At 42.2% G+C, this 288,358-nt stretch overlaps 9 protein-coding genes and 1 pseudogene across 29 annotated transcripts in view; 4 read left to right on the top strand and 6 right to left on the bottom strand.

The window, feature by feature from the left end:
* RNF44 (ring finger protein 44) overlaps positions 1 to 1,276 on the top strand; it is a 17,034-nt gene extending 15,758 nt beyond the window's left edge. For all 14 annotated transcript variants that reach the window (XM_060094848.1, XM_060094844.1, XM_060094847.1 and 11 more), the window contains one exon: positions 1 to 1,276. This exon is cut by the window's left edge and continues 1,168 nt beyond it. The gene's annotated coding sequence lies outside the window, so the exon portion shown is untranslated.
* Positions 1,277 to 14,737: 13,461 nt separating this feature from the next.
* On the bottom strand, positions 14,738 to 73,933 carry FAF2 (Fas associated factor family member 2). The gene is made up of 11 exons (XM_060094839.1): positions 73,835 to 73,933; positions 40,212 to 40,280; positions 33,006 to 33,140; positions 31,238 to 31,314; positions 28,509 to 28,647; positions 26,806 to 26,891; positions 26,614 to 26,705; positions 24,820 to 24,997; positions 23,478 to 23,649; positions 22,708 to 22,851; positions 14,738 to 17,968 (listed from the first exon to the last, which is right to left on the bottom strand). The coding sequence occupies exons 1-11, from the start codon at positions 73,895 to 73,897 to the stop codon at positions 17,786 to 17,788; spliced, it is 1,338 nt and encodes a 445-aa protein (XP_059950822.1). The 5' UTR covers positions 73,898 to 73,933; the 3' UTR covers positions 14,738 to 17,785.
* A 26,260-nt stretch (positions 73,934 to 100,193) lies between these two features.
* On the top strand, positions 100,194 to 119,685 carry CLTB (clathrin light chain B). Its single transcript, XM_060094837.1, has 5 exons — positions 100,194 to 100,580; positions 105,605 to 105,651; positions 113,597 to 113,714; positions 113,976 to 114,087; positions 119,239 to 119,685. The coding sequence occupies exons 1-5, from the start codon at positions 100,394 to 100,396 to the stop codon at positions 119,408 to 119,410; spliced, it is 636 nt and encodes a 211-aa protein (XP_059950820.1). The 5' UTR covers positions 100,194 to 100,393; the 3' UTR covers positions 119,411 to 119,685.
* A 1,828-nt stretch (positions 119,686 to 121,513) lies between these two features.
* Positions 121,514 to 122,478, bottom strand: HIGD2A (HIG1 hypoxia inducible domain family member 2A). Its single transcript, XM_060094838.1, has 2 exons — positions 122,286 to 122,478; positions 121,514 to 121,931 (listed from the first exon to the last, which is right to left on the bottom strand). The coding sequence occupies exons 1-2, from the start codon at positions 122,437 to 122,439 to the stop codon at positions 121,765 to 121,767; spliced, it is 321 nt and encodes a 106-aa protein (XP_059950821.1). The 5' UTR covers positions 122,440 to 122,478; the 3' UTR covers positions 121,514 to 121,764.
* A 154-nt stretch (positions 122,479 to 122,632) lies between these two features.
* On the top strand, positions 122,633 to 127,272 carry NOP16 (NOP16 nucleolar protein). The gene is made up of 5 exons (XM_060092446.1): positions 122,633 to 122,828; positions 122,919 to 123,027; positions 124,160 to 124,229; positions 125,964 to 126,070; positions 126,818 to 127,272. Exons 1-5 carry the CDS (start codon positions 122,722 to 122,724, stop codon positions 126,959 to 126,961), a joined length of 537 nt encoding a protein of 178 aa, XP_059948429.1. The 5' UTR covers positions 122,633 to 122,721; the 3' UTR covers positions 126,962 to 127,272.
* A 1,867-nt stretch (positions 127,273 to 129,139) lies between these two features.
* ARL10 (ADP ribosylation factor like GTPase 10) lies at positions 129,140 to 138,910 on the bottom strand. Of its 3 annotated transcripts, XM_060094835.1 has the most exons (5): positions 138,625 to 138,906; positions 137,818 to 138,019; positions 134,774 to 134,949; positions 132,486 to 132,663; positions 129,140 to 131,880 (listed from the first exon to the last, which is right to left on the bottom strand). In XM_060094835.1, the coding sequence occupies exons 1-4, from the start codon at positions 138,805 to 138,807 to the stop codon at positions 132,490 to 132,492; spliced, it is 735 nt and encodes a 244-aa protein (XP_059950818.1). In that variant the 5' UTR covers positions 138,808 to 138,906; the 3' UTR covers positions 129,140 to 131,880; positions 132,486 to 132,489. The 3 variants fall into 3 exon arrangements, with proteins under 3 accessions (XP_059950818.1, XP_059950816.1, XP_059950819.1); XM_060094833.1 differs by having other exon boundaries at positions 129,140 to 132,663; positions 138,625 to 138,904; XM_060094836.1 differs by lacking the exons at positions 129,140 to 131,880; positions 132,486 to 132,663 and adding an exon at positions 132,685 to 133,297 and having other exon boundaries at positions 138,625 to 138,910.
* Positions 138,911 to 153,708: 14,798 nt separating this feature from the next.
* LOC132485845 (26S proteasome non-ATPase regulatory subunit 10-like) lies at positions 153,709 to 154,458 on the bottom strand. The gene has a single exon (XM_060092445.1). The coding sequence runs from the start codon at positions 154,442 to 154,444 to the stop codon at positions 153,764 to 153,766; it is 681 nt and encodes a 226-aa protein (XP_059948428.1). The 5' UTR covers positions 154,445 to 154,458; the 3' UTR covers positions 153,709 to 153,763.
* A 1,514-nt stretch (positions 154,459 to 155,972) lies between these two features.
* On the top strand, positions 155,973 to 169,783 carry KIAA1191 (KIAA1191 ortholog). 6 transcript variants are annotated; one of them, XM_060094827.1, is made up of 9 exons: positions 155,973 to 156,063; positions 157,137 to 157,249; positions 157,493 to 157,579; positions 160,055 to 160,233; positions 163,579 to 163,699; positions 165,822 to 165,946; positions 167,781 to 167,887; positions 168,080 to 168,222; positions 168,332 to 169,783. In XM_060094827.1, the coding sequence occupies exons 3-9, from the start codon at positions 157,552 to 157,554 to the stop codon at positions 168,538 to 168,540; spliced, it is 912 nt and encodes a 303-aa protein (XP_059950810.1). In that variant the 5' UTR covers positions 155,973 to 156,063; positions 157,137 to 157,249; positions 157,493 to 157,551; the 3' UTR covers positions 168,541 to 169,783. The 6 variants fall into 6 exon arrangements, with proteins under 6 accessions (XP_059950810.1, XP_059950812.1, XP_059950813.1 ...); XM_060094829.1 differs by lacking the exon at positions 157,493 to 157,579; XM_060094828.1 differs by lacking the exon at positions 157,137 to 157,249 and having other exon boundaries at positions 155,977 to 156,063.
* Positions 169,784 to 169,894: 111 nt separating this feature from the next.
* On the bottom strand, positions 169,895 to 277,316 carry SIMC1 (SUMO interacting motifs containing 1). Its single transcript, XM_060092444.1, has 10 exons — positions 277,100 to 277,316; positions 223,492 to 225,021; positions 219,631 to 219,863; positions 218,556 to 218,625; positions 213,661 to 213,815; positions 199,095 to 199,247; positions 197,102 to 197,230; positions 177,576 to 177,732; positions 177,305 to 177,389; positions 169,895 to 170,705 (listed from the first exon to the last, which is right to left on the bottom strand). Exons 1-10 carry the CDS (start codon positions 277,226 to 277,228, stop codon positions 170,443 to 170,445), a joined length of 2,904 nt encoding a protein of 967 aa, XP_059948427.1. The 5' UTR covers positions 277,229 to 277,316; the 3' UTR covers positions 169,895 to 170,442.
* LOC132485842 (induced myeloid leukemia cell differentiation protein Mcl-1 homolog) lies at positions 201,090 to 202,241 on the bottom strand (annotated as a pseudogene).
* Positions 277,317 to 288,358: the final 11,042 nt, after the last annotated feature.

Below are 288,358 nucleotides of genomic sequence, written 5' to 3'. Positions count from 1 at the left end.
CTCCCTCTCTAGCCAGGGCCTGCCTGCCACCTGCTTGGGCGTGTCTCCAGGGAAGTCCCAGGGGGACAGGGTCCAAGGAGGGTGTGGACCCCGCCTCCAGGGGCCCCCTCCCAGCCTGAGCCCTGCCCTCCAAGACCTGGAGGAGCCCCCGGAGGGTCTGGCCGAGCTCCCTACCCTCGCCCACCCGGGTCCCATTCCGTTTCTTCCTCACCCCCCGCTGGGGTTGCTGCCCCGAACGAACCGCGTGTGGGGCCGGCACATCCTAGCAGGCAGCCCCTGGCGCCTGCCGCCTCAGGGATGCTCCAACCACCCTCGTTCTTCCGCAGCGGCCCTGGCCCCCCGCCTCCCCCAAGCCCGCCGTGGGGCCCCATCAGCCTGGCCCCGCCCCATGGAGAACCCAGAGTCTTACTGTATATAACTCCAGGTGACATTTCTATATTTATAGCAGTGTTGAAACCCCACCTGTTTTACACAGAGAACTACCCTCTCCGACCCCTTCCCTTCCCCACCCCCCAAAAAAAAGGTTTTCGAAACCCTTAACGGTTCCTGGGGCAGGCGGAAACAGGCTCACGGATGGTGTATTGACTGCAGCAGTGATTCCAACGAGCAGCTATTGGGGGGGAAACACAACATTTAAAAAAAAAAAAAAGTTAAAAAAAAAAGATTTATAAAACAATTATTTAGGATGTTTGTGATTTGCCGACCTTGCTATAGATGCCATGTTACCAATGATTTCCTGTGGTGGGGGCTTGTCATTGTTTACTCTTTTATTTACCAACTTCTGGCCTAGGCATGACAGTGGGTGCTGTCCCCCAGCCCTGGCTGGGCCCAGCGCCTGTGTTCTGTGTTAGAAAGAAAGGTCTTTTATATATATATATATATATATATATATATATATATATATATATAAAATTACATATATAAATATATGTAATTTGGGGGGCCCTGTTCCTTGCACATTTTACAGTTACCTCATTTTTCCCATGTATGTATTTGAGAAAATGCTAATATATAGAGAAAAAAATGGTTCTTAAAGCTTAAATGTGTGGTTTTCTCCATTCCATTGGATTCACATTGGTTTGTAGCATTTAACATAACTAGTATGTTGTATTATATATGTGTATACTGATTGAAATTTTTAACAGATTTGTACTTTTTTTAAAATGAAACTTGCTAGTTCTGCTTGACCAAGTAGTGCAATCATTATTTTTTTTAATATTGTTGCTGATTTCAGAGGGATATTCACTAATAATAAATGTATGATGTATATCGAGTACTGCCCAAGCTGACTTTGGCCGCCTGTGTTCTCGTCCTTTTGATGGGAAGCACGCGTGGGGGTGTCGGTCTGAGGTTGGGTAGGGGACAGGGATGAGGGGGGCAGAAAAGATTGTTCTTCGCTGTGGAATCTTGGGGGAAATGATACCTCCAGAAGGAGAGGGATCTACGGGGCCAGTTCAGTGACAACTTGCTCTGGGCCACACTGCTTCACGGGCAAATTAGGATTGTGTTGGCAACCGACAGGATTCCATCTAACTGGTTTGAGGGAAATGGCACTTAACTAGTCTGTCATTTAAGTTCTGGAGGGAGGTTCTGCTTCAGCCTGACCAGATGGGGCTCAGGCGTGTCCTAAGGAACCAGGTCTCTCTTCATCTTACAACTTTGTTCTGCCTGGTGCTTCCTGGTACCTCTAGCTCAGTTTCTTCTAATTTAGCATCATTTCCATGCAAAAACTGTTTTTCCCCCCAGTAATTCTATTAATTCCTGGTCTGGAGTCTTGTCAGACCAACAGGTTGCACGCCCAACCCTGAACTGTGTGCTACCGTTAGGGAGCTAGAACAGCATGACTGGCCCAGCCTGCATTACATACCCACCCACCCATGGGCCCCACTGAACCTACAAGGATTTGAGCCCCTCATCCTCAAGCTCAGTGGGGACGAAGGGCCCGAGAGCCACTAAAGGGGCCAGAGTGGTGATGTGGGTACGTTCCTCTTCTCCATGGTGGCGTGTGGTATGGCAGGGCTGCCCGCTGACTTTGTAGTATGTCAGAGCAGCATGGTCGGGGGCAGGAGACCTGTTGTGCCTGTCTGTGATGCCACTATCTGTGACCTTGGTCAGGGGACTTCTCTTTCAACCTTTGGATCATTGGCAAATTAAGGGTCAGACTCAGCTGAGTAGTTCCCTAAGTGTGTTTCAGAGAAAGTCCTGTGGAACATAATGGCGTTTGTGCAGAAAAGGTCTCTGGTAAGATAAGTTCGGGAAATTCCATGTTGAGGGTAACAGCCTATATCACAGGGCTTTTCTGAGCCTTGGCTATGCTGATGTGTGTTGTAAATCTCTAGCAGTGGATACATACTCTGGGCAGCATTTCCTACATTGGGCTTCTTTGGCCACATGCCAGGCCAAGTTGCATTCTCTGGAGCACACTGGGGCATGGTGCACTAGACCAGTGGTAGGAGCTGAGTTCCCAGTCTGAGTGAATTGTCAGATGGGGAAGTCTCTAAGCTTTTTTTCACTATTTCAAAAAGCCTGTAGGAAAGGAAAATCACAGATCGCATCAATGGATGCAAAAATTTTTTTGGCCAAAATTCAACATTCATTCATGATAAAACTTGACAAGATCATTTATACAAAAACCTGCAGCTAACATCTTCCTTAATGATGTTACAGACTAGGTGCTTACCAGCCCTGAGATCAGGACAGGCAAGGATATCTGCTTTCACCAGTTCTATTCAACATCATACTGGAAGTCCTAGCCAGCACAACAAGGCAAGAAAAAGGAAATGAAATTAGGAATGCAGATTAAAATGGAAGAAATCAAACTAACTCTATTGTAGATGATATGATGAAGATCTATGTAGAAAATTCCAAGGAATCTACAAATAACTAGAACTAAATGAGTTCGTCAGGTCATAGGATATAAGATCAATATACAAAAATTAATTGTATTATTTCTACATACTAGCAATGAACACATGGAAATGGAAATTTAAAACCTGATGATACTATTTACAATCACTTGAAAGATAAACGTGTAAATCTAACAAAACATAAGACTTGTATGTTGAAAACTACAAAACACTGATGAAACAAGCCAAAGACCTACATAGAGAAACATGTCAGGTTTGGATTGGAAGACTCAGCATAGTAAATTGTCATTTCTTCCCAAATTAACCTCTAGGTTTAATGCAATTCCTATTAAAATCCAGCAAAGTTTTGTGGGGGTTTTTTTGACATATTGCCATGCTTATTTTAAAATTTACATGAAAAGGCAAAAGAAACCAGAGTAGCTAAGACAATTTTTAGAAATAATAAAGTGAGGGCTTCCCTGGTGGCGCAGTGGTTGAGAGTCCGCCTGCCGATGCAGGGGACACGGGTTCGTGCCCCGATCCCGGAAGATCCCACATGCCGCGGAGCGGCTGGGCCCGTGAGCCATGGCCGCGGAGCCTGTGTGTCCGGAGCCTGTGCTCCGCAACGGGAGAGGCCACAGCAGTGAGAGGCCCGCGTACAGCAAAAAAAAAAAAAAAAAGAAAAAAAAAGAAATAATAAAGTGAGAAGAATCACTCTGCCTGATTGCAATATTTCACTGTAGAGATGCATTAAGACAGTTTATCACGAGAGGGATAGACAAATAGATCAACGGAACAGAATAAAGAACCCAGAAATAGACCCACACAAGTACAAACAACTGATTTTAGAACATTCAATGAAGAATAGTTTTTTTCAACAAATATTACTGGAGTAATTGGATAACCATAAGCAAAAAGAAAAAAATCATAAATTTAAAGGTGAAACATGAAACTAGAAGAAAACAAATGAAAATCTTCACTGGGATCTAGGGCTAGGTGAAGAGTTCTTAAGTATGATACCAAAAACAGTCCATACTGCTCAACATCACTGATCATAGAGAAATGCAAATCAAAACTACAATGAGGTATTACCTCACTCCAGTCAGAATGGCCATCATCAAAAAATCTACAAACAATAAATGCTGGAGTGGGTGGGGAGAAAGGGAACCCTCTTGCACTGTTGGTGGGGATGTAAATTGATACAGCCACTATGGAGAACAGTACGGAGGTTCCTTAAAAAACTAAAAATAGAACTACCATACAACCCAGCAATCCCACCACTGGGCATATACCCTGAGAAAACCATAATTCAAAAAAGAGTCATGTACCACAATGTTCATTGCAGCTCTATTTACAATAGCCAGGACACGGAAGCAACCTAAGTGTCCATTGACAGATGAATGGATAAAGAAGATGTGGCACATATATACAGTGGACTATTACTCAGCCATGAAAGAAACGAAATTGAGTTATTTGTAGTGAGGTGGATGGACCTGTAGTCTGTCATACAGAGTGAAGTTAAGTCAGAAAGAGAAAATCAAATACCGTAGCCTAACACATATATATATGGAATCTAAAAAAAACCCCAACAAAATGGTTCTGAAGAACCTAGGGGCAGGACAGGAATAAAGACGCAGATGTAGAGAATGGACTTGAGGACACGGGAGGGGGAAGGGTAAGCTGGGACAAAGTGAGAGAGTGGCATGGACTTATATATACTACCAAATGTAAAATAGCTAGTGGGAAGCAGCTGCATAGCACAGGGAGATCAGCTCCGTGCTTTGTGACCACCTAGAGGGGTGGGATAGGGAAGGTGGGAGGGAGGGAGACGTAAGAGGGAGGAGATATGGGGATATATGTATATGTATAGCTCATTCATTTTGTTATAAAGCAGAAACTAACACACCATTGTAAAGCAATTATACTCCAATAAAGATGTTAAAAAAAAAAAGAAAAAGTCCATAAAAGAAAAAACCTGAAACTTGAACTTCATCAAAAATTAAAACCTAGGGCTTCCCTGGTGGCGCAGCGGTTGAGAGTCCGCCTGCCGATGCGGGGGACACGGGTTCGTGCCCCAGTCTGGGAAGATCCCACATGCCGCGGAGCGGCTGGGCCCGTGAGCCATGGCCGCTGAGCCTGCGCGTCCAGAGCCTGTGCTCCGCAACGGGAGAGGCCACAACAGTGAGAGGCCCACGTACCGCAAAAAAAAAAAAAAAAAAAAAAAAAAATTAAATCCTAATTTGCAAGTCACATATCTGACAAAGGACTCATGTCATATATATAAAAAACTCACAAAACTCAGTGGAAATCAATCCAATTAAAACATGGGCAAAAGACATCAACATACATTTTAGCAAAGAGGATATTTATTGCGTCCAACACCATTAGCCATTAGGAATACACGTTACACCACAATAAGGTTATTACACCTATTAAAACAACTAAAATAATAGTGACAATGTCAAATTCTGACAAAGATACAGAGAAATTTGATTTCTCATACGTTTTTGGTGGGAATGTTAAATAGCACAGCTACTCTGGAATATAGTTTGGCAGTTTCTTTTTTATATTTTAAAACCTTGTTTAAAATATTAATTTTGATGCAGTCTATCATAAATAAGTCAGTAGAGATGCATCTGTGAAGTAAGAGCCCTGTGCCTTTGGTTGGTGAGCGCTGTTCCAGCTCATCCCAGCCAGAGCGCACACCTTCCATGTTGTTCCTGTCCATTGATAGCTTCCAAATCCAGATGACCAAATAGTCATTGATCCCCAAAGTAAGCTCAAAATAGGTTGGCTTGGCCATTCCCAGCATCTGCACCCCTCTTAAATCCTGGGTAAACCAGGAGAGGCATAAAAAACCCCAGCAAGTGGCACATTGGCCGCTGCTGAAGAGCTGCTGCAGCCCCTGCTCTGCCGCTTTGCCCAGCTTCACCACGGTAACGGCCCAGCATTTTCTTATAAAACTGAACGTGCACTTACTATATGACCCACCAACTGCACTCCTGGGCATTTTATCCCAGAAAAATTAAAACCTGTCTACACAAAAAATATACACACAAAAGTTCAATAGCCATTTTTATTCTTAATATCCCCAAACTGGGGACAACCCAAATTGTCCTTTAGTGAGTAAATGGATAAACTGTAGTCCATCCAGATGGTGGAATACCACTTAGCAGTGAAAAGGAATGAACGATTTTTTAAAAAATATGTATGTATATATTTATTTTTGGCTGGCTGGGTCTTGGGGCACGTGGGATTTTTTTTGCAGCACATGAGCTTCTCTCTAGTTCTGGACGCGCCAGCTCAGTTGCCCCGCGGCATGTGGGATCTTAGTCCCCTGACCAGGGATCGAATCCGCGTCCCCTGCATTGGAAGGCAGATTCTTAACCACTGGACCAACAGGGAGGTCACCAGGAATGAACTATTGACACTCGTGACAATTTGGAGGATCTCAAGGGAATTATGCTGAGTGAAAAAAGCCAATCACAAAGGTGACATATAATTCCATTTTTACGATACTGTTGAAATGACACCATTACAGAGACGGAGAATAGATTAGTGATTGCCAGGGGTTGGTTAGGGATGGGGGACTAAGGTGGGATGTGTGTGACTACTAAGGGGTAGCAGGAGCAAGATCTTTGTGGTGATGGAACAGTTCCGTATCTTGATTATGGTGAGGTTACATGAATTTACACGGGTGATGAAACTGACAGAACTACACACACCCACACAAACGGGGTATGTAAAACTGGCAAAATCTGTGGATGTTGCCAACGTCAATTTTCTGGTTTTATACGAGATGTTATTGTTGAGGGAAACGAAATGTATGTAAGACCTTTTTGTAATGTTTTTGGAACTTCCTGTAAATCTATATTTATTTCAAAATAAAAAGTAAAGAAAGGGAAATTGGGTAACGACTTGACATTATGAATCAGAGTAAAATCATATCATCTTTGGGCTGCGATTCTGCTACGTAAGGTGTGGCAGTGGCGGGGGGTAAGAGGTTATTGTGGTTACCTCCTTTCTGTCAAAAGCTCTGCCTGCCACTAACTACAACAATGCCTGGCCCATGGTGGCCATTTTTTTGAATGAATGAATTGCCAGTAAAGTGTGTCTTTAATTAAATAACAGTTGGTGTCATTGGCAACACCTTTCCAAGGGTCACACACTACAAGTTGTCCTTGGAGGGAGGAGGGTGGAGCTCCAGGACTGGATGCTCTCTCACTTTTGGGCTCAGTGTCCTTTGAACTCAGCTTGTATGCTGACAGGTAAAACATTCAGAGTTCTTCTCTGGGCACAGAGGGTATAACAGTCTAAACATTCCATAAAGGCAGTTTAGTTGCCACTGGGTCCTCAAGGCCTGGTAGGGTGCTTGGTTTGTCATTCAACAAACCTGGCTGAGTGCTTCTGCCTAAAGCCAGGCACTGTTCTAGGCCTTGGGGAAACTCCAGTGAATGAAACAAAGTTCCTGCCTCCCAGAAACTGGCATTCCAGAAGGAGAGACAGACAATATACAAAAAACCAATAGTTTCAAATATAACAAGGGCCATGAAGGAGAATACAGGGAGGGGCACCCTTACATAGCGGTGGTCTTTCAGAGGAGGCAACATTGAGATTAGTGAGAGCTGAGTGATGAGAAGGAGCTAGTCAGGAGAAGAGCATTCATTCTAGAGGGAGGGAACAGAATGTGCAAAGGCCCAGAGGCAAGAATGAGTTTGGGCAGGAGCACAGGGTGAAGTTGGAGAGGAGGCAGGGGCCAGGTCCCATAGTGTTTGCTCCTCAACACGCTTAGTTGAGGTATTTATTATCTTCGGTTTCCATTTGGGGGCACTGAGGCTCAGAGAGGCCTGGTTTCTAGGCCCAGTTAGAAAATGCGAGACTCAAGATAGCCTTGTAGTCTCCACTTCTAAATTCTCCAAGTCAGAGAATCTACCTCTGAAAAGCCTGCACGGAGGCTTCCCTTTGGTCTCTTCTTCCTCCTCTTCCAGGCTCCAGGCGAGCCCTCCCCGACTGCCACCTACAACATCCTGGATGCAACAGGAAGTGGAAGATCTCTGTCCCTTGGAGGGGTCCTTCGGGGGCTGGCAGCCACAGAAGGAGTTTTGTTTATTTTTCTTTTCCATCGTGCCCCGTTTTCACCCCCTTGTTTTGCGTGCTGTTCTCTCTGCTTGGAAGACCACTCACATTTCGTGAGCACACACCACACCAAGTTTTTCTCTCACAGGATCCTTCTTCCGTTTTCTTGACTGTAAAGCTGTTCCTACCTTCCTCATAGTTCCCACTGGGGAAATTGAGGACTGAGGCTCAGAGAGGGAGGTGCCGTGTGCCCCCTGCTTCCTTGGCCCATGAATCACACTAAGTTGCCTCAAATGCTTTGAATTCTCTCCTTCTGGTAAGCATGCTCCCTTCCCAAAGCCCAGCTTGAATGTCCCCTCCTCTAGCGAGCTTCCTCAGACCCCTCTCTCAAGCCAGAGCAGGCCACGCTTTGCTCTGGTTTCCACCGCACACCACGCAGATGGCTCACCTGTTATGAATCCTCGTCGTCCATGACTCCGCTTCACCAGACAAAGGACCATCACATTCGCCACATTCCCAGACCCTAACAAAAGGGCAAGGACACAGTAGGCATCTGTGAGTGTTTTCTAAATAGATGACTGAATAAGTGAATAAATGAGTGAGCTGCTGGGAGGAAAAATATGTGGGAAGTTGACCCCAGTCCCAGGGCCCAGATGATCTTACACAGGCCCTGCCCTCTCTTTGCATTGTCCCAGTGTAGTGAAATTAACTGTTCTCTCTCTCATTATTAATTATTTTTGGTACGATGATGTCCACTCCCTGGCCTCCACTGACAAGCTGGGACACACCCATCATGCTCCACTGTTAATCTGATCACAGATGAAGTGCAGGCTGGGAAAGCCCTCCGAACAGCAGAGGCTCACGGCCAGCCGGTCAGTACTCAAGGCCATGGTAGGTCACCTGAGGGGCTGGTGCCAGGGCCCAGATTGGCCAGAAATTAGCCACATCTGCTGAGTATGAATGGATTTATTTTAGCAAATACATAAACATTTTAGGTGGTTTTAACCAAAGCATATCCAGGAAACAAAAAAGCTGAAGCAAATATGCCAAAATATCAATATTAATTATTTTGAGTGGTGGGAATGTTAATGATAGTTATTTTCTTTACACTTTTCTGCACCATTTTAAAAGGCTCGGCCTCTGTTGTATGGGGTGCAACTAAACACAAAAACATCAATCTGCTTGCCAGTTATGCTCCAAAGGTGGGAGTCCTTGACATCTGAAATGTGCCCTCTACCTGCAACAATCCCTTTCCCACAACTGCACTCCACCCACCCTTTCTGAAACCTGGACCCCACCCTTTCTGAGGTCTGGCTTTCCATTCTGGGACCTACCCCATAGTCTTTCAACACATCGGTTTTTTCCTTAAATTAGCTAGAATGGGTTTCCTGTTTGTTTGCTAACTAAAGACCTCTTTAGAGATAGGTGCCAAAAGGCAAGAGCTGTGTGAGAACATCCAGGTGTGTGCAGCTCTGTGTGTCAAAACTGGTATGCCAGGCCAGTTACGACTTACATCTACTCTCCTGCCAGTACCTGGGTAATAATGAAGCCAGAGTTAAACAAGAGTCTTGTCAATGTGATTGACTCTGGAAGACTAGAATCATGTGGTCTAGGTACTTGCCTTCTTAGCAATCAGAGGAGTTTGAAAAATTGACAGCACATCCTTTAAACCATTTCTATTGAATATGAGTTTTCTTGGCCTGGCTTTAGGCAGGAAAATGCCTGGTGTGTCTAGGGAACAATCAAGAGATCTGTGTGTGTTACTTAGTGTGACCATGTGGAGGAACAGAGAAAAATGAAGTTATGAAGTTCCATCAGGGCTCTAGAATTGAGGCCCCAACTTCTAGGCTGGGGAACTGAGAGGCCCTGAATGCTCCCAGGTGACCTCTGTTTTCAGAAATAAATCGGCAGCAGTGAGGGAGGTAGACTAGTGGCTTTTTGTGCATATTCCCACTGTGTATTCTGGTCTCAGTCTCGCCTGGGCCCTCAGTTTGCTGAGATAGACTTCTGAGTCTTCCTACACTCTGTCTTGCTCTCTAAAACAGCCATTTTAAATCTCCCCAGTCTTCTTAGACCTCTGGCCCATCACTTCCCCCCAACCTGACAGAGAGAACAGACACGATCACATGGGGATATCCTCAACTTCTGTCTTCAAACCTACATTCCAGAAGTCAGAATGCACTGACTTCTGCTCCCATCCTTCCTCCTAAAGCCAATGCCTCCCACCACTCCAGTGGCATCTTTCTCTATTATCCCTTCTCTGTGTATCTTCAACCTCTTTCTCTAAAATCTCATCGCTTTTAGCATTTAAACATAATGAAGTCTCTCCTACCTTAAAACAGCAACTCTCCCTCAGTCCTGGCTCCTATTTCCCCCCATACCTTTCACTGACAAATTTTGTGAGAGCTGCCTATACTCGATCTTTCCGCTTCACCTCTCATGCATTACTTCTGCCTCTGACACTGCACTCCTCCACTGAAATAGCACCAGCCAAGGGCACCAGCGACTACTTCTGTTTCTAAATTTAGTTGTCGGAAACCATCCTCAATTTCTCCCTCTCCTTGACCCTCCATATCTAATCAGCCTCCGAGCCTTGGCCACTGTCTCTCCTAAATAGTGCTCAGCCCATCATTAGACTCTCTCCATCCCCAGGCCGCTCCTGACCCACGACTCTTATCATGTCACTTCTTTGTCTTGCCTGCCGTCTTGCCCGCTCCCATCCAGTCTCCCCACGGTGAGAGAATCAGCTTTCTAAAACCCCAGTCCCTTGTTTAAAGCCCCTCAATGGCCTTCAGGATAAAGTGTGAATTCTTTAACCTCGTTTACATATTCTGACCCCCAACCTGTGGGAATGGAAACAAGGCGACGCTTACTCTGTGTCAAATATCAGCTGGGCGACTTCTACATTCTGAAAGGTCTTGTAAGAGGCCAATGAAAATGGTAATTAAGAGGTCACAGGTGGGACTTCCCTGGTGGCAGTGGCGCAGTGGTTAAGAATCTGCCTGCCAGTGCAGGGGACACGGGTTCGAGCCCTGGTCCGGGAAGATCCCACATGCCGCGGAGCAACTAAGCCCGTGCGCCACAACTACTGAGCTTGTGCTCTAGAGCCTGCGTGCCACAACTACTGAAGCCTGTGGTCCACAACAAGAGAAGCCACCGCAATGAGAAGCCCGCGCACTGCAACGAAGAGTAGCCCCCGCTCACGTAACTAGAGAAAGCCCGCACGCAGCAACGAGGACCCAACGCAGCCAAAAATAAATAAATAAAACAAATTTTAAAAATACATTATTAAAAAAAAAAAAGAAGAGGTCACAGGTGACCATAAGAGATAGTCAGTGGAGATGAAAGTATAATTAACAGGAGGTTAAGAAAGAAGTGGAGGCTGGTTGTGCAAACTATCTTGGCAGGGAAGGAGACAGGGTGGTGACTTGTGGGTAAAGCAACATTAAGATTTTGTAAGGGAGGAGATGCCAAACAGTTTTTGGTGGAAGATAAAGAGATCCAAGCAATTGGAAAGGGGATAGTTTTTGGTAAAGATCTGGAGATCACGACACAGATGGGAGACTGAGCACACACCGCTGATAGGAGTATAAGTAACTTTTCTGCACTACAATTTGGAGATAACACAAACATTTTAAAAAGTAAACATTTCCATTCCTTTTTGACTCAGTAATTTCACTACTAAAAAAATTTTTTTCCTGAGAAAATAAACATGGGTGTGCATATTTAGCTACAGGGATGTTTATCAATCCATTAGATAATCTATTAGATAAAAGCAAACAAAAAGTTAACAACCTAAATGTCATAATAGGCTTTTAATCAATTTATGATACAGCTATTCAGTGAAATGCTGCATAGCCATTAAAAACGATATAGAAGAACGTGTGAAATAGAGATAATACAGTATTTACAATATTATCCCATTTCTGTATTAAAAACGTTTTTATATGCAATGAAAAGTCTGGGAAGATATACATCACAATATTAACAGCAGACATCTCTGGACAGTGTGGTATAATACATTTTTTTGTTTCTTTGAACTTCCTAAAATTTCGTCATGAAAACAACTTATAAAAGCACACACACATACATAGGGAGTCCATTTATACAAAGTTTAAGAACAGGCAAAACTTCTATAGTGAAAGAAGTCAAAATAGTTGGTTATGTCTGAGAGGCTATTGATTGGGAAGGTGCACGAGGGAACTTTCTGGGGTAATGTGGTGTTCTGCATCTTGGCTTTGGTGTACATTTAGGTAAAATTTTATCAAGCTGTGGATTTAAGAGCTGGACATTTTCCTGGGTGTAAATTATATCTCTTTTAAAAGAAAATACACCCACAAGACAGAAGAGAAACAGGAAGCAGGTGACATCACAGAACAATTTTGAGGTGAAAAAGGAAGATGAGGAAGTTCTGTGACAAGACCTCAGTTTTCTCAGGAAGTAAGATGTTGCAGTAGGTTTAGAGTGAGTGAGGAGGATGCAGGTGGGCTTGGATTTGAGAAAGGGGGACACAGTGAAGCAGTGCCTATGGCGTAGAAATGCATAGGGTTTCCTCGAGCTGGATCAAAGGAGTGGGCACCAACCCCCAAGGCTTTTCAACTCACTGTGATACATGCTAGGATTCTGCAGCTGAAGGAGCAAGAGGAAAGAAATCAAACGGTTGAGTTTACTTTGGGAATTGTGACAGTCAGTACTGGCTTGTAGTGGAGAGAGGTGTGAAGCCAAGATGACACCAGTAGGGAGACTGAAATGAGGGTGAAGGGACAGGAGGGCTTTGAGGGCAGAGTAGGGACAGTGGAGTTGGAGTGGTAACAGCTGTGGTGAGAGGGATTGGTTCTGAAGTCCTGAGGGTGAAGTAGTTCTGAGTGAAGTCCACACTCAAAGCAGGGGACTGCTGGCATAGGAGGGAGGGAAGCGACCACTCATCTAAGTGTCCATCTACCCAATGCCAGGCACTCACAGATACCAGCTCATTTAAATGGCACTTGGAGGGGATTCCCTGGTGGTCCACTGGTTAGGACTTGGCACTTTCACTGCCGGAGGCCGGGGCACTAAGATCCTGAAAGCCACTCCGTGCGGCCAAAACAAATTAAAAAAACCCCAACCCCCACCCCCCCAAATGGCACCTGGACTTTTGCAAGGATGTACTGCCATGAGGCTTATATAGGAGGAAACTTGCCCTAGATCAATCTGTAAGCAGCAGTTTCAAGTCCAGATTTGACTCCAAAGCCACATCCCACCATACTCAGCTGCCACACAAGGCAAATCAGGAGCGGAAGAACGGGAACTTTAGGGAATCCAAATATGTAGACGTGAGTCATTGAGGTTGCTGGTGGAAACTATCAGTTGCCAACATCTGGAGAATGGCCAGTAGCAACCAGAACAGGATAAAGTAGTCCAAGCAGATGGCATGTGCTTTGGGAGTTTGCCCTGGAGGACAGTGCATCAAAGTGGCAGAAGCAGCAAGAGGAAGGGACTCTGGTGGCTCGGGGCTTGTGGCTCCATCAAGGTAAAAGCACACATGGAGTTCCAACTGCAATGATGGAAGTGTGTCAAGAAAAAAGTGTCGGGCACCATTTGCCCATAAGCAAAGCCTCAACCCCTCCCCTTTTTCTCTCCTTCCTTGATCCACATGGGGTGAATTGCTAGCAGTGGGCAAACTACAAACTGGAAAACAGTAATAGGAGCTTTTACCCAACACTTATTATGTGCCAGGCAATCTGCAGCAGCAATTCACTGAACCTTCATGGAAATGGTACAGTTGGCCCTATTTTACTGATGATGAAACTGAAGCCTAGAGAGCTGAGGTTAGTTGGCCAAAATCACAGCCCCAGTCAGGATTTTTGAGACCAGGTGTATCTGGCATCAGAGACTGCATCTTCCTTGACTCTATTAATCAATGGCAAAATTTTTATATGTAAGCTTCACAATTGCGAAGTATTCATTTTTAGTGGATTCTGACCTAAGGTGAATAAACTCTTCTTGAAAACTTACTAGATGAAGAAGACATTCTAGTTTACACTTAAGATGTGCATTCAAAAAAATTATATATACACACACACACACGCATACCCACCTACACACCTTTGGGTAAGCAACAGGGCAGACTCTGAAGGTGACAAGAATCCATACTCACAGAAATGAGTTCTTTGCCCAGGACAGACAGTGGGAAAGAGAAAGGCAAAGAATTGAGGCTTAAATTTCCTCAGAAAATATGAGCAAAAATACCTAGGAGCATAGTTCCAATAGTCCAGATTCTGTTAGATCCAAAGTGACTCTTCTCTAGTCACTCATTTGCAAGGACATGGGTCTGTTCTGGCAGGAGAAACGACATGCCTTAAGAAACTGATAGTTATTAATGCCAGAAAATATACCTTCAAAATACACTTCCTTAGAGAAAGGGGAACAAATACTTAAATGACCTGTGTCAGGTGCTTCATATACATTTTTTAAGGTTTTTTTTCATTTATTTGATTTAATCTTTTAATCTACAATCCTATCCTGAGGCAGATGATGTTAACTTTTCAGTTGGGGAAACTAAAGCTCATGGAAGCTAAAAAACTTGTCTGAGGTCATAAGGCTGTCAAATGACAGAGCCCCAGTTTGAACCCAGATCTGCCAGCTCCTGCTACTAAAGCACGCTGCCTGAGCTGACATTTTCCACAGGAACACATTGTAGAAGGTCTATTTTAACTCCCTGCTTCTTGGCAATGTTCCCTCTGTTCCCTCTCCTGGTGTTTTCCAACCTTGCCTTCAGACAGAGAAACATCTACCAGATCTCCCCTAGACAGAAAGACCCACAACTTGTTAGGAAATTTTTGTTATAAAACATTTAATGTTAACCTACAATACAGTGTAAACTTTTATGAAAAAAATTTAAAGTACACTATATTTCTTCAGTAAATTATCATGTAACTATTCAGGTGCAGTACAAGTTGGGGCACTGCATCCTTTGTGGATGGATTTCCTGTTGCTGCATCCTTCACAAGTCCTAAAAAAAAACCAGTTGTAAAGTGGAGCTCCTTGTTCAAGCACCAGATAATACACTCCTGATTTTGCATTCTGGGGGTTATCACTCCTTCCCACAGTCATTTTCTGTAACTTTTTCCTTGGCCTTGGCACCATTAGCAATTTTCAAGACAGCTCAGTTGAAGATTCTAGGTTCTTTTTATTTTTTTTTTTAAAGAAATATTCTCCATTGGCCATCTTATCCAAACACCATAGTGAAAACAAGCAAGGAGAAAGGAGTATTTGCTGCAGGAAATTCTGCAGAAGTGAGAAGACTGAGGATACAGAAATTCGACTGACTTCAATTAGGGATCTTTGGTCAGTTCCTATGGAAATTCAGCTGAATCTACTTTAGCCTTGGGAGTACAGAACAAAACTGGAAACAAGTGTTTTTGTTTAGTTGATGACTTGCCATTTGGAAACAACAGCTGAAATCATCAGGAGGTGGTTTGGAAAGAAGAGCAAATGCTTGCAGATCACCGGCTTCTCAGTATTTTCTCACTTGCAGGTCCCATCAAGTTCCCAGAGGTCCTTGGGAGTAACATACAGATTGTACGGGCGTTGATAAAATGTGTGTCTTTCATGGAGGAAAGGAGATGGCACCTAGGCAGCAGGTCTAGGTCAGTGTGAAGACAGGAACCGGGACTGAGTAAAGCAGGGCTGTTTCAACGCTAGGAAGAAGCATGTGTTTCAGGTGGAGCCTCTTGAAAACTAAAGTAAATGGACAGGCCAACCCAAGAGTTGTACCAACACGAATAGACTTTAATACTCTGGCATCTGACCTCCTTCACTGGACAAGTTATCAAAAGGCAACAGGCGTAAAGTGCACATCATAGAATAAGATGCAGATTGAATTAAGAAAAAAATTTACAACTTCCCAAAGAGGTGTGGAAAAAATACTTGGGACACCCAGCCTGGTGAAGGTCCTTAATACCCTCCTACGCAGGGAAACAGCTCTGCATTCCAGACAGGGAGGGTGGCTCCGAGTTAAGAGGAAAAATTCATCTTTGCATGGTTGTCAGCAGGAAGCAGACTTCACGTAAGGTAGAATGGAGAACACAGTTTATCCTTAGTCACTCCAGATACATTTTATGACAACAGTCGGAAAGCGATTTCCCACTCATCTGGACTTGGGACAACAGGAAACAAAGTGAAAGAAAAACAGGCAGCCAGGAGCAGAATTAAAGTTTCCTGGAGATGGTGCTGCAGACACCTGTGCCAAGGCCACTGGGAAATTCTCAGGCTCCCCAGGTGATACCCATGGGGCTCCTCACCCTGCCCCTTGGTGTTTACCCCAACCACTAAGGGTGGCAGAGAAGAGCAGTCACATCACTGCTACCTAAAAGAATGGTCCTTAGTTTTAGCTAAGCAAGAGAAAGCCTTTGGAGGCTGCAAATCTAGCAAGTTATGCTTTATGTTGACATGCATGAACCCCTGGCCTCACAGCATGCTAGGGAACTGCAATAACTTCAGTAACTTGCAGTGTTACAAGTTCTCCAAGTCTAGCTACAGAACACTTTGGAATACTTGTCAGCTCACGCTGACATCTATGAATACATGGCCTGACCCCAGTACCCATTACCATAAACTCAACCACAGATGAGACATCAGAGGGAAAAACCCCTACTGCTTCAACACAGCAAGAGAGGGAGAGGATAAAACTGCCCCCAGCAGGTGGCTACATCAAAAACTGAAATGTGCCTTCTGACACTTTACACAGGCTGAGTTCTGTCTTGGCTCCCTTCAAGGCCTCTGGTTCTTTCAACCCTTAAAACACCACCATCACCACCACATTCCCAGTGAGACAGGCGGGGTACTCTCACATGGTTCTGCTTGTTCCACCACAGACCCTGCTAGTCGTCTGGAAAGGCACCAAGCTTGGCAATTCAGGAAAGCTCAGGGCTAGGCAGGAATAGCATGCACATGTCAGAACACATATCCTTTGTTCAGATCCCATAGTGACCACCTGGTCCAGATTCCAAGGAAAAGTTGCGGTTGTACGTATAGGTTAGTCTACACGGAGTTCATACCATGTATATGGGTGTATCTGTACATACACAGCCTTTGTAGGGCTACAAACCCAGATTTCCTCCCATTGTACCAAGTGGGGTGCATAGGTGGCAAGAAAGGACAGCAAGAGTTGGACCAAAAAGAACCTCTCTGGGAACGTGAGAGGGACAATGGCAGAAATAAGCACAAACCAGCCTGGGACACCTTTATTACACTCTTGTGGGCTAAGGAGCCCAGGGCAAGAATTCATGGGTTTAAGAAATAGCTCTTTATCAAATGATGTTAAGGAAAAAAAATACACCTATGTCAGCCTGATTCCTTTGGTCATTACAAAGCAACAACACAAAAAATTTAAAGTTATTCATAAATTGTGGGAAGTTCAAGGAACACCTCTGCTCTGTGCCTTCCCTTCCCTCTCTTCTCCAGAGGTGGAAGAAGCAAGTCCTCAGGAGATGCTGCAGTAGCTGGTTGTTGGAGGTTTTTTCACTTTTATTTTCTATAAAAGCAAGAATGAATGAGATTTCGTGGGAATGTCCCCTTCCCCCGTTGGGACAATGGCTGGGTTGGAGGTGAAGAGCCTCCTTTCCTTGGAAGGTATGGTGCAGAGGCAGTGGGGAAGGGCAGGTTTGCCAGCAGGAACGTTCACTGCTAACCTCGAGTGCACACACAGGTGGTGACTTTTGCAGGCAGCATGGTTTCCGATCCTTCCTGAGGATGCAGCAGTCTTTTAAAAAAAATATTGTATTATAATAATAATAATATGAACTTCTCTCTCTTAATTTTTTGTTTTGTTTTTTTCCATTTCTTTTAGGGATTGGGGTGGAAAAGGAGAGGAAGAAAAAGTGTCATTCGTCTGTTAGGTCCTGAACAAAGAGAACTTCTGTGTGGCTGAGTCCGGCCTCCTGCAGTGTGGGGGGGTTGGGCCACTCCTCTGAAGGGGTGCAGGGCAGCACCCTCCGGGGAAAATTGGCTTCAATCTGAAACTTTTCAGGGCTTTCTTTCAAGGAGAATAAGAAGTCGTGGATTACCTGCAGAAAAAGAAGGTAATTTTCTATTACCTATAGAAAAAGAAGGGCAGTGAGAAAAAGACAAAGACACACACACAACCATGAAATCCAATATACCCCAGCTCTCCCCAGGGTAACTTGGAGATATGAAGTAATCACATTAGGTTGAAGTTCCATTTCAAAGTCGATCCATTTCACAGAGCAAACATGTCGGGAAGCTCTTTTAAGAGATTGATTGCACAGCCCAATGCTAGTCCTACTCTGAGTTGACCCATCTGTTTCTTTTTTGAAAACCTGTCTGATATAAAGTTAAACATTTTAAACTTACAAATAATCAAGAGTTACAGTAAAGTTGGAAGCATAGGTACAGAATTTTTTCTTTGAACCAGCTGAAAGAGAGCTACCAACTGAATGTCCCATCACCCCAGAATACTTGTGCATATCTTACAAACAGGGCAATCACCTTCATAAAACAACCCTCAAAATCAGGAAACTTAACTGATACATTATTACTGTAATATAATAATATACATTAAATTTTTATTCAGGCCCTATTCAAGTTTTGGCAGTTGCCTTTTATAGCAAAAAGATCCAGTTTAAAATTGTATGTTGCATTTAGTCGTTGTCACATCTCCTAAGTCTGCTCCTTTTAACCTGGAACAAATCCTCAGGATTTCCTTGACTTTCATGACCTTGACACTCCTAAAGATTACTGGTCAGTTACTTTGTCTCTCAATTCGTTTATCTGATGTTTATTCTTATTAGCTTCCAGTTATGCATCTTTGACAGGAGTATTACAGAAATGATGCTGTGCTCTACTCAATACATCCTATTCAGGTGGAGTACAATTTCATTTTGCTCCATTACCTATGATGTCCGCTGTGACCACTTGATTAAGATGGTGCCTGCCAGGCCTCTCCGCTCTAAGGTAGTCTTTTCTCCTTTGTTATTAACGAGTATTTTGTGGGGAGGTATTCTGAGACTACGGAGACATTCGGCTCCTCAAACTTTCTTCAATTTATTTATTTATATTAATATAGAGCCATGCTTTCCTATTTTACTCAATAGGTTCTAATGTTCAAACTGTTTCAGATGGAGTCTGAGGAGCCCAGTCAAGCTGGCCTCCGTGTCTTTCTGACATGTCTCCATTATTCTTTGAATAATTCCTTGCTTTGTGGCACAAGGTGTTCCAGGCTAATCTTGTATTTTCCTTGTCCCAGTCCTGGAATCAGCCATTTCTCCAAGGAACCATGATTCTTCTTAATGGACAATGCTATTTAAAAACCATGATCTAGGGAATTCCCTGGAGGTCCAGTGTTTATTTAGGATTCCACGCTTCCACTGCAGGGAGCATGGGTTCGATCCCTGGTCAGCGAACTAAGACCTTGCATGCTGTGTGGTGTGGCCAAAAACGAAAAGACAGAAAATAAATAAATAACAACCATGATCTAGGTGCTAGGTATGTTCATTGCTATTGGGGTGCTGATGTTCCCAAGCACTCTCTGTGGAGAAAGCCAGACAATGTGTACATACATATATGCATCTATATCTGTATTTCCCCCTGTATACTGAGAGCCATGAGTTGATTCCCCTCTCCTCATGTACACCCTCCTTACCTGGTTCTGGATTTAACACCCACCCCATCCCCAGGCCACTTGGGCTCTGACTTGTCTGCACTGGGTGCCCCCACATATGCACACCTCCTTCACTTGATCGAGATCTGACACCCTCCACGTAGACCTCTCTTCTGTGAGAAAGCCCTCTTCACCCTGGTCTGGCTCTGGCAAGGTACAGGTAAATTCTTATTTTCCCCTGTCTCTTAACGCCACACATTAAGAACAGGCACCCTGGGTCTGATCTATGGTCCTCTTTATCTCAAATTCTGTTTTTAACAAGACTCTAAGGGATGTGCGGTATAGGGCACTGCTAACCTCTTTCAGGTCCGTCCCAAAGATCAGGAGCACCCCATTCAAGTTACCCCTTACTTTTTTGAGGGAATCTATTTCTATTTCCTTTTTGTTCCTCCCCTCTGCCTGAAGAGGCTATTGCTACAAATCCGTTTACGGAGTAAATTCATTTTCCTTTCACCTAATCCATTCATGATTTTACAAAATTCTCATATTTTGGTCCACCAACCTTAATCACTTTCAGTTCCTTTTTCTCTGTCTTTGCAATTTCCATTAACATTCATTCTCCTTTTCTTTTCTTGAGATGCATCAGTTAGACTTGCACCAAGTATTCTTGGTATGAACCCAACAAGGGTTTTACAAAAGGGCAAAATATCTTGCTTCCTTTTCAGCCACTGCTTGACAATACTCAACACTGATACAACACTGGCATTTTCTGTTTATCACTGGCAATGCGCCAATACCATCAGGAAACAGATGAAATCACCTCGACAGGTCCCTTTTGGTTCATAATGGATAGAAAAATGATTTCTGGGTTGAGTATAATTTGGTTTCTCTCTTACATGCATTCATTTAGGAGAAAGTCAGCTGCCACTTTTCTGCTCACTCTTGAAGGCTAGATTTTCCTACAGTTTACCCTTTTTTATCCTAGCTTTTAACCCCTGTCAAGAGCTGAGCATCATGCACAAACAGCATTTTGCTGCACATTCACTCATGGAGAGTATTTATAAAGGGTAGAGCTCACAGGAAGATCACACAAAGTCTGCAGGAGCACTAAAAAACTGTAACTCATTATTCAGTTACATGTTATTAACTCTATGAATGTTAAATGAAAGGCCAGCACTGCCAATACACCTCTCCTCTTACACTTCTTTCTTTCCCATCTGATCCTTGTCCCCATTTATGAATTATTTCTATCCATCTGAAGTTTTTTTCTTCTTTAAAAAATAACTTGTAGTGTAAACGTATTTAAAAAGCCTACAAGGATTAAATATTTAACAAATGGGTTGGTTCCCCTTTGGCTAAAAGTCTATTCTATTCCACAATTCTAATAGATTTTCCTCCAAAACTCTCAAGAGAGGAAATTTTGGTTAGGCTTTTTATATACAAAATGATAATTAGAGTTTGGGGAGTAAAAGCTCCATAAGCGCTTGGGCATACTACAGAGAAACTGTCAGTGAACATGGCTGCAAGCTAATACCCACACAGAAAACAGCAGTTAGGAAACACATCAAGGAAAGGGAATGAACATTTAGAAACCATCTACTACATGCTAGGTCCTGTGTGAGGCTCATTCATGTTATTCCCAACTAAAAAATCCAAAGTTAGAGATGTGAGCACCTTCCCCCATATAAATCAATGTATAAATGAGAGATAAACAAATAAAATGAGGAAGCTATTGCTTCTCTCTCACCAGAATGCCTGACAACGTTTTACTCTGAATTAGCTCTTTTTTTTTTTTTTTTTTTTTTTTTTGCCGTACGCGGGCCTCTCACTGTTGTGGCCTCTCCCGTTGCGGAGCACAGGCTCCGGATGCGCAGGCTCAGCGGCCACGGCTCACGGGCCCAGCCGCTCCGCGGCATATGGGATCCTCCCAGACCGGGGCACGAACCCGTATCCCCTGCATCGGCAGGCGGACTCTCAACCACTGCGCCACCAGGGAGGCCCTGAATTAGCTCTTTGAATCGTCTTACATTCCTTACTGGCCAGTAAGCTCCATGAATTCCAGAACCATGCTTTACTCACCTGCATAACCCCTAGGGTGCCTAGCACAGTGCCTGACATACCTTCAGTTTAATGTTATCAGAGGACAGGTTATATTTCCATTTTACATACGGGATATATCTGAGGTCCTATAAGAGACTCTATAACTTGGACAATGTTTTCCAGTTAAACAGGAGAAGTAATGAATGTGCTACCCAGCCTCACCTGACTACAGAGCATCCACATTTCTATTATGCAGTTTATTCTTGATTATTTCAAATGATCAGGGAAATGGCAGAATCTATTATAGTTGTAAACTTGGAAAGGCAACTTACCAACGCTCAATATAAACAGGAACTTCCTTCTGCTAATAAACACCAAAAACAATAGCGTTTGAATGCTTACTATGAGCCAGGCACAATGTTGAGCACTTTACATATGAACTTAATCCTAACAATCCTATTAAAGAGCGACTATTATACCCATTTTACAGATGAAGAAACTGAGGCTTAGAGATTAAGTAAACTGACCAAGGAAACACATCTATTAACAGTGGAACAATGAGAATTTGATCTTCATTCTGTGAGACTCTGAGAGTCTCTGCTTTTAACTACATCCTTATGGAATGACAAACACTATTTACCTATGGACACCAGATATACAAGGTAGCCCTACTAAGTGGGGCTTCTAATGGGCTGAGTAGAAAGAAAGAGTGACAACTGCATGCAAGCTGCACATGCATTTATATTCAGTTGTGTAATTCCAGTCCTTCCAGGGCAGCGGGGATAGAGCTTTTTCTACACAGCAAGGGGTTCTGGTGGGATTCTAAAGCCAATCCAAGTCGAGCAGCTTGGAAGAGCCTCCCACCTCCAACATACAAGTCTTTTGTGGGACTTCTTGGTAAGGTATCTTTTCTTCTTAGCAGAGCTCCAACATGATAAAATGAAACCTTAATAACTGCTTTGAGTTGGCAGCTAGACCTGAAGGAACCTACAGTAATTCAGTGCACTCTTCTCTCTGCCCCACCTCCTTCCTCCCCTGTTCATCAGAGCAGCAGATACAGCAACAACACTCTTGCGAGTCTTTAAAAGTTTCCATATCTACAGCCCAGACTTTATACACACTTCACACAACTTAGGCAGTCCTTACTGTTAGAGACTGTGAAAAGTGGAATCGTCTTTCTACTCGAGAATCATTGGGTAATTTGAAAATGATTTTGACACTTTCAGGGTCATCAGGGGAAGGCTCCGGGGGCAGGCACTCCAACTTCCTTTCCTTCTCCTCTTGTAAATTCTGTAGAGACACAAAGCAAAGGTGAGGCTATGGCTCCAATTAGGGAACAAGGAAACAAGAAACACAATCACATCATGTAGGTTTACTGGGCAGTCAGACGAAAAATTAATAACCAGTATCAGAAGAAAAACTTCTTGGCAAGGGTCAGAAACACCCTAATTCAAAATATATTTATTTGATTACATACTATTGCATCACATGTATTATTTATTGACTATGTTAAGGTATGTAACTGTTAGAAAAAAGGGAATGACTAAAAGACCCTGGCTATAATCAAGCGGCAATATGCAATGAAACAAGATGATGAATAAAATGTCAGATGAGCTAAACACTGGTACTAAGAATGAATGCTTAAAACCTACTGCTGTGAATTAGCATATTGAACTGCTTATTATCTATTTATACTTACTTTTCATGGAACAGAGCTGGTCTGCCTAACTTTTACTTACTCTTGTATTTGTTTTAATAAACAATTAAAAAATACTTTTTGTGAAAATGTAGTAAATATTAAAATGGCATGGAGAATTTAAATCACTCACAATCCTATCATCTAGTTTTTTTTCTTTCACACTTGAGAAAAGACCAGTTCGGGAGTCACCAGAAGTAAATAAAGACAGGCTCCTTACCCGCCGCCGTCTCTCCTCTGCCAGCTTCTGCTGCTGCACCTCTTCCTCCTTCCGTCGCTTCCGCTCCCGCTCCTCCCGCTTCTTCCTCTCTTTCTCCTGGTCAGCCCGGAGAGAGGCCAGGTAGGCCTCATCCTGTTGTTGTCTCAGCACCTGGGTCTGGTTTCGTTCTTCCCTGTGGACAGATCAAAAGCATAGAGGGAAAAAATAAATCTCACAAAGCTCTGTGTTTTCTTATATTGAAATTTTTTAGAGGGTTAAAAAGGTTGACAATCTTGGCAGATGACCAGTTAACATTACCATAAGGGATTCAGATTCTCATGCAGAATCTGAATGAGCCATCTCTTTCTTACTTTAATTTGGCAGAAAAAGAAATGGCAAGCTTTTCCCTCTCTTTTTTTTTTTTTTGCGGTACGCGGGCCTCTCACTGTTGTGGCCTCTCCCGTTGCGGAGCACAGGCTCCGGAAGCACAGGCTCAGCGGCCATGGCTCACGGGCCCAGCCGCTCCGCGGCATGTGGGATCTTCCCGGACCGGGGCACGAACCCGTGTCCCCTGCATCGGCAGGCGGACTCTCAACCACTGCGCCACCAGGGAAGCCCCTTTCCCTCTCTTTTTAACTTTCCATGTAAAACTATCCTTTCCCCGCAATCCTAACAGAAGTAACACAATATTATTGCCGTAAAATGACCAGCAGGATATTTTATAGGTAAATACCTTTCTGGGTTACAACATTTTTGTGTATGTTGCTTTCATAAAACAAAAAAACCACATACACACATTTTAGAAGATGTGAAAAATATAGAAACATCTTATTCAGAGTTCTACTAATCAAAGAGAAAACACTGTAACATTTTGGGATATTTCTTTTTCTCTCCAAAAAATTGTGTATGTACATAGGAGTGTGTGTGTCTGTGTCTATAAAATTAAAAGGAAATATCCCAGAATGTTAAAAGTGGTGGTAGGATTATGAATGATTTAAAATTTCTTCTGTGCTTTTCTATGTTTCCTGAATTTTCTACATTAATTAATGCACATTACTTAAGTGATGGGGGAGTTATAAGCATTCCTCATTTTTTACATTTAAGTTCTTTATATCATGCTCAGCTATTTTAAATGACACAATTTACATTCCTGAGCATAGAGTCCTGTCTTTATTTTGAATCACATCTCCAAGAAAAGATGGTCTGATGGAGTTATTTAGGTCAAAATATATAAACATTTTAACACTAAATGGACAAGGCTTTTAAAGTTGCCTAACAGAGAAGAAGTCAGGATTTGTGGAGCCCCAGGTAAGGCACCCAAGTCTACAGCTGGTCTCAGTTCCAGAGAGGAACTCCCCTGTACCTCTCTAGGCGTTCTGACACCAGGTAAGTCTGGTTTGCATCCATGATAAATGTCAGCTGGTTAATGAGGTCATCAGGCTGAATGAGGCCTTCTAGCCGTCCTACCACAGTCATTCTCCGATCCTTCAACATAATCATGGCCAGGAATGGATAGGTGTTTTCTCTTAAAGCCTGCGAGACTGACAGAAAGAAGACCCAAAAGATCAAGGGCAGGACTTAGGGATAAAACAGATTAATTCTTAGACTTTACACAACAAGCAAGAGAGAACTGCTTTGGTCTCAGTTGGGAAAGAAGGGAGGTGTCATTTATTCCCTGCCTACCTTTTTCCCTCCTAGTTTCTCAATCTTTTTGCTGTTGTTGTTATATATTTGTGTCCCTATTCCCAGGTAATTTGATTAGAGTAGGACAGGCTTTTCTGGTGGGGTGTGGTTGTCATGATGATGCTAGGGCAGGCTGCAGAGTTCAAGAACAATGTCTATTTGATGGAGGGAAAAGGATCTACAAAGACTCTGGCTACTGCTCAGCATAATTTCCCCCTGTGTTGGGGTCAAGCCTAAGGGGACAAGGCTGCAAGTCTCAAGCTTTATGTTACTGGTGAGAATCTCCACCATCATCTTCCCTGTCTTTTGTTCCTCTTATCCAATCCCTTCCTTCTCCCCTTTTCCTATGTCCCACCTGCCCCCATCCACTAAAAAAGGGCTAGCTTTTCTGTTCTGAAGGAGTTTAGAAAGTTGGTCTTCCAAATAACCAAGATTTTACAATTACAGAGTTTTACCTCTTTTACCTTATGATTTGAAAGAAGAGATTTTAAGCTTCTATTAAAAATATCCTTAGTCTCCTTCTATCTATCACTCCTCACACCCAAAGCCATAAGAGAATGGCAAAACATATACTGCAGGAACTTATCAGATGTTTAAAAACCAATTAGGTATAACAATTCGGATTCCAGGATGTAGACAAAACATCTGCTGCATCTTTGGTTCTCAGGATTTAGCACAGTGCCTGGTATGCTAGTATATATTCAAAAGTTGCTGAATAGAAGTAGCTGCAAAGTGACTACATTTTCCTTCACTAGATACCTTTATATCTTATACTGACTTCTAAAGATATTTACCTCCAGTTAAGAGTTAGTTATAGTCAGCAAAGATCTGAGCTTTCTGAACCCCTATCAGCACTCAGGGTACTCAAACTCATTGTGCAAGAAGCTCTGTTAAAATTGCTGATGACAAGAATAAACTCTTCAGTAAAAAGCTCATTAAGATTAAAGGCAAGCTGCTGGTCAGGACCGGTTTTTTTTTTTTTTTTTTTTTTGCGGTACGCGGGCCTCTCACTGTTGTGGCCTCTCCCGTTGCGGAGCACAAGCTCCGGACGCGCAGGCTCAGTGGCCATGGCTCACGGGCCTAGCCGCTCCGCGGCATGTGGGATCTTCTCGGACCGGGGCACGAACCCATGTCCCCTGCATCGGCAGGCGGACTCTCAACCACTGCGCCACCAGGGAAGCCCCAGGACTGGGTATTTTTAAAAATAGAACAGGCTCTGGCAATGGTTAACTGTAATGAATGGGCTAGAGTCTGACAGACCTGAGCTTGCTCACTGTATGATCCTGGGCCAGTGGCTTAAACTCTCTGAGCTTGTTTCCTAAACCATAAAGTGGAGGTAATACAACCCCCATCTCTCAGGACTGCTGAGAGGATTGGTCAGCCACAGAATAGTCATGCAATAAATGGCATGTCCTTCCAGATTATTCCAAAGATATCTCAACAACCTCAATGAGGCAAAAGAAACACGACTTACCCCTGTATCCCTCAGGTTTGTTTGTGGAGCATGCCCAGAAGAGCATCCTAGTGTTTATTAGTGAAATAACTTCAGGAGCACAGAGTGTGGTGCTGTGGAGAGGGATGAAGAGGACATGAGAAGAACTTGCTTACTACAGATTATCAGTAGATAAGATCAGAAAAGAGGAAAAAAAAAAATCAATCCACTTACCGACAGAACTCATCAGAGTCCTGGTGATCATCTCCATGTAGATAAACCAAAAGAAAGCGAAGCTCCCGTTTGGCATCATTAAGTGCCTGTGAGAAACAGAAGATCCCAAATTACGATGATGACTGTGCCTCAAACTTTTAATTAGGCTAAGGGTCCTAATGGATACAGCTACGTATTTAGGAACAAAAGAAGAAATGAGGGAAAAAGGTGAGCAAGAAAACCAGAAAATTCCTGGGCTCCTACCTTCATACCCCTGGCATTTCTCTCCCTACAGAAAGTCCATGCTAACAAGCTTCAATGAAAAAGTTTTTAGTGTTGTTAGGATTTAAATTCTATCAGGCACATAAGAGTAGGCAGGCTGACAAAAAAAGGCCCCCATCCCGCCCAATCACAGAAAAGTCAGCTGTTCCCACAATCTAAAGGAAGATATAAACAGGAGAATCTGACCTGAAAAGGGAGATGAGAATTTTGCCACTTTACAGCTACAACATAAAAAATACTGCGAAGATGAGCCTGATCCAAGGCCACATACCAAGCAGGGATGAGGGACTGAGGGACCCAAGGGCATTTTAAAGAGCATAGGGTTAAAAGATCTTCAAAGACAAGGCTAGTGTCCCAGATTTCTGTGTATGCTTTTGCATTTGCAGAATCCCAGGTACATTACAATTTAATTAAGATTTCCTGAACCACCACTGGTGGTCTACCCTCAGGATTACAGCAAAGAGGGTGTATGAGAGGCGCCCATCTCATTCATGTCTATATCTCTAGCACTGAGCACAATGCGTGGCATATAGTAGGTGCTTAATGCTCTTTGAGTTGGGTGGGAGCAGCCAGTGGGAAAAAGCAGATGTGGGAGAATCACAGAAGGAAGCAAGAGTAAGCACTTTTCTCTTTCTCCAGATAGATCCAGGAATCCTGGAGGCTGCAGAACCACCCTCAGGCATACGGTGTTACTTTTACATTTTTCTCTGGTAAACTAGAGATATGCCCAACACCCATAGAACTCCTAATTTTTGTTCCCTGAGAGGTAACAACAGTCGAATGTCTGTGTGGCTTGGATTGAATGAGATGTGTTGCTTTCAGTCTATGGTCTATCCCCTTATTCAATTCTGTGAGGGATCTAAGACTTAGGTTTTGCCTACAAGGAGCTTACAGTCTGGTACAGGAGATAAGACATTAACACAAACAACTATAAAATAAGGAAGAATGTGAAATTGCTATAACGTTTTTTTAAAAAAAGAAAACCACTATGAAAGTACAAAAGGAAAGACTACTATTTTAGATTGCAAGTAGGCAGGGTAGGGCGCAACAATTAGGAAAGGGTACAAGAGGGGAGTGACATGAGCTGGTGAAGGATGGGCAAGATTCCAATTAGCAAAAATGTGAGGAAGGCATTCTAGATAGAGGAAACAGTAAAGCAAAAGCAAAGGCACAGAGGTGGGAAAGTACAGAGTATGTTAAGGGAATGGTCAGCTGGAACCTAGGGTATAGGGAAACAAGTTATGCAGGAAAGACCTCAAAAGGAGGTTGGGATTAGATCAAGGAGGGCCCAGCTAAAGGGCTTGGTCTCTTTTTGTGTAAGCAATAAAAAGCTATTTAAAGTTTCTGAATAAAAGAATGACATGATCAGTGCTAAGCTATGCTTTCCTTTGAGGATAGAATCATATCAATAAATTGGCATCTATATGGTTTGTGGCACTGACCTGGCTGTACGTTCCCTGGTAGAAGACAGGGTGTGCCCTCCCATATTTCTCTTCAAAAGAGTGCATAAATGAAACAATGTCCCCAACGGGGTCAGTGACCCGGCTGCGAGGGTCAGGCCGTATAAAACGAAGAGCAAACCTGGGGAGGAAGGAATAAATATCACATGAATCGGCTTACTGTAGTGCATATGGAGTGGGCCAGTTTGTAAAGATTCCTATAGCAGAGCCATGGGCATGGCAGCAAAGGGAGGTGAACGGTCTGTGAGTGGACCATCAAACCTGAGAGTACAGTCTAGCTCAAAAGCCACAAAGCAGCAAGTGTTATACCACTGCCTGCTTAAGAAGAATGCAAATTACTAGAATTATAAATTCCAACACTGGCCTAAACAAATCTTGAGTGCTTTTTGCAGAAAAATTTAGGGCTATAAGAACTGGGAAAGGAAGACGCAATAACCAAAAAGATCACAGGTCAGGCTGTGCCCCCAGACTCTCCATAGCAGCACTGTCTAAAACAGCAGCCACGAGCCACATGTGGCTATCTAAATTACCAAGAAAATTAATTTAATTAAATACAATTCTAAAAATTCACTTCCTCACTCACACCAGCCACATTTCAAGTGCTCAAAAGCCACATGTGGCTAGTGGCTTCCGCACTAGACACTGCAGATATAGAACATTTCCATCATCACAGAAAGTTCTATTAGACAGTGTTATTCTAGAACAGAGCTGTATCTCTTTCTGGTTCTTTTACTTGCCTCTCCCTTTCCTTTCTGTTCTCCTGGGATTTTGAATTATGAGTCCACATTCCCAAACTATTCAAATTATGGACAAGAACTTCAAATCCAAACTTGCAGTCATGACTGACTTGCTCTTCAATGGGGCAAGTAAATTCTGCTCACTGATTTATGCTTGACAGCATCCGTGGAGGAAGTTATAAAATGGATCTAGACAACACTGGCAGAGTTGGAGACCTGGCAGTTACTGTAAGGTTAAAGACGGTACCACACATCTGTTTCTAAAGAGCCCATCTTATCACATTTGCATAGTACCATTTATTTATCCTCTGGGTTTCCATAAAAGGCAAAGGAGCAGGGGGTTGATAAGTCAATGTGCTACATAACATTAAATAAGTTACTTGGATGATACAGTTGCATTAAAATTAGTAACACATGCCATGCATATTTTTTCCCAAGGAAAGCAAACAATATTCATATACTTAAAGAAATATCAGCATAGAAAAGCTGACTAAACTATGATACCTTCCTTACCAAATATTGAGCCAATTCCTTATCCCCTTAACAAATTCCCCATATATACATGATTTCACTTGGAATTTCTCCTGAGTAATCAAATCAAACTCATTGACACAAACATTCCAGAGCAAATTAAAAACAAAGGTAAGAAGCTGTGTATGTGGGGGAGTGATTAGAAATCCTTAAGAAGGTTAATGTTTTGATAAATTTCTCTGAAATCAAGTATTTTAGGATTATCTTATTACTCTTTTAAGTTTTCAAATTTTGATGAATGGATAAAGGTTTTAATTTTTTTGTTTCTCATTACAATATATTCCAATGGCCAAACAATTTAGGACAATCAGCTTTTAACTCTTTTTTTTTTTTTTTGCGGTACACGGGCCTATCACTGTTGTGGCCTCTCCCGTTGCGGAGCACAGACTCCGGACGCGCAGGCCCAGCAGCCATGGCTCACGGGCCCAGCCGCTTCGCGGCATGTGGGATCTTCCCAGACCAGGGCACGAACCCGCGTCCCCTGCATCGGCAGGCGGACTCTCAACCACTGCGCCACCAGGGAAGCCCCTGACAATCAGCTTTTAAAAAAAAAATAGAGATGTCAACTAAGACTTCATTATGATTTTAAAGGTTTTTACATGCCCATTCTTAGGCATCGTCTGATCCTAACACTTCTGCAGCTGCTGGGTCCCTACCTTCAGGCTCTGCTCCCTAGAGCAAGGCAAAGATCAGCCCATATTTAGAGGAAGGTATAGAATGTCCTGTATGCAAGGCTCCAGCTGTTGGCGTGGATGCCCATAAAACATTTTAGTTCTCCATGAAGTCTAGGTGTGGGTTCATCTACTACTGAGTTCCAGACCAGACACCCCAAGTCGGATGTGCCAGAAACTTGGGCCCCTTGACATTTTCCAGCCTTTCTGTAGCTTCCTGTGCTGAGCTCTCCAAATGGTACATGAAGGAATTAAGAAGAAAGGTGAAAGTGTGAAGCAAGGGGGTACACATATGGAAGGGTTCCAGTGCCAGCAACCTATGGGTTGCCAGGAGAGGAAAATGTACAGAAAGTGTGTCTAGAATGGTGAAACTGTTATAGGAGGAATTCAGAAGAAAGTAGGTCATCTCAGAGCAAAAGAATTTGTTGGAATTATGAGTTGTAAAATGATTTAGGGTAAAAGTTACAAGGAGTGTGAAGCTAGTAAAGATAACAGAGATTGGAAAGGAAAGGGTGTGAAGATTAACTAGGGAATGTAGGGGGACAAACATGTGGGATAGGGAGGCAGACTTATTTGTGAAAATGATAACATCTGTTGTTATGTCTGAAAAACCGAAAATATTTTCATGCTATATGAATACTTCAGGGAAAGTATTCAATCTGATGGCAAACTGGCAAGCCAAAATTGATAGAGCGTAATGCTTATTCTTGTCTATGTTTCAGCTCCAACGTCTACCTTGTTACTACTAACACATACATACAAAGGTACATACCTAAATATATCAAGTATTGTATAATAGGTAAACCGGAATGGAAGCATTATCAAGTAATAACCCCATCCAAGCAGCCCCTGAAATTCCAAAAACAAAGTTAGATATCATTCTCTCAATCCCTAATACCTTAATTGCTAGCTAAGATTTTCATTCTTTTTTGTCCTTTTCTTGTCATTTCTCTCTCCGCAAAACAAGGTTCCTGTTTCCTGGCCCACCTCATCCTTCTTAAAAACCAACTACCTTTGACCTCACTTCATCTAATACTATTAAATTTTTCTTTACACAATAATTTTTGTATTAAATCTGCTTGAACACTTATTCTATAGCTACTTACATACATTAGCTGTCAAATTCAGTTGCCAGTTTTCCTCCCCAAATCATAAATATTCATTCTTTCCTTTTTAGACTTAATACATTAAAATGTGGTATATAGAAATAACAAGAAAGATAACCACTATTGCTACCTTGGACATTTGTATATAAATGACAAATAATTATATTAACCACAATTATAAATCTCCAAACAGCTGCTAATCTTGGTAATACTCTTAATTATTATTTTAACAGTGTTGATTACTGCTGCTCTTATTATTAATTAGCAAATATATAGGGCTCTTTAGCTTACAAAGCATTTCTTACACGGTATATTGTGTTAACCTGAGATCCTTTGTGTCCATGGCCAGGGAGCTCTAGAGCTCTGGAGCTCCATTAGTGGACATTAGGGTCCCAAACACAGTCAAGCCCAAAACAAACTGGAGAAACATTGGACACACACAGAACTACTCCTTTTTTTTAAAATTTAAAATAGAAAACAATTTTTTTCTTTTTCTTTTTTTTTTTTTTTTTTGGCCACACCACACGGCTTGCAGGATCTCAGTTCCTTGACCAGGGATTGAACCTGGGCCCTCAGCACTGAAAGTGCAGAGTCCTAACCACTGGACCGCCAGGGAATTCCCTAGAACTACTCCTTGAATCATATAATTGCTCTAGGAATCTGTGCTGTTCTACTTCAGAATACCCCAAAACAGCTACTTAGAAACTATTTTTAAAACATTATCAAGTACTCCACAAAAAGGAGTGATGGAGTAAATTCTAAATCCAAGTATAAGAGGTGAGTGGAACTCCAAGAATAAGAAACTCCAAAAAGTTCTCTGGAGTGTTCACTATCAGTATACACACCTAACTTCCCTAATTTGACTGTGAATAATTTGAAGAGGGAAGAATGCCTCTTTATTCATCTCTAGATCCCCAACAGCAAAATATCAAGTACCTTGGAACACTCTTAAATGCCTGCTGAATTTAACTGAACTCACCTCCTTGCTGCTAGCCCTTCAAGACTAATTTCAAAGATATGGCCAAGGCTCCCACGGAGATTACAAGTACTTCCCTAGAAGTAGCTTAAAATTAAGTAAAATGAAGCAACAAAGAATTCAGTAAACACTCTAACTTAAAAGTGGAAGATCTATTAAACATGTAGTAAACATTTTTAGACATGTAAATACATGTAGATGAAGTGCTATAAACAAGGCACAGAAAACTCTTCAAATAATTGGCATAGAACAGGAAAAAAAAAAAGGATACTTTCATTGGTTCATTAAGGAATAAAGGAAAAATGATAAACCCAATAAACCTACCAAGGAGTTAGGTCAAGTTAACAGGTTTATATTCTGAATATTCCTTTTGTTCCTATCATACAGAGATCAACATAACCAAGTGGAAGAACTTTTAAAATAAAAAAGGGAGAAATTCCAGCTATGAAATAACTTGCCCTTGGCTGTGGTCTTGAAACGACATAGCTGTAGATCCTGTGGTCGGCTGTATTAACTTGCAAGGGTCGGGATGGTGGTGGGTTGAAAACACTTGGTACACCCTCTTGCTCGTTCAATCTGTCCTGTACAGCAGCCTGAGAAAAAAAGAATAGCAAGAGCTTCAGTGATGCTCAAATCAACCTAGAAGAGATGAGACAACCATTGCTGGTGTTTCGAAACAGGTCACCAGGGAGTATATATTCATGAACCTTTCTTTAACTTGCTATGGTAGGAGGCAATGTGTGGTGATGGCTCCAGAATTCATACACAGTAGAGTAGTACTAGGAACTTGTCTGGAAGCTCACTGCTTTTATTCAGATGGTATGTGTTATTTAGGGTGGCTGGGATACAAGGTGCTTTACTGTACAAGTGTAAGGAAAACCATCCACAGAGAACACAGCAATGTAGGCGGTATCCCCAGAGCTGTGCAATGGAGCAATCCTGATGGGTTGGTGTTTGATGGCTTTGGAGCAGAGAAACTTAGGTCTGAATCCTAGCTCCAGCACTCAGAAAAGTTGCTTGGATTCTGTGCCTCAGTTTTTCATGTGCAAAATGAAGAAACAATACTACTCAGGGTTAATTTGAAAAATTAATGAGGTGACCATACACAAAGATTCTAATATAATTCCTCGCAGACAGATGATCTTCAGTAAAAAGTCTCATTCCTTTCCTAACTCTGCCCCTGAAAATGGATATTTGTCCCAGTGTAGTAAAAAAATTTGGCCTTACACAAGAGGAGGTCTGATCACTGCCTTCGACTTCTGGAGATAATCTATGTCACACCTGATAAGAGTATCTTTGCTATGGGATCCTAGGGTAGGGGTGACCACCCTAGAAAGACCAACCATGTAATTTAGGCTGGGGATTTTGGGTAATGCAGTATCAGTCAACCTAGAGACTGAGTTCAATTACATAGGCAACCAATCAAATCAATCATGCCTATGTAATGAAGCCCCAGTGAAAACTCTGGACACTGAAGCTGAGGTGAGCTTCCCTGGTTGGTAATACTTCATGCATATTGTCACACACTTGTGCCAGGAGTGTAACATGTCCTGATTCCATGAGAGGAGTAAGGAATCTTTGTGTTTGGAACTCAAGACTCTGCACTAAGTGCCTCTTTCATTAGCTGATTTTAGTCTGTATCCTTTCCCTGTAATACACTGTAACCATGAGTTATAATAGCTTTCAGTGAGCTCTTCTAGTGAATTATTAAATCTGAAGGTGGTTTTAGGAACACCTTGAACTTGCAGTTGCTGTCAGAACTGAGGGTGGGGACTTCCCTGGTGGCGCAGTGGTTAAGAATATGCCTGCCAATGCAGGGGACACAGGTTCGAGCCCTGGTCCGGGAAGATCCCACATGCCATGGAAGATCCCACATGCCACGGAGTAACTAAGCCCATGCACCACAACTACTGAGCCTGTGCTCTAGAGCCTGCGAGCCACAACTACTGAGCCTGCGTGCCACAACTATTGAAGTCTGCACGCCTAGAGCCTGTGCTCCGCAACGAGAAGCCACCACAATGAGAAGCACGCGCACCACAACGAAGGGTAGCCCCCTCTCACCACAACTAGAGAAAGCCCACGCGCAGCAACAAAGACCCAATGTAGCCAAAAATAAATTAAAAAAAAAAAGATGGATAGTAATTGTTGAACAACAATGTAAATGTAATTAAATTAATGCCACTAAATTGCAATGCCACTTAAAAATGGTTAAAATGGTAAACTACATACCTGGGTGAAGCCAGATTTTCTTCACATACTTCAACTAAAACTACATATCACAAAAGATTACAAGCAGAAGTGAATATGAAAATCCAGCTGTTTTCTATTAAGCCAGACAAAAAAGTCTGCAAACATTTATGTTAACGTGTAATGAGTTTATTTATTTATTATTATTATTTAAAAAATTTTTTTGGCATTTGGTCTTCGTTGCTGCGTGAGACTTTCACTAGTTGCAGCGAGGGGGGCTACTCTTCATTGCAGTACGCGGGCTTCTCATTGTGGTGGCTTCTCTTGTTGCAGAGCACGGGCTCTACAGCACAGGCTCAGCAGTTGTGGCGCACGGGCTCAGTTGCTCTGCGGCATGTGGGATCCTCCAGACCAGAGATCGAACCCATGTCCCCTGCACTGCCAGGCGGATTCTTAACCACTGTGCCACCAGGGAAGTCCTGAGTTTATTATTTTTAAAGTGAATTAATAAACAGAACAATTTCAGTTTTAATTTGTCATATGGTAATAGATATCAATAGATACAGCCCATATAAACAGAAGCTCTTTGGAGAAAAATATACGTATTTTTAGACAGGCACAAAAATATCTGGGAAAAAAGCAAAAGAAATTGTTAATATTGCTATGTTGGGGGTGTAGGACTGAGAAATAGTGGTAGGCAAATGATCTGAGCAGGATTTTTTTCATATTTAATCTTAGGCTTTGTTTGAACTTCATGTTCCTGCAAACGACAATATTTCATTCTTTTTTATGGCTGAGTAGTATCCCATTGTATATATACACGACACCTTCTTTATCCATTCATCTGTCAATGGACATTTAGGTTGTTTCCATGTCTTGGCTATTGTGAATAGTGCTGCTTATGAACACAGGGGTGCATGCATCTTTTTGAATTATAGTTTTATCTGGATATGGGCCCAGGAATGGGACTGCTAGATCGCACAGTAATTCTATTTTTAGTTTTCTGAGGAACCTCCACATTGTTTTCCACAGTGACTGCACCAACTTACATTCCCACCAACAGTGTAGGAGGTTCCCTTTTCTCCACACCCTCTCCAGCATTTGTTATTTGTAGACTTTTTAATGATGGCCATTATGACCGGTGTAAGATAGTACCTCATTGTAGTTTTGATTTGCATTTCTCTAATAATTAGTGATGTTGAGCATCTTTTCATGTGCCTATTGGCCACCATCTGTATGTCTTCAAATGACAGTTATCTTTATGTATTTTATGTATTATTTTTATGAGTTACTAAAAGTGAAAAAATGTAAATATAGCATAATCCCATTTGTGTAACAAGAAAATTATACATAAATCTATATAGCCATATAAACTAACAAAAATAGTCTGAAAGGATATACACTAAAATTTAACACTAGCTATCCATGAAATGGTGGGATTAAGGGTGAGCATTTTCTTCTTAACACTGTGGAATTCTTTTCCTGTGTGGGTGCATGGGTATTTTTGCAACAAGTTTTTAATATTTCTATACGTCATTTCATGTTAAAGCATGGTTGACATTATACCAGATTAACTGTAAAACAATAAATAAATAAAGCAGGGGCAGCAATAGTAATAAACCAAATTAGAATTTAAAGTAAAAAGCATCATCTGATATTAACAAAGGATATGTTATTACAAGAAAGTTCTAATGGCCACGGGTCTTCATGCATCAAAGAAAATAGTCAAACTATATAAAAGTTAGAACATCTCCCCCACCAAATAAACATAGAATTTATTAATGCATTTTATTTGCACCATGTACTGCCTTCCCACAGCATATAGAAAAGCATTCTCTTTGATATATTTGTTATTAACATTGGGAAAGTTAATATTATCAGCACACTAAGCAGAGGTGTATATATAAGAAAGTCTGGAAGGACATATAATATACTAAAACATCAAAAGTAGTTATCTCAAGTATGGTTATTAAGAACTTTCATTTTCAACTTTATAAACTCTTAAATTGTTTGCAGACATGTACTGGTTTTGTAATCAGGAAAAAACAAAGACATTACCAATGAAAAATAAAGAAATCTATAAAACCACATTCAAGTTCATCATGTCAAGTAGTCTTATTAAGTAACCAGAAAAAAAAGAAACAGCAGACTCTAATTGTACATTTAATAAGCTTGATTGAATACAGACACCAAACCTTCATCCCACAAAAAACACACTCCTTGACAACCACTGTTGTTGAGAGTGGTTACTTCTAGGAAAGAAAGGGAGGGGGTGCAGACAGGGATGACATGCAAGCAACTGACAATGGGGGCTTCAATTTTATCTATATTTGTTTAAAAGAAATTTGAAACAAGTATTGCAAAATGCCTGCTTTCAGGAGCTGGATGGTAGGTACATGGTGGCTCCTTTTATCTCTATATTTTTCTCTAAATTTTAAGAATTTAATTTTTAAAAAATATATATTTCATAATGTTAATGGAATGTTATTAAATGACAAGGACCTTAATATATAAATATTAAATTATATAAATAAAATGAAAGATTAATATGAAAAGGATAAACAAAAAAAACCAAGCTACTAGGAATTCCAAATATGTTTCTAAATAACTCTTGGGCCAAAGAAGAAAATGAAAAACTTTTAAAATACAGTTTCAGAAGAAAATTCACAGCCTTAAATGCAAGAAAGAGTACAAATAAATTAACTAAGCTGCAAAAATCATAATGCTAAAAAAATGTAAACCTACAAAAGTATGAAAAAATACATTAAAGAGAGATTTTGCTTAATAAACAGAAAAGAACTGATAAATATAAGAGCTTTTTATAAACAAAACAAATAAAATAAACTAGTCTCCAGCAAGTCTCGTTTTTAAAAAAGGAAAATAAGCATAATAAAAACAATGAGAAGAGAGGATAATAGAACAGACACAGAAGAGAGTAAATGATATGCTGCTTTGTATAGCCTATGCTAAATAACCTGGAAATCTCTAAGAAAAAAGCATCTTCTAAGAAAGCTTATCAACAAATAGATTACGAATAATGGGGAAACCATGAAGAAGTTAACAAAGAACAGACAGAAATAAGTTTTCAAGTGCCTTCTTTCAAATCTATGCTATCTAGGCTTCTCAACTCATTTTATCAAGTCAGTCATTTTATAAAGTCAGCATATGCTTGAAATCAAAGCCTAGCAAGGGGACAACACCAGAGTATCATACAGAGCAACGTCATTCCCTCTGCCTAAAATGCATTCCCCTTAAATGTTCACATTCGTTATTCCTTTTCATCATTCAGGTGTCAGCTCAAATATAACCTCCCCAGAAAGGCTTTATTTGACCACCCTATTAAAATAACTTTCCTGATCCTCTTTGTTCTATTTTCTATACTCATCTTATTCAAAGTTAAATTACCTAGAATTAAGCTCCATGAGAGTAGGGACTTAGTCTTATTTGCTGGCATAGTGCCAGAGCCTAGAATTTAATTGCTCAAAAATAGTGCTGAATAACTAAATATCACTTAGGAGTATATTTTCAGAAATCCAGCACCCTATTCAAATAATATACCATAATTAAACAGTAATTTCAACAGATATCAAAAGGGTGCTTGATTAAATTCAACATCCACTCTTGATATATTAATATACCAAGAATGGAAGAACAGTCAATAAATATTTGAGAGCCTATGATGTACTAGGATCAAATTTATATGCTGGGAATAGAGCAGTTAACAAAACCAAAAAAACTCTGCTCTCATGGAGCTTATTACATTCTAGTAGTTCTATCTCAAAATAATAACATCACCAGCATCACACTTGATAATAAAATATCACAGGCATTACAGTGAGGACAAGATGTCTGCTATTACCATTATTAATTGAGACTGTTCTGATGTTCTAGCCAATTCAATATCAAAAAACCTGAAAGATCCATATACTGAAAAAAAAATCATGTAGTTGCAGATGATACAACTATCTAGAAAATCCAAAAGAATAAATTATAAAATATGTAAGAAAAAGGTTCACATGATGGTATCTGGTTACAAACCAAATATTTAAAAACCAGTATTTTTCTCAAAGAGTAATTAAGAAAAAATAAAGAGAGAGGGACACTATACTGAGGGATTTGGTCACAATCTTTTCTATGATTTTATAAACTTTGATCATAATCTTCACCTTTCCCACAAATTTATTTTTAAAGACTAAACAGCTGTAAATTTGAAAAAACATCTATTGAGAGAAGATTTTTTTTCAACTTTATTGGAGTATAATTGCTTCACAATGGTGTATTAGTTTCTTCTTTATAACAAAGTGAATCAGTTATACATATACATCTGTTCCCATATCCCTTCCCTCTTGCGTCTCCCTCCCTCCTACCCTCCCTATCCCACCCCTCCAGGTGGTCACAAAGCACCGAGCTGATCTCCCTGTGCTATGCGGCTGCTTCCTACTAGCTATCTACCTTACGTCTGGTAGTGTATATATGTCCCTGCCTCTCTCTCGCTTTGTCACAGCTTACCCTTCCTCCTCCCCATATCCTCAAGTCCATTCTCAAGTAGGTCTGTGTCTTTATTCCTGTTTTAGCCCTAGGTTCTTCATGACATTTTTTTTTCTTAAATTCCATATATATATGTGTTAGCATACGGTATTTGTCTTTCTCTTTCTGACTTACTTCACTCTGTATGACAAACTCTAGGTCTATCCACCTCATTACAAATAGCTCAATTTCGTTTCTTTTTATGGCTGAGTAATATTCCATTGTATATATGTGCCACATCTTCTTTATCCATTCATCCGATGATGGACACTTAGGTTGTTTCCATCTCCAGGCTATTGTAAATAGAGCTGCAATGAACATTCTGGTACATGTCTCTTTTTGAATTATGATTTTCTCAGGGTATATGCCCAGTAGTGGGATTGCTGGGTCATATGGTAGTTCTATTTGTAGTTTTTTAAGGAACCTCCATGCCGTTCTCCATAGTGGCTGTACCAATTCACATTCCCACCAGCAGTGCAAGAGTGTTCCCTTTTCTCTAAACCCTCTCCAGCATTTATTGTTTCTAGAGAGAGAAGATTCTTGCTGTGAAAAAAAATATGTGCCACCTGCCGTCCACTGGCAATTCCACCCAGAAGTAGGCGTCCAAGACAGACCTGCGTGGTAACTGCAGGCTCCTTTGTGATAGCAAGACAGTAGAGAAAGGAAAAGCCTTAACAGGGCGGTGGGGTTTTTTAACGGTATACTCATAGAGGAGACCTGCTACACAGGATGAATGAACCGAGCTAAAATGTATTCAAATGGCTAAATCTCAAAACTTAACATGGATTGCAAAAGGAGGGACTTTGCAGAAAAGGTACAGTTTGTTACCTTTCACAAAAAATTTTCAGACATTCATAAAGAAACAAACAAAAAAAACACGTGTCTTTGAGATTTGTTATCAGACCAGGGAAAAAGAAATATAAGTAAGCTCACAATGAATCCTATTATACCTCTATGTTCCAGTTATGCTGTTCCAAGGTATGGCGACATTGATCCATAGATTCTATGCCAGTCAGATCCTGAAAGATAAAAACAAAAAGTTACTTAGGGAAAATCCAACAGTACATATTGGATATTTTTACCCCTAATAGAATACTTACGAATACCGCTGGGAAAATAAAGTTTTGAAGGCAGATATTCAAGTATGGTAAAACGTCACTATTCAGAATTTATTCAGCCAGTTACTGTAGATGTTACTCCCATACAACAACAACAAAAAAGAAAATCTCTTGTCTTTTAAAACTTCAAGGCTTTCAAGATTACTTGATCAAAATCAATATTCTCTCAAATTCAAGTTTAAAAAATGAAAGACTTCTTCAACCTCTGCGCCCAGAAAAAGTCTTTAATGATAAACATCTACTGTTTATAACACATACTGATATAAAAATGCAGGTTTTCTGCAAATGTAATGCCTTTCACTAACTTACATCATTTTACCTATTAGCTTATAATACAAAATGTGTAAAACTTTTTATCAAAAGGTCTGTACTTCAGGTGTTTCCCTCCAGTATGTACTTTCCCTGCTCCCTTCTCCTTGTACTATCCTCAGGTTTCACTTTGTCTATGACCACATTTCCTTCTTTGGCTCTTCTCCTATCCCCTCTAAATGTAGAAATTTCCCTAAGGATGTGTCCTTGGCTTTTGCCTCTTCCTGGCAATCCTCAATGACCCTTTCTACTCAAATGACTCATAAATTTCTGGACCTGTCACCTCTTCTGAAGTTTAGCAGCATGTTTCCAATAGCTTATTCAACATTTCTACCTAGATGTGGCACCAGTACCACAAATGCATCATTTAAAACCACTGTATGTGTTAATGACATCACCACCTTCCAAAATATACAGGCAAATATGACATCTGGAACCTCAGCCTCATCTTTGAGTACTCTATCCCTTGAACTACATACTTCATCAGTAATCAAGTTCTGACTGTTTTCTATATCTATAACCACATTTCCATTCCCTGAGCCGGCATCTTCAATCAAGCTTTAATGACACCTCAAGTGAATTGTTAAAATAATTAATTTCTCTTCCTCTTCCTCTTCCTAACTCTTCCCTACCTCCTCTGGTCTCCCCACTCCCGTGTGTGTTATTTCTCTGCTCAAAACTTTTCAGCTGACTGGATAATAAAATCCAAAATCCTTAGCTTGGCATTCAATTGTTTCTATAATGTGGCCCCAACCTAGCTTTCTACATTATTTTCTATTTCCCTTTAGGTGTCCGATACTCAACAAATCTAACAGCTTACGTGTACACCTAATGACCAGAATTTCCACAGAGCTAAATCCTAGCCTTCCTTCAAGGTCTAATACAAAAGCCAAACCCATCCATCCATCCTTTCATGCAACACATATCTACAGTTTATTGTCTATTCTGCGTATTACTTACTATGTCCAGATATATAGGGATGAATACAATAGTCTCTATCCTCAAGAAATTCCTCTTAATAACCAGCAAGCAACAGGAAAAAGAGATTGATCTCAATCTGCTAAGAATGTCGTAACATGTACTGGTGAGTCAGGAGCCTGAGATTCTTGCTTTGGTTCTGTGCCCTGTGATCAGTGACCAAACATGTTTTAATTCTAGCTTCCTTTATGTACAACATGAGGGATTTAATTTGGACTATTTGAATATACTTTCCAGAGCTTAGAAGAAAAAAACCAAAAACTGAAGTCTGCATTCTTTAGGTATGCAGTTGTTTATTTTTTTTAATTACACAAGTAGTATAGAAACTTTGCTTTTTTCTTTAAACTGAACTATTTATTTATTTATTTATTTATTTATGGTTGCATTGGTTCTTTGTTGCTGCGCGCGGGCTTTCCCTAGTTGCGGCGAGTGGGGGCTACCCTTCGTTGCGGTGCGTAGGCTTCTCTCATTGTGGTGGCTTCTCTTGTTGTGGAGCACAGGCTCTAGGCGTGCAGGCTTCAGTAGTTGTGGCTTACGGGCTCAGCAGTTGTCGTTTGCGGGCTCTAGAGAGCAGGCTCAGTAGTTGTGGTGCATGGGCTTAGTTGCTCCGTGGAACATGGGATCTTCCTGGACCAGGGCTCGAACCTGTGTCCCCTGCATTGGCAGGCGGATTCTTAACCACTGTGCCACCAGGAAAGTCCCTGCTAATATATTTTTATGTTTAAAATACTACAAAATTTTCAATACTGCAATTGGAAAGCTCTGTTAAGAACTCTAGAGCTCTATTAAGAACCACTGGCTTTGACAGCTCTGACCATGTGGATTTTTCTCCTGACCCCGCGGGCCTCTTACCAGTTTGGCTATTGCCTTCTGGCTTATAATAGGATCCCCTTTAACTTTTGATTTCCTTACAGCCCATTGCAGAGAACTGGGATGTCCAGGGTTCCACTTCCTCTCTGTACATTCTCTTTAAGAATTGGACTTCACTTTTACCTTCTTCTCAGGGTATGAATGACTACTGTGTCTTTACCAAAAATGCTTTCTACCTCTCTTATGAACCTATTATTTTCTATCACCTATTATGACTATTTACACTCATTCTACTGCCTTATCAGAGGATGCATGCTCCTTAAGAGCAGTGTCTGTGATTCATCTCTATATAATGCTCCCCAGTACCTAGCACACAGTTAAGGGCTTAAAAGGTTGCAGAAAGGGCCTCCCTGGTGGCGCAAGTGGTTGAGAGTCCGCCTGCCGATGCAGGGGATACGGGTTCGTGCCCCGGTCTGGGAGGATCCCATATGCCGCGGAGCGGCTGGGCCCGTGAGCCATGGCCGCTAGCCTGCGCGTCCGGAGCCTGTGCTCCGCAACGGGAGAGGCCACAACAGTGAGAGGCCCGCATACCGCAAAAAAAAAAAAAAAAAAAAAAAAAAAAAGGTTGCAGAAAAAGACTGTCCAAGTTAAAAAAGACCTTTTAGTATAAGCTTCAATAATCATAGCTACTAAAGTGAAATCCTCTAGAAAATTTCACCAAAACTCATTGTACATTAATACCCTGGGGTTTTAATTAAACTCCATCTAGTCAGAACTAGATGCTAAGCTGGCTGTTAAAAATACATATTTGCAGAATCTTCCTGTAGATCAATAAGTCAGGGATGGAGCCAAGGAATCAGTGGGTTTTTTGAAAAGCTCCTCAGTTGATTCTAATGTACAGCCAGGCCAGGAAACCCACGGTACTGTACAATTCTAAGTGGGACCAGAGATTATACGTCACTTATTAAAATAACTTTTTTAAAAAGGGGTTATGAACACTGTAGGAGAGTACAATCAGGGTAACTGCACATCTTCAGTATACTGAAATACTTAACCTAATGCAAGCAAAACCCTTTTATTGTATAAGTAGTGAATCAGGGTAAACTAGAAGCCCAACTTGAATAAGCCTGCTTTTCAGTCACTACTGATGAGTATTAAAAACATGCACTAGCAATATGCTAGGAAAGGACTATTCATATATCAACAAATATTCACTGATCTGGTATTCTAGATAGCCAGGATACAAATACAGTCCCTGCACTCATTAGGCTTGTATCCTACTAGAGAGAGACTGAGCAAAACAAACCACACACATAGAGAAAATAAATGAACAAAAATTTAGGCTGGGGGATTCCTTAGGATTGGGTGCTCAAAGAAGGACTCTCCAAGGAGATAACATTTCAGGAGAGACCTGATGAAAGATAAGGGTCCAGTCATGGGAAAATATGTGGGAAGACTATTCCAGGCAGAAGGACAAATGCAAAAACTCTGAGACAAATGGATACATGACACTATGCATTTGTCAAAACCCACAGAACTTTACAGCAGAGTGAACCTTAATGTACAGAAATTTAAAAAATAATTTAGGTGAGAGGATCCCAGGATAGAACACAGACTGTGACAAAATAATCTAATGGTATTAAAAATATATGAAACATCCTCACTGAATGCAGTGGAAGGAAAAGGTGTTAACCTAAAACTCTGGAAATGAGTGCAGTCTGTAAGACTAAAGGCAAAAGGAACTGCACACAAGCACTGTGCTCTAGTTGACAGAGTTGGTTCACTGTATATGTTCATTCTGAAGCACTATATCCATATACTTATGCTGAAATTGAACAATTAAACAGAGAGTGGGAGCCAGTTTTCTCATTGTTGAAGTGGGAAGTTACAGATAGTCGAGGGGAGAAGGCTGGAATGATCCACGTGGGTGAGAGTTGGAAACATCTGAATCAACTCATTTTTAAGTTTAATTTAGACAGATGGTTGCATATAGAACTAGTTAGCTTAGTATACACACATGTATGTCCTTGCTCTATCAGCTGAGAGGGCCTAGAGGCAACAACACACGCCCCAACAGCAAGCACACATAATGCCCAGATTTGGGTTTCTAATACTGTTCTCCAATAAAAGGAACCAGGTTCCTTGGAGAAATGGCTAATTCTAGGACTGGAGCAGAAAATACACAAGATGAGCCTGGAGAATCCTGTAGTTCCAGAAAGTAAAGGAGTGCTCAAAAAACCCCATAATGATGGGAATATATCAAAGTGATACAGGAATCAACTGAAAGAGCTCCCAATGGCCAAAGCTGGTACAATTTGAGCAAGAAAATAAAGTAGTAATAGGTTATAATCCAAAGTACAAAATAAACATCCTTGAGTCCATATGAACAGAAATATATGACTGAATAAATAAATGGGGGAGAATAGACAAATCCTATGCAGAAGAATTCCAAATAACTATGTAGATAGATACTTTGCCTTCTAGGAGGTAGAACATAACTCTTCACTCCTTAGGTATCTACGGGCTGTGCACAGTGACTTCCTTCCAAAGAGTACAGTATGGAAAAGGAGGAAAAAAGATTAACTTTATAATGGAGAAACCTGACAAACACTACCTCAGCCAGATGATCAAGGTCAACATCAATAGCGATAAATCCTGTTGATAATATGTATCCTTGATAAAATGTAATGAAAAGGCACTTTACCTCTGTGGTCTTCCTCCCCAAACCCCGAACTCCAGCTTCATCATGAGAAAAACATCACAAAAATCCCAATTGAGGGACAATCCACGAAATACATGACCAGCGCTCCTCAAACTGTCAAGGTCATCAAAAACCAGGAAAAGTCTGAGAAACTGTCACAGGCAAGAGGAGCCTAAGAAGGCACAGTCACTAAATGTAAGGTGGGATCCCGGAACAGAAAAAGGACATTAGGTAAAAACTAAAGAAATCTGAATAAAGTGTGGACTTTAGTTAATAATAATGTAATAATACTGGTTCATTAATTGTGACAAATGTACCAAACTAGTATGTAAGATGTTAATAGGGAACACTGAGTGAAGGTATATGGGAAGTCTGCATACTATTTTAAAAAGTTTTCTGTAAATCTAAATCTATTCTAAAATAAAAAGTTTACTTCAAAAGTGGAAAAACAGGACTTCCCTGGTGGCACAGTGGTTAACAATCCGCTTGCCAATGCAGGGGACACGGGTTCGAACCCTGGTCTGGGAAGATCCCACATGCTGTGGAGCAACTAAGCCCAAGCACCACAACTACTGAACCTGCGCTCTAGAGCCCGCGAGCCACAACTACTGAGCCCACGTGCCACAACTAATGAAGCCTGCGCACCTAGAGCCCATGCTCCACAACAAGCCACATGCTCCTCAAGCCACCGCAATGAGAAGCCTGCGCACCGCAACGAAAAGTAGCTCCCGCTCACCCCAATTAGAGAAAGCCTGCGTGCAACGAAGACCCAACGCAGCCAAAAAAAAAGTGGAAAAACAAAACAGAACTGGGGTGGGAGAGACACATCTGAGACAGAACAAGCTTGGCAAGTTGGCAGATAAGGTCTGAGAAGTAGGCAGGGAAGGGGAAGTTCATCTAAGGTCGTGTCTCTCAACCTTGTTTGCACATCAGAAGCATCCAAGGGGAATCTACAGCTATCTAGACACCCCCCCCACAAAAGCAATTTAATCAGATTCTCTGAATATGCAGGTTAGGCACAGGTAAATTTTTTCCTGGAAGGGAAGGAGCTTCCAGCTGAGTCTAATGTACAGTCAGAGTTGAGAATCACTAACCCAGAGCCTTACTTCTAAGTTCAGCAGGAGTGTCATGACCATATGTAGCCAGTCATTCTGGCTGCTTTGTGAATTAATTGTAGAGGGCATGACAGAGAGCAAGAAACAGCAAGGAGACTATACAGGAATCCTAGGGAAAGAGAATGCTGGTTTAGCATAGGATCGTAGCAGTGAAAAGGTAAAGAAGAGGATAGATTGAGGTTATATTGTAAAGACAGAGCCAAGAAGATTGGATAATATGTGGAAGTAGAAGAGAAATATTAAGATACAGTGTTCAAAAAAATTAGGAGGAAAAGTGGAAACAGACCGCCAAGGATGAATGCACTCTTATTCATTATATCATGATGTTAAATGCATCGTGCGGGAATGGATTTCCTGACCTCAAAGCTAGCCAGTAGGATCCAAAAAGTCAAATGAAAAACATGCCGAACTCATCTGGCACTCACTGTCTGAAAACAGATGTAACTTATAACCTAGATATGGGTTGGCTACCTGGGTTTTCTCTCAGTTTTGTACTTTAAAAAACCTAGTATAAGTTAGGTTAAGACAGTTTAAATACTAGAGAAAGATGAGGGAGAGGTTTCCCTGTGGTCACAACCACTACCACTTCCCTGTATTCCAAGAAAAGGATTTAGAGTTTTGATTCAATCTCCTTTCCAAACTTAAAAACAAACAAAACAAACCAAACATATAGGGGGAACTGATTAATGGTCTTTGCTTCTCCTTTCTAGACTGTAAGCATCTTGACAAAACTCCATTCACCTTGGCTTTCTGATCTTCGTAGGACTCCTCTGGTGTTTTCTCTCCTGGCTTGGGAACCACTCTTTCCACCCCATTCTTTCCACTAACCAGCCCCACCTTTCACACATCACTGCATACAGTCAAGGTTTGGGGAGATTTCTCAATTTTCTCTTCTCCATGAGAGTCTTCTCTCCTAGATATGTACAAATTTGAGCATTCTTACTTATTATACCAAGTACTCCTTTATGCATTAGTCTCCATACCCATTTTAATGGTTATATAATATTCTAATTGGCTAAAACAATTTATATATAGATTTTGCAACTGCTTCTGATGTTCTGCTATTAAAACAGCACTTTGATGAACATTTCTGTTTATAAAGTTTCTCTGTATTTAGGATTTTTCCCCTTAGGATCTAGTTAAAATTATGGGCCAAGGAATATACATTTTTCCCCCACATTCTCAGTTTTCCCTGAGAGGAATATGCATATTTTTATGTTCTTGATACATACTGCTAAAATGCACTTTAAAAGGACTATTCCAATTTACATCGAATAGGGCTGGTTTCAACGTGAGTCAAAAACTAAATATGTGTCAAGCCAATAGTCATTTCAGTGCCAATTAAGCTTTGCAATGCCAGCTTTGTTCAAAAAGAAAGAATATTACAGGTTTGGCTGGATACACTGTATTAGCTTTGCTACCAATTCTCTCCTCAGCAATAACATGTTTGGCTATAAGCACTTAGAGAACAGAGATGAAACACAGAAGTTGAGGGAATTTTATATTTAATAACCTCAGTCATTGGTTTCAAGCTCCTCCTAAACTAATTTGTTTAGAACTCAGCAGGCTGTAATTCTTTTAATAGGAACTTTCTTTTGAAAAGAGAACCCATTTATCTCTATATCCCCTAGACCTAGTGTAGTGCCTTAGCATACAGTAGAAAATGTTTAAATTAACATCTTGCCCTCAAGCCAATGATCAACTTTACTTCTTTATCTCTCTCTAGTTTTTAAACATTGTTCTTTTCATTATCACTCATTTATTCCTACTTTGTGTAAGGAACTACACAGTTTCCTCAACAATTCCATGAGATAGTGCCATCATACCCATTATCAGTTGAGAATATCGAGACTCTTTAAAAAGAATTATGTGGAAGACACCGCGCACTAATTCAGGTACACAGTAAGTGATCAATAAAGGTTAGCTAAATCTGTAATTTCACCTAACTGGCTTGCTCTTCAGAACTCTGGTTTACATTCAGATCTACTGACATCTGAGATGATATGAGATGGTACTGGACAAAAGAGCTTCAATGAGTAGAAAGTTTAACTTTGGCACCTCCTTCTCCCTCTAATCTTTCAGGACCAGTGTCTACCACAAATCCCCTATTCAGGCAGGTCCATCCAAGTCTGTCTCACTGAGAAATATCCCTTGTTCCAAGATGATCTCTCCCTTCCGCCTCCCCTCAAAGCTAACTCCTCTTCCATGAATTGCCCTCCCAAGGATTTAGCATAATGTTACATTTAGTTACATCAATTTACACAAATGTAACAGACTGACAGCATTAGTAGGAGAAAGGAAGTACTTATCTTTAGGGCAAAAAAGACCCAGAACCCCAATCAATCTCTAACTAGCAAAGTGCATAGGGGAGATTGGAGGGATGTGTGTGAACCTTAGTCCAACTTCCTCCTCCCAAATCAGATGATAGTAGGATGTTAACACCACTTTGCAACCTACATCTGAAATACTGTGATCCTCGATCTATCTCTTGCTTAAGTATAACTCAAGGAAGGTACCACAAACAATAGACGTACAGTGTTGTAACCCGATGTCTCATTCAACTATTTGGATAGGGATTGGGTAACTAGAGTTAATCACTCTACAGTAATCACTAGACTGCTTTCCTAAGAAGTGTTTCTTTCCACACCTCATCTGTTTATTATACTAACAAACACTGCAGGAGGTTGAGTTGAAATCTAAGTACTCTCTAAATTCCACTTGGCTTGTTGGCTCTAGCTTGTTGAGGATGCATATTTTAACTTGTTTTCAGTTACTCCCAGAGAGAAACTTGGGAAAAAGCAGAGATCTTTGTTCTCTCTTTCCTGCAACACAGATAGCTTTGCTTTATGCAATACGCAGTGTGCTCTCACTAGTAGTGGCAGGAGAAATGGAATTTGAAGTCCTTTAAGGAAGTGAAGTGATCACACCTCGGCTCTAATCTGTAACTAAAGCTCTTACACTCAGATCTTTATTATTCACATTTAATTACTGACTTACCAAATTAAATACCAGCAGCTTCCATTTCCTAAGCACCTATTACTATGTAATAGGCAATGTAAGTAATAAAGCCCTCATTTTCACCGAGAAACCCAAGGATTCAAGAGGTTATATACCTTGTGTAAGAATATCCTTGTTTAAGAATAATGATAAGTGGTGGAGCCAAGACTGAAACCCAGAATAACTACGTCCAAAGTCCAGGTTGTCTCCTATGCTATACTGCCTCCCATTATTTAACTAATTCATGTTTCAAAACAAGAAGTTTTCAATAAATTCTCAATTTGGAAAATTTCAACAAAATTTTGATTCAACTGAGAATAAACATCTGGAATTTTTCCAATTTTCACATTAGAGTAAAGATAAATTGAGGACAATATTTCAACCCCTCATTTTGCATAAAAGGAAACTGAGGCTTAGCAAAGTGAACAAGCTTTCCCAAGTCACAGAGCATGAGGGTGGCAGAACTGTCCAGTCTCCTTAATCCCAGTCTCTTCTTTCTTCACTGTACCTACTGGTAGCTAAGAAACAGCTCACAGATGTACATAAAATTTTTCTCCTTTATGCCCAGGGTCAACAATTAAGTTTTGTTCTTTTGAGTTTGGTGTCAAATAAGACTGGAAAATGCTGCTTATCAAATCCCCTTTCTGGAAATTCCCAATACATCTTTTAAAGGCTTTGAAAAGTCCTGCCTTTAGTTAAAAAGAAAAAAAAAATTTAACTTCACCTAAAGGAAGGTCCTATCCAAGCAATTAAGAGTAGGTGGAATAAGTGGTGGAGCTTTGTTGGAAATTTAGAAGACACCAGAATCTTGAATAATCCTTCATTCTAATTCCACTAGCTGGGTGACCTTAGGCATCTTTCTGAGGTCCAGTTTCTTTTTTTTTTAAATTTATTTTTGGCTGCGTTGGGTCTTTGTTGCTGTGCGGGGGCTTTCTCTAGTTGTGGCAAGCAGGGGCTACTCTTCGTTGCGGTGCGTGGGCTTCTCATTGCGGTGGCTTCTCTTGTTGAGGAGCATGGGCTCTAAGTGCGTGGGCTTCAGCAGTTGTGACACGCAGGCTCAGTAGTTGTGGCTCGCGGGCTCTAGAGCGTGGGCTCAGTAGTTGTGGTGCACGGGCTTAGTTGCTCCGTGGCATGTGGGATCTTCCTGGACCAGGGATCGAACCTGTGTCTCTTGCATTGGCAGGCGGATTCTTAACCATTGCGCCACCAGGGAAGTCCTAAGGTTGTTTCCTTTTTGGTAAAATGTAAATTAAAATACTAATTAACCCACTGGGTTGTAAAGATTAAGTGTAGAATGCTCAATTTAGCTATTATTTTTAAGAAACATGAAGGAAACATTAAACATGAGAATGTTATAATGAAACTATACTTAGTTCATGTGGACAAGGACATCAACTGAGATGACCATGTGGATTTTTTCCCTTCACTATTTAATGTGGAGTATTACATGGATAGAATTTCACATGTTGAAGCATTCTTGGCATTCCAGAGATAAATCCTACTTGGTCATGGTGTATAATCCTTTTAATATGCTGCTGAATTCAGTTTGCTAGTATTTGCTCGAGGGTTTTTGCATTAATGTTCATAAGGGATATTGGTCTGTAGTTTTTTAGTGGTATCTGGGTATGGCAGTAATGCTGGCCTCAAAGAATGAGTTAGAAAGTGTTCCCTCCTTTTCAATGTTTTAAAAAAGTTGGGAGGACTGGAATTAGTTATTTAAATTTGTTTGGTAGAATTCACCAGTGAAGCCATCAGGTTCAAGGCATTTCTTTGTTGGGAGATTTTTGATTATGGATTCAATCTCCTTACTGGTTATAGGTCTATTCAGATTTTCTATTTCTTTGTGATTTAGTCTTGGTAGGTTTTGTATTTCTAGGAATTTGTCTATCTCATCTAGGTTATCTACTTTTTGGCATACAATTGTTCACAGTATTCTCTTCTAATCATTTTTTCCTTCTGTAGAACTGGTAATAACGTCTCCATTTTCATTTGTTTAGTAATCTGAATCTTTTCTTTTTCTTAGTCCACTTAGCTAAAGGTTTGTCAATTTTGTTGATTTCAAAGAACCAATTTTTGGTTTCATTGATTTTTCTATTTTCTGTGTTGTTTACCTAGGCTCTGTTCCTTATATTACCTTCCTTCTGCTAGCTCTGAGTTTAGTTTGTTCTTTTCCTTCTAGTCCCTTAAGTTATAAAGTTAGGTTGTTGATTTAAGATCTTTTGTGTTTTAAATTTTTTTTTTTTTTTTTTTGGCCACGCCGCGCGGCATGCGGGATCTTAGTTCCCCGACCAAGGATCAAACCTGTGCCCCTGCACGGGAAGCACAGAGTCTTAACCACTGGACCACCAGGGAAGACCCTTTTATTACTATTTTTTAATTTTATTTAAGATCTTTTGTGTTTTTTAACATTTGTGTTTAATAGCTACCAATGCCCCCAGCACTACCCAAGCATTTGTTGCTGCATCCCGTAAGTTTTGGCATGTTCTGTTTTCATTTTCATTCATCTCTACATATTTTCTAATTTTCCTTGTGATTACTTCTTTGATCCATTGGTTATTTAAGAGTGTGTTGTTTACATACATTTGTGAATCTTCCAGTTTTACTTCTGTTATTAATTTCTACCTTAATTTCATTGTGGTTTGAGAAGCTACTTTGTATGATAGCTATCTATTAAAATCAATTGAGACATAACTTCTTATATGTAGAAAACTCTAAAGACTGCCCCCAATCCCTGTTAGAACTAATACATGAATTCAACAAAGTAGCAGGATACAAAGTCAACACACAAGTTTCAGCTGCATTTCTTTACACTAACAATGAACACTCTAAAAATGAAAGTAAGAAAACAACTCCATTTACAATGGCATCAAAAAGAATACTATGAATTAACTGAGGAGGTGAAAGACTTGTACAATGAAAACTACAAAACACTGCTGAAAGAAATTAAAGACCTACATAAATGGAAAGACACCCAGTGTTCATGGACTGGAAGACAATACTGTTAAAAACCCAAAGTGAGCTACAGATTCAGAGCAGTCCCTATCAAAATCCCAATGCCTTTTTTTTTTTTTTTTTTTGCAGAAATAGAAAAACCAAGCCTAAAACTCATATGGAATCTCAAGGGACCCAAAGAGCCAAAACAATCTTGAAAAAGAAGAACAAAGCTAGAGGACTCACACCTCCTGATTTCAAAACTTATTATAAAGTTACAGTAATCAAAACAATGTGGTACTGACACAAAGATAATCAAGACAATGTGGTACTGACACAAAGACAGACATATAGGCCAATGGAATGGAATAGAGTCCAGAAATAAACCCTTGCATATATGGTGAAATAATTTTTGACAAAGGTGCCAAGACCATTCAATGGGGAAAGACCAGTCTTTTCAACAAATGGTGCTGGAAAACTGGATATCCACATGCAAAAGCTGGATCTTTACTGTGAAATATATATATTGGTCTCTGCCCCCAGTTTCTGACATAGAGCTCCTAAAACCCTTGCAGATAGGGATGCCAGGAGATTCTTTTGTTCTAACATTTAGTTTTTGACCCCGGTTCCTGACTCAGAGCTCTCAAAACCCTTATAATTTCCTACATGATAAGAGCACTAGGAGCATCTTTTGTTCTAATATTTGTTCTTTGATCCTGGTTCCTGACAGAGATCCTAAATCCCTTGGAATTTTCTAGATGATATCATTGTATTTTGTTCTAATGAGGTGACTCCTGGTGGGCTTCTGGATAGGGACTGGCCATCAGACAGAACAAACCATGATTAGAAGCTTCAAATTTTCAGTCCCACCTCCCAATCTCCAGAGAGGGAAGAGGGTCTGAGAATGGAGTTAAAATCAATCATGCCTAGGCAATAAAGCCTCTGTAAATATCCCAACAGTATAAGATTCAGAGAGCTTCTGAGTTGGTGAAGCCATCTACATGCCAGAAGGGTGGTGCACCCCAACTCTACTGGGATAGAAGCTCCCCTGCACTTGGGACCCTTCTGGACCTTGCCCTAGATATCTCTTTACCTGGCTGTTTTTCTGTATCCTTTATTATATCCTTTGTAATAAACCAGTAAACTAAAGTGTTTTCCTGAGTTCTGTGAACCACTCTAGCAAATTATCAAACCCAAGGAGGGCGTCATGTGAACCCCAATATATAGCTGGTCAGTCAGAAGTTCAGGTGGCAACTGGGACTTGTGATTGGCATCTGAAGTGGGGGCAGTCTTGTGGGACTGAGCTCTTAACTCGTGGGATCTGATGCTAACTTCAGGTAGACAGTGTCAGAACTGAACTGAATTGAATTGAATCTAGGAGAACTGCTTGACAGAAACTAACACAACATTGTAAAGCAGTTATACTCCAATAAAGATGTTAAAAAAGAAAAACAGTACATGTTCCACTACCTCACACTGCATCATTTCCTCCCAGCAAAAGTCCTACAGTCCAAGGAAAGTCAGGTTAATTCCATGACTATAACTTGAAGAGTAAAATATTGCCTTATTCGTCCTGTAACTCACCATGATTTTGCATAGAATGCTCCTTAGACTCTAATGCCATGGACGATTTTGCTTTATCAATAAATGATGAGAACTTGAAAAAAAAAAGAATTGCTTGATGTGTGGAAAACATACATGTCTATTCAGAGAAAAGGAGAAACATAGGAGGAGTGTGTTTTTCCTACTCATTTACCTAATACCATATACAAAAATTAACTCAAAATGGATCCATGACCCAAACGTAAAACCTAAAATTATAAAACTCTTAGGAGAAAACATAAGCTAAAAACTTCCTGACACTGGATTTGGCAATGATTTCTTGAATGTGACACCAAAGGCACAGGCAACAAAAGAAGAGAGACAAACTAGACTTCATGAAAATTTAAAAAATTTGTACAACAAAAGACACTACCCAGAGTAAGAAGCCAACCCACAGAATGGGAGAATATATTTTCAAACTGTATATCTGATAAGGGATTAATATCCAGAATATAGAGAACTCTTAAAACAACAAAAAAATAAACAATCTTGATTGGGCAAAGGACTTGAATAGACATTTCTCCAAAGAAGATATACGAATAACCAATAAACATATAAAAAGATGTTCAACATCACTAATCATTAGGGAAATGCAAATCAAAACTATAAGCTACCATTTAACACCTGTTAGGACAGCTACTACTGAAAAAAACAGGAAATGAAAAGTGCTGGCCGGGGGCCTCCCTGGTGGCGCAAGTGGTTGGGAGTCCGCCTGCCGATGCAGGGGATACGGGTTCGTGCCCCGGTCTGGGAGGATCCCATATGCCGCGGAGCGGCTGGGCCCGTGAGCCATGGCCGCTGAGCCTGCGCGTCCAGAGCCTGCGCGTCCGGAGCCTGTGCTCCGCAACGGGGGAGGCCACAACAGTGAGAGGCCCGCATACCGCAAAAAAAAAAAAAAAAAAAAAAAAAGTGCTGGCCGGGATGTGGAGAAACTGGAACCCTTGTGCAACATTGGTGGAAATGTAAAATGGTACGATTGTGGAAAACAGTGTGCAGTGCATCAATAAATCAAAAACAGAACTACTGTATGACACAGCAATTCCACTTCTGTGTATGTACACCCAAGTTCAGAGCAGCATTATTATCCACAGTACCTAAGATGGGAAACAACTCAGTGTCTGTCAACAAATGAGTGGAATAAGCAAAATGTGATATACACAAACAATGGAATATTATTCAGCCTTCAAAAAGGAGAAAATTCTGCAATATCCTACAACACGGATGAACTTTGAGAACATTATGCTAAGAAAAACAAGCCAGTCACAAAAAGACAAATACTGTATGGTTCCACTTAAGTGACGTATTTAGAGTACTCAAAATCATAGAGAAAGACAGTAGAACGGTGGCTGCCAGGGGCTGGAGGAGGGGGAAATGGGAGTTATTGTCTAATGGGTATAGTTTCAGTTTTACAAGATGAAAAGAGTTATGGAGATGAATGATAATGATGGTTGCACAGCATTACGAATGTATTAGTTATCGCTAGATTGTACACTTAAAAAATGGTTAAGATGGTAACTTTTATGTGTATTTTGCCACATTTTAAAAATTGGGGGAAAAAGACATTTGTAGTGTGTTGTGAGATGAACTTGAACTTGATTAAAAGGTTCTAAAGTACTCCAATCAGATTACTTTGTTTTCTGGGAATCAAATAAATTACCTTTCACTAAGTTCCTATTTCAGTATCTATTCTTTCATTTAACACACTTAATTCCACTAAAAAACAAACAAAAACCACTTTGGCCTTATTCAACCTTTCCTAATGTGACTCAGCTACTCAGAATCAAGCAGAAAAGTTGTTTAGGAAGACATAAAGGTGTTATTGTTTTCTTCTTTATGAGAAACATTACAAAGGCACCAAACTTTACTAGTCTTCCAAAAAGTCATCTGAGAATCTGGCCTTCCCTGTTCCCTCCCCACCCTCGAGGCCAACAGTACCTGCCACTGTATATCAAAATAGCATGAAATTACACTTCTAAAACTTGACATGCATGAGATTTGTGTATGTATATGTATGTATATATACATACATATATACATGTATCTATATATGTATAATCTAATGTCAAGTGACAAAATGTTAATAATTTGCTTTTAAATTTAATTATACTTTTCAGCCTCAAAACTTGGCATTATAAAATGCTCCATGATTTAGATTCAATTATTTATTAAGCATCTATGAGCCAAGCACTGTAGTATGTGCTTTCTTATCCACTCTTAAAACAACCCTGTAAAGTTAGAAATATCAGAGTCATTTTGCAGATATGGAAACTGAGGCCTAGAGGGCCTCAGCTAACTGTCAAGATCTCAAATGGTGCAATTCCTAATATGGAGCTCTTTCCCCTACATCATGCTGCAAAGATGAGAATGTGGCTAACTGGAATTTTTATTTTTCCCTTCCTTCTAAAAATGGGATACTTAAAGCTGCTGGAACTGCTTTAACAAAGAAAGAGAAACAACATCAAGAACAACAACAACTAAAACAAAACCCCTCTGGTTAAGTGAGATTTCTGGTGAGTTATTAAATTCACTCAACAAATATTAATTGAGCATCATGCAGCAAGCACCACAAAGAAATCACAGTCCTGATCCCCAATAATTTTGTGGAGTAAAAAGACATGTAAATAGGGACTTCCCTGGTGGCCCAGTGGTTAAGAATCTGCCTGCCAATGCAGGGGACATGTGTTCGAGCCCTGGGCTGCGAAGATCCCACATGCCGCAGAGCAACTAAGCCCATGTGCCACAACTACTGAGCCTGTGCTCTACAGCCTGTGAGCCACAACTACTGAGCCCACGTGCCACAACTAATGAAGCCTGCGCACCTAGAGCCCGTGCTACCAACAAGAGAAGCCACTGCAATGAGAAGCCTGCTCACCTCAATGACAAGCAGCCCCTGCTTGCCACAACTAGAGAAAGCCCCTGCGCAGCAATGAAGACCCAATGCAGCCAAAAAAAAAAAAGACATGTAAATAAATAAACTATACACCAGTAATAAACAAATCCAAGTCTTCCAGGGAACTCGGGATGTTATCAGAGTTCTGAGCTGAAAACTAGCAGAAGGAGGTGTTTCAGGGCAATAGAGGAGTATGCATGGAGGCACAGAGGCATGAGAAAGAATGCCATGTTAAGGGAACTGAAAAATATCACTGGAATAGAAATGGAAAGGGTAGAATTATGGAGTCGGACAGCGAAATATGGGTCAGATCATGAGATGCAAAGATTTCATGCTGCTTTAATCAATGCAAAGCAAATGAAAAATCTTAGTGACACAATCAAATCTTTGCTAGAAAGATTATTCTGGAACGAATAAGAAGGCTGAATTGAAGAGGACAGACTTGAAATTAGGGGCACTGGTACAGTTACTGAAATATTCCAAAGGGGAAATGAAGTGTAAACTAGGGTAGAGGCAATGCAGATAGAGTGGAGGGTTAATTGAGGGTAGTGGATTTTTTGGTTTCACTTATTTAATTCCAACAGGAATTTATAAACACTAATACATATATACATGCATACATACTGAAAAAAAATTCCCCAGAAAATATTTTCTCTTCTAAATTTATACCAGGAAAATGAAAACATTTTCAAAATTTCCTTGGTGGGAAAATCCAAAGCCAAGAGGCACCTCAGTGCTCATAGTGATTTTGCTATTTATTATTTCTGGCACTCTCACCAAATGGTAGTTTAAAAACACATGTACACAGAGGAAGCATTTAACATCAAACCTTCAATTTTATTATGTTACTATTTTTTGCTATTCATTTTAAGGAAAAATATAATATGGAGAAATAGCCACTAAGATTTCCTAAATATGTCAAATGACCCTCAACTGGCCCAAAAGAAAATTGGCAAAATTAATCTTTATCAATATCCACCTCAAAGATATGCTTCTAGGGGCTCCCCTGGTGGCGCAGTGGTTGAGAGTCCGCCTGCCGATGCAGGTGTGCCCTGGTCTGGGAAGATCCCACATGCCGCGGAGCGGCTGGGCCTGTGAGCCATGGCCGCTGGGCCTGCGCGTCCGGAGCCTGTGCTCCGCAACGGGAGAGGCCACAACAGTGAGAGGCCCGCGTACTGCAAAAAAAAAAAAAAAAAAAAAAAAAAAAAGATATGCTTCTAAAAGAATATCTGTAGTACAGATATTCTTTTATACTACTCTGCCAATTACACAAATGTTATTCCTTGAAACACTTAAAGGAGTGCAAAAACAAACAGGGATGCCCAGCCCATTCTGAAGAAATAACCCCAAACTTGAACCAACTTGATCGTAAATGCCTGTGATTGTTACATAAAAATGTAACAAACAAACAAAAGCCTAGCAAGCACTACTGAATCAGTTTGTCAAAAAGCTTCTGAGAGGACAATAACTGTGTTCTTGAATAAGAAGATTCAGCAACATAAAGATGTCAATCACATCCCCTCAAATTCATTTTATAAATTTAATAAAATTTCAATTTTGAGAAGCTGATTATAAAGTTCTTTTGAGGGCTTCCCTGGTGGCGCAGTGGTTGAGAGTCCGCCTGCCGATGCAGGGGACAAGGGTTCGTGCCTTGGTCCGGGAAGGTCCCATATGCCGCGGAGCGGCTAGGCCCGTGAACCATGGCCGCTGAGCCTGCGCGTCCGGAGCCTGCGCTCCGCAACAGGAGAGGCCACAACAGTGAGAGGCCCGCGTACTGCAAAAAAAAAAAAAAAAAAAAAAAAAAAAATCCTAATATATAAAGAGTTTTTTAAAATACAGAAGAAAAAGGATGGGACTTCCCTGGCAGTCCAGTGGTTGGGGTTCCACACTTCCACTCCCAGGGGGGACATGGGTTCGATCCCTGGTCGGGGACTGGGTTCCCGCATGCCGTGCAGCGTGGCCAAAAAAACCAAACAACAAACAAACAAAAAGACAACCCCCCTGCAAAAAAAACCCCAAAAAACAGAAGAAAAAGGATAACTTGTTACAGAAGTGGATAAGAAAAAGTGGACAATTTATAGAAAAATAAACTCAAATGGCCCTTATATATATATGAAAAATTCCTCACTCATAAGGAAAAAGTAAATTAAAACTATACTGAGTTTGACAACACCCTCTGTTGGTGAGGTTGCCAGGGGCCTCATACATTGCTAGTGGAAATACAAAATGGTACAATCCTCACATAGGAAGATTTGGCAATATTTAGCAACACTACATATTCGTATACATATATATAAGCATTTAATCCTTTGACCCAGAAATCTTTCTACGAATCTATCCCAAAGCAAAAAATAAAATGTTGGTACACAAGGCTACTTATTGCTCTATTATTTATTACAGCAAAAGATGAGAAATAACCCAAATATCCATCAATCTAAATTATGGTATGTCCATACAATAGAGTATTATACAGCTGTAAATACTTAAGAGAAATAAATCCCTATATTGCTATGTAGTGACCACCATGAGATAATAGGTATAAAAGACATTTGGAGAAAAGTGTGTAATATACATCACCATTTATCTTTTTTAAAAGGGAGGGGTCCACAAATATATATACTTATTACTTGGTTTTTTTAAATGAAAGGTTTTTGTTTTTTTTAATTCTAAACTTCTCTGCAGGGGAAGGCAGGGAACAGGGTATAAGAGAGAAGAATAGAAGTTAGAGTTCTCTAAATATATTGTTACATGTAGATTTGACTTTGGAATCATGTAGCTGTTTTATAAAACAAAATTTAGAAAAAGCAGCAGCAGCAATTCCTAAACATCAGAAGCAAAAATCAAATGTACAGTTGGTAGCATAACTATCCAAAATGAAATTATCCCACATGACTTTAAAACACAGTAAACTGACTATACATTCTGCAATAAAAGGGCTTAAATTGTTTTAAATAATCATATTGTTGTTACTAGTAAGGGTATTATTATTTTGAGACAAAGTATTGATTATGTGATAAGGCAAATTAATAATCATGCTATTCTCATTAAGAACCAAATTTTCTGGTATGGAGAAAGAAGAGAGGTAAAATGTAGGGCTGAATTTGAATTGGCAGTCCTGAATTTGAATTGGAAATATCAAATTGTTTTATCATGAATTAAATAAATACAAACATATGTATGTGTCTGTACTATATATTATATGTATTTCCTGGTTCTGTTAACTAAAAAGTTCTAGACCAACCCAACAGCAATGAGCACTCATGGCTACCAGACCTGTGGCATCTAAATATAATTTCTTACCAAAAAGTAACAAGGTTTCCTGGAGAAACGCCTGATTCTAGAAAATGCACAAGATGAGTCAAACATCTTATGATGTCGAAAAGCTAAAAACCTATCAAGTACGACTGGGGCCATGACAATATGATAAAAGTCTTCAGGAACAATAATACAGGCTCTTCCAAATTACAAATTCAAACGGTAAATCTTTTCTGTGACTCTGAAAAAATAAAATTATGTAAATACTAGGATTTCCTAAAAGATAAAAGTCATCAGGAGCCAATCTAAATAGACTCACAATTGTCAAAGATGGCACAACCTAAGCCTTAATAAGCACAATGGCAATGAAATGTAATACGTTAAATATATTTACATCCATGAGTTCACTGCAAATTTTATTTTATTTTATTATTTTTTTAATTTTTTGCAGTAGGCGGGCCTCTCACTGTTGCAGCCTCTCCCGTTGCGGGGCACAGGCTCCGGACACGCAGGCTCAGCGGCCATGGCTCATGGGCCCAGCCTCTAGGCGGCATGTGGGATCTTCCCGGACCGGGGCACGAACCCGTGTCCCCTGCATCGGCAGGCAGACTCTCAACCACTGCACCACCAGGGAAGCCCTACTGCAATTTTTAAAAACCTACAATTCAAATTTTAAAAATCTCAGTGGTAAACAAGTGGGACCTAATGAAACTTAAAAGCTTTTGCACAGCAAAGGAAACCATAAATAAGACGAAAAGACAACCCTCAGAGTGGGAGAAAATATTTGCAAATGAAGAAACTGACAAAGGATTAATGTCCAAAATTTACAAGCAGCTCATGCAGCTCAGTATCAAAAAAAACAAAGAACCCAACCCATAAATGGGCAGAAGACCTAAACAGACATTTCTCCAAAGAAGATATACAGACTGCCAACAAACACATGAAAGAATGCTCAACATCACTAATCATTAGAGAAATGCAAGTCAAAACTACAATGAGGTATCACCTCATACCAGTCAGAATGGCCATGATCAAAAAATCTACAAACAGTAAATGCTGAAGAGGGTGTGGAGAAAAGGGAACCCTTTTGTACTGTTGGTGGGAGTGTAAATTGATACAGCCACTATGGAGAACAGTATGGAGGTTCCTTAAAAAACTAAAAACAGAACTACCATATGACCCAGCATCCCACTACCGGGCATATAACCTGAGAAAACCATAATTCAAAAAGAGTCATGTACCACAATGTTCATTGCAGCTCTATTTACAATAGCCAGGACACGGAAGCAACCTAAGTGTCCATCGACAGATGAATGGATAAAGAAGATGTGGCACATATATACAACAGAATATTACTCAGCCATAAAAGAAACAAAATTGAGTTATTTGTAGAGAGGTGGATGGACCTAGAGTCTGTCATACAGAGTGAACTAAGTCAGAAAGAGAAAAACAAATACCGTATGCTAACACATATATATGGAACCTTAAAAAAAAAAAAAAGGTTCTGAAGAACCTAGGGGCAGGACAGGAATAAAGACGCAGACGTAGAGAATGGACTTGAGGACACATGGAGGGGGAAGGGTATGCTGGGACAAAGTGAGAGAGTGGCATGGACCTACATATACTACCAAATGTAAAATAGCTAGCTAGTGGGAAGCAGCCGCATAGCACAGGGAGATCAGCTCAGTGTTTTGTGACCATCTAGAGGGGTGGGGTAGGGAGGAGATATAGGGATATATGTATATGTATAGCTGATTCACTTTGTTATAAAGCAGAAACTAACACACCACTGTAAAGTAATTATACTCCAATACAGATGTTAAAAAAAAAAATCTCAGTGGGACTTCCCTGGTGGCGCAGTGGTTAAGAATCCACCTGCCAATGTAGGGGACATGGGTTCGAGCCCTGGGCCGGGAAGATCCCACATGCCACAGAGCAACTAAGCCTGTGTGCCACAACTACTGAGCCTTCGCTCTAGAGCCCATGTGCCACAACTACTGAAGCCCATGCGCCTACAGCCTGTGCTCCGCAACAAGAGAAGCCATCACAATGAGAAGCCTGCACACCGCAACAAAGAGTAGCCCCCTCTCGCCGCAACTAGAGAAAGCCCATGCGCAGCAACGAAGACCCAACACAGCCCAAAATAAATAAATAAATAAATAATTTAAAAATCTCAAGGATGCTAGGAATCAACTCATTATTTAAAAACTAATAAATAATCGAAAGGATCAAATGTTTATCCTGCCTTTATTATATATACTATAACTCAGTGTAACTAAACAGGGGAGGGAACATATATCTTTATCCCTATTAACAAATAAAGAAGGGATGACAGCATCAGAATGTCATCATTTTGTATGAAAAGGTTAGGCAAAAGCTAATGAAATACAATGTATCTTGTGGAAATACAATGTATCAATGTATCTAAGGATACTAAAACTAAGCTAAATTTGAGTTTAAGTGAAAAAACTTTACAAAGTTTAACTGTCAACACTTTAAATTCCCAAATCACAGGGTTAATTCTGTAAATTTGAAAAATATCAGACAAGTCTTCTGTATATAAAATATTTTCTATATGTATCCTTTTTGAAGAGGACTTGCACTCCTTCGAGAATACGTTAGGCTACTTGATAAGTGTTTCTTATCTTCTAATTCCAGTTTTAAAAAAGGATGACAGTTTTGCAAATTTTCAGTTCTACCCTTTATTAAATATTCCCTGGAAAAATAAAGGGAAATGTAACAGAACATGTGTACAACTGAACATTCTCCAAAATTGCCCCTTTTTTTGATAGAGCCCTAGTATTTATCAGGTACTTTACTTGCATTGTCTCATATAACCCTTTTAAGAACCCAAGACACCCTTTCAGGATAAAAACTTAACTGGGAATAGAAGGGAACTTCGTCACCCTGATCTAAGAAACACTCGCAGCTAACATAATAATGGTCAAAGACTGATGATTTCCTCCTAAAATCAGGAACAAGACAAAGATGTTTACTCTTGCCATTTTTATTCAACATTATACTAAAACTAAGCAAGAAGGAAAAAAAGAAATAAAACTATCTATTCACAGATGACATAATCTTGTATATAGAAAAAACTAAGAAATTTACAAAAAAACTAATAGAGAACTAATAATGAGTTCAACCAGGTTGTACGATATGAGATCAATATACAAGAATCAGTTATATTTCTATATGGTAGTAATGAACGACCTGAAAATAAAATTAAGAAAACATTTACTTTCCCAGTACCTTCAAAAAGAATAAAATACGTATGAATAAACTTAATAAAAGAAGTGCAAGATTTGTACACAGAAAACTACAAAACATCGAGAGAAACTAAAGATGACTTAAATAAATGGAAAGACTTCTCATATTCATGGATTGACAGACTTAGTATTGTTAAGATGGCAATGCTCCCCATATTGATCTAGAGTTAACAGTAATCCCTATCAAAGTCCCAGCTGCCTTTTTTTGCAGAAATTGACAAGGTGATCCCAAAATTTATTCGGTAATGAAAGGGATCCAGAATAGCCAAAAAGAACAAAGTTGGAAGACTCATACTTCCTGATTTCACACTTATTACACAACTGCAATAGTCAAGACAGTGTAGATACAGATAAGGGTAGATACAGATCAATGGAACAGAAATGAATCCAGAAATAAACCTTTAGTTATGGTCAACTGATCTTAAACAAGGGTTTCAAGGTTATTCAATAGGGAAAGAATAATCTTTTCAAGAAATGGTGCTGGGAATACTGGATATCCACAACCAAATGAATGAAGTTGGACCCCCACCTCATATCCGTTAACTAAAAATGGATCAGACCTTACGTGTAAGAGTCAAAACTACAAAAGTCTTAAAAGAAAACAGGTGTAAATCTTTGTAACCCTGGATTACACCATGGTTTCTAAGACATGACCAAAGCACAAGCAACAAAAGATAAAACATTAAACTGGACTTCATGAAATTAAAAAACTTCAAAAGACATGACTAAGTGAAAAGACAACCCAGAGAATGGGAGAATATTTTTGCCAATGATATATCTGATAAAGGACTTGTATTCGGGATGCATAAGAACTCTTAACAACCCAACAACAAAAGACAAATAGCCCAAGTAAAAAATGGGCAAAGGACAAAAATAAACCCACACACCTACAGTCAATTAATCAATGACAAAGGAGGCAATAATATACAATGGGGAAAAGACAGTCTCTTCAACAAGTGGTGTTGGGAAAGCTGGACAGCTACAATGAAATTACAACACTCCCTCACACCATACACAAAAATAAAAATAGTTTAAAGACCTACATATAACGCATGATGCCATAAAACTCCTAGAAGAGAACACAGGCAAAACATACTCGAACATAAATCATAGCAATATTTTCTTAGATCAGTCTCCCAAGGCAAAAGAAATAAACGCAAAAATAAACAAATGGGACCTAATCAAACTTAAAGGCTTTTGCACAGCAAAGGCAACCATCAAAAAAACGAAAGACAACCTATGGAATGGTAGAAAATATTTGCAAATGATGTGACTGACAAGGGGTTAACATCCAAAATATACGAACATCTGATACAACTCAATATCAAAAAAACAAACAACCCAATCAAAAAATGGGCAGGGACTTCCCCGGTGGTCCAGTGGCAAAGAATCCACCTTCCAATGCAGGGGACACGGGTTCAATCCCTGGTGGGGGAACTAAGATCCCACATGTCACGGGGCAACTAAGCCTGCACGCCACAACTACTGAGCTCGTACGCCTCAACTAGAGAGCCCCCGTGCCGCAAACTACAGAGCCCATGCGCTCTGGGGCCCGCATGTCACAACTACAGAGCCCACGTGCCCTGGAGCCTGGGCGCCACAACTAGAGAGAGAAAACCTACACACCACAACTAAACAGACGCCCACATGACGCAACAAAGATCCCGTGTGCCACAATAAAGATACCATGTGCTGCATCTAAGACCCAACATAGCCAGCCAGCCAGCCAGCCATAAATAAATAGTATCACCTCACACCTGTAAGGAGGACTATTATCAAAAAGAACACAAATAACAAACGTTGGAGAGGATACAAAGAAAAGAGAAACCTTATACACTGTTGGTGGGAAAGTAAATTGGTGCAGCCACTGTGGAAAACAGTATGGAGGTTTCTCAAAAAACTAAAAATAGAACTACCATACGACCCAGCAATTCCACTCCTGGTGGGTATATATCCAAACACACAAAAACCCACACCAATTTGAAAAGATACATACACCCCAATGTTCACAGCAGCATTATTTACAACTGCCATTATATGGAAGCAACCTAAGTGTCCATCAACAGATAAATGGATAAAGAAGATGTGGTATATATACACAATGGAATACTACTCGGCTATAAAAAAGGGTGAACTTTTTGCCACTTGCAGAAACATGGATGGACTTGCAAGGTATTATGCTAAGTTAAATAAGTCAGACAGAGAAAGACAAATACTGTATGATATCACTTATACGTAGAATCTAAAAAATACTATAAACTAGTGAATATAACAAAAAAGAAGCAGACTCTCCAATATAGAGAACAAACTAGTGGTTACCAGTGGGGAGAAGGGGGAAGGAGTGATATAAGGACAGGGGATTAAGAGGTACAAACAACTATGTGTAAAATAAGCTACAAGGATATATTGTACAACACAGGGAATATAGCCAACATTTTATAACTATAATTGGAGTATAACCTTTAAAACTTGCAAACCACTACATTGTATACCTGTAGCTTATATAATATTGTACACCAACTATACTTCAGTTTAAAAAAAATGTAGTGTGTACACACACACACACAATGGAATAGTACTCAGCCATAAAAAAGAATGATATATTGCCATTTGCAGCAACATGGACCTAGAGAATATCATATTAAATGAAGTGAGACAGAGAAAGACAAATATTATATGATATCACATATGTGGAATCTAAAAAAATAGTACAAATGAATATATATACAAAACAGAAACAGATTCACAGACATAGATAACAAACTTATGGTTACCAAAGGGGAAAAGAAGAAAGGGGAGGGATAAATTAAGAGTATGGGATTAAAAGATACAAACTACCATACATAAAATAGATAAGCAACAAGGATTTACTGTGTAACAAAGGGAACTATATTCAGTACCTTGTAATAACCTATAATGGAAAAATATCTGAAAAAAATATAACTGGATCATTTTGCTATACACCTGAAACACAACACTGTAAGTTAACTACACTTCAATTTTTTAAAAATGGGCAAAAGATTTGACTTTGTATCTCCAAAAGAAGACACACAAATGGCCAATAAGCCTATGAAAAGATGCTCAACCATCTTTTTAGTCATTAGGGAAATGCAAATCAAAACAACGAGATTAAACGAGAGTAACACCTCACACTTACTAGGATGGTTTCAAAGATGGATGATTAACAAATGTTAGTGCAGATGTGGAGAAACTGGAACTTTCACATACTACTGGTAAGGGAAAATGGTATAACTGCATTGGAAAAACTGTTTGGCAATTTCTCAAAAAGTTAAACAGAGGTACCATGTGACCCAGCAATTCTACTCCTAGGAGAACTGAAAATATGTCCAGACAAAAATTGGTATACAAATATTCATAGCAGCATCAATATTTTTTTTTTTTCCCGGACCGGGGCATGAACCCGTGTCCCCTGCATTGGCAGGTAGACTCTCAACCACTGCGCCACCAGGGAAGCCCAGCATCAATATTAATAGCTGAAAAGTGGAAACAATAAAAATGTCCATCAACTGACGAATGGATAAACAAAGTGTGGTTTATCCACACAATGAAACATTATTGGCCATAAAAAGGAATGAAGTACTCATATAGGCTACAATATGGATGAACCTTGAAAACATTATGCTAAGTGCAAGAAGCCAGGCACAAAAGGCTGTACAGTGTATGCTTCCATTTATACCAAATGCCCAGAATTGGCAAAATCTATGGAGACAGAATATAGATTAGTGGTTGCCAGGGGTTAGAAGGAGAGAAGAATGGAGAGTGACTGCTAATGGGCTTCTTTTTGAGGTGATGAAAATGCTCTGGAAGTAAACAGTGGTAATGGTTGCACAACTTTGTAAATACACTAAAAACCACTGAACTGCATACTTTAAAAGGGTTAATTTAAGATATGACAATTATATCTCAATAAAACTGTTATTAAAAATAGAGCCCAAGGGCCTCCCTGGTGGCGCAGTGGTTAAGAGTCCGCCTGCCGATGCAGGGGATACGGGTTCGTGCCCCGGTCTGGGAGGATCCCATATGCCGCGGAGCAGCTGGGCCCGTGAGCCATGGCCGCTGGGCCTGCGCATCCGGAGCCTGTGCTCCGCAACGGGAGGGGCCACAACAGTGAGAGGCCCGCATACCGCAAAAAGAAAAAAAAAAAAAAAAAAAAAATAGAGCCCAAGAGGCAAAACTAGAAAATCAGTAATGATCAGAAAACATGATAAGGAATTCGATAGATCAAACAAAATCAAGATAAGTGTACAAAATGCAACAGCATTTTTATTAGTAACCATTTAGAAATAAAGAGATATCCCATTCACAGGGTGACCAAAACTACAAAATACCTAGGAATAAGTTTAATAAGGAATATCCAAAAACTAGAGGAAAGTTACAAAAAATATTTTAAAGGACGTGTGACATCTCAATAAAGAAATGTACATGTGCCTGAATTTCAACCAGTCCCAAATTATATATTATTTTAAGCAATTCCAATAATTCCACGGCTGCACAAAATGATTTTTTTAAAACATCTTTATTGGAGTATAATTGCTTTACAATGGTGTGTTAGTTTCTGCTTTAGAACAAAGTGAATCAGCTATACATATACATATATCCCCATATCTTCTCCCTCTTGCGTCTCCCTCCCACCGGCCCTATCCCACCCCTCTAGGTGGTCACAAAGCACTGAGCTGATCTCCCTGTGCTATGCAGCTGCTTCCCACTAGCTATCTATTTTACATTTGGTAGTGTATATATGTCCTTGCCACTCTCTCACTTCATCTCAGCTTCCCCTTCCCCTTCCCCGTGGCCTCAAGTCCATTCTCTATGTCTGCGTCTTTATTCCTGTCCTGCCCCTAGGTTCTTCAGAACCATTTTTTTTTTTAGATTCCATATATATGTGTTAGCATACGGTATTTGTTTTTCTCTTTCTGACTTACTTCACTCTGTATGATGGACTCTAGATCCATCCACCTCACTACAAATAACTCAATTTCGTTTCTTTTTATGGCTGAGTAATATTCCATTGTATATATGTGCCACATCTTCTTTATCCATTCATCTGTCGATGGACACTTAGGTTGCTTCCGTGTCCTGGCTATTGTAAATAGAGCTGCAATGAACATTGTGGTACATGACTCTTTCTGAATTATGGTTTTCTCAGGGTATACGCCCAGTAGTGGGATTGCTGGGTCGTATGGTAGTTATATTTTTAGGTTTTGTTTTGTTTTGTTTTGTTTTTGCGGTACGCGGGCCTCTCACTGTTGTGGCCTCTCCTGTTGCGGAGCACAGGCTCCGGACACGTAGGCTCAGTGGCCATGGCTCACGGGCCCAGCCACTCTGTGGCATGTGGGATCTTCCCGGACCAGGGCACGAACCCGTGTCGCCTGCATTGGCAGGCGGACTCTCAACCACTGTGCCACCAGGGAAGCCCATATTTTTAGTTTTTTAAGAAACCACCATACTGTTCTCCATAGTGGCTCACAAAATGATTTTTACATGTACATGAAAGAACTTGTAAGAATTACCAATAATTAAAAAAAAGAATAGGGAAGGAGTCCTGTCCTATCAGATATTATCAGTAAAATTTGGTAGAAAGCTATTATTATTAATTCAGTAATGCTACTAGCAAATAGGTTATCGAAAACAGAGTACACTATGATAAAGAGGACTACTCAAATCAGTTGGGGGAGGGATTGACTATTCAGCTAAACTATAGTGTTTCCTGGAAAAAAGCAAATTTGGGTTCTCATCTCATACATACAAAAAATTAATTCCACATGGATTAAAGATCTGATTTTAACAAGAAATCTGTAAAATATTTTGAAGAAAACAAAAGAGAACATATGTATAATATCATTAAGTAGAAGGCATCCTTAGACAAAACAAAATCCAAAAGCCAGAAAGAAAAAAAATGCCAATTTGATGACATAATTTTAAATAAGGGTAAGTGAAGAGATTAATGATCAAAGATAAATGATGTCACGAAAGAAAATATTTGCTATACATGACCAGTATACATAAAGAACTCATACAAACTGATAAGAAAATGTCAAATAATCCAATAGAAAATGAACAAAGGATAAACAGGGAATTTATACAATAACTAACCATAAGTAGCCAAAAGGAGCTCAATCTCATCCATAATTAGGAGTTTATAGAACAGAATTCAATCTTAAAATCAGCACTTTTTATTCTTCAACCAGAAAACAAACCTTCTATAATACCATGGGACACCTGCAAAGCCAATCCCTCACTCCTATGTCCCCACTCTTTCCCATTTGAAATAGCTTAAAACAAGTGTTTGCATTAGCTGTTCAAACTCAACTGACTGCAAAACAAAATAAAAAACTACAAACACCACTACTACTAGAAATGCAAATTAAAATAAGGACTCTGAAAATTTAATCAGATTAACGAAAACTGAAAAGATACCATCCAGTGCTGGCAAGGATGTGGGGAAACTGGTCGTCTCACATCCTCTTGGTGAGAGTGTGAGCTGCCAAAACTCCCTGGAAAGCAGTCTAGCAGTAGCTATTAAAATTTAAAATGTACATTGTTTTGACCCAGTAACATCACATTTTTAGGATTCTGTTTAGAATTAAAAGCCCTGCTATGTCAGCAATATCCCCTAGGATCCTTAACTTCCACAACACTTCCTTCACCTTCATGGTCTAACTGAAACTTGACTTTTCCCTGAAGATACTCCCCCTGAAGCCCTCTCTCCCATTTTCTCTCTCATACCTGTGGGTATGGAAGGGAGAGAACGGTCCTCCTTGTTCATTCCCACTTTGGGGGATTCTTCTTCCCTTCTCCTTAAAAAGTCCATCTTCACGTAGAAGAGATTAAGAGAATTAACATTAGTGATAATGTCCAGGATTAGAATCACACTTTTGGACTTCCTTTGCTGTGTTCTCTTTCTTCAAAGTGTCCCATACTGTTTCTATTGGCCCTACTCACCTACCTGTTGTTGAAAACAAATCAAAACCTAGGGCCAGAGCAGCAGTGCTAGGTAGTAAGAAAGAGAACCCAGAGTTCTGGATTCAAATCTAAGCTCATCACTGACCTTAGGTAAATTATCTCCGGATCCTAGTTTACTCAATACCAGAACCTACACCATGTTTACTGGGAGGACTTAAAGATACAATGGATCTAGAGCACTTTGGATAAAGTAAATGCTCAATAAGTGTTTAAACAACATCAAAAACAAAAACACCTTCAAATCTCAAAAATTTCATACTCCTGTACAAGCAGAAAAGGACTGTTTCTTCCTCTATTGGCCATGTATAGCTCCTTTAGTCGCTTCTCTCGTTATCCATGTCATCCTTCTCCAGGTGTTCAAACAGCAACCTAGAGGCAGTAAACCAAGACACCAGGGGAATCTGCTATACTTGGAAATTTGGAAACACGGACTTCAACACAACTGACCTTCCCCATATTTGTATTAGCTCCTCTTAAAACTCATTATTTCCCATTTGAAGAAAATGGGGAGGGCCTAAAATAAATATGGCATTACTTATTCATATTCAACGGGTTCTAAAATAAACAGGAGAAAGTAACTATAACAATCTTAAAAGACATCAAACAGACTTAGAAGCCTGCTAAATATACCCTAAGGAGTTCCAATCAAATCATATGTCACAAAAAAAGTGAAACAGAGGAAACCTGAGATTTCCAAAATATTTCACTTTTGCTAATTTCAATATATCAAATGAGGCAACTTACTGAAAACTGACTCCTAGCAGTGTCATCCTGTTCTGTCCTACCCCCTGTGGAGATTCCAAGCACATGCTCCATACTGTTAGTGAAGCAAAGCTGAAACCTAGTGTTATTTCACTCTCTAGTTGAAAAAATCTTTGATGGCTCTTCAAGCCTACAGATTAAAGTTTAAACCATTGAGCACAGGTCTCCAAAATCTGGCTGTAATTTACCTTTCCAGTGTTATTTTCAACTTCCAATTCTCTAAATCCATCACAACAAACACATTCTACATTATTTCATATCCATACCTCAGCTTTGAACATACTCCTGCCCACCACCTGTTATTCCATTCCTCCTTCAAAGCAGCAAAGTACAGTGGAAAGAGTCCAGCTTTTAAGTTCAGATCCAGATCCACTAGATTTCTAATTCTAATTCCACCCCCACTACTTAAGAGCTTAATGATCTGGAGCAAATACTTTACTAGACCTGTTTCCTTACCTAGGAGGAGGGATATCACCTGTGGCGCTTTTACTAGGCTATTGTGAGGATTAAGCATAATGCTTCTAAACTATCTAGCACCACGCCTAAGGCACGGTAGAAACTTAATGGTAACTACCGAGCCACCCTTCTTTCCCCCTCCATCCTCATCAATACTATAATTTCCTAAATTTCCACAGCGCTCTGTTTATACTACTATGTTTATTACACCATGAGCACTAATATACTGCAGAATACTCATTATTTATGTATGTGTCTGGCTTTTCCATTAGGTTATAAGCAAGATGGGTATGGGTATGGATTTCTAAATCTCTGCCACTTACCACCTGAGCAAGTTATTTGACCTCGGAGAACCTGTTTCTTCATCAATAAACTGAATTGGGGTTAACACCTTACAGTGTTACAAAAAGGTTTAAAAGAGTTAAGGTACATCAAATACCTCGTATAACGCTTGACACCCTAGTAAATTTCAGAGGATGTTAATGGTAATCTGGATGATGAACCTGATCCAAGCAACTGCTTAAAGAATACACAAATGTAAAATGTATTTGCCTTATTACATCCAATTTCATAAAGCAATCTTAATACAACTTTAACCTGCTACCCACCTCTCTTACTGAGATAGCCAATGAAGACAAAAACAGAGATTCCTATGCACTTTATCTCAGAAATGCTACCACATATTCATGTTCTTCCAGGACCAGACTAAGTACTTCACGACTTATGGTTCACCTCACCTCATTACACTTGAAACGACATGGGGGCTTATCCCTCAAGAGTTGTAAGGGATAAAATGATCTGCCAAAGTTAAACAACACTCTGAAATTAGTAGTCTATAAGGAAGTAGAAGCTAGTTGTCTGCTCTTTATTCATTCTAATTCTAATGAGCTGTGTCATCAATTTCTCTACTCAAACCTCCAAACAAATGTCAACTACTTCTATGACAGTATTTTCCAATTTATACACTTCCAACCCACTGCTTGATTTAAGAGAAAACACTTCAAAATTAACTGCAGTGAAATCAAGGAAATCACAGAAAAGTGAGAACTTGCAAAGAGGAAAAAAATACAATATTAGAGCATTTGCATTCCACTTTCAGGTGTACACTGCTACTTACATGGGTTGTATAGCACACACATCAAAAGCTCAGGAAGGGTTCTGGAAAGATGCACCTGGTTTTAAATCTGACATCACAACTTTCTAGCTGTGTAACCTAAGCATGTTACTTCTTAAGCCTCATATCCCTCATCTGTAAAATAGGGATTGTAACAGTGACTCTCATAGGGTTGCATTAAGTACAATAATGTATGCTAAGTGTTTCAGGAAAAGTACTTACAACACCATACTCAATAAATGGTATTCCATCCATTTGTTGTTATTGCCTGAGCACTAAGGTTCTTGGTAAATACTGCGTAATTAATGAATATTTAGCATATTTTATATTAGGAAATAAGTGTACCACTAACTTTAATTCTATACTAAGTTAAATAATGATTAATAGTTGCAATACTGTTTAAGAGCAGTTTACTGTTTACAAAACCCTTTAGATATCCATAAACTCATTTTGATCTCCACAACATCCTTAGGGGATAAACACTTTTAAGATACGTATTCTAGAAATAAAGAAACTGGTACCCATCAGGGTAACACAGAGTCAAGGTTACCTAAGTCTCCTCCAACCAGATTCTCCAGCTCAGGGATAAAGTGCTTAGTGTCCAAAGTTCTTAACCCAAACATCCACTAAAAGGAGGCAGATTCCAGCAAGTTTCCCACCCTCCTCAAGCAGAGTCAAGAACGTGAGCCCAGGAATAAGCCCGGGGTAATAAACCCCGTTAGACGGCACTGATGACATTTATCATGCACTGTTTCATTACGAGGTGTCCTCCCACATCTTTAGGGCGGGGGCTAGTCCTGACCCCACTGCCACCAGAGCGCCCAACACAGGGCCTGGCACCCAAGAGGCCCTCAGTAAATGTTTGTGGAAATGGCATGGGAGGCTGGTAGGAGGCCTCCTAGAGACCCGAAACGAGGCCAACTCCACGGTGGGGATTAAGCATCCCAGCAGATCCAGAGTCGTTGGCGGAGAGGGTCCAACCGGTAACCAGGCTGGAAAGGATGGCTGAGGACGGGCGCCGCTAACGGGAACCCGGGAAGCTGACCCTCTTGAGGGGAGAAAGGGGGAGCGGGTCTGGCCGCAGCCATTCTTGGAAGGCTGGGGACCGACAGAGGCTCGGGGGCCGGGGGCAGCAAGCAGGGCAACTGGCGCTTGGGGGGGAGGAGGCCGCCTGCTGGTCTGAGAAGAATCTCGGGCCCAATCTGAGCAGGGTTCTGGGCTCCTCTAGGGACCCACTCCCTAGCCCGCGGTGGCATTCGCTTCACCGAGTACTCGCTGCTACCTGAAACTGCAGCAGCTTCTCTGTCTGCTCCTGTGTTAGATCCCGCTCCTCTGGCGCCGCCATTTTGCAGCCGCCTCTACGCTTCTGACCCGTCCGCACCGTCACCCGCCGGAAGTGACCTCAGCAGCAACCACATCCGGTCTGAACAGCCGCCGGCGCGCAACTGCGTCTGTGCGTGCCGGCCCAACCTGGAGGCCAGGGATGGTGACAATTTCCGCCGCTAGAGGGCACCACTCTCGGGCCGATCCCGAACACTTCCGAAAATTGTCGGGGGACTGTCCAAGTCACCCTTAGGAGTTAGGCGACGAACGGATCTACCAGAGACTTGACTCTCGAATAGATCGCAAAGAGCCGAGAGGTCCCGAATGCCCCTCGAGAAGCTTCGGAAATTCACGAATGCCCCTCGGCAGATTTCGCCTTCTTCCTAACCATTTTCATCTCCAATGTTTCTGAATGTTTCTTAGGAAATTGCGGTCGTTCAGAAATATCGGCCGTTTGATGTTTGATTTCTGCCATGATGTTTCCAAAATCCCCTGACCATCTCTCAGGAGGTTCCGAAAGTCCCCAAATACTGGGGGCGGGGTGGGGGTGGGGGCGTTTCCCACGCCGCCTTCGAGCCGGAAGCTGTGGAAGGTGTGCGCCCTTTGAAAATGGTTGGCACTCGGCCACCCGGGCACTACCAGCCTTAGGCAGAGCTTTCCGTCCACCCCTCTTGCGACTCTGCTCCTGCCTGCCTCAGGCCCTCACGCGTCTCTCTGCCCACTGGCCCGTCTTCCCTGTGACCAACCGAAGGAAGATCCCAGGACTGGGATCAGGAGACTTGGATTCACGTTCTAGTGTCCACCTGGCAAAGTGCTGGACATCTCCGGGCAAAACCACCTCCTCTCTGCTCTAGTTTTGCCATTGATGGAATGAGATTCACCAACAGCCCCAGATATGCTGTGTCAGCTCATTCTCCTTGGAAGCAGTCCCCCACCCTTTCCACTGCCTTATCTCCACCCCTCAATGTCTGCCTTCTTCTGCACTTTCCTTGCCCCTTTTAACCCGCCACCTCTCTTCAGATCTCCCATTTTCATTTCCACTTCTTTTCTCCTGCCATCCGTCTTCTCTGTCCACTGTCAGAAGGCCTTGGGAGGCAGAGGGTTCATGGTCTGGTGCTTTTCCACAGACTACCCGTCTGACTCCTAGCAAGGCACTCAGTCTCCTGGGCCCCCGCTGTCCTCCCCATCTGTGGAATCTCACCCCATGAACTTCACGGGGTTGAATTAGGTGAGACAGAACCGGAAGTGCTTTGAAAGCTGAAGTTCTGTGAAGAGTACATTAAAGGATGGAAGGACTTAAGTTTTGGCTATTTCTTTCTTTCAGGCCTGAATCAGTTCTTACTAGGTCTGCACAAACTTCATAACAATGTCCTAGAATTTTTCTTAGACCCTTAAGGTAAAATTGTAAGCAAGTAGAGCCACTTTGGAGAATTTCTTTTACATCAACTCAAAGCTCAAATGAGATGCAGTACTATTCAATGTCTCCAATAATGATGGATCTGGAAGAACTAGATGAGGAATTGCAAAGTCAGGTGCCACCTGGAGTTGTTGCATAATTCTGATTTAAGATGTATTCTTTCCACACACAAACTTTGTGGTTATATTAAACACCACTGAATGTTCTTCTCTTCCTTTAAGACACAGACACCCTCTTAGTCTACATTTTCCTTTTCTTCTTTGAATAAAGATGTGACTACAAGAAATATTTTACTTAAAAAAAAAAAAAGCAACAGCAGCAACAACTCGACCATAGGAATACAATATGGCAAACTGGAGAGTCCATTCCCTGGGTGAAGGCGGCTTCTGCTTTTTAGCTGTACCTTTTGGCTTACATGTAAGACCAGTAATGGGGAGGGATTAATTAGGAATTCGGGATTAACAGGTAGATACTACTATATGTAAAATAGATAAACAACAAAGACCTACTGTATAGCACAGGGAACTATATTCAGTATCTTATAATAACTTATAATGGGAAATAATCTGAAAAAGAATATGTGTATGTATATGTATATATATTTGTATAACTGAATCACTTTGCTGTACACCTGAAACATTGTAAATAGACTAAACTTCAATTAAAAAGACCAGGGCTTCCCTGGTGGCGCAGTGGTTAAAAATCCGCCTGCCAATGCAGGGGACACAGGTTCGAGCCCTGGTCCGGGAAGATTCCACATGCTGCGGAGCAACAAAGCTCGTGCACCACAACTACTGAGCCTGCGCTCTAGAGCCCGCAAGCCACAACCCCTGAGCCTGTGTGCCACAACTACTGAAGCCCACGCGCCTAGAGCCCGTGCTCCACAACAAGAGAAGCCACCGCCAACAAGAGAAGCCACCTCCAACAAGAGAAAGCTCGCGCGCCACAAGAAAGACCCAACGCTGCCAAAAATAAGTAAAAAAAAAAAAAAAAAAAAAAGACCAGCATTGCCACAACTTCCCCTTTTCTAAGAGCACCTAACAAATAAGGATCTGTGTATGAAATCTCCCCATTTTAAGAAAATTACTATGTCAACCATAACTGCAAGCCACATTTCAGCCCATGAGCTACCAGCCCACCGCTCTGACCTAGGCAGAATCCTCATGGCTTCTGTTTGCCACGGGAGAAGCTGGCCTTGGAAGAAACCTAAGCTTTTTTATAGGTTCAAGATGAAGAGCATGAAAAGTGGCATCAAATATTGGCTTGCCATCTTCTTTAAGAATAATTTTTTCTGACCTTTATTTTCCTTTTTAGAGCTGTGTTGTCCAATCAAAATACAATGATAGCCACATGTGTAATTTTAAATCCTATAGGATCACATTTAACACAGATGAGATTAATCTTAGTAATATATTTGATTTAACCCAATATATCAAATATATTCTCTTTTTTTGTACTAAGTCTTCAAAATCTGGGGTGTATTTTACACTTCCCTAAATCTCTGTTTGGACTGGTCACATTTCAAGTACTAGGTTACCACACATAGTTAGTGACCACTGCATTGGACAGTGCATTCTAAAGCATTCTGAAGATATTTTTTAATAGATTTATTAATTATATTCATCTACATATCATCTATGTGTGGCATCTAAACTACAACACAAATGAACATAACTACTAAAAGGAAACAGACTCACAGACATAGAGAACAGACTTGTGACTGCCAAGGGAAAGGGGGGTGGGGGAGGGAAGGACTGGGAATTTCAGATTAGCAGATACAAACTATTATATATAGAATGGATAAATAACAAGGTCATACTGTATAGCACAGGGAATGATATTCAATATCCTGTGATAAACCATAATGGAAAAGAATATGAAAAGAATGTATATATGTGTAAAACTGAAACATTTTGCTGTACAGCAGAAATTAACACAACATTGTAACTCAACTATACTTCAATAAAATTTAAAAAATTATATTTCTCTACAGATTTTAGGAGTCAATTAAACAAACATTTACTGAGTGCTTATTCTGAGCCAGGCTCTGGACCAGATGCTATAAAGTTAAGACATAGCCACTGTCCTCGAAAGAACACACAGTTTAATGAAAAATTAAATGAATTTTCATCAGTCTCTGGACTGGTGTGTGTGTGTGTGTGTGTGTGAGAGAGAGAGAGAGAGAGAGAGGTTTTGAATGCACACAGGGATTTGTGACTGAGAGCTGTCTCAGAGAATTTAATGAATATTTATTTCTCTAATACTAGTAATAAGGCTTTGCTGACGCCTTACCATTTTGTTCCTGATAAAGGATGAATTCTGTCCTGCTGAGTCATGGAAATCCTAGAACAAGCCCTCAATTTCTGAGTAACTGGAACATAAGATATTTTCTGTCAGTTTGGGACATGGCATTTTGATTGCTGAGTAAAGCAGACCATTGAGATGTCAGCAACAGTTTTTTGTTTGTTGCCCTCCTATCCATCAAATTATTCATTATTGGTTAAGTGGAGCTAGCAGGAATTAAGGCGACTCAACTAGATTCATCCAAACAGTAAGGGGAGTGAGAGAAGTAATGCCTGCACCCAATAGTGTATTTTAGATTCTCAGGCTTCTGCTAGGGGTGTTTGGACTGATGAAAAAAAATTAAGCTTGGAAGCAAAGTTTTGCCTTATGTAAGTCACAAAGTACATCTCATGCTCTGCAGGGACACCTGAGTATTGCACCATTAATTGTGTGGTTTTGGAAAGTGAACCTCTCTGTCTCAGTCTGCTCGTCTCTCAGCTGTAAACAAATAGTCTCCACCTCACAGTTTGTGGCAAGGGTTAACTCAGAGAGGACATGTAAAATTCATGGCCTCATCATAGCCACCTTGCAGATTTAGGAGAGGACAGAATGAAATAAAGTATTAACGGAAGGCTTTATCCAGCTCTATTCACAATAGCCAAGACATGGAAAAAACCTAAATGTCCATTGACAGATGAATGGATAAAGAAGATATGATTGATACACACACACACTAACACACATACACACATATATATATATCCAATGGAATATGACTCAGCTATAGAAAAGGATGAAATAATGCCAATTGCAGTAACTTGGATGGACCTGGAGATTATCATACAAAGTGAAGTAAGTCAGAAAGAGAAAGACAAATACCACATGATATCACTTATATGTGGAATGTAAAATATGACACAAATGATCTTATCTACGAAACAGAAACAGACTCACAGAGAACAGACTTGTGGTTGTCAAGGGGGAGGGGTTGTGGGAGGGGTGGATTCGGAGTTGGGGATAGGCAGATGCAAACTATTATATATAGAATAGATAAACAACAAGGTCCTACTGTAGAGCACAAGGAACTGTATTCAATATCCAGCGATTAAATCATAATGGAGGGCTTGCCTGGTGGCGCAGTGGTTGAGAGTCCGCCTGCCGATGCAGGGGACACGGATTCGTGCCCCGGTCCAGGAGGATCCCACATGCCGTGGAGCGGCTGGGCCCATGAGCCATGGCCACTGAGCCTGCGCTCCGCAACGGGAGAGACCACAACAGTGAGAGGCCCACATACCACAAAAAAAAAAACATAAGGATATGAAAAAGACTATATATATATATATATATATATATATATACTGAATCACTTTGCTATACATCAGAAACTAACACACATTGTAAATCAACTATACTTCAATAAACTAAATTTAGAAAAAAGGGAGAAGGCTTTATCATTGCTAAAGCCCTTCACAGAAGTTAGATTTTGCTATAGATTGATTCAATATGTGTTACTGTCTTACAGTTACTCAGTTCTGGGGGTGACCTAGCCTCAGGAATCTCCTAGAATAACAGGAAGTCAACTGCAGTATCAGGTGGAAAGTGACAGAGACCCAAAAGTCGATAATAGACTGTATCTGTCACATAGGTCCTCTTATCTCCCCATCTCATCTCTCCCCTGGAACGCTGCAGTTCCCTCCTAACTGGTCTCCTGGATTTTACATTTGCCCCTCTCTGATTCAGTCTCATCACAGATGCCAGAGAAACGTTTCAAAAAGTAAGTCAGCCCCTCTCTGATTCAATCTCATCACAGATGTCAGAGAAACGTTTCAAAAAGTAAGTCAGGGGACTTCCCTGGTGGCGCAGTGGTTAAGAATCCGCCTGCCAATGCAGGGGACACGGGTTTGAGACCCGGTCCAGAAAGATCCCACATGCCGCGGAGCAACTAAGCCCGTGTGCCACAACTACTGAGCGTGTGCTCTAGAGCCTGCAAGCCACAACTACGGAAGCCTTACGCCACAACTGCTGAAGCCCGTGCACCTAGAGTCCGTGCTCCACAGCAAGAGGAGCCACAACAATGAGAAGCCCGCACACCTGAATGAAGAGTAGCCCCTGCTCATCACAACTAGAGAAAGCTCACGTGCAGCAAAAAAGACCAATGCAGCCAAAAAAAAAAAGTAAGTCAGATCCTATCGCTCTCCAGCTCCAAACCCTCTATTGGCTTCCCATTGTCCTTAGAATAGAATCCAACCTCCTTCCTGTGGCTGACAAGGAAGCCTAACTTACGCTTCTCTGACCTCGTTACTGTGAACACATTATTCTCAAACCTCTACCTCATTATTCTTATTCATACCTCAGGGACTTTGCATTTGCAGTACACTCTGCCTGGAACACTTTTCTTGAGTCCTCACATGGCTGGTCCCTTTTGACGTTCAGATCTCAGTACATGTGTACAGCATCCTCAGAGAAAACCTAAAATGTATGTTTTCTTCAAATCACTTGTCATTAGATGATACTGTCTTATTTAACTGTTTATTGTTTATCTCCCAGCTCTGTATTTCAGGAGGGAAAGAGAGGCAAGTTGGCTTGGGCCACCACTGAGTCCCCAGTACTGAGAGCTGCACTGGGCACAAAGTCAAAGGTCTGTCAATATTGGGCCTAGGCTAGATCCTTAGAGCAAGGGCCTCATGAATGTGGATGGACTTATGGGAGTAGAGCCTTGGGAACTAAATCAGTAGAGCCTTGGGAACTAATAAAGCTACTGCCTGTGGGATATAGAGGGAAAGTCTTTAATTAGAGCATCTCAAGTCAGAGGATAAAAGGAGGACCATCTCAGTTTTGCGTGATGGGGGAAAGGACGTTGAATACAGTGACCCTTAAAGCAGAGATTCTTTTTTAAAGCAAAGGTATTTTATTGCTTTTTAAAAACCCCATGTTAGGGGCTTCCCTGGTGGCGCAGTGGTTGGGAGTCCGCCTGCCGATGCAGGGGACATGGGTTCGTGCCCCGGTCCGGGAAGATCCCACATGCCATGGAGCGGCTGGGCCTGTGAGCCATGGCTGCTGAGCCTGCGCGTCCGGAGCCTGTGCTCCGCAACTCGAGAGGCCACAGCAGTGAAAGGCCCACATACAGCCAAAAAAAAATAAAAATAAAAATAAATAAAAAATAAAAATAAAAATAAAAACCCCATGTTCATAAAAAATTTCATGATTTGTGAACTGTGAACAAGTTCAAACACACCTCAGTTGGCAGGGTGGGAAAGGGAGGAGGCCTATTTAGAGATGGTTTAAATAACTCAGATGCATTGAAATTGTCCCTACAATCTTAGACTCTGTCTGGCTTGGGGCAGGGGGAGAGGAGCATGTTTCCCAGGGGATATAGTGTAGGTTCCACTGAACCAGATGCTGGGATTACCATCTGGATACTTTGGGCTCAATATGCCAATGAACCTGGAGGTGGAGGAGTTACCATACTGGCAGGGCAATGCCCCTGATTACAGTGAGGGGCCAGGGTTGCTGTTACACACAAGAGTCAGAAAGAGTATGTCTGGAGCCCAGGGGATCCACTTGGGACACCTCTGGGTGCCTCTATACCCAGTGACAACAGAAAACAAGCAATTGCAACAACTACAACCTGACAAGGGCAAGGTAACTAAAGGCTCAGACTCCTCAGAAATGAAAGTCTGGATCACTCCACTGGAAAGCAATCAGGCCAACTGAAGTATTAGCTAAGAGTGACAAAATCTAGACTAAACAGTGGAGGAGGGAGATGATGTGATTATCACTTACAGCCTTGGGACCAGCTTCAGCTGCGGAGAACTGTAGCTTGTCTCACTAACTCATTTTCCCTAAGTCTTAAGAGAGATTGTGGCTGGTTACTGCCTTAAAGGGAATTTTATGAATGATTGGACTTGTACCACCCCTTTTGGAAGGAGTGAGGGCATTTTGTTCCCACAGTAGAGGAGAACCCATATTGTCGTATGAGACCAGGCGTAATGAGAGGGAATGAACAGCACGGAGGGGTCCAAGGGGTGTGCTGTATCAGATGCCTCTTATGTTTTCACTTCAGATCTTTGCAGTCTCACCTGTCTCCAAGGCCCTTGGCCACTTGTTTCACCTTGGCCACTTCTGTGGTGACCAACTCTGCATGGATTCTGTCTAGTCACCACTATGGTGACCCATTTACACAGACACAACCCGACAGCACTTCACCTCACCCATGCACCACCAGCCTCCCGCTTCCCCCGCCTACAGCTTGTCTGTTACTACTGGAGCACAAGACACTGCGGATCAGCACGGTGCCCACACATGCACTACCCAGAAATGTGGGGGAATTCATGTGCCATGGGGCAAAACCCTGACCAGTGACAAACGGGAATCCACCGCATGAAAATTTCTCATTTCCTGCCCCGTGTTGAGCTGTCTTGAGATGCGGTCATTTATATGGTCTCTCTGAGGCAAACCCATGGGATGGAGCAATGTACTTCCTACCCTGTACTTGTCCCTATTCCTTGCCTCCCTGCTTCATTCTCTCATGCCTGATGCCTTGGAATTGTACTCCCCAGTAAAGTATAAACATGTAAGCTTTTGATTCAGGCTATGTTTTCTATGGGACCTAGCCTATGATGATGTGTATCAAATTAGTGGCTCAACCACGGAGAAAATAATAAGAAAATAATAATTTCAAGTGAATTTAAAACACAGTAACTTGCCTACAAATTCCTGATAGGCTATATCCTAAAAGCAGAAAGAAATCTTAAATGATATTTAGTAATCATAGGTCAATAATAATATTGATGCTGTTATTTAAAAACTACACAGACATAGAAAACAAATTTATGGTTACCAAAGGGGAAAGGAGGGGGAGGGATAAATTAGGAGATTGGGATTAACAGTTACACACTACTATATATAAAATAGATAGACACACATATGTATAACTGAATCACTTTGCTGTACACCAGAAACTAATACAACATTGTAAACAACTATACTTCAGTAAAAAATAAATAAAATAAAAACTATATATTCATGTAGATAAAGCAAAAAAGAGTGATTATGTTACGCATTAGAACCAAGATTTTTGGTAAAAGAGAAATATATATATCTAAAGTCAAAAGGATTGAGTAAAAACATTGTAATCTTAAATTGACTTAGAAATATTAGTAAGAACACAATGTATTTTTCTCTTTCAAACAGAAAATGCGTTGTCTAGTTCTGTTGACTGAAGAGGTCTATAAGAAATAACTACTGAGGAGCCCAGACAGTGGTTTCTAAATATCATTTGCCACTAACAGGTCATAGAACTCTTTGAAGAAAGGACTAATTCCAGTCTGGGGGCAGGAAATGTACAGGATGAGCCAGGAACGTATACCAGAGAACAAAGAAGCTGTCAAACTGTTGGAAGGGGCCAAAGATGGGAAAATTTAAGCATCAAAAAGTATAATGGGGCTTCCCTGGTGGCGCAGTGGTTGAGAGTCTGCCTGCCGATGCAGGGGACGCAGGTTTGTGCCCCGGTCCGGGAAGATCCCACATGCCGTGGAGCGGCTGGGCCCGTGAGCCATGGCCGCTGAGCCTGCGCGTCCGGAGCCTGTTCTCCGCAACGGGAGAGGCCACAGCAGTGAGAGGCCCGTGTACCGCAAAAAAAAAAAAAAAAAAAAAAAAAAAAAAGTATAATGACTATCTCTCTTCCACTGAATTGCCTTTGCGACTTTGTCAGTAATCAGTTGTCTATATATGTGCATGTCTTTTTCCAGATTATTTTCTTCCATTGATCTATTTGTTTATCTTGATACCGATACCACACTGTCTTGATTACTGTAACTGTATAATAAATTTTGAAATCTGGTAATGATAGTCCTCTAACTTTTTCTTTGCTAAAGTTGTTTTGACTCTTTTAGGTCCTGTTGGGATTTTGTGATTGCATTGACTCTATAGATTAATACGAGGAGAATTTACATCTTACTACTGAGTCTTCTAATCAATGAACAAAGAATATCTCTCCATTTATTTAGATCTTAACTTCTCTCAGCAATATTTTGTAGTTTTTATTGCACAAGTCTTTCATTTTATTTGTTAGGTTTATCTCTAAATATTTAATATTTTTGATGCTATTGTAAATGGCATTTTAAAATGTCAATTTCCTCTTGGTCACTGCTTGTGTATAAAAATACAATTCATTTTGTGTGTTCATCTTGTATTCTGTAAACGTGCTGAGTACACATATTAGATCTAGTAGCTTTTTTGTAGAATCTAATTTTCTACTTAATCATATTGTCTATATATGTGTATAGAGGTACTTTTTTTTTTTTTTGCGGTACGCTGGCCTGTCACCGTTGTGGCCTCTCCCATTGCGGAGCACAGGCTCCGGACGCGCAGGCTCAGCGGCCATGGCTCACGGGCCCAGCCGCTCCGCGGCATGTGGGATCTCCCGGGACCGGGGCACGAACCCGTGTCCCCTGCATCGGCAGGCGGACTCTCAACCACTGCGCCACCAGGGAAGCCCTGTTGAGAGTTTTAATTAGGAAGATGTTGGATTTAGTCAAAGGCTTTTTCTGCATTGAAGTGATCATATGGTTTATCTCTCTTGGTTTTTTTAATGTGGTCAATTACATTCACTGATTCTTTACAACTGTGGTAAAAAGTATATAACATAAAATGTACCACTTTAATCATTTTATAGTGTACAATTCAGTCTTTTTATAGCTGAATAGTATTCCATTGTATGGGTGTAACCACATTTTGTTTATACACTTGTCAGTTGAACATTTGGGTTGTTTCCACATTTTTGATATTGTTAATAGCGCTGTTATGAACATTTGTAAGCAACTTTTGGCTTGAATATCTGTTTTTGATTCTTTTGGATATATACTTAGGAGTAGAATTTCTGGGTCATATGGTAATTCTATGTTTAACCTTCTGAAGAACCACCAAACTGTTTGCCCCAAAGGCTGCCTCATTTTACGTTCCACCTGCAATGTATGAGGGTTCCAATTATGCAACATCCTGGCCAATACATTTTCCTTTTTTGAAAAAATTACAGTCATTCTAGCAGGTATAATGCAGCATCTCATGTGGTTTCAGTTTGTATTTCCCTTGTGACTAATGGTGTTGAGCATCTTTTCATGTGATTGCTGGCTATTTGTATGTCTTCTTTGGAGAAATGTCCATTCATGTCCTTTGCATATTTTTTAAATTGGGTTGTTTGTCTTTTGGTTGTTGAATTATATGAGTTTATTATATATTCTGGATATTAGATCTTTACCAGATGTGTGATTTGCAGGTATTTCCTCCCATTCTGTAGCTTGTATTTTTCCCTTTCTTGATAGTGTCCTTTGATGCACAAAAGTTTTTAATTTTGATGAAGTCAAGTTCATCTATTTTTTTCTTTTGTTGCTTGTGCTTTGGGGTCATCTCTAAGAATCTATTGCCAAATACCAAGTCGTGAAGATTTACGTTTAGGTTTGAGAGTTTCACAGTTTTAAGTCTTGCATTTACATCTTTGATCCATTTTGAGTTGATTTTTTATATGTTATAAGGCAAGTGTCCAACTTCATTCTTTTGCACCGTGGGTATTTAGTTGTCCCAGCACAATTTGTTGAAGAAGTTATTCTTCTCTTATTGAATAGTCCTGGCACCATTTTCAGAAACATTTGATGATAGGTATATGGGTTTATTCCTGAACTCTCAATACTCTTCTATTGATTTATCTTTATGCCAGTACCTCACTCTTGATTACTGTAGCTTTGTAGTAAGTTATAAAAGTGGGAAGTGTGAATCCTTCAACTTTGTTTTTCTTTTTCAAGATTGTTTTGGCTATTCATGGTTCCTTGAGATTCCATATGAATTTTAAAATCAACCTTACCATTTCTGCAAAACTGGTCATTGGGATTTTGTTAGCAGTTACACTGAACCTGTAGACCACTTGGGGCTGTATTGCCATCTTGACTATATTAAGTCTTTCAATCCATGAACACTGCACGTCTTTCCATTTCTGTAGGTCTTCCTTAATTTTTTCAGCAATATTTTATAGTTCTCAGTGTACAAGCCTTGCACTTCTTTTGTTAAATATTTTCCTAAGCATTTTATGCTTTTGATGCTATTGTAAATGAAATTGTTTTCTTAGTTGCATTTTTGGATTGTTCATTGCCAGTGTATGGCAATACAACTTAAAAAAAATTATTTTATTAAGGGCTTTCCTGGTGGCGCAGTGGTTAAGAGTCTGCTTGCTAGTGCAGGGGACATACGTTCGAGCCCTGGTCCGGGAAGATCCCACATGCCGTGGAGCAACTAAACCCGTGCACCACAACTACTGAGCCTGAGCTCTAGAGCCCTCAAGCCACAACTACTGAGCCGGCGTGCCACAACTACTGAAGCCTGCGCGCCTAGATCCCGTGCTCCACAACAAGCCCCCACTCACCCAACTAGAGAAAGCCCGCGTGCATCAATTAAGGCCCAAAGTGGCCAAAATAAATAAATAAATAAAATAAAACATTAAAAAAATTACTTTATTGAAGTATAGTTGATTTACAACACAACTATTCTTTGTCTGTTGATCTTTTTATTAATAAATAAATAAATAAATTTATTTTTGGCTGCATTGGGCCTTCGTTGCTGTGTATGAGCTTTCTCTAGTTGCGGCGAGCGGGGGCTGCTCTTCATTGGGGTGCACGGGCTTCTCATTGCGGTGGCTTCTCTTGTTGTGGAGCACGGGCTCTAGGCGTGCGGGCTCAGTAGTTGTAGCTCGTGGGCTCTAGAGCACAGGCTCAGTAGTTGTGGTACATGAGCTTAGTTGCTCCATGGCACGTGGAATCCTCCTTGACCAGGGCTTGAACCCGTGTCCCCTGCATTAGCAGGCAGGTTCTTAACAACTGCACCATGCAGGGAAGTCCCTGTCTGTTGATCTTGAACCCTAAAACTTGGCTAAATTCATTTATTAGCTCTAATAGTTTTTGATGTGTAGTCTTAAGGATTTTCAGTATATAAAATAATTTCATCTGTAGATAGAGAACATTTTACTTCTTCTGTTCCAATTTGGATGTCTTTTATTTCTTTTTCTTGCCCAATTGTTCTGGTTAGAACTTTCAGTACAATGTTGAACAGAAGTGGCAAAAGTGAGCTTTCTTGTATAGGAAGGTTTTTAACTAAAAATTCTGTTTCTTTAACAGATATATGGGTATTCAAGTAGTTTGTGCCTTTCAAGGAAAATTCATCATAGACTTAGATGTAAAACACAAAGCTATAAAACTTCTGGAGGAGAACATTAGACAAAAATCTTTGTGAACTGGGGTTAGGCAAAGATTTCTTAGATATAATACAAAAGTACGATCCATAAAAGAACTGATAAATTATAATTCATCAAAATGTAAAACTTCTGCTCTTCAAAAGTCTCTGTTTAGAAAATAAAAAGACAGACTGGAAGAACATATTTGCATATTACATCTGATGAGAGACTTTAGTCAGAAAATATAAAGTACTGTCAAAACTCAATAGTAGGGACTTCCCTGGTGGGCCAGGGCAAACGAATCCATCTTCCAGTGCAGGGGATGCGGATTTGATCCGTGGTCAGGGAACTAAGATCCCACATGCCGAGGGGCAACTAAGCCCCCAAGCCACAAGTGCTGAGCTCTCGTGCCTCAACGAGAGATCCCGTGTGCTGCAAACTACAGAGCCCACATGCTCTGGAGCCGCACACCACAACCAGAGAAAGAAAAAAACCTGCGTGCCACAGCTAGAGAGGAGCCTGTGCGCCAGAACGGAGAACCCGCCCTGCCGCAACTATGACCTGACGCAGCCAAGAAAGAAAGAAAGAAAGAAAGAAAGAAAAAATAGTAAAATAAACAAACAGTCCAATTTAAATACTAGGTAAAAGCCTTTAAATAAAATATAATAATATTATACTAACTTTAGTTAATGATATATCACTATTGTTTCATTAACTGTGACAAATATACCATATTAATGTAAAATGTTAATGGGGGAAAGTGGGTATGGGATGTATGGAAACTCTCTGTACTACTTTCACAATTTTTCTGTAATCTAAAACTCTTCTAAAAAATTAAATTTTTAAATGATAAAAATAAAAGTTAAGCCTACTCCTACCCTATGATCCAGCCATTCCACTTCTAGGTATTTACCCAAGAAAAAAGAAAACATGTATTCACACAAAGACTTGTACACAAATGTTCATAACAACTTTATTGATAAACTGGAAACAGAAACAGAAACTGGAAACAACCCAAATATCTATCAACAGGTGAATGGATGAACAAATTTTAGTACTCAGCACAATAAAAAGGAATGAACTATTGATATGTGGAACAACATAGATGAATCTTTAAAGAATTATGCTGAGTAAAAGAAGCCAGACAGGGCCTCCCTGGTGGCGCAAGTGGTTGAGAGTCCGCCTGCCGATGCAGGGGATACGGGTTCGTGCCCCGGTCTGGGAGGATCCCATATGCCGCGGAGCGGCTGGGCCCGTGAGCCATGGCCGCTGAGCCTGCGCGTCCGGAGCCTGTGCTCCGCAACGGGGGAGGCCACAACAGTGAGAGGCCCGCATACCGCAAAAAAAAAAAAAAAAAAAAAAGTAGCCAGACAAAAAAGAATGAGTCTTGTATGATTCCGTTTACATAAAACTCAAGACAATACGTAAAACACATCAGTGGATGTCTGGGGATTGGAGGGAGGCAGGGAGATAAGGGAGAGAGGAATTACGAAGGGAACAAATACATATTTCAGGTTATTGGAGATGTTCATTATCTTGATTGCAGGGAGGATTTCCTAGCTGTACACGTATGTCAAAATTTCTCAAATTGTAAACTTTAGATATGTGCAGTTTATTACATGTCAATTATATGTAAATAGAGGTACTTAGAAAGTATAATGCCTACAATGAATTGAAACACATCAAGTATATGTAAAACCAGGAGCTTATTATGATATCAAAAAGAGAACAACCACAAACCCATGCCCGTTAATTGCTTTTGGAGATTGCCAGCACATCAGTTCATTTTTCTGAAAGCTGATAAATTAAGAGAAGCAATCAAGCATTGGTCTTACCTGTCCTCTAGGAACTCTACCTGTGGGCAACCAAACTGATAACAAGAGAAAGTTCTTTAAGAATTTCCAGCTAGGGGCTTCCCTGGTGGCGCAGTGGTTGAGAGTCCGCCTGCCGATGCAGGGGACACGGGTTCGTGCCCCGATCCCGGAAGATCCCACATGCCGCGGAGCGGCTGGGCCCGCGAGCCATGGCCGCGGAGCCTGTGTGTCCGGAGCCTGTGCTCCGCAACGGGAGAGGCCACAGCAGTGAGAGGCCCGCGTACAGCAAAAAAAAAAAAAAAAAAAGAATTTCCAGCTAGGGCTTCCCTGGTGGCGCAGTGGTTGAGAGTCCGCCTGCCGATGCAGGGGACACGGGTTCGTGCCCCGGTCTGGGAAGATCCCACATGCCGCGGAGCGGCTGGGCCCGTGAGCCATGGCTGCTGAGTCTGTGCATCCGGAGCCTGTGCTCTGCAGCGGGAGAGGCCACAACAGTGAGAGGCCCGTGTACAGCAAAAAAAAAAAAAAAAGAATTTCCAGCTAATGCATCACAGAAATAATGAATTGGGAGATTGGGATTGACATGTATACACTGATGTGTATAAAATGGATGATTAATAAGAACCTGCTGTATAAAAAAATAAATTAAATTAAAAATTAATTAATTAATTAAAAAAAAAGAATTTCCAGCTAATGCAGATATAGTGAGAGAAATAGAATCATCACAGTTTCAACCCCAAATAAAGTAACTGATTTAGATAAAAATCACAAAGAGTGCTAAGAGCCTGAGATGAAAAGCTGATCTGAAACTATTACCAAATGATCAGGCTGACAACACCTAAACCTGCTGATCAATGTTAATGTTACTAAGAGGCGACTAGACATGATGTGATATATGATGTGATGCAATGGGAATTTCCCAACATCATGTATGAAATATTCTTGCAAAAAATTCATCTGGAATCTGCTCAAGCCTCTAGATCAGGGTTTCTCAGCTTGGGCTTTACTGACATTTTGGGGTGGATAATTCTTTTTTGTGAGGGGCTGTTCTGTGCATTGTAAGATGTTTAGCAACATCCCTGGCTGCCACCCACTAGCTGATATTAGCAGCCGGCAAGTTGTGACAATTAAAAAAGGTCTCTAAACATTGCCAAATGGTCCCTGGGGGGTGAGATCAACCCTGGTTGAGAACCACCACTCTAGATCTGACTACTAATTTATAGGAAGTAATAAAGGTCCTGAAGAGCAAGTTAAACGCCACCACAGGAATGCAAATGGATAAACCTACACTGAAATAAACTCTACAAAGCAATAGGATTTCTTCAACAACAGCAACAACAAATTGCAAGGAAAAAAGGGTGCGGGGGGAAATGTGTAAATTAAAAAAGATTTAAGAAACATCCTTAAAGCCAGTGAGCTAGGAAGCTCCCCAAAGTTAAATTTCACCACATATGGATAGAGTGAGACCCTAAGAGACCCCAAACTTTAAGGGTAAGTAAGATATGGACCTCTCATACCATAGAGACCAGCTACTTGCCCAGGACAGGGAATTAATGGAGGCTCCTGTGAGGGAGACACTCCAGTTTGCATTACAGAAGGGAAAGAAAGGTTCCTCCAAAATGCTAATTTAGAACTAGGACTCAGGTACAGAACAGATTGGTGGTTGCCAGAGGCAAGGATGAGGGGTGGATGAGGTGGGTGAAGGAGGTCAAAAAGTGCAAACTTCCGGTTATAAAATAAGTAAGTCATAGGAATGTAATGTATAGCAAAGTGACTATGGTTAATAATACTGTATTGCAGATTTGAAAGTTGCTAAAAGAGTAGATCTTAAAAGATCTCATCACAAGAGAAAAAAGTTCGTAACTATGTAGGGTGACAGATGTTAACTAGATTTATTGAGGTGATCATTTCACAATATATACAAATATAGAATCATTATGCTGTACACCTGAAATTAATATGATGTTAAACGTTATACATCAATTTAAAAAAAAAAGAAAAGAAAGAACTAGGACTCAGGATTTGTTTCACTGGTTTTTAACCTGGAGAAAAGGCAAAGGGCAGGACCATCTCCTGAGCAAGCCCTGTCAACCCAGGCCCAGAAAATGCAGGGCTACGTTATGGGCAGTAAACATGCTGAAAGTCAGGAGAACAAGAAAGGCATTGGGCAGATCTTAGAGAAGAAAATGCCAATTTCTTGCTTGGGAATAAAGAAAGAGTCTCAGCACAGCCAGATCCTTTAATTGGATGACCCTGCAGCCTTCAGTGACCTCCAAGGACCTGAATTTTCTAGGCAGAAACAGGTATATCAGAGACACAGACATCTCAGGAAAATTGTGAATTCCCAAGATCAACAATAGTGAAGGCATTCTCCTTCCTTCCATGGCCCCCAGGGTCCCTGTGCCCAATCCAGCACCAGTTAGGATGCACCAAGAATGCCAGGAACCTCAGAATGCCATCTCCATCTTTAGGGATATGTATTCATTGTCAACCAGAAAACCCTCCTCCAATCTCTACAGAGAAGAAAATTTTGTTCAAAGAAATGTCTCCGTTCAGTTTCAGCAACTCCATTAAGTCTCGGAGAAGCACATCCTCTAATGAAGTTTAACTCTGCTTGTCACAAGCAGTGATATTTATCCTTCAAAAACACATTCATGTTTTTTTTTTTTAAAGATTAAGAGATTTCTACTTTTCTCCACTGGCAATGAAGGAGTAACAGGGTTCAAAATTACTCTCCGACAATACACAACTAGAAAACTGGATAAAATATGTGATAGAATTGTTTTTAGACATTGACACAGCACAGAATTGTGATCCCTGAGAGAAGAGAAACAAATAAGTAAGCCCTGTGATTTTCCAGGCTTTCTGCCTGAAGGAATTTCTAAACTGCTAGGTATGAAAGGAGAACACAAACAGAGCTCAGTGGTTTCAAAAATCGGAGACAGAGATAGGAGTTTGGGGAGATTGAAGTGGATAGGGTTTACAGGGCAGGGTCCTGGGGAGGAGGGAACAAGGCAGAGCAAGTGTTCCAGAAATATGCATAGGAATTGCCCTTGATTCTATGACCAAATAACAATCTACATGTGGTGACATGATTTTATATGTAGAAAACCCTGAAGCTTCCACACACACACACGAAACTGTTAGAACTAATATTGGGTGGGCCAGAAGGTTCGTTCGTTTTTTTCCATAAGATGGATCTAGTAGTACTCATTTGTCTTCAACTTCATTCGAAACAATTTTATTTGATTGTATGTGACACCTGTCATATCAGCATGCATTTAAAAAAAGACTTATCAAAATTGTGTAGCCATTTTAATATTGAAGATGGAAGAAAAAAAGCAACATTTTTGGCATATTAGGCTTTATTATTTCCTTTGTCCTTGAAGCACAAAAAGGAGTCCTCAGATGAATAAGAAGTTTGGGGGCTCCAGTGGATACTAGTTCTTTTATTTGGTAATTTAGATTAAACTGCGTGTTGCTTTTCTATCACGAATGGTTTCCTTATAAAACTGGCTTCAACACGTAAGTCGGTGTGTGAAGACCTGCCTTCTAAAGCGGAGGGGTTGGGGAGATTGGGTATCGCCGCCGCTGTCTCTGACAAGACACGCTGCTCAGAAGGCACAGCACACTTCCTGGGAGCAGTTGGTAAGGGAAGCTGTCCACTGGAAACTCGCTTTGCTAATACCCCCGAAAGCCTGAAGTTCGACTGTTTCACGAATATTAATAAATACGAGGCTAAGGGCTGTCTGATCTGTAGAGGCAGAGCTTCTGATCCACCAAAAGGCATCTGGGTTTAGGTTCATTTTTCCTTGTTAGATCTCTTGTCTGAATATGGACATTGTTTCCGGTCAGTGGCTGAGGTTTCAGATGATAAGGGGCTCTGGGCCTGTGCACTGCGCTGTGGGCCTCGCACTACCTGCCAGGGAGAGCGGCACATGCCCCGGGCCCAGCAAAGACGGGCCCTTTGGGGGCAAAGTAACATTTTCTAATGTGCTGTTGCTTGGGAGGGCCCCGATGTTATGGTCAGCTTCTTCACTGTAATTTCTGGAAGAAGTTCATCTCAGTCTAAGTTTAGAGGGAAATTTGACAAAACGTTCATTTGTGGGACCTGATGATGGTGGTCTCACTGGTGATACCAAGGAACTGAGTTCCTTGTATTAAGTGCACTTTATGTATTTCTAATAAGACAACTTTCCAGAAAGTGACATTTGTTATGTTCTGGCTTTTAAAAGGTGAAATATAAATAAATTTCATAATTTATCCCCCAAAAAAAAAAGAAAGGTAAAAACGCAACTAAAATGCACAAAAAGATTTGTGCAGTGTATGGAGAAGGTGTTGTGACTGATCAAACGTGTCAAAAGTGGTTTGCAAAGTTTCGGGCTGGAGATTTCTCACTGGACAATGCTCCACAGACGGGTAGATCAGTTGAGGTTGATAACGATCAAATTGAAACAATAATTGAGAACAATCAATGTTATACCACGCAGGAGATAGCCGAAATACTCAAAATATCCAAATCAAGCGTTGAAAATCATTTGCACCAGCTTGGTTATGTGAATCGCTTTGATATTTGGGTTTCACATAAGTTAAGCAAAAAAAACCTTCTTGACCATATTTCCATATGCGATTCTGTATTTAAACGTAATGAAAATGTTCCGTGTTTAAAACAAATTGTGACGGGCTATGAAAAGTGGATACTGTACAGCAATGTGGAACGGAAGAGATAGTGGGGTAAGATAAATGAACCACCACCAACCACACCAAAGGCTGGTCTTCATCCAAAGAAGGTGATGTTGTGTATCTGGTGGGATTGGAAGGGAGTCCTCTATTATGAGCTCCTTCCAGAAAACCAAACGATTAATTCCAACAATCGTTAGACCAGTTAGACCAACTGAACGTGGCACTCAATGAAAAGCATCCAGAATTAGTCAACAGAAAATGCATAATCTTCCATCAGGATAACGCAAGACCGCATGTTTCTTTGATGACCAGGCAAAAACTATTACAGCTTGGCTGGGATGTTCTGATTCATCCACCATATTCACCAGACATTGCACCTTCGGATTTCCATTTATTTCTGTCTTTACAAAATTCTGTTAATGGAAAAAACTTCAATTCCCTAAAAGGCATCTGGAACAGTTCTTTGCTCAAAAAGATTAAAAGTTTTGAGAAGATGGAATTATGAAGTTGCCTGAAAAATGACAGAAGGTAGTGGAACAAAAAGGTGAATATGTTGTTCAATACGGTTCTTGGTGAAAATGAAAAATGTGTCTTTTATTTTTACTTAAAAAACCGAATGCTCGGGCTTACCTGGTGGCGCAGTGGTTGAGAGTCTGCCTGCCGATGCAGGGGACATGGGTTCGTGCCCCGGTCCGGGAATATCCCACGTGCCACAGAGCGGCTGGGCCCGTGATCCATGATCACTGAGCCTTCGCGTCCAGAGCCTGTGCTCCGCAACAGGAGAGGCCACAACAGTGAGAGGCCCGCGTACCGCAAAAAAAAAAAAAAAAAAGAAGTAGCGTAAGAGAATTTTTAGGGTAATAGATGTTTCATATCTTGAGTGTGCTGATAGTTATACAGGTATACACATCAGAACTCATGGAATTGTACACTTAAAATGGACACACTTTATTGATTATAAATTTTACCTTATAAAGCTGATTTTTCAAAAAGACTTAAGAGACATAAGTAAATGTAATATGGAGACATTGTTTAGATCCTGATTCTAACAAACCAACTGCAAAAAAATAAGACGATTATGAAAATTTGAATACTTACTGAATATTTGCTGATATTAATATTCTTAATTTTTATCTATGAGAATTATATTGTGATTATATTAAGAGGGGGTAAGAAATCCTTCTATTTTAGAGACATATTTATAGATGAATTGATATAGCATGTGGGATTTGCTTTAAAAGAACTAAAGCACGGGGCAGTGGTGGAAATGTGGGTGAAACAAGTTTGGCCAAATATTGATAATTATTGAAGCTGGCTGACGGGCACACTGCGGTTTAGTATATTATTGTAATTATAATTTTATTATTATATATTATTATATTATATATTAATTTTGTTATCTCTACATTTGTATATGATTGAAATTGTCCATAATATAAACATTTTGTAAGGAACTTAAGAGTTATATCAACCAAATGCAATGTTTTGACCTTGTCTGGATCCTAAGTGAGCAAACCTACAATAGAAAGATATTTATGGCACAAGTGGGGAAATCTGAATACAGACTAGATAATGGATGACACTGCGGAATTTGGAGGATAAACTTTTTTTGATGTTATAATAATTTTGTGGTTATGTAAAGAAGAAGATGAAGGTAAGGACTCAGGAGGAGGAAGAGGAGAAGCTGCAGCCATAACAAGGATCACACCTGGCACGTGATCTTGGTTTCTTCATCTTCCTCTCAAAGGGTTCTCATAGAAATTGTTTATTCTTTCCCCTGTCAGCTTTATTGAGATATGAATGACATACAATATTGAGTAAATTTAAGGTGTACAACCAGTTGACTTGATGCACTCATATATTGCAAAATAATTACCACCATAGCTTTAGCCTGCACATGTATGACATTAATCATCACCATTTCTTTCTCTTTTTAAATTGAAGTATAGTTGATTTATAATATTGTGTTAGTTTCAGGGGTACAGCAAAGTGATTCAGTTATATATATTTTTTTCAGATTATTTTCCATTAGAGGTGATTAGAAGATACTGAATATTGTTCCCTGTGTTATACAGTAAATCCTTGTTGCTTATCTATTTTATGTATAGTATAAATGTTTGTATCTGTTAATTCCATACTCCTAATTTATTCCTCCCCCCTTTTCCCCTTTGATAACCATAAGTTTTTTCCTATGTCTGTGTGTCTATTTCTGTTTTGTATGTAGATTCATTTGTATTGTTTGTTAGATTCCACATATATGTGATATTATATAATAATTGTCTTTCTCTGACTTACTTCACTTAATATGATATTCTCCAGGCCTATTCTCTAGGACCACCCATGTTGCTGTGACTGTGCCATATATATATATATATATATATATATATATATATATATATATATGGCACATCTTCTTAAACCAGTCATCTGTTGACGGGCACTTGGGTTGTTTCCAGGTCTTGGCTATTGTAAATGGTGCTGCTACGAACATTGTGGTGCATGTATCTTTTTGAATTAAGAGTTTTTGTCTTTTCCAGATATATGCCCAGGAGGAGAATTGCTGGATCATATGGTAACCCTTATTTTAGCCTTTTTAAGGAACCTCCATACTGTTTTCCATAGTGGCGGCACCAATTTACATTCCCACCACAGTGTAGGAGGGTTCCCTTTTCTCCACACCCTCCCTAGCATTTTATTCTTTGTAGACTTTTTGATGATAGAGAAATGGTTTATTCTTAAGCCTGGAACATTTTGCTGTGCCAGAAAGTGAGAATGCTCTCAAAGAATGATGTAGACATATCAGAAACACAGGAGCTAGCTTGAAGGGGTTCCCACTGACCCAATCTTGGACAATTTGAGCACTAAAATAAATAATGATAGCAAAATACTACAACCCACTTGGATCAAATGAGTTTATGAATCTTGCAGACGTAACAAACAAACAAACACTTTCCCTATAGTAGAAAGCCAACTAATAAATGTATAAGGAATGATGGAACTAGAAAATTACCATTTGGCAACTATCATTATAATACCTAAATCATGCAAAAATCAATAGATGCTGTAATGAATGAATCGGTGTAATTTTACAGAGTGATATAAAATTTACAAGTATTAATGTACCCTCCACAGGATATTTATTAATTATAAAGGGAAAAGTAGTAATTTTACAGTGGAGAAACCTGACAGACACCACCTTAACCAAGTGATCAGTGTTAACATCACCAGTGGACATCCCTGGTGGTCCAGTTGTTAAGACTCCGAGCTTCCAGTGCAGGGGATGCGGGTTTGACCCCTGGTTGGGGAACTGAGATCCCGCTTGCCAGCGGCTAAAAAATGAAAAATACATAAATAGACATCACCAGTAACTGGAGAAATTGACATTATGTGCTTCCCGACATGATGCACTGAGAGGAACTCAGCATCACATTTGTATTATTCCTGCCAAAAATGTTTAACCTGAATCTAATCAGGAGGAAACAAAGGCAACTCAAATTGAAGGATGAAATAACTGACCAGTAATCTTCAAGACATCAATGTCATGAAAGAGGAATAAAGAGAGGAACGGTTCTAGATTGAAGGAGATCAAACAGAGAAGGTAACTGAATGCAATACATAAATACATTATTTGGGATTTTCTTTTTTTCTATTGTTGGGACATTTGGTGAAATCTGAGTAAGTTATGTCAATTTGATAATGGTATTATATCAATATTAATACCTTGATTTTGATAATTGTATAATGGTTATATAAATGAATGTCCTTATTGTTAGAAAAACACAAAGTGAAATATTTTGGGATGTAGGGTCATGGTGTCTACAACTTACTCTCCAACAGTATAGGAGAAAGAGAGACAGAAGGAAAAAGAAAAAAGACAATGTGATAAAGTGTTATCATTTAAGGAATCTGGTGAGAGGCCTATGGGAATTATTTACAGTTTTCTGTAAGTCTGAAATTAAAAGTTGAAAAGGGCGGGGGGGAACCTTTAAAGTAAAATCAAAAAAAAAAAAAGGAGCTTATTAGTGGGAATGTAAAATGGTGTAGTGGCTCTGGAAACCAGTGTGGTGATTCTTCAAAACATTGAAAATACAATTACCATATGATCCAGCAATGCCATTCCTAGGTATATATCTAAAAGTACAGAAAGCAGGATCTCAAAGAGATATTTGCACATCTGTGTTAACAGCAGCATTATTCATAGTAACTAAGGTGGAACCAACCCAAGTGTCCATGGACGGATGGATGAAGAAAATGTGGTATATACATCATACAATGGAATATTATTCAGCCTTAAAAAGGGAGGAAATTCTGTCACATGCTACATCTGTCAGAACATGGTGAACCTTGAGAACATTATGCTAAGTGAAATAAGGATACAATACTGTATGATCTCACCTTTGTGAGGTATCTAAAGCCATCAAATTTATATTAGCAGGAAGTAGACTGATGGTTGCCGTGGGCTTTGAGGAAGGGAAAGTGAGGAATTGTTTAACAGGTATAGAATTTATTTGTTTGTTTGTTTTATAAATTTATTTATTTATTTTTAGCTGTGTTGGGTCTTCGTTGCTGTGTGCGGGCTTCCTCTAGTTGCGGTGAGCAGGGGCTACTCTTCGTTGCAGTGCACAGGCTTCTCATTGTCATGGCTTCTCTTGTTGCGGAGCACGGGCTCTAGGCGTGCAGGCTTCAGTAGTTGTGGCACATGGGCTCAGTAGTTGTGGCTCGCGGGCTCTAGAACTCAGGCTCAGTAGTTGTGACGCACGGGCTTAGTTGCTCTGTGGCATGTGGGATCTTTCCGGGCCAGGGCTCAAACCCATGTCCCTTGCATTGGCAGGCAGGTTCTTAACCACTGTGCCACCAGGAAAGTCCTAGAATTTGTTTTGTAATATGAAAAAGTTCTGGATATCTGTTGAACAACAATGTAAATGTACTTAACACTACTGAACTGTGCACTTAAAAATGGTAAAGGCCATACTTTTGATGTATTTTTTACCACAATTAAGAAAAAATCTCTAAATTAAAAAAATAGAAGTTAACATAGTGAATGATTTACAGATGAAATTATATAATATATGGGGAGGAATAAAGGTTGCAGATGAAACAAGACTGACTCTATGTTGGTAACACTGAGGTTCAGGGGTTAGTATGTGGAGTTGTATTATATCAATCTTTCTACTCTTCTGCATGCTTGAAATTTTCCATTAAAAATGTTTTTAAAATTTCTCCACTTCAGACTTCATAAGCTGAAATTTAGATTCTGTGCGACTGTCCCATATCTTTACTCAACTTTATTTATCCATGTCTTTTGACCATTACTGAGCTTCACAATTAAATGGAGAATTAGAAGACAAGAACTGTGTTTAGAGATCTCCAAAGATATTTAGGGTGGTGTCAAGAAAGTGGGAATCTCCAGCACAAAGAAGTGCTGCATGGTTCAAAAGATAACTTTTTAACGATCATTTTTAATATTCATGATTAAGAATAAGAGTCATGTATAAGAGCAAGCATGGCTGCAGAATGATCTGGACCAGTAACTTGTATAAATTAAGCATGGAGCTAAATTCTGCTGATGGCTAAATTAGGAAGGAGCAGGAAGGAAGGAAGAAATAGTTGGGAAGAGTGCCTGTAGTGGCACTGAAGTCTCCAGGAGCCAAGTAAGAACATCCAGGTGCGAGCAGGGCGGGCACAGAGCGTGTTCACTAGCCCTTCTGTCTCTACGAAACCTGGAGTCCACATTTATGGCTGGCTTGTTAAACTAGGAAACTTTCAAGGTCTTTTCAGCACCTGAGCCTGCAGCTGGGGGAATGAGGAAGAGGAATGAGATGGATGATGGCGGGGTGCTGTGCTTGGACCAGGTTGTGCAGGGCCTGAAGCTTCTTTCTTTCTTTCCTACACTACTGATAAATGATTATATTCTCATCATAACAGTGAAAACGACATCAAAGTATTACTGTGAAAAACTGAAATTGCCCTTCGGTCTAGCCTTCTGCTCCCCACCCCCAAGGGAACCCCCAGTTTGCAGCACATCTTTCCTTTCTCTTTTCCAGGTTATAGTTGACTTTCAGGTTTCAAATCAGAAAGAGAAAATCCCAAAGCCCAGATCCAATGGTGGATCTCCGGGACCCCCAATACCCTGTGTTTAAATGTCAGAGCGCCTTTTATGCTGTGCTGTCTGGCATTTCCCATCTGCAGGCCTCTTAGGTTGTAATCTCCCTGTCGCCAAGGCTCGGTTTTACTGTATTTGGGAGACTGTTTATTCAGGGTGACTGAGCGCCAGGCTGCCTGGATAAATTAGGTCTGCCTTTCCCAAGCTGGTTCATACTTAAGGGACATTTAAGGGACCCAGCCTCCAAGTAGGGAACCAGTCAGGACACACAGACTCTGGAGGTCTGAGCTGAAGCCTCACCGAATGAAAGGAAGTGCTGAAGAAATGCACGGAAGCAACACGGCCTTGTGGGAAAGGCCCTGGACTTGCAGGAAAGGTGCCATAAAGCCGTGGGACTTACTGTCATTTCTCCAAGGCTCATGATAATGGGCTTCATAATAATACCCGCCTAGCTTAGGAGAAGAAACTTTTGCAGAATCAATCAGGAGTCAGGTTGCGCAGCGACCACCCCCTCGGTGCTCCCGAAGCCCGGGCTGCCAACCTGCGGTGGCCCTGTACACGCTATGGTCACTTTCTCCAGTCTGCTTAGCCTCTAGACCCTGCGAGAGCTGCGCCCTGTCCTGGTGTCCTGGAAATGAGTGCTGCTGGCCCGGAGCGGGGAGCGCGGCCCAGGCCTCTGGGCCCCTCGGTCTGCGCCGCCGTCCTGCTGCCGCCCTCCTGTGGCCGCTGCGAGGCGACCTCCGGCCGTCCTGCGGGCCTCCTCCCTCGGCCGGTGACATCACCGCATTCCCGTCCCGGCTCCTCCCGCCTGCAGCCGCAGTGACAGGCGAGCCGGGCCCGGTGGCGGAGAGGAAGTGCGGGGCCGCCGCGCCGAGCCTGTCCCCGCCGAGGCCGGCTCCCCCGGGCGGCTCGGGTGACAGTGTCGCGGCCGCCGGGCGCAGGGCGGGGCACGCGCCGGGCAGAGCCGAGCGCCAGGCGGACGCTTCAGCAGAGACGTGGGGAAAATGGCTGATGACTTTGGCTTCTTCTCGTCGACGGAGAGCGGGGCCCCCGAGGCGGCCGAGGAGGACCCGGCGGCTGCCTTCCTGGCCCAGCAGGAGAGTGAAATCGCGGGCATAGAGAATGATGAGGGCTTCGGGGCACCTGCTGGCAGCCAGGCGGCCCTCACGCAGCCGGGACCCGCGAGTGGGGGTGAGTCAGCCCGGTGGCCTGGGGGTTGGGGGGCCTGGAGCTTGCACCCGGCATACCGGGTGGAGTGAAGAGGGCCTGCTATGGCCAGCCAGGAGCAGGCCTGGGGCTAGTGTGTACCTGACCGGGACCTGGAGGAGATGCGGCGGGGACGGGGGGATCTTTTGGAGATCCCCATCTGAGGCCTTGCCTGGCGCTGTGGATCTGGTGGCTCCCAGGATAGAAATTCGTCATGACATTTCATGCCCAAGCCAACTCCACTATTGCCTGGCTCTGGAATCCAACACAGTCCAGGCTTGAGCTTCCCAGTAGGCTGGCTGCCCCAGGCTGAGCCCTGCAGGTGTGGGCAGAACCCCAGATCTCCCTGCCCCTCAGAAGTAGCTCCCTCCTAACAGCTGGGAGAGCAGGGGACGCTGGGTGCTCCAAGAACTCACAGACCTTCCCTGGGGAACACCTGCCATCCTGCAGTCACTGGTCTAGGCACTTTTCTTACATTTAATCATTTCATACGCATTATTAAACCCATTTCAGAGATGGCAAAACCGAGGCTCAAAAGGTACACTACTGAAACAACTAGTAAGTGGCAGAGTGAGGACTCTAAACCATTCATCTCTAACTCTAACCCTTTCCACCTGACCACACTGTCTTCCATATGCCAGGCTCTGAGTTAGACACCAGGGTGGGGGCAGGAGCACAGAGGGCTTCAGTCAGATGTGGTCCTGTCCTCCTGGGGTTTGTAGCTCAATGGTGTTCCAAAGGTGGTCCAGGACTCAGGATTTGGTTCTTGCAGTACTGTGTTTATCAACAATGTTCCCGCTCTGGCTCTGCCTGAAAGGGCAATTTCTTAACGTATCTAGTAAAAAAGTAGATATCACTTTCATGGGTACCTCCAAAACAGTGCTTGCTTCTTGTTAATGTCGTCGTTTTGGTAGGAGTTTATGGGCCTGTTGGAATAAGTGGTACCTTACATATTTTTTAAAAATGTTTACAAGTAAGGATCCTTTTAGTCATGTTTGTATCCATTCAGCATTTACTGAGCACCTACTGTGTGCCAGGCCCAGTGGGGGTACAGGTATGAATAAGACAGTTCCTGTGGCTTGAGGAGCTTGAAGCATCTCTGTATCCTCTTGGTACTAGAAACATAACAAGCCTTTTGTAACATATAAGAAACTGGAGGCCCAGAGAGCCTGAATATCTTGCCCAAAGTCACACAGCCATGAGTGACAGATCTGGGACTTGATCCCAGGCTTCTCAACTGTGGGCTCCATGCTCTTTCAAATGCTGTGGCAGTCACCCTGGGAGGTAATGAGATGTAGAGGTAGGGAGGCGGGTCTTTTGCTACCCAACCAAGCCAGCAGTGGAGGACTTCTGAAGAAGCAGCAGCTCCTAGCACTTCAGTGGGACCCTCACACATCCCAGGGAATTCCTAGGAAATGTGGGCCCACGTTCATGTACCATGTACCACGTGCATGTTCATTTGTCCACATCTTCCCCTTGAGTCCACCAACTTCCCCAGCCGGGTTGGCCTGGGAGAGGCCCTGCTGGGAGAGCCAGTGTCAGAACCACCTAAGAGAGAAGCAGGTAGAAGTCAGGCAGAGGGCCGCACAGGTGGCTGGGGGTTGAGCAGGCTGTGACCTCTCCCAGGACAATGGGGCTCCAGGGGTTTACAGCCTGGATGGGAGTTTCCCTCTCCGGCAGTGGTGGTGCTCAGATTGGCCCCAGACCTGAGGTGGCAGGGAGAGAAGCGGGGACACGGCCCTCTGAGAGTCTCCCAGACTCACAACCACTAAAGCTGCAAATGCTCAACTGCTCTGCTGAGTGGGGCATGGGGATCCAGGAGAGGTTATGGGATGGCGGCTCAATAGGTGGCCAGATAGGATGGAATTGATCTGATCCTCCTAGGCCTAGACGGTGATGAGCAAGTAATCCCCCGAGACCAGTGATGAGTGCCAGAAGCCCAAATGAGGTGCGGAAAATGTGCCTTGCGCTGCTGGGAGCTGGGCGGAAGCTCCTGCAGCCAGCACCACTCATCACTGCTGAGTCTCGTCTCTTAAATGATGCCCCTGTGCTGAGTGCACTGACGTTGGGCTCCCAGGTACCCCTGGGGAAACTGTTTAGTGTAGGCCTGAGCCTGAGCCACTTTGAGTCTCTCCTCTGGGGCTGGAACTACGGCCAGCCTGAGCAATGGATACTTTGTTTCCATTCATCAGCCTTGGGTAGGGCCCAGGAGGTGTGTACATTTTCACACCCAGATTTCTAAGCACTCCACCTGGCTCTGACCCCGACTTGCCCAGTCATTTCCTGGCAAGCCCATTTCCCCTGATGGGCCTCAGTAACCTCCCAGGAATGTTCTGGACCCTTGTCTGCCCCCGTTCCAAAAGGGGTCAGGGATCTGAGAGAAGCAACACCCACGGGGTTATCCTTGGGACTCGTACCTGCCGTACTCCGGTTCTGCCGGCTTTGGACTGTGGACACGTGATCATCAATGTGCCATGGGCTACTCATTGTGGGGACAGAGACTTGTAATTCTGTGTGTGGGTGTGTGTGGATTCCCAAAGAGGTTAAGCCTCATTCCAGGGGAACACTCATGGAACTGAGAGGCTGGAGCACAGAGACTTCCTGAAGGCCAGGGTGGGCACCTGTGGACAAGGGGCCTGAGGCTGGGACTGGTCTGGGGGGTGGGGCCGCAACTTCCCCTCCAGAAATGCCAGGTGCACAGACCAGCATCATCGTAAATGGACCCTAGTAACGTAAGGCCCTGGTAGAGGAGATGCCCCAGGAGAAGAAGCCACTTTGCAGAAGATGCTGCCACTGATTTAGGGGCCAGGCCACCCATGCAGGAGAAACCCCATCTGAATGAGTAGGGAGGATGGCTGACAACGGTGGGTCAAAATCAATCACTGTTTGGTTGTGAAAACAAAGTTGATTATAATCTATATCAGCTGGGCATTATTGCCATGGGATTAAGTATCCTTCTCTTCAGTCCCCAAGCTGAAAACACTGTCATCGTTACTCACAGCTCTACCTGGCTGGTAAAGTGTACTTGTTCATCTGCGGTGATCTCATGCAGCCTCCTGTGGGTCTTGGCTAAGAGGCATTGAAGTTTCCGAGAGTCCTCAGGCCTTTTAGATAACAGTGGGCCCCCAAAGAGCAAGTCAGCTTCCATTTAGCCAACACTGCTCACCCTTAGGAGCTGAATGGGGTACAGAGCCTGATAAGGGAGTGAATGACCCGTGGGAGGTCACAGTAATCGCATAAGAGCGTGGGGGGTTCTGTACGATATTCTGGGATACCCCAGAGTTGAGACCTTCCATCAGCACCCAGGGAAGAAGGGGAAGTAGTAGAGGGCTTCCCAGAGGGGATGACTTGTGAACTGGGCCTTGGAGAACGACTAGATCCCAAAGAGCATTCTTTAGTGAGGGAAGCAGGAAGAAAGGAGTGGGATGCGGCATAGTGTGTTTGGGGAAGGAGGAAACCAGAATAGGGTTTGTGGGAGGGACTGGTGGGAAGTGAGGCAGGAAAAATGGGCAGGGCCAGATTGTAAAGATCCTCACGAGCTGTGGGCCAGGGTTCAATGTACTCATTCAACAAATATTTATTGGGCTCCTATTATGGGTCAGGCACTGTTCTAGGTGCTGGATCCCAGCAGTGGACAAAACAAAGTCCCTGCCCTCCCAGAGGGCATTCAAGTGGGGAAGACAGATAATAAGCACATACAAAAATAAACATATCAGGCTGTGGTAGGTGCTACAGAGACAGTAACTGCCCAGGGGAGGAGGTAGGGGTGCTGGGGGATGAATGTCAGGGGTGGTCAGGGAAGGCCTCTAATAAGGCAGTGTTTGAGCAGCAGCTGAAGGGCGCGAGGCAACAGCCCACACGGAAATGGGCAGGAGAGCTTTCTAGGGAGAGGGGACAGCACCTGCCAAGGCCCCAAGGAAGGAGCAGGCCCTATCGGCCACCATGGTCCACGGGAAGTGGATTTCCTTTTGGTTTGTGTTCATTATATTTTTAATTAGAGGAGGGACATAGGTAAGTGTGTGCTTTTCAAAACGTCAACCTTGGCAGCTGGTTTGAAAGAGGTTTGGGAGAGGGTGAAGATGGAGGCAGGGAGGCCAGTGAGTGGACAAAAACCATTTATTCCTTCTTTCTTTAACGCACTGATTCATTTGCTTATTCAACAAATAGTTTCTGAGCGCGTCCTAAGTCACAGGTACCGTGCACGGCTCTGGGGAAGACAGTGGTGAGGATAATGGACACAGGCGTGCCCGTCCAGGTGCTTGCCACTAGCGGGGCAGACAGGCCAAAGTAGTTGTACAGGTGGGCCAGGCAGGGGGCAGAGGGCGGAGGGCAACTCTGAGGATTCTTGTTGCAGCAGAAGCCACAGGAATTTGTGACTAACCAGATGTCAGGGAAGGGGGCCGGGAGGAGTCATTGTTTAGGTGAGGGCAAAATCGACTCCTTCTGGGAGGGGCAGGAGGAGGAAAAGTAGGCCAGGTGCTGCCTGGTGGGGGCTGTGATTCCTGCTCTCCCAGGTGGAGCCATTGCTCAAGGCACCACACGGACAGGCAGAGACGTGCAGGCCCCTCTTCCTGAGCCCTCGAAGACCCTGCCCTGAGCCTCCAGAGCCTCTGCCTGCTCACCGGGCACAAGCTCCACAGACAGTTGGGCCACTCCCTGCCGTGGCTGAGGGGAAATTAATTTCGGGTAGGTGAGGAGCTATTACTGGCTGGGTGACCTTGGGCAATCACATAGCCTCTCTGAGCCTCAATTTGAGAATCTGTAAAATGGGTTGATAACGGCTTTGTCACAAGGCTATGGTCAAAATCAGAGGTCATAATGGCTGTGAGAAGGCTTTGTGCACAGTCAAGGATTTAGCCCAGGTTATTTACGTAGCCATTATGTGTGCGTGTAGGGTGGGGAGTCAGTACGCACATGGACATATACAGAGGTTGCTTCGGGGGCTAATGTAAGACCCTGCTTGCTATAAGCTGAGCAATGAGTGATACTGTCTACTGTTCTCTTTCCAGCGGGTTCTGAGGACATGGGGACCACAGTCAATGGAGATGTGTATCAGGTAAGCAAGATTCTGTCGTAGCAGGGGAAGTGACCGACAGCCTGGGTCTCAGTAACTTTGGGCCCCCATCATGGGTAGGATTAGGGATTCAAGTTCTGTTCATTGGGATGGGAACATCAAGAAAGGTTTTGACGTGGTTCTTTTGGTCATGTAGGAGAAGGGGATGAAGAATCAGGACCACAGGGGTCAATGGGGTGTGGCCTCAGGTTGCCCGTGATGATGTCCAGCTTCCAGAGGGAGAGATTAAGTGGCCTGCAGTGGCGTGGACTAAAGGAAACACAGGGCCCTGCACACGTGTGTGCCATTGGTGGGAGGCTGAAGCCAATGGTCATCTCCACCATGTCTGAGCATTTTAACTGGGTGAGCCTTGGACCCAGAGATTCCACTTCTCAGAATTTTCCCAAAGGAAATAGCTGGACAAGGACACCCAGATTCTTTGCAGGATTATTTATAATAGCAGGCAAACTGGAAACAACCTAAGTGCCTAGTATTGAGGGCCTGGGTAGGTAAATTGGAAAACCATTCTGTTGTTAAAAAGAGTAGTCAGAGCTTTCTGTATTGACATGAAAAGATGCCTATAATATAGTAAATGGCAAAGCAGCTTGCAGAATAATATGCACAGTATGGTCTTGTTTTTTATTTTAGAAATATGTTTTCATGAAAGATCTGAAAGGATGTGTACCAACTGTTAACAGTGGTTAGCCCTGAGCTTGTGGGAGAAGGGGGGATAAGGAAAGGCCTTTCACTTCCACTGGATTGTCTTAAAATTCTTTGTAGTGATCCTATAACACACACACACACACACACTCACCGCCCCCCCCAAAAAAAACAGCTAGTAAAGATATTTCTAGTTAAATACTGCTTCTCTCCACACTCACTTAACCCCCTCCCTTCGTACATACACAGATCATTTTGAAAGTACTTAAAGAACTTGGGCCACAAATAGCATCCCCAGGACCCCACAGATGCAACAGTCTTTACCCCCAACCTGCAGATACCTGGGTGGGGGCCAAACCTTCATTGGATAAATGTTAATTCCCACTGGACTGGCTCAAAGACCCTTGACTGCTGGGGCTGCAGCTGCAGGATCTCCTCAGCTCTCCTCGTTGAGGAGCTGGCCTCCTAAATCCTCAGGGAGAACAAACAATACTTTCTTATGTAAGAGGGATGGGCTGGTACCTTACCCAGGGCAACTGGCCAAGTCCCATTTCTGGAAAATTACTCAACTACCAGCAAGCTAGAAAAGTCAGTCTCTAGGACTTTAAGGGCTTCGTGTCTCCCTGGGCCTGAGAGCACCAAATAAGCAGCATTGACGTCGGTCCAGTTTGGCAGAGCATTGAGACTCAGGCTGCTCCTGTCCTGGGCACACTCAAAAGGACGTGGCCTGACCCAAAAGGTCTGTGTCCTAAAATGGCCCTGGAGCTGGAGATACACTTGGGACCGGAGAAGTACCTAGAACACCATGAGCAGGATAATTTTCCCTTTCTATACATTAGGATCTGGAGGCCTTCTCCCTCCCTGCCCCAGGCCTCGCTTTGTATTTAATGGATCTGAGAAACCCTGGGCCTCCTCCCCAGTCTCGGTGGGAACTCTTATTCTCCCTGCTACTAAGAATAACCCCAGCTATGTTTATCTGTAACTCATTTCACATCTGTGCCACGCTAGCATCCTTACAGGCAGGGGAGGGGTCACAGATGAGGTGAGTCACTCAGAAGCTTAGTGGCCAAGCTCAGGTTCATCTAGATCTCCTGCCCCTGATCTGGTGCCCTTTGTACCATCCCCTTGTTGCTGGACCGGGCAGGCCACAGCAGCCAGCTGGCGGGTGGGAAGCCCCTGCAGACTTTTCTTAGGATGGAGCATAGAGCAGTATCTGGCTTGTGCACCCCAGGCTTTCAAGGGTCCTGGGCAGAACTTTCCTGCTACCTTTCTTAATCTTTTCTGGAAGGCTATGGGCCACTAGGGGGTCCAACTGTGAACCTGATCCCCAACAAGGCCTAAGGATAAGTCTGCATCCCCGTTGAGCTACTTAGAGGAATCAACAGCTCAGCTCAGCTTAGCTTTAGCTGGTCAATCCCACAGACCGGTTATGCCTCATCCTCCTGGCTGTCCCTGGAGTCACAGCACATGCTCGGCCAGCATGGCCCCCGGGAAGCCCTTGTGGTGGTATCCAGTGTCCAGCGGAGGGGTCCCTCGGGAGAGGAGTGCTGGGGAGCTGGGCTGAGACAAGCCTGGCCCTGACTGTAGCCTGTGGCCTTTTGGTCTTGGCCATTCCTGACCCCTTCCCTTTCGAGCTTGGGAGGGGCTCAGAGCATTCCTGCAGCCCCTGGTGAGCCCTCCTGGGCTGCCAGACTCCCTGGCGGCTGACCCGATTTCCTCACTGCGACAGTCAAGTGATGAAAGAGGAGCCCGGCTGTGGCCCTCCCGACCTCACTGCTCAGTGGCAGGGAGGGGCAGGGCAGAAAAATAAGTCCAGAGCAGCTGGAGAAGGGGAGCCAGCAAAGAGCTTCTCAGGGCCTTGTCTGCTGGCAGCACCACTGTGTTCTTCCTGGTTGTGGCGATGGTGCAGCGCGAGCCGGCCTGCTGGGGGCCTGCCATGGGCAATGGTGAGCCCTGCAGCTCTGCCACCCGTGCATGTGCATGTGCATGTCCGCTGCAGGCTACAGGGGTCGCAGGGCAGTTATTGCATTCAGGCCCCATTTTGCACCCCGAGTGGGATGTTGTCACTCCCATTTGACAGGTGACAAAACCTAAGGAGCCCAGGGAAGGGACTTCTTCTTTTTTTCAATTTTATTTATTTATTTATTTGTTTGTTTATTTATGGCTGCGTTGGGTCTTCGTTGCTGCGCGTGGGCTTTCTCTAGTTGCGGCGAGCGAGGGCTACTCTTTGTTGCAGTGTGCGGGCTTCTCATTTCTGTGGCTACTCTTGTTGTGGAGCACGGGCTCTAGGCGCGCGGACTTCAGTAGTTGTGGCATGTGGCCTCAGTAGTTGTGGCTCACGGGCTCTAGAGCGCAGGCTCAGTAGTTGTGGCGCAGGAGCTTCGTTGCTCTGCGGTACGTGGGATCCTCCTGGACCAGGGCTTGAACCCATGTCCCCTGCATTGGCAGGCGGATTCTTAACCACTGCGCCACCAAGGAAGCCCGGGAAGGGACTTCTTAAAGGTCGCACATCCAGTGAGTGGCAGGAGGGGACTTAAAGCCCAGTTGCTCTGATGCTGTGTCCCCATGCCCTCCACATCGCTTTGCAGGCAGCCCCTCATTCCTTCATTTAGTCAACTCGCATTCTGAGTGCCATGTGCTGTGCTCAGGGCCTCAGATGTAGAGGCAAATCCCATGGATGTTTGTCCTCAAAGGGCTCAAAGGACAGAGACCTGAAAGTCATGCAGGATGGCAAGGGCTCGGCTGTGGGGCTGGTCTCAAGAGTTCTTACTATGCGTCAGGCACCACCCAAAAGCTTTATGTGGATTAACTCATTTCATCCTCCCAACACCCCTACGATGTAGGTTCTGTCATTATCCCCATTTTACAGGTGAGGAGGAGGATGCACAGGGAGGTTTAATAGCTCTGGTTGCACAGCCGGGAAGAGCTGGGACCTGAACCAGGCTCAGGTGCCAGACGCTGCACTGAAGTCAGAGAGTGTGACAGGGACGGATGCTGGAAGTGGATTCCAGGCTGCCCAGGGGTATGTGGGTGTTCCTGGCTAGGACCACCTGGCTAGGGGGACAGCATGTGCAAAGGCACAGAGGATAAGACACGCAGTCTGGGGTTTGCCTGGAGCCTGGCACCTGCAGCAGAGAAGAGTGTGCTGGGGGAACCTGAAGAGACCATGGGTGCAGGGCTGCTGTGCCCGCAGGCGGGAGGGATGGGGGTTGGGGGCGCGGGCACAGCTCCCAGCCAGAGCCTGTTACTAGGCCGTGCTGGTGGAGGACGCAGGCCCAGCTTGGCCAGGCTTTGCACCCAGGGCCTGGGCACAGCATGCTTGGACCACACTGAGCAGTGCCCCTGGATGTGCAGTGCAGCTGTTCTAGGCTCCGCCCCACCACCCCCCGACCCCGCCCCGACCCAGAGAAGCCCCAGGGTTTCTCAAGCTGCTCCTACACCCAGACTGCTCCTACGCGGGGCGCTGTGGCGGGCTGCGGCAGAGGAGTTTGGATGGAGTCAGACAACCTGCGCTTCATTTCTGGCTTTTCCCAGCCAGACGGCTTTGGACAAGTCACTGCTCTGAGCTGGATTTCTCGTTTGTGAACTTGGGATTAGAAGCCCTGCACTGCTGCCTCCGCAGGTCTGTTGAGAAAAGTGCTCTGTAGCCCTGGAAGCTGCTTCTAAATCCCCGGCCGAGCCACTAAGTGAGCCAAGGGTACGTGTGTGGGTGTGAGAGAGACACATGGGGAATGGGGCGTGGGGCAGTGGGACGAGGGGGTGCAGTCTCTAATCTTGGGATGGTCGACTTATCAGGGAGACCAAAATCACGTGACACAGAAGTAACTTTGGTCCCTATTGGCTATGTGTGGCTATGTGTGACACCCAGGAATTCAGTTTGAATTCTGGCCCTGCCAGTTCCTGGCCAGGTGACCTTGAGAATTTGGAGCTAGACTTTTCCTACCTGTAAAACAAAGATAATGAAACCCACCATGTAGGGTTGTGTAAGGTCGGATCTTAACGGACGGCACCACGAAACAGAGGAAAGCTTCAAGTGAGCTTTATTAGGGGGCGCTCCCGGGCGAGGTTCACTGGTCGGAGAGAAAGGGGCCAGAGAAGTCGCACCCGGGCGAGGGCTGGGCAAGATTTTATTTTATTTTATTTTATTTTAATTTTTAATTTTTTTATTTTTTTAAATTAGTTTCTGCTTTATAACAAAGTGAATCAGTCATACATATACATCTGTTCCCACATCCCTTCCCTCATGCATCTCCCTCCCTCCCACCCTCCTGGGCAAGATTTTATAGGGGAAGAAGGGAAAGGGGTGTGGTGAATCTGGGAGGGCGCAGGGTATTCCTTAGTTGGTGGTCTCTTCGGGTATCGTGGCACTATCTGGTGCCGGTTACATCAGTCTTGGGACCGCTAGTCCCTCCCCTCAAAAGGCGGGAAGGCTGGGCTGGGTGGAAAGCCCCCAGGTCAGTTCCTGGAACTGGGTGGTCCGGAATGTCTCCAGGTCAGTTTCTGGAACTGGGTGGTCCGGAGAGTTTCGGTCTGATGCAACCTGTGAATCTGATTGCGTTCCCCTGCTTCGGGCCAGTTGGCCTTATAGGTTGTAAAGAGCAAAGAGAACCGTTTAATTTCAAGTTCTCTGCCAGTTTTAAAACGCTGTAACCTGTGAGTCTTAATTTTGGGGCAGTCTTGATGGAGATGGTGGGTCCTGAAGGACACCGTGGGATGACTTTTGCCCAGAGGACCCCCTGGGCCCACCTCTCCCACCCCATCTGCTCCACACCTGGTAGCATCTCTGTACTCAGATTTTTCCAAAGGCACCGGCCTCATGTGGTCCTTAAGCTGCCAGCTCTTGGTCTGAAATGCCCTCTCCCTATCTCTTCCCAGCCTACTCTGCTCCCAGGCTAGAAAGGTCATGCCCTCCCTTGTCCCCACTCTTTTCATGACCCGTGTTATGCATGTACCCCAGCCATGGTCCTCATTTCTGAGGGACTCCCTCTGCCAAGCTCCCGGATGATGGGCTGTCTCGTTCATCCCTGACCCCAAGCCTGAACATTTGTTAATTCATTCAAGTAATGTTCTTGAAATCCTCCTACAGCCAGGCCCTCCATGTTCTACATACTATAAAGAGACAGGCAGTCTCTGTCCTCAAGGAATTCCCTTACTGGGGGGTGGGGTAGGGTGGGGTGGGCAGATAGTAAACAAACCAGGCTTTTAAGATATCATGAGTGCCAAGAAGAAATAAAATGTAGCACCTGGATAAACACGTAGAAAGTAAAATAACTGCATTTGTCTGCAGATGGCACAGTCTATAGGATTGGGCACAGGTCCTGGTAGCCTAGCCTCAGGACAGGGTTGTTCCCAGAACTGGAAAGGTACATCCGTGATCAACTCGTGTTGTCCAGATTAGGGCCCTGGAAAGGCCCCTCGAGATGTCTTGAGTGACTCTCTCAGTTGAAGTGTAATGCTGGGCAGGAAAGAGGAATAAGGACAGCGCCCCAACTGCCCCACCCAAGGGTGGGCCTGATCCAAGGAGCCAGGCTGCACCTCTCCTCCCTGGACCTGCCCTTCCTTCTCCCCAGAGACAGCTGGAGATGCAGCCCTGGTGTTCCATCTGCGTGCTCCTTCGCCCTGCTGCCCACAGCCCCTTGGGCAGACGCTTACCCAGCCCTTCCTCTGAACCGGGCACATGCTGGCCCCAGGGGGGATCTTCATCCACATGGCCACTGCTTACTGAGCACCAGCTGTGTGCCCACAGCGGGCACCACTGGACAGATGTTGTTGGGTGGGGAGTAGATACTTTGGTACTCGTGACAGTTTTGATGGGTGCTTGCAGGAGGAGCACAGGGAGCAATGAAAAGATGGGACAAGAGTTCAGAGGCTATAAACAAGGTCCTGTCCTGCCCACCGGGAGCTCGCGGTCCAGCGGGGAGACACCCGCAGTAGAAGGTGAGGGTGGGACAAGGAGCACAGAGAGGACAGGGTGTGAAATCTGTCTGGGGGCTGGGAAATATCCCAGAGCTGGTGACGTCTGAGCTGGAAACTTGTGGGGTGGAATAAGATTTCATCAGCTAGAGAAAGGAGGGAAGACAACTGAAGGCAGAAAGCACAGAGGAGACAAAGGCGGGCAGCATGGGCGTGTGGGATGTGTGCAGACAGGAATGCACGGGGCGGACAGAGTACCAGAGTGGGCGTGCCAGGAGATGGGGCTGGATCATAAAGTCTCCAGCTTTGCGAGACCAGAGGGGAGCCCCATCCTTGCTGGGCTGAGCTCTCAGCCTACAATGCTTCAAGTCACCACCCTGGCAGGTGGCGTGGAGAATTGGGCAGAGCCCTGGCTTGGGAGCCAGAGGACTGGACTCTGGCCCTGCTTCTGCCACTGTGTTGTGCCATCTCTCCTGGCCTCAGTTTCCTCCCCTATAAAATGGGAATTAATAATAATAATAATTCTAGCTACCATTTACTGAGCCATCACTCCATGCCAGGCACTCTTGTAAATGTCTTATAAATATTGTTGCATCAAATCCTCACAAATAGCTCACTCTTAGAGGTACTTTTATTACTATTCTCACTTCAGTTGAGAAAACTGAAGCCAGGCAAGGTTGAGCAACTTGCCTGGGCTACACACATATATAGCAGGCAGCAGAGGTGGGATTTGAACCCAGATGGTCCAGCTGCAGAGTCTGAGTTTTTCATCACTGTATAGTTGTAGCCCTGGCCACCCTGCCTATCTCAGGGCTGCTCGTTCACTCAGCAAATAGTTATTGTGTACCTGCTACATGCCAGGCACTGTGCTGGATGCTGGGGACACAGCAGTGAACAGGACAGGCAAGGTCCCTGTTGCCACAAGGGTGACATTCTGATGGAGGAGACAGACAATGGACAAGTAAGCATATTATAAAGTGAAGCCATTTGGGACTGTGTTATTTGGTAAATGAAACGAATAGGGCAGGGCTTTAATGGTAGAAACACAGGGAACTCTCTGAGTGCCAAGAAGCGTTTGAAGTTCTTTACACTTTTTTAACTCATTTCATCCTCATATTAACCCTGTGGGGTGAGGGCTATTTTGTAGCCCATTTTATGATGAGGAAAGTGAGGCACAGAGAGGTTGAGTAACTTGCCCATGGTCACACAAGGAGCAGAATTACTGGCAGAGGGCACAGCAAGTGCAAAGGCAAGGTACAGTCCCAGGAGACAGTGGGTATGAGGTGGTTTGAGATGTGAGGGGGGTGTACACAGGCGCCAGACACAGAGGGGCAGGTGGACAGGCTGGGTACATTGCCGTGTGTTTGTGTCCTAGGAGGCTAACGGTCCAGCTGATGGCTACGCTGCAATTGCCCAGGTTGACAGGCTGACGCAGGAACCCGAGAGCATCCGCAAATGGAGAGAGGAGCAGCGGAAACGGCTGCAAGAGCTGGGTGAGGGCAGGGCTGAGTGTGCAAGCCGGGCTGGTCCCCCTGGCCCCGGGCTCCCCACTGGGTTGGCTCTCTGGGACACGGTCGGGTGGGGAAGCCTTAGGCTATATGGGGCCCTGCCCCACCTTAATGTGGGATTGGCTGAGGATGGACCCAGGGCTGCCTGCCGGGGCCAAGGGGAGAAGCAGCAGCCAGAAGCACAGCCGGCTGTGCCTCACATCCCTCCTGGAAAGTTGCTGTTCACTCACCTGTTGGGGGTTGCAGATGCCGCCTCCAAAGTGATGGAACAGGAGTGGCGGGAGAAGGCCAAGAAGGACCTGGAGGAATGGAACCAGCGCCAGAGTGAACAAGTTGAGAAGAACAAGATCAACAACCGGTGAGAGGAGCTATGAGGGTGCGAGGGGACTGTAGGGTCATGAGGGAACTATGGGGACATGAGAGGACCTACAAGGATATGAGGAGCTATGGGGACATAAGAGGACCTATGGGGACATGAGAGGACCTACAGGGATATGAGGAGCTATGGGGACATAAGAGGACCTATGGGGACATGAGAGGACCTATGGGGACATGAGAGGACCTACAGGGATATGAGGAACTATGGGGACATAAGAGGACCTATGGGGACATGAGAGGACTGATGGGGACATAAGAGGACCTATGGGGACACGAGAGGACTGATGGGGACATAAGAGGACCTATGGGGACATGAGAGGACTGATGGGGACATAAGAGGACCTATGGGGACATGAGGACCTATGGGGACATGAGAGGATATATGGGGACATGAGAGGACCTATGGGGATATGAGGAGCTATGGGGACATAAGAGGCCCTATGGGGACATGAGAGGACCTATGGGGACATGAGAGGACCTACGGGGATAGGAGCTAGAGGGACATGAGAGGACCTATGGGGACAGTGAGAGGAACTATGGTGGGGGGACTGTCTCGAGGATGGGTGATTTGGTGGCAAGAACACGGAGGAAGGAGAAGCCTAACCCACAATGATGTTTCCTCAGTGGCCTGTGGAACTCAGTGCGCTGAGCTCTGCAGAGCTGGTACGCTGTTAAGCTCTGACCTCCTCACCACGACAGAGAAAAGTGAGTCTGCCAGTCAGCAGACGAGGTCCTGGGACCCACTGGAATGTAAGCCAGGCTGTCCTGGAGCCCAGTGGCCAACAGCTCGGCCTGGGCCCCCTGTGGTCATGGTTATCATGACAGAGAACACAGGCCTGGCTGGAAGGGAAGAACCAAGCCGTGTGCAGGATCTTATTGCTTATAGAAATGATAACGCTTTGACCCAGAAGTGGCTAAAGAATAAAGGGAAATTAGTGGCCTGTATAACTGGAAAGGCCAGGGGTAAGGGCTGCAGACCCAGTGGACTCAGGCACTGAAACAAAGTCCGTCAGCACTCACTTTTACTGTCTCTCGGTCTGCTTTCCCCTACGTGGCCTTCACTCTTGGGCTCACACCCCTGGGATGGGGGCAGTGGTGGCCGCTAGCAGCTCCATGCTTCTGCTCGATTTTCTCGGCAACTTCAGTGAAAATAAGCCTCTTGCTCCCAACAGCTCTAGCTGAAGTCCTCCACCTGACCTTCACTGGTCTGGTGTGGGTCACGTGCCCACCCCAAGCCCAGTGATTGTCCCGGGGGAGGGACTCTCCCATGGACCCAGCTTGGTCGATAGTCCCATTACTTGGGTTGTGCATGGGGTCCGGTCCCACCCAAACCACAGGGACTGAGTGGGGGCAGCTGATGCTTCAAAGGACAATCAGGATGCCCTTCCTGGAAGAAGGGGGACAGATGTTGGTCAGGAAAGATAGCGGAGGCCCGCCGGAGAATACCTTGCAGAAATGGTCTCAGACTAGAGACTGCCAGCAGCCCCTGCCTCTGAGGCTGTGCACTTCAAGGTACAAGACTTGCCAGGAAGGAAAAGGCTGCCTCTGGGAAGCCATCAGCTGCAAGCTGCTGCATGCCAGGCCCTGGGCCGGGCACTGGGGAGGCCGAGCTGAGAAGGACCCAGTCTGTGTCCTCAAAGAGCAGAGGAGGGAAACACACGGGTATGGCTGAACTCAGTAGTAGGGCCCTCTGCAGGAAAGCTGTGGAAGCAAGGGATGTGGGTGGCAGAGGGACCTCTGTGTCTAGGGACCTGGGCTTTGGAAGGTGGCTAGGAGTTCACCAGGAGAAAGAGGGCAGGGGGTGGGGGAGGGTATTCTAGACTAGGGAACAGCATGATACGAAAGAAAGGACGTTGTGCTTGGGCACCAGGGAGTGGCGGGAGAGAGGGCCGGAATGAGGGCTCACATGTGCAGGGCCTCGGAGGCGAGGGGCGGGCAGACACAGGCGGTGGGGAGCCACTGAAGGTTTGTAAACAGGGGGACTAATATGATAGGGCTGAGTTTTAGAAAAGGCCACCCACTCGGGTGGGTGGAGGATCCCTGCTCTCCTCTCAGGACTGTGGGGAGTTGCCGAGCCTTCCAGAACTATGCTTCCTAACACGTCTCCAACTGGAGGTACTAACGCTGTCTCTCTTTCTCTTTAACCCTCTGCCTGTCTGTCCATCTTGCCATCCCGTCTTCCCCCACCTAACCCCCTTCCCTCAAGGATCGCCGACAAAGCATTCTACCAGCAGCCAGATGCTGATATCATCGGCTACGTGTACGTGTCTCCTTTGCTGCTCTGCAAGGGCCTGTGTGTGGCTGGCAGTTTCTTGAGTCTCCCCCTTGTGGGGTATAAATGAGTATGGCTGGGCCTGGGGCAATGATCAGAGCGGGAGGTGAGCCTGAGGGGTGGGTACAGGCACCAACGCTCACCTCCATCCCTCCAGCAAATGTTTATTGAGCATCTTTGAGACAGCTTTGCTAAAATCCAGGCAAAGAAAAGAAAGGAATGTCCGGCCATCCCCAGGTGAGAGCGGCAAAGGGCAAAGCAGCCCAACTCCCTCCTCCTGAGATGCCTCTTGGAGTGGGGAGGTGGAGTGAGTCTTCTGTTGAACAAAACAAACATTGAGTGCAGGTGCTAGAGGTATAAAGGATGCACAGCCATCCCCCGCTCCTGCCCACACGTGCACTGCTCCTCCTTAGAACTTCAGCCTGAATTTGGTCATGAGCCCCTGTCCAGACCACCAGTGGTTCTCTTTCACGTGTTTCTGCTTTGGGGTCTAGTTGGTCCTGCGCCTGATCCAGACCAGAGATGGCAGAGATTTCCTCTTATGCCACCCCACTGGCTGGTAGTGACAGCCTGGACGGTGTGCTGGGGATTGTGAAGCTGAAGAAAAAAATGCGGTGATGAATGTGTGATGATTGCCACGTGTGTATGTGCCAAATATTTGCTGTTCCTCGCTCTGGATACGCCCTTGCAGGCCTCTGACACTGTCTGGGCTAACGCTTCTCTCACAGATCATGGGACACACCAGAGTAACAGCCTTCCACTCTTTCCTCCTGTCCGCTCTCCCATCTGTCCAGTGCCAGTCTCTGGTCAGACAGGAGTAAGACACACACGGTCTGTCCCCACAAGTTGCTCATGATCAGGAGTGTGTTGTGATAAGAGCCACATGCAAGAACACGGTGGGCTCAGGGAGAGCCCGGGCAGGCTTCAGAGGTCAGAGTCCGCTGGCCCTTCAAGTGCGAGAAGGAGCGTGCTGGGTGGGGAGGGTGAGAAGGGAATGGCATCCTAGGTGGGAAAAGCTGCTGGGGCAAAGGCGATGAGATGGGAAATACCTAGCGGCCTGCAGCACCTGGAGCGGTGGGAATGGGGAGAGAAGGTCAGTTTGGAGCCAGTTGCAAAAAGCCTGTCGTGAGATGTTAAAAAGCTCAGACTTGATCCTGAAGGCAGCGGGGAGCCATGGGAGGTTTCAAGCAGGAGAGTGGGGATGGAAGAAGGGCGTCGGCGCTGGGGAATACCACAGGGGGTTCAGTGCTCCTGTTGCGCCCGAAGAAATGGCCCAAGGAGCACCCAAGGGAGTCCTGAAGAGAGGAATAGTCTAGACCAGCGCTTCTCAGACTTCCATGTGCCTATGAATCACCAGGGCCTCTTGTCAAAATGGAGATTCTGATTCAGAAGGACTGAGGTGAGGCCATGATCCTGCATTTGCAACAAGCTCCATGGTGATGCCGGTGCTGCTGGACCATGAACCCCATTTTGAGCAACAAGGTTAGAGGGGAGCCTCTTGACCCAGAAGAGAGAGCTCCTAGGATCGCTCCCCTCAGCCCCACTGGTCAGCCAATGCCACACAGCACCTTACGTTTTCTCAAGCCTGCACACACCTGCTACGTTGTTTGATTCTCAGGCCAGTGAGACAGATCAGCAAAGTGGAGGCACTGATCCTCCCTTCCCAGGTTAGGAAATAAGCACACAGCAGGGAAGCCAGATCACTAGCGAGGGGCCGGGTCACCTGATCTGGGGCCCGGCTCATCCTCATCCGTGGGGATCACCTGGAGAGCTCCCTGCCATCAGTCAGTGCCTGGCACGTGGCAGAACTGGTCCTGCTTGAGATGCAGGGGGCTTCTAAGGAGAAAGGGGCTTTAGGGACACTTGTTGGCTAAACAGCACAAAGACCCAGCCCTCCCCACCCCAGAATCCCTCATTGCTTTTCTCTTAATGACTCCCATGTTTAGGTTTTGTCCACTAAACTACATTTATTGTACTTTGTTTCCCCATTGTTCCTTAATCAGTGGCTTCTATAACTGTCAGCCAGAACTTCTGATGAAAACCCCACCAGTTTCCATCCTAATTTGATTCTAATCAAAGGCAAAGACTCCAGTGGAGCATTCCTCAGGCTGTGGTGCCACAGAGATAATAGTCATTTTGGGCTAAAAAGAGTTCTGTCGTCAAGTATGCTTGGGATATGGCAGATTCTATATCCATCGTTTACTCACATTCGTGGTGCACATAAGCACATTAAAGGCTTTGCAAGTCTTGTTTTGAAGATCTTCTTTAACTGATTCTTCTATACATTTTTGACCACAACTCTTTTCTAAAGAACACTTATAGGGTCCACAGAACCCTGAGGCAATGCTGAACCAGAGACTTCAGCTAGGTGGTTAGTCAATGTCCTGCTCACTTTTTGGAAATGTTGAAAATAGCCGAGGTACTGCATTAGTTCCCCCAAGGGCCTTTAGGTGTCAGGAGCCCCAGTTTGGGAACTCTTGATAGAGAGGTAATGAACAGACAGTGCTGGGGCAGGGGTAGGAGGCTACTTGAGCTACAGTGGCAAGGGAAGACCTTTCTGAGGAGGTAAGGCCTGCACTCAGACCTGAATTACAAGAAGCAACAAGCCATGAACAGGTCTGGGGAAAGAGCTGACCGAAAGTACAAAGGCCCTGAGGCAGGACCAAACGAGGCTTCCTCTGAGGGCAGGGCTGTTCCTGGGGGCCTGAGGTCAGAGGGCCCGGGGCTGGGGAGGAGACGTCTAGACAAAGGACCCCAGAGTAGGCTGGACAAAGCAGCCTTGCCCAGTGGGAGCAGGGCATCACTGATTAAGGGGAAAGGCGGACAGCTATGAAACCTCCGTCCTCTCTCCACCTGCAGGGCATCTGAGGAGGCTTTTGTGAAGGAATCCAAGGAGGAGGCCCCAGGCACAGAGTGGGAGAAGGTGGCCCAGCTGTGTGACTTCAACCCCAAGAGCAGCAAGCAGTGCAAAGACGTGTCCCGCCTGCGCTCGGTGCTCATGTCCCTGAAGCAGACGCCGCTGTCCCGCTAGGAGCCTGCCACCAACATGGCCGCCAAACAGGGGCCGGGCCGGGCAGAGGAGGAGCAGCTGCTTCGGCCAGGGGGGAAATGCCTCCAGCAGCTGCTACACAGCCTATTCCGTTCCTCGCCATCTCCCAGGGCTGGGAAGGGGAACCCTCACCCCTCTCAACTGTCATTCCCTCACGGCCCCATGGCCCAGCCCCTCACATCTCCTCTCGGTCCACAAAATTGTGACTGTCCCTCCTGATGTATTTTTTTTTCTTGGCTTAAAGGGTGTGTTGTTAACTCTTTTTACACTTATTTATTATCATTCTCATTTCTCTGGAAGCCACAAACTGGTGTCAGGGCTGTTTGTGCTTAGAACTTTCCCAGCTTCATGGGCTTGAGAGAAGGTAGGGCTATTTCCCTGGTAACCCAGGAGCTCCCAGCTGACAGAGGGCATCCCAGTCTGTCTATGTCTGCTGCCTTCAGCCCCAGGAGGAAAGACAACCTCTCCCAGAATGCTTTTGCAAGCTTGATCCTTTCTGATCCTTGAACAAACCCGTGACATAGGGATTCTGTTGGTCTGTCATATAGCCACAGACACCCAGAGGTGTCTTGGAAGGAAGAGGCAAGACCAGAGGTTCCCAGTGGGGGCTTCCTCTTTGCCTGGGTGAGGGGCTGGTGAAGGTAGCCTCTGCCACAGCCCTTCCTTGGGATTGGTCAGGACCCTCTGCCTCTTTCAGCTGTGCTCTTCTGTGGATTGGGGAGAAGCAATCAGTGACAACACCTTCCCCTTCAACAGAGTTGCAAACAGGTTACGTTCAAGCCATTGTGATCTGAACAATGTTTAAAAATATTTAATTGCCAACCGTATTCGTTTCCTAGAGCTGCCATAACAAAAGACCAGAGCGTGTGGTTTAGAACAACAGAAATTTATTGTCTTACTGTTCTGGGGGTCGTAAGTCTGAAATCATGGTGTCAGCGGGGCCGTGATCCCTCTAAAGGCACTAGGGAAGGATCTGTGTCCCTTGGTGTTCCGTGCCTTGTACAAGCATTACTACAATCCTGAGCTCATCTTCACATCACCTGCTCTCTATACGTGTCTGTCGCTGTGTCCCAATTTCCCCTTTGTATAAGGACACCAGTCATATTGGACTAGGGCCCACCCTACTGACCTCACTTTAACTTGATTACCTCTGAAAAGACCCTATTCCCAAATAAGGTCACATTCTGAGGTTCTGGGGTTAGGACTTCACCTAATCTTTTTTTTTTTGGAGGTGGGGAGCCCACAACACCAACAGTTAAAAATAGTGGCCATCCTCTCTAGAAGTGCCATAGTCCTCACCACTTCGTATCTGTTCCTTGTGGAGGCCAAGGGTCACCACAAGTACTGCTTTACATTTATAATCTCTGTCTTACAGCTGAAAGAGCAGGGTGGGGGCAAGAAACTTAGCTGGCCTAAGTCATTCAGCTGGTGTTGAAATTGATGGAGTCACGGATGGAAGGAACCTGAATCCGAATCAACACTTTAGGGCTGACGGCAGACCAGGAACACCTGTTTGAGACTTTACATGAATGAGAAACTCATGAGTTGCCTCTCTTCTAGAGGTTGCTCAGGCCCCCAGCCTCCTTTTTTCCTTAACCATAAAACAGTAGGTGCTGCCACAAACCACTGGCAAGCTTTGGGATTATGCTTTATGCTCTTTCTGTTACACCAGGCTGCTTCTCTAAGCCTTAGTTTCCTGGTCCATAAAATGCATCAAGAACCAAGCTGAGATGGTCTAGATCAGTGGAGCCTTAGGTGTTCTCAGGAGGTGGGATTGGGGTCAGGAGCAGAAGTGGAGGGCAGAGCCCCCTGCCTCTGACAGAACCATGGCAGGCCTCATATGAAGGAAGGTTTTCTACTGAAAGTTTGAAAACTGTTGGAAAGATCAATTTTTTTTTTTTTCATATAACATCACTGTAGAGACTCTCTACTTTTAATAACTACCCCAGGGTGATTGTTACCAGGAAAGTTTGAGAATCAGTAGACTATTAGAATTCTAAGAGCCCTTGCAGTCTTTAGTCTGTTTTCTCCTAAAACCAAAGACCAAAAAGCATGGGGGTGAGACAGGGAATGAATTCACCAAACTACAAGTGGATCAGAGTTTATTAAGTAGGGAGTGGAGAAGGTGCAGCACAACTAGAAGTATGCAACACTCAAACTGAACCGAACCTGAGATTCCTGAAAAAAATCTGTCGGTTGCACAATTGGCCACTTCTGCCCCCACTGATACAGGGGCTTGTCAGGGGAGATGAGGGAATAATGCCAGTGGTAGGACCGGTGGTTGCTCCTGGAGCTGGGAACGATCTCCGCGGAGCTTTCAAGGCCAGGCCACCGACTCAGGGTCGAGATTTCAGAGTGGATGCAGCCAGACCCATCAAGATGGCTACGACCGTGAAGCCCTGGGCGGCGATTCGGGTGCGCATCATGAGCTGGGAGCGCTGGCTCTGACCCCGGTGGAAGCAGTAGAGGCCGTAGGTAAGGGCGGCCGCTGTGCCCAGGCAGCCTAAAGAAGCGACAAAGCAGGTGGGAAGCACCCTCCCCGCTTTGGGCTCCCGCCCCCAGGGTCAAAATCTCTAAACAGCAGCTGAGGAGTGGGGGCTATGGGGTGGAGTTGAGGTGGGAGGAGCTGGCCGAAGCAGGGGTCCTCCGCGTCAGAATCGGCCCCATCTCAGCGCCCCAATCCCGTCCAGCTCCTGCTCCAATCACCGCCCGGCCCCTCACCGCCAGGCCCCTTCGCTACATCTCTGGTCCACTCTCATTCCGGTCCCACCCTGGCGTCCCCGGCTCTCCCCGATTTCATTCCGCTCTACATCACTGTCTTCTTGGTCTACAGTACCTTTAGCGCCCGCTTGCTTACCTATGGGTACCATTGGGTTCTCGCGGGTCTTGCGAATGAACTTTTCCTTGAAGCTTTCCGAAGTGCTGTATACACTTGGACTAAAGCCCTCAATGACTGGGGGCTGCGATGGTTCAAAGGGTGCCTCCGGAGTGACAGTGCCAGGAGTCGCCATGTTTCAGGATACAGCAGTAGGAGAAAAATCCGGACGCTAAACTCCGCCTCCTGATGAGGTCATCAAAGGGGCGGTGAAAAGGACTTTGCTCAGTGTTGTACGCAGGTGTAATCCCTCATGGCACTCTGGGAGTCGTAGTAATCAGTCCGCTGTCGCTGCGTGGAGGACTACATTTCCCCAAAGCCTGCGAAACCACGCGATCACTAGCCGGAAGGAGTCGCTACACGAGGTACTTGGAGTGAGAGGCACCGACTCTGAGTTAGCCGTGCTGGGGTCAGCGCGATGCCTAAAGCCAAGGGGAAGACCCGGAGGCAGAAGTTCGGTTATAATGTTAACCGGAAGCGTCTGAACCGGAATGCTCGACGGAAGGCAGCGCCGCGGATCGAATGGTGAGGGGACCAAGGTTCAGGAGGCTGGGGGGCTCAGGCGGGACAGCCGGCGAGATGATGGTTACGCGATCGCCCTCTCTTTTCCCGTAGCTCCCACATCCGACATGCCTGGGACCAGACCAAATCGGTGCGGCAGAACCTGGCCGATATGGGTTTGGCTATGGACCCCAACAGGGCAGTGCCCCTTCTTAAGAGAAAGGTAGTGACGTGGTAGGGTCCCGGCCCTTGCCCTCCACCTCCAGCTCCCCCCCGCCCCCCACCCCCGCCATACTTAGCTGGGTTTCAGAACTTAATCCTGTCTATTATTACCTCCCTCACGCCTTTTCTGGGTTTGCGATTTCCCCACAGCCAACTCGGCCAGGCTGTACTCCCTCCCCCAGCACACGTTGGACCTGGGTTGGAGCTTCCCCTTTCCTTCTGCACTTACTTTTTTCCCTCTGAAATTTAACTGTTTGGGTCCCTTGGCATCTCAGCCATATTTTCCAGAATTTATCTTTTTCTGCCCTTAACTTTCCTAATAAGGAGTTTGGAATCTTTGCTTACTGTTCCTTACACCTTTCCTCAGTTATCCAATCGTCCTTGGTCTGAGGCTTCCTTAGGGGTAGTTTTTCCCAGGGCTAATTTCTCCGGAATAATTCTTTTTCTGGACCGCTCTCAAAAATAGCACCCCTTTTCACTCAGTAACTTCTTTCCTGCTTTATTTTAATTCATTGGCACTTGTAAATACTTGATGGTATATTATATTGTATATTTGTTTATTGTCTGTGCCTCTTTCCCCCAACATAATCTCCTGTTCCATTCACTACTAAATCCTGTGGTGCTTAGGATGTGACTAGTGCTCAATAAATAGTTAACCTAATGAATGGGCTTGCTGATAGGATTTGTCCCATTGCCTTCAGGCATGTTTCTTTTTATCCCTTCATGCCAGAAGAAAATGGCGCTACTGTTTCTTGAACAGTTATGAAGCTATAGCCAAGCACCGTCAGCTTGCTCCTCTGCATAAGAGATGTCTGACATCTCTCCCTCATTGTAAAATATAAAGTGCTTTCACGTGCATTGTTTCATTTGCTAACCGCACAGTTAAGTGAGGCAGGCAAGTGGTATTATACCCATTTTATAGTTAGGTACAGAAAGATGAATTGCTTATTTGAGCCTCTTGGGAACCACGAAGCTTCCAGGGCATTAGTTCTTTTTGTCATCTATTCTTGCCTTTGTGGAGGGATCCTTGTGGGTAATGCAGTTGTGTTGGGATGGGCAGGAGCCTTTAGAATTTCCCTTCATCCAGGATCTTTTCCTTTGTCTCCTGGTCTCACGGTCTGTGTTCTCTGCAGGTAAAGGCCCTGGAAGTGGACGTGGAGGAGGGGCCTAAGGACCTCATGCGGAAGCCCTATGTGCTCAATGGTGGGTGTGGGCCACATTCCTCTAGGTCACCATCCTGCTCAGTTAGAGCTGGAAAGGACCCTCAGATGTTCTCATTTCACAGATGGAGAAACTGAGGTTCAGAGGGAAAAAGTGAGCTGGTCTAGGGCTCAGCTTGCAGAGTTAGGACTGTGTCCCGGCTGAGACATTTTCAGTCTACTGGCTAAGCTCCAGTGTGTGAAGGGAGGTCAGAGATGTTCAGGGAGGATGTAAGTAGTGCCTGAGAGGACAGAAGAGGAAACGGTAAGTCTCAGGCACACATTCAGCTTCTTATGAGCTTAAGGATGAACAGATTTTTTTAAAGGTTCCACCATGTAATCTTTACAACGATAAATCCAATTTTATGTATATTAAGGCTATAGAGACTGAATATTAAAACAGAAGAGGGTGAATTCTGCAGGGAAGCAGGAATACTCTGGAATATTCTACCCATCCTTCCTCTTTCCTGTCTGTGATTTTTAACAGTTCTCCTAAAGTTTAAAGTATCTGAATGACCAGACATTTGATACAGAATTCTGTGAGTTCCTGTCTGTAGTCTATTTTAATGATTCTTGTAAGAGTTACTGACTGCACAGGACTGTATATACAAAATCGTGTGTACTCTCTGTAGTCAAAACTAATCTTAAAAAGTTTTACAATTAATTCTTTTTTTTTTTTTTTTTTTTCTTTTTGCGGTATGTGGGCCTCTCACTGTTGTGGCCTCTCCCGTTGCGGAGCACAGGCTCCGGATGCGCAGGCCCAGCGGCCATGGCTCACGGGCCCAGCCGCTCCGCGGCATATGGGATCCTCCCAGACCGGGGCACGAACCCGTATCCCCTGCATCGGCAGGCGGACTCTCAACCACTGCGCCACCAGGGAGGCCCTACAATTAATTCTTTAATTTAAAAAATTTTAATTCTGGTTAAAAAGTACATAAAATTTACCATGTTAATCATTTTAAAATGTATAGCTCAGTAGTGTTAAGTATATTCACATTGTCTTGCAACAGAACTCCAGAACTTTCATCTTGCACGACTGAAACTCTTTACTCATTAAACAATAATGCCCTATTCTCCCCTCCCCGCAACTCATGGCAACCAAGTTAAAGATAATTTTGACTATAAGCAATTTTAGCACCTAACCCCGGATAAGATTTGACTACCTCATTTCCATGAGGTAGCTATTTTTCTCCCTTCATAGATGAGGAATGGGGGAGTATTTACCTAGCTATTTTAGGTGTGAGGCCATTATTAGAGCTTGGCTTTTCCCCTCACATGGAGTAGAGAGGTGCCTCAGGCCCTAGTTCTTACAGCTTGAGTTCTCATTTATTCACACCTTTCCATTTCACATATTGTTATTAACTCTTCAAGAGCTTCTCAGAGAGTTTTAGAGCTGGAAGGGAGCCCTGTTCTGTGGACAGGCACTGCATCTTCATCTCTGTCCCCAGGACCTGGCACTAAGTAGAGATTTTTAGTTTGGTGCCTTTCTTTCACCCATCTGAGGCCCAAAGAGCAGTGACTTGCCTTTCAGTTCATTGCCATACTGATAGATGCTTGTGCCATAGACAGAGCCTGGACACTGAGGGGCTAAAAAGAAGTTTCTAGCACTGAATTTGCAGATGGAAAAGCTCATCAGATGGTTGGTGTAGCAACTCTTGTGGCTTGGGATTGACTGAGCAGCTCAACTTGTGCAGGAAGCAAAGCCTCATTCCCTGTCTCTTGGCTTCTCTCAACCCAGACCTGGAGGCAGAAGCCAGCCTTCCAGAAAAGAAAGGAAATACGCTATCTCGGGATCTCATTGACTATGTTTGCTACATGGTGGAGAACCATGGGGAGGACTATAAGGTGAGTGGCTTAGGCCTGGCAGGAGGAACCACTTGGGCCCTTTGGGAAGGTACCCTGGACCATTCAGGGTCTGATACGCTTGGCTATTGCCTGTTTCCTGAGACTGAGTGGAAATAGAGAGGAAAGACCCTAAGAAATGGATGCCATTGACAGAATGCTTATAATTGGATAGACTGAGTGGCCTGTGGTTCATATTGCACTCATTAATATGTTTTGCTTGCATGGTATTTTTATTAGTCAACTTGATCTACAGGTGACCCTTGAACAACTTGAGAGTTAATCTGTCTATATTTATAGCTGGTCCTCCAAGTCTGCGGTTCCTCACATCTAGGGATTCAACCAACCATGGACCATGTAGTGCTGTAGTATTTACTACTGAAAAACATCCGTGTATAAGTCGACCCATGCAGTTCACATCTCTGTTGTTCAAGGGTTAACTGTAGTTGCCATTTTAATTATCGGAGGTTTCAAATAAAAGTCCTTATTTTTGGCTTCTCCTAAAAATGGAAAGATCTGGGTTCACTGGACCCCCGTGCCCAGGTGGGATCAGTTGGCGATGGATGGAGAATGAGCTACTCAGCTGGTCCCAGCTCCTGCCTAGTCCCTGAGGGCATTTCCCCACATACACTATGGCTTTTGAGGTGAGGAATCTGAACCTCAGGGATGGGAAGTAGCTTGCCCAACTCAAGGCTAGGATTTGAACCTTGCCTGTCCAGCCTTCTTCAAGTGGCCCTTCTCCCTTCTTAGGCTATGGCCCGGGATGAGAAGAATTACTATCAAGATACCCCAAAACAGATTCGGAATAAGATCAACGTCTATAAGCGTTTTTACCCAGCGGAGTGGCAAGCGTTTGTCGATTCGTTGCAGAAGAATAAGATGGAGGTTGAGTGACTGGTTTACACCTGCCCCAGGTTGAGGCTTCCTCCTGGACCAGAGAAGCTGAACCAGGGTTTAAGGCAAGGAGAGGTGTGCGGCTACAGATGAGGCTAGCCAAACCCCATGGAATCAAAAGGTTGCAGCGCACACATACACACACACACACACACAAAATCTCTCTCACACTTCCCTTTGGGGAAGGCACTGTCTCCCAGAGGCTTCAATTTATGTTCTTCTGGAGTCTCTGGGAAAAGCCAGAACCTGCTGTTTTCAGAGTGGGTGGTTTGTTTGAATATAGTCTGTGTACAATAAAATACAGTATTTTACTTCTCTGATGGTTTTGATTTGCCCCTCCCAGCCAAGCCCTGGGGCTGCCCCTGCAAAAACCTACTCAGCCAAGGTAAAGAGGCCATTCAGCCCTTTTTGCTCCATATTCACATGCCCTTCTAGGCACAGCCTCCCTCTTCTCCCGTTCTGGTTCCACTGCTCTCTGCCTTGGTTTCCTGCATAGCAGTGCCACTAACGCTTCTACAGAAGCCTGCTGGGAACCCTCGGCTGCTTGGGAGGGGCTTCCAGTGCTTGCCTCACCCCAGGCTGGGGGCTGGTGGACCGGTTCTCCATGGCCCTGGTCTGAGGCCAGCTGTGGCTCAAGTGCCAGAGGGTAAGAAGCTGTATAGCTGCCTCCTGGTCTGTCTTCAAGTGACCTGCCTTTGCTACTTGTCTTTCCTGAAGGGAGTCTGAGGCCCCTAAACCTGCTTTCTGAGACCGTCTGGGGACTGCTGAATACCACTATGCTGTGTGCCAAGCACTGGGCTACACACTGCATGGCCATTCCTTGGGGCCAGGCCTGCCTAATTCGGTGGCACGGCTGGTATGTAGCAGGATCACAAAGTGTGCGGTGGGTGCTGGGCATTTTCTTGTCTTGATACATTATCCTCAGTTATTAATAATACAGAAAACCTCTGTTCCTAAGCTTTCTCCTTAAAGCACATAAACTTTGTCTCCTCACTGCTCTGGAAAAGAAGGGCTTATTTTTGTTGTTGTTGTTTTTTGCGGTACGCGGGCCTCTAGCTGTTGTGGCCTCTCCCGTTGCTCCATGGCTCACTGGCCCAGCCGCTCCGCGGCACGTGGGATCTTCCCGGACCTGGGCACGAACCCGCATCCCCTGCATCGGCAGGCGGACTCTCAACCACTGTGCCACCAGGGAAGCCCAGGGCTTATGTTTTTACATAGAACATTTCACATAAAACCCTGTAAGGTTGTGTGGTATCCTCATCTTGCAGGTAAGGAAACAGGCTTGAGGCATTAACGTGGGGTTTGAAGTCAAGTCTGCACGATGACTAATCCTAGACTTTCTCTTGCTGACCTTCTCTTTGGACCCTGAAGGCAGCCCACCTGTCCCACACCATTAAGGCAGGCTGGAAACTAGACAGAAACCACCCATCATCAGATCTGGCCTGCTAGACTCCAGCAGTGACTGGCCATTGTGAACACCTCGAGCACAGCCTTTATGATTTGAGTCTGCAGCAGAGCTCCTGGGGGCCTTCGTGATTTGGCCTCCTAACTTCTGCCCTTCACAGCATTCCAAATTCAGGACCTTCGACCAGGCCGGGCCCTTAAACCTTGTTTCTTCACCCAGTTCAGGTGCCAAGTTCAGGAAGTCTTCCATACCACTTTCCTCTGCCCCCAGGCTGGAGTTCCCATGCCCCAGACTTCCTGTAGCAGTACCTATCACAGTCATAACTACCTTTTAGTCTGGTTGACATTCTCTACCAGACTGGGCTTGAGTGCAGGGACCTTGTCTGGGAATCCCAGAGCCCAGCCCAAGGCAGATACTGGGGGAATGCTTGTGAAATGGCGCCGCCTGCATTCTGACCTCTGGCATGGAGGCACTCAAAAGATGTTCTCGCTCCCATTTCTACGCCTAGCTCTGGCCCCGACAGCTAGAACTCCTCTCAAGAAAGGGTTTGGGTTCCTCCCCAAAAGTACTGAATTAGGCCAAAGCTGATGTTCCTTAACCCCCCGCCCCACCCCCTTGTGGACTGAAGGGCCAGGGAACAGGAACTTGCTGTTTGACACGCTGTGTCACAGGAAGTGTCCTGGGACCACCCTCCATAGCTGCCCCTCACGAACTATAAGCACCAAGCACACTCAAAATCAGAATTTATGTGAAACCACATCCAAATTTTTTGCGTTTATTGTATACCTCAAACAGCCACCAGCATTCCATCTTATGCAGTTTGTGGGTCCGTGTTCACAGGGCATAGGCTGGGACAGCAAGGCTCCTTTACTTCGGATCTTTGATGGCAATCTTCCCCTTGTCCCTTAATGGGCCCACCTCCTGGAGGCAGCGGGAAAACTTGGAGGTTCCCCTTTTCAGTTACTAGAAAGAACTTAGAGGATGTGGGAACACACAGCAAAGATGAGAGGCAGACTGCCCAGGTCTGAGGTCTGGGGCAGGATGAGGACGACGATGGACACCACAGGCGAGTTTTAGCAGCTGGTTCGAGATGCTGGCAGTTGATACTAAACTAGCATAAGAACAAAATTTCCTAAAGGCAAGTGGAAACATTTTTCTGGAGAACCTGGGGTTTCATTCAGACAGACAGGCTAGAGTTGTGAGATTTTTCATCAGCATTTCTCTGCAGAGGATTGGGAGGCCAGGATGGACTAACTTCACCTCCTCCCCAGTCCTTACAGCTGGATACCAATGTGTCAGTGCAAGCTTGCAACGGGCAGTTCTGGGTGCCAAGAAGTGCCAGAGGAGGCTTCTTAGAATAGGCGGCCAGTCCGAGGTGATGGTCCCAGCAGCCTCAGGATCCCTCTTGCCTAGACCATCCACATGTCCAAGCTCTGGGCCAGGCTGGCCTCTCTTCAGAGGGATAGCAGCAGGTCAGAAGCCATGGTTTCATTTAAATAACTCTTAAGAACAGAAGGCCCTAGAGCCAGGGTAAGTGATCCAGGCACAGATTCAACCAGCAAGTAGGTGCGGAAACTTCCTTCCCATGTGAAGTGGGCACTGTATGGTCTTCATTAGAATATGAGAGCTGCCCAGCCATTCACTCCCTATTCCAAAGCTCAGGTAGAGTCAGGGCAGTAGGGGGAACACAGCGTCACCCGGACTAGTCAGGAACCTCACTTTGAGATGAACAACTCCAGGTAATGACTGGTTCCCTGAAGCAGTCATCTGGGCTCCAGAACCAAAGTCACATTCAGGAACAACTAGGTAAGAGCACCACAAGGCCAGGCAGTTAGCTGTTCTTAAGAAAGGCCTTTCCCCCACTTTGCCCAATCTGGTCCTGGTAGGAACTGGAGCAGTTGAGTACTGTTTGCCACCTCGCCAGGACAGGCCAGCAGCTCCACATGCGAGGCACAGCCACAGGCCAAAAGAACGTCTATACACTCTGTGCAAGTACCAGGGCGTGGCACACTGGACCTTCAGTGCTCCTCAGTGGTGTTCTGGTGTGCCACTGGGACCTGTCAGTTCTGAGAGTGGTCTTTGAAAGTTGCTAAAGTACATATAGTTAAACTCTAGTCAAGTTCACCTCCCCACAGTGGGGACTTTAAAAACTGTACTACATAGTGATACTCATTAGACCAAAGGCAGATCTTAATTAGTAGAAAAGGGTGCCCCCCTCAACAATGCTGGCTCCAAAGGTAACTTTTAAGTACTAGAGGACGAGGTGGAGTTCATAGAACAGAGAAGTCAAGTCTCCCAACCTTCTAATGGCGAAATGAAAAGTGTCAGCAGAGCTTCAAAGTCTACTCTAAAACCCAAGTCATTCCCGAAATATTTAAAATAAAATCAGTCAAATCACTTCTTAAAGCAGAAAGTTAATCAGAATTTCAAAGAAAGTGATGCTGTTCTGAGACATCTACAGCCCACCTTCCCGGCCTGCCCCTCTTGCACCGGCCACAGCATGGAACTGCAGCACAATGAGTAAATGTCAAATGAAACAAAGGCACATAATCTCTATTCTCCATTAAAAAGCAAACTGAGTTGGATATCTCCTTGAAAAAAAGGCCCATTTGTGGAGGTGACAGTTCAGTGGCCCTGACAGACAAAAGACTCCTTCTTTTGCCTGCACTAAAGAGAAGTGTCAATACAGAGACAGTCCTTAAACTGGCTGATCACTGGAAACAGGAGAATCGTGGAATGTGTACTGGAGAGGACAGCAGAAATTCTGTCCAACTTTGCCTTAGCTGGGCAATCAGCAGGTCTAGAAAGGCTGAGTGATGTACCCAAGGCTACCCTGTTGGTTGGTTTGCTAATTCTCATTTCTTTTTATTTGGATAACTATGATGAAATTGTCTCTCCCAGAGTCATGTTACCTACACAGAGTTTGTGTCCCTTTGACTACTGGGCCAAGTGGTGGCGTTCAAGTTCATATGGATCATCGTGAAGTATTATGACATCAATTACAGCCACAGAGGGTCAGGGGAGTGCGAGCTCCGTCTCCACTGACACATGTAGCTTACCACGCTGTCATTCATGATTCCAGTTATTTTCCTCAAAGATCCAAATTTTCCATGACAGTCATCTGGGGTTTTAATAACAGCACCTAGAAACAGAGCCTAAACCTTGGCCTGTTCCTTTTATAAATAAATAAATAAATAAATGCAGTTTGGAGGTCAACATGCCGCTCCGCTGACAGTCTTCTTCCCAGGGACACAGGCAGGCTCCTTCCTTCCCCAGACTTATGTAAACATGGGCATTGGCACAGTTAGTGTAAGAGCAGCAGCTTCTGTCTCCAGATTTTGGTGGGGTGGGGGGCTGGGGGAAGCTTTCAATTTTTCTGATTAGCGGGTGAATACCACTTACTCTGTAGTCAAAAGGCTGGTGGGCCAGGCCTCAACCTCGGGGAAGCAGGGAGGTTTCAGAAAGCTCCTTGCTAGGATCTCTAGGTTCGTCCTTGAGCTTCTTATCTTCATGGCTGGGAAATACATCTCCAAGTTAGAAAAAAAACATAGAAATCACTTCTCTTTAAAAAGGATGGCCCTGGGGCCAGAGAGGGAGGGATTGCACAAGGCCATGAGCCAGCTGGGGTTGGAGGATAATGCAGGAGTGGGGGTCTGAGCTTACAGCGCACTGCCCAGAACCTGCCCACATTAGAGGGGTGTGAAGTCACCAGGAGGGAATGGTCTAGACTGGGCATACTTCGGACACCTACAAGGGTCCTCAACCACTGGGACCTAGAGGGTGGGGAGAACTAAGCCTGCTGAGCAGCTCACTGTACAGGTCAGAGGACGAGGCTGCCTTCCCTGGTGAGAGTGGGATTCACTCCCAGCCCAGAATGGGCAAGACACCGTTCTCTCCCACCCTCAGCCTCGCCCGCCTCCCTGCTTCAGCCTCATGGCTAGCTCACCAAGAAGGCTTCCATATGGTTCCTGGCCTTGCCCAGGCCCTGCTCTTGAGAGGGCGAGGAGGGGAGAAGGGAAGTGCTGCCACATAGCCTGTGCCCCAGGCCCCGGGCTGGGGATGAAGCAGCAGGAGGAGCAGAACTGGGGTCCCAGGGCTGGCTGATGAGCAGGTGGGTACCAGCCTAGGAGAGAAGCTCCAGGAGCAGTCTCCAGATGTGCACGGTGCCAGGATTTTCAAAGCCGGCTCCTGCAGGGGCAATGCTGGCTGCCAGGAGGAAGATTTCCCGCTGGTTATCAACAGCCTGAAGGCCCAGCTCCTGCTGCAGCTCCACCACACTCACGGCCTCACTCAGGTCCTGAGATGAAACAGAGATGTCAGGCGGGACTGACAGTGTTTCCCAACAACCCACCCTTGTCATCTATGAAATAAACTGTTCTTCAGCTCCCTGGGTAAACACTGGGGCCTAAGTTCTCTCATGGCCACTTGGTCTAAACTCTCTTCCTCATCTCTGACTTCCTTGGTATCCATCTCTTTCCACCCCGTCATTCTTACCCACAGCCACTGTGCTAAGAAAGAGCACTTCCTCTAAGTGAGGCACTGTGATAGGCACTTAATCTTACTTAATTCTCACAGTCCACACTTAACTGATGAGGAAATAAGCTCAGGGAGGTGAAGTCATTTAGCCAATGAAACAGTGATAAGTGGCAGAGCCAGGTTTCAAACTCAGGTTGGCTTGATGACCAAGTTTATAACCTTTATAGGGATCCTAGCTCAGTTTCCTAAACTTAATGGTGGAGAGATCTTACAGTAGGGTCACTTCCAGACAAGGGCCTTACCTTCCCTAGACTTCTAGAAACCCAGTGACGAGAAAAAGAAGCCACTACACAACATGGATGGTGATGGTACATTTTAATTTCAAGCCTGGCCCAAGATTAAAATGATTCTTCTTGGAGCAATTCATAGAGTGCTGGGACCTCAGGTGTTGTTTCCTGTAGGTTCAAGATCACTATAAATTATAGTTTATATACAAGATGATGATGTGATTCACTGTCTAAACTGGGGTACTTCTTTTTATTTTAATTAATTAATTAATTTTAACGTCTTTATTGGAGTCTAATTGCTTTACAATGTTGTGTTAGTTTCTGCTTTATAACAAAGTGAATCAGCTATACGTATGCGTATATCCCCATATTCCCTCCCTCTTGCGTCTCCCTCTCACCCTCCCTATCCCACCCCTCTAGGTGGACACAAAGCAGTGAAGTGATCTCCCTGTGCTATGCAGCTGCTTCCCACTAGCTATTTTACATTTGACCCTTCTAGGCGGTCACAAAGCACCGAGCACCGAGCTGATCTCCCTGTGCTATGCAGCTGCTTCCCACTAGCTAGCTATTTTACATTTGGTAGTGTATATATGTCACCGCTACTCTCTCCCTTTGTCCCAGCTTACCCTTCCCCCTCCCCATGTCAAACTGGGGTACTTCAGAGACTCAAAGTAGGTACTATTCATAGTTATACCAGAGCAACAGGCATAAATGGGGGCTGTCCCAGGCAGACCAGGACATATGGTTACCCTATTTATAAATGACTGTCAAGTATTTCCTGATAGGCAGGGGGGAACCTGAGTTCAAAGATGGACAGCCTCTCTCCAAGCCAGGCTGGAAACATGCCCCACAGCTATCAGGACCATGGGCACAGGCCACATGAAATATGACAGGACTCTGTACTGTGGCAGAGAATGGCATCTTAAGTGTGTGATGCCGAGACTTGCTGGGCCAGGAGAGGTAGAGTGAAGAGCAGGAACTTTGAGGAAGATCTAAGCTCAACTCCTGGCTTTGCCACATACCAGCTGTAACTTTGGGCTAAGAGCAAGGCCTATAGTGGGGTTTTTGTAAGACTGAAGTGAGGTCACGATTACCGGGTGCTTAGCACGCTGTAAACACACAATAAATGTTAGTTCTTCTTATTATTTAATCTGTTAAACTTCTTATCACTTCCTAGCTGTAGCTCTCTGATCTAGAGTCAGAAATCATATGGACATAAAAGAGTGGAAAAGGTGCAGGTTTTGGAGTTAAGACATTCCAATTTTACTATTTTCAAGGTGTACAAAATTTCTCTGAGCTTCAGATTCCCCATCTGTAAAATGGAGAGTATCCCATATCTTGTAGGGTGAACACAAGCATAATATGAAATGTTATTTGAAACCACACCTGGGAAATAGTGGACACTTAATAATAATTTTTCTCATTTCTCCAGGATGACAAATGACAGGCAAAGAGGAAGGCAGAGAGAGGATGAGGATTAGGAATGAGAAAAGAGCACAGGTAGCAGAGGTGGGGGACAGTTTCTCAGCTAAGCGTTGCAGGTCATGGGCCTGGGCCCAAATACCTCTCCAGTGCTCCCTGCCCCTGTCCAGGCATCTGTGGATCAAGCCCGCCTGGACTGAGCCGGCCTCCCATGGCCCTCACCTGCTTGTTGGCCACGATGACGACAGGCAGGTCAGGGTCCTTGTCCAGTAGCTTGTGCAGCTCCTGTCGGGCCCAGGGCAACCGCAGCCGGTCAGCCGAGTCCACCATGAACACCAGCACGTCCACTTCATTCACAAACTCCTTCCAGTAGAAGCGCAGATTCTGGCTGCCACCGACTGAGGAGAGGCCAGGGGCCAGCTCAGAGCCTTCCTGGGCCCTGGCTCTCTACATATAGCCTGACCCCACCCCACTTCCTGCCTTCCAAGGCTCCACTGGCCAGGAGCAAGGGAAAGTCCACAGGTTCCAGAGCCAATAAGACCTGGGTTTAGCTCCAGCTCTGACAACTAGGTCACCCTGCACAGGTCGCTACCTCCGAGCATCAGTCTCCTCCTTACTGAACTTACCTAACAGGTTGCAGCAAAACCCAAAGGTACCACATGCAATGCACCTTTCACAGGACTGGTGTATACTATATGCTCAATAAATAGTACTCTGGTTCTTTCTCCTGGGCTGCCTTGCCTCCTCCCAAATCCTAGCTTCCTCCTGGGTCAGTGGCAGCTGTGGTCAGCAGCCAGGACTCCCTGCCCTGCCTGTGCACAGCCATTCTCCATTCGGCTTCTCTTGTTCAGTCTAGTCGCCCCATTTTCTTTCCTTGGAAACACCATACTCAATAGTGTCACCAAGTGGCTGCCCAAGTAGCACCCCCAACCTGGGTTATTCCTGTTCCCCTCTGTCCCTCTGCAAAGTCCCCACTGGTCATCCTGCATCCTAGTGTTTCTGGTTATACTTCTGACACTTGTGGGCTCTAAGCTCTTTGAGAGTTAGAGCTATTTATCTCTGGATCCCCCCAAAGCCCTCAGCACAATGCCTGGCACATAGCAGGCACTCAACAAGTATATACTGAGTGCTTACTAGGTGCCAAGCACTGATCTGGGTGCTGGAGATACAGAGGTGAGCAAGGCAGGCAGGGGCCCTGCTCTCAAGGAGCTCCCTCCGTAACCAGAAACAACACAGCAGTAACACATAAACACATTCCACAAAGGAAGGAAGTAAAACAGAAAAAGTGAAAGGGGCGGGGTGGGGTGGTTGTATGTGCTGGTGGCTTTGGACTGGTTGGTCTGGGAAGGTGGTCTAAGGAGGCAGCATGTGAGCTGAGTCTGGGATGACGAGAAGGAGCTGGTCATGAGATGAGGCAGAGAGCAGCATCATAGGCAGTGGGCAGAGCAAGATCCATGTGTTCGAGAAGCAGAAGGCTGATGCGCCGCCAGAAGGGGAGAGGAGGAAGCCATGACCAGCAAGGCTGCCCAGGGCTGGACCACACAGGGCCTGTAAAGCCACAGTGAGCCTGTGGGGAGCCCCTTAAGCATTTTAAGCAAGAATGACATGATCTGATATGGGTTTCTGAAAGATACCACTGGCCAACACTGAGGACAGAAGTGGAAGCAGGAAGACCTGCAAGGAGACTCTTGTAGTCCTGACTGGTGACCATGGCTTGGACCAATTAGGCAGAGATGGAGGTGGGGAGAAGTGAACAGACGCAGACTCTACTGGAGGATAAAGCTGACAGAACTAGCTAATAATATGGATATAGGAGGTGTGGGGAAGGGAAAAGTCATCAAAAATGCACAAAGTGCTCACTCTCAGCTGGGCTCCAGGCCAGGCACTGTAGGAGACCACAGTGAAGTGAGTGCTGTGGGAGGGGAAAGCCCCAGGACTTGAATGGGAGATCTGGGTTTGAATCCAGGTTGGGTGACCTTACTGAGCCTGGGATGTTAACAGGGCAGACCCCTGGGTAACATGAAAACACCAAACCCCTTCTTCCAAGGTGGAGGGAGGGGGATACTGTCTCTGCCAGACAGAGTGGGCCTCAAGTGCAGAACCCCCACTTGAATTTTCTGTGTCCCTGGCACAAGAGATGGAGGCAGGGAAAGCTTGTTGAAAGGACTGAATCTCAGGTGAATGTCAACGTTTGCTACAGTCAGGGAGAAAAGATGTAGCCAGGGCAGGCTAGCAGGCAAGGCCCTGAGACCAGAGGAACTGGGCCCATTCAGGCCAAAAGCCAGGCCCTCAGAGTCCGATCCCACCACTTTAGGACTTAACAAAACCACCTAGTCTTTATGGTCTGAGTCCTTTGGCTGGCAGGAAGGCTACCCGTCCATCCCCGCTGAGTCTGTGGCTGGACACAGGTGGTTAAGTACTGCTGCGCTCTCAATACCCTCTCTCCCATCCTCTCCTGGGATCCCAACAGGCCTAACACTGAGGGCAGGAGGATGCTCAGACCCTCTCGGATCACTCACTCAACAAGCTCTCCCAGGTACCTGATTGGGGCTGGGCCCTAGGGGCCAGAGCTGGATCGGATTTATCGGTGCCCCAGATGCCTAGTCAGGGACACAAGGTGGTATATGGCAAACACTGCAGCAGGAGGAGCTCTTAACCTAGCCCAGGGGTCAGAGAAGGCTTCAGAGGGATATCATGTTTGACCTAAATCTTGAAGGATGAGCAGCAGTTTAACAAGGGAAGAAGGGCTTTCCGGACTGGGGGAACAGTGTGCATGCAAAGCACAGAAGATTAGAAAGAAAACAGCAAGCACCCTTCAGAAACAAGCACTGTACATGGTGCTTAACATCGAGAGCCCAGAGCCAGATAGTCTGCATTAGCTGACCGGCAAGCTGCGTGAGCTTGGATAAATTATTTTACTTTCTGGGCCTCCTTTCCTCACATATAATGAAGGTGATAACTGTTTCCGGTTTTATGGAGTTGCTGGGAGGGTTTTTAAAGTGATGTCTGTCAAGGGCTTGGCATACTGGAAACTTTAGTTGTTAGTATCTCAGTGTTAGGCATGTGGGCTGCAGTGAGGGTGAGGGACAGGGGTCGACCAAGCCAGAGTACAGAGCTTGGACTATATCTTGTGTCGCAGGGAGGCGTGGGAAGGACTTTCTACAGGGGCGTGTCCTGCTTAGATAAAAAGCCACGGCTTGGGTCCAGCTGAGATGATGGGGAGACAGCGGGAGTGTGTGTGTGTGGTGGGGGGAGGGTCTGCTCACTCTCCAGCAGGTCCACCTCGAAGTTCTTGGTGGGGAGCCGCACGGAGTTGAAGCCCCAGGTGGGGATGTGGCCTTCCAGCGGTGGCTTCCCGGCCAGCACGCGCAGGAACGTGCTCTTCCCAGAGCCATCCAGCCCCAGCACCAGCACCTCGCGCTGCTCCAACTCCTCCAACGCCGGCTCCTCGTCCGCCTCGTCCTCGGGCTGTGGGGCACGGGTCAGGCTGCAGTCGGCACTCTCCCGCCTGACCCTTCCCCATAGAAGACCGAAGGCCCAAAGCGCCCATCCCCGCCCTGCCGCCGTTAAGGGGCAGCAAGACCCGCTCTGCTGCAAAGGGACGAGCGGGGCCTCAGGAGTCCTGAGTCTCAAGACCCGTTCTTCAGGTTTTTCCTGAGTGACCTCGGGCAAATTCCTACCCCTCGCGGAGCGTCAGCCTCCTCAGACTGACAATCCCCACATCCCACAGCGGAAGGAACCACCGAGTCCGGGTAACGCTCAAATGAACCGCGCGGGCCGGATGAGGGGGCGGAGGGCCTCTCCCGGCATCCCGCGGCCCGCGCGTACTGCGCAGGCGTCGGGCGGGCGCGGGCCCGACAGGCTCTGGCTGCCTGGAGGAAGCCCTAGGCCTACGGCGGCGCAGCATACCACACTCCCCCAAACGCCCACCCGTTTCTCGGTTCTGGGACTCCCGGCCGCCCGACGCGCGCCCACCCGCACGAGGCCTGCGGCGTCAAGCTCCCGCCCCGCAGGGCTGCGGTCACACCCCTCGGCTGCGCGCGCGTTGGCGCAGATCCCCTCCAGGTACTCACGTCCCATTCGTCCCACTCCGGAAGGCGGGCAGGCTCCGTGCCCCACCAGGCTTCGTCTCCGTCCCAGCGCCGCTCCCGTCCGCGGCCGAAGTAGGTCTTCCAGAGGATGAAGATCACCGAACCGAGCACGGCCGCCGCGCCACCCAGCGCCAGCACCAACGGGCTTAGCGGCCGCGGCGCCATCGGGCCGGGCGAGGGGCGCGGGTGCCGGCTGCACAGGCCGAGCCAGCCGGCCTACCGAAAATGGCCCCGCTGCGAACTGCCTCGGCCGCGCCCACCCACCCAACCGAGCCCCGCACTACAAGCCCCACAATGCACCGCCGCTGTCGCGACAGGCCGCCCGCGCCCTGGCGGCTGGAGCGGGGGCGCTGGCCGGAGCGCGAGGACCTCCCGCCCACTCTGCAAGGTGCGGTGTGGAGCGAGAGGCTGTGCCTGGGCAGGACAAGAGGCGGTGATACTGGCATCTACCGAGCACTTGCTGTGTGCCAGGGGGTTAGCTCACAGCTGTTCTAGGTTACCCCTTAAAACAGTGCCTCTTAGAAGGGAAAGCCGAGGCCCAAGCCACACCGTAGTGCTTTGGTGAAGCCTGCATTCAAACCCAGGCGATCTGTTTCCTGGATCCCTCAAGATCTCGGATAGGAATTCTATGGGATGGCAGGTTATGGAGTGCAGAAACAGGACTGGAACCCAGGTCCCTGACTGTTAGTACTCTCTACCCTGCCTTGGCTGCTGCCTGGTTCCCAGGATTCTGCTCTCTAGTGGTCTCTTGGCATCCTGCTGAAGCAGGCAGGTCCAGGAGTCTGTTTAGACTGACCACTTTGTCCTCTGTGACCCCCAGTGACTGCCAAAGTTTCCAGATGTAACAGAAGGAGGAAAAGCAGGAGAAACGGGCCTGGGGTACTTAAGAGGAGGACCCTGTGAGGAACTGTGGGGTGAATGGGTATATTTTTACTGTAAACCACCTCAAGCCATCTTATACACCAGGGAGGACTCTGGGCTTTTTTCTTGTCACCTCCCGGTATGCTCAGATCTCTCCTGTTTCCTCTGCCTCTGGTTGCTACCTCTTCTTTCCATTTTAGCCCTGCTTTGGGATAATGTGCATTTCCTATTCTTTGACCCACCCACCCAGGGAAGCTGTTCTCACCAGGGTCTCTAACAAACCCCTTGTTGGTAAATCCCTTGGTGGCATCTTAGTTCTTATCTTGCTTGACCTCCTGGCACCATTTAACACTGTTAAATCTTTTTTTTTAAATAAGTTTATTTTTGGCTGCATTGGGTCTTTGTTGCTGCGCACGGGCTTTCTCTAGTTGCGGCGAGTGGGGGCTACTCTTCTTTGCAGTGCGCGGGCTTCTCATTACAGTGGCTTCTCTTGTTGCAGAGCACAGGCTCTAGGCGTGCAGTCTCAGTAGTTGTGGCGCACAGGCTTAGTTGCTCCACGGCATGTGGGACCTTCCCAGACCAGGGCTCGAACCCATATCCCCTGCATTGGCAGGTGGATTCTTAACCACTGCACCACCAGGGAAGCCCCAACACTGTTAAATCTTAGCAGATGTTTTAATCTTCTTGGGCTGTCATAACAAAATACCACAGACTGGGTGAAAAACAATAAGAATTTAGTTCTCACAGTTCTGGAGGCTAGGAAGTCCAAGATCAAGGTGTCAGGAGATTCAGTTCCCAGCTAGTGCCCTCTTGACTCGCAGGCAGCCACCTTCTCACTGTGTACTCACGTGGCAGAGAGAGCGAGCTCTGCTCTCTCTTCCTCTTATGTGGACGCTAATCCCATGGTGGGGCCCCACCCTTTTGACCTCATTTAAATTTAATTACCTCCCAAGAGCACCACCTCCAAATACTATCATTACTATTACACTGGGGATTAGGGCATCAACATAATGTATTTTGGGGGGATACCACCATTTGGTCCATAACAGCAGGTTTATAAAGAATGCTTCTGCTCCCCAAGTTTAGAACTAATGGAGAAGACAAAGAAGATGTTCAAATGGAGAGAAAAATGTCATCTTTGTCGTCAATAAATGCTGAATTGGAGAAAGTGGCTTAGACATGGGGCCGAAATAGACTTGCTGATACTTTCTCCTGAAACAGATGGACTACCCACCAGATCAGTGACTCAACTCATCAAGCAAGGGCAGGAGTTTTATACTAAGAATATTAACAGCCAGTATGGCAGAGGCACCAAATAGTCAGAAAGGGGTAGGCACTGAAGTGAGAACAGAAACTGTCTAGAAACCTTACAGGGCCAGGCCCCTCCCGAGCAGTCAGAGAGCATCCTGACCCACCATCTCTACAGATGGGCAGGGCAGAAGAGCCCAGAAGCAGCTGCATTGAGCATACCTACTGTCTTCTCCCAAACTCCCCATTCAAAGAAATCATTCCTCTGGAGAGAAGTAATGCTTAGCAAGAGAGCCTAAGAGTATGACTCCAGTCCTGTGTTTCAAACTGTAGTTTAAGACCATTAGTGAATTGTGAAATCAATTTATATCATATATATGTTTTATATATATAATATATATATATATATATATATATATATATATATATATATATGGAATACAGTGGACAATAACACCCTCTCATGAAACTTGTTTTAAGGGTGTGTGTGTGTGTGTGTGTGTGTGTGTGTGTGTACTGGGGTACCATGTAAAATATCTATACCTTCTTCATGCTTTTTAGGAGATTTTCTCAACCTGATCTTAATATCAATACTTGCTTATTTGGTCTTTCTTTGGCTATATCCACTCTGCTATTCACCCCAAACTTTGAGGTCTTTATTTCATCTATGACATTTTTCATGTCTGACTCTATAGTTGGTTCTTCTGTATGACTTCTTGTTCCTCCTTCATATTTCCCCAATCCTCTCTTTTCCTTTTTAGAATAATACTTAAAATGTGTATTTCATTTCCTGTCCTGCCTAGTCCATGAACTCTGCTGTGTCTGGATAAGGTTGCCCTGTATGTTGTCTTTCTCTTGATGGGTGTGTGTCCCTCAGCTGTCTCTTATCTGCCCCTGTGAGCTCCTATTTCTCTGGGGCCAGGACTGAGTGCCTGGGGGAGGGGGCAAAGCCCAAGTGTAGCTTGAACTTTTCCTGGTGAGTTGAGAAGGAAACTCTGGTGTACAGTCTGTACCTCCTGGATTATACTGTCCTGAGAAGACATCTGCATCCCTGAAGAACCTCCCTGTCCCCCTCTCTATCCAGGTAGGACTCTTACTAGAAGCTGCCACCCATGGTTGCCATAACCTAGTGCCTAAGGTATCAGGAGGGCGAAGAGGAGTGGTGGAAGAGAAGCTAAGGTACAGGCCAGTTCACTGCCTTGTACTTGTTTTTGACCTCCCTCCCCACCCAGAGGCTGTAAGCCAACCCCACCCAGCCAGTGCCTTCTCAGTCTGCAGTAATAGTATGGTGACAGCTATAGGGCTGGCCAAGGTCTGCCCCGGGCAAGGTGGGGAAGAAGAAATTGTGTATCTATCAGAAAACTCTGATGGGGCTGTGTCCTATTCTGCTCTAGGCTGCCATTGTCCACACCCCAGCCCGGCCCTCTTTTGGTAGCCACAGGGCTAGTTTCTCTGATCTGCCAACTTCCCTGTGACTCCCCGGGTATCTGCCTGACCTGGGGCTGGCTTGTGCTATCTGCCAACTTGTCAGCTTATCTCCATCTCCTAAAAGAAAACTGAAGCCTGGAGAGAGGAAGTGACTTCCCCAAGACCACAGAGTCAATAAATGATGCAACTGGGGTTTGTACCAGGTCTGTGTGGTTGCAAAACCATGCTTTAAATATCCTAGATCCCCCTTTACAGTTGCTGGAACCTAGGTCCACTCATTTTATCATACTTTTCATCTGAAAAAGAAGCAAAACTCAGAGTTTGGCTCTGAAGTCTCTCATATGTATTGGAGGAGACAAGAGTAGCAGGGTTAAAAGTTATTAGAGCATAATAGAGTTATGTGAGGAGCAGTTAACAAAAGGCCTTCATAGGAGGTGAGGCAGCTGACTGAGAAATGTTGAGTGTGATGAGAACTCAGGAAGGCTTCTACTGCATGAGGTACAAAGATGGTTAAAGGGGATCCCACAATGATTTTCTTGGTGCTCTTAACCAAAAGGGCAGTGGCCGTAATGGCTCTAAGGCAAGGAGGGTGTCCCCATGCCACAGGGTCCAGTTGCTGGCTATAATACCCTAAGCGTCAATGGTGGTCCCATGTTTTTGGGTGAATATCCCCAGTGCATTCTTTTCCTTTTCATAAACAAAAAGGAGAAAGGGAATCTGATAATTGCAATGCCCAAGAGCAAGTGGGTTCATCAAACTCTCCTTTAAGGCCTTGGAAACTATGTTGTCTGGTTCTTCTCATAAAATTGGGTCCAGGTTGTTATTGTTTAGTAAAATATTACAGAGGTTTGGCCATAAGAAATTTGAAATCCAATTTTGCCATAACCAAGAAAACCTCCCAGTGGGCACTTAGTTTTGGGTTTTAGGAAACTTAGGACACCATGAAGTCTATCTGGATCTGAGTGTAGCCCTTGTTCTGATATCAGATGTCCTAAATATCAAACCTGGGTTCGGGCAAACTGCAATTTTTCTTTGGTGAACTTTGGTCCCTTTGAGGCTAAAAACTTTAGCAAGTGGATGCTGTCTTTCTGTGAGAAACCTTGAGAAAGAGAGAAAAGAAGCAAGTCATCTACATATTGCAACAAAGTAGAACCTCTAGGGGGACTTTATATCATCCAGGTCAGCTTCTAGGATTTGCAAGAAATAAGAAGTAATGTCTCAAGTAGAACCTTGAGACATTACTGTCCAGGTGAATGGTTTTTCTTCCCAAGTGAAGGCAGAAAGGTAGGTAGGTAGCTTCATCAACTAGAATACTAAAGAATGCACTGCATAAATCAGTTACAGTAAAAAATTTACATCTGGTGGGAATGGATGTTAGCAACATACAAGGATTAGGAACAACAGGGTGTGGAGGGATAACAGTGTTGTTTGTTGCTCTGAGGTGCAGCACAAACCTCCACCCTTGACCCTTAGGTTTTCTCACTGGTAAAATGGGAGTGTTACAGGGCTACTACAAGGGATAATGAGGCCTTGAGCCTTGTAACTGTTATGGGTCTTATGCCCTGAAGAACTTCTTATAGGGTGTTAACTAATTCTGGGGAGAGGTGTCCTCTGGGGAGAGGGGTCTATATGAATCTTGATGGGAGGTGTGCTATGAGTTTTGCCAACATCAGTTGGAGATTTTGCCCAGAAGGGGGATGGTAGCTGATTCAATAGGCACAAATGATCTGTGTTTCTAGAATAAGCTCTAATACTGTCAGAGATGAAACCAATAAAAGATGTCAAAGGATCATTTAATTCACCTGGTGGGTGACTTTGATGACTACTGTCAAATTCTAGAATTATTTCCTTTTTTTGGGAGAAAGAAATTCTGGCATGATACTTCTTTTTTTCCTGGCCACACCACACAGCATTCAGGACACAGACCAGGGATAAAACCCATTCCCCCTGCAGTGGAAGTGCGGTGTCCTAACCACTGAACCGCCAGGGAAGTCCCTGGTATGATACTTCTGTAAGAAGTCTTGGCCTAATAAATGGGTGAGGTGGAGGAACTGAGGAGAAAGGCATGTATATCTTTCTAAGGGTCTAGACAAAAAAGAATAGGTTCAGGGACAGGAAGCACTTGAGGTTCATTAGAGATCCCCACTGTTTGAACTGTATTAGTACTCCGAGGCAGGGGCTGCTTTGTAGTAGTGGGGTTGAGCACCGAGAGGGTGGCTGCCGTGTCAGTTAGGATGAGAAGAGACCCATCCCAAATCTGAAGGAATGTTTCTCCAAGCTGATTAAGAGGGAGGATTGGGAAGAGCCCCTGTAGTTCCTTGGAGCCCCACAACTGGGAATTGGGAGGAAGTTGGAAAGCCTGGTTAGAGGGATAATGGTGCCTGAAGTGCTTGAGTCTGTAACAGTCTCTTTTCCATGTCCTGGCTCTTTGCAGTAATAGCAGAAACTGGGAGGGTGTTGATTTTATTTAGGGGACTTCATTTGTGGAGTTGAAGATTAAGAATTTTAGTGGTGACTCACCTACAATGTGAGAGCTGGTTTGCCAGATTACCTAAATCTAGAGTGGACATAATTTCCCACTTCATCCTTCATCCTTTTTATTAGAAGAGAAAGGTCCTGGTTCAGCCCACTAATAAACAGAGTTAAAAGTTACCCATGGGGAATCAACATCTGAAGGAAGATGAGAATTTTCTTAAAAAATAATCTGAAGTTGATTGTAATAGTCATGAACAGGTTCATCAGATTTTTGTGGGCAAGCTTGAATTTTGTTTCAATCAATAGGCTTTGGAAAAGCCCTAGAAATTACTCAGTGAAGTCACCTAGCAATTGAACAAGCCTGATCATATAACCAATTAGTGGGCTGCTCTGCCAGTTGTAAGTCTAGAGCCCTTTTATGATTTTCCCAATTAGGGGTCTAAGGCTGGGCCACTGACAAGCATATTAACTAGCTGATATAAGTTGGAGAAACCAGGTTCATACGTTTGAATGACTATACTTTTATTTATTTATTATTATTTTTTTTTTTGCGGTACGCGGGCCTCTTACTGTTGTGGCCTCTCCCGTTGCGGAGCACAGGCTCCGGACGCGCAGGCTCAGCGGCCATGGCTCACGGGCCCAGCCGTTCCGCGGCACGCGGGATCCTCCCGGACCGGGGCACGAACCCGTGTCCCCTGCATTGGCAGGCAGACTTTCAACCACTGCGCCACCAGGGAAGCCCTGACTATACTTTTAAATTCTTCAGCAAATCCGTGAGGACCTTCAGTTACTTTGGGAAAATCCTTAACTATGGCTCGCAGTTTAATTTTAGTCCAGGGAATATAAGAAATTAAGGGTTTTTCTCTGGGTCCTCAGGAGGCTTAATTTTAAAGGAACAGATTTTCCTCTGAACCTTTAATTTTAAAGGTTCAGAGGAAAAGGGGTTAGGGAGAGTTTCAGAGAAAAGGACAAGTTTGGTGAGAGATTTAGCATGGGGGACTTGAGAGTATAAAGGAGGTGTAGGTGGTATAGAAGGGAAGGAGGAAGATGGTGCTGGGAGCAGGGCCTGAACATGAAGAACCAAGGGAGAGAGAGATAAGATGGTGTCAGAGGCAGAATGGGAGACAAAGAAGCCAAGGAAGAAGAGTCCAAGGCTTTGGGAGCTATTTTGTTTTTCTTCGTTTGCCGTACTTAATCTTAAAATCTTATTTTTCAGAGAGGCAATTTTAGTCTCCTGATAACATTGGGAATCCTCAGAGTACCAATTGAAATAGGTATACTACTCAGTTCTGGAAATTTTTTGAGCCATTTTAGTCTAATTTGGTTTTAATGAAATTAAGTTTGCGGATTTCAAAAGTTCCTCCAGATGGCCATTGATATTCTAAATTGCCTTTGGTCGGGTTGGTCCATTTGTGGAAATGTGCATGAAGAATGATGCAGTTTTTAAACATAAAATCATTCAGAGTCCCTATAGGGAGGACACCCTCAAACTATTTAGGTAACTGATATCCTATTTCTTACAGGTTTTTCTCTAGAGTAAAAGAACAATTTTCAAACAGCTCAAACAACTCAATTCAAACAACTCAATTCAAACAACTTGCAAGCTGATACCATCCAATTCTAAGGAAACAGGTTGGTCCCAGAGAAGCCAGGCCAAAGACTTTCTCAGTCAGTTTCTAGCGAATAGCCCCTATTCCTAAGGAATGGGCTGACAGCTGAACTGGCACAATTTCAGTGAAGCAGCTCTTGTTCCCATAGGAATGGGCCCACAGCTTCTCAGCCAGCTTCAATTGAAACATTCTGATCTCAAAAATCAGACCAAAGTGCCAGAAAAGTACTCGCATACAGAACAAGACCTTAACCAGAAAGACAAAAGCTTTAAGTAGATCCCCCCAAAAGCCTGGAGAGCTTCAAAGGCAAAGAGAGTGTGAGCTTGATCCAGGAGAAAGACCAGGGTTGGTGAGAAAAACAGTGAGTGACAGTGGGCTCAATTGTGGGTACTGCATCTGTTTGCTCACCAGTCCCAGAACCAGCAGGGATCATCTCTGGCCCCCATATGGGCCACCAAAATGTTGACCTAAAATAAATAGACTGCCAGATATTTCTCCAGCCAAGGTGGGCTTATTCAAGATGAGCAGAGAATTGCAAGTTGGGGCCTGCAATTGTGGGAAGCCATGTGCAAGTCCTTGAATGGCAAGGGAAGGAGAACTCTTTTTTAAAGGGGAAAAGGAAGCTGGGAGGGCTACAGTAAACAAAGAGTCCATGGCTTTTCATTGGCTGAGTCCTTGTCAGGAAGGAAGAGGAATCTTTCTTTCTTTTTTTTTTTTTTGCGGTATGAGGGCCTCTCACTGTTATGGCCTCTCCCGTTGCGGAGCACAGGCTCGGGACGCACAGGCTCAGCGGCCATGGCTCACGGGCCTAGCCGCTCCGCGGCGTGTGGGATCCTCCCAGACCGGGGCACGAAGCCGTGTCCCCTGCATCGGCAGGCGGACTCTCAACCACTGCGCCACCAGGGAAGCCCAAGAGGAATCTTTCTTATTCCTTCTGGCCTCTGTTATCATCATCACAGAGTGTGAGAGCCCCTTGCTTCTGGTCTCCTGACTATTTAACTAAGGTTTCTGTTTATTAATTTTTTTACACTGGAAATAAATACCCAGGAAGTTCCCTCCTCTCCTCTACTCTCTGTAGGGGCTATAGGGACCCCTAGTGTCCTCAAATCCTAGTTGGGAACCATTGTTACATGCAAAGAAAACTGGTCTTAGAGTCAGCAGGACCTGAACAGGGCACAGCATAGTGGTATCAGAAGGATCTGGGCTCAATTTCTGGACCCACTATGACCTTCATCATGCCACATAACCTCTTTGAACCTGTTTCTTCAACTGTAAAATGAGGATAATGATTGTGCAGACACTGTTGGTGGCCTATCCAACAGAGCCATCCCCCTGTTTTTCTTGCTAACAGAACCCCAACTTTATTTATTTGGTATGTGCTCAGCCTTGGGAGGAGTCATGATTTAAAACTAAAATGATTGGAGCCTTCCAGTTCCTGTTGATCAGTTTTAGTGTAGGGGTGAGCATCTGGCTCAGTTCTGGTCCAGGGGATGTAGGTAGAAGACTGCTAGCCTTCTAGGAAGTAATTTTCTCCCTTCCCACAGAGAGTGCTGTCATGTGAGGAAGCTCTGCTTTGTGAGCTGGGGCGACCACAGTTCAAACGTGAGGTCCAAGCCTGCAAATGAAACCCAACTTGCTGAGGGAAGGCACAAAGGGGAAGGAAAAACCCACGTCTCTGAGGATATTATGGAGCTTCCAAACCAATTCGAGGTCTAATTTCCTACAGACTGCTAAATAAACAACAAATACCTTTAGGCCATTGTTAGTTGAGTTTTTCTCTTGACTGCAGCCAAATGCATCGTAACCAATATAATGATCCTTATGGATAAGGCAGTTGATGTAAGAGTGTCTATTCTTGTGCACACAATGTAGGCACTCAAGTGATGTTAACTTCCTCACCTCCTTTGACCCTTCATCCTGCTCATCCTATTGAACCCCAGCCCTGGGTGAATCCAGGGTGTTCCTGCTTCCAGACTGTTAAACTATGCTCCTGAAGACACACAACTAGACATATTGGCACAATCAGTTACTCATGGTGACCAGCCTCAACTGGGTCATCCACACCTTCCAGTCAGTTTCTCCTCCTCCACTCTCTGAAATGGCAATTTCAAATCTTTACGTTCTTCTCTCTTTGCCCCTCACCTCACCTCCCCCTCTCTGCTCACAGACAGAAGAGACAGCTCATCTCCTACCTCACCGACAACAAAAAAGCCAGTAGAGGGGGGCTTGCCAATCTTCTCCACCAAACACACTGAAAACTTCCTTCTTTCCCAGGCCAGCCCCTCACATGTCACATGCTTTGGAACCACCCCAGGGTGGTTTTTAGGTCTCCTCTGCCCTAGTCTGTCCTTCCTTAGAACATTCCACCACATACTGTACGAAACAAACATATTCAAATGTACTCACGTCCCATGTTAAACATATTGCTGTAAAACATTTAAATAATTAAAAAGTTTTTCTTTAAAAATTACTTAGCTACAGATAACTTGTCTAATTTTTTAAAATAAATTTATTTATTTTATTTATTTATTTTTGGCTGCGTTGGGTCTTCGTTGCTCTGCGCGGGCTTTCTCTAGTTGCAGCGAGTGGGGGCTACTCGCCCCCGCTTTGTTGTGGTGCACGGGCTTCTCACTGTGGTGGCTTCTCTTGTTGCAGAGCACGGGCTCTAGGTGCGCGGGCTTCAGTAGTTGTGGTACGTGGGCTCACTAGTTGTGGCGCACGGGCTTAGTTGCTCTGCGGCATGTGGGATCTTCCTGGACCGGGGCTCGAACCCGTGTCCCCTGCATTGGCAGGCAGATTCTTAACCACTGTGCCACCAGGGAAGTCCCAACTTGTCTAATTTGTGACTGACTATGTTTTTTTGGTTTTTGCTTTTTTTGGGGGGAGCACTAAGCTGATCCTTGGGAGTATTTTTCAAGGTGAGAAAAATCTAGCTCTCAATTTGTTTTCAAATGCAACGCCATCTTTATGAGAGTTAAATATTATCATAAAGGAAGTTGATGTAATACTCTGTTGTGAGGACATTTAATTAAACATATTAGTTTTGATTATGCAGTTTTAAAAAAATCTTGGAGTCAATCATTTAACTTTTAGTGTTCAAAGATGTTTTTGTGGGTCCCTGAAAAGCCTGTAGGCCCTAGGTAATTGATCAAATGCCAGGTGCCCCTTCCTGCATCTCAAGGCTCTTAACCCCTTACTCATCTGCATCTTGCACACTGTCCTCTCTGCTGATTCTTCCCAAATGCATTTAAATGTGCTCAAACTGCCGTCCAGATAAACCCCAACCCTAATAAAACCTAGCTTAACAAAATCACCCCAGGGCCCGTTGTACTAACCTTTCTAACTCTCCCCTCTCCTCCCCTCCCTTCCCCACCCAAGGCTGACCGTGGACTTGTCTACACTATGTCCACTTCCAGGTGGCCCCTCACCCCCATGGCTCTCAGGGGAAAGACCAAAAGCCATACCTTGGCCTATAAACCTTGAGCTGGTGGGGGCTCTGCCACTTCAAGGACTCTGCTAATTGCTCCCCACCCTCCAATTCTCCTCAGACACAAGCTTTCTCCTGCCTCTGGGCCTCTGCCCTTGCTTTGGTGCCCCACGTGGAGCACCCTCCCATGATGTTCCAGAGTCGGTCCCCCTATTACATAGCACCTGGTGCTACTGCCTCCTGATATCTGGCTTTTTTTTTTTTTTTTTCTTTTTTTGCGGTATGCGGGCCTCTCACTGTTGTGGCCTACCCCGTTGCGGAGCACAGGCTCCGGACGCGCAGGCTCAGCGGCCATGGCTCACGGGCCCAGCCGCTCCGTGGCATATGGGATCCTCCCAGACCGGGGCACGAACCCGTATCCCCTGCATCGGCAGGTGGACTCTCAACCACTTGCGCCACCAGGGAGGCCCTGATATCTGGCTTTTAATTATTCATAATCTCTCATTTGTTGTCTGTCTCCTCATATTAGCTTGGTAGGGCTGCCAAAGTATCACAGAGTGGGTGGCTTAAACAACAGAAATTAATTTTCTGACAGTTCTGGAGGCTAGAAGTCCAAGATCAAGGTACCGGCAGGTTTGGTTTCTTTTGCAGCCTCTCTTCTTGGCTTTCAAATTGCCACCTCTCACTGTATCCTCACATGGCCTTTTCCCTGTGCTTGTGTAACTCTGGGGCCTCTTCCTCTTCTTATAAGGACACAAGCCTTATTTTAACCTAATCACCCCTTTATAGCCCTTATCTATAAAGACTGTTAAGTTCTGAGGCACTGGGGTTTGGGATTTCATCACATGAATTTTGGGAGGACACAAATCAGGCTATAACAGCCAGGGACCCTTCCCAGTGTATCCTGAGTACCACGCATAGTACCTGACACAAAGTAAGACACAAGAACACATTTTATAGCTAACCAACTGCCCCGGACTAACTTTGTGACAGTGGCCGGGTTCCTTCTGTTCTCTGCATCTTAGTTGCTTTATCTGTGATATTAGGTGGGAGAAGTTGGTCTCTAAGGACAGTCTGACAGCTGACCAAGCATCCTTATTTTTTTCAGTGAAATCTTTACCCCTCACCACTAGAGGGCGGTGTTACTGATCGTTGTTTCTTCCTTGGGAATGTGCCTTCAACCCTCTAGCCCCAGGGACGTTAAAGTGGAGGAGCTGAGGCCAAGGACAGTCAGCAGCGAAACTATCAGCTGGGCACTCACTCAGCCCGTCTTGAATTTCAACTCTGCCGCTTCCTGGCTGAGGTATCTTATCCAAAGTTCCCTTGAGAGTGTTAGTTTCCTCTGCTGCGAAATGGGCAATGGAAATGGACAATGCCTAAGCAGTGCTAGGTGGAATGCCTTATCTGTGATATTATAGGGGGCAGGTTTCCAGAGTTCCAAGTCTAGAGATCCCCAAAATGCAAATGCCTCCCCTGCTACCATCCCAGTGACCAGGTTTCAGTCCGCTGATGGGTCGTGAGAATGTTGGCAGGTCTATCTAGGGAGTGGACCTTTCTGAGGGCTTGTACTGGCCGGAGAGCGCAGATGTGTAGAGGAAGGCAGGTGAGCAGAGTCTGGTTCCACTCTCTGCCCGTCCCCCATGAAGCAGAAATGCAGGATGATTTGGGGCATCCTGGGTGGATGTAAGAGAGATTCTGGTCAATTTCAGAGGCTCCAAGTTTATTAAAGTATGAAGTGCCCAAGGAGGTGCAAAAAGAAAATTCCGAGTCAAAAGTATTTAGAAAATTAGTTTCGGGACTTCCCTGGTGGCACAGTGGTTAAGAATCCTCCTGCCCAGGCAGGGGACACGGGTTCGAGCCCTGGTCCAGGAAGATCCCACGTGCCGCGGAGCAACTAAGCCCGTGCGCCACAACTACTGAGCCCAGGCGCCTAGAGCCCGTGCCCCACAATAAGAGAAGCCACCGCAATGAGAAGCCTGCGTACCGCAACGAAGAGTAGCCCCCACTCGCAGCAACTAGAGAAAGCCCATGCACAGCAACGAAGACCCAACGCAGCCCCCCCAAAAATAATAAAATAAATAAATAAATAAATAAAATATTAAATAAAAAAAAAGAAAATTAGTTTCGTGGTAAGTGTATGTTGTAAACATACATAAAACGGCAACCAGATTCCCTGGTCAGCCACACACAGAGACCCTTGACTGTTGTCTGCCCCCAGATAAGAACCAGCAATCAGACCACAAAGACCAACCTCCCAAGGATGCTGCTACTCTCGGGGAAATAAAGTGGCTGTGACAATTAAAAGTAGGCTTGGCTAAGAACCAAAACCAGAGGGACTTCCCTGGCGGTCCAGTGGTTAAGACTTCACCTTCCAATGCAGGGGGTGTGGGTTCAATCCCTGGTCGGGGAGCTAAGATCCCACATGCCTCGTGTCCAAAAAACCAAAACATAAAACAGAAGCAATATTGTAACAAATGCAATAAAGACTTTAAAACAAAGGTGGCCAAAAAAACAAAACATAAAACAGAAGCAATATTGTAACAAATGCAATAAAGACTTTAAAACAAAGAAAGAAAAAAAAAAGAACCAAAACCAGAGTCAGAAAAAAAGCACAGAAAAGGCAGTGGAGGGGAACCTCTATTGCCACAAGAGATCCACCCCCGGCGCTGAGAAAAACGGCCTGAGATCAAACAGCTCTGAAGGTGCCCTTCTTGGGCCTCGTGGATTCAGCTGCGACTGAACCCTCTTTAGCTATGCAACCAGATCATTTAGAAAAGTAGTTTACTTACAAAGAAGGGTTCGAAGGACGTCCAGGCTTTAGAAGAATAAGCTCCCTAAGTAAAAAATACAACACCCATTTAAAGGGGAAAACCCTGTAAGCTTGCAAAGGCTAAAAGTTTATAGCTAGTCTGCTCTTTGGGGAAAACAGCAATTTTCTCCAATGGCTACTATCTGCCAACATCATGTCACAACTTCAGACATCAGTATCACAAGAGTCAGGGATGAAGTTGTCTTAGTTAGAGTCAGTAACTTCCAGGAAAGCCTTCAGTTTTTTTTTTTTTTCTCTCAACGTTTTATTTTTTTAGTTTCTGAAATACAAATCAAAACACATTTTTGTTACACATCATGATAACAAGCTTGACATTCTTTTCAATACAGGATGACTTAATATAGGTACTTTAAAACTTCCTTTTTAGAAACAATACACTTGGCCTTCCCTGGTGGCGCAGTGGTTGAGAGTCCACCTGCCGATGCAGGGGACACGGGTTCGTGCCCCGGTCCAGGAAGATCCCACATACCGGGGAGCAGCTGGGCCCATGCGCCATGGCCACTGAGCCTGCGCGTCCGGAGCCTGTGCTCCGCAACAGGAGAGGCCACAACAGTGAGAGGCCTGCGTAAAACAATACACTTTATTTTGGAGGGAAATAGCTCATCATTAAAAACATACATTGGTACACAGGCTATTATTTTTCATTATTTTAGTGTTTATGAATGCCAAACTTGGATAGCATGCCTGCCCTCTGAACTGAAAATTTCGTCCTCACAATATACAAGTATTCCTCCTATAACAAAAACAAATTAAACCATACTGTTGGAAAAAACAGAAATATTTGGCATAGGCCTCTGAGTGGGCTTGAAAAACGAGTTACGATGTGTTTCAACTGTATGGAAGAACATTCTAGAATCCACCTAGAAACATTTGGCAAAACAGTTGGCCTGGTGCTATTGGGGTTGTTCTGCCTCAGAGGGGGATAGAGGGTGCATGGCAGGGTGCTGAAGACTCATAACAGCCACAGAATCACTTACTCAAAGTTAACCAAGATTCAATACAGAATAATATACAACAGTAGAACAATCTCAATTATTATTATTGTTATTCAATGCCTGGGAAGCAAGTTGTAAGCTAAGAAAAAAAATACCTCAGCAGGAACAATAGTCAACATGTTTATAAGACTTGGAAGATGAAAAAACTTCATCATTCATAGATGACGTCTTGTGCACAAGTACATTAGTTTCCAGGGCATTAGGGGACAACCACAAAACATACAAAGTAAGAGTAAATCCAAGCTGCTTAACTTTCCACCATTCTCTTGAGTATTAAACCCAGACCACCTTTGGCCACTTGCAGGGGTGTCTTTTCTTCTTTATTCTCAATGTAAGTACTTGCTCCTTGGGACACCAGCTGTTTTGCTACTTCCACTCTCTCCTCATCACAGGCTAAGTGTAGAGGAGTGTTACCCTCAGTGTCTTGGATGTTTGTGGAAGCTTTGTAGCACAGAAGAATATGAATCATCTTCAAGTTACCCTTGGCTGCTGCCCGGTGCATTGCTGTAGCCTCATAATGGTCCTTAGCGTCTGGATTAGCCCCGCTTTCCAGTAACATGACAGCAATCTCATTCCTGTTTTTGGAAGCTGCATAATGTAGGGGAGTACAGCCATTTTGATTGACAGCATTCACTTGAGCACCTTTTCCCAGAAGAGCTTTTACAATCTCATCCCAGCCAGCGGAAGCAGCAATATGAAGAGGAGACCAACCTGCATCATCTTTATCATTCACTGGCACTCCAAGTTGCAGCAAGAATTCAACAATTTCTGTATGTCCGGCTGAGCATGCCCAATGCAAGGCAGCTCTGCTGTCCTGGTCAGTCCTAGTGGCCAGGGATTTACCGGCCAGGATCCTCTCCTTCAACTCCTCCAGCTTCCCGCTGTAGGCCAGGTTGCAGACCATTAGGTTAGACACACACTCCTCCATTTTGCTTTCACAGGATCTCGTAAGGCTTCAGTTTTCATTAATTTGGGGATAAGACTGAAACAAGGTGATCCTGTCTTGCAATTTATATAAAGGTGCTAAGTGCTCTTTCCTCCCCTTCTGACTAAGATGTGATGTGTATGCCTTCCTTGTGATGGAGGAGGGCAAGGTGTCAGCTTTGTTCCCACAGAGGGCAAAAATCATGGCATATTTTAAAAGTTGCAAATTTACAAAGTAACACTTTTTTTTGAGAATCTATTTTAATTAACTAATTAATTAATTTTTGGCTGCGTTGGGTCTTTGTTGCTGCGTGCAGGCTTTCTCTAGTTACAGCGAGCAGGAGCTGCTCTTTGCTGTGGTGTGCCGGCTTCTCATTGCGGTGGCTTCTCTTGTTGTGGAGCACGGGCTCTAGGTGCGCGGGCTTCAGTAGTTGTGGCTCACGGGCTCTAGAGAGCAGGCTCAGTAGTTGTGGCACACGGACCTATTTGATCCGCAGCATGTGGGATCTTCCTGGACCAGGGCTTGAATCCGTGTGCCCTGCATTGGCAGGCGGATTCTTAACCACTGTGCCACCAGGGAAGCCCTGAAGTAACACTTTTAACATGAAAAAAAAAACAAACCCACACTGCAATGTAATTGTGCTATTTATAAGCTAATCACAGAATTTAGAAAAGACTCTAATTACTGGCATATTCAAGTTTAAAGGTGCATGAAGAAAGCCTCTCAGTCCCGCCAGTAGGCCTGGCCAATGGTCAAATGCTGAAATCTAAAAGTCAAACCCAGCCCCAAGCCCCTATAGCCCTCTTGAAATGAGCCTTGATGGCAAGCTTTGGACATGTGGATAGGTTGTTTTTCAACTTCGTTTACTTCCTGAACTTTATTGCTTTGTCATATTTGTAAACCCTTTAAGGAAAAAAGAAGTCTTCAGGGTATGACAGTTGAGCTGGCACCTCTCCAAGTGTCACTTTCCTTAGTGTAAAAGGGAAATAATGTTACGACCACCTTACCTAGCAGAGGCAGGTGCTATTTGCTTCCCCTTCTGGTTCTGCTACTAGTATGAACCCTGCCTAACCCAGCTGTTCCTGGAAGAGGGTCCCTGCTCACTTCATCTCTTCTTAGTCAAAGTGCCTTTGCATCTCTCCGAGCCTCAACTTCCCCTCCGTGAAACTGGTTTGAGGGTGTCACTTTACTATGCCACCTCCATCTGCCCTCAGCCTGTCACAGACCCAGGCATAGAATGCTAGTCAAAGGTAGCTTTTCGTCTGGGAGCTGGCAGTTTCCACACACGGAGCTCTGACCCCACCAACCCGCAGTGCAGCTAAGATTCTGGGGCTTTCCCGACCATGGACTACAACTCCCAGCATGCATCGAGCCCACCCCCGCCAAATCTCGCGTGAAATCACTAGGCCGCTGGAGACTTTATCGGGAAGGCTGTGGGCCGGCAGCCTGTGGTCCCTCCCTGTTTGGTGTCTGGGGCCTTCTGTGTCGCCACGGGCACAGCGCCGCTCACACCATGGCTTGGGTCCCGAATGCGCCACAGCCTCTCGAGAGACGTGGGTCCTCGGAGCCTCTTTAGTGCCGGAGCTCGGGCCGCAGGCGGCTCCGCGGCGGCGGAAAAACAGGTAACCAGATGAGCCGGACCGGACCCTCCTTGGGGCTCGGTCCTCCGCCGGTAAGGAGGGGCGTGCCCCCGTCCCCGCCATCGAGGCCCTGGCCCGGGCCCTCGTGGTGTCTCTCTCCTCTCCCCTTACTCAGGCTCAGATCTTTGCCGGACCGCTCCGTGCATCTCTCGCCCCGCCTTCTGGGGTCCCCCCGTGGGTTTTCTCTGTGATGATGCCCCCGCAGCCCCGGCACCGGGCTTCGCCTCTACTTTACCAGGCCGGCCTTGTCCCGGACCCTCCATTTCTCGCCCTTACCTCCCAAGCCTCCTACTTGACTTGCCCCGGGGAACTTTAGGCTTGTGCCAGGCCCTGGCCCTGGCCCTAATCGCCTTAATCTTTCTTAACCTCGCCGGGTGGAAGAGGCGTTTCACATCCTGGTGGCATTGTCCTGTATCTTGTGAAGGAGAAGTCAGAGCTCTGCGGGGGAGGGGGGAGGGGACGGGCACTGGGAAGTGGAAGGGGAGGTGTCGGGTCGGAATGCTGCCTGGACCCCGAGGATGGCCGACTTTGGTTTCTGCGATACTGTTTAATGAGGAACTAACGATTTTGCCTTCTGAGCTTCATCAGGTTAGAGCGGGGAGTGTAGCAAGCTGAAAAGCAAGTAATTTGGCTTTCTCGGAGCTTTGTTTGAACTCCCCTGTAAAATGGAGATGAAGCTACCTGCCTTACAGATAGGCCACTTGTCTGTAACCTTGGACAAATCACTTCTGCTTTTTAGTTTCCTTTCTTTAAATTGAGGGTAAACAATGCCTGCTTTGCAAGGGTTGCTGCAAGGGGTAAAACACAAGATAAGTGTTGTATAAAACCCTTATGAATATCAGTCAGTACTAGCAGCAAGGAATGAATTTACCCACTGTGGTTCCCTAGTCCCTTGCTGTGGGTCAGGTTATTTGGACCCTGAGCCCTAACTTATTTAAAAACGAAATGAGTATAGTATCTCTTGCAAGGTTGTTACAGGGAATACATGAAAGTACAGGAAGGTGTTTGGCAGACGCTGAAGGCCTGCGCCAATGCTGGTTGTTTGTCGTTCTCAGAACCTCTGGAATGGATGGACTCTTCCCGAGCAGCTTTGCTAACTTGCAGCAGCTGAGCAATGTTCCTCATTAATATCTGTCTGTCAGCATAATCGTCACATCATTTCACTCTGGTAAGGTGACCGTTTCACTGTGTATGGTGTCTTTGTCATATCACAGGTGTTAAGATCAGTGACAGGTACAGTGAGACCTTTGACTTTATTCTTTTTTTTCTCCCTCGGCATGTTTGTCCCTCTTTTGTGCGTGTTTCAACCTTGTAACCAAGCCATAAAACGCTGTGTGCCTGTCAAAAGAACAGCATTGGAGCTATTCTTTGGTGTTCACTGTAAGAAAATGCCCTTTGTTGTTTTTATTAGGTGGCAGGGACTCAACTCTGAATTCTGTATAGAAAGAGCACCTGGATCCCAGTCTTTCAATGGCTTCGAGACAACCAGAAGTGCCTGGTAAACCTAATTCTTTTTGGTAAAGTTATGTTTTGCCCTTAACATTTTGAGCTAGACAGAAACTACTTTTTCTGAACCACATATTAATAGTAACTCTCTGCCACCAGGAGAGTATTTAGACTTAATAGATTGGCATCATTTAAATATTATCTTATTAACCACCCAGCCAGGGTATGAACCCAAAAATCTAACTTGAAAGAGAACAGTTATTTCACTTAAGGGTATGACAGATTTGTCACTTTCCTGTGTATCAAATAAAAATTTAGAATAAACTGCGTAGTTCTTAAACCAAAATGATTAAACTCACCCCCTTTTTTTGTGAGGAGGAGATAGGAGGGTGGGAGGAATGAAAGTTTGGGCAAAAAGGCACCAGCCTGATTTCAAGGCACATTGAACTTAGTCATGAAAATGCTCACTGCAACATTTAGTGAGTCCTGGGTCTGCACAGGGTGATAATTTCTGGGTTAGTGAAGTCATTGATTCCTCCTTGGACTGTTTTAGTGGGAAGGGCTAGTGACTTTTAAAATCTGAATCACTCAATTTTTGATTCTCAGTAAAGTATAGATGATACTGCCTGTCTCTCAGGTTTGCTGTGAAGATCAAATGTAAAATACATGAAAATGTGAGTTAAAGATGAATATACATTTACTGCCCAGAAAATTTTTTGGTCTCTATTTGTGGGAATTTATCTCCTAGTAAATATTAGCCGACTTTATTATTATTCTTAGGAAGACTATAGGGATGGCTCTTGGGATGAGTCTTTAAGATGTTTCTGAAATTGCTCCCAAATTAAGTGGAGTCATAGGAGTCTCCCTTGTGTCTCCCAATAAGGATCCATCTCTAGTCTCTAACTTCATCAACTTGTGTTTTAGTTTGTCTTTCATTGTCGTGATGACTGTAAACTCCCTGTAAGCATCCTGGCCGCAGGGTTGCATGCATTAGGTTAATGCTTGTAGTGTGGGGAGCATGGAGTGTTGCATGGCAGGTGTGAGAGCTGGTTGAGATCTGTGTTCCAGCCCCCACCTCACGGTTGCTAGCGGGGTGTTGCTTAAGATCTATGCCTCAGTTTCCTGAGCTGGAAAAGGGGAAGAATATCTGCTTAATGAGGATTAGGAAAGATGAGGCGTGTAAGTTCCTGGCAAGGAAGGGTACTTGGTAATTATTATTTGCTTGTTTTAATTGAGATAATTCACATACCATACAATTCAGCCATTTAAAATGAACAGTATAGTGATTTTTAGTATATTCACAAGGTTGTGCAACCATCACCACTGTCTAATTCCAGAACATCTTCCTCACCTCCAAAAGAAAACCTTGTCCCTTTAGTAGTCACTCCTGTGGCTCCTCCCTCCCCCCAGGTCCTGGCAACTACTAATCCTCTTTCTGTTTCTATGGTTTTGTTAGTAATTGTTATTAATCATAATAATAATGGTAACTGCTTGGCCCTCTTGTTGTTTACATGGAATGTCTTTGCTGGTTTTGGACTTATTGCCAAACAGGTTGATGTCTTGGAGAGTGTGATTGTGTAATTATAGCAACAGGATAATGTCACACTGAAGGCAGGATCTGGACGTTAGTTCTGCTCTGAAAGGATCAGCAAACAAACAAAATGAACTTTGCTCCCTGGTCTCGCAGAGCTGAGTGTGCCCTTGAGGTGGGGAGCCTGCGTCACTGGGGCATTCCGCCAGTCCGTTCCGGTGGACAGAAATGGCAGGATCAGCTGGCAGTGCTTTGTGAGAACCACTGTCAGTAGTTTCTGTGATGGAAATTGGCTCTGCCATTTAAGTCATATAGAACGTTCGAAACTGTTCTAGAAGCTGCTGGACAGCATATTATTTGACATATTTCTTGTCATGGTGCTCTTGGTTTCTTAGGTGAGGTAGTAAAGACAGAGGATTTGCCATCTCTGGGCCTCATTTCCTCATGTATAAACTGGGAACAAGATTTCATGGTTTTTTTTTTGGCCATGAGGCTTGTGGGATTTTAGTTCCCCCAACCAGAGATTGAACCCTGGCCCTCAGCAGTGAGAGCGTGGAGTCCTAACCACTAGACTGCCAGGGAATTCCCAAGACTGCATATCCTCAGTTTTGCCTGAGTTGAGAGTCTCGGGATTGCCACGGGCTTCTGTGGCCTAAAGAATACAAGCTTTGAAATCAGATTGGTTCGGGTTTTGATTCCTTACTGCACTTTGAAGTTATGTGACCTTGCTCAGGTAAATTGACATTGAACTTTGGTTTCCTAATCCATAAGAATGGGTTAGGGCTGCTGTGTGGGTTAAGTGGCGAAGCCAATGTGGGGCAGAGAGGAAGGAATTTGTAGTTTCCTTACCTTGACTGGATTAGCTCTTCCAGAACAAGCTATTCTTGCTCTGTCCCAGAATAAGAGTGTTTCAGAGCTTTCCTGCCTACAGATTAATTTAAAGCTACTGGTATGTTCAGCTGATGAGCCCATCCTGACCGGTGTGTCTGTTCTTAGCTCTTGAGCCTAGTGGGCCTCTAGGCAAGATGTCCCTGCCCATCGGGATGTACCGCCGGGCATTCAGCTATGATGATGCCCTCGAGGACCCTACGCCCATGACTCCTCCTCCATCGGACATGGGCAGCATCCCCTGGAAGCCAGTGATTCCAGAGCGCAAGTATCAGCACCTCGCCAAGGTATCTGACCCCGCTGACTGCGTTGGCAGGCCCAACCCCTTCGTTCTCCTTCCTCTGCTCCAGAAGCTGTCAGCGGCTCCTGACACCCATAGAATTGGGCAGCCACCAATCCCTATATATGTTATGTTTTCTGTAGAGTTGGTAGGCCTTTTTCCTTTTTAATTCAAAACTAGAATGGCTGTGTCTTCTACCTGAAACACAACCTCCCCATCCCCTCTCCTCCCTGTCCTCCCCACCCTCGTTTCCACAGTATTAAATCCAAGCTCCTTAGTCTTAGTCTGGCTCTGCATGGTCCAGGTCCTGTCTGCGTTCCCTCCCCTCCGAATCCACCCCCCACCCACCGTGATCCAACCACGCAAGTTACCTAAGATTTCTTGTACTTAATAGGGTATTTGATGCCACTAAGTCTTTGCTTCTCGCTGCTCCGATTGCCTGGAATGTTCACAGCCCCCATCCTGTCCTCGTACTTCATCTGCCTGACAGATGGCATCCTTTAAGTCTTAGCTCAACCATCTCTTCTGTGATATTCCTCCGTCCTCCCAGTAAGACTGTCACCCCTCCTTTTGAGGTCTCCAGTGTACTGTGGACCCCTGTTACAATCCTGTGTTACTTCATTGCCCTCCATTAGCTTCCTGGGGGCAGGGGCCATGTCTGATTCGTACTCCATCTACAGTATCTAGCAGAGGACTTGGCATAAAGTAGATTGCAAAAAGATGCTCATTGAGTGATGAAAAATTGGCTCTTTCCTGAACATATGCTGTGCTTTTCCTCATGCTGTTCCTCCTGCCTCAGATGCCCTTTCCCACTGCCATCCTATGTGAGAGCTGCCTCCTTTGTAAGGCCCTCCTGACATGCACACACATGCACACACGTACCTCGTTACACACTGATCTGCTCTCCAGCCCTTTTGCGCAGTTGGGCTTCATGGGTTCTGACATGCTTGTTGCAGGCTTGTTTCTGAAGCCTGTGCTTCCTGACTGCAGGGACTGTGTCCCTCTCGCCTCTGACTTTCCAACCACCAAGAATGCCAGAAAGGTGGTCCTGTTGCCTGAATAAGCTAGGCCCACCCAGTTCAGATGAATCCTTTTAAGCTGCAGCTATAGTTGCGCTGCACTTTGAGCTGTGTGACAGCTAGGTCCTGACAGCAAGTACCAGTAAGCAGCTGTCTTAGCAGACCTGGGTGTGAGCCACCTAACTATGCACCAGCTGTGAGCTTGGGCTTCACCCCTGAGCCACAGTGTCTCTGTGTGAGAGATGAAAATACTTTGTCATGGAGGTGCCGTGGGGATTAAATAAAGGAGGACTGGAGGGACTTCCCTGGTGGCGCAGTGGTTAAGAATCCGCCTGCCATTGCAGTGGACACGGGTTCGAGCCCTGGTCTGGGAAGATCCCACATGCCATGGAGCAACTAAGCCCGTGCGCCACAACTACGGAGCCTGCACTCTAGAGCCTGAGAGCTACAACTACTGAGCCCACGCACCTAGAGCCCGTGCTCCGCAACAAGAGAAGCCACCGCAATGGGAAGCCCGTGCACTGCAACAAAGAGTAGCCCCTGCTAGCCGCAACTAGAGAAAGCCCGCGTGCAGCAACGAAGACCCAATGCAGCCAAAAATAAATAAATAAAATAAATAAATTTATTTAAAAAAAAAAAGAGGACTGAAAGGCCTGGCACATATTCGGTGTGGAGCTGATGTTGTGACTCCGTGCTCCCGGCTTACCTTCCCTTGGCAGAGCTGTATGTGATCCTTCCTTTCTAATAAGTGTAGTGTCCCTCCTGCCTCCCCACCCCCACCCTGCCCCCCTCCATTAAGCTCTCAGAACAGGGCGCTCCTTGCTATGAAAGTGTCCACTACAGCTCTGGGGGAAGTTCCCTATATCAGTTATCTACTGAAATCTGACTCAGTCAGTTGTTGAGGTGGAAACTTTACCTTTTTTTTTTTTTTTTTTTGCCGTCCGCGGGCCTCTCACTGTTGTGGCCTCTCCCGTTGTGAAGCACAGACTCCAGACGCGCAGGCTCAGCAGCCATGGCTTACGGGCCTAGCCGCTCCACGGCATGTGGAATCCTCCCGGACCGGGGCACGAACCCGTGTCCCCTGCATCGGCAGGCGGACTCTCAACCACTCCACTGCGCCACCAGGGAAGCCCGAGGTGGGAACATTTTGTTTAAAAAGTATTGGCAGTACTAAGGGGAAAGGACCCCCTTAGCTGTCTGTGATGCCAAAGCAGCAGACTCAAGGGACTGGAGCAGAAAAGAAGCAAGGCTCCTGATAGCGCTTGGGAGGGCAGCCCACCACCCTCTTCATTTATGAAGGCTGCCGCTTGCTTCTCTAGGCAAAGAATAGGCTTCCAGTTTTCTGCTGTGTCCCAGCTGGAACAGCTGACAGTTTGGAACAACTGGCCTTTCTAAGGAGAGCTCAACTTGACTCATTACATGCATTCTTTGGTTTGTTCTAACCATCCATGCCCTAGGCATCCATGTCCCAATCGTCAGCCGTCTTACAAGTGAGAAAGCAGAGGTTCAAGTTTTGCTCGAGTAAGGTCACAGCTGAAGAGTTTAAATCCTGTTTTGTAACAGGGATACAACATTTCAATACTTCCTTCTACTCCCCTCCTTTCTGACCATCTTTCTTCTCAATTCCTTTGGAGAAGTAGAGAACAAAGAGTAAACCCAGTCCACTGCTTCCAGTTAGTCCTGAGCACGGTGTCAGGTGTTTAGATTAAGGAAGGCAGCGTGCTCCAGCCCTCTCATGTTAAAGCTGAGGAGCTACGTAGACTTTCTGGTTTGTTTTAAAAGACTGTTATTGAACCCTTAGAGCAGTGGTCCTCGAAGTGCGGTCTCAGGGACCAACAGCATCAGCATCACTTGGTAATTTGTTAGAAACAAAATTCTTGAGCCCTACCTACTGAATCAGCTCTGGGTTGGGGCCCAGCAGTCTGTTTAACCAGCCCTCCACGGGATTCTGGTGCTTGGCAAAATTTGAGAACCACTTAGCGAATGCAGTGATTAATTAAGCAAAAGCAGGCATGGTGCTTGGTACACAGTCAATGCTTAGTAATAGTTGTTTCTTCTGTATCCTTAGGGGCATAGTGTGTTTTGGACAGACATAGTCTGGAAAGATAATAGAGCTCAGAGCTTCAAACTCTGGCTCTCCCACTTTTATAAATACAGGCTATTCGTATAATGTCATATCTTTTGTCACTGTGGATAATACATATCTAATAGGGTGTGGACAACCAAGCCCCCCTTCACATATTTTCTCCTGTATCTGATCACTCCCAGAGGAGTAAGTTGAGGCGTGTGACTCCCTTGTCTGGCTCAGGTGCCTCCTTGCCCCTCTTGAACAGGTGGAGGAAGGAGAGGCCAGCGTCTCATCCCGTGCCCTGCCATCGGCCATTGATGGTGCGGACAAGGTCCCCGTGGTGAAGGCTAAAGCTACCCATGTCATCATGAGTTCTCTGATCACAAGTAAGCACTCTGCGCTCTCATAACTGGGGGCGGGGATGAGTTTAGGCTTCCTACAACTAGCTGGGGGGGTTTCTGCAGACACACTTGCCTTAACCTGTCCTAACCCAGCCTGGCAGAGGTCAGTCTAGCTGCTGAGTCATCACCAATGTTGAAGCTCCATTTAGGTGGAAGACTTGCCCAATGTTAAGCATCTCAGTTGATTTAGGTGCACTCCCGCTGCTTCGTTGCTACAGCCTTATTTTCCCATATCCATCAGCGTGGCCTTGGGCAAGTTGCTTAACTATTGAGGCTGTTTCCTCCTCCGTGAGGTGGGGAATCTGGCCGGCAGGTGGAGGGGAGGATTAGATGGCACCAGTGCTCAGTGGCCGTGAGCGGCTGCTGATACTCTCTCGAGCTCTGCTGGAGAAGGAGACACACTGAGACATCTCCCACCGCCCCTGCGCTTATTTTTTTAAATTAAATGGCTCAAAGTTGTTCCTCTTACTGGATCTTGAGGCAAGATTGGTGCCTCAAGTGTCTTTGGTCTTAAGAATGTGTGATTTGTGGTCCTGATAAGACTGGAAACGAGAGCTTGAATTAAAAAAAAAAAAATCTTACAAGTTAACTAAACTTGTTGATTCCGGAGGGCCCTTCTAGTTGCTTCTAGTGGGAAGTTAACAATTATTAGATATACAGCTCTGCTTGTCAGCGGCAGCCTCTGCCAGGGGCAGGGCACATAGAGGTTCTCTTTAGTTGGCTCAGTTTTGATGTTGGAAGCCCTTGTTTATCTGCTCTGGAGGGCATCAGTTAGTCTTGGGCAATTCCTGAAGAACTCACCCAGGAACCAAAAGTCCACACTCTTACTTGGACTTTTTCTTATTCACACATAAATGCACTGTTTGAATCAGCAACTATTGCTTGTATTTTGCAAGCTTGAGAATGTGTCCTGGCAGTGTTAGGAAGCTTAGTCATTGTTCTTTTAGAACAGTGTAACTTCTTTATTGAAAATAGAGTCTACTAACAGTATAGAACATTATAGCGCCCCAGTATATATTACTATCACTCAGATACTTATTTGGCTTAGTCATTTCCACATATATGCATATTTTTATATAATTACAGATATAATAGACAAACCATTCTATCAATTTTTTTCAATTAATATTACGATGAACTTTTCATGTTGCTGTAGTCATAAATTAAAAAAAAAAAGATGCATTTAAAATCCTGGTATTTTAAATACCAGGTACCGAATTCATTAAATCCTTTCCTGCTTTTAAAATTTTCAAGTGACTACCTGGCAAGACTGGAAAACACCTTTATACATTTAGTGTGTGTGTGTGTGTTTCCTTTGCTTCTATTTCTGTTGGAAATAAAGTAGTCCCTTAGAAGGGGAATGACTAAGTCGTAAAGGACATCTGGCATCTGGACTTTTGGTCCTCAGCTGCCACATTCTTGTACATGGGGGTGTATTACATAGTGTGTGTACAGATTAAGCAAAAATTCCACTGTCAGTCATTCCCAGGTGTAACTGACGTTGATGACAAGATAATCGGGTCAGACTGCCCTGATAGTGAGTTGAGTCTGCTTGCTGTGCCAGGCACTGTGGTGGGCAGTTTTACACACAGGAAACATTGGATCAGTAGACCTTGGTTAGTTTAAGGCACATTCTCTCTGGTTTGGATCCAACTGCTACTTTGGTGCCATCTGGCCTAAATGTGGCCCATTTCTCTTTGGTGAAGATCGTAAAGAGGGTGGTGAGTATCTCTGAGGAAACTTTATATTTGGAGAACTTGCACTGTTTCTGAATGTCAGCTGCCTTCTCCATGTTGCATTTCTGAATACAAAGAAAATGTCCTAGGGTATGAGAGGAAGGTAAGGAGTGTTTCCCTGGAGGTTATCAGGCTGTCCCTTTAGGAGTAACCTGCTCTTTAGCTTGGTGTAAGGGAAGGCTTCTTTCTGCTTAGGCTTCATGTGAGGTTCAGAATTCCTGCTACGATGCCTGTCTGGGAGAACTCTCCTTCTCGGATGGCCAGTGTGTATGCTCTTGCTCCCGGGGAGAACAGTGGATATCTGTGTTCATCTCCCCCAGTTTGTGATGGGAGAGGGGGATGGGCATGACTGTCATCTCCTCTGTTCCCAGAACAGACCCAGGAGAGCATTCAGCGTTTTGAGCAACAGGCAGGGCTGAGAGATGCTGGCTACACACCCCACAAGGGCCTCACCACCGAGGAGACCAAGTACCTTCGAGTGGCAGAAGCACTCCACGTAAGCTTGTTTCTTAGGAGCTTTTAAAAAACAAAACCCTCATCATTCACAGCTTGAGGTGTGGCTGTGGTTTTGAAGTTACCAGCTCAGCTAGTTGGGGGTGTGGAGAGTGGTGGAAAGAGGCTTGAGGGAGGAATTTAGAGCAGGTTCAGTCCCCCTTGTGGTCGCACTTTCTAGCTGAAAGCTCCTGGGCTCTTAGCCTCGTAGTTTCTGCTTATCCATCTATAAAGCTTACTGTTCCCCTTACTTCTGTTTCGGAGGGTCAGATGAGATTCCGAGCTTACACAGGTGATATGTGTGAGCACGTTATGAACAACAAAGCCAACGTGGGTCACTGTGTACCAGGGTGATCGACTCTGAGGGCGAGAAATGGGAGTCAGGCAACCTCAACAGAGGTAACGCTGGCTAGAAAGGAATGTTATGCTCTATGTTTAATTTTTAAAAAATTAAATATAGAATTGGAATGTTTTTGCTTTCATTTTTAAAATTGGAACGAATGGAGAATTTTCAATAAGGTTAATAATGACCAAATAATTGTATGAATAAAATAAAATAGTTTCAAATGATTTTCTTTCAGGGAATATCACTTTATACTTAATAGTGCTTTTAAGATTTATCAAGCACTCATACTCACTTCATCTTCTTATTAATCCTCTGACATAGATACTATTATCCATGTTTTATAAATGAAGAAACTAAGGTCCAGGGTTATGTATTTAACCAGTCACAGTACCTGAAATCAAGTCTCCTGATGCCGGATTTCCTGTTGGTTTTTCTCCATATTCCAGAGTTGCCTGAGAATCTGGCTCCTGAGGGGCTCACAAGGAGGATCATGATATACAATACATGGAGGAGGAATAGTGGGGGTTAGTGGCCTGTGGGCAGGGATATGAGACGTTGTGGATGGCTGCATTTTGTAATGAGCATCCCAGATGATGTTTGCACACTAAACTTAAAACCACTGCTGTGGCGGCTCAGGGTTGGCACCAAGTTGACACCAAGTCCAGCTTAAGCTCTCAGACAAGACAGATCCTTCCGGAGAGGGGCACTGTCAGCCTTTGACACTGAGAACTTTCCAGGGTAGGTGTCAGTCTGAATTCCATTTAATGGTGGAACTGAATCTGGCCCACCTTCTACATCTTGGCCATAGGAGTAGAACATGAGGATGGCTGAAATGCCAGCTCACGTAACTTGATATGTTGCGTGTTGAGAAAATTCATCACGGTCATTTGTTTGAAGTATAGCCTGGGCTGAGCATTGGTGTACTAGACACAGAGTACGGAGACCGTATGGAAGCCTTGACCTAGGAGCAGTGAGAAGTAGGCTTGTCTCCCCTGCTAGACTGCTGGTCTGTCTGTTAGATGTCTGTTTACAATGCTGAGGGCAGCCGGAGTGCCTGGTTATGGGAAGGAAGGGCCGCACAGAGGGAGCATTTAGCTGGAGGGGTTAGCGGCCGAGTCTTGGCGCTGAGAGGCTGGGGATGGCGGGGTGTGCGTGGGAGCGGCAAAGAGGGCAGTTGAGGAAGGCCCGCCACCGGGGTTCTGGCTCGTCCACTTATTGGCTGGTCAGTGTGGGACAGTCGAAAGCTCTGGTGTGGAATTAGTTCAGAGATGTTCGAGATATGCTGTAGAATGAATTCCTTTTTTTTAAAAGATGGAACTCTGTCTAGTATGGCAGAATCAAAGGAATATCTTCCTATAATCCCAAACTATTCCACCTATTAATGTTTCCTTTTGCCTGAAGTTAGTGTGAACCAGGTTGTTTATACCCAAACTTAGCTGTTTTGTATTTGCTGTGATTTTTAAAAAGCCTCTCTTCTTACCCATCTGAGCAGAAACTAAAGCTCCAGAGCGGAGAGATAACAAGAGAGGAGAAGCAGCCGGCCTCCACCCAGTCCACCCCAAGCAGCAGCCCCCACTCGTCCCCTAAGCAGAAGCCCAGGTGAGCCCTTCCTGCGACCCCCACCCCCCAGCAGCTGTGGGCTAAAGCAAAGCTAGTGCCACGTCCAACACTGGGAGGTCAGCCTGTGGCTTCCGAGCCAGGAGGGGGAGCTAACAGTCCCTAGTCTTGGCGTGGGACACTTCTAGAGGTGTAGGAAGAGGATGTGTTACCATTTCGTTCTTTCTCTTCCAGAGGCTGGTTCACTTCTGGTTCTTCCACAGCCTTACCTGGCCCCAATCTTAGCACCATGGATTCTGGAAGCGGGGAAAAAGACAGAAGCTCGGCAGATAAATGGAGCCTCTTTGGACCAAGATCCCTCCAGAAGTCTGATTCAGGTAAGGCAGCCCCTTCACAAAAGAGAGCAGTGTGGCGGGCATTTTACCATGTACGTTGGTAGCTGCTTACTAATTTTGAAATCGCTTACTCTGTGGTTTACTTCTGTAGGAGGTTTTGCCATCCAGGCCTACAAAGGAGCCCAGAAGCCTTCTCCAATGGAACTGATTCGCACACAGGCCACCCGAATGGCCGAGGATCCAGCAGTGTTCAAGCCACCCAAAATGGACATCCCAGTGATAGAAGGGAAGAAACAGCTGCCGCGGGCCCACAATCTAAAACCGCGGGACTTGAATGTTCTCACACCCACTGGCTTCTAGAGCTCTTTCTGTTCCAGGGACTCTGGATAGAGGTGTCTTGAGCCCAGCTCCCCTTTACCTTGGCTCTGACATAGGAAAAGTTTTGTTTTCTCTTTTTAAAAATCTCTCAAACTGAGGCTAGAGCTGGAGACATAATTGGTTTTTGAGAAACATTAGTGCAAAGCTTGTCCTTGTGTGGAAGAAGCCATTTTGTACTGCTTTAATTTAAAGTTAGACTAAACCTCAGCAGTGATGTATGGGGACCTCATTAACTATTTTTGTATCATTTACCCTACACAAGAACTTTGATCATTACTTACTAGGTAAATAATATTTGTGTTGTTCCAAAACCAAGGCTTCTTGATTCCTTTACCACTGTCCATGTGCGCCTGGACAAATCATGGCGTAGAGGCGTTCACTGACTAGTTTAGACAACGTTGGCCGTCTTGGCTGTGCTGACACTGTGTGCTCCAGCCTTGTCGGGGACCCAGGATCTGTTTGAGATCTGGGTATAGTTAAGAGCCAGCCTTGGCAGGGATCCTGTCTGTTTTCTGCTGAAACCGGAAGCTCCTTGCTTTTTGGTAGACCTCATGGATCACTTTGTCCTGCAGCCAGTTCTTACTGTAGTACCTCTTGGGCCAGTGCTGTTGGAGGGATGCTTCTCTTGTGTGTGTCACAGAACAAACACTAGCCTTACATATCCTTTGTTGCACTTTAAAGTGAGATTAATTTAACTCCCATTTGGTTGAAAACTTCCTAAGGGAGAAAATCCAGTCTACTGGTTTGGTATACATAAATGGATGTTAAACTTTCTTAAAGGAGGGGGCAACTGCAGTTCGAGTATAGTCTTGCAGTTCATACGAAACTAACTAATGTCACCCTATTTTGAGTTTCTGGTTCAGGCCAGGGCCTGAAAAATTTTTTCCTGGGAGGTGGAAGAATTAAAAAATTTTCTGTATGCAATCATTTTCCCCCCAAATGAGCCTCATACCTTTATAAACACGTACCTCACTGAGGAAAGGGACGAGGGGAACCACCTTTTCATTTCTCCTCACTGTACATGTTCAATCATTGTCTTGAACACTGTCTCAAATTCCTGCTGTCTTTTGCTTTAGACAGTATGGTGGCTACACAGGGAGCTGAGCTGACCTTCCCACAGAGATGCCCTGGAGTCTAAAATGATCAGAACAGTTAATTTATTTGTGTCTTCTGTTGTGCTTGTATCTCTTGTTTTGACAATAAAAATCCTTACTACTTTCTCAAATGTGGATGGAACTTTTTTTGGTTCTGTTAAGAGTAGTTATTCCATTCTGCCTGCTCGCAGTCATGAAACCGAAGCGTGATAAACTTGGTATTTTGAAAAACCATTGCCTTTTTATTGTATGCTTTTAACATCAAATTTTTTGTAACACACTCAACCTTTTTGTTTCTACCCCCTTCATTACATTAGATCTTGACAGACTGGCCACAAAGTCAAATCCATAGGCAATATCACAGGTCCAATATAGGATGTTTGTTTTCCATTAGGGAGAAACAAATATGTCTCTCTTTCGAAACAGGTTGTCAGTACCTTGAATGACATAACATTGATGTCTAGAATCTGTTCAGCACACGGATTCTTTTTTCACATCTTGAAATGTTAAACATATAGTGCATATAGTATTACCTGTTTCAAAAAAAGTATAGATAAATAATTTATTAAAAAATATATACACCTTATATATTTAAGACATATCTGAGAACAGGCTAGGATAGGATTATAAAAAAAAAGATATTTACTAAACAAAGTTATTATAGCCTACAGATAAATAAGATAGGTTTGGTCCTATAAGATTTTAAACTACTTTTTATACTTTTAGAACTTCCAAGTAGTTTGAGATGCAGTTCAGGAGGTATTCTTGGCGTTCAGTGCTTAGAAGGACCTCAGGGTCTGCTCCAGGCCTGTGGAGAGGCGTCTGTGTCGGGGTTCAGGTCTGCAGCATAGAAAAGCAGGAGCTTCAACAGGTGCACCTTGTCTTGGAGCTGCGGGACGAGCGGCTCCCCCAGCATCTGGACCAGGCGGCTGCGGAAGGCCTCAATCTGTTTCTCCACGTCCACCACTGTGATGTCATCTCCTTGCTGGGGCTTGGGCTTAATCCTTTTGATGATTAAGTCTTTTCGATCGATCACTGAACTCCGTAAGTGCTCTGCAAGAGGGAAAGAGTCAGCGCAACTGTTCTGAACTGCTTTTTATTCCTTTATGACTTGGGAAGATGTCCAATTTTGGTAGGTAGGGTCTAGGCAAAGACTTGTTGATGAGTTACGAGGATACAAGTCAAAGGGCATGTGAGTACCTGTGGTAACTCCATTTCCAGTCCATTGTTCTTGGTTCTCTCTGGACCTCAAGTTTTACGTATTAAAAGATGTATTTCAAAGTCATTTTTATTTTTTTCAGAGTAGTATATGCTTTAAGAAAATCAAATTCTACTCAAAGGCTTTTGTCCCCTGTGACCGTTCTCCCCCAGTAGCAGAGTGAAATAGAGCATATTTCCCTGCTTAAAACCCTCCAGATACTTGCCTTTGCTTTCAGAGGCCAAACTCCACATTGTTCTGTGGCCCAGCCTGCCTGCCAGTCTCCTCTAGTCCTGCTCTCCTTCTTACTACCCGGACCTTACCTCCAGTTCTTGAAACAAGCTCTTCCTGCATCATGGCATTTGCACTTGTTCTCTCTACCTGGACTGCTTTTCCCCTAGACCTTTGCATGCTTACCTCCTTCTCATCCTTTGGGACTCAGCTAAGAGGCCCTCCCTGACTAGAGTGAGCTGCTTCCCTCGTTTCCCCAGTGTTCCTCTTCATCACAGCACCTGATTTATTTATTGGGTTGCACTCACCAAAACTATAATTGTTTTTGTTGGCTTGTCCACTGTCAGGCACTGTCACTGCAGCTAGAACGTCAGTCCATGAGGGCTGGGCCCAAGGCTCTGCCTCTGATGTCACGCACCGGGAAAGGGGTGTACATCCTCATCTCTTCCGTGTTCTTGCTGATCACCAGAGAATAACTAGACAACCCCAGTTGTGGGGCATTCTACAAAATAACTGCCCTGGACTCTTCAAAAATGTACATATTACGAGAGACAAGTAAAGGTTGGGAGCTGTGTTAGATGACAGGAGACTGAAGAGCATAACAACCAAGTACAATGTGTGATGTTTGACTGAATCCTGGCCCAAAGCAAAACTGAACACCTATAAAGGATATTATGGGCACATATTAGATAATATTCAATCAAGGATAAAAAGAGTGGGATGATGAATAGTTGTTAGGTAGGGGAATATTCGTATTCTTAAGCTGAAGTATTTAAGCATGAAGGATTATGACAGTGCAACTTACTCTTAACTGGTTTAGCAAAAAAAAGAAAAAGAAAAAAGCATATAGATGGATCAATAGATAAACCAAATGTGGCAAAATGTTAACAGCTTATGAATCAAGGTAAAGGTTATATGGGTGTGTGTCGTACTATGCTTTAAACTTTTCTGTAAGTCCAAAAATAAAATACTGGGGGAAAGTACAAAGGTCTAAAGGTATCTCATCCCAAATCCATAACTCAGTCCCAACAAGGTTCTGGAAGTGTGTGGAATTGAGGGACAGGAGCTCAAGGTTACATATAAGGCAAATGAAGTGAGAAGAGCCCTGCAGCCCTTCTGACTCCCAGGTGTGCCAGAGGCCACAACAGTATCATTTTCTCTATCTCATTTATAAAATGGGGGTAATGGCACCTTCATTAACAGGGCTATTAGAAGGACTGAACTACCGTGTCCAGAAATTTGGGAAACATAGAAGAAACTGAAAAGAAAGTACAATAAATACACTGTAGAGTATCCAAAAAGTCTGAAAACATAGGAGGTGAAGCTGCCTTGAGATGTCATTACAGGGCCCTTTCAACATTCAGTCAACAAACATTTACAGTGAGCACCTACTCTGTCTGGAACTGGGCTAGACTCCGGGGATGCAGTGGGATCAGAGCCTTGGGCCCAGCCCTCATGGACTGACGTTCTAGCTGCAGTGACAGTGCCTGACAGTGGACAAGCCAACAAAAACAATTATAGTTTTGGTGAGTGCAACCCAATAAATAAATCAGGTGCTGTGATGAAGAGGAACACTGGGGAAACGAGGGAAGCAGCTCACTCTAGTCAGGGAGGGCCTCTTAGCTGAGTCCCAAAGGATGAGAAGGAGGTAAGCATGCAAAGGTCTAGGGGAAAAGCAGTCCAGGTAGAGAGAACAAGTGCAAATGCCATGATGCAGGAAGAGCTTGTTTCAAGAACTGGAGGTAAGGTCCGGGTAGTAAGAAGGAGAGCAGGACTAGAGGAGACTGGCAGGCAGGCTGGGCCACAGAACAATGTGGAGTTTGGCCTCTGAAAGCAAAGGCAAGTATCTGGAGGGTTTTAAGCAGGGAAATGTGCTCTATTTCACTCTGCTACTGGGGGAGAACGGTCACAGGGGACAAAAGCCTTTGAGTAGAATTTGATTTTCTTAAACAAAGCATGTACTACTGAAAAAAATAAAAATGACTTTGAAAAGACAGAATGGCTGAATAGAGTGGGATAGGGAACATGTGGGTTAGGAGCAAGAATTTGGAATTTATTAATACAGGAAATTCAAAGAAGCAAAGGTTGGCAGTGCGCACCTAACCACCATCCAAGGGGAGGAAGTCTTGGCCAGTGGACTTGAACCATTCTGGTCCAGTTGGCAAGGCCTTGGATTTTATGCTTCAGTACAGGAGAGTTCTTACATCGGAGGTTCTTGTGATTATTGTGTGAGGTGATTTATGTAAAGGGTTTATTTGGCACAAGGCCTGGCTCAAGATATTCTGGCTAATAGTATTATTAGTTCCTGGATCAACACTATTATTTTATCATCATCATCGTCACTACAGGAATCTCCAATCTAACAGTCACACTGAGCTCTTTATCTTCTCTGCAGATCTTCCATTTATCTCCACGTCAGCACTGGCAGAAGCCTGGGCGTCATCCTTCAGCCTCGGTCACCCACGCCCTGTCACACTGATCTTCAAAGTGCTTCTGATCCTTCACTGCCTTCCCCACTGCACCACCCACACCCTTGTCACCATTATCCCTCCCCTGACCTCTCTGGTCCTCGGCCAAACTATTTATCACACATCAGGCAGAGTGACCTTACTTAGAACCACTTTGATGGGTTCCCTTCACTCTGAAATCAAGGTGAAATTCCTTAACACGAACTCCCTAACAGGAGGGCCCTTCACGCCTGCTCCTGTCTAGTACCGTGGTCTCGTTTCGTGCTATTCCCCCCTTGCTCACTGTATCCTAGTCCTACCAGTTTACTCTATGTTCCTTGGACTCATTAAGCAACTTCTTGTCTCAAGGCCCTTGGACATGCTGTTTCTTCTTTCTGGGAAACTTTTGCCTCCCTATTCGCCTGGCTAACACCGGTACTTCATATCTCAGCCCAAGTATCACTTCTTCAGGGAGGCCTTCCTGGGTTCCTCCGTAAACAGTTAAGTCCTGTTTTGTGCACTTGTACTTTCCTTCACAGCATTTATTTTCATTGCAATTATATATTACTTGTGTGGTGGTTTGTTTAGGGTCAATCTCTTTACTAGACAGTTAAGCTCTAGGAGGGCGGGGGCCGTGTTGGTCTCATTCACTGAAGTTTTCCCAATGAGCCAGACACAGAGGATGCATTCAGTAAATATTTGTTGCCTGGATGAATGTATGAACTTAACTGATCTTGCCTGAGTCTGCTTTTCTCCCCTCTGTGGACAGGGTCCCTTGCAGGAAGGCTGTATGTGAGACTCTCCTTGGAGTGAACAGGTGTCTGACTTCCGCGTCGCCCTAAGTGGTCCAGCAGAGCGGAATTCAGGAAAAGCATGCATTTCATTCATTTAAATACTATATGTTTAAATTCCTAGAATTCATAGTTTCAAAATATGAGGTTCTAATTATTCATAAGCATCAGGAAAACTCATGGCATTATGGCAATTCATAATTTTGCCGAGGCTCAGACTTGAGTTGCATGGTTGTGGAACTGGGGTGTGGGGGATTGATTCTCTCAGCCAGAGAATGTGAGCTCAGCCGACAGCCCAGCATCCACCTCTCAGTGGGGCTACTCTGCCCTCTACAGAAACATTTACAAGATGTGGGGCTTCAAGATATACTTCTCCCCAGGGTCAAGGGTAGATACAAAAGTATTTTAACCATGTATAGAGAGTTTAGAAAGTGGGGGGTCGGAAATTCCTTAGAATCTCACCTTCTAATCTCACCCAGTGATTTCATAGAAAATTAATTCCTTCCAGTGTGCTTTCACCATATACAGACTTTGGCAACAGACCTGGCTCTGCATTTACTTTCCTCTCAGCCTTTGTTTTCCCATCTGTGAAAGGCGGGTGGTACTCACCTTCACAGGGTTACCGGGTTAGATAAGCCAGTGCATGCTCATTTACCTATGCTCCCTTCCTCTCTTCCTCCATGCTAAGAGGTTCCCATAAACATAGGGCGAGCTTAGGCTCCCCAACCTCTTCCCTTCTTCCCCCACCCTTGGAGCTGGACAACTCCGGCCGACCTCAAAATGCACTCAACAATGTCCTCAGCCCACTTGAAGAGGACAGAGATGACTAAGGAGCCCTCACAGTAAAATGCCTACTGACAGGGACACTGACCATTTCAGGGAACATTCAGCTGTGTTCTTTGTAGTTCTTTGTAGGACTGTGTTTTCAAATTACTGGTTCTAAATATTTTTTTCTCCTTCTTAACTCCTGGTCTCCAAAGAAGCTGGAAAGGATGTTAAGGATAAAATAGCATTGGAACACACCCCGTTTATTCTTGGTCAATATACAGTGTTCTGAGGCCTTCCTCTCTTTTATTCAAGGCAGAAGAATATTCTGTAATAAAAGTAGATCCCATGTCCATCTTAAATTACTATTGCCCATGACCCAGGTGTATTCCCTGGGATGCAAAACAGAAATGAACAAGAAGTGTTAAAGGTGAACTTTAAGCGAAACTGAGCTGCTTTAATATTAAACTTTCAGCTAGATCTCCAAAAGAAACAATTACATAAACCTCCATGAGGCATGGAATTTGCCTTTGGGGTTTTGTTCTCAGAAGGACACATACCTTTCTTTGAGCGTGTTAAAAAATGCATGCACAAACCACACAATTACATGTCGTGACCTTGACAATGCTCTCTCTTATGTTTTAGTTACAGGCGCCTGAAACAGAGAAGACCCTTGTAGCCTACTCCTACTGACTGAGCGCTTTCTACTTTTATCTCATGCCCATTAGCAATCAGTCTTGGCAAGTTATGTATTACCATCCCCGATCTATAGAAGGAAGAAACTGAGGTCTAGAGACATAAAGTTAGCTGCCCAATGCGGAGTAGGTGATGGAGTTGGGATTTAAACCCAGACCTTCTGTCTTAAATCCAGTGCTTTTTTAAATGTTTCTGTAACAGCTTCCTCAATTCCAGGCCCAAGAGGGTGTAAGGACCATCTTATCTTCCCAAGTGCCATTACTGAGCTAAAATCAACCTCAATATGATCATGGCAGGTAAATTATGTATGTATGTATGTATGTATGTATGTATGTGTGTGTGTGTGTGTGTATGTGTGTGTGTGTTTATGCATTCCCCCCCCCTTACTGATGGAGAATAAGTTGGACATCGTGCCCCTCAATACTTCAGAATGGATTTTCTAAGACCAAGGATATTTACTTTCATAAGCCAGGATAATTATCAAAAAATATGAAACTTAATATTAACACAATACTATTATATAATCTACTTAAAATTTACCAATTGTCCCAATAATGCACATTATAACTTCTTTTTTCCTGGTTCAGGATCCCATCCAGGATCATGTTTTATGTTTAATATTCATGTGCTTTAGTTTGTTTTTAATCTGGAACAGTTCTTCAGTCTTTCTTTGTTTTTAAGACATTGTGACTTTTGAAAGTACAGGCCAGCTACTTTGTAAAAGCCCTTCAATCTGGGTTTGTCTGATGCTTCCTTCTGATTAGATTTAGGTCATGAATTTTGGGCAAGAACACTACATAAGTGACGAGGTGTCCTTCTCAGGGTATCACATCAAGAGGCATGTCAGTTTTCTCCCCTGAAAACTTACTATCTTTCCTTATGTAATTAATAATTACATTAGTTTCCCCAGGGACCACATTAATCCTTGGCTAATCAAATCATTCTTATTTGAAGCAGCTATTCCATCATTATCCTTGTCAATATTTGCCCCCTGAGTGTTAATTAGTCTAACTCTTCCAGATCCTCACGGATCACTGGCTTTGCCTGAGACTAGAGCAGAGCCCTTTCACAGACTTAAGAGTGTCTTACAACTTTTGCAAGAAGTACATTTTTACTTTGCCACTGATTTGCTCTGTATTTGCATCATATTCACGGATATTTACAATGTCCGAGTCAGTGAGCAATCAACCCAACAAAGACGCTGCAGTGATAGGCCAGGGAAAGATGCCAGGGCCAAATCAGGTCATTACTAAATCCTTCTCATGTTAGAATGACTTTTGTCTACCTGCACAGCCTAATAATTGTGAGGACCACTGTAGTATCTGCCATAACAAAAATACTATGTGAATTCTTCTGTTTCACAGCAGCGATTCCGGCTATGTCCTTCCTTGTTCCTCACAGTTACACCAAGGAACAATGGTTTACTGAAGCTAACAAATTAGAGTCCCTTATGTAACTTTAATTCATAATAATGTCCACTGTGAGACTCCCACACCATCTGGTTTGTGACCAAATGCTCCTTACCTCTTAAAACATGTTGGTAACTGGATAACAGAAACTGTAGATGCTCAACCAGTTCATCCCATGTCTGCCACTGGGTTTTATCCGACTGCAGAGATAGTAAAAGCAATTGGTAATAAATGCCTTCCTCAGTTAGAGGCTTTGTACAGTTTTCAAGTCACTTTTACATAATGTAAAATAGTGTAAAACACTTTTACACTTTTACATAATTTACTTAATCAAGGATTAAGGAAAAGGTGTTCTAGGCCTGGAACTGAAATAGGGAAAAATGTACCTGACACTTGAGCAGTGATGTGGAATTGTTCAGAAAATAGAGGGCCTGGGCCAAAGACAAGGGCAGGCGGGTGGGTGTCTCACAGCTGTGGAGGAATATGATTTCCAGCACTTTACAGCGCAGAAGGTGGCTCTCCATGGTAGTAAAGAACATCTCTCTGTATGGAGAAGAGATAGAGAGAGTTCATCATCACAATTACTGTTTCACAGAACATATACCACAATTCTCCCTGAACGCTCTAAACTTTGCCCTAATCCAGAGAAGGCTAAGAAGGAATAGAGTGAAGGCCTAAAAAATCACAAAGCTTGTAGACAGGGCAGAAATGGATTTGTTCATGAATTAACAACTGTCAGAAGGAGGGAAAGTCTTTGATATTTGAAAAAGACTAGTTTAGGACACGTTAAGAAGAATTATATCATACTGTAACCAAGAGAATTAATCATGAGATTACATATTTCTGAATGGCCATAAGGTGCCAGGTACTGTTTGGCAGAAACAAGGAATAGTAAGAGAAATAAAAGAGGATATTGCTCTCAAAAAGCTGATAGTTGAACAGGGGCAAGAAGTATGCAACAGGAACCTACATAAAGTGCAGGGCAAGTGTACCTATATGCGAGGTGCCTGAGGCGCTCTACAGACACAGAGAAGAGAGCACGTTTGGTCAGGGGGCCGGAAGCAGCCTCCGTATGGAGGAGGTAGCACTGCTGGCGGTGGTCTAGGAGTAAAGAAGGCCCGAGGCAGGAGGCATTTCAGTGCAGGATAAACGTGGGTGAAAACAAAGAAGTAAAAGTCACAGCTGGGGTACTGCAGTCTTCTTAAATTTCAAGTCTAGGACGTAAGAGTCCCAGAGGGACTCTGGCCCTTGACTTTGTCACTCTGTGCAGGGCAGTGCTTGGTCAGCGAGGGTGGGGTGGAGCACATTCAGAGGCTTCTGAGCTGGAGAGCTGTAAAATAGGGGCTGTGCTTCAGAAAGGTGAGTCAAACCCATTGTTCTAAAAGCAATGTCAGCTTCCAAAAAAAAAAAAAAGTTATGAATCTCAGATGCACAGGGTGAATCTCTGAACTGCCTGAAGGTTTTTGCCTGAAGGTTTGTTTGGTGGTTCTTGCCAGGTCTGCTTGTCAGCAGTTCTGAGGAATAGACGGCTCATGCGCAGATAAGGAGATGGCAGCAACAGAGCCGTTAGCTCCAGGTCTCAGAGTTCTTTCTTCTACAACTGCCCCTTGGCAGTTTTGCAACATCTGGAAAAATAGGGTGCTCTTTGTGCCACTGTCACTTATAAAAATGATAAATAACAAAGTATCTATTCATTTTTATTTTCTTTTTTCCCCTTTCCCTTTGCTGTTGCACCAGGCACAGGTATTATTTGTGTAAAAGCAAGGGTAAAAAAGCAGAATAGGGCCTCCCTGGTGGCGCAAGTGGTTAAGAGTCCGCCTGCCGACGCAGGGGATACGGGTTCGTGCCCCGGTCTGGGAGGATCCCATATGCCGCGGAGCGGCTGGGCCCGTGAGCCATGGCCGCTGGGCCTGCGCATCCGGAGCCTGTGCTCCGCAACGGGAGAGGCCACAACAGTGAGAGGCCCACATACCGCAAAAAGAAAAAAAAAAAAAGCAGAATAAATACTTTAAAACCTTTGCTTCTTACCATTCAATGGTTTAAAAAAGTCTGTAATATTTGTGAAAATCCATTTTATCTCTCTCTTTTTTAAAAAATAAATATATTTATTTACTTATTTATTTATGGTTGTGTTGGGTCTTCGTTGCTGTGCGTGAGCTTTCTCTAGTTGTGGCGAGCGTAGGCTACTCTTCTTTGAAGTGCACGGGCTTTTCATCGCAGTGGCTTCTCTTGCTGCAGAGCATGGGCTCTAGGCACGTGGGCTTCAGTAGTTGTAGCACATGGGCTTCAGTAGTTGTGGCATGCAGGCTCAGTAGTTGTGGCTCACGGGCTCTAGAGCGCAGCCTCAGTAGTTGGCACACGGGCTTAGTTGCTCTGCAGCATGTGGGATCTTCCCGGACCGGAGCTCGAACCCATGTCCCCTGCATTGGCAGGCGGATTCTTAACCACTGCGCCACCAGGGAAGCCCCATTTTATCTCTTTAATGTGTGTGTTTTTTTAAGTACAATTCTATACCTCCTCTGACAAATTTTCTTTTTTAATACAAAGGACTCCAAATGATTACATTAAAAAGATATTCCCCCAGTTCTTTTACAGTTTAATTTCTACTCTGTATTTGGCCTATTACTTTCACAAGACAGTTTTCCTATTTAATAACTTTTTATTTCAAACTGTATTTTCTCTTCCAATTTTTATTCCAGGGCCTGCATTTGTCCTGGTTTTATAACCCAAGATGGCAAACCCAGAAATATCCAAGGGACAAGAAAGTAATTTTAATGTATTGGACATAGTAGGAAATGGAGGTACAATTATCTATAGCAATTCAAATTCAAAATTTAAAAACAAGATACAGAGGAAGCCTAACATCCAGATCCAGCCTTAACAAGTATAGCTGGTATTGAATTTACTCTCCTGTTATCAATAATTATAAACCTGTACAAAATATATGAAATAACTATTTTCAGGCATTGGACAAGCTACTACAAATGACTATTATTCTTGAGAGAAGGGAAACAAAGGTGGTGAACCCCACGTTTACCCCAGATTTCTTGCTGGGGACACTTTCTAACTAAGGCAGAGGAAAGCATGGGTCCCAAACAGAAAGCAGTGGGCTTGTTGGGCAGAGCAAACGGAGACTGGAGTTCAGTAGAGCTGAGGTGGCTGGAATTTGTGTCAGAGAAGAGGGAGCTCAAGAAATATGTGTAAGGGGCCCCCCTGGCACAGGGACAGGGATAAGATCCAAAAGCCTGGGAGAGAACAGCTAGTGAGGAGCTATGAGCTGACTGGGGATTCAGGAGAGTGCCCAGTGCTGAAGGACATGGGGTTTCAATGAGCTAGAGGAGAGATCGCATTGAACATGTTGGGCATTCAGGTGCAACCCCAGAAAGACTAAGCTACAAGACTAGTATCTTAAGAAGGGTTGGGGTTTCCCTGGTGGCGCAGTGGTTGAGAGTCCGCCTGCCGATGCAGGGGACGCGCGTTCGTGCCCCAGACCAGGAGGATCCCACATGCCTCGGAGTGGCTGGGCCCGTGAGCCATGGCCGCTGAGCCTGCGCGTCCGGAGCCTGTGCTCTGCAACGGGAGAGGCCACAACAGTGAGAGGCCCACATACCATAAAAAAAAAAAAAAAAAAAAAAAGAAGGGTTGATTTAGAGCACCCTTACAAATCCTAGAAACAAGCCTTAAAAGGAGAAAGCTAATCTGCCAGTAAATCACTGTCTGCAAGAATGAAACTCAATACTCTTTAAAGGAAGTCAGCAAATTTCAGACTCTCAACAATGTGGCATTCATAATGTTCAGCACACAATAAAAAATTATTAGACGGGGGAAAAAGCAGGAAAATGTGATTCATAACCAGGAGCAAAATGTCCATAGAAACAGGCTAAGAGTCGATACAGATGTTGGAATTAGTAGACAAGGACTTTAGAACAGCTATTATAAATATGTTCAAAATTAACCAACCAACCATCCAACCAGCCGACCAACTAACCAAGATATACATAATCCGTGATTAGATGCGGACACTTAGCAAAGAGAAATGGACACTATAACAATGAACCAAATGGAGACTCTAGAGCTGAAAAACACAATACCTGAAAAAAAAAATCACTGGATAGGCTTAACAACAATTGGGCACCACAAAAGAAAAGATCAGGGAGCATGAAGACTATCCAAAGTGAAAAAGAGAAAAAAAAAGACAAGACAAAACAAAATAAAACAAAACAACAACAGTAGAAAACACCAGATCCTCAGTGTTCTGTGGAACAGTGTCATACAGCTTAATGTATATGTACTTGAATTTCCAGAAGATGAACTTTGGGGCAAAAATAATGGCCAAGATATTTCAAAAATTGATCAAAAATATCAACTCACAGATTCCAGAATCTCAATAAACCCCAAGCAGGATAAACATAAAGGAAACCACACCTAGTTATAATAATCAAATTGCTGAAAACAAAAAAAAGCAGCCAGAGAAAAAAGACACATGGCATATAACAGAACAAAAGTAAGAAATTCTAATGACTTCTCATCAGCAAGCCAGAAGAAAATGGAACATCTTTAAAATAAATTAAAAATACTTATCAATCTAGAACTCATATCAAGTAAAAACACCATTCATATATGAAGGTAAAATAAAAACATTTCCAGATAAACAAAAGCTGAGAGAATTCATTACGGTAGACCTGCACTACAAAAGATGTTAAAAGAAGATAAGTTCTTTAGGTGGAAGAGAAATGATACCAAATGGAACTTGGATCTTCAACAAAGAAAGAAGAACACCCAAAATGGTAGTTATGTGGATCTGATGTGTGTTTTATTTCAGCACCACTAAGCAATTAACTCAATTCTGACACTATTTACCATAGTGTCAGATCCCACAGGTTAAGGACTCAATCCTACAAGACTGCCCTCCCACTCTCTCTTCAGATGCCAATTGGAAAGTCCAGGTTGTTGACCTGTGTGCTTCTGAACCACTTAGCTATAGATCGAAGGTTCCCAGAAACCCATCTTAGGTTTGATTAATTTGTTACAGTGGCTCACGGAACTCAGAGAAACACTTTACTTACTAGATTACCAGTTTATTATAAAAGGATATAACTCAAGAACAGCCAAATGGGAGAGATGCATAAGGTATGGGGAAAGGGTGAGGCCCTTCCATGCTCTCTGGGTACATCACTCTACAGGCATCTCCACCTGTTTACCAACCTGGAAGCTCTCTGAACCCAGTCCTTTTGGGTTTTCAAGGAAGCTGCATTAGATAGGCACGACTGATTAAATCATTGGTCATTGGTAATTGAACTCAAACTCCAGCCCCTGCCCCTTCCCAGGAGGGGGCGGTGGGGTGGGGGGAGGGCTGGGAGTGGAGGGTTGGAGTCCCAACCCTCTAATTACATGGTTCCCCTGGCAACCAGCTCCTAACCTTAGGTCACCAAATGCTTTCTGAAAGACCCCTCACTAACATAACAAAGAAAACTTGATCACTCTTATCACTTAAAAAACTCCAAAAGAGCTCTGTGCCAGGAACAGGATGAAGATCAAATATATATATTTCTTATTATAGGTCATAATATCACAGTTGTAGTATAAAGTATATACTTTAGTAGTATAAAGACTTCCCCTCCCCATATCTCTGAATTTCTTTTAAAAACAAGTAAATGTTTAAAGCAAAAATATGATCCCATCCTGGAGTAAAATGTATGACAACAATAGCACAGAGGATGGGAGTGGGGTAAATGGAAAGACATAGTTATAAGGTTCTTACATTACATGTTATGATATAATATTAATCCAAGGCAGACTCTAGTAAGTTAAGAATGCATATTGTAATTCCAAGAGCAACCATTAAAAAAAGTAAAACATTTGCTGAAAAAGCATGTGATAAAATTCAATACCCGCTCATGATAAAAACTGAGAAAACTAGGAATAGAAGGGAACTTCTTCAACTTATTAATGAACATCTACCAAAAAACCTATAGCTGGCATCATAATTCATGGTGAACTCATATTTTAATTAATCAATAATTAATGAACTGAATGCCTTCCCCTAGATCATGAACAAAGGTGTCTGCTTTCATCACTCTATTCAACATAGTACTGAAAGTTCTAGCCAGTGCAGTAAGGCAATAAAAGGCACACTGATGGGAAAAAAAAGAAATAAAACTTTCCCTATTTGCAGATGACATGATGGTCTACACAGACAATCCTAAGGAATCTTTGGCACAAAAGCATTTTCCATAAAAGAAAAAGCTGATAAGCTGGACTTCATTCAAATTTAAAACTTGTTTTTTGAAAGACCTTGTTAAAGAGGATGAAAAGACAAACTACAGAATGGGAGAAAATATTTGCAAACTACAGATCTGAAAAAGGATTATATCTAGAATATATAAAGACTCTTAAAAGTCAACAGTAGGAGAGCAGAGTCAAGATGGAGATGTGGGAAGATGTGGAGTTAGCGTCTCCCTGCAACTAGGGCGCCTGCCGGCCGATGGTGGGGGACTCTGATGCCCAAGGAGATGGGAGGATCCCCAAAGTGAACCGGTAGGATGTAGGGGGACTGATGGGGGAGGAGAAGTGGAGGCCAAACAGGATTGGCACCCCTGAGGCCAGGGAGATCAGGAGAGGCAGGTGGGAGGGACTCTCCAGGAAGAGCGGGAGAGGAGGGAGGGCGATGGCCTGGGGTGGCCAGGGAGCCTGCTGAGCTCCCAGGCCGGTACCCCACCTCCAAAACCCCATCCAGGCTGCGTGGGTCCTGGGGGCATAGGAGGGAGGCAGGGAGATCAGGAGAGGCAGTTGGGAGGAGCCATCCAGGAGGAGTGGGGGAACACCGGAGGGCGATTGTACAGGGAGCCTGCTGAGCTCCCAGGCCTGTCCCCTGCCCTCCAAAGCCCCCTCCAGGCTGTGTAGGTCCTTGAGGGCATAGGAGGGAGGTGGGAAGATCAGGAGAGGTGGGGGGAGGGGCCCTCCCAGACTGGAGGAGCAGGAGAGGAGAGAAGGGCGTTTGTCCCACCCACTCGAGCCCAGGAAGCCTGCTGGGCTCCCAGGTGAAGTCCCCTGCCCACTCAGACCAGGGGTGGGGAGCAGGCCTGGGCCGCTTCTGTTCCTTGAGACTAAGCCCCATCCCCCACAGCCCCCAGGGCCTGTTCCAGCCCTGTGGGTCCTGAGCATTGGCCCCACCCACCACCCAAACCTCACCCTTGCTTAGGCCCTGCCCTCTGCAGCCAAAGCCTCCTCCCCCACCCTCCTTTTTTTCCCTCCTCTTTTTTACTACTGTGGTACTGTTGTACCTTCCGGTTGTTGATTCATCTATATTTTTATTTTTATATTCTTCCTAACATATCTGTTAGTTTCCTAGTCTAATTTTATTTTTTACTTTGTTATTGTATTTTATTTTTTTGCCACCCCAGGCAGCTTGTGGGATCTTGGTTCATGAGCCTGCCAGGGTAAGGACAAAGCTCCTGCGGTGGGAGTTCTGAGTCCGAACCACTGGACTAACAGAGAACCTCAGACCCCAGGGAATCTTCATTGGAATGAGGTCTCACGGAGTTCCTCATCTTAGCACCAAGACCCAGCTCTACCCAGTAGCCTACAAACCCCAGTGTTGGAAGCCTCAGGCCAAACAACCAGTAAGACAAGAACACAGCCCACTCATAAAAAAAAAAAAAAAAAATGAGACGGCAAAATAATATGTCACAGATGAAGGAGCAAGGTGAAAACCTACAAGACCAAAAATATGAAGAGGAAATAGGCAATCTAGCTGAAAAAGAATTCAGAGTAATGATAGTAATGATGATTCAGAATCTCGGAAATAGAATGGAGGCACAGACTGAGAAAATACAAGAAATGTTTAACAAAGATCTAGAAGAAATAAAGAACAAACAGAGATGAACAACACAATAACTGAAATAAAAAATACAGTAGAAGGAATCAGTAACAGAAAAACTGAGGCAGAAGAACGAGTAAGTGAGCTGGAAGACAAAATGGTGGAAATAACTGTCGAGGAGCAGAATAAAGAAAAAAGAATGAAAAGAATTGAAGACAATCTCGGAGATCTCTGGGACAACACTAAACACACCAACATTCGAATTATAGGGGTCCCAGAAGAAGAAGAGAAAAAGAAAGAGTCTGAGAAAATATTTGAAGAGATTATAGTGGAAAACTTCCCTAACATGGGAAAGAGTCACTTAAGTCCAGGAAGCAAAGAGAGTCCCATACAAGATAAACCCTAGGAAAAACACACCAAGACACATATTATTCAAACTAACAAAAATTAAATTCAAAGAAAAATATTAAAAGCAGCAAGGGAAAAACAAAAAATAACCTATAAAGGAATCCCCATAAGGTTATCAGCTGATTTTTCAGCAGAAACTTTGCAGGCCAGAAGGGAGTGGCAGGATATACTTAAAGTGATGAAAGAGAAAAACCTACAACCAAGATTACTCTACCCAGCAAGGATCTCACTCAGATTCAATGGAGAAGTCAAAAGCTTTTCAGACAAGCAAAAGCTAAGAGAAATCAGCACCACCAAACCAGCTTTACAACAAACGCTAAAGAAATTTCTCTAAGCGGGAAACACAAGAGAAGAAAAAGACCCACAGAAACAAACCCAAAACAATTAAGAAAATAGTAATAGGAACACACATATCGATAGTAACCTTGATTATTAAATGGATTAAATGCCCCAACCAAAAGACACAGACTGGCTGAATGGATACAAAAACAAGACCCATATATATGCTGTCTACAAGAGACCCACTTCACATCTAGGGACATATACAGACTGAAAATGAAGGGATGGAAAAAGATATTCCATGCATATGGAAATCAAAAGAAAGCTGGAGTAGCAATATTGTATCAGATAAAATAGACTTAAAAAATAAAGACTGTTACAAGAGATAAGGAAGGACACTACATAATGATCAAAGGATCAATCCAAGAAGAAGATATAACAATTATAAATATATATGCACCCAGCATAGGAGTACCTCAATACATAAGGCAAATGCTAACAACCATGAAAGGAGAAATCGACAGTAACACAATAATAGTAGGGGACTTTAACACCCTACTTACACCAATGGACAGATCATCCAAACAGAAAATAAATAAGGAAACACAAACTTTAAATGACACAAAAGACCAGATAGATCTAGCTGATATTTATAGAACATTCCACCCAAAGGTGGCAGAACACACTTTCTTCTCAAGGGCACATGGAACATTCTTCAGGATAGATCACATCTTGGGTCACAAATCAAGCCTCGGAAAATTTTTAAAAATTGAAATCATATCAAGCATGTTTTCTGACCACATGCTATGAGATTGGAAATCAATCACAGGAAAAAAACTGTAAAAAACACAAATACATGGAGGCTAAACAGTGCACTACTAAATAACCAAGGGATCACTGAAGAAATCAAAGAAGAAATTTAAAAAATACATAGGAACAAATGACAGTGAAAACATGACAACCCAAAACCTATGGGACACAGCAAAAGCAGTTCTAAGAGGGAAGTTTATAGCAATACAATCTCACTTCAAGAAACAAGAAAAATCTCAAATAAAAAATCTAACTCTACACTTAAAACAGCTAGAGAAAGAAGAACAAAGAAAACCCAAAGTCAGTAGAAGGAAAGAAATCATAAAGACAAGAGCAGAAATGAAATAGAAATGAAGAAAACAATAGCAAAGCTCAATAAAACTAAAAGCTGGTTCTTTGAGAAAAACAAAATTGATAAACCCTTAGTCAGGCTCATCAAGGAAAAAAGGGAGAGGACACAAATCAATAAAATTGGAAATGAAAAAGGAGAAATCACAACTGACACTGTAGAAATACAAAGGATTATAAGAGACTACTACAAACAACTATATGCCAATAAAATGGACAACCATGAGGAAATGGACAAATTCTTGGAAGGGTACAATTTTCCAAGACTGAACCAGGAAGAACTAGAAAATATAAACAGACCTATCAGGGGCTTCCCTTGTGGCGCAGTGGTTGAGAGTCCACCTGCCGATGCAGGGGATACGGATTCGTGCCCCGGTCCGGGAAGATCCCACGTGCCGCTGAGCGGCTGGGCCAGTGAGCCATGGCTGCTGAGCCTCCGCGTCCGGAGCCCGTGCTCCTCAACAGGAGAGGCCACAGCAGTAAGAGGTCCGCGTACCGCAAACAACAACAACAACAACAACAACAACAAAAACAAAAAAAACCCAGACCTATCACAAGTAATGAAATTGAAACTGTAATTAAAAATATTCCAACAAACAAAAGTCCAGGACCAAATGGCTTCACAGGTGAATTCTATCAAACATTTAGAGAAGAGCTAACACCAATCCTTCTCAAACTCTTCCAAAAAAAATCCTGAACAAAATATTAGTAAACAGAATCCAACAGCACATTGAAAGGATCACAGACCATGATCAAGTGGGATTTATCCCAGGGATGCAAGGATTCTTCAATATATGCAAATCAATCAATATGATATACCACATTAACAAATTAAGGAATAAAAACTGTATGATCATCTCAATAGATGCAGAAAAAGCTTTTGAAAAAATTCAACACCCATTTATGATAAAAACTCTCTAGAAAATGGGCATAGAGGGAACCTACCTCAACATAATAAAGGCCATATATGACAAACCCACAGCAAGCATCATACTCAATGGGGAAAAACTGAAAGCATTTCCACTAAGATCAGGAACAAGACAAGGATGTCCACTCTCACCACTCTTATTCAACATAGTTTTGGAAGTCCTAGCCACAGCAATCAGAGAAGAAAAAGAAACAAAAGGAATACAAATTGGAAAAGAAGTAAAACTGTCACTGTTTGCAGGTAACATGATACTATACATAGAAAATCCTAAAGATGCCACCAGAAAATTACTAGAACTAATCAATGAATTTGGTAAGGTTGCAGGATACAAAATTAATGCACAGAAATCTCTGGCATTCCAATACACCAGCAACAAAAAATCAGAAACAGAAACTAAGGAAACACTTCCATTTACCATTGCAACAAAAAGAATAAAATACCTAGGAATAAGCCTAAGGAGGTGAAAGACTTGCACTCAGAAAACTATAAAACACTGACGAAAGAAATCAAAGATGACATAAACAGATGGAGGAATATACCATGTTCTTGGATTGGAAGAATCAATATTGTGAAAATGACTATACTACCTAAAGCAATCTACAGATTCAATGCAATCCCTATCAAACTACCAATGGCATTCTTCACAGAATTAGAACAAAAAATCTTACAATTCGTATGGAAACACAAAAGACTCTGAATAGCCAAGGAATCTTGAGAAAGAAAGATGGAGTTGGAGGAAACAGGCTCCCCGACTTCAAACTATACTACAAAGCTACAGTAATCAAGACAGTATGGTACTGGCACAAAAACAGAAATACAGATCTATGGTACAGGATAGAATGCCCAGAGATAAACCCATGCACATATGGGCACTTAATTACGACAAAGGAGGCAAGAACATACAATGGAGAAAAGACATCCTCTCCAATAAGTGATGCTGGGAAAACTGGACAGCTATGTGTAAAAGAATGAAATTAGAATACTACCTAACACCATACACAAAAATAAACTCCATATGGATTACACAGTTAAACATAAGGCCAGACACTATAAAACTCTTAGAGGAAAACATAGGAAAAAACACTCTTTGACATAAACCACAGCAAGATCTTTTTTGACGCATATCTTAGAGTAACAGAAATAAAAACAAATAAACAAATGGGACTTAAACTTAAGAGTTTTTGCACAGCAAAGGAAACCATAACCAAGACAAAAAGACAACCCTCAGAATGGGAGAAAATAATATTTGAAAATGAAATAACAAAGGATTAATCTCCAAAATATACAAACAGCTCATGGAGCTCAATATGAAAAAAATCAAACAATACAGTTAAAAAATGGATGGAAGACCTAAACAGACATTTCATACAGATGGCCAAGAGGCACATGAAAAGATGCTCAACATCACTAATTATTAGAGAAATGCAAATCAAAACTACAATGAGGTATCACCTCACGCTGGTCAGAATGGCCATTTTCAAAAAATCTAGAAACAATAAATGCTGGAAAGGGTGTGGTGAAAAGGGAATCCTCCTGCACTGTTGGTGGGAATGTAAATTGATACAACCACTATGGAAAACAGTATGCAGGTTCCTTAAAAAACTAAAAAGAGAACTACCATATGACCCAGCAATCCCACTACTGGGCATATACCCTGAGAAAACCATAATTCAAAAAGGGACATGTACCAATGTTCACTGCAGCACTATTTACAATAGCCAGGACACGGAACCAACCTAAATGTCCATCGACAGATGAATGGGTAAGGAAGATGTGGCACATATGCACAATGGAATATTACTCAGCCATAAAAAGAAACAAAATTGAGTTATCTGTAGTGAGGTGGATGGGCCTAGAGTCTCTCATACAGAGTGAAGTAAGTCAGAAAGAGAAAAACAGATACCATATGCTAACACATATATATGGAATCTAAAAAAAAAAAAGGTACTGATGAACCTAGTTGTAGGGCAGGAATAAAGAGATAGACATAGAGAATGGACTTGAGGACATGGGGTGGGAGGGCGAAGTGAGAGTAGCATTGACATACATACATTACCAAATGTAAAATAGTTGGCTGGTGGGAAGCAGCAGCATAGTACAGGGAGATCCTCTCGGTGCTTTACGATGACCTAGAGGGGGGATGGGAGGGAGGCTCAAGAGGGAAGGGATATGGGGACATGTGTATGCATATGGCTATTCGCTTCATTGTGCAACAGAAACTAACACAGTATTGTGAAGTAATTATATTCCAATAAAGATCTATTAAAAAAAAACGAACTCAGTAAAAAAGCAAGCAATCTATTTAGAACATGAGAAAAAATATTTTAGTGAAAATGTTATACAGATGGTATTAAGCACATGAAAAGATGTTCAACTTCATTAGCCATCAGAGAAATGAAGATGAAAATCACAATGAGAATCCACCACACACCTATCAGAATGGCTAAAATAAAAAACAGTAACAACACCAAATGCTGGCCAGGATGCAGAGAAACTGGATCACTCATATACTGCTGGGGGGAATGTAAAACCGTACAGCCACTCAAGGAAACAGTTTGGCAGTTTCTTAAAAAAATTAAATAAGTAACTACTATATAATACAAAAATTGCTCTCCTTGGCATTTATTCCATAGAAATGAAGACTTACATTTATTCAAAAATTTGTACATGAATGTTTATAGAAGTTTTATTCATAATAGCCCCAAACTGGAAACAAGACAAATATCCTTCAGGGGGTAAATGGTTAAAAAAACAAAATCAAAGGTACACCCACACTATGGAATACTATTCAGCAATAAAAAATAATCAACTATTGATAGATACAACAACCTGAATGAATCTCCAGAGATTTATGCTAAGTGAAAAAGCCAATCCCCAAAGCTTACATACTGTATGATTCCACTTACACAGTATCTTGAAATGACAAAACTATAAAAATGAAAAATAGACTAGTAGTTGCCAAGGGTTAAGAAGGGGTGGCGGAGGGAGGGTATAGTTATAAAAGGGCAAAATGAATAATCCTTATGACTATGGAAATGTGCTCTATCTTGGCTTCTATCATTCTTTGCTTTTATTTTTAAAAATTGTAAAAATTTTTATTTTATTTATTTATTTATTTTTGCAGTACGCGGGCCTCTCACTGTTGTGGCCTCTCCCATTGCGGAGCACAGGCTCCAGACGCACAGGCTCAGCAGCCATGGCTCACTGGCCTAGCCGCTCCGCGGCATGTAGGATCTTCCTGGACCGGGGCACGAACCCGTGTCCCCTGCATCAGCAGGCGGACTCTCAACCACTGCGCCACCAGGGAAGCCCCTTATTTTATTTATTTTTATTTTTGGCTGCATTGGGTTGCTGCACATGGGCTTTCTCTATTTGCTGTGAGTGGGGACTACTCTTTGTTGCAGTGCGCGGGCTTCTTATTGCGGTGGCCTCTCTCATTGCGGAGCACGGGCTCTAGGCACGCAGGCCTCAGCAGTTGCGGCACGTGGGCTCAGTAGTTGTGGCTCACGGACTCTAGAGTGCAGGCTCAGTAGTTGAGGCTCACGGGCTTAGTTTCCTTGCAGCATGTGGGATCTTCCCGGACCGGGGCTCAAACCTGTGTCCCCTGCATTGGCAGGTGGATTCTTAACCACTGCGCCACCAGGGACGTCCATTCTTGATATCCTGGTTGTGATACATGCACTAAAGTTTTGCAATATATTACCACTGGGCAAAATTGTGTAAAGAGTACATGTGATCTCTCTGTATTATTCCTTACAACTGCATAAGAATCTACAACTATGTCAAAATAAATTTTTAATTTAAAAAAGTTAAAAAGCCATAGGAAAGATAAAATGGAATAATAGAAAATAATTAATCCAAAAGAAGGCAGAAAAGGAGGTAAAAATGAACAAAGAACAAAAGGGACAAACAGGAAACAAACAGTAAGATGACAGATGTAAAACCAATAATTAAATTAAATGTAAATGGAATAAATAACTCCAGTTAAAAGGTAGGGATTGTCAGATGCCTAAAAAAGCAAATCTGACTATATGCTGTTTACAATAAATATACCTTTTTTTTAAACTTTTTGTTATACTCAGAGAAGAGTTGTAAGAATAGTACAAATAATTCCCAAATACCCTTAGTATTTTTCACTCAGGTTCCCCAAGTGTTAAACATTTACCATTTCTTCTTTTTTTTTTTTTGCAGTACGAGAGCCTCTCACTGTTGTGGCCTCTCCCGTTGTGGAGCACAGGCTCCGGACGTGCAGGCTCAGCAGCCATGGCTCATGGGCCTAGCCGCTCCACGGCATATGGGATCTTCCCGGACCAGGGCACGAACCCGCGTCCCCTGCATTGGCAGGCGGACTCTCAACCACTGCGCCACCAGTGAAGCCCTACCATATCTTCTTTATCCTTCTTACTAACTCTGTCTTTCTATTTTTTTTCTAAACTGTTTGATAGTAAGTTGCAGACATGATGCCCATTTATCCCTAAATACTTACAGTGTATAATTCCTAAAAACAAGCGCATTCTCTAAGATAACCATGTACAATGATAAAAAAAATCAGAAAATTAATCTTAATGCAATACTATTATATTAACTGATTTAATCAGATTTTTTTCATTGTCTTAATGATGTTATTAATAGCAAAAGAAAATCCCAGATTATGCATTGCATTCAGTTGCCTGTTTTTTAATGTCCTTTGATCTGGAACAGTTCCTCATTCTTGCTTTTTCTTTCGTGACATTGACATTTTGGAAAAGTGCAGGTCAGTTTTTTTCATAGAATGTTTCTCATTTGGGATTTCTCTGATATTTGCCCATGATTTGATTGAGATTATGCATTTTTTGGCAAGAGGACTGCAAAAACGTTGTGTGTATCATATCAAGGGGCATATGATGTCAATTTGTCCCATTGTTGGTGTTAATTTTGATCACTTGACTATGGTAGTATCTCCACAGTAAAGTTATTATTTTTCACTTCATAATTAACATCTCGTGAGAAAATACTTTGAGATTATGCATATATCTTGGTACTCCACAAACTTTCACAATTTTAGTACACACTCATACCTGAATTTCTCTTATTATGATGGTTGCCAAATGGCATTTTTTCCCTAATTCATCATTTCTTCTTATATTTATTAGCTGGCTTTCTAATATAAGGAAGAGAGTCCATTTTCTTCCTTCCTATCAGTAATAGAATCATGGATTCTTATTTTACACAACAGTTTATAATGTTTTATTGTCAATAGTTATTTGATACTCAAATTATCCCAGATTTAGTCAGTGGAAGCCCTTTAAGCATCTTTTGACATGTTCTGAACATTCCTTGAACATTTCCTCACTTTCTGGAACAAGATGTTCTAGGCTCATTTTATACTTTACCTCAGCTCTGGAATTCTTCATTTCCTTAAAGAACTCTGGTTCCTTTTAGTATAAACTAGTATTTAGAAACAAAGATCTGAATACTAGGTGTGCTTATTGCTACTAGGGTGTAATTGTTTCTATGCTCTCTCAGTGGGTAAAGGTAGGAAACAGATGTATGAATTCACACACACAATATATATATATATAAAACACACACACATCTACATTTATTCCTATATCTATCTATATTTATTAGAAACCACAAGTTCATGTTGATACCTCCAATTCCAATCCAGCAACACAGTGTTCCTTCTATCCTTTCAACCCTTTTCATATGTGTAACTCTCTTCTCTGACCGTGAGAAACTTGGCTCTCATTAACCAAAATACATTTATTTGTTTAATCCTAGCATACACATAAGATGGTTTTGAATTGTTAACTCATACTTTCTGTGAAAAAGAAATTTACTAACTAGAGTTTAATATTTACTTACACTTCATTTTGTCTTTAGCCTGAGGGCGTTTAGTCCAGGTACTGTGTTTTACCTTACTTGGACAGACTAGTGGTTTCCAGGGATTGGAGAAGATGAATAGTTACAATAGTTACAATAGTACAAGGGATCTTTGTGGTGATGGAACAGTTCCATATATCTTGATTGTGCTGGTGGTTATATGAAGCTACAAATGTGATAAAATTACACAGAACTACCCTCAAATGAGTGCAATCTAGGTGAAATGGATGAAATCTGAATATGTTCTGTGGATTATACCAATGTCAATTTCCTTTTTGTGATACTGTTATAGTTATGCAAGATGTAATCACTAGGGGAAAGAGGGTGAAGGGTATACAGGACCCCTCTGTACTAGTTTTTGCAACTTCCTGTGAATCTATAATTATTTAAAAATAAGAAGTAAAAAAAAAGTTGCTTGGGCTTGTCCTCCCTCCCATTCCCCACCCCATGGTCCCAATTATTATTCATTTAAAACACAGGTTAATTTGTGTCTGTTTGTATTGCATGTTAGGCTCCCATCCAACTTCCTTGCTGGTTTATTTTTCTTTTTTTGAGTATATAAAACATTAATATGGTTCTAAAAGTCTAAAAGTTATAACTATACAAAGAAGTATACTCAGGGAAGTATTACACTACCAATACTACCATTAAGGTCATTCCAACTCCAGCTCAGCACCTTATCTCCTTTCCAGCCCATTGCCATCTATCTACCCCTGTATGTAAGCAATTTGATTAGTCTGCAGTTTATCTTAACTTGGCTTCTTTTTTTGTAAATTATTATAATCATGTATATTTAAAAATTTCTCCTTCTTACAAAAAGATATGTATATTTATTATGCATACTCTTTTGTATTTTGCTTTGTTTACTTAACAATACATTTTGGAAAACAGATCATAAATATTTTGCTCCTATTTTTAAATTTTACTTTTTTACAGCTACATCTTCACTGTGTAGATGTACCACAGATATTCAACCACTGCCCTATGTATGGGCATTTGGGTTGTTTCTAGTATTTTGCAATTACAAACATGCTGTTGTGAATATCCTTGTGCATATGTATTTTTATACTGTTAAAAGTGTACCTTCAGGGTAAATTCCTTGACATGAGATTGCTGGGTCAACAGGTACATGTACCTTTAATTTTGTTAGATATTGTAAAATTCCCCTCCATAAGACTTGTACCATTCTGCAGTCCCACCAGCAATGTATGAGTACCTACCCGCTTTCTCAAAGCCTCACTAATAGAGTGTTTTATAGTACTTTAAAATTTTTACTATTTAGATAGGTTAGAAATAGTACCTCAGTGTAGTTTTAATTTAAATTTCTTTAAATATGAATGAGGTTGAACATTATAAGAAAATAAAATCACAGATCACCATCTCTAGTAAACATAGATGCAAAAGCCCTTAACAAAATATTAGCAAATTCAATCTGTCAATAAAGAAAGGATAACATATCACAGTCAAGTAGGATTTTTTATTCTAGGAATGCAAGGTTGTTTTAATATTAGGAAATTAATCAATGTAATTCATCACATCAATGGAAGAAAGGAGAAAAAATTTGACTATCTCAATAGAGGAAAAATATTTCACAAATTTTAATACCTATTCTTCACAAAAACACTCAATATATTAGGAATAGAAGGAAGTCTCCTCAATCTGACAAGGGGTACCTATGAAACACCTACAGCTAATACTACTACTAAATGGCCAAAGACTGAATGTTTGCCCCCTAAGATCAGGCATAAGGCAAGGATGTCTGCTCCTATCACTTCTCCAACATTCTACTGGAGGTATTAGCCCATGCAATAGGGTAAGATAAACAAGCAAAAGGCATACAGATTGGAAAGGAAGAGGTTAAACTGTTTTTATTTGCAGACAAAATATTGCGTATGTAGAAAATTCTAAGGAAACTACAGAAATATTCCTACTAGAATAAATGAATTCAGCAAGGTTGCAGGATTTCTATATGCTATCAATGAAGCACTGGAAAATGATAGGTCACATGGGTTATGCCTTTGTCAAAACTCATGGAAGGATATTTATGTAAATTAGTTTGTATCATTTAATTGCATGTAAATTATACCTAAACTTTTAAAAGTTAAAACAACCAAGATAAAAGTATATAAAGTATCTTCTAGTATAATTTGGGGTGGTTGCCAATATGCCCTTTTTGAGAAAGTTTAAAGTAGGACCAGGTTTTATTTAAAATTTTTTTGTCTATGTTAAGCCCAAATTTGTTTACATTTACCCATTCCTTAGATTTCCCATCTCTCACCAGAATCTGGGCATAAATGAATGAGTGGTATGGGAGTTGGACCCAAATGAAATATCCCTAACAAAGTGATAGAGCAAGCATGGCATTTATGAATGCTTCCTTTTGGCTGACCACTGTAATGTACTGCCTTCTTTGAATTGACCTTGGATTTAAGAAGTCCTGGGTTTAAATCTGGATTCTGAATGTGATTAGCTGTGTAAACTTGGGTTAGTTATTTAACTACTTAGAGTATTTTTCTCATTTGTTAAACAGGAATAACATTATAAAGTTTTATGAAAACATGAGATAATTAACATGATAATGACTGGCACATTGTAGGGACCCAACAAATGTTTGTCTTAATCTTAGCAGGATATTTTAATTAAATCTTTATTACAATTCTATTTGGTATGACATTTTTTTCCAATAGAGGAACCAGAACTGTACAAGAATAGTCTTGGCTGCCAACTGGGAGCTTAGGGGATGGGGATGGGAAGCAGACATGGACCTGATGGAGATAATTTCCCACAAGGGCCACCACCGTAAAATGGCTTTCTCATAGTTATTTCTATACCAGCAACTGTTCATGAATTCATATTCATTCCAGTTTATTTTTCTTCCTTCAGATTTCTAAAATTACTGGTTCAAAGGAGGAATCACTGGCCCTAGCCAAGAGCTCTATTTCCTTGTCTCTTCCTGATGAAATGCTTTACTAATTAATGCTTAGAGAAACTGAATTCCTTATTCTTAGTATCTGGGCTCATTCTATAGGTGCAACCCTATTCATTCTTGGGTCACCTCTTTTTCCCCTAATATTGGATATGCCTATTTCATTCATCCATCAAGACTTTAGTGAACAGTTATACCAGGCTCTACGGCTGAGGGTCAGAGAAGATGGTCGTGCCTCACAGCTGAACCTTGAGAGATGAGTAAAGTTATTAGACAGATGGATAAAGTGGGAAAATTTAGGCTCCATTTAAGGTACCCTGCCTCTTCCCAAGAAATTATGCCTTAGTTGCAAATAATAACAACTGGTTGAGAATCTCTTTCTTTCAAAAGGTTAAAGAGACAGGAACTATTCCTCTACCTCTTTTTTCCTAATTTAACTACCATTTAGAATTTTCTTTTGAAATTATGTTCCCAGACCAAAACAGAAAACAAAAAACAAACGAACAAAAAAAAAAAAACTAAGACTCACCTCTGACTCCTCTCAGGAATGTCCAGCACAAACCCAAACATCATTTCAGCAATTTTATTGGAGCTGCATGTGGGGGTCCTATCCACCTCTACGGCTATGGACAGCATCCTCTGCAGCTGGCATACAATCCTGAGTCCAGAACACAGAACACAAATGAGCGGGAGGGTCTGGCAAAGAGCTACCCTACTGGCTGGGATGAGGTCCCCACCAGTGTACTAAAGGATCTTGTAAAGCACACACTAGGGTCAGGGAGAACTACTCAAGCATCAGCATGCTTTTATTAGCAACTTCACCTACCTGAATCCCTTTTGCCAGATCATACTATCTGAACCTCTCAGAACCTGGGGTTGAGCTGTAAAAGCAAGCTACTTTTAAATTCAAAAAGAGAAACATACAATCTTAAGGATCTAGAGAACTTTAAGGATAACCTAACCTATAACTTCTCTATTTTACAGATGAAGAAACAGGTCCAGAATGACTAACAATTATTTGAATTTCTTTGATAGGAGAAAATATATATTTACCATATAGTCTTCGCCTGTTACTGGTTCCTTTACAATAATCTTTTACTAAGTTCAGTCTCAGAGTTTCAGCTGGTGAAACGTGACCCTCTCTCTCATCAGACCTAACTGTGGGAGACAGCCAGGCTGATGTGGCAGAAGGAATCTAGGCAACCCCTCAGAAGGTAAGCCTGGCCTTGAAGCTAGCCTTTTCTAACATGCACTATTATTTGTGAGGGAAGGAAGGGCTCTGTTTTCAGAAAATCTGCAGCCAGTGACACAATAGGTGGAACAGGGACTCTGGCATCAGATTCTGGCTCAGCAATGACAAGCTGATCAATTTTTGACAAATTACTAAACTGCTTACAGTCTAAGTTCTCTCATCTCAAAAAAGGAGAAATAATACCACCTATTTCATGAAGTTGTGATGTTTAAGATATCTGGCAGATAGGCACTCATTAATGGTAAACATCAGTGTCTACTGTTGTTGTTAAGATCATGATCACTTTTAGGGGGACCCTATTTTATTCTACTAATATCTACTTACAATAAATTTATTACTATTATTATTATTATATTAGTTTTCATTTAAGGAACAGTGTCTGCTTCTCTCTTGGGTCTATATACTGAGTTCTGGGATAACCCTACTTCCCTACTTTAGGACCTTCCCCAATCTGCTCAAGCAAATACTTCATTGTTCCAAAACATTCTCCCTTTAGATACAAGATTGTCTCCTAAATTAGTTAAAACCCATAGTACTTATATGAAAATCAGGTCAGTGCAACTAGATTATTATATAGCGTTGTGAATTTAGGCACAAATGCTGTATTTGAAATATCAAGTGTGACTGTCATTTTTAATATAATTGACATGGAATAGCAGGTTACTTGTGCAAGGGCAGTTCAAGCCCCCAAATCCTGGCATTTCTCAAAAAATGCCAAGACCACTTTCAATCCCATAAAAAAAATGCCAGGAATCTCTTTCCAGTGTGGTCTGAGGTAATAGGACCTGCCCTGGTCTGAGCCATTGCTGTTATAACCTGTTGGAACCTGCAGGTTGAACTGCTCTTCTTCTTCCACGACTGGAGGAGAGACCCAGTTCCTTGAGGACAAGAGGCTGCTGGAACACCCACTATGCATGACTCCCCTTCTGTCAGTGGACAGATGAAGTGGTGAGTAGCTGTAACCCTGTATTGTCTCTTGGAATCTAGGAAAGGGAGGGCACTGTCCTCTGCCTTTTGTTCCACTTCGGCTTTGTGAATTTATATTCACTTAGTGAAGTCCTATTCATCCCGGAGGAAAGCATCTGCTTTTGTTTTACCTTTGGAATTAGGAATTTAACCTTTAGTCAAACTAAGATAATTTTTAGTAAAAATCAGCCTATGTTACAAGAGCTTGTTAATTTGGGGGAAACTCATCTTAGGGGGTGGTGCTGTTCTCTAAAACAGTAAATCCCAATAGCCCCAGGAAAGATAACTTCTGCCTGCTCCTTACAGCTGATTGGTGTTCTTTGTCAGGTTAGGTTGGGGAGAAGGGTAGCTACTGCTGGCCTTCAAGATTCCTGTTCCTGGAGAGGTTTGATTCTCCTTTGGGGACTGAGTTAATCTGTCTTCAGTTACTGCTTTGACCAACCACTTGATGACATCCCTGCAATGGAAAAAAGATAAGAAAGAAAAAGTTTAAACTTCTGTCTTACTATATGGTGCTCAGAACTGCAACTTTAACATGGGCTCCTAGACCTCTAGATTTCCCTAAAGGCAACAGAGAGGGTCCTTAGGCTACTTTCAATATTTATTTATTTATTTATTTATTTTTTGAAATGAAAGAAGTATTCGTTTTATTAACTCACTAGGCTTAGACCTGTGTTTAACAAGCAAGCCTAGTAATAGCACCACGGTTAGACTATAGCCTGCTTTTCCAAGCCATCATTGTACAATTTATTAAGCAAACAAGGGATCAAATGTCTCTCAGCCACCCAATGTGATCTTTTTACACATACTCCTAATAAGTCCCATTTGGAACAGCTGAAAATCTTTTAGCAAAAGCTTTGAAGATGAGCTCATGAACTCAGTTAAAATTTCACCAGTTAAATTAAGACAAATGGAAGGAACTCAAATGAGTAGTTGCCCAATCAGAGCCCATTATTTCTAAGTCATTAGCCCGTGTGCCCCGCCCTCCCAATAAATCCTTAAAACCTTGACTCAATTATTGAAAACCCACATGTAACAAAGTGAAAGGATTAATTTCCATTCCTCAATGTCTCAGCCCCAGGTTTAAAAAAAAACAAAAAACAAAACCCAAACAGGTATTTAAAAAATACTTACCAAAATCAGATAGGAAAATTAAAGCCTGCATAGTTATGAATCAGAATTGTTGTACTGGGGCTTCCCTGGTGGCGCAGTGGTTGAGAGTCCGCCTGCCAATGCAGGGGACACGGGTTCGTGCCCCGGTCTGGGAGGATCCCACATGCCGCGGAGCGGCTGGGCCCGTGAGCCATGGCCGCTGAGCCTGCGCGTCCGGAGCCTGTGCTCCGCAACGGGAGAGGCCACAACAGTGAGAGGCCCACGTACCGCAAAAAAAAAAAAAAAAAAAGAATTGTTGTACTACAACCCGGTTGCATACAATTACATCAGTTGGTTCTGTATACAATCTAGAACTGACTAGCACAAAATTTAGAATAGAAAAAGCTATAAGAAACAGGTTCCTAACTACAGAAGTTGTGAATTTCAAAAGGGTATGAAAAAACTAATGTAATTTCAGACTTTTCTCCCTTTACATTTCAAACAGATGTTCTGTAAAAATATATACAATTTTTACAGACGATTACAAGTTTTTGTCTTAAAAACAGAATATTCCAGATTTGTAATTGAGCCTTAAGTCAAGTATTCTTGGCCATGACACTAGGCTAATAAACTAGGAATCACTCAAACCAAGCCAAAGGAGAACAGGTATAAACATCCTGAGCATTGGACTTTCTATTCAAGAAGCACATCTAGGAAAGCTAATTATAGAGGATAAAGCTTCCCTTCACACTCTGTTGTACAGTGTTGAGGCTTCTAGTCATAGGTTCTATTACTTGTAGCTTGAAATCCATTTTACACATAACGCTGGCGTTGTTAGTGCTTCTATTTTAACACTATAGAAGTTAATGGATTCAGTGAGCATATTTAATGAACTCTATGACTAGCCTGGCTACTAGCCACTTTCCTGTCCTAGGCAAGGTAATTAAAGTCTCTCCACCCTACCGTCTTCACTAAACCTAAAAGTCCTCCTCCATGGCCTCCCAAAGTTTGCCTGTTGCTGAAACTGAATTCCACTTCTTTCAGACAGTGACTCTTCAAGAGGGATTACTTTTCCCATGTATTTATTCCTGTTAGCCATAAGCCCCCTGCCGCTTGCTTTTCTACGTTGCTAGAGTAGAACTCCTGGAGGTTATGGCCTGCACAACTTGAAGTCCAACTTCATAAATACATCTGATTTCACAGGCGTATGTGGTTTTGGTGGCTGGAGTTGGTTAAGAGTCAATTATTGCACTTAAAAGGCTATCTTATTAGATACGCCAAAGCAGCTCCTACTCCGGCAACACCTGCAAAAGCCAGCAGCACATTTCTGATGCCGCCTTCTAGGTCCTCTACATGGAAGAAGTCCACAAACCCATCCCAGCCTCTTTGTTTGACTAGCCAGGCTCGTTTTGTCCTTACGAGGACATCTGTGATGCTTTCTGCTAATGGTTCGATGCAGCTTTCTTGGTTTATACTCTTCAAGTGTTTGGCCACAAAGGCACCAAAAGAAATGAGAGTCACAATCCTGCCCCAGTTTGTTACTCCGTCACTGAAAACATGGACCATCACTCGAGACAAAGATTTGACATCGTCTTCGTTTTTGATGTCCAGTTTCCGAAGCATGCCTTGGAAGGCCGTCTCGTGGTTCCGTTGCACACCGTCCCCGACCCGTCGCAGGGTCTCTAACGCCTTCCGGCTGGCGGCCCCAGACCCGCCCAGTGGCTTCGCGTCCTTGGTGCCGGTTGCCTGCTCCCGGAGGTATCGAGAGATAATCTCCAGGGACTGCCGGTACAACTCATCCTCCTCCTCCTCTGCTGGGGGCGGCGTCGAGGGGAGTGAGCCGTCCTTGCCCGAGCTGTTACTGGCCTCGCCGACCAACTCCAGCAAAGGCAGGACGGCCGGCCGCTTCCCTAGAGGCTCCGGCTCGCACCCGTCCAGCTCCTCTTCGGGCGACATGATGGCGTCGGAGGCCGAGGATTCCATCTCTTCAGGCGGCGAGGCGCGGCGGGTGGGCGCGAAGAACAGCAGCCTGGCGGGGGTCGCGGTGACGTCGGGGCCCTCGGCGCCAATGGGCTCGGGCCGCGCGACCCTCCGGGCGTCGGGCGCGAGAGTGGCCGGGGCGGGGGGGGGGGGGCGCTCGGGCCGGCGCTTCCGCCAATCACCTCGCCGGTTTCCCCTCCCCCTACCTCTTGCCCGGCCGTGGCCTCCTTTCCCGCAGCCAAAAGCCGCCTCCCCGGAGCGGAGGCGCCGCTGCCGCTACCCGGTCCCAATCCGGCCCCCCCACAGTAGAGGTTGAGTCCGATTACTGCGTTTCTCTTGAGGCCGAACATCTCAAACCGCCGCCGCCGCCTACTGAGAAAAATGGGGGAGGCCCCAACTCCTATCTTGAAGAGCGGAAGTAACGAGTCTACTTTCAGTATTTAAAAAGTCTAATGGAAACCCTGCACTTAATTGCAGTAAGGTTACAAAAGATAAGTAAAACATCAACATTTTTCTTTAAGTTAGAATTATTGAAAGGTATCTCCAAGGTCAAAGAGCACTATCTGTGGCTTCCTGACCAGGAACATTCCTTGACAAAGTGGAAAGTTGGACTGGATGACTTTGTTGGCTTTCTATTATTAGATGTCAGTTATTAATGCTAATAACCAAGGTTTAGAGTATGTGCAGTGGAGTGAAACCTTACACAGGTTGTAGGCTCACAAAGTTAGTAAGGTAAAAACATCTCATATAGTCAAAATTACTTTTGATGATCACTTAGGTAACCCAGGTAAAAATGATGGATTGAATATACACATCTAATTTTGTTCCCTCCTAAAATGCCACTAATACTACAGTAAATAATTTTTTTTAAAAATCCACAAAGAAGGGAAGAAAAGGAGGGCAGATGATAACAGTAAAAATCTGGAAGCTGGAAGGAAAATGAAGTATATTCACAAAACAATATTCTACAGTAGTGGAAATGAATATGCTACAGTGGATAGGTATGGACAAATCTTAGTACTCTATAATAATAAGTGAAATATAAAAGTACCAATTGATTACATACAGCATGATACTCTTTTATATACAGCTAAAAGGAACTAAAATAAAAATATATACAGGAACACATATAGATACAATAAAACTATATAAAAAGGAAAGGAACATGATGAACATTCAGGATGCCAATTACTTTGGGTGCAAGAAGGTGCAAAAAGTGGGTGATGGGGGATTGATGTAGGTAATTGTCAAGGTCCCAGCCTTTGATTTAAGGGGTTGGGTAAGAGATGCTGATTACAAAATTCAAAGTAACCAATTAACTAAGTAAATAAGACAAATGTCATGTTTAGATGATGTTTAATCTAAGTCTATGACTTTGGCAAAGGGATAAATTTTAGCTGACTTGGCAGAATTGAGAAAGCTGAATCCTAAGCCAGCAGTAGAGAAGAGCAATCCTATTTAATCCTATTTACCAAAAACTGGAAAAAAAAATCTTCAATAAGTGCTGCAAATGGCAGTATGAGGTTTCCATGAAGTTAGGGTAAAAGCGGGTAAATTAAAATAAATATGATGGCTTGTAAGCTGTTTAAGAAACTTTTAGATCTTCTCCCCCAGTGCTGAAGACTACAGGTTAACTTTGTGGAGAGGTAAAACAGAGGGTCTCTGGACTGGGATACCAGGCACAGCTGGGAGGCAAAGGCATCAAAGCAAAAACAGGGGCTCTAAGTGAACCTATGCATGCTCAGTGCAGAGGTCCTTGCCACCTTCCCAGAACTGTCTTCCCCAAACCTGGCATCCTGGTCTTTATCTTTCACGTAGGAAATCTGAAGTCTTTTCTGGAAAACCCATTCAGCCCAAGAGGAAAGACCTAAAGACACTGACGAGGTATTTTCTAAGAAACGGGCAGCCAGTTCCATCTACAGGGAAACTCAGAAATGACAAGTCCTCACCTGTACTCAGAGCTTCCAATAGCTTTTGAGTCACCCTTAAACGTGGATAGATTACAAAAGTTTACCAGACATCTATGGACATATTCTAACATGAGAGATAAACACCAAAAAGCCAAACCAACCCTCCTTTCTCCTCAAAAAAGCAACTTGGAGAAAACAGACATTATACAGGGAATTAAGAAAAACAAAACCTATCATTAGTATAATCAAAGATATGAAAAGGTACGGATCCATGAAAGAAAAAGACAAGAACAGAATACTATTTATTATTATTATTATTATTTTTTTTTAATTTTACAAATTTAATCAGTTATACATATACATATGTTCCCATATCCCCTCCCTTTTGCGTCTCCCTCCCACCCTCCCTATCCCACCCCTCCAGGCGGTCACAAAGAACCGAGCTGATCTCCCTGTGCTATGCGGCTGCTTCCCACTAGCTATCTACCTTACATTTGGTAGTGTATATATGTCCATGCCGCTCTTTCACTTTGTCACAGCTTACCCTTCCCCCTCCCCATATCCTCAAGTCCATGCTCTAGTAGGTCTGTGTCTTTATTCCTGTCTTACCCCTATGTTCTTGATGACATTTTTTCCTTAAATTCCATATATATGTGTCAGCATACAGTATTTGTCTTTCTCTTTCTGACTTACTTCACTCTGTATGACAGACTCTAGGTCCATCCACCTCATTACAAATAGCTCAATTTCATTTCTTTTTATGGCTGAGTAATATTCCATTGTATATATGTGCCACATCTTCTTTATCCATTCATCTGATGATGGACACTTAGGTTGTTTCCATCTCTGGGCTATTGTAAATAGGGCTGCTATGAACATTTTGGTACATGTCTCTTTTTGAATTATGGTTTTCTCAGGGTATATGCCCAGTAGTGGGATTGCTGGGTCATATGGTAGTTCTATTTGTAGTTTTTTAAGGAACCTCCATACTGTTCTCCATAGTGGCTGTACCAATTCACATTCCCACCAGCAGTGCAAGAGTGTTCCCTTTTTTCCACACCCTCTCCAGCATTTATTGTTTCTAGATTTTTTGATGATGGCCATTCTGACTGGTGTGAGATGATATCTCATTGTAGTTTTGATTTGCATTTCTCTAATGAGTAAAGATGTTGAGCATCCTTTCATGTGTTTGTTGGCTGTCTGTATATCTTCTGTGGAGAAATGTCTATTTAGGTCTTCTGCCCATTTTTGGATTGGGTTGTTTGTTTTTTTGCTATTGAGCTGCATGAGCTGCTTATAAATTTTGGAGATTAATCCTTTGTCAGTTGCTTCATTTGCAAATATTTTCTCCCATTCTGAGGGTTGTCTTTTGGTCTTGTTTATGGTTTCCTTTGCTGTGCAAAAGCTTTTAAGTTTCATTAGGTCCCATGTGTTTATTTTTGTCTTTATTTCCATTTCTCTAGGAGGTGGGTCAAAAAGGATCTTGCTGTGATTTATGTCATAGAGTGTTCTGCCTATGTTTTCCTCTAGGAGTTTGATAGTGTCTGGCCTTACATTTAGGTCATTAATCCATTTTGAGCTAATTTTTGTGTATGGTGTTAGGGAGTGATCTAATCTCATACTTTTACATGTCCCTGTCCAGTTTTCCCAGCACCACTTATTGAAGAGACTGTCCTTTCTCCACTGTACATTCCTGCCTCCTTTATCAAAGATAAGGTGACCATATGTCCGTGGGTTTATCTCTGGGCTTTCTATCCTGTTCCATTGATCTATCTTTCTGTTTTTGTGCCAGTACCATACTGTCTTGATTACTGTAGCTTTGTAGTATAGTCTGAAGTCAGGGAGCCTGATTCCTCCAGCTCCGTTTTTCGTTCTCAAGATTGCTTTGGCTATTCGGGGTCTTTTGTGTTTCCATACAAATTGTGAAATTTTTTGTTCTAGTTCTGTGAAAAATGCCATTGGTAGTTTGATAGGTATTGCATTGAATCTGTAGATTGCTTTGGGTAGTAGAGTCATTTTCACAATGTTGATTCTTCCAATCCAAGAACATGGTACATCTCTCCATCTATTTGTATCATCTTTAATTTCTTTCATCAGTGTCTTATAATTTTCTGCATACAGGTCTTTTGTCTCCTTAGGTAGGTTTATTCCTAGATATTTTATTCTTTTTGTTGCAATGGTAAATGGGAGTGTTTCCTTGATTTCACTTTCAGATTTTTCATCATTAGTATATAGGAATGCCAGAGATTTCTGTGCATTAATTTTGTATCCTGCAACTTTACCAAATTCATTGATTAGCTCTAGTAGTTTTCTGGTAGCATCTTTAGGATTCTCTATGTATAGTATCATGTCATCTGCAAACAGTGACAGCTTTACTTCTTCTTTTCCCATTTGGATTCCTTTTATTTCCTTTTCTTCTCTGATTGCTGTGGCTAAAACTTCCAAAACTATGTTGAATAAGAGTGGTGAGAGTGGGCAACCTTGTCTTGTTCCTGATCTTAGTGGAAATGGTTTCAGTTTTTCACCATTGAGGACGATGCTGGCTGTGGGTTTGTCATATATGGCCTTTATTATGTTGAGGAAAGTTCCCTCTATGCCTACTTTCTGCAGGGTTTTTATCATAAATGGGTGTTGAATTTTGTCAAAAGCTTTCTGTGCATCTATTGAGATGATCATATGGTTTTTCTCCTTCAACTTGTTAATATGGTGTATCACGTTGATTGATTTGCGTATATTGAAGAATCCTTGCATTCCTGGAATAAACCCCACTTGATCATGGTGTATGATCCTTTTAATGTGCTGTTGGATTCTGTTTGCTAGTATTTTGTTGAGGATTTTTGCATCTATGTTCATCAGTGATATTGGCCTGTAGTTTTCTTTCTTTGTGACATCCTTGTCTGGTTTTGGTATCAAGGTGATGGTGGCCTCGTAGAATGAGTTTGGGAGTGTTCCTCCCTCTGCTATATTTTGGAAGAGTTTGAGAAGGATAGGTGTTAGCTCTTCTCTAAATGCTTGATAGAATTCGCCTGTGAAGCCATCTGGTCCTGGGCTTTTGTTTCTTGGAAGATTTTTAATCACAGTTTCAATTTCAGTGCTTGTGATTGGTCTGTTCATATTTTCTATTTCTTCCTGATTCAGTCTTGGCAGGTTGTGCATTTCTAAGAATTTGTCCATTTCTTCCAGGTTGTCCATTTTATTGGCATAGAGTTGCTTATAGTAATCTCTCATGATCTTTTGTATTTCTGCAGTGTCAGTTGTTACTTCTCCTTTTTCATTTCTAATTCTATTGATTTGAGTCTTCTCCCTTTTTTTCTTGATGAGTCTGGCTAATGGTTTATCAATTTTGTTTATCTTCTCAAAGAACCAGCTTTTAGTTTTATTGATCTTTGCTATCGTTTCCTTCATTTCTTTTTCATTTATTTCTGATCTGATTTTTATGATTTCTTTCCTTCTGCTAACTTTGGGATGTTTTTGTTCTTCTTTCTCTAATTGCTTTAGGTGCAAGGTTAGGTTGTTTATTCGAGATATTTCCTGTTTCTTAAGGTGGGATTGTATTGCCATAAACTTCCCTCTTAGAACTGCTTTTGCTGCATCCCATAGGTTTTGGGTCGTCGTGTCTCCATTGTCATTTGTTTCTAGGTATTTTTTAATTTCCTCTTTGATTTCTTCAGTGATCACTTCGTTATTAAGTAGTGTATTGTTTAGCCTCCATGTGTTTGTATGTTTTACAGCTCTTTTCCTGTAATTGATATCTAGTCTCATAGCATTGTGGTCGGAAAAGATACTTGATACAATTTCAATTTTCTGAAATTTACCAAGGCTTGATTTGTGACCCAAGATATGATCTATCCTGGAGAATGTTCCATGAGCACTTGAGAAAAATGTGTATTCTGTTGTTTTTGGATGGAATGTCCTATAAATATCAATTAAGTCCATCTTGTTTAATGTATCATTTAAAGCTTGTGTTTCCTTATTTATTTTCATTTTGGATGACCTGTCCATTGGTGAAAGTGGGGTGTTAAAGTCCCCTACTATGATTGTGTTACTGTCGATTTCTCCTTTTATGGCTGTTAATATTTCCCTTATGTATTGAGGTGCTCCTATGTTTGGTGCATAAATATTTACAATTGTTATATCTTCTTCTTGGATTGATCCCTTGATCATTATGTAGTGTCCTTCTTTGTCTCTTCTAGTAGTCTTTATTTTAAAGTCTATTTTGTCTGATATGAGAATTGCTACTCCAGCTTTCTTTTGGTTTCCATTTGCATGGAATATCTTTTTCCATCCCCTTACTTTCAGTCTGTATGTATCTCTAGGTCTGAAGTGGGTCTCTTGTAGACAGCATATATATGGGTCTTGTTTTTGTATCCATTCAGCCAGTCTGTGTCTTTTGGTGGGAGCATTTAGTCCATTTACATTTAAGGTAATTATTGATATGTATGTTCCTATTCCCATTTTCTTAATTGTTTTGGGTTCGTTATTGTAGTTCTTTTCCTTCTGTTGTGTTTCTTGCCTAGAGAAGTTCCTTTAGCATTTGTTGTAAAGCTGGTTTGGTGGTGCTGAACTCTCTCAGCTTTTGCTTGTCTGTAAAGGTTTTAATTTCTCCATCAAATCTGAATGAGATCCTTGCTGGGTAGAGTAATCTTGGTTGCAGGTTTTTCTCCTTCATCACTTTAAGTATGTCCTGCCACTCCCTTCTGGCTTGTAGAGTTTCTGCTGAGAGATCAGCTGTTATCCTGATGGGGATTCCCTTGTGTGTTATTTGTTGTTTTTGCCTTGCTGCTTTTAATATGATTTCTTTGTGTTTAATTTTTGATAGTTTGATTAATATGTGTCTTGGTGTATTTCTCCTTGGATTTATTCTGTATGGGACTCTCTGTGCCTCCTGGACTTGATTAACTATTTCCTTTCCCATATTAGGGAAGTTTTCAACTATAATCTCTTCAAATATTTTCTCAGTCCCTTTCTTTTTCTCTTCTTCTTCTGGAACCCCTATAATTCGAATGTTGGTGCGTTTAATGTTGTCCCAGAGGTCTCTGAGACTGTCCTCTGTTCTTTTCATTCTTTTTTCTTTATTTTGCTGTGCAGCAGTTATTTCCACTATTTTATCTTCCACCTCACTTATCCGTTCTTCTGCCTCAGTTATTCTGCTATTGATCCCATCTAGAGTATTTTTTATTTCATTTATTGTGTTTTTAATCGATGCTTGATTCGTCTTTAGTTCTTCTAGGTCCTTGTTAACTGTTTCTTGCATTTTGTCTATTCTATTTCCAAGATTTTGGATCATCTTTACCATCATTATTCTGAATTCTTTTTCAGATAGACTGCCTATTACCTCTTCATTTGTTAGGTCTGGTGGGTTTTTATCTTGCTCCTTCTCCTGCTGTGTGTTTTTCTGTCTTCTCATTTTGCTTATGTTACTGTGTTTGGGGTCTCCTCTTTGCAGGCTGCAGGTTCGTAGTTCCCGTTGTTTTTGGTGTCTGTCCCCAGTGGCTAAGGTTGGTTTAGTGGGTTGTGTAGGCTTCTTGGTGGAGGGGACTACTGCCTGCGTTCTGGTGGATGAGGCTGGATCTTGTCTTTCTGGTGGGCAGGTCCACGTCTGGTGGTGTGTTTTGGGGTGTTTGCGGACTTTTTATGATTTGAGGCAGCCTCTCTGCTAATGGGTGGTGTTGTGTTCCTGTCTTGCTAGTTGTTTGGCATAGGGTGTCCAGCACTGTAGCTTGCTGGTCGTTGAGTGAAGCTGGGTGCTGGTGTTGAGATGGAGATCTCTGGAAGATTTTCGCCGTTTGATATTATGTGGAGCTGGGAGGTCTCTTGTGGACCAGTGTTCTGAAGTTCGCTCTCCCACCTCAGAGGCACAGCACTGACTCCTGGCTCCTCAATTTGGGATGATTTGTTGTCTATTCATGTATTCCACAGATGCAGGGTACATGAAGTTGATTGTGGAGCTTTAATCCGCTGCTTCTGAGGCTGCTGGGAGAGGTTTCCCTTTCTCTTCTTTGTTCTCACAGCTCCTGGGTCTCAGCTTTGGATTTGGCCCCGCCTCTGCGTGTAGGTCGCCGGAGGGCGTCTGTTCTTCGCTCAGACAGGACAGGGTTAAAGGAGCAGCCTCTTCGGGGACTCTGGCTCACTCAGGCCAGGCGGGAGGGAGGGGCACGGAGTGCGGGGCGAGCCTGCAGCGGCAGAGGTCGGCGTGACGTTGCACCAGCCCGAGGCGCGCCGTGCGTTCTCCCAGGGAAGCCGCCCCTGGATCCCGGGACCCCGGCAGTGGCAGGCTGCACAGGCTCCCGGAAGGGCGGTGTGGACAGTGTCCTGCGCTCGCACACAGGCTTCTTGGCGGCGGCAGCAGCAGCCCCAGCGTCCCACGCCCGTCTCTGGGCTCCGCGCTTTCAGCCGCGACTCGCGCCCGTCTCTGGAGCTCCTTTACGCGGCGCTCTTAATCCCCTCTCCTCGCGCACCAGGAAACCAAGAGGGAAGAAAAAGTCTCCTGCCTCTTCGGCAGCTCCAGAGTTTTCCCGGACTTCCTCCCGGATAGCTGTGGCACATTAGCCCCCTTCAGGCTGAGTTCTCGCCGCCAGTCCCAGTCCTCTCCCTGCGCTCTGACCGAAGCCCGAGCCTCAGCTCCAGCGCCGCTCGCCCTGGCGGGGGAGCAGACAAGCCTCTCGGGCTGGTGAGTGCCGCTCGGCACCGCTCCTCTGTGCGGGAATCTCTCTGCTTTGCCCTACCCAGGTATGTGGGGAGTTTCTTGCCTTTTGGGAGGTCTGGGGTCTTCTGCGAGCATTCAGTAGGTGTTCTGTAGGAGTTGTTGCACGTGTAGCTGTATTTCTGGTGTATCTGTGGGGAGGAAGGTGATCTCCGCGTCTTACTCTTCCGCCATCTTACCCGGAAGTCTCTATTTATTATTTTTAAAAAGGAACATTTAAAGAAAAAGAGCTCTTGGAAATTAAAAACATGATAACAGGAATGAAAATTCTATTTTCCAAGAATGAAGGATATGAAATGGCCCATTGAATGCCCAGCATACTAGATGAACATAGATCTAAAACAAGTATATTGGGCAAAAAGAGGATTCTATAAACAGCCAGAGAAAAAAATCAAGGCACACACAAAGAATCAGTAATCAAAGTAGCTTATGGCTTCTTCACAGCAATTCTGGAAGCTAGAAGACAATGGAAGATTTCCTTTAATATTCTGTAGAAAAGATATTTCTAACCTAAATATCTATACTCACTTATCAATCAACGTGTGGGAAGATAAAGATATTTTCAGACATAAAAGATCTCAAAAATTTTACTTCCCACATACCTTTCTAAGAAGCTACTGGAGACTGATCTATCAAAAACATGGAAGTAAACCAAGAAAGAGAAGATATGAAACAGAGATCCAACACTGGAAACAGGTGAAGGGAATTTTCACATTTATGATAAAGACTGGAAACGAGGACAACCAATCCAGATTGAAGGATGTCAAAACGTTCCACCACAGATCTTCAAGAAGAACTTCATAAGACTAACTCAGTGTGAATAAACATCTTGATGGGATATTTGAACCAAACAGCAGAGAATCTAGGGTTGACTTCTGATATGCACGAACAATACGAGGAAACTAAAAATGAGGCAGTTATTAACTCTAAGGAAAACAAAAAAGGTATGAGTGAAAGAAAAAGTAATCACAGTTTAGTACTTGGCTCAACTCTGACCAGCACACATAGTTATAGTGATGGAAACACTGGATACTGATCTAAACAAAATTATGATATAACTCTATTAATGGCATGGGGGCTGGGAAGTGTGTGTGTGTGTGTGTGTGTGTGTGTGTGAGAGAGAGAGAGAGAGAGTGAGACAGAGACAGAGAGAGAGAGAGAGAGAGAGAGAGGAGGTAGGGAGGAAAAAGAGCTAACTCCTCATCTTTCATGTGGGGAGTTAATAGATAATAGCTAACAATGAAAAATCAACAATTAGCAACACAAACAGTTTATTTAGCCATAAAGAGGTAAAAATCCAAAGAATCACTTAAATAAAAGAGTTGAAAGTAGTTACCCCTTGGGAAAGGAAAATGTGGGTGAGGGGATCTGGGGACTAGTGTATTTCTTAAATCATGTAGAACTAGATTACTCTTTGTATGCACAGTTAAAAAAGAGAAGAGGGCTTCCCTGGTGGCGCAGTGGTTGAGAGTCCGCCTGCTGATGCAGGGGACACGGGTTCGTGCCCCGGTCCGGGAGGATCCCACATGCCTTGGAGGGGCTGGGCCCGTGAGCCATGGCCGCTGAGCCTGCGCGTCCGGAGCCTGTGCTCCACAGCGGGAGAGGCCACAACAGTGAGAGGCCCGCATACAAAGAAAAATTAAAAAAAAAAAAAAGAGAAGAAAATCCCTTAAGGGGTCATATGGAGACTGACTTACCATCACTTTCTTTTTTAAAAACTTATCTTTGAGGTATAACATATAAAATAAATTGCACACTGGTTTTTGTTTGATGAATTTTTTTTATTTTAAGAAGGAAATGGAAAATTTTATTTGAGCTAAGCTGAGGATTATAACCCGGAAACAGCCTCTCAGAAAGCTCTGACAACTGTCCCACCCGTTAGAGGTCAAAGCACAGTTATATACTGTTTGATAAGTTTTGATAAATACATGCACACATTCGTGTAACCAGAACCTCAATCTAATAGCCATCTCTTATTGAATCAAATACAGCTGGTTTCCCCTCCAGCTGAAACTGATTTTTTTCATTGATAAAAGTACAAAATAGAGTATATGGCTTGCATTTAGAGGTTACCAATGCCTATCTTTAAACCCAAGAGTATAGTGTTGGGTATAGTGAGAGGCTCACACAATGAAAGTGAGTGACTTGTCACTGGATTGAGTTGGGTTCATGTCTCCCATCTCCCAATCCAATGCCTAAGCTCACAAAGCAGAATGGTCAGGAGAGTTGCTCTCACTATTTAAATTGTTATTTTTCAATTTTAAAACCAACTATGCTATCCTGTGCTCTCTGTAGTTTCTCTACTTACTGATTTTCTACCCCCTATAATCATTAATATTTAAACTTTACATAAAATGGCACATCTAGGGAAATGGTTATAAGCATGCAAACTAAGGGAGAAAAAGCTGACTGTTACTTAGAACATAATGAAACGTCCCCCTTTTCTAATTAAAGGAGTTATAATAGTCAATATCCCACACTGGCCTGTAAAAACTATTCTTAACAAATATGCAAGAACATATGAGAATGTAAATGTGAGTGAAAAAAAATCTCAATGATGCTCTGAAAAAAGGAATGCTGGTGAGAACCATTTCCAAAAGAAGCGAAGTTTGTAGTTCCAGGATGAAAATTCTAGCCTGAGATCCCTACCCCACAAACCACATTTCCCCCCGCTGGTATAAGGATATGGTAGTTCCCCACTCTGAAGCTTCCAGAAGCTTTGGCCCTGATCCTACAAAAAAAGAACACGTGCTTGCTACCTTACTGTACCTTACTGTCAGCCACGTGACCTATTATAATAATAGACTTTTCAGAAAGTAGTAGTGACAAATGAGATTTATCTTGAGTTACTCAGGGGGATGGAAATAAATTTAGGTTTATAAAAGCTGTGAAATGTTACACAAGTCAAGTTTTCCCCCTGGATCTCACAAGGCTGTCTGAACAATACTGAAATAGACTAAAGGAAGTCTGATGGTCCTCGGAAAAAAACCACACAAGTTATGGCATCTGACACACAGTTGGTACAGAGAGGTTTCCTTCTAGGACTGTTTATAGTTGTAATAACTATCCCTGTCATACTATCTAGCTACTAGAAAATCTCATCCACCTGATGTTCTCCGGACTTGAGTAGCTGCCCACTTACAGCCCCTCCCTCTTGTCAGCCCAGGGCTCAGATGGCTGGTTACCTGACATTGTGGGGTTGCTTGTCACAGGATAGCACAGTGCTTGCAATAGACTGCTGCAGGTGCTGTCGCTGCTTCCTCAGGATCTGTTGGAAATCATCTTCCAGGGTCTGTACTACATAACGTAGAAAAAGGACTCGCCCGGGCAGATTTTGTCCCTGGGGGAGAAAAAATGAGGAGTAAGTATTTCCTCTCAATCTCCTGGATGACACTGAGCACTGGGCTCTCATAAATACTAAGTCAAGGGAAGGCCCATGAGTCAACGAGTGTGTATCTAAAAGAGAGGTTTCTGGGAGAGAGCAAGCAGTTTAGGTCATTATAAAAGAGGGCAAATAGGGCAATCCTAGAGCTTGAAAAGTCAGTCTCTTTCTTTCACTGAACCTAACTATCAGTCTCAGGATAAACCCTAAACTGTGGATATCCAAACAGAGAGACAGAAAAATGACTCTGCCAAGCTACTAGATCAAGCAACCATGATGTCTATCTCACTGCTATACTTCTAGTAAGATGAGCTGATGTATATCCTTACTGTGAAAGCATGTCTGAGCTGGGTTTTCTGTTACAGGTGAAATGATCCTAACTGTTGAAGCCTAACTGATGCAGGTAAAGAGCATGGGCTTTGGTGGTGCACAGACCTTATTTATTTGTTTGAAACTCAGCTCCATCCCGTATTTAATTTACCCCTCTGAGTCTCAGTGTCCCTGTGATTTATGTGGTGATAACTCTAACCTTACCAAAGCCAGCGTAAGTGTCTGTCACACAGCAGGCAGGCATGCACAATTCGTTGGTTTCCCTTTACTGATAAGGAAGGACTTACTTCTGGCCTTGTGCTATTTGTTTTCTAAATGCCTTATAGTTTTTTTGTCCCTCATTTCCTGCATTATTGTCTTTAGTTGATTTTTTCGTAGTGAAATGTTTACATTCCTTTCTCATTTCCTTTTGTGTACATTCTACAGCCATTGTCTTTGTGGTTACCATGGGGATTACATTTAACATTCTAAAATTGTAATACTTTGAATTTATACCAGGTTAACTTCAATAACACACAAAACCTCTGCTCCTTTACAGCTCTGTTCCCACCCCTTTTAGTTGTTGAAGTCACAAAACAATATCTTCATATACTGTGTGCCCCAAAATAAACTAATAATTCTTTTAAATGCATTAATCTTTTAAATTATGTAGAAAACAAAATGTGGAGTTACAATAATACTAGCTTTTAGATTAATACTTTAAAAATGTATTAGTTACTTAATACATTATAGAAAACCAATGTGGAGTTACAAACCATTGTTACAATAATAGCTTTTATAACTGCCCATGTATTTATCTTTACTGACATCTTTATTTCTTCATACGGCTTCAAGTTACAGTTTAGTTTTCATTTTACCCTGCAGGACTCCCTTTAGCATTTCTTGATGAGCAGGGATAGTAGTAAATGAACTCCCTCAGCTTTTGTTCATCTGGGAATGTCTTTATTTCTCCCTCATTTTTTTAAACAACTTTATTGGAGTATAATTGCTTTATAATGGTGTGTTAGTTTCTGCTGTATAACAAAGTGAATCAGCTATACATATACTTATATCCTCATATCCCCCTCCCTTTTGCATCTCCCTCCCACCCTCCCTATCCCATCCCTCTAGGTGGACATAAAGCACTGAGCTGGTCTCCCTGTGCTATGCGGCTGCTTCCCACTAGCTATCTATTTTACATTTGGTAGTGTATATATGTCCATGCCACTCTCTCACTTCGTCCCAGCTTACCCTTCTCCCTCCCCATGTCCTCAAGTTCATTCTCTATGTCTGCATCTTTATTCCTGTCCTGCCCCTAGGTTCTTCAGAACTTTTTTTTTTTTTAGATTCCATATATATGTGTTATCATATGGTATTTGTTTTTCTCTTTCTGACTTACTTCACTCTATATGACAGTCTCTAGGTCCATCCACCTCACTACAAATAACTCAATTTCGTTTCTTTCTATGGCTGAGTAATATTCCATTGTATATATGTGCCACATCTTTTTTAACCATTCATCTGTCGATGGACACTTAGGTTGCTTCCATGTCCTGGCTACTGTAAATAGACCTGCAATTAACATTGTGGTACATGACTCTCTTTGAATTATGGTTTTCTCAGGGTATATGCCCAGTAGTTTCTCCCTCATTTTTGAAGGACAGTTTTGCTGGATACAGAAATCTTGGTTGACTTTTATTCTTTAGCACTTTGAATATATTGCCCCACTAACTTCTGGCCTCCAGTTTCTAATGAGAAATCTCTGATAATCTTATTGAGGATCTTGTATTGATGTGTCACTTCTCTCCTGCTGCTCACCCTCATTTTTGAAGGAAAGTTTTGCCAGATATAGTATTCTTGGTTGACAGTTCTTTTCTTTTAGAACTTTGAATACATCATCCCATTGCCTTCTGACCTGCAAGATTTCACTGAGAATCTGCTGAGTGTCTTATACAAACTCACTTGTATGTGATAATTCACTTTTTTCTTGCTGCTTTCAAGAAAAAGTCTTTCAAAGAAAAAGTCCTTAACTTTTGACAGTTTGATTATAATGTGTCTTGGTGTGGGGTCTCTCTGGTTTATTCTCACTGGAGCTTTCTTGAATTTGTATGCCCATTTCTTTCCTCAGACTTGGAAAGTTTTTGGTTATTATTTCTTCAAATAAGCTCTTCGCCCCTTTCTCTCTTCCGTTTCTGGGACTTCCCTAATGTGTATATGGTCCATTTAATGGTGTCCCATAGTCCCTTAGGTGCTCATCAATTTTCTTCATTGTTTTCTTTTTGCTCCTGTCTCAGTGATTTCAAATGACCTTTCTTCATGTTCATTGATTTTTTTTCTCCTGCCTGACCAAGACTGTTGTTGAACTCCTCTAGTGAAGTTTTCAATTCAGTAACTGTATTTTTCAGCTCCAGAATATATTTGATTATTTTCTACAGTTTTTTAAAATTTAATATTCTCATTTTGTTCATGCATTATTTTCTTGCTTCATTTTGTTGTCTGTGTTCTCTTTTAGCTCCTTGAGCATCTTTAAGATAGTTAAAAAAATTTTTTTGTCAGTAAGTTGAGAGATTTGTGTTTCTTTAGGGTCAGTTTCTGGAGCTTGATTTCATTCTTTTGATTGGGCCACATTTCCCTGCCTCTTTGTATGCCTTGTAATCTTCTTTTTGAGATTTAAACATTTGAAAAAAACACCTTTCCCAGTCTTTATCCATTGAGTTCATGCATGGCAAGACCTTCACCAATCAGCTTGGCTAAAGGTTCTGAGACCTCTCAGACCTTTACTGGAGATGTGTTTTCTCTGAGCCTGTGTGTGTGCTTTTATCTGCCTTAATTTCCCAAGTGGCTTGCCCCTACTTCTTGAAAGCCCACAGTCTCTTGCTCCCCCAGTACCTGTTAGTGGAACTGCATACTCTCTGCAGCTCTAAAATGCTGCAGTGCTCACATTTCTTTTCAGCCAGAAAACTAAGCCACTGTTCTCAACAGTGCTCTGAGTCAGGTAAGACAGAAACTATCCTCCTAACAAGCCAGAACACTGGACTCAATGTCCACTCTTCTGTTTCCATCCCAAGGGAGGAGCCAGGGTATGGGAGACTTCCTCCTAGTTGCACTGTGCTATGCTGGGTAGAGGGAGGGGCACGGACACACAAAATACCACAAACTTTCCTACTCCTTTCAATGGAGTACCTTCTTGGTTATACATTGGCCTGAGTACTACAACTTCTCAACTGGTCTCTAGAGTTTTCACAAAGGTATTCTGGTCCATATACTGTTGTTAACTTGGTGTCTCCATTGGGGAACAAGGGCCTGGAGCTTCCTTGTCTACCATCTGGTGGTGTTTCCCAGATCATGCTTTCTTAAAGCCCTGTATTTTTTTGCTCCAATCTGGAATGATTGCTCTCTAGGTCTACTATTTGCAGTAATCTCAGGACTTCTCTTCCTTACTCTTCTGGATTAGATCTAGTGATACTGGATCCTGTGTCTCCCCCTTTTTTGATTATTCCCCTATTCTTTGTATGCATATCTTCAAGTAACCTATGAAATGGGGTGTGTGGATATTTTTTCAAGTTTGTACATGTCTGGAAATGTCTTTATTCTACCCTCACAGTTGGCTAATAGTTTGGCTGAGTATAGAGTTCTAAGTTGACAATAATTTATTCCATCCAAGTGCTTTTGGGTTAGCAGACAGAAAGCTGGCAATTAAGTTTAGGGATCCCTAAAGGTCAGAATGCAGACTTTTTTTCTGGAGCACCAACTCTACACTAGCTGACTTCATTTATGACAGATGGTTCATTCAATTTCTTTTAGACAATGAATCCTCTGATTTTTTGCCTGAAAGGTAGGTAACCTGGCAACTGAGCTTTCTGTACTCAAAAATAGAGAGATTGTCAGTTCCATCTACAAGCTTTCAACAGACTTACAGCTCATATCCTACTCCAACCTTCTTATATATTGTGTTTCTGAGTCCAAAATTCTTTGCTCTAAAGGGCAGATTTCCTCCCTCTTTGGCTACAGCCCTTCCTCATGTATTCTAGCCTGTAGCTTTCTCAGCCTAGCTACATCAGTCATCACTCTTACATTTCCTTTAGCTCTTCCAATCTTCATTCAAATCTATTGTCTTTCCCCTTATTTTCAGTGCCATAGGTTTATACCTTTCTCTATTCATTTACTGTTATTTTAAATGGAATCTGAAAAAGGAGAGGGATAAGTGAATGTATTCAATCTTGAATTGGAAGACAGCACATACCACTTCAATAGGAATGTTTTGGTTGGGATTGGGGGGAGTAAAAGAAAGGAATAATGGCAAAGACGTTACTACCAGATTTACAGTCACTTTTATTTCTAGTTAAAACTTCCTCTGCAAAAGATTTATGCTTGCAATTGCTATGTTACCTCTTCCTCCATGACGTAAGTAAGCAGCTTCCAGTCCCACTCCACCGTCTTGGCATTAGCTGGATGTAGCCTGAAAGTAAAGTGACATCAATTAGAATTCTGGAGAGTTTAGTGGAAGAAGGGATGGGATCTCGAAGATGATAGAAGCAAGAAGCCTCCTCATATCCTCAGTGCTCTTGCCCACCCTTGGATACAATACCATGTCATCTGAGGGTAGTGGAACTTCCTTTTTTTTAGCTACCCAGTATCCACTTGTCTTTTGGGAAGCATTAGTACCCCAATTTTGCCTTGAAGAAATCAACTCTTTATTATTCTTAGCCCACTGGCTTTATCCACTAGGACCCTGGGAAGAAGTCTGTGAAGCATGTCAATCTTTTTTTTTTTTTTTTTTTGCGGTATGCGGGCCTCTCACTGTTGTGGCCTCCCCCGTTGCGGAGCACAGGCTCCGGACGCGCAGGCTCCGGACGCGCAGGCTCAGCGGCCATGGCTCACGGGCCCAGCCGCTCCGCGGCATATGGGATCCTCCCAGACCGGGGCACGAACCCGTATCCCCTGCATCGGCAGGCGGACTCTCAACCACTTGCGCCACCAGGGAGGCCCGCATGTCAATCTTGATATTCTATTCCTCAGTTCACAATGATTGGCTCAAAGATGGACTCATATCTTATGTTATGCCAATTAAAACCTATAAGACCCAATTTCAGAACTCTGTGTGATTATAAAGGAAGTGGACCCTCTCTTGTACTAAGAGTGTCGTAAAAGCTAGAGGCTGAGAAGGCTACCATGTGAAGCCTAAAAACAGCAAAGTAGAGCTGAAAAATGGATCCTGGTAACCATTTTTGAACTGAATTAAGTCACATCTTATTCCTAGGTTTCTAGTAACACGAGTCATTAAATTCTCTTTTACCAGCTGTTAAAACCAGTTTGGATTGAGTTTCCTGTCACTTGCAATACAAATAATACTAATATACTAAGTCACCCTCTCTAATGGTTAGATGAATAAATCTTAGGCAAGAGAAAGTTGTGCCCTGAGGCCAGGTACCCCAGAAGATTTGCCAAAAGCTAAGGTTCATACTGTTGAATTTTCATGAGAAGCATGTAGGCCTCCTTTAGAACATCCACAGTCTCAGAGCCACTGAGCAGGATTTTCTGGATGATGTGAGCCACAATTTCTCTGGGTGGGTAGTGCTGGGGTGACACAAAGTCCATCAAAAACTGCACAGTCCCCAGGGGAAAGTTTTCTTCAATGGTGTTTGTTACCATCCTTAGTCTTCGATGAGGGATAGGTTCTAATTTTTGACCCTTGTTCTGCAGAGATAAAAAGAAATAAATTAGGATGGGTTTCTATAGACACAAAAGCAAGAGGTTCTGGAACAAGTTGAAGACAGGGAAGTTTTCCAAGCATTTGAAATATTCATAATTTAAAAAATTGAGACTGGAAAGCCTTATCTAAAAAACTTCTAATGACATGGGAAAATGCTTATATTAAGTTAACAAATAAGAATACAAAGTTCTACATGTAACATGATTTCATCTGTGTTAAAATATAGCATTCGAAAGGAAAGTACAAAAGATTTAAGAGCTAGCCTAAGTTGATTTTGGAATAAGGGTGATAAGATATTTAGGGGTAGCTATGATACTATACCAGATACTGAAACAAAGAGATGAATAAAGATGCTTTAAATATGTCTTATTGTTAGAAGAAGAATTCCATTTTGTTGATTTTTTTTGAGTCAACAGTAAATATTAAGTTGCTTCACCCCCCGCCCCCAACCCCCAAACAGTATGTATATAAAGAATGAAAGAGAATGTATGAAAAGTGGTTTTCTATTATCTGGGTGGTGAAATGATGGATGATTTTTCCTCTATATGTTCTTTTGTATTTTTCAATTTTTCTGTAATAGACACATCATCAGAAGAAAAACAAACATTAAAAAGTCTGATATAATAACAACAATAATTATAATAATAAGTTTTAACATTTAACTTATCCTCACTTAATTCTCTCAACAACTCTAAGAAATACATGTTATTATTATTCCTATTTTATAGATAAGGAAACTGAGATTTAGAGTGAGAATTTGTCATGCAATAGATGGCAGAAACTGGTTTCATACAGTGGTATAACTCCATAGCTACCATCTAAACTCAAACTCTCTATAAACAACAAAACCAACAATAATAAATATATTATTGTTAAGACCCCCAATTATTAAAAAATTTAAAGTGTCTACACATAAAAAGGCAACCAGGAAGGAAATACACCCAATTATTAACATTAATAAATGTTGACTGATAGCATCATGGGTAATTATTTCTTAAGCAAGCATTATTTTTAAAATCTGAGAATAAGTATTAAATTTTAAAACACAAGCCAAACAAAGTTTGATAGTTTATATATAACAGAAAAACAATGATGGCTGGAATTGCCCTTCTGGGGAGAGGGCACTTAGCTTTCTTATGTCTCAGGACACCTGAGGGTAACCCCTGATCTCGCTGATAACTCAGAGGAGTTAAGGCTAATGGCTGGTTAGTGGCAGCATGGACACTGGCTAAGAAGTTCTTGGAAGAATTTACTGTATAGCACAGGAAATTATATTCAATATCCTGTAAAAACCTATAATGGAATATAACCTGAAAAAAATAACGGAATCACTTTGTTGTATACCTGAAACTAACATAATATTGTAAATCAGCTATATTTTAATAATATAGTTATATATTATTAAATGTATATTTAATATAATAAATACATTATATTTATTGGCTATAAATGGGTATAATAAGTATTATTATAGCCATCCTAGTCGATACAAAGTGGTATCCCACTGTGATTCTGATTTGCAGTTCCCTAATTACTAACGATACAGAAAATCTTTGGAGAAATGTCTATTCAAATCCTTTGCCCATTACTAATATAATACTGTAAATCAACTATACTTCAATAAAAAAATAATGTACTGACCAAAACCCCCAATGAATTAGAATAGAATAGAAAATAAAGTGCATCACACTAAAAAAAAGTTCTGGGGGGAGAATGACTTAGTGAAGAAGTACTTATAAAAAGCCCAAAAGTAATCAAAAGAGACAGAAAAGATTTACAGATGTATTCTAGATGGCTGAGATTCTTGGAGAAGGTAAGAAATAAAGATGAAGAAGAAAAAGCCACTCTGTGTAGCCTAATTGCCACCTTGTAATCTGAGCTATGTGTACACATAAGGTGGACCTGTATCTACTGATGCCTTCTTTGGTTGTGTACCACCTACAAAGCACTACATCCTTGACTAGGTAAAGAGCTTTCTCAAGTCCCCCAGGTGCTCAATAATGGAATGATGTATCGTCCATCAGAGGCAGACTCACAGGAAAAAAGAGAACAAGCTAGTGTTGGGGAGAGTCATTCAGAAGGAGGAGACATAAAGCCTACTAGAAGATAGAACAATTAAAAGGAGAGAAAAAAATTCACTCTCTAAGAGTAAATCAATGTGAATGCCTGACACCCACTAAGCTGGATTACGGATTGCCCCAACAGGAGAAGCACCTTTTGAATTCTTGAACAACTTCAAGCCAGTCTTCTTAATGTTGGGAATGTGTTTAGGTATAGTGAAAAAAAGCTTCATGTTATGGGACTTAGCCACAATTTTTTTTTCTTACACATCTAGTTTAGTTCTTACAGATCAATGAAGACTAATGGGAAGTAGCATTTCCATTAAAATATTAAAATTGAGCTGGAGAGGGTGTGGAGAAAAGGGGACCCTCCTGCACTGTTGGTAGGAATGTAAACTGGTGCTGCCACTATGGAGAACAGTATGGAGCTTCCTCAAAAAACTAAACATAGAGCTACCATATGTCCAGCAATCCCACTCCTGGGCATATATCTGGAAGAAGATGAAAACTCTAATTTAAAAAGATACAGGCACTCCAATGTTCATAGTAGCACCATTTACAATAGCCAAGACATGGAAACAACCCAAGTGCCCATCAACAGATGATTGGTTTAAGAAGATGTGGTACACACACACACATACACACACACACACACACACACACAGTGGAATATTACTCAGCCATAAAAAAACGAATGAAATAATGCCATTTGCAGCAACATGGATGGACCTAGAGAATATCATACTAAGTGAAGTAAGTCAGACAGAGAAAGATAGATATTATATAATATCACTTATATGTGGAATCCAAAAAGTAATACCAATGAATCTATCTACAAAACAGAAACAGACTTGCAGACATAGAAAACAAACTTATGGGTACCAAAGGGGAAAGGCAGGTGGGGAAGGACAAGTTAGAAGTATGGGATTAACAGAAACAAACTGCTATACATAAAATAGATCAGCAACAAGGATCTACTGTCTAGCACAGGGAACAATATTCAGTATCTTGTAATGACGTGTAATGGAAAATAATCTGAACAAATATATAACTGAATCACTTTGCTGTATACTTGAAACTAAAACAATATTGTAAATCAACTTCAATTAAAAAAATCTTAAAATTGAATTTCCTTCCCCCAAGTTAGAGAGTAACAATTTTGAAGCTACCAAAGTGTCATGAGTATTATTATCTCTGTGATATGGAAGCTGTAATGAGGGCATCAGGAATTGAGGAAGGAAAGGCAGAGGAATTGAGAAGTATTTGATGAAGGCCTATGGTAAGCCAGACACTCCAACAGGCACCTTACATATTATCTCCTTTAATGATACTGTGAAGTATGTTCTTATCTCCATTTTATAGATAGGTAAAGTGACTTCTTCAGTGCCAGATTTTAAGTGTGGGGCTGAATTTGAACCCAGATCTGATTCTACACTGAATGGTTCCACAGTGGGAAAAAGATAAAAATGTCTTAACTCAGGTGGGCATACGAACGTCATGCTAGGCCTATACCAAGGACACCTGATCCCCAGGGGAAGGCATGTTAGCTCACCTCTCTTGTGTCTTTATCTGGTATTAGTGTCTGGAAGAAGAGGTGATGCACCGGAGGTCGTAAGAAGTACTTCATTCTATGCAGGCATGGTCTGTTGTACAACCCACATTGTGGTGTTCGTGCTTGCACCTGGGCAGATCCGGGGTTGACAGGCTCTGACAGTGATATCTCTTTTCTGGCTGGAGTTTCTTTGACAGAGAGCGAAGGAACTTTCTCTAAGGAAGTTTCAAACTGTGGAGACTGTGGGCGGGGAGAGCAGCTTGGAGAGGATGGAGCTGAGACATCCATAGGGGTGTCATGGTTCTGTACATCATTTTGCAGAGAGTCAGGCCTGAGTTTTGGTAAATGAGCCAAGTCTCCAAATGTTTGTGGCATGTCTTCTGGCAAGCATGACATGTCCCCAGGTGACTGTAGCACATCTACTGATAAGTGTGGGACTTCTCCAGGTGAATGTGGTACACTTCCTGGTGACGGTGGCACGTCTCTTGGTGACTGTGGTACATTGGCTGGTGACTGTGACACATCTGCTGGTGACTGTAGAACATCTGCTGGTGACTGAGGCACGTCTCCTGATGACTGAGGCACGTCTCCTGATGATTGTAGCATACCTCTTGATGATTGCAGCATATCTCCTGATGACTGTGGCATGTCTTGCAGGTGTGTCACATCTTGTGGATACGTTATGTTTTGAGGTGGGCCTGGTACATCTTGAGGTAGGCCCAGTGAGTCTTGAGGTGGACACAGTGAGTCTTGAGGTGGGCTTTGTGAGTGTTGAAGTTGCCATGATGAGTCTTGAGGTGGACTTGGCATATTCTGCTGAGCGCATGGCATATTCTGAGGGCATGGCACATCTTGAGGAGGGCATGGCCCTTCTTGAGGTGGGTGAGGCAAAGTTTGTAGTTGGCACTGCATGGTTTGTGATGGGCATGACAAGGCTCGCGGTGGGCATGAGGAAGCTCGTGGTGGACATGGTGAGGCTCGCAGTGGGCATGGCAAGGCTCTCAGTGGGCATGGCAAGGCTTGTGGAAGGCAAGGCACATCTTGCTGTGGGCATGGCAAGGGTGCCCTTTGATTGCTACGGCTACCATTATTGCTTGTTGCGGGGAGGGAGTGAGTATCTGAAGATAGCTGTAGGCTTGCCAAGAAGCCGAGGTCACCTTTGAATATGGTTGAGCTACAATTAGGCTCTCCTGGATAAACAGAGTCCCCACTGATGGACGTAGGGGGTTGGGGACCTTCAAATGCAGTTTCTTCCAAAAGGTCCAAATCCACAGGATCACTGTTAATGATTCTCCGTGTTGCAGGCCGAGAGCTTCTGTCTACCCGCCCTTCCATCACCTCTTTGCTGGAGAGGCTGGCACATGCTTGAAGACTGGCTGGCTCTTTCTGGGAAGGAGCAACAGGTTCTAGAGTCAAGTCAAGAGTGGCAATAGGTCTATTTTCTTCCTCAGGTCCTGTTAGGTCAATCACACAGAGTCCATTGCGATCCTTCGCCCTTGGTCTGGTTTCTCTAGTTAAGTCAATGAAGTCCTGTTGAAGGATTGGGAGAAGATAAGAGGTCAAGTAGGGGTCTTAGCTTTATCTAAGAGGACTTAAAGCTTAGCTTTTAAGGATAAAACTATTTTACTTTTTCACTTCACTGACAATTTATATATCTTATATAACATAAGTGTTAGTTTATTTCCTTTGGCCAAAATTTTCCTCTGTCAAAGCTGCCAATTTCTATACCTTCTTAAATTATCCAAATGCCACAAGCACATAACAGAGGACACGGGGAAATGTTTTATGATCCAAGGTGGACAGGGGAGTAGTAGAGAAGATTTCAACCTTAAGTCAAAGTAAAAAACAAACTTTGTTTGGAAAAGCAAATACACAGGATAACCTACAACAGAAGCTAAAGAAGGGAAACTAATATAAGGGAATCTACTTTGTGCTAAGAATGTGTTGAGTGCTTTCACACATCTGTAATTTTCACAATGACCCTGTCAGGAAGGCATTATCATCTCCATTATACAGATGGGGAAACTAGAGTTCAGAGGGGTTAGGCTATTTACCTATGGATTATACAGTTATGTAGCACAGACAGACATTCAAACCCAGGCCTGTTTCCTTCTTTCCCTGTTAGGGCCTAGGAATGTACTTCATTCAATGTATAATCAGCCTATAGTCAGATATGGAGAATAATACACTAAGGGTTATAAAACTAACCATTGTAAGTGTGAGCCTAAATTAATTACAAAAAACCTCCTATATTCACCCCAATTCCTTGGCAAAATGATTAGGCAGTTCACAAAGCCTGATGATGCCAGCCAGAGGTACTGTAAACAACCTCTGTGTCATAAGCCAGGAACAATATTGCTCTGCCTTCCAGGTGTCTCCTCACTTGGTTGGGTACCATTGTCACTGCTATGTCGGGTACTAATTGCTGGGCTATCAATGCTCTCGCTGCTACTACAGCTACCGTGCTATTTCTTTTAATGGATGTGATGGTCACCACTGTCAATGGCACCAAAGCAGGACACAGGATTCTGGGTGGGTCAAGTGAGAAGCTGGCATGCATCTCATCTTGGAATAGGGATTGCTTGGTGAAACCTAATGCCTCATTCCTAAGAAGCAGCCATATAGTATCACTGCTTCTCTACTGCTAGCTGAACTCAACATAAATAGCTGCAAAGGTCTGAATTCAACTCCTATTCCATCACCAACTTCTAAAATGCAACATTACCATGTCTCTCTCACTTAAAACCCACCATATGAGCTACAGGATAAAGAGCAAATGCTTTAGTAAGACTCATAAAGCCCTTCATAATTCAGCCTCTTCTTGATTCCTCTCCTCCTCGTGTGTGCAAATCACACAGAACTACTTCAGATCCCCAAATGTGCCATGCTTTCTCAAGTATTACTATCTTTATGTTTGCTTATGTTCTTTCTTTTGTCTGGAGTGATTATTATCCCTTTGATTGTTTGGAAGTTTCTTGTCTTTCAAGACTCAGCACAGATATCACTGTGTGTGAAAATTCTTCCAGATCACTTCTTGTCCCAAGTTAAATTATTAGTTTTCTCCCTTATATCCCCAATTCATCTGTACAAACCAAAAAGGTTTATCCCAAAGAATTTGATGTTTTTAAATGATATTGAAAATGGAAATAATTTTTTGGCATTTTCCAATTATTCATTGCTAGTATATAGAAATGCTGTTGATTTCTTTATGTATATTATCCCTGTATCCTCTGACCTTGCTAAATTCACTTACTAGTTCAAGTAAATTTTTTTGTAGACTCCTTAGGGTTTTCCATATAAGAAATCATGTCTGCAAATAGAGGAGTTTTTCTTCCTTTTCAATCTGCATGCCTTTTATTTCTTTTTCTTAACTATTGCAATGGCTAAGGCATCCAGTATAATTCTCAGCAGAAGTGCTGAAAAGCAGACATCTGAGACTTTCATCATTAAGGATAACGTTAGCTGTGTTGTCTTCATAGATGCCCCATATCACGTTGAGAAAGTTCTCTTCTTCTCCTTGTTTTCTTAGAGTTTAAAAGTTTTTATTTATTTATTTATTTTGGCTGCACTGGGTCTTAGTTGCAACACACAGGATCTTTGTTGTGGCATGTTTAGTTGTGGCATGCGGGCTTCTTAGTTGCAGCATGCATGTGGGATCTAGTTCCCTGACCAGCGATCGAACCCGGGCCCCCTGTATTGGGAGCATGGAGTTTTATCCACTGGACCACCAGGGAAGTCCCGTTTTCTGAGAGTTTTAATTGGAAATGGTTGTTAAATTTAGTCAAATGATTTCTCTGCACCTGTTGAGATATTTTATGATTTTCCTTTGTACTATTAATACCAAAAATTATATTAATTGATTTTCTAATGTTAAATTAATCCTATGGAAAACTCCACTGGTTATGATGTATGTTTTCTTCTATATTGTTTATTTTAATATATCACTATTTTGTTAAGAATTTTTGCATATTTATGAGGGATATTAGTTTGTAGTTTTCTATTCTTGTAATTTCTTTTACTGGTTTTTCTATCAGAATAAAACTGGCCTCATAAAATGATTGGGAGCTATTCCCACCCCCTCTATTTAGGTTGTGTTGCATTGGTACCATATCTTTCTTCAATGTTTACAGAAATCACGAGTGAAGCTATCTGGGCCTGAAATTTGCTTTGTAGTTAAAATTTAGTAGACATAAGGCTATTTACATTTTCTACTTCTTCTTGTGTTAGTTCTGTGAGTTATGGAGTTTGTTATTAAAATTATTAGCATAAAGTTGTTCACAACAGTCCTTTATTATCTTTTTAATTCTATACTCTGTATAGATTTATCCCCAATTTTCTTTTTTTATTCCCAGTATTAGTAATTTGTATCCTTTGCATTTTCTCCCCTGATCAGCCTAGCTAGAAGTTTATCAATTTGACTGATCTTTCCAAAGGACCAGCTTTTTCATCCATTCCCTTTATTTCTATTGTTATCATTATTATTTCCTTCCTTCTATTTACTGTGGATTTAATTTGCCCTTCTTTTTCTAGCTTCTTAATGTGGAAGCTGATACCTTGATTTTCAAAATCTTTCTTTTCTAGCATTAGCATTTAAAGCTAAAAATTTCCCTGTAAGTACTGTTTAGCTTCATCCCACGATTTTTAATACACAGTCACTTTATTATCATGTAGTTCAAGCTTACCTTCACCATGGTCAGAAAACAAACCCTGTAAGATTTCAATCTTTTGAAATGCACTGAGACGTATTTTATGTCCTAACACATGGCCTACTTGCTGAATGTTCCTTGTACACTTGAAAAAACATGTGCATTCTGGAGTTGTTGGATATAAATGCCAATTAGGTCATGGTTGCTGATAGTAGCTTTTGGATCTTTGATTTTCTTCACCTTTGACGGGATGCAGTTGTGCTATCAAGTACTGACAGAAGTGTATTAAAGTGTCCAGGGGAAAGACCTTCAAGATGGCAGAGGAATAAGATGTGGAGCTCATCTTCCTCCCCATGAATACATCAGAAATACATCTACATGTGGAACAACTCATACAGAACACCTACTGAACGCTGGCAGAAGACTTCAGACTTCCCCAAAGGCAAGAAACTCCCCACGTACCTGGGTAGGGCAAAAGAAAAAACAGAGACAAAAGAATAGGGACGGGACCTGCACCTCTGGGAGGGAGCTGTGAAGGAGGAAAAGTTTCCACACACTAGGAAGCCCCCTCACTGGCAGAGATGGGGGGTGGGCGGGGGGGAAGCTTCGGAGTCACAGAGGAGAGTGCAGCAACAGGGGTGCAGAGGGCAAAGTGGAGAGATTCCCGCACAGAGGATCTGTGCCGACCAGCACTCACCAGCCTGAGAGGCTTGTCTGCTCACCAGCCAGGACGGGTGGGGACTGGGAGCAGAGGCTCCGGCATAGGAGGTCAGATCTCAGGGAGAGGACTGGGGTTGGCTGCGTGAACACAGGCTGAAGGGGGCTAGTGTGCCACAGCTAGCAGGGAGGGAGTCTGGGAAAAAGTCTGGAACTGCCTAAGAGGCAAGAGACCATTGTTTCAGGGTGCACGAGGAGAGGGGATTCAGAGCACCACCTAAACGAGTTCCAGAGATAGGCAGCTATCAGGGTGGACACCAGAGATGGTTATGAAATGCTAAGGTGGCTCCTGCAGCCACCAAAAAGCCTGTGTGCAAGCACAGGTCATTATCCACACCTCCCCTCCAGGGAGCCTGTGCAACTCGCCACTGCCAGGGTCCTGTGATCCAGGGACAACTTCCCTGGGGGAACACACGGCAAGCCTCAGGCTGTTGCAACATCATGCCAGCCTCTGCTGCCGCAGGCTCGCCCCGCATTCAGTACCCATCCCTCCCCCGGGCCTGAGTGAGCCAGAGGCCCCTAATCAGCTGCTCCTTTAATCCCATCCTGTCTGGGCAGGAACAGATGCCCTCAGGCAACCTATACGCAGAGGTGGGGCCAATTCCAAAGCTGAACCCCAGCAGCTGTTCGAACAAAGAAGAGAAAGGGAAATTTCTCCCAGCAGCCTCAGGAACAGAGTATTAAATCTCCACAATCAACATGATGTACCCTGCATTTCTGGACTACCTGAATAGACAACGGATCACCCAAAATTGAGGTGGTGGACTTTGGAAGCAACTGTAGACTTGGGGTTTGCTTTCTGCATCAAATTTGTTTCTGGTTTTATGTTTATCTTAGTCTAGTATTCAGGTTTATTATCATTGGTAGATTTGTTTATTGGTTTGGTTGCTCTCTTCCTTTTTTTAATATATAGATATATATGTATATTTTTCCTTTTTCTCTTTTCATGAGTGTGTATGTGTATGCTTCTTTGTGTGATTTTGTCTGTATAGCTTTGCTTTTACCATTTGTCCTAGGGTTCTGTCGGTTTTCTTTTTCCTTTTTAGTATAGTTTTTAGTGCTTGTTATCATTGGTGGATTTGTTTTTTGGTTTGGTTGCTCTCTCCTTTCTTTCTTTCTTTTTTTTATTACTTTAAAATATTTTTACTTATAATAATTATTTTTTATTTCAATAACATTACTTATTTTATCCCCCCCCCATCTCTTTCTTTCTCCTTTTTCTTCTGAGCCATGTGGCTGACAGAGTCTTGATGCTCCAGCTGGGTGTCAGGCCTGTGCCTCTGAGGTGGGAGGGCCAAGTTCAGGACATTGGTCCACCAGAGACCTCCTGGCTTCTCATAATATCAAATGGCAAAAGCTCTCCCAGAGATCTCCATCTAAACACTAAGACCCAGCTCCACTCAATGACCAGAAGGCTACAGTGCTGGACACCCTATGACAAACAACTAGCAAGACAGGAACAGAACCCCACCCATTAGCAGAGAGGCAGCCTAAAATCATAACAAGGTCACAGACACGCCAAAACACACCACCGGACATGGTCCTGCCCACCAGAAAGACAAGATCCAGCCTCATGCACCAGAACACAGGCATGAGTACTCACCACCAGGAAGCTTACACAACCCACTGAACCAAACTTAGCCACTTGGGGGCAGACACCAAAAACAACGGGAACTACGAACCTGTAGCCTGTGAAAAGGAGACCCCAAACACAGTAAGTTAAGCAAAATGAGAAGACAGAAAAACACAGCAGATGAAGGAGCAGGGTAAAAACCCACCAGACCAAACAAATGAAGAGAAAATAGGCAGTCTACCTGAAAAAGAATTCAGAGTAATGATAGTAAAGATGATCCAAAATCTTGGAAATAGAATGGAGAAAATACAAGAAACGTTTAACAAGGACCTACAAGAACTAAAGAGCAAACAATGATGAAAAACACCATAAATGAAATTAAAACTTCTCTAGACAGAATCAATAGCAGAATAACTGAGGCAGAAGAACGGATAAGTGACCTGGAAGATAAAATACCAGAAATAACTACTGCAGAGCAGAATAAAGAAAAAAGAATGAAAGAACTGAGGACAGTCTCAGAGACCCCTGGGACAACATTAAACGCACCAATATTCGAATTATAGGGGTCCCAGAAGAAGAAGAGAAAAAGAAAGGGACTGAGAAAACATTTCAAGAGATTATAGTTGAAAACTTCCCTAATATGGGAAAGGAAAGAGTCAATCAAGTCCAGGAAGCACAGAGAGTCCAATACAGGATAAATCCAAGGAGAAACATGCCAAGATACATATTAATCAAACTATCAAAAATTAAATACAAAGAAAAAATATTAAAAGCAGCAAGGGAAAAACAACAAATAAAACACAAGGGAATCCCCATAAGGTTAACAGCTGATCTATCAGCAGAAACTCTGCAAGCCAGAAGGGAGTGGCAGGACATCTTTAAAGTGATGAAAGGGAAAAACCTATAACCAAGATTACTCTACCCAGCAAGGATCTCATTCAGATTCAACAGAGAAATTAAAACCTTTACAGACAAGCAAAAGCTAAGAGGATTCAGCACCATCAAACCAGCTTTACAACGAATGCTAAAGGAACTTCTCTAGGCAGGAAACACAAGAGAAGGAAAAGATCTACAATAACAACAACAAAAAAATTAAGACAATGGTCATAGGAATATACATATTGATAATTACCTTAAATGTAAATGGATTAAATGCTCCAATCAAAAGACACAGACTGGCTGAATAGATACAAAAAGAAGACCCATATATATGCTGTCTATAAGAGACCCACTTCAAACCTAGGGACACATACAGACTGAAAGTGAGGGCCTGGAAAAAGATATTCCATGCAAATGGAAATCAAAAAAGCTGGAGTAGCAATTCTTGTATCAGACAAACTAGACATTAAAATAAAGACTATTACAAGAGACAAAAAAGGACACTACATAATGATCAAGGGATCGATCCAAGAAGAAGATATAACAATTGTAAATACTTATGCACCCAACATAGCAGCACCTCAATACATAAGGCTAACGTTAAAAGCCCTAAGAGGGGAAGTCGACAGTAACACAATCATAGTAGGGGACTTTAACACCCCACTTTCACCAATGGACAGATCATCCAAAATGAAAATAAATAAGGAAACACAGCTTTAAATGATACATTAAACAAGATGGACTTAATTGATATTTATAGGACATTCCATCCAAAAACAAGAGAATACACTTTCTTCTCAAGTGCTCATGGAACATTCTCCAGGATAGATGATATATTGGGTCACAAATCAAGCCTTGGTAAAGTTAAGAAGATTGAAATCATATCAAGTATCTTTTCTGACCACAATGCTATGAGACTAGATATCAATTACAGGAAAAAATTTGTAAAAAATGCAAAACCATGGAGGCTAAACAATACACTACTAAATAACCAAAAGATCACTGAAGAAATCAAAGAGGAAATTTAAAAATACCTAGAAACAAATGACAATGAAAACACGATGACCCAAAACCAAGGGAATGCAGCAAAAGCAGTTTTAAGAGGGAAGTTTATAGCAATACGGTCCTACCTCAAGAAACAGGAAACATCTCAAATAAACAACCTAACCTTACACCTAATGCAAGTAGAGAAAGAAGAACAAAAAAACCTCCCAAAGTTAGCAGAAGGAAATAACTCATAAAGATCAGATCATAAATAAATGAAAAGGGAATGAAGGAAACAATAGCAGAGATCAATAAAACTAAAAGCTGGTCCTTTGAGAAGATAAACAAAATCAATAAACCATTAGCAAGGCTCATCAAGAAAAAAAAGGGAGAAGACTCAAATAAATAGAATTAGAAATGAAAAAGGTGAAGTAACAACTGACAGTGCAGAAATACAAAAGATCATGAGAGATTACTACAAGCAACTCTATGCCAATAAAATGGACAACCTGGAAAAAATGGACAAATTCTTAGAAAAGCACAACCTTCTGAGACTGAACCAGGAAGAAATAAAAAATATACATCACAAGCACTGAAATTGAGACTGCGATTAAAAATCTTCCCACAAACAAAAGCCCAGGACCAGATGGCTTCAAAGGCGAATTCTATCAAACATTTAGAGAAGAGTTAACATCTATCCTTCTCAAACTTTTCCAAAATATACCAGACGGAGGAACACTCCCAAACTCATTCTACAAGGCCACCATCACCCTGATACCAAAACCAGACAAAGATGCCACAAAGAAAGAAAACTACCGGCCAGTATCACTGGTGAACATAGATGCAAAAATCCTCAACCTAATACTAGCAAACAGAATCCAACAGCACATTAAAATGATCATACACCATGATCAACTGGGGTTCATCCCAATAATGCAAGGATTCTTCAATATATGCAAATTAATCAGTGTGATAAACCACATTAACAAATTGAAGGAGAAAAACCACGTGATCATCTCAATTGATGCAGAAAAAGCTTTCGACAAAATTCAACACCCATTTATGATAAAAACTCTCCAGAAAGTAGGCATAGAGGGAACCTACCTCAATATAATAAAGGCCATATATGGCAAACCCACAGCCAGTATCATTCTCAATGGTGAAAAACTGAAGTCATTTCCCCTAAGATCAGGAACAAGACAAGGTTGCCCACTCTAACCACTATTATTCAACATAGTTTTGGAAGTTTTAGCCACAGCAATCAGAGAAGAAAAAGAAATAAAAGGTTTCCAAATCAGAAAAGAAGAAGTAAAACTGTCACTGTTTGCAGATGACATGATACTATACATAGAGGATCCTAAAGATGCTACCAGAAAACTACTAGAGCTAATCAATGAATTTGGTAAAGTAGCAGTACACAAGATTAATGCACAGAAATCTATTGCATTCCTATACGCTAACCACAGAAAATCTGAAAGAGAAACTAAGGAAACACTCCCATTTACCACTGCAACAAAAAGAATAAAATATCTAGGAATAAACCTACCTAAGGAGACAAAAGACCTGTATGCAGAAAATTATAAGACACTGATGAAAGAAATTAAAGATGATACAAAGAGATGGAGAGATATACCATGTTCCTGATTGGAAGAATCAACATTGTGAAGATGACTATACTACCCAAAGCAATCTACAGATTCAATGTAATCCCTATCAAACTACCAATGGCATTTTTCACAGAACTAGAACAAAAAATTGCACAATTTGTATGGAAACACAAAATAACCCGAATAGCCAAAGCAATCATGAGAAAGAAAAATGGAGCTGGAGGAATCAAGTTCCCGGACTTCAGAATATAGTACAAAGCTACAGTAATCAAGACAGTATGGTACTGGCACAAAAACAGAAATATAGATCAATGGAACAGGATAGAAAGCCCAGAAATAAACCCATGCACATATGGTCACCTTATTTTTAATAAAAGAGGCAAGAATATACAGTGGAGAAAAGACAGCCTCTTCAATAATTGGTGCTGGGAAAACTGCAGAGCTACATGTAAAAGAATGAAATTAGAACACTCCCTAACACCATACACAAAAATAAACTCAAAATGGATTAAAGACCTAAATGTAAGGCCAGACACTAGCAAACTCTTAGAGGAAAACATAGGCAGAACACTCTATGACATAAATCACAGCAAGATCCTTTTGGACCCACCTCCTAGAGAAAGAGAAATAAAAACAAAAATAAACAAATGGGACCTAATGAAACTTAAAAGCTTTTGCACAGCAAAGGAAACCGTAAGCAAGACAAAAAGACCACCCTCAGAATGGGAGAAAATATTTGCAAATGAAGCAACTGACAAAGGATTAATCTCCAAAATTTACAAGCAGCTCATGCAGCTCAATATCCAGAAAACAAACAGCCGAATCCAAAAATGTGCAGAAGACATAAATAGACATTTCTCCAAAGAAGATATACAGATTGCCAACAAACCCATGAAAGGATGCTCAACAAACACATGAAAGGATGCATTTCTCAATCATTAGAAAAATGCAAATGAAAACTACAATGGGGTATCACCTCACACCAGAATGGCTATCATCAAAAAAATCTACAAAGAGTAAATGCTGGAGACTGTGTGGAGAAAAGGGAACCCTCTTGCACTGGTGGTGGGAATGTAAATTGATATAGCCACTATGGAGAGCGGTATGGAGGTTCCTTAAAAAACTAAAAATAGGGGCTTCCCTGGTGGTGCAGTGGTTGAGAGTCCGCCTGCTGATGTAGGGGAAACGGGTTTGTGCCCCGGTCTGGGAAGATCCCACATGCCGCGGAGCAGCTAGGCCTGTGAGCTATGGTTGCTGAGCCTGCACGTCCGGAGCCTGTGCTCTGCAATGGGAGAGGCCACAACAGTGAGAGGCCCACGTACCACAAAAAAAAAAAGAAAGAAAGAAAACTAAAAATAGAACTACCATATGACCCAGTAATCCCACTACTGGGCATATACCCTGAGAAAATCATAATTCAAAAAGAGTCATGTAGCAAAATGTTCATTGCAGCTCTATTTACAATAGCCAGGACATGGAAGCAACCTCAGCGTCCATCGACAGATGAATGGATAAAGATGTGGCACATATATACAATGGAATATTACTCAGCCATAAAAAGAAATGAAATTGAGTTATTTGTAGTGAGGTGGATGGACCTAGAGTCTGTCATACAGAGTGAGGTAAGTCAGAAAGAAAAAATCAAATACCATATGCTAACACACATATATGGGATCTAAAAAAAATCCAAAATGTTTCTGAAGAACCTAGAGGCAGGGCAGGAATAAAGATGCAGATGTAGAGAATGGACTTGAGGACACGGGGTGGGGGAAGGGTAAGCTGGGACGAAGTGAGAGAGTGGCATGGACTTATATATACTACTAAATGTAAAATAGTTACTGGGAAGCAGCCACATAGCACAGGGAGATCAGCTCGCTGCTTTGTGACCACCTAGAGGGGTGGGATAGGGAGGGTGGTAGGGAGAGGCAAGAGGGAGGAGATATGGGGATATATGTTTATGTATAGCTCATTTACTTTGTTATAAAGCAGAAATTAACACACCATTGTAAAGCAATTATACTCCAATAAAGATGTCGAAAACAAATAAAGTGTCTAACTATGATTGTGGCTTTGACCATTTCTCCTTTAGGTTCAGTTAGTTTTTGCCTTGTGTCTTTTGAAATTCTGTTTATTAGGTGTATATACACTTATAATTATTATACTTTCTTAATGTATTAACCTATTTATCATTATTAAGATTATCATTTATCCTCCTAGTCTCCAGCAATCCTCCTTGTACTGATGTCTATTTTTCTGTTATTAATAGAGCCACTTTAAATTTCTTATGCATACTGTTTGCACGGTGTATTTCTATCCTTCTGTTCTCCATGTACTTGTATCTTTGTATTTAAAGTGCATCTCATATAAATAGCTCATAGTTGTTACTGCTTTTTCGTCTGGTCTGACAACCTCTGCCTTTTGATTTGTTTTTGGGTCATTTACACTTAATTGGTGACATATTTGCTTTTATATCTATAATCATGCCATTTATTTCCTATTTTTCCTATCTGTTCATTGTACTTCTGTTCCCCCTTTCCCACCCCACTTTGAATTAATGACATATATTTTTTGGAATTCCATTTTAATTCCTTTGTTGGTTTTCTAGCTATATTTTAAATTATATTTTTAGTGGTTACTCAGATGATTACAGTATGCAAGTTCAACTAATCCAGTGTACTTAGAAAAAATATTAAAATACTTAAGGTAAAAGTGTAGGAACTTTAAAAAATATTCCTCTTGTCTTGTGCCCCATTATTTTTGTTGTCATATATATTTTACATATATATATATATTATGAACTCATCAATATGGTATTTTTATTTTCAGCTATGTGTCTTTTAAGGAAATTAATAGAAGAAAATATTTTCTTTTTACACACATATTTACAATTTCTAGTTCTCTTCATTCGTTTTTGTAGATCCAAGTTTCCATTTGGTGTCATTCCCCTTCAGCTAAAATTTCTCATAGTGCAGGTCTGCTAGTGACAAATTCTCTTTTTCTGTTTATCTGAAAATGTCTGTATTTTGTCCTTTTTAAATAATTTCTTTGGCTGCGTTGGGTCTTTTTTGCTGCACGCGGGCTTTCTCTAGTTTCAGTGAGCAGGGGCTACTCTTCATTGTGGTGTACGGGCTTCTCATTATGGTGGCTTCTCTTGTTGCGGAGCACGGGCTCTAGGTGCATGGGCTTCAGTAGTTGCAGCACGCGAGCTCAGCAGTTGCAGCATGCGGGCTCAGTAGTTGTGGCTTGCAGGCTCTAGAGCACAGGCTCAGTTGCTGTGGCACATGAGCTTAGTTGCTCCACAGCATGTGGGATGTTCCGAGACCAGGGATTGAACCCATGTCCCCTGCATTGGCAGGCGGATTCTTAACCACTGTGCCACCAGGAAAGTCCTTGTCCTTATTTTTGAAGGATAACTTTCCCATATACAGAATCCTTGGCTAAAGGTTTGGATATTTGGATATAAGGGAAATGTCAGTCCAATGTCTTTCAGCCTCCAGTTTCTGATAAGAAGTCAGTTGTGTTTTGGTTTTCTTTTTTGGCCACACTGCGCAGCTTGCGGGATCTTAGTTCCTTGACTGGAGAATAAACCTGTGCCCTTGGGAGACCAGAGAATAAACCTGTGCCCTTGGAAGTGAAACTGCGGAGTCCTAACAACTGGACCACCAGGGGATTCCCAAGAAGTCTGTTGTTAATTGCATTGTGTGTCCTATATGTAACATATTTTTTTCTGGACAGTCAAGGAGTGGTTTTGTGTTCATCTTGCCTTGAGTCTGCTGTGCTTCGAGGATCTGTAACTTATTTTTTTCCCCACCAAATTTGAGAACATTTCAGCCATTATTTCTTCAAAAAAATTTTTTATTATTACCTCACCCCTCCTTTTAAGACTCTAATTACCCACATTTTGAATTATTTGATATTTCCCTACAGATCTCTGAGGCTCTGTTCAATTATTTCCATCTTTTCCCCCACTCTATTCTTAAATTTGGGTGATTTCTATTGTTCTAACTCAAACATCGCTGTCATTCCTGCCCACCCCGACATCCTGCTTTCTTTCCTAATTTGCTGTTGAGCCCATCTAGTTATTTTAAAATTTTAGTTACTGTATTTTTAAACTCCCGAACTGTTTTTTTTTTTTTTTTGCTTAAAATAACATAACTTTATTGTCTCACAGTTCTGAAGTCCAGAAGTCCAAAATCAAGGTGTCAGCAGGGCCATGCTCTGATGGCTGTAGGGGAGACTCCTTCCTTGGCTCTTCTAACTTCTGGGGTTTATTAGCAATCCTTGGCATTCCTTGACTTGTAGATGTGTGTCTTCACATTGTCTTGCCTCTGGACGTGTCTATCTCTATATCCAAATTTCCCCCTTTTATAAACTGAATTTCTGCTGTTTTATTGTTTCCATTTTCTCTGTTGAGATTTTCTATCTATTCATTCATTGATGCCATATTTTCTTTAATTGGATGAACATATTTATACTAAATATTTTGAAGTTTTTTGTTAAATCCAACACTTAGGCTCAGAGTCAGTTTCTATTGACTGCCTACTTCCCCCCCCCGACCCCGAGTATGGGTCACACTTCTGCTTCTTTATATGTCTAGTAATTTTTGGTAGAAAATTGAGTATTATAGGTAATACACACAATAATTTGATGGTTTTCTTACAAAAACTGTCTTTTCATTGCTGTTGTTGTTCTAGTAGATAGTTAATTTGCCTGAACTCAAACTGCAAGCTTTTTCTCCCTGGCACAATGTAGGTACTGATACCTTTGTTCTTATGTTTTCCAGGTGCTGCTCTTTTAACCTGGCGGTGGGCGGCAGGGTGGCTTTCTCTTGTGCCTGCCTAAATTTGGCTATCAGCCATAGATTTGGGCAGATTTTACTCTAATTTTGGGGTTTGCCCTTCCTGTGATTCTCTTGCTTCTGGGGATTAGGGATTGCTTCCCTAATTATTTGCTGCTCTGCCAACCTTGACCTCTATCCCCTGACATTTCAAAAGCATAAAATTTCAGCTTTCTGTCACCTAAGTGGCAAATGATTGGGGAATACAGTTCATTAAAAGAGCACCAAATTCAAAGATACTGCCCCATGCAGCTATCTTTCAAGAGTAGATTTCTCTCTAGTGTCTGCTTGATTTTTCCCTGGGCCATCAGGGAGTATTTTGGCAGGTAAAGTAGTTTCACAGATTGGAAGTACAATTCAACTGCCTTGCTCCACCTTGGAGAGAGTTTATTGCTTCCCTCTTTGATCACTCCGTAGTACTCTATACATACCAATATCATTTTAGTGCATATCACAGAGTACCTGCTTATCCTCTCCCCCATTAGACATAACTTATTTTTGTATGCTGTATCCTTGGTACCTGCATAGTAGTTTGGACTCAACAAATGATAAATGAATAAATTTAATCTAATAACAATTGTTTGTTTATCCTCTCATCTCATTCTCCTCTGATAGTCCTAACTCCTAATTAAGTAATTTGCTTTTTCATCACATATTACTCTAAGTTTTCACAGACAACAAATTATCTTTCTAATTTTAATAATTATGTCACCAGACAGAAATACAGATGACTAAGGCTCTCCAATAGTTTGTATCTGCAGAATGAAACATAGCAACAAGCCCATAAAGCCCTTGTCCACTCCATTAACCCTATTTTCAAAACTAGATGCCTCACAACAACCCTGTGAGGTGAATATTATTCACATTTTATAGCTAAAACAACTAAAACTCAGAAAGCAGAATACTTTTCTTTTGGGTTTCTGGACTTGTTTAAATCAGAAGTCTCAGATTCACCTACACATGCCAAGGTGCTGGTCTGAGGCTTATTTCCTGATTATGGTGCTGAAAATGGTATTTGCTCTTCACTGCAGGTTCAGCTCATGGTTTTGGTTTTATTTTTCTCCTTGGAGATTTCTGTTAATTCCTGCCAGCCCAGCAAGCAGGAAAAATTAGTTTCATTCAGGATCTAGTTGTTGTTGTTTCAGCAGAGAACCCTTTAAAGTCAGTCATACTGCTGAAGACAGAAGTTTCTGGGTTCAGGCCTCTTTACAAGATCCCAGTATTAGTTGCTTATCGTTCCCACTGGGACTGAGTATAATGCCGTAGTGACTGGCATAGCATCTGACAAATGGCAAAGTGCTCAAGTAACATCAACTGAATAAAAAAAAAGAATTTTGAGGGGGAAAGCTGATCTTCCATACCTCACATATGGAACTTCCATTCCATAAGACTGAAAATAACAGAGATACTTCAGGTTTCTCTCCACTATCACTCTTTTCCACAAGGAAAAAGGAATGGCATCATTATTTGGTGAAACTAGAACCAAGGGCTGAACCAGGAGCCCCCCCTTCTTTGTTTTAAGCCCTCTACCCTAAAGATACTATCTGCTTTTTCCTTGGGTAAGTTTACCTTGAAGCTTGTTAGGTAGGAAGGGGTCAAGGGGGTTTTAAGTTTAATTTATAGTTTTAGGAAGCCCAAATGGGGCTATAGATCCAGGAAGCTTACTCTAACTAGGCACTATTAGTAACATAGCTATTAAATCAATCTCCATCTATCTGACCTGTATATTCTTTTTCTGTCTCTATGGATTTGCCCATTCTGGACATTTCATATAAATGGAATAATAAATATGTGGCTTTTAATGCCTGGTTTTCTTAACTTAGCATCATGTTTTCAAGATTCCTCCACGTTTAAAAAAATTATTATTTATTTATTTTTGCCTATGTCAGGTCTTAATTGCAGCATGGAGGATCTTTCACTGCAGTGTGAGGGCTTCTCTCTAGTTGCAGTGCGTGGGCTCCAGAGCATGCAGGCTCAGGAGTTAAGGTGCGTGGGCTCCAGAGCACATGGGCTCCGTACTTGCAGCACATGAGCTCTCTACTTGTGGCGTGTGGGCTCAGTAGTTGTGGCACACAGGCTTCCTTGCCCCGTGGCACGTGGGATCTTAGTTCCCCGACCAGGGACTGAATCCGTGTCCCCTGCATTGGAAGGTTTTTTTTTAATTTTTAAATTTTATTTATTTTTTTATACAGCAGGTTCTTATTAGTTATCCATTTTATACATATTAGCATATACATGTCAAACCCATTCTCTCAATTCATCACACCACCACAACCACCCCCCGCTGCTTTCCCTCCTTGGTGTCCATACGTTTGTTCTCTACATCTGTGTCTCAATTTCTGTCTTGCAAACCAGTTCATCTGTACCATTTTTCTAAGTTCCACATATATGCGTTAATATACAATATTGGTTTTTCTCTTTCTGACTCACTTGATGCTGTATGACAGTCTCTAGATTCACCCACATCTCTAAAAATGACCCAATTTCATTCCTTTTTATGGCTGAGTAATATTCCATTGTATATATGTACCACATCTTCTTTATCCATTCATCTGCCAATGGGCATTTAGGTTGCTTCCATGACCTGGCTATTGTAAATAGTACTGCACTGAACAACGTGTCTTTTTGAATTACGGTTTTCTCTGGGTATATGCCCAGTAGTGGGATTGCTGGGTCATATGGCAATTCTATTTTCAGTTTTTTAAGGAAACTCCATACTGTTCTCCATAGTGGCTGTATCAATTTACACTCCCACCAACAGTGCAAGAGGGTTCTCTTTTCTCCACACCCTCTCTAGCATTTCTTGTTTGTAGATTTTCTGATGATGCCCACTCTAACTGGTGTGAGGTGATACCTCATTGTAGTTTTGACTTGCATTTCTCTAATAATTAGTGATGTTGAGCGGCTTTTCATGTGCTTCTTGGCCATCTGTATGTCTTCTTTGGAGAAATGTCTATTTAGGTATTTTGCCCGTTTTTGGATTGGTTTTTTTTTTTTTTAATATTGAGCTGCATGAGCTGTTTATATATTTTGGAGCTTAATCTTTGGTTTTGGTATCAGGGTGATGGTGGCCTCACAGAATGAGTTTGGGAATGTTCCTTCCTCTGCAATTTTTTGGAAGAGTTTGAGAAGGATGGGTGTTAGCTCTTCTCTAAATGTTTGATAGAATTCACCTGTGAAGCCATCTGGTCCTGGACTTTCGTTTGTTGGAAGATTTTTAATCACAGTTTAAATTTCATTACTTGTGATTGGTCTGTTCATATTTTCTATTTCTTTCTGGTTCAGTGTTGGAAGGTTATACCTTTCTAAGAATTTGTCCATTTTTTCCAGGTTGTCCATTTTATTGGCATAGAGTTGCTTGTACTGGTCTCATAGGATGCTTTGTATTTCTGTGGTGTCTGTTGTAACTTCTCCTTTTTCATTTCTTATTTTATTGATTTCAGTCCTCTCCCTCTTTTTCTTGATGAATCTGGCTAATGGTTTATCAATTTTGTTTATCTTCTCAAAGAACCAGCTTTTAGTTTTATTGATTTTTACTATTGTTTTCTTTGCTTCTATTTCATTTATTTCTGCTCTGATCTTTATGATTTCTTTCCTTCTGCTAAGTTTGGGTTTTGTTTGTTCTTCTTTCTCTAGTTCCTTTAGGTGTAAGGTTAGATTGTTTGAGATTTTTCTTGTTTCTTGAGGTAGGCTTGTATTGCTATAAACTTCCTTCTTGGAACTGCTTTTGCTGCATCCCGTAAGTTTTGTATTGTCGTGTTTTCATTGTCATTTTTTGATTTCCTCTTTGATTTCTTCAGTGATCTCTTGGTTTTTCAGTAACGTATTGTTTAGCCTCCTTGTGTTTTTTACGTTTTTTCTCTGTAATTGATTTCTAATCTCATAGCGTTGTGGTCAGAAAAGATGCTTGATGTGATTTCAATTTTCTTAAATTTACTGAGGCTTGATTTGTGACCCAAGATGTGATCTATCCTGGAGAATGTTCTGTGCGCACTTGAGAAGAAAGTGTAATCTGCTGTTTTTGGATGGAATGTACTATAAATATCAATTAAACCTATCTGGTCTATTGTGTCACTTAAAGTTTGTGTTTCCTTATTAATTTTCTGTTTGGATGATCTGTCCATTGGTGTGAGTGAGGTGTTAAAGTTCCCCACTATTATTCTGTCGATTTCCTTTTATAGCTGGCAGCAGTTGCCTTATGTATTGAGGTGCTCCTATGTTGGGTACATATACATTTATTTTTGTTATATCTTCTTCTTGGACTGATTCCTTGATCATTATGTAGTGTCCTTCCTTGTCTCTTGTAACATTCTTTATTTTAACATCTATTTTATCTGATATGAGTATTGCTACTCTAGCTTTCTTTCGATTTCCATTTGCATGGAATATCTTTTTCCATCCCCTCACTTTCAGTCTGTATGTGTCCCTAGGTCTGAAGTGGGTCTCTTGTAGACAGCATATATATGGGTCTCGTTTTTGTATCCATTCAGCAATCCTGTGTCTTTTGGTTGGAGCATTTAATCCATTCACGTTTAAGGTAATTATCGTTACGTATGTTCCTATGACCATTTTCTTAATTGTTTTGGGTTTGTTTTTGTAGTTCCTCTTCTTCTCTTGTGTTTCCCACTTAGAGAAGTTCCTTTAGCATTCGTTGTAGAGCTGGTTTGGTGGTGCTGAATTCTCTTAGCATTTGCTTGTCTGTTAAGCTTTTGATTTCTCCATCGAATCTGAATGAGATCGTTGCTGGGTAGAGTAATCTTGTTTGTAGGTTCTTCCCTTTCATCACTTTATCATGCCACTACCTTCTGGCTTGTAGAGTTTCTGCTGACAAATCAGCTCTTAACCTTATGGGAGTTCCCTTGTATGTTATTTGTCATTTTTCCATTGCTGCTTTCAGTAATCTTTCTTTGTCTTTAATTTTTGCCAATTTGATTACTATGTGTCTCAGCGTGTTTCTCCTTGGGTTTATCCTGTATGGGACTCTCTGGCTTCCTGGACTTAGGTGGCTATTTCCTTTCCCATTCTCTGGTCCTTTCTCTCTCTCTCTCTCCTTCTGGGACCCCTATAATGTGAATGTTGTTGCATTTAATGCTGTTCCAGAGGTCTTTTAGGGTGTCTTCATTTCTTTTCATTCTTTTTTCTTTATTCTGTTCCACAGCAGTGAATTCCACCATTCTGTCTTCCAGGTCACTTATCCGTTCTTCTGCCTCAGTTATCCTGCTCTTGATTCCTTCTAGTGTAGTTTTCATTTCAGTTATTATATTGTTTATCTGTTTGTTTGTTCTTTAATTCTTCTAGGTTGTTGTTAAACATTTCTTGCATCTTCTTGATCTTTGCCTCCATTCTTTTTCCAAGGTCCTGGATCATCTGCGCTATCATTATTCTGAATTTCTTTTCTGGAAGGTTGCCTATCTCCACTTCATTTAGTTGTTTTTCTGGGGTTTTATGTTTTTCCTTCATCTGGTACATAGCCCTCTGCCTTTTCATCATGTCTATCTTGTGAATGTGGTTTTTGTTCCATAGGCTGCAGGACTGTAGTTCTTCTTGCTTCTGCTGTCTGCTCTCTGTTGGATCAGAAGGTGGATTCTTAACTACTGGACCACCAGGGAAGTGCCCCCAACATTCATCCATGTTGGTATTAGTATTTCATTCCTTTTTGTGGATCTGTTGTATGGTGATAGCACTATTCTTTATTCATTCACCAGTTGATAGACATTTGGTGTGTTTCCACTTACTGGCTATTACAAATAATACTATGAACATCTGTAGACAAGTTTTTGTGTGTTTTGTGCTTTTTTTTCAGTTTTATTGGGTATATGCCTGGAAATGCAAATGCTGGGTCATCAGGTAAGTTCATGTTTGACTTTATAAGAAACTGCCAAATGTTTTCTAGAGTGGCCATATTATTTTACATTACTACCAGCAATGCATGAGTGTTTCAGTTTCTCTGCATCCTTGCCAGCATTTGGAATTGACACCATATTATTTTGGCCATTCTGATAGGAGTGTAGTGATAGCTCATTATGGTTTTAATTGCATTTTCTTAATGGCAAATGAGTTGAACAACTTTTCATGAAAATACTTGCTGCGCATATATCATCTGTTTGTCCATATTCTAATTGGAATGTTTGTTTCCTTAGTATTAAGGGTAAAGTATACTTTATGTACCTAGATAAAAGTCTTTTTGTGATATATGTTATTTGTAAATCTTTTCTCCTGGTGTATAGTTTGCCTTTTCATTTTAACAGGGTCTTTCACAGAGCAAAGTTTTAATCAATTAATTTTTTACATTTTTGTTTTATATTACAGTATAATTGATTTGCAATGTTGTGTTAGTTTCTGGTGTATAGCAAACTGATTCAGTTATACATATACATATATCCGTTCTTCATCAGATTCTTTAACCATAAAGATTATTACACAATAGTGAGTAGAGTTTCTTGTAGTATGCAGTAGGTCGTTTTTGATTATCTATTTTTCGTAATTAATTAATTAATTTTTGGCTGAGTTGGGTCTCTGTTGCTGCATGTGGACTTTCTCTAATTGTGGCGAGTGGGGGCTAAGGTTCACTGCGGTGCGCGGGCTTCTCATCATTGCAGTGGCTTCTCTTGTTGTGGAGCATGGGCTCTAGGCATGTGGGCTTCAGTAGTTGTAGCTCGCAGGCTCTAGAATGCAGGCTCTGTAGTTGTGGTACATGGGCTTAGTTGCTCTGAGGCATGTGGGATCTTCCTGAACCAGGGCTCGAATCTGTGTCCCCTGCATTGGCAGGCAGATTCTTAACCACTGTGCCCCCAGGGAAGCACTGATTATCTACTTTATATATAGTAGTGTGTATATGTTAATCCCAAACTCCTAATTTTTCCCTCCCCACCACCTTTCCCCTTCGATAACCGTAAGTTTATTTTAGAAGTCTGTGAGTCTGTTTCTGTTTTGTAAATAAGTTCACGTGTAACATTTTTTAGATTCCACAAATACATGATATTATATTTGTCTTTCTCTGTCTGACTTACTTCACTTAGTATGATAATCTCTAGGTCCATCCATGTTGCTGCAAATGGCATTATTTCATTCTTTTTAATGGCTGAATAATATTCCATTGTATATATGTACCACATCTCCTTTATCCATTCCTGTGTCAGTGGACATTTAGGTTGCTTCCATGTCTTGGCTATTGTAAATAGTGGTGCAATGAACACTGGGGTGCATGTATCTTTTTGAAGTATAGTTTTCTCCAGATATATGCCCAGGAGTGGGATTGCTGGAACATATGGTAACTCTATATTTAGTTTTTTAAGGAACGTCCATACTGTTCTCCATAATGGTTATACCAATTTACATTCCCACCAACAGGGTAGGAAGGTTCCATTTTCTCCACACCTTCTCCAGCATTTATTTATTATTTATTATTATTACTTAAATTTACTTATATATTTTTGGCTGCATTGGGTCTTTGTTGCTGTACGTGGGCTTTCTCTAGTTGCGGCAAGTGGGGGCTACTCTTTTGTTGAGGTGCCTGGGCTTCCCATTGCGGTGGATTCTTTTGCCGCAGAGCACAGGCTGTAGGAGCACAGGCTTCAGTAGGTGTGGCACGCAGGCTCAGTAGTTGTGGCTTTTGGGCTCTAGAGTGCAGGCTCAGTAGTTGTGGCACATGGGCTTGGTTGCTCTGCGGCATATGGCATCTTCCTGAACCAGGGCTCAAACCCGTGTCCCCTGAATTGGCAGGCAGATTCTTAACCACTGCAGTAAGTCCCTGCAGCATTTATTGTTTGTAGACGTTTTGATGATGGCCATTCTGACCGGTGTGAGATGATACCTCATTGTAGTTTTGATTTGCATTTCTCTAATAATTAGTGATGTTGAGCATGTTTTCATGTGCTTTTTGGTCATTTGTATGGTTTCTTTGGATAAATGTCTATTTAGAGCTTCTGCCAATTTTCTGATTGGGTTGCTTGTGTTTTTCATATTGAGCTGCATGGGTGGTTTGTATATTTTAGAGATTAATCCCTTCTTGGTCACTTCGTTTCCAAATATGTCTTCCATTCTGTGGGTTGTCTTTTTGTTTTGTTTATGGTTTCCAAGTGCAAAAGCTTTTAAGTTTAATAAGGATCCATTTGTTTATTTTTGTTTTTATTTTCGTTACTCTAGGATGTGGATCCAAAAAGATATTGCTGCAATTTATGTCAAAGAGTGTTTTGCCTATGTCTTCCTCTAAGAGTTTTATAGTATCTGGTCTTACATTTAGGTCTTTAATCCATTTTGAGTTTATTTTTGTGTATGGTGTAAGAGAGTGTTCTAATTTCATTTCTTTACATGTAGCTGTCCAGTCTTCCCAGTACCACTTATTGAAGAGACTATCTTTTCTCCATTGTATATCATTGCCTCCTTTGTCATAGATTAGTTGACCATAGGTGCGTGGGTTTATCTCTGGGCTTTCTATCCTGTTCCATTGGTCTATATTTCTGTTTTTGTGCCAGTACCATATTGTCTTGATTACTGTAGCTTTGTAGTATAGTCTGAAGTCAGGGAAGCTGATTCCTCCAGCTCCACTTTTTTCCCTCAAGACTGCTTTGGCTATTCGGGGTCTTTTATGTCTCCATACAAATTTTAAGATTTTTTTGTTCTAGTTCTGTAAAAAATGCCATTAGTAATTTGATAGGGATTGCATTGAATATGTAGATTGCTTTAGGTGGTATAATCATTTTCACAAGGTTGATTCTTCCAATCTAAGAACATGGTATATCTCTCCATCTGTTTGTATCATCTTTAATTTCTTTCATCAGTGTCTTATACTTTTCTGCATACAGATCTTTTGTCTCCTTAGGTAGGTTTATTCCTAGATATTTTATTCTTTTTGTTGCAATGGTAAATGGGAGTGTTTCCTTAATTTTTCTTGCAGATTTTTTGTGGTTAGCGTATAGGAATGCAAGAGATTTCTGTGCATTAATTTTGTATCCTGCTACTTTACCAAATTCATTGATTAGCTCTAGTAGTTTTCTGGTAGCATCTTTAGGATCCTCTATGTATAGTATCATGTCATCTGCAAACAGTGACAGTTTTACTTCTTCTTTTTTGATTTGGATACCTTTTATTTCTTTTTCTTCTCTGATTGCTGTGGCTAAAGCTTCCAAAACTATGTTGAATAATAGTGGTTAGAGTGGGCAACCTTATCTTGTTCCTGATCTTAGAGGAAATGGTTTCAGTTTTTCACCATTGAGAATGTTATTGGCTGTGGGTTTGTCATATATGGCCTTTATTATTTTGAGGTAGGTTCCCTCTATGCCTACTTTCTGGAGAGTTTTATCATAAATGGGTGTTGAATTTTGTCAAAAGTTTTTTCTGCATCAATTGAGATGATCATATGGTTTTTCTCCTTCAATTTGTTAATATGGTTTAGCATATTGATTGATTTGCATATATTGAAGAATCCTTGCATTCCTGGGATAAACCTCAGTTGATCGTGGTGTATGATCCTTTTAATGTGCTGTTGGATTCTGTTTACTAGTATTTTGGTGAGGATTTCTGCATCTATGTTCATCAGTGATATTGGCCTGTAATTTTCTTTTTTGTGGTATCTTTGTCTGGTTTTGCTATCAAGGTGATGGTGGCCTCATGGAATGAGTTTGGGAGTGTTCCTTCCTCTGCAATTTTTTGGAACACTTTCAGAAGAATAGGTGTTAACTCCTCTCTAAATGTTTGACAAAATTTGCCTGTGAAGCCATCTGGCCCTGGACTTTTGTTTGTTGGAAGATTTTTATTCACAGTTTCAATTTCAGTACTGTGATTGCTCTCTTCATATTTTCATTTCTTTCTGGTTCGGTCTTGGAAGATTGTACCTTTCTAAGAATTTGTCCACTTCTTCTAGGTCGTCCATTTTATTGGCATACAGTTGTTTGTAGCAGTCTCTATGATCCTTTGCATTTCTGTGGTGTCAGCTGTAACTTTTCCTTTTTCACCTCTAATTTTACTGATTTGAGCCCTCTCCCTTTTTTTCTTGATGAGTCTGGCTAAAGGTTTATAAATTTTGTTTATTTTTTCAAAGAACCAGCTTTTAGTTTCATTGATCTTTTCTATTGTTTTCTTCATCTCTCATATATTTCTACTCCAATCTTTATCATTTCCTTCCTTTTGCTAACTTTGGGTTTTGTTTGTTCTCCTTTCTCTAGTTGCTTTAGGTGTAAGGTTAGGTTGTTTATTTTAGATTTTTCTTGTTTCCTGAGGTAAGATTGTATTGTTATAAACTTCCCTCTTAGAACTGATTTCCTGCGTCCCATAGGTTTTGGATCATTGTGTTTTCGCTTTCGTCTGTAGGTATTTTTTGATTTCTTCAGTGATCCATTGGTTGTTTAGTAACATATTGTGTAGTTTTTTTACAGTTTTGTGTTTGTGTTTTTTACAGGTTTTTTTTTTCTTGTAGTTGATTTCTAATCTCACGGCACTGTGGTCAGAGAAGATGCTCGATGTGATTTCAAGTTTCTTAGATTTACCAAGGCATGCTTTGTGGCTCAGCATGTGATCTGTCTTGGAGAATGTTTCATGTGCACTTGAGGAGAATGTGTATTTTGCTGTTTTCAGATGGAATGTTCTATAAATATGAATTAAGTACATCTGGCCTAACGTGTCATTTAAGGCCTGTGGTTACTGATTGATTTTCCGTCTGGATGATCTGTCCATTGATGAAAATGGGGTGTTAAAGTCCCCCACTATTATTGTTTACTGTTGATTTCTCCCTTTATGGCCATTAGTATTTTCCTTATACATTGCGTTGCTCGTATGTTGTGAGCACAATTGTTATATCTTCTTCTTTACAATTGTTATAACGTCTTCTTGGATCAGTCACTTGATCATTATGTTGTGGTCTTTGTTTCTTGTAAGAGTCTTTATTTTAAAGGCTATGTTGTCTGATATGAATACTGCTTCTCCAGATTTCTTTTGATTTCCATTTGCATGGAATACATTTTCCTTCTGCTCACTTTCAATCTGTACGTGTCCTTAGATCTGAAGTGGGTCTCTTGTAGGCAGAATATATATGGGTCTGATTTTTGTATCCATTCAGCCAGTCTATGTCTTTTGGTTGCAGCATTTAATCCATTTATAATTAAGGTAATTATTGATATGTATGTTCTTATTGCCATTTTGTTAATTGTTTTGGATTTGTTGTATTTTTTCTTCCTTTCCTCTTTTGTTCTCTTCTCTTGTGATTTGATGACTACCATTAGTATTGTGTTTTTTGTGTGTGTATCTATTGTAGATTTTTGGCTTGTGGTTACCAGAAGTTTTGATATAGCAGTCTATATATATACAAGATTGTTTTAAGTTGCTGGTCTTTTAATTTCAAATGCATTTCTAATATCCTGAGTTTGTACTCTCCTCTTCTCACAATTGCTGGTTTTGATATCACATTTGTATGTGGATGATTTCATACCTTTACTGTATTACTGGTGAGCTTTTCCATCATAATTTTCCTGTTTCTAGTTGTGGGGTTTACTTTTCCACCTACAGAAGTTTCTTTAGCATTTGTTGTAAGGCTGGATTGGTGGTGCTGAACTCTTGTAGCTTTTGCTTGTCTGTAAAGCATTTGTCTGTTGAATCTGAATGAAAGCCTTACTAGATACAGTATTCTTGGTTGTAGGTTTTCCCCTTTCATCACTGTAAATATATCTGGCCTGCAGAGTTTCTCTTGAAAAATCAGCTGATAACCTTATGGGGATTCCCTTGTATGTTATTTGTTGCTTTTCCTTTGTTGCTTTTAATATTTTTCTTTGTCTTTAATTTTTGTCAATTTGATTAATGTGTGTCTTGATGTGTTCCTCCTTGGGTTTATCCTGTATGGGACTCTGCATTTCCTAGACTTGAGTGAGCATTTCGTTTCCCATGTTAGGGAAGTTTTTCAGCCATTATTGCTTCAAATATTTTCTCAGGCCCTTTCTCTCTCTCTTCTCCTTGTGAGACCCCTATAATGCAAATATTGGTGCATTTAATGTTGTCCCAGCAGTCTCTTAGACTGTCCTCATTTCTTTTCATTATTTTTCCTTTATTCTGTTCTGCAGCAGTGTTTCCACCTATCTGTCTTCCAGCATGCTTATTCGTTCTTCTGCCTCATTTATTCTGCTATTGATTCCTTTTAGTGTATTTTTCATTTCAGTTATTGTATTGTTCATCTGTTTGCTCTTTAAAGCTTCTAGCTCTTGGGCTTCCCTGGTGGTGCAGTGGTTGGGAGTCCGCCTGCCGATGCAGGGGACACAGGTTCATGCCCCGGTCCAGGAAGATCCCACATGCCGCAGAGCAGCTAGGCCCGTGAGCCATGGCCACTGAGTCTGTGCATCCAGAGCCTGTGCTCCGCAACGGGAGAGGCCACAACAGTGAGAAGCCCGCGTACCACCAAAAAAAAAAAAAATGGTTCTAGCTCTTTATTAAACATTTCTTGTATCCTCTCGGTCTGTGTCTCCATTCTTTTTTGAGATATTGGATCATCTTTACTATTATTACTCTGAATTCTTTTTCAGGTAGGTTGCCTATATCCACTTCACTTAGTTGTTCTTCTGGGCTTTTATCTTGTTTCTTCATCTGGAACATATTCCTCTGTGGTCTCATTTTCTCTAGCTTTCTGTGCTTGTTGTCTCTGTTTCTCTAGCTGCAGGACTGTAGTTCTTCTTGCTTCTGGTGTCTGCCCCCTGGTGGGTGAGTTTGGCCTAGGGGCTTGTGCAGGCTTCCTGGTGGGAGGGACTGGTGCCTGCCCCCTGGTGGGTGGAGTTGGTTCTTGTGCCACTGGTGGGAAGGGCCAAGTCAAGGGGTTTGTTTATAGGTGGTTGTGGGCTCAGGAAGACTTTAGGCAGCCTGTGTGCTGATGCGTGGGGCTGTGTTTCCACCCTGTTGGTAGTTAGGCTTGAGGTCTCCCAGCACTGGAGCCTGCAGGCTGATGGGTCAGGCCAGGTCTTGGTTCCAGAATGGTGACCTCCAGGAGAGCTCACATCAATGAATATCCCTGGGGTCTCTGCCGCCAGTGTCCTTGCCCCTGCAGTGAGCCACAGCTGACTCTCACTTTCCCAGGAGACCCTACAAGGCCCACAGGTAGCTCTGGCCCCCCTGGGCCTATGGTGTCACTGCTTTGCTCTGGGTCCCAGTGCATGTGAAACCTTGTGTGTGCCCTCCAAGAGTGGAGTCTCTGTTTCCCCTGGTCCTGTGGAAGTCCTGCACTCAAGCCCTGCTGGCCTTCAAAACCAAATGTTCTGGTGCCCTTTCCTCCCAATGCCAGACCCCCAGGCTGGGGAGTCTGACATGGGGCTCAGAACTCTCACTCCTGTGGGAGAACCACTGTGATACAATTATTTTCCACTTTTTGGTTCACCGACCTGGTAGGATATGATTGCATTGTGAAAGCACCCCTCCTACTGTCTCACTGTGGCTTCTCCTTTGTCTTTGGATGTAGAATATCTTTTCTGGCAGGTTCCAGTCTTTTTTGTTGAAGGTTGTTCAGCAGTTTGTTGTGATTTTGGTGTTTTTGTGAGAGGAGGTGAGTTCAAGTCCTTGTATTCTGCCATCTTGTCTCTATTCCAGGAAGTTTTTATATTAACAAGTTTTGAGATCTTCAGATCTAATCCAAGAAATTGGATTAGAAATAGAGTAAATAAATAAAGATAAAGATAAATAAAGTAGAAATGGTTAAATGGTTAAATGGTTAAACCTAGATGGACAAAATGGAAGTCAAAGTCATTGATTCATTCCATCACTCTTTGAGGACAACTGTGCACTAATCATTATTCTAAATACTTATAGTTGAAAAGAGATATGATCCATTACAACCAAGAAGTTACAGTTTACTGGTGGTAGGGTCATGAGAAAGCAAATATTTGGCCCTTTTTCTTTTCCTTGTCCTTAGTCTAGTTTCACTTGCTCATAGGGTGATGCATATAGAGGCCTTGCACCCAGCACTTGAGACCAGAGTTCCTCCAAATTTTTTATTTTGATGAAGCCCAATTTACCTTTTTTTTCTTCTTTTTTGGATTGTGCCTTTGGTGTCATATCTATGGACTCTACCTAACCTCAGGTCTCAGCAATTTTCACTTATGTTTTCTTCTATAAGCTTTACAGCTTTACATTTTAAATTTATGATCCATTTTGAGTTAATTTTGATATAAGGTACGATATTTATATCAAGGTTCTTTTCTTTTCTTTTTTTTTTTTTTGATTTTGCATGTCAATTGTTCCAGCATCATTGTCAAAAATACTATCCTTCCTCCATTAAATTGCTTCTGCATCTTCATAAAAAAATCAGTTTGCTGTACTTGTGTGGGTCTATCTCAGGACTCGATTCTATTCCATTGACCGATGTGTCAATACCACACTCCTGTGATAACTGTAGCTAAATTGTAAGCATTAAAATCTGATAGTTTGATTCCTCCAACTATAGTCTTCTTTTTTAAAATTGTTCTGGCTAATTTACTTCCTTTGCTTTTCCACATAAATTTTAGGACAAGCTTATCTATGTTTATAAAGAACCATGTTGAGACTTTGGTAGGAATTAATTTAAATCTATACATCAATTTGAGAGAAATGACATCTTTAGTACGTTGAGTCTTCTAGTCCATGAACACAGTATATATTTTCACTCATTCAGGTCTTCTTTCTTTCAGAAGCAGTTTGTAGTTTTCAGCATATGAATCCTATATATATTTTGTTAAATTTATATCTAAGTATCTCATTTTTGTGGATGTGATTGTAAATGATATTGTGTTTTCAATTTAGGTTTCCAAATGTTTACTGCTAGCATATAGAAATATGATTAATTTGCATTGACCTTGTATACAGTGACCTTGCTAACTTATAATCTCACTTATTTGTCCTAGGAGGGTTTCTCTTCCTTCCTCCCCTCCTCTTATGTTCTTTCTTGTAGATTCCTTAGGATTTTCCATGTAGACAATCATATTATCTGGAAAAAGTTACACTTTTATTTCTTCCTTTACAATCCGTGTGCCTTTTATTTCCTTTTCTTGCCTTATTGTGCCAGCTAAGACTTCCAGTACCATATTGAATAGGGGTGTAAAGAGCAGACATCCTTGCCTTATTCCAGAAAGCATTCAGTCTTTCACCATTAAGTATGATGTTAGTTCTAGTGTTTTGTTTTGTTTTTGTTTTTGTTTTTGCGGTACACGAGCCTCTCACTGCCATGGCCTCTACTGTTGCAGAGCACAGGTTCCGGATGCGCAGGCTCAGTGGCCACGGCTCACGGGCCCAGCCACTCTGCAGCATGTGGGACCTTCCCAGACCGGGGCATGAACCCATGTCCCCTGCATCGGCAGGCAGACCCTCAACCACTGCGCCACCAGGGAAGCCCCTTGTTTTGGTTTTTGTAGATGCTCTTTATTGGGCTGGGGGAAATTCCCTTCTGCTCCTAGTGTGCTGAGAGTTTGTATGATGAATAGGTATTGAATTTTGTCAAATGTGTTTTCTGCATCAACTGATACGATCATGTGGCTTTTCTTCTTAAGACTGTTAATAGATTACATTAATTGGTTTTAAAGTACTGAGCCAGACTGGAATTCCCAGAATAAATCCCACTTAGTTGTGGTATATTATTCTTTCCATACATTGCTGGGTTTGATTTGCTAATATCTTGCTGAGGATTTTTATATCTATATTCACGAGGAATACTGGTCTACAGTTTTCTTTTTCTTTTTTTTGTACTGTCTTTGGTTTTGATATCAAGGTAATGCTCACCTTATAAAATGAGGGGGGAAGTGTTGGTTTTTCTTCTGTTTTCTGAAAGTTGTGTAGAATTGGTGCTATTTCCTCTGTAAATGTTTGGTAGAATTTGCTAGTGACAATTTTGGGTCAGGAGATTCCTTTTTGGAAATTTTTAAATTACTAATTCAATTTCCACAACAGTTATGGGACTATTCAATTATCTATTTAGCCTTGGGTGAGTTTGTGATTTTGGAGGGGAATATGTCCATGTTAACTAAAGTTTCAAATTTATATGACTATAGTTGTTTGGAGTAGTATACTATTATCCTTTTAATATCTGTGGGGTCTGTAGGGATATTCCTTTTTTCATTACTGATACTGGTAGTTTGTTTCATCTCTCATTTTTAATTTGTCATTCTTGCTAGAGGTTTATCAATGTTACTGATCTTTTCAAAAGAAATCTTTTAGTTTGATTTTCTCTGTTGTCTTTCTGTTATTGATGTCATTGATTTCCACTCTAATATTTATTGTTTCCTTCCTTCTGTTTGTTTGGATTTATTTTGTATGTATTTCTTTGTTTAGTTTCTTGAGGTATGAGCTTACATGACTGATTTGAGGCTTTTCTTATATATAAGCACTAAGTGCAATATATTTCCCTCTAAGCACTGCTTTAGCTGTGTCCCAAAGATTTTGATATGTGGTATTTTCATTTTAAATCAGTATAATACAGTAAAAATTTTCCCTTAAGATTTCTTCTTTGACTTATACATTATTTAGACATGTGTTAATTTCCAAGTGTTTGGATATTTTCCTGTAATCTTTGTGTTACTGATCTCTAGTTTGATTCCATTATGGTCAGAGGGCATACTTTTTATGATTTCAATTTTTAAAACATCTATAAGGTTTGTTTAATGACTCAAGATGTGGTCTATCTTGGTGAATGTCCCATGTGTGATAGAACAGATGTTACTGGGTGGAGTGCCAACCATCTTTTTAAAGTTTTAATCCAGGTCTTGGCCTAATGATATACTAACTAAGAATAAGGAGAAGAGTGGCTCTGTTCTCTCATGCTAAGAAAGAAACTTTTTAGTTTTTAAATAAGTAGGACCAAACTTTGGAACCTTAGGAAACTTAAAAGTTGCATTAGACCATCAGAATCCAAAGGATTATAGAGCAGAAGACCCTCCTTTTACACACCAGAGTTTGTGAAATCTCACACAACTCAAGATCAATTCATCCCCAAGATAGTAAGTACAGTATAGGCGCATCTCACTTGGGGATTTGGTTCCAAAGTAGGCCAGTAAGACAAGAAAAGTACCTATTCAATATTACTCTTTTTTTTTTTTTTGCAATACATGGGCCTCTCACTGTTGTGGCCTCTCCCGTTGTGGAGCGCAGGCTCCGGACGCGCAGGCTCAGCGGTCATGGGTCCAGCCGCTCCATGGCATGTGGGATCTTCCTGGACTGGGGCACGAACCTGTGTCCCCTGCATTGGCAGGCGGACTCTCAACCACTGAGCCACCAGGGAAGCCCCCAATATTACTCTTGAACAGAAGCCAGCATAAAGGGGTTACCACTGGCTAACACTGGGTCAATTTGAACAAATAAATAGTACTTAAATGATGCTGCAGCAATTGGACATCCATAGGCAAAAATATGAACCTCAACCTAAATCTCAGACCTTATATCAAAATTAACTCAAAACAGATTATAGACTTAAATATAAAATGTAAAACTATAAAACTTATAGAAAAAAATAGGAGAAAATCTTTGGGCTCTAGGGCCAGGCAAAGAGTTTTTAGACAGCACCAAAAACACTACTTATGACAAGAAAAAAATGAGTAAATAAGACCTAATCAAAATTTAAAACTTTTGCTCTGTGAAAGCCTGTGTGAAGAGGTTGAAAAGACATGTTATAGACTGGGAGAAAATATCTGCAAATCACAGACCCAACACAGAAATAGTAACTAGAATATATAAAGAACTCTCACAACTCAACAGTAAAAAACAAAAGAAATTCAAGTAGAAAATGGGTTAGATATGAACAGACATTTCACTGAAGAAGATAGATGGCAAATAAGCACATGGAAAGATATTCAACATCATTAGCCATTAGGGAAATTCAAATTAAAATCTCAATGAGATATCAATATATAATGGAATGACTAAAATAAAAATAGTGAAAACACCAAATCTGGGTGAGGATGCAGAGAAACTGGATCACTCATACAATGCCAGTGGAACTGTGTGACTGTTTTTTTTGTTTGTTTGTTTGTTTTTTGCTGTACGCGGACCTCTCACCATTGTGGCCCCTCCTGTTGCGGAGCACAGGCTCCGGAAGCACAGGCCCAGCGGCCATGGCTCATGGGCCCAGCCACTCCACGGCATGTGGGATCCTCCCGGACCGGGGCACGAACCCATGTCCCCTGCATCGGCAGGTGGACTCCCAACCACTGCGCCACCAGGGAAGCCCACGTGTGACTGTTTTTTTAAAAATGAAACAAACAACTACCACAGTACCAGCAATCACACTCCTGGACATTTATATTAAAAAAATGAAAAATTCTTCATATAAAAACATGTACATGCATGTTCATAGCAGCTTTATTTGTAACAGCTAAAAACTGCAGTTATCCCCAATGTCCTTCAACAGATGCCTGGTTACACAGACTGGCACATACATACAGTGGAATACTATTCTACAAAAAGGAATGAACTATTGATACACATAATAACTTGGATGAATCTTCCAAGAATCATGATGAGTAAAAAAGCTAATCCCCAATAGTTACATACTACATTATTCTATTTGAATAACATTTTGAAAGGATAAATTTTAAATGAAGGTCAGATTAGTGGTTGCCAGGGTTAAGGGATGTGAGTGGGGTGATGGTGGTGGTGGGGGGAAGGTGAATGGGGTTATAGAAGGCCAATATAAGGGATCCTTGTGGTATTGGATTGGTTTAATATCTTGATTGTAGTAGTAAATACAAGAACCTAAAAGGTTCTAAATCTATAGAACTTAATACACACAAACATATATAAGTCAAACTGGGGAAATCTCAATAATATAAGCAAATTGTATCAATATCCAGGATGTGATATTACACTATAATTTTGCAAACTGCTACCACTGAAGAAAACTAGGCAAAGCGTACAAGGGATCTCCCTGTATTATTTCTTACAACTGTTTGTGAATCTATAATTATCTCAATAAAGACAAATAAAGAGTAGTAGAAAATATTTAACCAACTGAATAAAACAGAAATCCATTAATTCATACTAATGATAGGTAGACAGGGTGATGGGAAAGAGAAGGAAATATTCTTCTTTATAGTAGAATGCCAACTAATATAATTAGGAAATATAATGCAATCAGGAAATATAATCACTATTTTACAACCATCATGGTAAGAATTGATTTAGGCGAGAAACATCAATGTATGCTAAAACTAAAGTATAGCAATTTCTTGAGGATTAGAACACTTAATAGTCTCAGAGTGTCTCCCTACAAATTTCTTACTAATCAAGAGAAAGATAGCACCTTTAAAGTAGAGAAATCAGGCTGATACTATGTCAATGAAGTGACCAATGTTAGCATCACCAATAATGAAACAAACTACCTAATGTTCCTTCTGATGAGATGCACTGAGAATATTACTTCTGTTTATCAAAACACCAGAAAGTTGTAAGACAAGTCACAAATTAGAAGGCTGTTGGCAGTGACTGGTTTGGGAATACCATATAAAGATGAAAATGGCTAATTAAAGCCACATGCAATAACACTGCTTAATTGTATAAACATAAGATTGAGGAAAAAAGAAAGGCAAAAGAGAATAACATGCAATATGATTCTGTGATATTGGGATCTAATAAGAAATATATATTTGGTTTTTGTCTCTGGTTCCTGATACAGAGCTCCTAAAACCCTTGTAGTTTCCTTAGTGATAGAAGTAAGAGGAGCATCTTCATTATTAATAAGCCCCTTTCAACCATATCTGAGTTTGTTAATGACATGACTGATGGCTGAAAGCCCCTAGGTATTTCAGGATTGGGGCTAGTTGCTAGAGGAACCAACCATGTGATTAGAGGGTTAGAATTTTCAGCCCTACTTCCTCAGTGTCTGGGGAGGGGAGAGGAACTCAAGATTGAGGTAATCAGCAATGGCTAGGGATTTAATCAGTCACACCCACTGTCATGGAGCCTACATAAAAATCCTAAACAACAGGGTTTGGAGAGCTTCTGAGTTGGTGAACACGTCCATGTGCCAGGAGGGTGGTGTACCCTAAATTACATGGGGACAGAAGCTCCTGCACTTGAGACCCTTCTGAACTTTGCCCTCTGTACTTCTTCATCTGGCTGTTCATTTACGTCCTTTAGAATAAACTGGTAACAGTAAGTAAAGTGTTTCCCTGAGTTCTGTGAGCCATTATAGCAAATTATCAAACCTTAGAAGGGGGTGGTGGGAATCCCTGATTTGTAGACAAGTTGGAAAGAAGTGAAGGTAACTTGCACTACATGCAATTGGCATCTGAAGAGGGGGGCAGTCTTGTAGGACTAAGCCCTTAACCTGTGGGTTCTGTGATGAGTCCAGGTAGTGTCAGAATTGAATGAAATTGTGTGACACCCAGTTGGTATCCAGAGAGTTGGAGAATTATCCCCCAATAAACATATTTGAATAAAAATTTTAAAGTCCCTGGAATAAACTTACTGGGAAATTTCAAGACCTATATTAAGGAGACTTAGATTGTCATATATATAGGCTGTTATATATGACCCTCATGGTAGCCACAAAGCAAAAACCTATAGTATATACACAAAAGATAATATGAAAGGAATCTAAGCGTAACACTAAAGAAAGTCATCAGACAACAGGGAAAGAGAGCAAAAGAAAGAACAGAGAAGAACTACAAAACTTCCAGAAAACAATTAACAACATGGTAATAAGTACACACCTATCAATAATTAAATGTAAATGGGCTAAATTCTCCAATCAAAAGATATAGAGTGGCTGCGTGGATTAAAAAAAAAAAAAAACAAGACCCATCTATATGCTGCCTATAAGACTTACTTCAGATGTAAGGACACATACTGACTAAAAGTGAAGGGATGGAAAAAGACATTCCAGGCAAATGGAAACCAAAAGAAAGCTGGGGTAACTGTACTTATATCAGACAAAATAAACTTTAAAGCAGACTGTAATAAAAGACAAAGAAGGGCATTACATAATGACAAAGTGGTCAATCAAACCAGAGAATATAACATTTGTAAATATTTATGTACCCAACACAGGAGCACCTAAATATATAAAGCAAACATTAACAGATGTAATGGGGGAAACTGATAGCAATGAAAAAAATTGTGATATACTTTAATACCCCACTTACATCAATGGATAAATCATTCAGACAGAAAATCAATATGGAAACATTGGCCTTAAAAGACACACTAGACCAGATTAACTTAATAGATATAAACAGAACATTCCAGCCAAAAGCAACAGAATATACATTCTTCTCATGTGCATGTGGAACATTCTCCAGGATAGGCCATATTTAACAAAATAAAGTCTCAATAAATTTAAGAAGAATGAAATCACATCAAGCATCTTTTCTAACAACAATGGTATGAAATTAAAAATTAATTACAAGAAGAAAACTGGAAAAATCACAAATACATGGAGATTAAACAACATGCTACTGAACAGCCAATGGGTAAACAAAGAAATCAAAAAAAAAATACCTTGAGACAAATGAAAATGGAAATACAACTTACCAAAATCTATGGGATGCAGCAAAAGAAGTTTTAAGAAGGAAGTTGAGAGTGATACAGGCCTACCTCAAGAAACAAGAAAAATCTCAAAGACACAATTTAATTTTACACCTAAAGGAACTAGAAAAAGAAGAAATGAATCCTAAAGTTAGGAGAAGGAAGGAAATAACAAAGATCAGAGTAGATAGAAATGAAATAAAGACTATAAAGACAACAGAAAAGATCAATGAAACTAAGAGCTGATTCTTTGAAAAGATAAACAAAATTGACAAACATTTAGCTAGACTCACCAAGAAAAAAATAGAAAGGGCTCAAATAAATAAAATCAGAAATGAAAGAGAAGTTACAACTGATATCACAGAAATACACAGGATCATAAAACTACTAAGAGCAATTATATGCTAAAAAATTGGACAACCTAGAAGAAATGGATAAACTCCTAGAAACATACAATCTTCCAAGACTGAATCATGAAAAAATAAAAAATCTGAATTGACAGATTACTAATAATGAGATTAAATTAGTAGTAAAAAACTGCCCCTCACCCCAAACAAAAGTCCAGGGTCATGGCTTCTTTGGTGAATTCTACCAAATATTTAAATAAGATTTAATAACTATCCTTCTCAAACTCTTCCAGAAAACTGAAGAGGAAGGAACTCTTCCAAACTCATTTTACAAGGCAAGAATGACCTTGATACCAAAACCAGACAAGAATACCACAAAATGGGGCTTCCCTGGTGGCACAGTGGTTGAGAGTCCACCTGCGGATGCAGGGGACACGCGTTCGTGCCCCAGTCTGGGAAGATCCCACATGCCGCGGAGCGGCTGGGACCGTGAGCCATGGCCGCTGAGCCTGCACGTCCGGAGCCTGTGCTCCTCAGCGGGAGAGGCCACAACAGTGAGAGGCCCATGTACCGCAAAAAAAAAAAAAAGAATACCACAAAAAAAGAAAATTTCAGGCCAACATCACTGATGAACATAGATGCAGAAATCCTAGCAAACCGAATCCAACAATACATTAAAAGGATCATACACCATGATCAAGTGGGATTTAGTCCAGGAATGCAAGGATGGTTCACCATCCACAATTCAATTAACATGATATACCACATTAACAAAGGATAAAAATCATATGATTAAATCAATAGTTGCAGAAAAAGCATTTGACAAAATTCAGCATCCATTTATGACAAAAACTCTCAATAAAGTGGGTAGAGATGGAAACATACCTCAACATAGTAAAGGCCATATATGATAAGGCCACAGCTAACATCATACTCAATGGTAAAAAGCTGAAAGCATTTCCTCTAAGATCAGGAATAAGACAAGGATGTCCACTCTTGTCACTTTTATTCCACATAGTATTGGAAGTCCTAGCCAGAGCAATTAGGCAAGACACAGAAATAAATGGCAGTATTTGTGGACAATATATTATATAAAGTGTGATAACTCCACCAAAAAACTGTAAGAACTAATAAATTCAGGAAAGTTGCAGAGTACAAAATAAATATACAAAAATCTGTTGTATTTCTACATACTAACAATGAACTATCAAAAAAGAAAACAATCCCATTTACAATTGTATCAAAAAGAATAAAATACCTACAAATAAAATTAACCAAGGAGGTAAAAGACCTACACACTGAAAACTATAAGACACTGATGAAAGAAATTGAAGAAAACACAAATGAATGGAAAGATGTTTCATGCTCATGGTTTGGAATAATTAATATTGTTAAAATGCCCATATTACCCAAAGCAATCTACAGATTCAATGCAATCCCCATCAAAATCCTGATGGCACATTTCACAGAAATAGAACAAAGAATCCTAAAATTTGTATGGAACCACAAAAGACCCCAAATAGCCAAAGCAGTCTTAAGAAGAACAAAGCTGAAGGCACTGCACTCCCTGATTTCAAACTCAGTATGATTTTGGCATAAAAACAGACACATGGATCAATTAAAAAAATAGAGATCCCAGAAACAAACCCACATACATATGGTCAATTAATTTATGAAAGGAGGTAACACTATACAATGGGGAAGGGACAGTCTCTTTAATAAATGGTGCTAGGAAAACTAGACAGTCACAAGCAAAAGAATGAAATGATTGATACTATCTTACACCATACACAGAAATTAACTGAAAATGGATTAGAGACCTGAATGTAAGACTCGAAACTACAGAACTCCTAGAAGAAAACATAGGTGGTAAGCTCCTTGACATTGGTCTTGGTGATTATTTTTGTATCTGATTCCAAAAGTAAAGGCAACAAAAGCAAAAATAAACAAGTGGGACTTCATCAAACTAAAAAGCTTCTGCACAAAAAAGGAAACCATCAGCAAAATGAAAAGGCAACCTACTGAGTTAGAGAAAATATTTGCAAATCATGCATCTGATAAAAGAGTAATATCCAAAATATATATAGAACTCATACAACTCAATAACAAAAAACCAAATATCTGATTAAGAAATGGACAGAGGACCTAAATAGACATTTTCCCAACAAGACATATAGATGGCCAACAGACACATGAAAAGATGCTCAACATCACTAATCATCAGGGAAATGCAAATCAAAACCACAATGAACTACTACCTCATGCCTGTTACAGTGGCTCTTATCAAAAAGACAGGAGATAACAAGGGTTGGCAAGGATGTGGAGAAAAGGGCACCCTTGTGCACTGTTAGTGGGAATGTAAATTGGTACAGCTGATATGGAAAACAGTATGGAAGTCCCCCCCAAAATTAAAAATAGAACTAACATGTGATCCATCCAGCAATTCTACTTCTGGGTATTTATCTGAAGAAAATGAAAACACTAATTTGAAAAGATACATGCACCACTATGTTCACTGCAGCATTAGTTGCAATAGCCAAGAAATGGAAACAACCTAAGTGTCCATTGATGGATGACCAGATAAATATGTAGTGTGTATGTGTGTGTGTGTATAGTATATATATAAATACATATATATATACAATAGAATACTACTCAGCCATAAAAAAGTATGAAATTTTGCCATTTGTGATAACATGGATGGACCTAGAGGGTACCATGCTAAGTGAAATAAGTCAGAAAGAGAAAGACAAATCCCATATTATTTCACTTATACGTGGAATCTAAAAAGAAAAACAAACACACAATACGAAATTTACAGGTACAGAGAACAGAATGGTGTTTGCCAGGAGGGTTGTGAGGGTGGGCAAAATGGGTGAACAAGGTCAAGAGGTATAAACTTCCACTTATAAAATAAGTTATGGGGATGTAATGTTTAACACAGTAATTATATCAATAATATTTTATAATATATTATTTTATAATATTATATGTTATATAATAATATTAATAATTATATTATAATGTATTATAATAATATATCAATAATATTGCAGGGCATATTTGAAAGTTGCCAAGAGAGTAAATCTTAAAAAAATTCTCATCACAAGAAAAAAATTTTCTTTGTAACTCTGTATGGTGAATGATGGTAACTAGATTTATTAAGTAGGTCATTTTGCAGTGTATACAATTACTGAATCATTATGTTGTACACCTGAAACTAATATAATGGTATATGTCAATTATACCTCAATAAAAAATTGATGAGGATTTTTAGAAAATGTGACATGACACAAAAGTTCATCGATAATGTGTGAAACTTTGGTTAAAAACGGAAAACTTTGTTAATTAACTAGATGGGAGGAATCCTTTCACAATGCATATGCATATCAAATCACCATGACATACACTTTAAATATCTTACAATTTTGTCAATTATACATCAATAAAGCTAAAATTTAAAATAAATAACTTAAAAAAAAGAGAAATGTGACAAAACCCAGAAAAACTCTGGAAAATAATGAGCTGGGGACTAACACTACCCTAATTTTCATTGTATACCATTCTCTAGTATTTGAATTTTTTGGACTGGTACATGTAAGTTTTTTTTAATTAATAAACTTTACTTTTTAGAGCAGTTTTAGGTTCACAGCAAAATTGGGCAGAAAGTACAGAGTGTTCCCATATATCCCCTCTCCCCACATATGCACAACCTTCCCCAATATCAGCATCACGGTGGTATATTAGTTACAACTGATGAACCTACACTGACACATTATCAACACCCAAAGCCCATAGTTTACATTAAGGGTTTACTCTTGGTGCTGTACATTTTATGGGTTTTGACAAATGTATAATGACATGTATCTACCACTGTAGTATCATACAGAATAGTTTCACTGCCTGAAAAATCCTGTGCTTTGCTTATTCAGTTCTCCCTCTCCATTAACCCCTGGCAACCAGTAATCTTTTCACTGTCTCCACGGTTTTCACTTTTCCAGAATGTTGCATTGTTGGAATCATACAGTATGTAGTCTTTTCAGATTACATATTACTAAGTGAAAAAAGCCATTGAAGTTTATGCCAAGTATTTTCATGGCTTGATAGCTTATTTCTTTTTAGTGCTGAATAATATTCCACCGTCTGGATGTACCACAGTTTACTTATCCATTCACTTATTGAAGGACATCTTAGTTGCTTCCAAGTTTCGGCAATTATGAATGAAGCTGATATAAACACCTGTATTTGGTTTTCTGTGTGGACATAAGTTACAATTCATCTGGGTAAATACCAAGGAGCGCAATTGCTGGTTTTTATGGTAAGAACACATTTAGTTTTGTAAAAAACTGCCAAACTGTCTTCCAAATTTGCTGTACCATTTTGAATCCCCACCAGTAATGAGTGAGAATTCCATTATTCCACATCCTCACCAGCATTTGGTGTTGTCAGTGTTTTGGATTTGGGGTAGTCTAAAATCCAAATGTAGTAATATTTCATTGTTATTTTAATTTTCAATTCCCTAATGGCATATGATGTTGAACATCTTTTCATACACTTATTTGCCATCTGTATACCCTCTTTGATGACGTATGTTTATGTCCTTTGTCCATTTTTTAATCAGGTTGTTTGTTTACTTATTGTTGAGTTTTAAGAACTCTTTGCATATTTTCAAAGCAGTCCTTTATCAGATGTGTCTTTTGCAATATTTTCTCCTAGTCTGTGGCTTATCTTCTCAATCTCTTGTCTTTCACAGGGAAGTTTTAGGTAGTGAAGTCCAGCTTAGCAATTATTTCTTCCATAGATCATGTCCTTGGTGTTGTATCTAAAACATCACTGCCAAACCCAAAGTCATCTAGGTTTTCTCCTATGCTATCTTCTGAGAATTTTACAGTTTTGCATCTATGTTTAGGTCTATGATCCATTTTGAGTTAATTTTTATAAAAGTTGTAAGGTCTGTCTAGATTCATGTTTGCATGTGAATGCCCAGTTGTTGCAGCACTGTTTGTTGAAAAGACTATCTTTTGCTCCTTTGTCAAAGATCAGTGGACTATAGTAATGTGGGTCTATTTCTGGGCTTTTTATTCTGTTCCACTGATCTATTTGTCTATTCTTTCATCAAATACCACACTGTTTTGACTACTGTAGTTTGTAGTAAGTCTTGAAGTCAGGTAGTGACAGTCCTCTGACTTTGTTCTTCTCCTTCAATATTCAGTTGGCTATTGCTTCTCCATATAAACCTTAATCAGTTTACTGATACCCACAAAATAACTTGCTAGGATCTTGATTGGGAGTGCATTGAATCTATAGATCTGGTTCATAAGAACTGACATCCTGACAATATTGAGTCTTCCTTTCTATGAACATGGACTATATCTCCATTTATTTATTTATTTCTTCTTTGATATATTTTATCAGTTTTATAGTTTTCCTCATATAGATCTTATACATATTTATGGGATTTATACTTAAGTATTTCATTTTTTTAGGTTTTAATGTAAATGGTAATATGCTTTTAATTTCAAATTCCACTTGTTCACTGCTGGTATACAGGAAAGTGACTGACTTTTGTAAGCTGACCTTGCATCCTACAGTCTTGCTATTATCGCTTATTAGTTTTTGCTGTTGTTGTTGTTAATTCTTTTGGATTTTTTCCTACATAGGTGATTATGACATCTGTGAGTAAAGACAATTTTATTTCTTCTTTCCTAATCTGTATACTTTTTCTTGTCTAATAGCATTAGTTAGAACTTCCTGTACAATGCTGAAAAGCACTGGTGAGAAAGGATGTCCTTGCCTTGTTCCTGATCTTAGTGGGACAATTTTAAGTTTCTTACCATTAAGTATGAGAGGTTTTTTGTAGCTGTTCTTTATCAAGGTGAGGAAGTTTCCTCTTTAATCCTAGTTTGCTGAGTTTTTCTTTTCTTTTCTTTTCTTTTTACCATGAATAGGTGTTGGATTTTGTCAGATGGTTTTTCTGCATCTACTAATATGATCATACGATCATATGAAGAAAAAATTTCTTCTTTAGCCTGTCGATGTGGTGGATGACATTAGTTGGTTTTCAAATGTTGAACCAGATTTGCATACCTGGAATAAATTCCTCTTGGTCGTGGTGTATAATTCTTTTTATACATTGTTGGATTCAATTGTTAATATTTTGTTAAGGGTTTTTGCATCTATGTTCAATGAGAGCTACTAGTCTATAGTTTTCTTTTCTTGTAATGTCTTTGTCTGGTTTTAGGGTATTAGGGTAATGCTGGCCTCAGAGAATGAGTTAGGAAGTGTTCCCCCTGCTGCTATCTTCTGTAGAGAACTGGTATAATTTCTTCCTTAAAGGTTTAGAAATGTTTAGTGGAATATACCAGTGAACCCATCTGAGCCTGGTGTTTTCTGATTTGGAAGGTTACTAATTATTGATTCAATTTCTTTAATAGATATAGGTCTATTCAGATAGTCTATTCATATATCTTTTATAACAAAAATTTAAAGTTTAAAAAGTGTTGGTTATCCCCAAATTACCCTATAAATTTAATAAATTCCAAACAAAAATGGTATTTTTTTAAAGGAATAAATAAGATGATTCAAACATTCCTTTGAAAGTGGAAAGGCTCAAGAATAACTTAAAGGGAAAACAAAAGACAAATAAGGAGGCTTTGTACTACCAAATATCAAGACAACTTCAGAGCTACAGTAATTAAAATATGTAGAAAATAGGCCCCGAATTATCTGGAAACTTAGCTTATGACACAGGTAGTTTTACACATATTTGGGTAGATCATTCAATAGTATTAAATGAGTTAACTCATTATTTGAAAGGAGTTTTTCCTTTCAGCAAAATTCTAGGCAATTGAAAAGTTAGACCATTATATTTGGCACAAATCTAAGAAATTTCATAATATCCAGGTTTGCCAAAGTATAAGAAAACAGGTATTCTTAAACACTGTCAGCATAAGAATATATATTACATCCTTTTTGAAGTATAATTTGGTGGTTATATATCAACTAGTGATCTTAGTTGCAAGCAAAAGGGTAGCTCCTAGAATCTAGAGGAGAACCTGAGAACCAAGTTTGGAGTCTACACAGCCAAAACTGATGCTCTAAACCATAGTGCACAACTGAATATGCGATTATCACTGTCAGTGGGCACAAACACCACAGCTTCCATGGCCAGCTATACCCTGTACCCTACTGCTACATGTAATTGCCATTGCTGCTGCTGTCTTACCAAAATGGAGTCTACCTTACCCTGCTTTTTCCCATCACCAGCTTCCAATTCAAAGTCTGGAATAAGTACTTCTGACTGGTATAATCTAGGTTCTATGTCCAAGCATTAGGTGCAAGGGAGCCTGGGAATGTGAGTACCTGGCATTTCGGCTTTTTTTTTTAAAGGAGGAAATAGATTGTATCTCCAAAGGTGGGAGTTTTACAAACATAGTTCTGGGTTTCAGACACTAGGATTGCACAAAGAATGACATTATGTCCACAACAGTGGTATACTTTAAAATTATAAATACTTATTACTCTCTAACTCCAGAATTCCATTGTAAGGAACTTGTCCTAAAAACATATTCTTATAACCATGCAAGAGAGTTCATCACATCATAGTCTGTAATAGCAAAAAAATTAAAATCAATAAGGGAGAGGTTCAGAAAGAGAAAAACAAATACCGTATGCTAACATATACATATGGAATCTAAAAAAAAAAAGTTCTGAAGAAACTAGGGGCAGGATAGGAATAAAGACGCAGACGTGGAGAATGGACTTGAGGACATGGGGAGGGGGAAGGTTAAGCTGGGACAAAGTGAGAGTGGCATGGACTTATATATACTACCAAATGTAAAATAGATAGCTAGTGGGAAGCAGCTGCAAAACACAGGGAGATCAGCTCGGTGCTTTATGACCACCTAGAGGAGTGGGATAGGGAGGGTGGGAGGGAGACGCAAGAGGAAGGAGATATAGGGGTATATGTATACGTATAGATGATTCACTTTGTTATGCAGCAGAAACTAACACAACATTGTAAAGCAATTATACTCCAATAAAGATGTTAAAATAAATAAATAAATTAATTAAAATAAGGGATTGGTTAAATGTGGCATTTTTATATGAGAATAACATGCAGCTGATAAAATATTTATTGAATGAATACTCACTGTGTGCCAGGAACCATGTTATGCACTGGGAATACCATGGTAAACAAAGTGGACAATAGTCTGAATGAGGTACCAATATTTTTTTTAAATGCCTAAAATATATTAAGTGGTTTAAAAAAATTACTATGACTCCACTGGGAGAAAAATTAGACATTTAGGTATGTTTGTGTACATACACAGAGAAAACTATTAGTTATCTCTGGAGAGCGGGTATGGACAGGGGTGTGTTCTTTCTGATGTCCTGAGTTTTTTGCCTCTTTAAAATTTTTAAATAATTTTTATAATTTAAAATGGGGAAATTTTATTTTTTAAATGACACAAATTGTATACCTTAAAAAAAAACCCCGAGAACCCATTGGAGACTATAGGGTTTCCTTCTGGAGTGAAGAAAATGTTCTAAAATCTAAAACAATGGTGATTGTTAAACTACTCAGGGAATTTTATGGGCAAATTTTATGTATGGTATGGAATTATATCTTAATAAAGCTGTTAAGGGGGAACGGGGCAAGTGATCTGCAGGCTTACATGGGACCCGACCTTGATTTAAGATCCAAATTATCAATAGTTTGACATCTAATGTTTTAAATTAAAAATGTAGGTGAATTTTGCCTTCTACTCTAAAACATATCCATAGTTTTAGTTCCAAAAATCTTTATAAAAAATTAGCTTGGGATGGAAGCCATTATTTATCCCCTGGCTCTCCCATCGCAGAGGGTATTTTGACATAACTTATCTCAGGAGGAAAGGATTCCTTAGAAAACCAATAAGAATTCTGTTTCTCCCTGAATAAATAATGAGCACCTACTATGTTTGAGGCATTAAGTATGTGGCTATGTCCAGCAGGGAACTTGCAATTTTTGGGAGAAGGGATTGAGAAAGAGAAAGTGATTTAAAAAGTATTTTTAAAGTACATGATAGGGTTTAAAAAATAATTTTTGGATTAAAAAACACTGGTGAGTCTATTCTGATAAAAACGCACATTTGAAAAATAGAATTATACATTGCAGTTTGCTTTTTCCCACTTAACTATTTCCAGCATCCCCAGAGGAATTCCTTTGGAAACGTGGTGAGAGGTTTGCAAGTTCACCCCAGGATTTTCAAGACTGACACTAGTGGTGGTAAATCTGCTCTATCAGTTAGCACCTGGTTGAACCTACCTCAGTTTCCTCATCTATCAAATAGGGATAATAATAGTACCTACACCTCATAGGGTTGCAGTGAAGATTACATTGAGTTAATCCGTGCAAAGCACTTAACATGGTGCCTGGCATAAGTACCAGCTTTTCTTACTATGTGATGCTCACCATGATTAACATGGTCAGTTCTATGTAGCAAACAGTCACTCTGAATCAAAACACCAGCTCCTTGATGAGAAAGGCACAGAACCCAAACAAAGAAAGTCTTAAAGTTTTATTACTGCCAAGAAGGAAACCCTGTAAAATTAAAGTTAAACTGTGCTTCCAATTAGGAAGACAATACTATTAAGATATTAAACTCCTCTAATTAACTTATAAATCTAATGTAGTCGTTCTGAACCAGTGGCAATTTTGCTCCCCACAGGAGATATTTAGCAATATCTGGAGACATTTTTGGTAGTCACAAGTGAAGGGTCTGCTGCTACTGGCTGGCATCTAGTGGGTAGAGACCAAAGATGCTACTAAACATTCCACAGTGCATGGGACAGCTTCCCACAACAAAGAATTATCTGGCCCAAAGAAACTCTGATCTAATGCAATCCTTGATAAGATGATTCTAAAATTCACTTGGAGGACTAAATGGTCACAACAGACATGAAATTTTGGGGGAAAAAAAAAGTGAGAAGAGGTATTTGCTCGAATAGATACCAAAAAAAATACTATCAAACCACAAAAATAAGACAGTCAAATTCTGACACTGAAAATACACAAATCAATGAAACATAAAAGAAAACCCAGAAATAGATCCAAGTGCTTAAAATAATCTGGTATAAAAAATGTGTTTCAGATAAATGGAGAAAAATAATTATTTAAGAAATGATTCAAAGACAAATGATTAAAATCATATATTATAAGTTCTATATCCAGAATGTTTCCCTCATACATCTGCAATCAGGATGCATCTAATAGTATATACATTTCATGAGGTAGGTTCTTTTTTCTTTTCTTTTTTTTTTTGCATGGTACGCAGGCCTCTCACTGTTGTGGCCTCTCCCGTTGCGGAGCACAGGCTCCGGACGCGCAGGCTCAGCGGCCATGGCTCACGAGCCCAGCTGCTCCACGGCATGTGGGATCTTCCCAGACCAGGGCACGAACCCGCGTCCCCTGCACTGGCAGGCGGACTCTCAACCACTGTGCCACCAGGGAAGCCCGGTTCTTTTTTCTTGAAAAGCTGTTCTTAAACTGACAGCAAGTCTTAGATTCAGTGTTGTCTTAGAAATAAGGCAATACCGTATACGGAAAATGGTAAGCATACTTCATGCTATATAAAGCATTTCAGATGAATTAAAGAAATAAATGTCAAAAATGAGATAGTCAATGAACAATAATAAGTAAATAATAGGAAAATAATCTCAGGACAGGAAATATCTTTCTAAACATAAAACAAAGAAAAAAATAAAGAAAAAAGATGCACAAATACACATGTAAAATGTAAAACTTCATTAAATAAAACATCACAAACTACAGATTTCTAAATTTAGTGCAATCCCAATTTTAAAAGTAAAAATTATTTGGAAGTTGACCAAGTGATTTTAAAGTTATCTGAAAGAATAAATATGCAAAATTAGCCAGAAAAATTCTAAAAAAGAAGAGCAATGAAAAGTTTCCTCTGCTTCTTATTAAAACAGCATGTAACAAGGTCAGAATACAAAGTCCACAAGTAGACACAAAGGTTATTAGTTGATAAAGGTAATATTTCAAACCACTGGGGAAAAAGGACAGATAATTCAATAAATGATGTTGGGACAACTAGCTAACCATCTGGAGAGAAAATATTAGATTACCATTCTATTCTTTTTTTGAAACTAATTCCAGGTGGATTAATGAAAAAAATATATTTATAATCTTAGGAGTGAGGAAAGTCTTTCTAAGTATGACAACAAAGACAGAAATCATAAAGGAAAAGGGTGACAGAATTGACTATGTAAAAATTTAAAACCTCTGTAAAGAAAACCAAAAAAATCAAAAGTGGGGAAAAAATGTAACATGTATAACACAGGGGTAGTTTCCTAGTACAAATTGCTACACACTGGCTGGCTTAAAACAACATCCTCTCACAGTTCTGGAGGCTCAGAAGTCCAAAATCAAGGTGTCTGCAGGACCATGCTCTCTCCAAGGCTCTAGGGGAGAATCTGTTCTGTGCCCTTCTCTTAGCTTCTGGTGTCATGAGCAATCCTTGGTGTTCCTTGATTTGCAGCTGCATAACTCCCATCGTCACATGGTGTTCTTCCTCTGTCTTCACATCTTCTTATAAGGATACTAGTCATATCGGACTAAGGGTCCACCCTACTCTATGATCTCATCTTCACTGATTACATCTGCAATGACTCGATTTTCAAATAAGGTCACATTCTGTAGTGGTGGTGGGGACTTCAACACATCTTTTTGGAGGACCCAATCCAACCTATAAAAAGTCTTTACTATGTGAGTAAAACTGACAAATTAGTAAACACACAAACAGAAACCCAATAGGATGAGAACAGGCAATTCACGCACACACCCTATGTGTGTGTGTATATATGTATGTATATATATATATATATATATATATATATATATATATACACACATACATATATACACACATACATATGGAGAGAGAGAGAGATCTCCAATAAACATGTGCAAGATGTCCAGCTCTGCTACATGCTGAGGACACACTCTGATCTCCAACCTCACTAGCTGCTCCTCCTCCCCTTGCCTTCCCCTGGGCCAGGCACTGTGGCATGCTCTAGGGCTAGATCCTGGATGCTCTTCCTCTTGTAGACTGTCAGCCTAGATGAAGTCTTCTAGGTCAATGACTTTACAACTTATGTGCTAATGACACCAAATTAGTCAGGACTTCTCCCCTGGCTTCCAAACTCAGTACAAACCTTATACCTCGCATCTCCAGTTGGCTCTCCCACAGGCATCTTAAATTTAACACCTTTAAAAGAGAACTCTTAAAATTTATTTATTTATGTATTTATTTTTGGCTGTGTTGGGTCTTCGTTGCTGCGCTAGGGCTTTCTCCAGTTGCGGCGAGTGGGGGCCACTCTTCATTGAGGTGCGCGGGCCTCTCACTGTCGCGGCCCCTCCCGTTGCGGAGCACAGGCTCCAGACGCGCAGGCTCAGTAGTTGTGGCTCACGGGCCCAGCCGCTCCGCGGCATGTGGGATCTTCCCAGACCAGGGCACGAACCCGTGTCCCCTGCATTGGCAGGCGGACTCTCAACCACTGCGCCACCAGGGAAGCCCCTAAAGTCACCTTTTAAAAGTGTAAATCAGATCATGTTCTTCCCCTGCTAAAAACCCTTCAAAGATTTCTTATTACATAAGAATAAAATCCAAGTTCCTTGTTGTGGTCTAGAAGGTCCTATATAACCTAGCCCACCTACTTCTCATCTCTTCCAACTCTGTCCTTCACTGACATTCTAGCCCCATTGGCCTTTTGATTCTTCCAATTAGTCATGTCCCTTCCAACTTCCAAGCCTTTGTTTTTGCTGCACGCTTTACACTGCTACTTTATTCCCCAAGATCTTCTCATAACAAATCTGTCATTTTTTTCTCTTATCAAATATTAACTCTTCAGAAAGGCCTTCTTTGAAGACGCAATCTAACATTCCCAACCCCACCCAAGTTATTCTCTATTATATTGTTCACTTATTTGTTAGTTTATTGCTCTTATCTCCTCACTAGAATGTATGTCCATTGTCATATGGTTCACCTTTGGTACCCAAGGTCAGAGGATGTGCTCAATATGTATTTAATGAGAGAATGAATCACAACCCACAACCATAGAAAAAATTAAAACCATGACAGCTCACAGAATCTGGCTATCAAATCAGCAAATATTAAGAGAACAAAAATTCCTTACTTTTCTTTCTAACACTCTGACATGACATTTATGTGACTGTTTATTCTGTCTCCATCTAACTAAAATGAAATCTCCACAAAAACAGGGACTTGGTTTTGTTACACAGCCGTATTCTTAGCAACTACAAGAGTGCCTGACATATAGTAAATGTTCAATAAATATTTACATACTGAATAAATTGACAGTATCTAGGGGTAGATATTGACTAGGTAGTGGGGAAAGGGGTGTGGTGAAAATATAATTGGTGCACGATTTCTGTAGGAAATATGATAATATATATCAAAAGCCCTCCAAAGAGGGCATACCTTTAGACTCAGCAATCTCACTTCTAAGAGGAACTTATCCTAAACAAACAAACAAAGGTACAAAGATTATTTATGAGGAAATTTCTCACTGAGTTGTTTATAATAGAGAAAATTTAGAAATGGCAGCATAATATCCATTTATAGGAAAAGAAATGTAATTATAAATCTGTACAATGAAATACATTAAAAATATTGGTGATGTGTATTTATTGATGCAGAAAGAGATAAAAAGTATATTAAGAGAAAAGGCAAACTGAAAACAATGAAGTATAGCAAGACTTCATTTTTGCAAAAACATATGGGGATGACACATGGCTATGTATGAGTGAACACTGGTATTTACAAATAAAAGTTTAGGCAGGCATACTTCAAAATGTTAACATTGGTTATTTTTGGATAGCGAGATTAAGGGCAATTAAATTTTCTTCTATATATATTTCTCAATTTTTTGTAATTAGGCCAACCAAAATTATCTGAATATGTTCTGCTTTTATAAGTAGGGGGGATAAAAAGCAATAAATATTATAAAAAAACACAGATACATTTCATCAACTTACTGAAGACTAAAGCCCAGGTTAAGAGCCAGAAGTTCAGAAACATCAACTTTAGCATTGGAGATGGGTTTCTGATTTCCTGAATTCAAGCAAGTTGTTTCCCCTCAGTCAATATTTGTAAAAAAGAAAAAAAAATTACAAAACTTGTTTCTTTTATTTCATTGCTTGCCAAGCTTGAGAAACAGCACAAAGTATAGCAAAAGCTATCATTTATGCTGGCATTTTCCTTGCATTGCTTCTTTAAAAACCTTCTAATGGTCCTGCCAGGTAGGTATTAATGTTCTCAAATGCAAAAGCTGAGAGAGATGACAGAACTTGCCAAAGCTCACACAGCTGTTGGGCGCGGGGGGAGGCGGGGGAGTTCCATATTTAAACAGAGGTTTCTCTGACCTCAGGGCCTTGAGGAAAAGCTGGACAAAGGCGCTTGAGGCTTTATAACCTTGCTCGAGTCTCTCAATGCCTCTGATCTTTTGTGTGGTTATCCTACCACCCTTATCTAACTTGCAAGAAAGATAAAAGGAGAACCAGGCCAGAGTTTTTAGAAAGGTGGAGTAAGTCTCTGGAGAAGTGAGATTTACACTGGGTACTACTCTGGAACTTGCCCTTCATTCCTCTTCAACTCAAAAAGCTCCAAATCAAAATGCTTGGTTGGGTGGTAACAAGGGAGGGGAGGGGGCAGTTTGAGAGTGCCCCTATGTATGTGTGTGAAGGGTCACAACACACGCGACAGACTGGGATAAGGATGACATCTGGGCACCTGAAGAAGGAAGCTGACCCAGGATGAGGGAAGATGGACACCACTTGGGAGCAAAGGACAAAGTTAGTAGGAAGGACAAATTAAAGGGGGATTGAGAGAAGGAGGAATAGGAAAGAGGAGGAACTGGGAGGAGATGCAGTTGGGAGTTATTCTGCAGTATTTTTTTCTTCCACCCCTTTTCTTTCTATATTCTTTCCCTTGATTATCTCAGTCACAATAAGACCTTCGATGCTCCTTTCTATTTAGATGATTACCAAATTTTTCCAGTCCTGACTTTTCTCCAGAGTTCAAGTCCTCTGCGGTTCAAACTGAATGCAGCATTCCCTCCACCCCAAGCCTGCTCCTACTGTATTCGCTCTCATTGTCAAACATCTGTCTGAACTGCTCGTTCTCCCATTCCGTCAACCATTCTTTCATCCAACAAATATTTATTGTGGATCTAGTATGTCCCCCACACTGTCACAGCACTAGGGACATCCATTCACTTCCCAAGTTGGGTCACTTTTACCTTGAAAATCTTTTGTCTGTCCATCTCATCTAAATTCTTTACTGAAATTTATTGAGGATCCCTCTTGCTTGAACCATGGCAACATAGCACTCACTATAAGTTAATTGATTTTGCATGCCATTTATTCTACAGTGACCACCTAGATTTAGCACTATACCTGAAGTGGCTCACAGTGGAGGCTTAGGGACTACAAACAGTGGGAAGGGGATTGGAGAAGCAGAAGCTAGATTTGTCTTGATGAAGTATTTGCAAAGGAAGAAAGGGGTTTACAAATAACATCAGTGTGACAATTCTGTTATTTCTGGGGTGTGGCTTTGGGAGGCTGGGAAGATTGTTGTAAGTCTGATGCTGGGAGTCTCCTGATAGAAAGCCTTGCCCACCTCCCCTCCCTTGAGTACTCAATAGCCACTTGTTGATTATATCACCTTCTATGACAGAAGCCGCGAATGTTGTGTTCTCCATCGCATGCCCAGCTCTTAGAACATCAGGCCCATAGTAGGGGTTCAATAAATATCTATGGAGGATTCTAGAAAGATGTTTTATTCACTACCTTAGGAAGAACGACAAAGAGCCTGAGGGAAAAAGAAATCGTGCAAGATGTTTCCCTCCTTATTCCTTTAGAGCTTGGTAAATGTTTCCTAAGCGAAATAAACGGCCCTCCTGCACAACTCCAAAATCGGGCCCCTCGCTTGGCTGCCAGGCCCTGGAGCGCGGCCACCATCTGGCCCAGGCCCCAGCTTCCCTCCCTCCCCGCCCGGGCTCCTGTTACCTCCCTGCATACATCTGTACCCACCACAAGCCAAACAATTACACGCTCCCGCGTCCCCGCCTCGAGGTCCGGGACTACCCCCAGGACCCCGTGTGTCCCCGGGCCCCCCGGCCGCCACCCCCGCCAAGGCTCGGGGAAACGCGCGGCCCGGCCTGAGACCGCCGCCCGCTGTGGGCTCCTGCACACCCCGCACCCGGACCTCGTCCATGTGCTCGGCGGCCACTCTCCAGCCTCAGCCCGCTCGGGCTTGAGTGCGGAGCCCGGGAGGCCCGGCCTCCCGACCCGGGCCCGCCGCACTCCTCAGGGTAGAACACGCCGGGAAGGCGGCAAGGCGGGAAGCGGTTGCAGCTGTGAGGCGCCCAGGGGCGGGCGGCGGGGCCGCCGGAGCCAGCGGGCCGGGCCGAGGGTGGCCCGAGCGGAGGCGGCGCTCCAGTCGCGGCGGGGCTCGGGGAGCGGCGGCTCGCTCACTTACCACGGTCCGGCGGGGCAGCGCGCCGGTGGTCCGGGACAGGGCCCGGCGGAGCCTCCGCGCCCGGCCCGAGCGGGTCCCCCCGGAGCTCTCGGAGCCGCTGTCGTCCGAGATCACGATGAAGTCCTCCATGGCTGCGGGTCCCGGCCGAGCCAGCCCGCGGGCGGCCGGCTACCCGGGAGGCGGCTGCAGCGGCGTTGACTTCAGTTCCTGCTGCTGAGGCGGCGGCGGCGGCGGCGGCGACGACAACCCGTGCTATCACCCCCGACGGCCCCGCCCCTTCCCGCCCAGATCCCCGCCCCGATCCCCGCCCTGTCGGCCCCTTCCCGCCCCTCCGGAGCCCCGCCCCCTGGCGGCGGGCGGCGGGCGGCGGGCTGCTAGCGGCCGGGTTAGGGCTGCGGTCACCGTTTTTGGCGGTGGCGCTCGTTCTCCCTTCCCGGAAAGCGGGAGAAAATCAAGTCTCAGCCGGCTTGGGCCGGTGTTGGGGGCGGCCGTGCGGGACGCTGAGGCTGTGAGGGCTTCCCCTGCTGCTTCTGACTCAAGTGTGAAGTGAGGTGTGAACAGGCCTCTCTGACCCAGGCGGCCTCGACATACTAACCCGAAGAGCGTCCGTTGAGGGTGGAACCTGGCCTCGAACTGGCGGGGTAGAGGGGGCCCCGACTGACTGAGGGTGGGTGAGCTGGCCTCTGACTGAGTGGGGGCAGAGAGGCCCCACTTCTTTCTGCACACGTGCAAGTACCTTTGTAGGATCAATTCCTAGAAGTGGAATTACTAGGTCGAAGGCGCTGTTTCTGTTCCGATAAATGATGCCAAATTACTAAATTGTACCAATTTGCGGTTTCACCAACAATATATGTCACTCAGGAATTTAAACTGAGATTTAGAGATGTGTTCAGTTGGTAGCAGGATCAGAGACTGAAAAAAATGCACAAAGAGAAGCGATGAAGGAGCAGACATTATAAATATTTAGATGTTATGAATAAGCAAAAAAGATACACCCAGTGGAGGGAGAAGCGGTAGGTAGCTGGTTGTTGAGCAGGAATGTTAAAATCAGGATAGGATCTGTGTTACAATAAATGGGGTATTGACCAAATCTTGCTGCCCAGGCTCTAGCAATTTGGCAAAATGTATTAACAGAGCCAAAGGAAAATGTGTTTATCGGAAAGGGGATTGGTTCCTAAAGGAATGGTTATCAGGTGCTATCTAAGCACTGCTTAGAGCAGCGATTCTCAAACTTTAGTGAGCATCAGCATCACCCAGAAGGCTTGTTAAAACACAGATTGCTGGGCCACACCCCAGGGTTTCTGTTTTAGTAGGTTTATGAGGTGGGGCCACCCAGTTTTCATTTCTAACAGGTTCCCAGGTGATATTGATGCTGCTCTTGTGGAGACCACGCATTGAAAACCTCAGGTCAATGGCCAACAGATTTCAGATGTTCTGGTGGTATGTTTGAAATCATCCTTGTTGTGAAGGGATTCATTAAGTTGTTTGTCTTCATCAAATGCCATTAAACATTTAGTTTATTTAGCTTCTTTTTTGGGCTTCTGTGACTCAGCACCTCTGTTACCACTTCTTTTCATTCTCCTAAGCTGACTCCTACTCCTCTAACTCACCCCTTAAATCATGGTGTTCCTCATGACCTTTGCATACTTCTCCCTACACAATCTCAATCATTTCCATGCTTTAATGATAATTTTTATACTGATGACTCCCATGTTTATCCCCAGCCCAGCCCTGTCCTCAAAGCTCCAGATGTATATATCCAAATGCCTGTTGAACCTCATAGGCGTCTCAAGTTGAATATGTCCAAAACTGAACTCAACCTCCATCCCCCTACCTGGCCCTCCATAAATAAAGCCTGCTTCTTCTCTGTGTTCCCTACTTCAGTGACTGGTGGTACTACCAGCCAGCAATGGCACAGCTTTATGCTCTCAACAAATCCTGTCTCTTTTACCCGCTAAATATTTCTTGTACTCACTTGCTTCTTTTGGTCTCTGCTCTTATGATTCTAGGCAAGCAAAGATCACCTCTAGTCTAGTCAGTAGTCATAGTCCCCTATCCAGTCTTCCTGAATCTATTCTTGTCCTATTTCATTCCTTCCTCCACACTCAGCCAGAGTGCTCTTTAAGAAAGTATGTAATGAACCCCTTCAGTGGCTTCCTAATAACACTATGCCTTCATGTGCTCAGGTTGCCATAATAAAATACCATAGACTGGTGGCTTAAACAACAGAAATTTATTTTGTCACGGTCCTGGAGGCTGGGAATTCCAAGATTAAGGTGCTGACCAATTCAGTTCCCAGTGAAGACTCTTTCCTCAGATTGCAGATTTCTCAGTATATCTTTAAATGGCCTTTCCCCAGTGGGTGCATGCAGGGAGAGGGTGAGGGTGAGGATTAGTGGCCTTCTTATAAGGGCACTAATCCTATCATGAGGATACCCTCATGCCCTCATGCTCTAATCTAATCTAACCTTAATTACCTCCCAAAGACCACATCTCCAGATACCATTACATTGCGGGGTTAGAGTTTCACCATATGAATTTTGGAAGAACACAAACATAACATGCTATGAACTTCTAAATATAAGGACAAATATAAATAATATGTATTTTTGTAGATTATATTAATGTTATTTTATATAGTAAATATATGATATGTTTACATATAGTAAATATATGATTTCACTAAGTAAATTTTACCTTAAAAAAAGAAATGGTAAAAATTTTTGAGGTTTATGATATGCATGCTATAGTGTTAAGGAGTGAAGTGTAATGAAGTTTGCAAATTACTTTGAAATGCATTAAAAATAAGATGGATAAATGTATAGAAGGATAGATGTGGGTAAAGTAAATATAAGAAAACATTAACATTGTCAAATACACGGTAGTTATATGGGTGTTCACTTTTACCTTTTATGTATATTTAGATGTTTTCATATTATGTTGAGAAAAAAATTAAGAAACAATTATAATTTTACCACTATTTTAAAATAAACAAAAGAGATTATAATGAACCCCGTGTGCCCATCATCCAGCTTCAAGAATTATCACTCTTTTTCTATTTATATTCACACGCATTCTCTCACCTCTACCTTCCTGAATTATTTTAAGGTAAATATCAGACATCACATTGTTTATTCTGCAAACATTTCAGTTTGTATCTTTAAAAGATAAGGAATCTGGGCTTCCCTGGTGGTGCAGCGGTTGAGAGTCCGCCTGCCGATGCAGGGGACACGGGTTCGTGCCCCGGTCTGGGAGGATCCCACATGCCGCAGAGGGGCTGGGCCCGTGAGCCACAACTACTGAGCCTGCGTGTCCGGAGCCTGTGCTCCGCAACGAGAGAGGCCACAGCAGTGAGAGGCCTGCGTACCGAAAAAAAAAAAGATAAGGAATCTACATTCATCAAATTATTGTTGAGCACATATGCTGTACTCAAGGGATACAATCGTGAACAACATAGACATGTTCTCTGATCCATGGTGCTTATAGTTTATAGGGAAGACAATAAACTAGTAAATAATTATAGATTATGTTAAGTATATAGCCAGTTTGTGAAGTCTTCACTTGTGAGATATAAATATGAAGTGATTTAATTTGTTTCCCCTATAACCATTACCACTGTCTTTAGAAATTCACTTAACTCTGTTGAATGGATTCCCTTAAGAATATTTTACTCTGGTCCCATAACTGTGCAGTCACTTTCAGTAACTAATACAGTCCCATTCCAAGTATTATGACCTAGGCCTGCCCATTTAAAATCTTTAATCTCTTATTTAATTCATAGCTCTTCCCATTCTCCTGGTGCAGGTGGACTTGTGGCTACAACAGTTCTTAGTGGAGGGAGTGGTAATGTCACTCCCTTTCTTTCTGCTTGGCTGTGCTCCTAAGTAGGGATGAGGAGGAGGGAGAAAGCATGTTCTCTGCAAGACTGTCCATGAAGAGTTATCTGTTCTTTTTCTTCTGGTTGTTGCTACTTCAGTAACAGTTCTCCCAATGTGTCAGGAGTCCGGATGCCAGCTCTCTTACTTGGAATGGGCACATCGTTCCTCTCTGGGGCCTCCCCTGTGCACTCTCTAATGTAGGAGAGGTCAATCTAAACCCTTTCTCCCAGACATCCCCAACAGTCCCTGCCAGGGGCAGTCTAACATATAGCCTTTTGTTGTTGGGGGATCCTTGTCTGGAGGGGCTTCTTGGGGAGTGCCAGCAAGGGCCTTAAGCCTCAGCCACCTTCTGTGCTCTCCAGTTGACTCACCCATGGAGAATTTACATGCATAACTCAAGGAGGAAGGGAATGCAGGCAGCTCCCATCTTGCTGCTCTTCTCTTAGCACCAACTAGCTCTCTCCTCCCTTCCTTCACCCCTAGGGGCATCAGGGGCTTATGCAGGGCAATAGTTCCGTGACTTTCAGACAAGTTCTCAGCTTGGGGAGTGGAGAGAGGAGTAGTTTACTGCACTTTAAACTTGTGGGAAGGGAATGGGAGAACAAGATGAATGGCCTCCATCCTCTTTAGCTAGAGAAAAGCAATGGATGGTTGCCATCTACAATAAGTAATGTTCATTCATGGATACATGAACAAACTGGAAAAAAATTCAAATATCTACTTCTGTTGCAGAATTTGTGATAAAGTGATTAATATTAGTAACTGACTTTCAAGCACACAAATAGTGATAAGACTTCAGGGGTACAACAGTGTTCCGATTGTATATATCTTTCTCATCAGCCATCCTGCCTGAAACTCAGGAAATATAGGGTCCCTGGTTGTATAATATGAGTACACTTGAGAAGTTCCTTGTTCTTATCTGGCAACCCAGATGGATAAATACTGCCCCGAAGTTGCCTTTCTTAAAACCATAAGTAGTGTCACTCATGTTTTCTTGGCCATCCTGTATCTGTCTTGAAGTAGGCTGTTTACCCAAGACTTCCAAATTTATGATGATGTCTTTTTCAGAAATTAGTATGTGTGTGTATTTTTCTTTTTCCTCTGGGTGACTTATATTAGTTTTTCCAGATTTATTGAAATATAATTGACATATAACGTATAAGTTTTAGGTGTACAGTGTGGTGTTTTTATATATGTATATATTGGGAAATGTTTACCACAATAAGGTTAGTTAATACATCCTTTATCTCACATAATTACCATTTTGTTGTTGTTGTTATGGTGAGAACAGTAAAGCAACATTTAAGTATATAATACAGTATTATTATCTATAGTCATCATGCTGTACATTAGATCCCTGGAACTTATTCATATTATAACTGAGTTTGTACCCTTTGACCAACATCTCCCCATTCCCCCCACCAACCCCCAGGCCCTGGTAACCACCATTCTACTCTCATTTTCTCTGAGTTTGGTGTTTCTAGATTCCACATATAAGTGAGATCATGTAGTATTTGTCTTTCTCTGTCTGAATTATTGCACTTAGGAAAATGCCCTCAAGGTCTGACCATATGGTCACAAATGGTAGGATTTCCTTCTTTTTTTATGGTTGAATAATATTTGTGTGTATATTTTTCAAGGTGACACTTCTTCATAGACTTATTCCCCTCAACTCAATCATAAATTGGGAGGATAATGCAGTCATTTATTCCTCAAATGGATACTCTATTTAATGAGTGCCTACTAGGTGCCAGGCACCTTGTTAGGGGCTGGGGATGCAACAGTGAACAGGACAGCCCTTGCCTCTATCCTCACAGAGCCTAGCAGTGAAGAAGGTATCCCTTGCTTGTGAATGAAGAAAACAAATCCTGATCCCTTACTTTCTTCTTCTAAAATAATTTTTAATTAAACATTTATAGTACATGAAAAAAATGTGCAAATGCAAATCAAAACCACAATGAGATAACATTTCACACCCATAGGGTGGCTTATTATTAGAAAAAAAAAGGGAAAAACAAGTTTTGGCAAGGATGTGGAGAAATTGGAACCCTCATGCATTGCTGGTAGGAATGTAAAATGGTGCAGCTGCTGGGGAGAACAGTTTGGCAGTTCCTCAAAAAGTTAGAATTACCATATGATCCAGCAATTTGACTCCTAGGTATTTTCCCAAAAGCCTTGAGAGCAGGGACTCAAACAGATACTTATCCACCAATCTTCAGAGCATTATTCATAATAGCCAAAGGTAGAAATCACCCAAGGGTTCATCAGCAGATGAATGGTATATCCACACAATGGAATTCTATTCAGCCTTAAAAAGGATGGAAATTATGACATATGTTACACCATGGATGAAAGTTGAGGAAACTATTCTAAATATAATAAGCCAGTCACAAAGAGACAAATATTTTATGATTCTACTTTTGTGAGTTACCTAGAATAGGTAAATTCATAGAGACAGAAAAATAGAATAGAGGTTATCAGGGGTTGGGGGAAGAGAAATGGGGAGTTATTTGATGGGTACAGAGTTTCTATTTGGGATGATGAAAAAGTTCTAGAAGTTGAGAGTGCTGATGGTTGCATAATATTGTGACCGTACTGTGCCACTGAATTGAACATTAAAAATGGCTGTAATGTAAATTTTATGTATATTTTAACCGCAATAAAAATATGTGAATACTTTCCTTTTATTAAAAAATTCAAACATTATAGACAAGGTGGCCTCTTTGACCACCTCCTCCATCCTGATTCCGGTTCCCCCTCTTCAGTTCTGCTGTGTTTACCCCTCTAGAGCTTTTTTTTTTTTTTTTTTAACATTTACCTATATTCATATGTACTTATTCAAACTGACATGTATTTTCAGCTTTATCCAAAAAGCATGTCTGCTTTAGTATGGAGATTTGAAACCATGATTTTCAGTAAAAATGTTCTAAGCAACAGGGCTTCCTTACTTATTAATGGGGACTTTTTTAGTGGGTATACATCTTTAAAAGGTTTTTTAATTTTAATTTTTTTTTTCATTGTGGCAAGTCAGTGCCTGCAGACCCACTTTTGTTTATGCTAAAGCTGTCCAGCTCAGGTTTCTCTCCTGCCCTAGGGAACACTCTGTTCCCCTTGCTGGATTCTAGGTATAAACTCCCAGTTTTGGGTCACTCCTTGATTTTGCACTGGACTGCTTTAGTAGGCAGCCTCTCAGTGTGCATAACTTTATTTAAATCATTTTCTTATCCTTTCCTCGTTTCCATTCCAGCTTCTAGTTTGCTGAGATATCAAATAGATGTCAGAGTTTATATTAAAATTTTGTGTTACTATGTTCAAGGATGATGCATCCTCATTTTGAGAAAATTAAGGCAATTTAGAATGGTTACAAAACAGAATGTGTAGTAACATTGCACTTTGATAACATCTTTCCAGACATTTCTTAATGTCAATACCCACAGGTGCCAACACACAATTTTATATAAATGGGATCATAGTATGCACATTGTACTACAGTTGGGCTTTCTTAAATTAAAAAAAAAAGTCCTTACAGTTTTCTCTGTCAGTGAATATAGATCTACAATATCCATTTTTTGACTCATGATAATATTTTTAAAAGAGTATGAGATTTGCTCTTATTTTATAGAAAAGCACAAAAAAGCAAACATTCTCCCATCCCTGGTAGCCTATAGGGAACAGTTTGTTAAATTAAAAGAAACAAATCTATGAGATTAGAAAATTCATGCTACAAAAAGTTACCAAATAAAAAGTGAATGTTGAGAGCCACCCTCCCTTTCCTAGTTCATCTTCCCAAGGCTAAAATGCCTTTCTTAGTTTCTTGTGAAACCTTCAAAACATACAAAATTATTTACATATACTTATTTCTATCTTTCTATCTCCTTTTTGTCTGTTTTTAACACAAAAGATCATAGTATACACAGTTATTTACTTTGCTTTTTCATTTAATATGTTATGGGGATAGTTCCCTAACTGCAAGGTATAAAATATATATATTATAATATATAATATAATATAACATAATGCATATATTTCTGAGCTGAATAAAAAGTCATTTGTTAGAATGTGCCACAGTTTATTTAATTAGTTCCCTATCATGGTAATTTTGGTTGTTCCTAGGGTTTTGCTTGTTTGTTTGTTGTGTGGTTTAGATTTTACTCCTACTGGTAGAACAGTGTTGCAAGAATATCTGTGTACTTAGAACAGTGTTGCAAGAATATCTGTGTACTTATCTTAAGTCTTATCAGCATATCTTCTGAGAAAATCCTAAGCATTGAGGACTGGGTTAAAGGATATATGTGTTTTACATGTTGATGGAAATTACCAAGTTATTATCCAGAAAGGTTACACCAAATAACCTGCCAACAAAAGTGTTTGAGTGCTTGTTTCCGAAACTTCCACAAGCATTGGTTATCAAAAATTTTAGTTGTTGGGCTTCCCTGGTGGCGCAGTGGTTGAGAGTCCACCTGCCAATGCAGGGGACATGGGTTCGTGCCCTGGTCTGGGAGGATCCCACATGCCGCGGAGCGGCTGGGCCCATGAGCCATGGCCGCTGAGCCTGCACGTCCGGAGCCTGTGCTCCACAACGGAAGAGGCCACAACAGTGAGAGGCCCGTGTACCGCAAAAAAAAAAAAAAAAAAAAAAAATCTAGTTGTTGCCAATCAAATACATTAAAATTGGTATCTTGTTCTGATTTGCATTTACTTTGTTATGAATGAAGTTGAGATACTTAAAAAATTTTCATTGGCCATTTGTAGTTTTTTTCTTGAAATTGTTCATACACATTCACTATTGTTTTTCTCCTGGGCTGTTCATCTTTTTCAATAGCTATCAGTAGAATTTGTATGAATACCTAATGTTTAATGAGCAAAGTATTACATTATTTTATAATTTATTCAACTACCTAATAATGAACACTTAGGATGTTTACAACATCATACTGCAGTTTCAAGTATTCTTATACTTACATACTTATCTGGACCAAATATCTCTTTAAGTTAGATTTCTAGAAATGGAATTCCTTATTTAAAGCCAAATTCTTTGTCAAAATTTTCAAAACAATTTTCATTGTTTGATGGGGGGATGGTCCAAGTGGGAGAAAAAAAGAAACAGGAACTAAATAATTCCTCCTAATTGCAGGGTTAATCAGCTGTAAATTAGAGTTGAACTATTAGGCTGATTGATGATGTTATCATCCTAGTTGCTTTCATCAGTAAGCTTCTTAAAAATCCTAAATCTCCTTCTCTATTTGTGTGCCCAGACCTCCTGGGAGTCTGTAAATTCTATGGAGAAAAAAAGAAAAAAATTAAACTAACTTTGTAATTTTCAAGTGAACAATAGTATTTAAAAATTGTAAGCACATTCTGAATCATTTTATGGCCATGCCATTTTAATGTTGACTTTACATTTCTGTTTACAGTTGTCTGAGTTGGTACATGCTATTTGAAGGAACATTTGGCATTATGGTAGTTCATTAATTTAAATTGAATGGCGGAAAGTAGTGGGAGAATTGAGTCAGTTACCTGTGGCACTGGTGGACTCCTGGGGAAGCAGAGTTCAAAAGAAACTGTGCACAAGCAATCCATTAAATTAGAAGAATATAGGAAACTATTTGGGGAAGGATGAATTACTTAAATCCTGTCTTTGTATCTAACAATTTGTTCATTAGCAGTAAGTATAGTAGAAAACACAGAGTGAAGAAATTTTACATTTCTGATTTGAGTAATAATTGGATTAGGTCACCAATTCAGGCCAAACTGTATTAATGACCACAGTGCCAGCCTCAGTTTTATAGGAATTATCAGGATTTTTAATTTTAACAGCATTAAAGGATTCTAGGATTGCTTGGTTGGGCTGCCTTGAGTTAGTAAAGAAATGAAGTTATTAACACAATTTTGTACAACATAATTATCTGAACAGATGTTTTCTGCATTTGTAGTCTTGACAGGCAAAATCAATTAGACAAAAATTGGTTTGTTCTAATTTATTGACCAAATATGGATTTATTTGATTGTTATGAGGATATATCTCTCTCTATATATAGATATATATACAGACAGACACACATATAAAACATTAATCTATTTTTCTTTTTTCCAATGTTACTTTCTTGAGGAAAGAAAAATCCAAGATGAAACTAACACTTAAATTAAGTTTTCCTTTGTCCTTTGTTACCACTACATTCAGTTTTACATACTCATTTGCAATGATATTATGACTAGATTTCTGATTTCTACATTTCATTTAACATATACCATAACTATTTTTCCATGTTTTAATCTGATTTTATTCTTATTTCCCTTTGCCTTATACAGTCTTTCTTGACAATAATCATGTAACCAATGTCATTTGCTCAGGTATATGAGCCCACACATTTTTCTCCATAACCATGTAAACATCTACAAACATATATAGACACATACACACACATGTAAATAAATACATAAAAATATATAGAAGATTGTGAATTTGTCATTTGTTTTTACAGAAGTCAGATCATAAACCGTATATATTCCTCAGTTATATCCTTTCTTGCTTAATTCATCAGGGCAGCCCACCAGAGCAGGAGCTATAGATCCAACTTGATTTTTTAATAGCCACATGTTATCCATACTACACACATATACATTAATTTACTCTTCCTTTATTAGTGGAAATTCAAGTTGTTTTCAAGTTTTTGTCATTACAAACAATGCCACAATAAATATTCTCATAGATTCATCCTTAGATTGTTAGGACTAGGATTATTAGATCAAAGGATATATACATATTTTGTTTTTAATATGAAGGCCATATTACTTACTTTAGAAAGCTGTGTGTGGACCTTATTTGGATCTCGATTCACACAAACTATGAAAATAAATATGACATTTGTAAAACAGTTGGAAACTTCAACACTGACTAGATATTTCATTAAATTAAGGAATTTCTGTGGGTTTTTTTGTTTGTTTTGTTTTGTTTTTGCGGTACGCGGGCCTCTTACTGTTGTGGCCTCTCCTGTTGCGGAGCACAGGCTCCGGACGCGCAGGCTCAGCGGCCATGGCTCACGGGCCCAGCCGCTCCACGGCATGTGGGATCTTTCCGGACCGGGCCATGAACCCGTGTCCCCTGCATTGGCAGGCAGACTCTCAACCACTGCGCCACCAGGGAAGCCTTGTTATTTTTTAAGATGTGACAATGGTAGAGATACAAACTGAAATATTTATGGATGAAATACTTTCCTTCAGAAAAGTACTGGAGGGAAAGAAGTGGATGAAAGGATGGAAGAAATAAGAGTGGCCATGAGTTGATAGTTGTTGAAGCTGGTATAATGGGAGCCTATTATACAATGGTCTTCTTTTATATATGTTTGAAATTTTCCATAATAATAATTTTTAAAAATTTTAA

The sequence above is a fragment of the Mesoplodon densirostris genome, chromosome 3 (genome assembly GCF_025265405.1).
Source record: "Mesoplodon densirostris isolate mMesDen1 chromosome 3, mMesDen1 primary haplotype, whole genome shotgun sequence".
Taxonomy (NCBI): Eukaryota; Metazoa; Chordata; class Mammalia; order Artiodactyla; family Ziphiidae; genus Mesoplodon; species Mesoplodon densirostris.
This window is presented reverse-complemented; position numbering and strand designations above follow the sequence as displayed.

Excerpts from the sequence above, each read along its gene's own strand:
- LOC132485845 (XM_060092445.1), bottom strand. The coding sequence starts at position 154,444 with ATGGAGGAGTGTGTGTCTAACCTAATGGTCTGCAACCTGGCCTACAGC.
- SIMC1 (XM_060092444.1), bottom strand. The coding sequence starts at position 277,228 with ATGGAGGACTTCATCGTGATCTCGGACGACAGCGGCTCCGAGAGCTCC. Across the intron at positions 199,248-213,660 it reads AAGCAACCCCACAATGTCAG|GGATGTCATCAAGTGGTTGG; the intron begins GTAACCAGCCAT and ends TTTCCATTGCAG. Across the intron at positions 177,390-177,575 it reads CATCACTGCTCAAGTGTCAG|TCGGATAAAACCCAGTGGCA; the intron begins GTACATTTTTCC and ends CTATCTCTGCAG.
- KIAA1191 (XM_060094827.1), top strand. The coding sequence starts at position 157,552 with ATGGCTTCGAGACAACCAGAAGTGCCTG. Across the intron at positions 157,580-160,054 it reads GAGACAACCAGAAGTGCCTG|CTCTTGAGCCTAGTGGGCCT; the intron begins GTAAACCTAATT and ends GTCTGTTCTTAG. Across the intron at positions 163,700-165,821 it reads CATGAGTTCTCTGATCACAA|AACAGACCCAGGAGAGCATT; the intron begins GTAAGCACTCTG and ends CTCTGTTCCCAG.
- FAF2 (XM_060094839.1), bottom strand. The coding sequence starts at position 73,897 with ATGGCGGCGCCAGAGGAGCGGGATCTAACACAGGAGCAGACAGAGAAG. Across the intron at positions 28,648-31,237 it reads ACAATACTTGATATATTTAG|GTTTGCTCTTCGTTTTATAC; the intron begins GTATGTACCTTT and ends CTTCCTCCCCAG. Across the intron at positions 26,706-26,805 it reads GACTCTGATGAGTTCTGTCG|CACCACACTCTGTGCTCCTG; the intron begins GTAAGTGGATTG and ends CCCTCTCCACAG.
- NOP16 (XM_060092446.1), top strand. The coding sequence starts at position 122,722 with ATGCCTAAAGCCAAGGGGAAGACCCGGAGGCAGAAGTTCGGTTATAAT. Across the intron at positions 124,230-125,963 it reads GAAGCCCTATGTGCTCAATG|ACCTGGAGGCAGAAGCCAGC; the intron begins GTGGGTGTGGGC and ends CTCTCAACCCAG. Across the intron at positions 126,071-126,817 it reads ACCATGGGGAGGACTATAAG|GCTATGGCCCGGGATGAGAA; the intron begins GTGAGTGGCTTA and ends CTCCCTTCTTAG.
- ARL10 (XM_060094835.1), bottom strand. The coding sequence starts at position 138,807 with ATGGCGCCGCGGCCGCTAAGCCCGTTGGTGCTGGCGCTGGGTGGCGCG. Across the intron at positions 138,020-138,624 it reads CGGAGTGGGACGAATGGGAC|CCCGAGGACGAGGCGGACGA; the intron begins GTGAGTACCTGG and ends CGTGCCCCACAG. Across the intron at positions 134,950-137,817 it reads CGAGGTGGACCTGCTGGAGA|TCGGTGGCAGCCAGAATCTG; the intron begins GTGAGCAGACCC and ends GCCTCTCCTCAG.
- CLTB (XM_060094837.1), top strand. The coding sequence starts at position 100,394 with ATGGCTGATGACTTTGGCTTCTTCTCGTCGACGGAGAGCGGGGCCCCC. Across the intron at positions 100,581-105,604 it reads GCCGGGACCCGCGAGTGGGG|CGGGTTCTGAGGACATGGGG; the intron begins GTGAGTCAGCCC and ends TTCTCTTTCCAG. Across the intron at positions 114,088-119,238 it reads AAGAACAAGATCAACAACCG|GGCATCTGAGGAGGCTTTTG; the intron begins GTGAGAGGAGCT and ends CTCCACCTGCAG.
- HIGD2A (XM_060094838.1), bottom strand. The coding sequence starts at position 122,439 with ATGGCGACTCCTGGCACTGTCACTCCGGAGGCACCCTTTGAACCATCG. Across the intron at positions 121,932-122,285 it reads GAACCCAATGGTACCCATAG|GCTGCCTGGGCACAGCGGCC; the intron begins GTAAGCAAGCGG and ends TCGCTTCTTTAG.